The following is a 285335-nucleotide window of genomic DNA, read 5'->3' on the forward strand; positions in this document are numbered from 1 at the left end:
TCCATCCACAACATCCTAAAATCCCAAAACCTAAATTTCTCACCTAAGTGATACACCTACACTACTCTCTACAATCTATTTCACACTTTTGTGGATTCTAGTCTATCTTGAAGTCTAGGAAACTTTCTCCATGAATGAGGGTCAAAGTCAATGCTCCCCTGGGGGTCAGGACACCCCAGAGCAGACAGAGAAATATTCCCGGTGCCCTGGGCTTCCACAGTTGCAAAATCTGGAGCGAGGGATCCAGGGACCAGCCAGTGCCTAGCTCTGCTTCCTTTTAGGACAGGCATGGCCAGCTTCTCTACATGGAACCCCATGTGCTGTAGGTGGTCCCCAGGCATTTAACTGGTCATGTTCCTGTCCTTGCACCTCTGCAGCCTCCATGCAGCGAGTGCAGTTGTTGAATTTGCTGCTCGCTGCTTGCACAGAGAGAGGAAGCAACTCTGCAAGGAGACAGAAAAGTGGCAGGCTGGAAATGTTTGTCTGGCTAATTCCCATCCCTTTCTTCCTAGGATTCCTAACCTGGAGCCAGCTCAGAAGATGGGGCAGGTGATTGTGGAAAGCAGAGTCCAGGAGTGGAAGGATCTTGGTGAATCATTAGAGTAGAGGGAGAAAGGCCAGGGACCCAAGAAGGAGGTGCTCTGGAGACCACCACCCGAGGGACAGCATTTGTGGAAGGTGGAGCATGTGGCAGGAGCTGGCAACATCGTGCCTTCTGCTGCTGATGGTCTCCCACCCTTCACCAGAGACCTCTGAAGCTCTTGCTTAGCTTTTAGTTAGCTAAGTTAATTAACTGTTTGTTAGATTGATAACTAGTTGATAATTGTCAATTAATTGTTAATAATTGTTAATAATTGTTAATAATTGTTAATCAATTGTTAATTGTCAGCTTGTCTTGCTTTGAAAGACAGGTGTCTTCGAGACCTCTCTAGAATGGAGAATGTGACCCCCTTCCCTCCAAATTATTACAACTTTGAAATTGAGGGGCTTTAAGATATGGGAAAAGGAGTAACAGTTCTTTGCCAGTATGTACAACAAGGCACCCAAACACCAACACCAGCAGCAACAGCAAACAGAACACGGTACCCAAGCACAGCCTTCCCTCAGCACAGCCTTCCCTCGGCTGCAGGCACTTGCCAACTTGGTGTCGTTCCTGTTATAGCCAGGCAGGGAAGAGAGGAAAAACATGAATAAAGTGATTGCTAGAGAAACTTTTAATTATTATTGAGGGCCCAGAAAGGGACACAGCACTCGAGGTGTGGCCTCACCAGTTCCCAGCACAGAAGGACAATCACTGCCCTTGTTGGGAAGGATCAAAGTTTGAGAAGAAAGTCTCACAGATATGTGTGCTTGGCAGAAAGATTTTTGAATGTAGAATCTGAAGAAAGAATAGAAATGAAAGCAAGTTTTGATATAGAATTTTGCAGTGTTTTGCAATTTCCTGTTTTAGACTTCCCAGTCCTTTCCCAGGTAGCAATACCTTCTCCCTTCCCCTCCCCTTGCCTCTTCCTAAGTGATATCCATCAAGCTTAATGTCCCAGCAAGGGTGTCGTGTGATTGGCAGAAGTTCAAAAGATGCTTCTCAGCCCTGGGGTCATTGGCCTGTCTGAGTGTCATTGTCCCCTGAGACTCGCCCCCTCCCACCTGTTTGGTAGCTCACCTATCCTCTCCCTTACCCCTCCCCCTGGGCTTAAAAGGACCTGGAGACCATGCAGCCGGGATTCTACTGTAGCTGTACCAAGATTCAGAGATCTGTGACCCTGGAATAAAGCTCTGGATTAAACCCTACGGTAGAATCCGTCTGCTTTTCTCTTCACCTAGCCTAAGGACTTTCACCAGAGGTAAACCTGAGCTCTTACTAGCCTGGACTTGTCCCAAGTGCCTAACTGCAACATCCAGCCAGCTAGAGGTATCCCTGTGGTGAAATACCGCAGCTGCTGCCTCTGGTCAAGCAGCAAGAGCCAGACGAGCCCAGGCACATTCCATCTGGTAATATTGGGATATTATTCCAATATTGCAATTTTAAGAATGACTGTGAAAAAAGGAGCTCCACCTCCAATCACCACCGTTTGTAGAGATAAAGGGTTTGGATCCAGCAGTCCTAATAATGGAGCCAGAGTGTGGGTCCGGAGGCCAAAAGGCCCTCCCGAGGCAGCTGAAGGAACAGCTCCTAGGAAAGACAACTCTGAGTCCTGAAACCTGGGCAGGAACAATGGGAATGTGTCCCTGCTGCCAAGTGTTCTGTGTGAGAACAAGTAGCTATAACAGGATATTGTTTTACACATCCTGCCAGACCAAATCTCCCTGTTTGCCCCAAGGCCCCCTTTGGAAAATGCTCTGATCCATGGGGCTCCATGTGAAGGCTGCTGTGGCACTGAGGGACTTGCACAGGAATTCCATCCAGGATCCTGGGTGCCCCTCAGGGACTGGGACCCAGCCCTCTTCCAGCCAGAGGGGAAAGGGCCCCCCAAGCCTTGTTAGGCACAGACAACATGGTAAAGCTGAACAGCAAAGGGCCTCGGGGCATTATTCTGGAATTAAAAAGGCACCAGCTCCATGGACAACAGAATTATTGTTCCTAACTCAAATAAGATTGAGAAAAAAAAATGAAGAACGGTGTCACTAAAGTGCTACTGATGTCTGTAAGTTGTACCTTGATGGTCAGCCAGAATCTTTGTGAGCCACAAACACCTCTAGTGTTTCACCAAGGGGTTAGTGATCAAAATGTAATGATTAGTTATGAAAATGTAAAGATGAGGGTAGCCAAAGTACTGCATGTCAGCAATTGCTGGGTGTGTTCTCAGCTGAAGTTGGGAGGAATGGGGTTCCCTTGGAGGGCCCACCCTGTGGGGTGGCCAGAACTCTGTCCATGGGCTCTGACTCGTCACTGTCAGTGAAGGGACAGTTAAAGAAAAACACAGGAATACAGTGATCAGTTGGACAGGATTCCCTAAGATTTCCCTTCAGGATAAACCCAACCCTGTTCTAGTTCTAGAGGCCAAAACGTGAGAGGATTTCTGTGCTTTCCCATCCCTGCCAGTGTCAGTAGAACTTGGGGTGCTGGAGCTGGTCGGTGTCAGTGTCACACCACTCTTGGCTGCAGGGCCACCATTTTGGGTCCCTCAGCAAGAATCACAAGGAAGAGTTGGGGCCCAGAAAACATTTTCCTCCCAGGGAGTGCCTTGGCTTTCAGCAAGCAAAAGATTCTGGTTCATCCTGTGCCCCATGTGTGCTGCCCATCCTGTGGAGTTTCTATGAATCAGCTGAATGGATTATTATCAGAAGCAGCAAATGATGCTGTTAAAATGTGCAATAGCACATCCTGTGAGCTCCAGCAAACACAAATGGGGACTCCACAGAACCACATGGCCTTGGATTATCTGCTTGCTGGCCAAGGAGGAGCCTGGGCTGTCATGGGACAGGAATGTTGCACTGCTCTCAGGGATGGGTTTGAAGGCCAATAGTCAGGAATCACCTTGACACAAAGAGCAGTAGAAGAGTGGCAGAAAGAAGAAAATTCTTCTTGGTGGGATTGGCTTCATGGCTGCCAAACTGAAAGCTGCTGTGAAATGCATTTGTGGCAGTGCCTGTCATCACTGCAGCGTGTGCACTTGGTGTGCACTCTAACATTCCATGTTAGAGTTGTTGTGACACTTTGTGCTGGGCAGTGGAGTATTGAGACTTGTCTGAAAAGAGACAGTCTCAAGAAAAGAGGCATTTGATAAATAACAGAATAACAGCAACTATTTAGGCATGTTTTAAAAGGAAGGTGAATAGCTCAGAGTAATGAAATTAACCAGCACTTAATTGAAGCACAAGAGGAGATGCCTTTATGCCTAATATGTAAATCTAAACTGTGTTATTGAAAGAATTGTTATGAAGGTTGTAGTTCATTGTACGTCTGAGGACCGATCAAAGTCCCAAGGCCTGAAGAGGCCCTGAGGCAAAGTTGCCTTCTAGATGAACCTTCCAACCAAATGTTATATTTGTATCCACTCCTTAAGGAAGCATTATTAACAACATGATCAGTGTATGTGTTCCTTGATAAAACATGGATTTATTTTTCTCTATTTAGAAACAGACCAGGCCCCATCTGGCTTTGTTTGGGGCTGAAGGATCAAAGTCACCTCCCTTGGTTCCTCCTTGAGCCCTGGCCAGGCTTTGGGAGAAAGCAATGAGGAGAATGAAACCAGATGTTCCCACACTGGCGGTGATTTCAGCTTGTTTGTTCAACAATGTAAAAGCTGTGTCCTCTCCCAGCGGGCTTGGAGCCTCCTTGCCTGCAAAGGTGGAGGCACCTGCAGGAATTTCCAGTGTCTGGGAGTGGCTCTGCAGTCCTTGGCTTCCCCAGCTGATGTGCGGATCTGGGTGATGGTAAAGCCTGAGGGGAACTGCTGATGGATCTTTAATCACTGCAGGCAATCTTTGGTAGTAATGACTGGATGGATTGCTGAGCTTCTTTTGTAATTCTTTGCTAATGATGATGTGCTTTGCTGAGCTTATCCTTTTGTGATTCTTTGCAGCTGTGCATGATATAAATGACACAATTCCTTAAGTTGGTGTCTGTGTCTTTGGTAGTGACCCTGCCCACTGGTGAAACAGGGCCCCCTCTTGTCTAAGTGTTACCTGGCAAGGCAAAATCCCTCCCTCCAAAATTCCCCCCTTCCTCCTTGTTCCCCCCTTCATACAGTGAGGATGATGTCCTATGGTCTGGGGTATCCCCGGGGTCAGTGGGGGTCACCTGTCCTGGCTGTGTCCCCTGCCAAGCTGCCCCGCAGCCCCAGCCCCTCCCCAGCATGGCTGGACGAGGGGCAGGACAGGCCTTGGCTCTGCTGCAGCTCAGCAAGAACAAAACCATCTCTGCGTGCTCAGCCCTGTGCTCAGCACCGGCCCAGCAGTGTCTCAGTGCCAGTGTCTGTGCCCTCAGTGCCTGCCAGGGGTTTCCATGGCAACTGCCAGCACAGGTGACCCAGGTGTCACCCCCAGTGCCGGTTGCCATGGAAACAGTGCCCAGCACTGCCCCTTTCTGTCTGGCTGACCTGGCCTTTGGCCCTGGCAGTGGCGGTGGCTGCTGGTTCCTGGTGCCTGCCCGGCCAGCGCGGCACAGGGCAGGTGGCCATGGCACGAGCCCCCAGCAAGGGATCCCCTCTGGCTCTGGGCACTGACACCAGCCCTGAGCAAGGGGCCCAGGGCAGGTTTCCATGGCCACCAACCACCACAACGGGTCCGGGCATTGGTTGCCATGGCACCAAACTAAGGAACGGGTCCCCGTGGCCGTTGCCATGGCACCTGGTGGCACCAAGGAGTGTCACTGTAATTGTACCTGGAACAGCCCCGGCACCGCTTTGTCCTGAGGGTTGCCACGGCAGCCGAGGACAACAACAGCTCTGAAGGCAAGTGGCCATGGAACCTGGCTGCAGAAATGGCTCCTTGGGCTGGTTTCCAAAGAAACCTGAACTGATGAAGGTTGCCATGGCTCCCAAACCCAGCAGTGGGGTCACTGCAGTGTCCATGGCAACAGTCCCTTGCAATGGCCCACTGCAGGTTGGGATGATGATCCACCCTCACAGCTGGCCCAAGGCAGATTTGGAGTGCTCTTGGTGGCACGTTGGGGAAACTCAGGAGTTTTAGATTGCTTCAAAAATAAAAGAAGGAAAATTCCTCTTTGGCTGTGTGCAGCCAGTTCTCCAAGCAAAGCAGGTCCCAGGTGAGTGAGGAGAGACACGATGGGCTTGGGGAATGTGGAGCAAGGTTGTCCACACTGGCTCAGACCTCAAGGCACAGCTACTCTGAGCAGGCCAGACCTCCTTAGGAGAGTCCCTGCATCACTATCAGTCACTGAATGCTGCAATCACCTCTGGTGTAATAAGAACAGCAATAAAAGACACCCATAAAATAGGAATCCATATTTCCTAGAAGCAATTTGAACTCTTTCTCTATAACTGTCAAAGAAAACCCTCCTAATGAACTGCACTAGAGCAGAGGGAAATCAAGGCAGAGCCGTGGTTTGTCAAGACTTGCTTGATCCTAATGAGCCTCACTGTGCACTTGGAGCTGAGCCCTGGAACCTCAGGGCCTGGGAGGACATTGCACAAACCTTTCCAGGAGTCAGAGGAAACACCCAAAGTGTCTCGAGGTATTAATGGGTCCCACTGAGGTCCCTCTCCAACACAGGCTCCTCATGGACTCCTTGGAGGAGAGAATTGGTGGCCAGGATGGCACAAAAACCTCTCAGACACTCAGTGTGGAAAGGAAAATCCTTAGAGTATCCTAAACCCCTTGAGTGTCTCAAAGCATTAATGAGCCTCAGGTGGGACTTGGGGTCATTTGGTCCCTCAGGAGCTGGGCTGGGGACTGGATTGGGGTTCCAGGGCAGGGCAGGGCTGGACCTGCCCCTTCCTCTCCCCCACACACAAAATGTTTCTAGCTAAGTCTCCTCCAGTCTCTCACAGTAAGGCAATGTTGCAGGGTAAATCCCAGTTCTGGCCATGGACATCTGGAGGAGAAGGACAGTTCTTTTCCATAGGAAGGAAAGCACAGACCCCAGTGTTTGGAAGGCAGGTGAGTGTCTCACTAGTCCAAGGCCAGCCAGACTTCTCAGCAAAGGAAGATTGTGTTCAGGAGCAGCTTTTGGATTTAGGAATTTCAGAGTTGAACCCAGTTTTGGCTATGGGCACCTGGAGAAGCAGGACAGTTCTTTCCCATATGAAGGAGAGCATGGAGCCTTCCCCAGTGTTTTGGGGACAGATGAGAGGTGACCCTTGTGAAACCAGTGCCAAACAGACTTTTCCTGGCAATATTCCTATGGGAATGATCCCTGGATATAAGGAAATTTGGAGGTGAAATCCCAATTCTGGTCATGGGTGCCTGGAGCAGAAGGACAGTTCTTTTCCATTAGGAATGAAAACACAGAGCCCCAGTGTTTCAGCAGCAGATGAGAAGAGACCCTCAACATGCCAGGGTCAGCTGGACCAGTCAGGCAGTCCATGGGAGGCAACACCAGCCAGACCTGTTCTGTGTTCCCTTGGTTTTATGGGGCTCCAGAGTGTCACAATGATGCCTTGGATCCACGGGGCCCCACAGTGTCATAAAGGTGACTTGATTCCATGGGTTCCAGCAGTGTCACAATGGCCCCTTGATTACAAGAAGACCTGCAGTGTCACACTGGCCCCTAGGTTTGATGGGGTCCCACAATGTCACAGTGGCCCCCAGGTGTCATAAGGCCCCTCAGTGTCACAAAGGTCCCAAGGATTCCATGAGGCCTTGCAGTGTCACAATGGTCTCCGTGGTTCCCCAGGCCCCACAATGTCACATGGCTCCTCTGTTCCATGAGCCCTGCAATGTCACAATGGACCTTTGAACCCTGGGGGTTTGCTGTGTCCCAATGGTCTCTTTTGGCTCCACAGTGTCACAATGGACCATTGATGACAGGAGGCCACTCTGTATCACCCTGGAGCTTTGGTTCCATGAAGGTCTGCAGTGTCACAATGAACACTTGGTTCTATGGGGTTCCACAGTGTCACCATTGCCCCTTAGTTCCATGCAGCCCTGCAGTGTCACAATGGTATCCTTTGGCTGCCCAGTGTCACAATGGACCACTGATGACAAGAGACCCTGCAATGTCACAATGGACCTTTGGTTCCATGCAGCCCTGCAGTGTCACAAAGGCCTCTTGGTTTCACCAGGTCCCACAATATCACAATGGTCCTCTTGGTTCTGTGGGGACCCCCAGGGTCACAATGGTCTCACTGGTCCCATGAGGCCTCACAGTGCCACAATGCTTTGCTTATCCCATGGGACCTCATTGTGTCACAATGGTCTCCATGATCCCATGAGTCCCCTGAGTGTCACAAAGGTCTCTGTGACTCCATGGTGCTCCTCAATGTCACAATCGCCCCTTGGTCCCATGACACCCCAAAGTGTCACAATGGTCTCCATGGTTCCATGAGGCCCCACGGTGTCACAATGGACCCTTGGTTAGATGAGGCCTCTCAGTTCCACAATGATCCCTACATTCCATGGAGTCACACAGGGTCAGTACAGTCCCCTTGGTTCCATGAGGCCCAGCAATGTCACAGTGCTCTCCATGATTCCATGGGGCCCCACAGTGTCACAAGGGTCCCTTGGTCTCACAGGGCCCCACAGTGTCACAAGGCTCCCTTGGTTCCATGGCCCTGCTCTGCTGCATTCCCCCCCTCCCCTTCTCAGGCCGCCCTGCCAGCTGAGAAATGCTCCTTGGGCCTCGGCCTTGGCCAACAGCCCCTGGGCTCAGCTCCTCTGCAGCTCATCACAAACACTGTCTGCTCCAGGCACTGCTGCTGCCCAAACAGCTCCTGGTTTCTTTAGGAGCAGCCCTGGGAGCTGTTTCTGTTCCCTCAGTGGCACACCATCCCTGTTCTCACACTGCCAAAGAAAGCTGCTGATGCCAAGTGTGGCCAGGATGAGCCATTGCTGTGACTGAAGCCCCTCTCGTGGGGCCCTGCAAACAGCGCTCCAAAAGGAGCCCTTGGAGCTCTCCTGGGCCAGCGACTCCCTCTGAGTGGGGCCTCTCCCAGCCGGGAACTCTCCCGTTTGCTGCACTTGGGGGATCCCCGAACAGTGATGGAGCCTGGGCCGATCCCTCCACTCCTCCAGGCTCAGCCCTTTGCCCACTGGGGGGATGCCAAAGCATCAGCAGGGAGCATTCCCTGCCCTCAGGGGAATTCCTCAGAGCTGCCTTGCACTGACTGTTTGTGTCAGTGTGCACACAGGAGTGCCTGTGCTCAGGGAAATGTGGCAGAAATGCTGCTCTCTGAGGGGTTTGAGTGCCTTGGATAGCTGAGTCAGGCCTCTAAGAAATGTTCAGTCATGAGCTATGAGCTGAGTTAAATGCTTCTGAGAGTTGTTCTTTTGCTAAGTTGCTATTTTTATATAAGTTATTAGGTAAGTTAAACACTACTACGTGTTATTCCTCTGTTAAATTGCAAAGTCATAGGTTACAAGTTATGTTAAACACTATTAGGTGCTGGTTTTGGCTAAATTGTGACATTTAAGGTATCAGTTAAGGTTAAGGTATAAGTTAAGTTTGAGGTCTGTTAAGCTTATATCTCTTTATTTCTTCTATTCTTGCCCTCACTGTCCTTGTGTCACACAGACACAGGGACAGTTCTCGGCTCATTTCTGTTTGATTGCCTGGATTTTGTTTGGTTTTGTTGTTCTTTTGTTTCCTTGCTGTGCCTGAAGTGTCCAGTCAGGAGCAGAGTGACTCTTGCCTAGGAACTTTGTGCTGCTGTCCCTTAATATTAAATCTGGTTTTGCTGATCCCTTGCCAGGGATATTTTCAGCGCTCTCAAGCCCTTGTTCGTAACAGGGTGAAGGAGCCCTGGCCCAGGCTCTGGCCCTGGGGGACATGGAGATGCTGCCGGGGGGTCCCTGTCCCCCTGTCCCACCCCCAGGGCCCCGGCCCCCCATCCCCGTGTCAGGCTCTGGGGTCGATCTCGTGGAACATCCTCGGGGGGAGGCTGCAGTGCCGGGGGCGGGGGGACCCAGGGGGACAGGGGACCCCGCTGTGCACGAGCAGGGTTGGACTGCTCTGGGGGGAACTGTGAGGGGGGACAGGGCAGAGTGACCTCCCCAGTCACTTCACACAGCCCCTGGGATGTCACACAGCCCATGTGATGTCACATGTCTGCTGTGATGTCACACAGCCCCTGGGATGTCACACTGCCCCTGGGATGTCACAGCCCACTCTGGGATGTCACACAGCACCCTTTTTATGTCACAGAGCCAACTATGGGATGTCACCCCAGAATGACATACAGCTGCTCTGTGATGTCACAGAAGACTCTGTGATATCACAAAGTCACCCTGTGATGTCACTGTTCTGTGATGTCACAGCCTGCTCTATGATGTTATACAGCCACCCACCGATGTCACAACCCACTCTCTAATTTCACTGGGCTGCCCTCTATGATGGCAGGATCTGCTCTCTGGCCTCACAATCTAGTCTGTTATGTCACAGCCAGCTCTGTGATGTCACAACCCCCTCACTGATGTCACAAACCCCTCTCTGTGATGTCATACTGCTACTCTGTAATGTCACAGCATCCGCTTTCACCTCACAGGCTGCTCTGTGATGCCATACAGCCATGCCATGATGTCACAGCCTTCTGTGTGAGATCACACAGCCTGCCATGAGGTCACAGCCTGCTCTGTAAAGGCACAGAATCTCCTCTGTGATGCTCTAGCTGCTCAGTGAAATCTCACAACTAACTCTGTGATGTCATAGATCAATATGTGACCTCACACAACCCACTCTGTGCTGGCACACAGCCCCTTGCTGACATCACAGCTGCTCTGTGCCTCTATGACACAGCCACAGAGGTGCTGCTGTGACACAGCCCCCTCTGGGATACCCAACAGCCCCTGCCAATGCTCAGGCCATGTGAGCTATGGTTCAATTCCACCTGTCCAATCTTTTACACATAAACCTTAAAGTAATTCTGGGGCTGGGATTGAAACCAACCACTCCCAGTCTCCTCTCTTAGAAGGAATTTCAGAAGTCTTGGGGCCCTGCAAGGGTTTGAGGATCCATGGTGGCTGTTGGATGTCATTTCTCCACCTCACGTCTCAGCAGGAATTTTTCCAATAAGGAAATAAAGCTTTTGCCTGAATCTCCCACTCTGCCCATGACAGGAACCCCCGGGAGTGTCTGGGACATCCTGGCTCTTTGGCAGTCTGCGGACTCCTGGGATGTCCCTGTGGAGCTCCTGTGAGTGCCTGTGACAGATTGGTGCCTTTGCAGCCCAAGGGTCCCAGGGATGTCACCATGGAATGGCTGTGACTGCCTCTGACCACAGGGCTCTTTACCATCCCCAGAAAGCACTGGGAGGTCTCCATGGAGGCCCTGTCTCTGCCTGTGACATTCCAGCTGTTGAACAGCCTGGAGACTCTTGGAAAGCCCCCATGGACCCTGTCAGAGGGCCTGTGAGAAATCTGATCCTTAGCAGGTAAACATCACCAGACCCTTGTTCCTATGGTCAGATTCCATGGCAACCATCACCAGTCCCCTGTTGCTATGCTCAGTCCCTCAGCAGCTCCATGGAGACCCCATGCTAGGGATGGCTGCTATGGACACCAGCTCAGGCCTGCAGACAGAGCCCGTTCCCATGGCAACTCTTCGCAGTCCATCCCCAGGCTCATGGGACTCCAGAACCACAGAACTGGCTGAGCTGGGAGGGACCCATCAAAATCCTCCAGTCCAACTGCTGGCCCTGCACAGGACACCCCAACAATGCCAGCCTGGGCCTGGCAGCGCTGTCCAAACGCTGCTGGAGCTCAGAGAGCCCTGGAGCTGGGACCCTTCCCTGGGGACGCTGGGCTGGGCCCCAGCAGTCTCTGGGGAAAAACCTTTTCCTGAGATCCAACCTAAGCCTGCCCCAAGTCAGCTGCAGCCGTTCCCTCCACTCCTGTCCCTGGGCACCAGAGTGAAGAGGTTCCCACAGCCCCAGCCAGGGACCCGCTCCCAAGGCTGTTGCCATGGCCGCCAGGGCTGGGACCAGCTGGGATGCTTGGTTTCCATGGGCCGGGGTTCAGGAATGGGATTCCCCAATTTCCTGCTCATGCTAAAACCGCAATGCCCTCACTGACCTCCCACCTCCCATGGAAAGCACAAAAGACAAAGGTCCTGGGCTGGGATAAGAACAATTTACTGGGAACAGAAATGAAATAAGCAACAAACAGGAACAGAAACAAAATTGAAAAGAGAAGTGTAAGTAAAACTATTTACAGGGAAAACTACAACATCAACAACTGTCTCTTTCTGGCACGCATTTCCCCTGCCTGGAAAGGACACCCTTCTCCTTGGGGAGAGAGAGAGAGTCCATTTCCTGTCCCTTGCAATGACCTCAGGTGGGAGTGAATGTAATGTCATGGCCATGGCCAGACCTTCATGTTCTTCAGTCCCATATCATGTCATTGGCAGGGGAACAAAAGGGACAGGTGTGTTCCCAGAATGGATAACAGGCCACATGAATCATCAGAGCTCTTCCCAACGTGGGACCTGCAATGGGGGATGAAGCTGGAGCAGGGCACGAAGCTCTTCCTGCAGTTGGGGCAGTGGCAGGGTTTCCCTTTCTTGTGTCTCTGTCGGTGTCTGCTCAAGGGAGAGCTCCTGGTGAAGCACTTCCCACACTGGGGACACTTCTAGGGCCTCTCCCCAGTGTGGACGTGCCGGTGGGTGTTGAGGTGGGAGTTTTGCTTGAAGCCCTTCCCGCACTCAGGGCAGCGGAAGGGCCTCTCATCCGTGTGAATCCGCTCATGCAGGCGGAGACTGGAGCTGGTCTGAAACCTCTTCTGACACTGGGTGCACTCATAGGGCCTCTCCCCAGTGTGGATGTGCTGGTGGGTGACAAGGTGGGAGTTGAGCTTAAAGGCCTTCCCGCAGTCGAGGCAGCGGAAGGGCTTCTCATCTGTGTGAATCCGCTTATGAAGAAGGAGATTGGAGCTGCTCTGAAACCTCTTCTGGCACTCAGGACACTCGTAGGGCCTCTCCCCAGTGTGGATGCGTTGGTGCCTGACGAGGTGGGAGCTGCAGCTGAAGCCCTTCCCACACTCCCCACACTCGTAGGCCCATTCCCCAGTGTGGATCATCTGGTGCTGGATCAGGGTGCTGCTCTGCCTGAAGCTCTTCCCACACTCCAAACACCTGTAGGGCTTTTCTTCCACGAGGTTCTTCTGTTGGGATTTGTCCTCCCTGGTCTCCATCCTTAGCTCCTTGTCTAGGGGAGGAAGGACCAGGAGACGATGGGATTTGCCTCTGTGCCAGAGGGAAGGGAAGGAGATCCCCCCAGTGCATCCCCGGCAGGATGGTGTTGGGCAGCAGTGTTGTCCTGCAGCCAGAGGCTGTGCTGGGCTGGGAGATGGAGCAGGAGAGAGGGGGAAAGGGGCACTGACTTCCTCCTCACCTGCCTGGCTGTCCTGGGGCATCTTCGTCTTCCTCGCAGCCTCCCCCTCCATCACGTCAAGGTTAGGGAATGGTAAATCCTGGTTTGAGGACAAAATACAATGGATGAGCACATTAAGTTAGGGGGTTCCTCCTGCCCAAGTCCATCTTTAGTGTTGTGGCACATCCACAACGAGCCTCTGTGAACAACCTGCACTCCCAGAGCCCAGAGCACGTTTGCTTAACCTACTGATGGACAAGGCCAGAGACGGATCTTTGTGCAGAGCTCCAAACTCAGTTGACTGCAATGTATACAGTACAGGGACAGAGACACAATGGGGCTGAGGACACAGGGTTTCATACAGGGGAAAGGGGCAGATCTAAGGGTTAAGGGCCAATGGGAACTGAGCACAAGTGGTGCAGAGGAGGGGCAGCCAACTGGGAAACCAATGAGGCAACAGGGGTGGATCATTGCAGTAAACCAGGACCAATAGGGGGCAAGAGAGGGGAGAACATTCTAGGGGGAGTACATATAAGGAAAAAACAGCAGTTGAACTGGGTGATACCAATGAAGCCTGCTGCATTAACATGAGCCTGGAAATGCTGATGGCTGAGACCAATATACTCAGAGTGTCCCGGGACAAAAAGCTGCTCCGGCTGAGCCCCTTGGAACCCCCACCTGCGGCCCGTCCCGGGCACACCGATCCCGGCAGCTGCCCCGCTCTCGCAGCTGCGGCTCTGGAGCAGGGAGGCTCTGCGGGACCCCCGGGCTGGGCCCCCTCCCAGCCCGTGCCCGCCCCGCACCTTCAGCCCGGCCTCTCTCGCTGCTCCCAGCTCCTGCATGTTATGAACAAAAAGAGGCATATCCATTTTTTTAGATTGCAGAGTTTACAACTGAGGCCAATGACTGCCAAGTGGGAGTCCTAACTATTCATGGTTTATAATTTCATGTTGTGATGTTCTGTTAACAGTATACTCTTGGCTGCCTGTTCTCAGTGGCTGCTGGGCTGCCCGGGAGTGGAAGGGCCCGACCCCCACCTTCGGCATGGTCCCGCCCGGGCCGGGGATGAGGCGGAAGTGGTGGAGCAGCCCCTCCCCAGCGCGGGTCCCGGCGGGGCCGGGGCGGCCCCCGCGGGTGGTGTCCACGCAGGGCACGGGACCCAACTGAGCCGGGGAGGGGGTACCCCGGGGGTAGCACGGGGGGACAGAGACCAGCCCTGAGCCCCCTTTCCTGCAGGGACAGCTGCTGGGCGTAGCCCGCTGTTTCCCGAGTAATGGCACCCCGATCGATTGGTATGCTAATATGGGTTGTTAACACTGTATTGTATCAGTATCACCCTGCCTGGGACAAATAAACAACTGTTTCTCTGTGGGACGAGAGGGCAATATCAAGAGATATGTAAATGAATCCTAGACCCAAGGTGCAACGGGGCGAAAACCCTCAAACTCATCTAATAAAACCCCAAAAGCAACGAGCCAACTCAAAATTAGGAGATTAGAGTGGGGTCTAGATGTCAAGAACAGAGTTCAGAGCCTGCAGGGATGCCAGAAGCCTTGGTCGCCCCTCACCATAGCTGTAGAAGACAACAGCATGAGTGAGGACCCATGGACTGGTGGACAGAAAGATGTGGGTATCCCTTAGTACTCTTGTGAGGACAGGACCCCCAGCTCTGTCCCTTAGAGGGCAAAGCTGGTGCACTTTCCTCCTCCTCTGAGTCACTCTCGGAGCAGCGACAGGGGAACTGCGGCCCTGCCGTGTGCCCCCATCCTGAGCTGATCACTTTTAATAAAGGCATCAAAAGGAGAAAGATCTCCTGCCCATTTATTTCACTGCACAGGCCCCGCTCTCTATTCCTGGGCTCCCTGGGGTCTCCTCTGGGGCTCCTAGAACAACCGGCAACGGAAAACAATCAATTTTGGTGCTCCCTGGCAAGGCCACAAGTGAAACTTTGTTCCTTTTGCCTGGCTGCAAACGCCCCAGGGCATGTTCTGCACACAGTCCCGGCCCCAGCACCTGCTGAAGGCGCTCCCTGCAAATGTCCCGCTGCCAGGGCCCTGTCCTTGCTGTCACCTGCTGGGGCTGGCCATGGACAGAGCTCCTGGACTTGCATTTCCAGCTGCTGTGCAGCCAAAGCTGAGGGATCTGCAGCTGCCTGAATGCAACAACTGGAACAGGAGCCTCTCTCCAGGGGGAAATGTCCCCCTGGTGTGCCAGCCTGAGGCAATACTGAGTATTCCTCAATTTTTTTGAACTTTTAAAACATTTACCTCAAATAGAAGAAGGAAGGCTCCAGAATAGACCCCAAGTATTAATAATAATAATAATAATAATAATAATAATAATTATTATTATTATTATTATTATTATTATTATTATTATTATTATTATTATTATTCTCTTTTTTTCTGTTTTTTTCAGTCTCCATACTTTCTCTCTACTATCCTTCATTTTCCTAGGAATTTCTCAGCACCCTCTGGCTCCTTTTTCTATCAAGCATGACTTTAGGGACTTTAAACAGCAGCATTTAAAGTCTCCCTGTCCTGGTGTTAACACGTGTTTTGGGTTTGGGTTTCCCAGGACATGCACTCCTGAAAATTACAAATTACTTTGTGCTCTTCCTGCTGTCTCCTGGAATGATTTCACCCCAGACATAGCTGGAACAGTTCATGTAAAAAATATTTATTATCCATTTACCACTGTCCCTCTGCTCTTGACACGATTCTTTCTTCATCCTTATGGACGGAGAAAATGTGCTCTCTCCAAGGGGATAGAAGGGAATAAAAACTCTGCTCTGGAACTCCATCCAGACTGTGCATATGAGGAGGAAAAAATACCTGAAATATGTTTTTTATCTGTCTAATCTTAGCCAGACCTGGTGTCTTCTCCCAACCAGTCCTTTCAGTCCATGAAGACATAACAGAGGAATATTGACCTCATTTTCTTTACTGTTGAATATGTTGGCATTTTTATTTAGCCTTACAAGATAAAAATTAATTACATTCTTCCTGTTGAGAAGCTGAGGTACTGGAGAAGACTGGGATTCATCTGCATAATTTGGGGTGTCTGTAATTTATACATCTTAATTTAATTATCATCAGTTAAAGACAGTCCAATCGATAAACTTAATAGAGTTTAGAGTGTGAATCACCTGACAAAGAGCATGTCTGGTGTAGGATGAAATAAATCACAGAATGGCTTGGGTTGGAAAAAAAACCTTCACGATCATCCAGTTCTCTACAGCCTGAGTGTGATTCAGCTGCCTTCGCACTGAATTTATTGAAACCTTAGTCAATTTATCTATGCATTTACATATTGCTGGTCAACAGGACAGGGAGCTAAGAGGAGCCCCATTCCCTCCTACAGCCCATTAGACACTTTGAGACACCTAAAATAGCTCCAGGAACCCAAGACCAGCCCAACATGGTGACTCCACACATGACTTCTGCAGCCAGGGTGGAGGGACCTGGGAGATCACCGAAATCATAGAATTACAGATTTGCAAAGGTTGGAAATGTGCTCTAAGTTCATCCAGTCCAACTGTCAAGACCATTAAACCCTGTCCTCAGCCACACCCCCTCTGAACACTTCCAGGCATGGTGACTCCACCACTTCTCTGGGAAGCCTGTTCCAATGCTTGACAACGTAAATTCAAATTCCCAAATTTTAGTGCCCAGAATAATTTTTCCAAGGTTAACCCGGGTGCCTAAAAATACTGAAATCACATCATCCAGCACTGGGGGTCGCGTGCTGTTCACTGTCCCCTGGGATAATTTATGGGGCTTTGGAAAGAGAGGAAAACAGCTGCAAAAGGAATTGTCCAGCCCTTGGTCACTCATTACAGTAATGGCTTGAGGAAGACCTTAAAAAGGAGAAAATGAGGCTCAGGGGAGACCTTATTGCTCTCTACAACCACTGAAAGGAGGCTGAGTGAGTGAGGGGTTGGTTTCTTCTCCCAGGAAAGAATAGCACAAGGGGAAAGGGCCTCAAGTTGTGACAGAGCAGATCCAGGTTGGATATTATGAAAAATTTCTTCACTGAAGGGATGGCTAAGCATTGGAATGGACTGCCCAGGGAAATGGTGGAGATATCATCCCTCTAGTGCTCAAAATGAGTAGGCATTACACTTGGTTTGGTGGATGTGGTGGTATTCAGTCAAAAATTGGACCTGATGATCTTGAAGGTCTTTTCCAGCCTGAAGGATTCCATGAAAGCAGAACTGCTCCAAAGCCTCCAGCTCCCTGGCAGGCTGTGGCTCTGTTGTGGCTGTCTGGGCTGTGAGCACAAGGCGTTGGATGTCTGTTTATTTGTATTATTTATTAAACAAATTATTTTTGTACCTAGCATCTGGAAACACGCCATATATAAAACACAGCAGAGTCTTAAAGTTTGCTGCTATTCACAGGCAAATGTCCCCTGGCCCTCCCTGCACTGCCACAACAAACCTCTGTAAATAACATCCCCAGCTTGCTGTCAGTGCCAAATGACATTGCAGAGCAAATCCAACCTCCTGCCATCTTCTGGAGGAGAACTGGCAGGAGTCACTGACACCAAAAATGCAGGTCTGCACCTCCAGGAGAAACTGCCTCATGAGGAGAGTGGAGCACAGGAAGAGCAGATCCTCTTATATTTGGGGGTTGCCACATGACCTCCAAAGACAATTCTATCTCCAGCTGTCTTCCATATGACTTTGAGCAAGGCTCCAAGAAGGAATTTTTTAGGTAGAGGCACTTCCCTAAGGAACTAAAATTGGTCGTGACATGCAGCACAAGATATAAATCTACACACTGGGTCAGGCTGGGTTCCAGGTTCAGCCTAAAGTCCAGAATCTTCCGCTCTTCACCAGCATTGAACACGTGATTAGGGAGAGATGCCTCTGCTTGAATTAATGTGCCAAGGCGATCATCTACCAAAGTCAACAACAGGGATTTTATTTAACAATAAATGCGGGATAAAGAATTTGAAACAGATCGGAAGCAGGAGAGAGAAGGAAAGAAGGGTAAAAGTGAGGGTGAGTGGATTGGGGAACAGATCAAACAGTGGACAGTCCAGGACTCTTGTCTCCAGCAGTGTCCCATTGGTGCCTCCTCACCCTGTGCTTCTCTGCACTGGGGTCCCGGTGGTTCTTGTGGAGGTGAGGACCCCAGGCCATCCATCCAGGGTTTACACCTTTCTCCACTCTATTTTAAGGGCAGCAAGGGAGGTACTTTCCTAGTTGCCCTGTGAAAGGAGAATGGGTTTGCCTTCATTTACCTGCAATGCTGAGGCCCAAGGAGCATTTCTCAACTCACAAAGCCCCCTCCCTGAGGGCAGGGTGGGGATGCACCCCCACAATGCAGCCCGGGCCTAAAGTCAGCTTCTGTGGAGGGCACAAGGCAGCGCTGTCATCCTTCCTCAGCTGTCCCTCCCTCACCAGGCTGCCTTGCTGTTTGCTTGGGGCTGAGGGGCTGGGGCCGGCAGCAGGACCTACCTTTGGCAAGAGGTTGCCTTGGCCACCCCCCACCCATCCATCAGTGTGTGCCCAGGGTTGGTCTGTCCCTGCTGCCGTTAGCTCTGGGACCGGCTGCTGCCCCTGGGAGCTGGGCGTCCTCAGGGTGAGCCGGCGTCTTTGGGCATGGTCCTGGTGCTGGCCCTGGGCTCACTCCTCTGGCTGCCCCTGAGGCAGCTGAAGGAGAAAAGGCAGCGCAGAGCCTGCAGGGCCGTCTTGGCCATGGAGCGCCATGGCCGTGGGGCCGGGGGCTGCGGGACAGCTGCGCTGCCAGCGGGGCAGGCAGGAACGCTGCGGGCCAGGGGCTGGGCAGGCACCGGGCAAGCTCCTGCCGGCGGCTCATGCCCGCAGGGCTTTTCCTGGGGAGGGGCAGCCTGGGCACGGCCAGCCTCCATGCCTGCTTCTTCGGCCTCATCCGCAGGGTCAGCAGGCAAGGCACAACCCACAGACACATCTGGGTCTTTGAGCAAAGCTTGAGAGGCTCGCTGTGCCCCTGGTCACTGAGGTCACTGTCTGGAGGAGTAGGCGCTGGCTCTAACTCTTTATCTCGCCGCGGGAGTGACAATGGGCTTTCCACCTCTCTGTCCCTCTCTCCTGACACTTCTTCTTGCTCCACCTTCTCCAGGAGCTTGTTCTGCAGAGTTTCCAGGCACAGTGAGTCCTCAGAGTTGGAACCCAAGTCTGCCAACAGCTCAGGAGACACAAGCTCTGAGCAGTTTTGTGTCTCTGCTGTGGCCTCTTCGGTCACACAGCAAGAGCTGAGTGGCACCAGAGGGACTGCAGCTGGTTCCAGGGGGGCATTTGATGGATCCCTGAGGATGCAGCTGGACATCATGGGGCTTTCTTCATTGCTCATGGAGGAGAATATGTCTCCAAAGAGCTCTGCATACATCTTCTCTTCCTCCAGCTTCTCCAGCTCTTCTCTCCTTTTGCTCATAAGTTGTAGGAAATAATCAGGCCCCATGCACAGCTGCTTGTGAAGTGCAGCATGCTTGGCTGGATGACTGTCAGAACTCAGGACATCCCTTTGGGAGTCTGGAGTTTCCGGGACCCCGGCCAGGGGTTTCAGAGACCCTGGCACACAGCCCAGAACACCAGTGAGTGCAGTTATGAACCGTGGAGCAAATGGCCAGCTTTACATGAAGATCTAAAAGCCACAGTAATTTAAATAGTGTAATAATAAATTATCACAGGGTGCAAATGTAGGTTTTGGGATTTTTAGTATAAAGGGTTATGGGGACAAGATGGAGGGACTTGAGTGTGTCTAGCCTTTCTTCTTCTTCTTCTCTACCTCCATCTTCAGGGGTGATGCTGGCACTTTTAGATTGGTTTAGAGTAGAAGCTCACAGTCTAACATACGTTATAGGTCTTGGAAAATAATTGTAAACATGGTATACATAGTTTTTATTATATAAAAATAACACCACCCTGGGGGCAGGCAGAGTGCCTGGGACTGTCTTGCTGAGCAGACCTCAGCAGGACAGGAGAAAAAAAATTTATAGATAAGATTTAATAAACAACTCCAAGACTGAAAACTGAAAAGCTTTGACTCATCCTTTGAATGCGCGGGCTGAAACAGAGACTTTAAAAACATCTCGGGTCGCAAAGCTCGGCGATCATCTGAGAATCTGATGTCCATAAAAACCTCCAAAAATCAGGAGTAATCAAAAAAAGGCACCAGGAGTTTCCCATTTCCAGTCTCCTTCCCCTGGGTTCTGGTGCTCCCCCGTCTCAGGGCTGCTAGGGATCCCATGGGTCCTGGGGATCCCCCCTCTCCAGGGTCCTCCTTAGGGATTCTGGGGGGTTTCGGGGTCCCAAGGTCCCCCTCTCCAGCCTCCCCCCAATCCAGCCACTTGGGGCTCCCCCTTTTTCCCACTGCCCTGTCCTGGTTTAGGGCAAATTTGGGAAAAAAAACCCAGAGGGTTTTCCTCAGGAAAGTAAATTCAAGTAGCCCCTCCCCCAACCGGATCGGGAAAAGATTTCCTTGGAGAAAAGTGGAAAAAGCCTGTTTATTTAACAGGCAAAGCATTCACCAGCACAGCAAATTAACAATATTAAACAATAAAACCTCCTGCTGCTCCGAAAGAGGTGACACACTCAGAAAGTCACTCCGTGGGCTCACTCAGTCTCTTACCAGTCTCTTATCAGTCCCTCTGGAACTGGCAATGCCTTGGCCCAAGCCCGGCCTGGTGGGCCACAGGTGTGAGCTGCCAGTGGTGTTCTGGGTGTTCAATCCAGAGCAGGTTTCCACAGCTCCAAAGAAAAAGAAAAACCACAGTCCAAGGAACTTCTCTGCCTCAGCAAGCTAAAAACTAACTAAAAGCAAAGGAGAGCTTTGTTCTGCTGTCTGTCCACAGATAACACAGTCCAGGAGCCAGAATGTGGAGAAGTGAGTGCAGTTTCTGAAAACAAACCTCTGTTTCTTCCTCCTCCCCTTCACTCTCAGAACCAGCCTTAAAGGTGCAGAACTCATTTCTGGGCAGAACGGACCGATGGGGGTACGAGCATCATGAAATCACCTCAGGACACGCCCCTGTCAGGGTCAGGGGGTCCCGATCCCGCCTCATCTCCGGGCTGCCGGGGGTCCCCCAGCTCCAGTATCGCCCCTTCCCCTCACAGCCCCGGCTCTCACGGGGATCCCCAAAACCAATGACCCGGCCCGTCGGTACCGGGCCATCCCCACGTGGACACCCCGGGACCCTCCCCAGGGGAGATCGTGGCTCCTCTCCCCCCGAAAAAGCTCCTCTTAGGGAGCCCGGAGATATCCGGGGCTCGAGTTCGGGATATGCCGGCTCCGAACACTCCCCAAAAAAATCCTCCCGGAGACCCTCGCTGGAGTCGGGGCGAGCTCGGCCTCCGCCCTCACCTGAGGCTCGGGGCTGGGGGCGATGCTCCCGGGGCAGGGGGTGCTGCAGACTCAGCGTGCGGCGGTGCGAGCGGCGGGATTCTCTCGCTCCTACTCCTCCTCCTCTCCTTCCTCTTCCTCCCGCCAGTGCAGGAAATCCTGCCAGTGGAGGAAATCCTCCACTCCCAGCCCGGACCCCCCTTTCCCACCCCTCTGCCCCACGGCCGCCGCAGCACCGGCTGCTGGCTGGGGGGAGCCCCCGATCGGCCCCAGGGGTGGGCAGGGGACTCGGGGAACCCCCCAGGTGCGGATCCGTCCCCCCGGCCCGAGCCCCAAATTTCGCTCCGGGGGCCGCTTGGCTCCGCGGGTCCGCCTGGCAACCGGTGAGTCATCGTCGAGAAAAGCTCTGGTTGGCTGGAAATTGTTTAGTGCGTTCGCTGATTGGCTGGAATTGCGAAAGCAGCTGTGCCCTGCGAGTGTCCCTGGGTGCTGCGGCGTCCCGGCCGGAGCTTTTTCCTCTTTCTTTCTCTCCCTCTGAGACCTTTTTCCTATTTCTTTCTCTCTCTGAGACCTCTTCCCGATTTCCTTCTCTGCCTTTCCTCTCCCCATTTCTTGTTCAATTCAATGCAAGTTCGAGCAGATCCGCAGGTTGCATTCCCACGCTCTCATTTGCACCTTCACCGGGGCAGAGGCGTCTCTCCCTCGTGAGATCGTAACCCACGGTCAGAGTCCCTTCCCACCGCGATTGTTCCGGGATTCTGTCGGGGTCTCCCTTCCCTTTTCTCCCTCCCTCTGCTTCCAGCTGGGAATGTGCTAGAAAATGTCCAGCAAAGCCACCTTTGCTGTGTGCTCTGGGAGCCCACAGAGCTGCTGGAGCTTGTCCCCTGGCCCTGCACAGCTCCTTGGGAGGCACGGCAGGAGCAGCACTCTTGGAGCCTCAGGAATGCCCCTCTGGGATCCATGGCACACACTCCCAGTGGCTGGAATTCAGTTCCCAGCCAGGAAAAGATGTTCCTGCCCTCAAAGGCAAAGCTCTCAAGAAAGAGCCAAAAGCCATGTGGAGCAAGATCTTACAGTGACATTTCACTGCCAGCCTTCATAACTTCACCCATGCTTGCTGTAGCTCCTGGACTGGGAAATAAATCAGGGCAGGGTCTTTGGTGGGAGCTACCCTTGGTCAAGGGAGGCACTAAGAGAGAAACAGAGCAGGCAGAGAAAGGCGGGAGAGAAATGAGGAAACAAACACAATCAGCTGAGAAGGTGGCACTTTCAAAAAAGAACTGGAACTGACTGAAAATGAATGGGACAGAAAGACAGAATTTTGTAACTTTATTTCCTATCAAAACACAATTTCCTCCCTTTCTCACAAACCTCCTCCCATTCAGCAGGGCTGTCAGAAAGTTTTTCGTTCAGAGTGGATGTTCCAGGCTGCAGCCACAAGGAAACAGGGAATGGGGATTTTCCTGCTCCTGGGGAGTTCGACATCCTCAGCTGAGGAGAGGAGAGGCACCGGAAGAAAAGGGCAGCTGGGCTTCATCCTTCCACAGGAAAGAGGGGGAGGGAAATCTCTCATCCTGTCTGCAGCTGCTCCCACAGGGATGTGAGGGCTGATCCCAGAGCCCCAAGGGTCACAGTCAGGGCTGCCCTCAGGGAATGCTCGCCTGGTTTTGAAGGGCAGGGTGGGAGCACCTGGATCTTGGAGCACCCAGCTGCACCCCCATGTTTGGAGGTGCCTGAGGAGGGCACGGATGGTGCCAGGGACATCCTGCAGTGACATCCCCCCTGTCCTGCTCTGTGTGACCCTGATCTTGGTCTCAATCTCACTCCACATTTACACAGTTCTGTATTTAATCCCATCCCAGTGGTAGACTTGTCTAGGTCCAGACCCTAATCCCAGCCTGAGCCCTTAAGCCAATCCCATGTCTAGCCATAACCCCAATACCAGCTCTAATCCAAATCTCAGCCCCAACTCCTATCTCAGCCCCACTTCCAGCCCCTTCCAAAATCCTCAGCCCCAAACCAAATCCCAGGTTCAGCCCTTCTGAGGCTTTGGGGGTGTCTGTGTCCCTCTGACCCTGATGATGTTTGGGCAGGGTCACACCAAGGCTGAGAGGGACAGAGACCCCCCCTGGCCTCCCCAGGTGTGAGAAGGTTGGAGAGCCCCCCCAGCCCCGAGCAGCCTCAGTGGGGAGATGGACACAGAGCCCCTGGTCCCCAGCCCTGCACAGGCATTCCCTGAGGCCAGAGGGATGGAGACCCCCTGAGCATCCCCCAGGGTGAGGGGACAGAGACCCCTCAAGCATCCCCCAGGGCGAGGGGACAGAGACTGCCCTGAGCACCCCTGGGACAGGGGTGAGAGGGAGGGAGACCCCCAGGCATTCCCTGGGTGAGAACGATGGAGACCCCTTGGGGAATGTCCTGGGATGACAGGGACAGGGACAACCCCCTCCAGCCCCTCCCAAGCATCCCGCAGGGCGAGAGGAACAGGGACCCCTCGAGCAACCCCTGGGCACCAGACCAAGTAAAGTGTTTTCTTGTCTGAAATCAAACTTAACCCTACATAAAATGCCTTGAATTTCTTCTTCCCACAAGTCACTTGAGATGGAAAAGCAAAAAAATCCCAAACTTTATTAAACTGACAATACAAGCAATTTTGTGGCAATTCCAAGTTCAATTGGTTCCTGCACAGCTCCAGCTCAGCTGCTGGCACATTCTGATAAATGTGGAAATATGGCCCAATTCAGATTATAAAAAGGAAGGGAAAGCTCTGTGTAGCTGTCACAAATGTGACAGGGACAAAGAGAAAAATGATTCTCACATATTGCAAAGCCCCCAAGCCTGTGAAAGAGAAAAGGGGGGGAGGACAAGGGAGTGACAGGGACAGAGACCTCCCCTGGGGCAGGGCAAGTGTGACATTTTCTGCTGTGTGTGTGTCCTTCCCAGGGTGGGGGTTTTACACCTAAACCAGTCTGGGTAAGGGGGGTGGTGTTCACCCCCCTGAGCAGGGGTTACCCCACTGTGTCAGGTTGCAATGTAAGATGTAACCAAAAGCATGTTTTCAATCACCATCTTCATAAACTGTTATAAACAGTTGGGGCAATGTTCTTTAACTCTTCCATAACTCACCCCTGATAATGCCCTCCAGGGGCTATCTTCTGTGAATGCGCCATTGAGTGTCACTGCAGGGCTGATAAAATTACATCTTCCCATTGTGGGATGGCCTGCCCAAGGGGAGGAACAAAGCATTCCTACCTGGATATAATCTGAGGCTTGTAACACCAGGAGCACCTTTCCTCCTGGATTCCCAGAGGACAAGAGCTCCATAACCACCACTGGACCTTCAGAGGAAGACCAGACTCTTCTACAGGATCACTGCTTCGACAGAATCACCTTCATCACTCCAACAGCACTGCGGCCACCATTTCATGGGACTGCTACCACCACCCTGACCAACAGGGTGTCAGGTTATATCTTGACTCTGTCAGTTTAAGGCAGTATTTCTGTATCATGGCCTTCATCTTAATTTTCTTATTAAATTATAATACTGGCTTAGACTCTTCACCAGGTTTGCCTTCAATTCAGTACAGAACTCAATGTGTTCATCCCTTGTTTTCCTCCCATAGCAGGATATCCCATTCCCAAACCTTTGCAAATGGAGGAGGAGGCTGCGAGGAAGACAAAGATGTCCCAGGACCCCCAGGCAGGTGAGGAGGAAGTCAGTGCCCCTTTCCCCCTCTCTTCTGCTCCATCACCCAGCACAGCCCTCTCTGCAGGACAACCCTGCGGCCAACGCCATCCTGCTGGGGATGCACTGGGGGGATCTCCTTCCCCTTCCCTCTGGCACAGAGGCAAATCCCATCCTCTCCATGTCCTTCCTCCCCTAGACAAGGATAGCTGAGTATGGAGACCAGAGAGGACAAATTCCCATGGCAGACCCTCATGGAAGAGGCCATTTTGAGCAGCTCCACGGCACAGGAACCCAGTAGGGCAGAAAAGCCTTGGAGATCCCGCAGGAGGAGGGGCTGCAAAACCAGGTCAGGGTGCTCTGAGGAGGAAAGACCCACCCTGAGCCAGGGAGCTGGGCAGAGCTTCAGCCAGAGCTCAGAGCTGGTGGCCAATGGGCAGCTTCATGATGGAGAGAAGCCCTACAAGTGTTTGGTGTGTGGGAAAAGCTTCAGGCACAGCAGCACCCTGATCCACCACCAGATGATCCACACTGGGGAATGGCCTATGAGTGTGGGAAGAGCTTCAGCTGCAGCTCCCACCTCATCATCCACCAAAGCATCCACACTGGGGAGAGGCCCTGCGAGTGTCCTGAATGCCAGAAAAGGTTTCAGAGCAGCTCCAAACCCCTCAAGCACCAGCGGATTCACACAGATGAGAGGCCTTTCTGCTGCCCTGACTGCAGGATTGGCTTCAAGCAGAAATCCCACCTCGTCACCCACCAGCGTATCCACACTGAGGAGAGGCCCTACTAGTGTGGGAATGTGGGATGAGCTTCAGCCAGAGCTCCAACCTGATCTGCCACAAGAGGACCCACAGCAGGGAACAGCTCTGTGAGTGTGGGGAATGTGGGAAGAGCTTCAGGCAGAAGTCCCACTTGATCTGCCATCAGAGGATCCCCACTGGGGAAAGGCCATACAAGTGTGGGGAGTGTGGGATGACTTTCTGTTGTAGATCCCAACTGATCATCCACCGAATGATCCACACTGGGGAGAGACCCTACAAATGCCCAGAGTGCCACAAGAGGTTTTAGACCAGCTCTAATCTCCTCAAGCACCAGCGGATTCACATGGATGAGAGGCCCTTCTGCTGCCCTGACTGCGGGATGGGCTTTAAGCAGAAATCCCACCTTGTCAGGCACCAGCGCATCCACACTGGGGAGAGGCCCTATGAGTGTCCCCAGTGTGGGAAGAGCTTCACCCGGAGTTCTCACTTGACCAGACACCGGATACACCGGTAAGGGAAGCCCAGCAAATGCCCCAACTGCTGGAAAAGCTTCATGCAATGCTCCAACTTCATCCCACATGGGAGGATCCACATTGGGCAGAGCCGTGGTGACCCACATTCTCTGTGATCTGTGCTGGGAGGACACCTGGCTGGTTATCCTTTTGGTTTGGCCACAACTTCCTCTTGATTTGTCTTTATCGCTTAAAACCACCTGAAATAGGACTAAAAAGAAAGAAATTGATCAAAGATGTCTAAAGTTCCATCAGTTAACACTTACTTAAGAAGGAATTTAAGGTTTTGGGACATATTCTAGAAGATTTGTGGGTTCTTGGGAGATTGCATGTAGTGTTCTCCATATCTTTGCACTCCAAAAGTAAAGATTGATCTCTCACCTCGAAATTTTATTCAATACCACTGAAAACAAGTCAATCCTACCCTCATGGGGCTCAATCCCACCTCAAATTCACTGGTTCCCACCTCAAAAAACTCAGTCCCATGCCAAAATTACTCAATTCCACAGCCTCCAGCGTGAGATGGGGTTGGATGGAGACTGGGAGAAGTGGAATCAAAATCTGAGGCTGTGGGATCAGGATTGTGTGGGGCTGGGTGTGTGGGATATATTCTGACAGTAAATAAAACTTTCAGAACTATTGATTTCGGTCCCATTCATTTTCAGTCACTTCCAGTTTGTTCTTCAAAGTGCCACCTTCTCAGCTGATTGTGTTTGTTTCCTCATTTCTCTCCTGCCTTTCTCTGCCTGCTCTGTTTCTCTCTCAGTGCCTCCCTTGACCAAGGGTAGCTCCCACCAAAGACCCTGCCCTGATTTAATTCCCAGTCCAGGAGCTACAGCAAGCATGGGTGAAGTTATGAAGGCTGGCAGTGAAATGTCACTGTAAGATCTTGCTCCACGTGGCTTTTGGCTCTTTCTTGAGAGCTTTGCCTTTGAGGGCAGGAACATCTTTTCCTGGCTGGGAACTGGAATTCCAGCCCCTTGGAGTGTGTGCCATGGATCCCAGAGGGGCATTCCTGAGGCTCCAAGAGTGCTGCTCCTGCCGTGCCTCCCAAGGAGCTGTGCAGGGCCAGGGGACAAAGTCTAGCAGCTCTGTTGCTTCTGCAGTGCCACAAGGGCCCCTGGTTCCATGAGTTTCCCTACTGCCAACAGCGGTTCCTTCGTTCCCATGATGCCCTGCTGTGTCACCATGGATATTTGGTGCCATCAAGTTCTTCAGTGTCACAATGGCCTCCCTCGCTCCATGAGCTTCCACAGTGTCACAATGGACTCCTTGGATGGGCAGTGTCACCATGGACCATTGGCTCCATGCAGCCCCGCTGGGTCACCATGCACTCCTTGGTTCCATGAAATTCTGGGGGTGTCTCCATGGTCTCCTTGGATCCGCAGTGTCACAATGGACCACCGGATCCACGTGGTCCTGCTGTGTCACCATGGCCCCTTGGTTCCATGGGATCCTAATGTCACAATTGACTCCTTGCTTCCACATCACCCCCTCAGTGCCATAATGGCCCCTTCGTTCCATGAGAAACATGGAAACTTGTAGAAACTTTGAGCAAATCCTGCTAACACACCTGGGAACATCTGTTTGCATTCAAGAGTGGTTAAAGGTGAGGATGGCACCAGCAGCTTCCATCTGCAACAGAGATCCAGGGAAAAGACAGGGTCAGAGAACTCAGCTGCAAGACTCAGAGAATTCTGCTTCCAGAGATCATTTCTGCTCATACTGGCCCTTGTAGAAAGGTGACACCATTCCAGGCAGCCTGGATGGAGCAGGTGGTTCCTGAGTGGGGTTTGTTGTTCAGGAAAGCTGTTCAGGCTTTTCCATTCTTTCCTTCCCAACAGGAAAACTTCTGGGCCTGTGTGCAGGCAGATCCCTGAAGAGAGCAGGTGGGACATGGTGCAATGGGCTGGGAGATGGAGCTGCAGAGCTCAGGGGACAAGGTTCTGCTGCAGGGCACAGGGATGTCAGTGCCAGGTGGGCCATGTCAGACATGGTGAGGCTGGGGGTGAGGAGCATCTTGTCCAAACAGGGTCAGCCCTCAAGGGGCTCATTCTTCTCTGTGTCCAGACCTCCTAAGGAGGCATTCAGCATCAGGATCACCTGGGGAACACTTCTAATAGCTCTTCTCTGAACTGGAAAATAAAAAAATACTCACTGGATTTAAGAAAAAAAGTCATGAGGTACACTTTGAAATCTTCATCCTGAAAGGAAGTCCAAACTTACTCCAATCAACCCCACAAGTCCTGGAAACTTGAATACCACTGAAAGAAGAGGAAGAGCCCCCAAGGGCTTTCAGTATTTTTATGATCCCCATGGTGGATCTGGGACTGAGTCCAGGACCCACAGGCACTGAGAGAAGGCTGGAGAAGCTGCTCAAGGAATCAGAAGCAAAACTCCAAGTCCCTTGGAGCATCACTGGGCCCCACTGAGGGCAGGGAGGGCCAAAGGCTCCCCAGGGGCTGCTGAGAGCAGATCCTTGAGGCCAGGATTGCAGGGAGCCCAAGGCTCTGAGCAGGGAACTGCAATGCTGAGCAAGGCCTGGGCTGGGTGGGGGAGGCAGAAAGGCCAAGCTCTGAGCCCAGCCTGGGACAGCAGGGCCTGTCCCTCATGGGTGGCTCGGGGCTGTTTGTGGGGCAGTGGGATGTGAGGGGCAGCAAGGACAAATGCCATAAACCGGTGTGACACTGCAGATCCTCATGGAACCAAGGGGCCAGTGTGACACTGTGGGAAGTTGTGGGACCAAGGGGATCGTTGGGGCACTGTTGGGGCCATGGAACCAAGGGGCCAGTGTGACACTGCAAGGCTTCATGGAAACAAGAGGCCATTGTGAGCCTGCAGGGCTGCAACACCCCAGAACACTGAAATGCTGGGGGTAACAAAAGGCTCCTTTCCTTGAGTTTGGTGCACAGGAGAAACACGAACCAGATATTCTCAACATGGACAGATGCAAAGAATATTCCTGGTAGGAAGGGACCCAAAAGGATAATCAAGTCTGGCCCTTAAGTGAATGGCCCACACAGGATTGAACCCACAACCTCTGTGATACCAGCACCATGCAATCACCTACTGAGCTAGGAGGTCAAAATGACACAAAATTTTTCTGGCAAAACATAGACAATCAAGGAACTCTGGCAATGGGGTTTAATGCAACATCCACTTCAAAATAAAACTCGCATTATAGAATTAACTTCATTAAATTAGTCTACCTAACCAAAGAACTTTCAACCCTTAAGATGTGAAGTTACCCAAAAATGTTCCAGGTAAGTAGGATTTGAAGGAAAGAAATAGAGAACAACAGAAAGACAGAAGATCTATAGAAAGACACATAGGTACCACCTGCCCAGGTTCCACCATCACCCACAGAGGAACCCAGGAGAAGACAAGACCCAGACCTAGGCTGGCCTCGTGCTCGGGCTTTTAACCCCCTGGGCCTTCATGGGCCCACCCCTGGGGTGGGACTGCCAGTTGCTTGCCCAATCAGAGCCAGGGCTGCTAGTGTGTGATTGATTGACAGTTTGACCAATCAGATCTGGATTAACACCACACCTGCAGTGTGATTGACACCTCTGCCAGGCCAGGGCTGGGGGCGGGGCTCTGTCCCTCCACAAGCCAAGGCCTGACCCAGCCCTGGCCCCACACGGGCATTCAGAGCATCCCAAGGGACATCAATCTCATCCAGCCTCTGACAGCGACCATGGTGACACTACGGAACCTCATGGAGCCATGGGTCAGTTGTGACAATGCAGGTCCAAGGACACCATGGTGACACTACAGAACCTCATGGAACCAAGGGGCCATGGTGACACTGTGGTGCCTCATGGAATCAAGGAGACCATTGTGAAACTCGGGGGCCACAAGGAACCAGGGGTCCATGGTGACCTTGTGCAGCCCAGAGTGTCACGGAGGAGCCACTGTGACACAGCGAGTGCGCATGGAGCCGAGGGGCCGTGGTGACATATCAGGGCTTTGTAGAACCATGAAGCCATTGTGACATTGCAAGGCCTCAGGGAACCATGGGGCCATTGTGACACTACAGAAGCAAGGGGAGCAGTGTGACACTCCACGGCCTCATGGAACCAAGGAGACCATTGTGACACTGTGGGGTCCCATGAAACCAAGGGAACATGGAACAGGTCTGGCTGGCTGGGCCTCCTGGGGACACCTGACAGGTCCAGCTGACCTTGGCCTGTTGAGGGCTGCTTCTCATCTGCCCCTGAAGCACTGGGGTTCTGGGCTTTCCTTCCTATGGTGAGAACTGTCTTTCTCCTCCAGGGTCCCATGGACAAAATCAGGATTCCTCCTCCAAATTTCCTTATATGCAAAGATTGTTCCCAGATGAAATCAGCCAGGAGAGACAGATATGGTTGCCTTGGCCACCCAGGGCCCACCTCTCATCTGCCTTTGAAACACTGGGATCATGTGCTTTTCTTTCTTATGGGGGAAAAACCATCCATCTTGACCAGGCACCCATGGCCAAAGTTGGGCATCTACCTCCAGAATTCCCTGTATCCAAAGATAGCTACCAGACAAAAGCTGCCAGGACTGACAAGTCTGGCTGGCCTTGGCTTCCTGAGGGCTGGTACTCATCTTCCTCTGAAACACTGGGGCTCTGTGCTTTCCTTCCTCATGAAAGAACTCTTCTTCCTGTCCAGGCACCCATGGCCAAAACTGAGATTCCACCTCCAAAATGCCCTCTGTCCAAGGATAGCCCCTAGATGAAAGGTGCCAGGAGAGAGAGGTCTGTCTGGCTTGGCCTGAGGGTGGCCACCTCTCATCTTATTCCAGAAGTCTTCATGCTTTTCTTTTCTGTAGGAAAAAAAAAAATCAATCTTGACCAGGTGCCCATGGCCAAAACTGGGATTCCAACTCCAAAGCTCTGTACATCTAAGGATTGATCCCAAGTGAAAGCTGCCACAAAAGACAGGCCTGGCTGCCCTTAGCCTCTTGGGGGCTGCCTGTCACCTGCTTTCCAAACACTGGGGCTCTCGGATTTCCTTCCAAAGGAAAAGAAATGTCCTTCTTCTCAAGGTGTCCAGGGTCAAAGTGGAGATTCCTCCACTGAAATTCCCTATATCCAGGGATTCCTCCATGAAAAAAGCTACCAGGACAAACAAGTCCGGCTGGCTTGGCCACCCAGGAGCCACTCTCGTTTTCTCCCTTTTAAATACTTGAGCTCTTTGCTTTCCTTCCTACGGAAAAGAACCATCCTTCTCCTCTGGGTGTCCATGTCTGATACTGAGATTCCACCTCTAAAATTCTGTACATCCAAGGGCTGCTCCCAGGCAAAATCTGCCAGTACCGTCAAGTCTGGTCGGCCTTGGCCTCTGGTAACTGCCCCTGCAACACTGGGGCTCTGTCGCCTTAGCACGAATTCTAGGGTTGTTATAGCACAAGGGATTTTACATCTCCTGGGCCTCATACATCCTTGAAGTTCTTTGCAATGCAGCTCCTAAATGCACTGCCTGTCCCTGGTCCTTTCAGCAGTTATCTGACTCCTCATCTTCACAGCCAACATATCCATCTCTCTTCTCAGCACAGCCAACAAACACCATCTTTCCTCAGAGCTAGCCAGCAAACTGCAGCTCTTTCCTCAGAGCTAGCCAGCAAACTGCAGCTCTCTCCTCACAGCTAGCCAACCTGCTCTTTTGTAGCACTTGCTCTTATTGGATACAGGTATGGCTTGTTAAGAGCTGGGCCTGTTTCTAATCTTTACTAATTGGTTCTGCAGCAACTCCTCAGCTGTGAGATTACCTGCTGCACTATTTTCTTGCATTCCGTCTCCCCACAGGGCTCGGTTCTTTCCTTCCCATGGAGATCACAGGGACACTGTGAGGACCTAGTGGAACCAAGGGGATCATTGTGGCACCACTGGAGCCCATGGAACCAAGGGGCCATGGTGACACAGCAGGACCTTATGGAATCCAGAGACCATTATGGCTCTGTGGGGCCTGATGGAACCATGGAGACCATTGTGACCCTTCAGGGCCTCCTGTCACCAAGGGGACATTATAGCACCTCAGGGCCTCATGGAAGAATGGGACCATTGTGACATAGTGGGGCCCCATGGAACCAAGGGAATATGGAACAGATCTGGCTGGCTTGGCCTCCCAGGGGCCACCTGACAGGTCTGGCTGATGTTGGGATGTCAAGGGCTGCCTCTCATCAGCTCCTGGAGCCCTGAGGCTCTGTGCTTTGCTTGCTATGAAAAAGAACCATCTGTCTTTTCAGATGCTCATTGACAAAACTAGTATTCTCCCTTAAAAAAATTTCTTCTATGCAAAGGGATCTCTCAGAACAAAACCTTCCAGCTCTGATTGGCCTTGGTTTCTGGCAGCCACCTCTCAACTGTCGCTGAAACAGTGGGGCTCTGTTCCTTCATTCCTATAGAAAAGAACCAGCCGTCTTGTCCAGGGATCATGGCCAAAATTAGAACTTGGCCTCCCAAATTCTGTGTATCCAAGAATTGCTCCCAAACAAAAGTCACCAGGACAGACAGGTCAGGCTGGCCCTGTCCTCTGGGGATTTTCTTAGACTATAAGCTGAATGTTTTCATTTGAAAACATCTTGGAGAGGGCCCAGAGATCTCCCAAGGACGGGTTTGTAGGCCTTGGGCATATGACCACTGCATATGGACAAAGGAGCTGTGTGCTCTGTGCTTTTGTGCTGGTTTTGCATCATGGAATAGGTGTCCTAAGAGAAGCTGCTAGCAGTTTCCTCCGTGTCTGACAAAAAACAATCAGTAATTAGCTTTGAGAATTGACAATCTGTTAAATCACTAAGGAAACTGTACACGCCTCTGTGATGACACATGTTAAAGAGGAGAAAGCCGGGGAGGGTCTCTATCCCTTCTGGCTGGCAAAGAGGTAACAAGGCTGACCCGGCCCCCGTCTCAGCCAGGGGGGGCTGGGTGGCTCCTGCCATGGGGCCGGGCCCCTTCCCAAGGACCCCGCCAGGCCCCATCGGCTGCCGGGCAGGGCAGGGGAGGCTGCAGGGCCGAGGCCGGGCCGGGCCATGGCTGCAGTTGCCAACACCTGGGCACTCCTGAGCCCTGCCCCGCTGCCAACCCGGGCCAAGCCAGGATCTGCTGGGCCCCAGGAGCAGCCCCGGGCTGGGCCGTCTCGGCCAAGATTCTGCCACTGTTGGGTTTCGCCCCAACCCACGGGCAGGGGGAGGAGAAGCCATTGGTCCCAGCTATACTGCTGCTGCGTTCTGGCCTGGCTGCTGAGATCCTGGCCCTCCCCCCAGCGCGGCCCATCCTGACACAGCCCCAGCGCAGCCACTGCAGAAACCTCCATCGTAAAACAGCTCCAGCCACAAGGACGGAGCCCAGCCAGGATCACGGAACCATCTGCAGACCTCAGGTGAGATATGAAGTCTTTCAGTGCTACCATCCTCCCTCAAGTGAGAGAAAAGGACAAAGTGCAGGCACATAGAGGAGCAACATGAAGACACCAAGGACAGTGTAGAGGAAGTTGAGTCCCAGATAAGAGGGATGAGATGTCTTATCTTGGGGTTGAAATCCTCTTGTAAAGCTATGGAGAAGGATGGAATTCATACATCAGACTCTCTTTTTCCCCATAACACATTGAAAAATATGGGGAGACGGCTTGTTCAGTAAAGGCTTCCATGCTAAAGGAAGCAAATGTTGAAGTAGCTGTGATCCCATGAGAAGTTTGAATAGAGAAAAAGAGCAGAGTGATGAGACCCTGTCCCCTCAGGGAGAGAAGAAAAAGATCTCTCTTCCTAGAGATGAAGATGATTTCAGAAATAGATGAAGAAAACATTTGCTCTTAAACAGCTCATCTTCAAAGTAATACCCCATAAGATGAAATGGCCCATTAACACAGCTGTGGGAAAAGCTGTGAAAAAATGGGGACTTCATTATTGCAGATTGTCAGGGTGGCTGATATTTGTGGAAATTCAGAGCCATGAGAGAACTGTTTACTTCTGGAGAAGTCTCCATAGCATGAAAGAGAGACTTCTCTCACTAAGTGAACTGAAGAAAGACTATTCTAGAGGTGCTAAACTGACTGAAAATTTTAGGTTTTGTCTCTTTACATTGCCAGTAAGAAAGAAAAGGTTGTAGGGAGAGGACAAGTGGTCTGAAAGTTTTGTTCTGATTCTTACTACACTTAATATTTATTACTATTAATGAACTTTTCTTTATACCCTTTTATAGTTTTGAGCCTTCTTTGCCTTTCTCCTGATCCTGGCTTACAGCAGGAAATGAGTAAGTATATTCTAGTGAGTGCACTGGTAATTAGCCAACACTGAACCCACCACAATAATTGATGCATTGGCCAAGAAACCTCAAATTGGTGAAACAAAACCTAAACTACAGAAAACAAAACTACAGAAACATTTCTGATGAACTGCACTAGAACAGGGAAAAATCAAGGCAGAGCCATGCCTCAAGCCATTAGGACTTGCTTGATCCTAATGAGGCCTGTGGTGCATTTGGAGCTGAGCCCTTGATCCTCAGGGCCTGAGAGGAGATTGCACAAACCTTTCCAAAAGTCAAAGTCAGAACAAACACCCAAAGTGTCTCAAAGAATGAGTGGGTTACACTGAGGTCCATACCCAGAACAGGCTCCTCATGGACTCTTTGGAGGGGAGAATTAGAGGCCAGGATCTCTAAAAAACCTCTCAGAAGCCTCAGTGAAGAAAGGAAATTCCAAAGTACCTTAAAAACCTTGACTATCTCAAAGTATTAATGAGCCCCACTGAGTGTCAGTACAAAGCTCTCAAGGGACTTGTTAAGGCAGATAATTGGGCCCATGATGGCACAAACCTCTCCCATAGTCTGTGTAAAAAGGGAAACACCAAGTACCTTAAAAGAACTGAAGTACCTTGAAGCATTAATGAGCCCCACTGAGTGTTGTTACTGACAAAGCCTCTCCAGGGACTAATTACAGCATGATTGCACAAACCTCTCAGAGACTCCAAGGCAAAAGCCAAACCTAAAGTCCTTTGAAAAACCTGCACAGATGCTCCTGGCAAGGGCAGCGCTGCACAGAGACAGCTCTGGCCAGGAGCAGCTCCTGTGCACAGCTCAGCAGGGCTGGGGCACTGCCTGCAGCCACCCCGGGCACAACACAGAGGCACAGAGGCACAGAGGGGTTAAACTCAGCCTGGGCTGGGAGCACAGAGCAGAGCTCACTCAGGGCTCACTAGAGCAGAAATCATCCCACGTTTGAAGCAGTCATTCCCTGACTGTGGGGAGAGAAGCTGCAGTTCCTGCAGGGATCTCCTGGAGCTGGCACATCCCACAGCCTCGAGGACCTTTCCAGGGCAGGGCTGTGGCCCTAGGGCAGGGCTGGCTTTCCCTGCTGCCCCAGCCGAAGTACAGCCCAAGGCAGCTCCTGTTGCCAGGCTCTGCTGCAGGGCTGAGCAGCCGGGGCTGCAGCCAGGGGTGCCCAGGGCTGTCCTGCAGAGCAGGGTCCTGCAGCCCAGGGCGCTGTGCTGGGGCAGGGACTCTGCTGCCTGCCAGGGACAGCTCTCAGCCGGCCAAGGCAGCTGCTCCCAGCGCTGGGGAGAAGGTGTGGGGGGAAGGAGCCACCCTGAGCAGGGCAGGTGCTACTGCTCAGAGGGGCTGGGTGGGGCAGGGCTGCTCCCAGCTCCACACCAGCCTGGGCACAGCTCCAGAGGACGCTTCCCAAAGAAGGTAAGCCTGGGATTGCTGGAAAGATCATGAGCTTTCCTCAGTGTTTTCAATTTCCTACTTGGAGAAGAATGGGAGAGTTGGAGTGATGACAAAAAGATTTTTACATTTATACATTTTCCATATATTCATAGCACTGTAAATTACTATTATATAGTGATAAAACTATAATCCTTATTTAAATCTATTAAATTCCTTATTAAATCCATTAAACTACTATTATATACTTATAAAGCTTTAATCCCTAATTAAGTATAGTATGTTTCCTTACCATTCTCTTAGATTTTTGAAGAATTACCTGACTGTCTAAATATATTCCTGAAATACTGTAAAGTCTTATTCTCTTATATAGACCTGAAATACTATATAGTCTTATAGGAAGAGGACCTATAGGAACTTTTTTTTTTTTCCTGGAATGTGAGCAGTCATTACATAACATGAAGGCAAAGAAGCCCTTGGACTTACTGCAATGGGTTAACCCAGGGGTGTGTAACTGGGGCAACTGAATCTCCTCTTGGATGTTCCTGTTAAATACCCTAATAATTCAACCTTAATAAATTGTTGAAATCAGGCCCTGGGTGTGCCCCCATCCCTACTGGGACACCTGGAAGCTTCCAATAAATATCTGGGTTTTACTCTTCTAGAGACTGTTGAAAGGGTGTTTTGTCCTTTGGATTACAGACAACAGGGGGATGAGAGAAGCAGAACAGGAATTGTAATCCCAGAATCACAGGACATTCTGAGTTGAAAGGGACACATAGGATCATCAAAGGAATGTTTGAACATTTACAGAAACTCCAGAACTGTAACTTTGGGTAGTCAGTCTCTCTGAGGGCCTCCCAAAGGGCCCTCAGCCACTCCTCAGCCCTGGACAGCAGCAGCAGCATCACCTTTGCAGGGCCCAGCAGGGCTGCCCTTGCCCACCTGCACATAGAGCCTGCCCCAGCCAGGGCCCTGCAGGTTTCTGTAGGGCTGGGGACAGGGCTCACAGGGTGGGATGGGCTCTGTGAGTGCTGGCAGAGACAAGGCTCCTCTCAGGAGGGAATGTCCAGGACCAGGGAGATGCTCAGGGAAGGAGAGGGGGCTGAAGAGAGCAGTGCTGGGGGCAGGAGGGCACTGTTGGTGTGTGGGAGGTGTTGGGCTCAGCTGGGCATGGGAACACTGTCCTGAGTGCCCGGCTGTCTCTGCCCTGCCCTCTCAGGCACAGCACCACAACATCTTCTCTTGTTTCTGCACTGCCCTGATATTGTCACTGTTATCTGGTGCTCTCAGGGAGGCTCTGGCATTTGCAGCAGCTGAGTCAAGCACTGCCCTTGGCATTCCTGCCAGGCAGGGCTGTCCATGGGAATGGGGTGTCCAAGCTTCCCTAGTACCTGTGGGGCTGTGGGCAAAGCAGTCCATGGGAAAGGGGGAATGAGCTGAGCCCCCTCCCTGAGATCCCATCATGGGCACAGCCAGGGATCTCCTTGCTGCTCCCTTCCAAGCTCTGAGCTGCCTTCCTGGGTGCAAATCTGTGCCTGGATCTCTTGGAGTTCCAGCCTTTTGGAGTATCCCAGGGTGACTCGGGAGTGTGATTGTGCTCTGATTGCAGCCAAAGGTGCAGAGCCAAGGCAGCTGGGAACAAGCCCATGCAGCCCCTCACCTTCCATCACCTACAGGGAATCCTTTGCCTCTCCCATTTCTCAGTGGCAAACTCTGAGTGCAGCAGGAATGCTGGGGATTTCTGACCTCAGAAAGCCAGGAATGATGTGTGGGTAGGAAAACAATCCTTAAATCAAATCCTGCCATCTATTTTGTTTAGAACTGGGAGTGCAGATGCTATCAAGCCTGTTTGCAGTAGGAGTGATTCCCTGACAAATCCTGAATATCCAGCCTTGTCCCTCTGTCCCATGGCCACAAACCCAGGGCAGTGGGGCAGGGATGGCTCCTCGTGAGCCACCACACACAGGCCTGGCTGCTCCAGGCACACTCAGCCAGCAAAACTGGAGCTCAGGCAGGGACCTGGGTGAAGGTTTTCCCAGAGCAGGAACAAGGGTGGGTGAGACCCAGCAGGACAGTCTGCAAGGAATGGCCCAGGTTTGGTTCATAGCAGCCTCCCCTGACTTGTCACTGTCCTTTCTCCATGTACAGGTCCCCATGGCCAGCCACAGCCAATGTCCAACAGCAGCTCCATCAGCCACTTCCTCCTGCTGGCATTGGCAGAAACGCGGCAGCTGCAGCTCCTGCACTTCTGCCTCTTGCTGGGCATCTCCCTGGCTGCTCTCCTGGGCAACGGCCTCATCATCAGCGCCATAGCCTGCAGCCACCACCTGCACACCCCCATGTTTTTCTTCCTGCTCAACCTGGCCCTCACTGACCTGGGCTCCATCTGCACCACTGTCCCCAAAGCCATGCACAATTTCCTCTGGGACACCAGGAACATCTCCTATGCAGGATGTGCTGCGCAGGTGTTTCTGCTCATCTTCTTCCTTGGATCAGAACTTGCCGTCCTGACCACAATGTGCTAGGACCGCTATGTGTCCATCTGCAAACCCCTGCACTACGGGACCCTCCTGGGCAGCAGAGCTTGTGCCCACATGGCAGCAGCTGCCTGGGCCAGTGCCCTTCTCAATGCTCTGCTGCTCACAGCCAATACATTTTCCCTGCCCTTCTGCCTGGGCAATGCCCTTGGACAGTTCTTCTGTGATGTACCCCCAATCCTCAAACTCTCCTGCTCACACTCCAACCTCAGGGAACAGGCTCTTCTTGCTATTAGTACCTGTTTCACACTTGGCTGTTTTGTGTTCATTATTTTCTCCTATGTGCAGATCTTCAGGGCTGTGCTGAGGATCCCCTCAGAGCAGGGACGGCACAAAGCCTTTTCCACCTGCCTCCCTCACCTGGCCGTGGTCTCTCTATTCATCAGCACTGCAGTGTTTGCCTTCCTGAAGCCCCCCTCCATGTCCTCCCCATCCCTGGATCTGGCCCTATCAGTTCTGTACTCGGTGGTGCCTCCAGCCCTGAACCCCCTCATCTACAGCCTGAGGAACCAGGAGCTCAAGGCTGCAGTGTGGAGACTGATGACTGGATGGCTTCAGGAACATTAAACTGTTGGCCAATTTCTGCAAATCACTTGTAATAAAAGTCATCTTTGATACTTATGGTTGGTTTGCTAGTGGGGTCTTTTTTCCTTGTTTTAGTTTTCTCATATTGTCCACAAAGAAATGTCATTGTTTGTGCCATTTCTCATTTTGTTTCTCTCCACCTTCCCTGTGGCCACAGACTGTGTCAATGAGGGACAGTGCTTTCTGTGGCTTTAAAGGAACTAAAGGATCTCCCAGCAAATACTTCTGCGGAGATGCCCTTTTGTTGCCTTCTCTGGAGCTGCAGCAGCAATGTCTGTGTGCAGAGCTGGGGACAGATCAGCACTGGCACAGCAGCTGTGCCCAGGAGCAGCAGCACTTGGTGTTGCCAGTACTGCTCCCATGGCCCTGCCCTGCTGCCCTGGTGGCCCTGGTGTTGCTGTAGGGCCTGAGTGCTCTCGGAGGTGGGCACAGTCCTGGGGTGGCAGTGCCGGGGCTGCAAGAGGGACAGCCCATGGGCACTGCTGGGGCAGCGCTGATGCCTCAGGCCAGGCCCTGGGGGCACCAGGTTCCTTTCCCAGGCTCTCTCAAGAAAACACCCAGGCCAATGCTCAGCACAGAGAACCCCCCTGAGCAGCCCCAGGCTGTCCATGGGCAGGCTGTGGGCAAACAGCATGGCTGGTGCTCTGCAAGGGCCCTGGGGGAGACGGGAAGGAGCAGCAGAGCAGGGGCTGATCCATCCCCAGTGTGCTGGACAGCCCAGGGCAGCGTCTCAGAGCATCCTCATGGAGCTGCCAACAACATCCCCCCTCTGCAGCCCTGGCCTCTCCCCCAGCTCACACAGGTGCCCCATCCTTGCAGGCACAGACACGGCAGCACTGGCTCAGGAGCCCCTGTTTGCATTGCACAGAGCAGGCCGGAGCACCCCCATGCTGTTGCTGTGGGGACATGAACCTGAGGGAGCACAAATGCCATCAGCCCCTGGGGCCAGGAAGGGCTGGGGGAAACACCAGGGAAATCACTCAGCTTTGGCCTGGCCTCTGCAGTCAGCCAGAAAGTTTGTTCCCATCAGCTGGGAGTTTCCTGTCCCACTGCAGACACTGTTGCTCAGAGCCAGAGCTGCCTGGCAGCCACCCGCAAACTGCCCTGAGCATTTCCTTTGCTTCACCTTTATTTTCTTTCTTCTTCCTTGGTTCAGATTTCTTCCTTTTGCCCACCCCTGTTCCCTCCCCTGCAAACAGCCCATCCCTGTTTGCCCTTTCCTCTCTGGCCCCACTCCCCATTGCAGTTCCTGACTTGGCACCATGGGAACGTCCCTTGGGCAGCAGGATCATCCTACAAGTGCTGCAGGAACTGTCTGCAGGCTCCTGCAGTGCCTCACGCTGCTCCCTTGCCACAGGCACCACAGGCCAGGGGGGCACCTCTGGGCTGCTGTGTCTAGCTGTGGTGCTCCCTGTTCTGGGCAATGATGATGAGCTGCAGAGACTGTGCAGGACTGACAGGATGGGCTTTGGGGCTGGCAGGAGAAGCTGAGGGACCTGGGCTGCTGGAGCTTCTGAAGAGGAGGCCCAGGGCTCATTCTGCAACTGCTGCAAGGGTGCTTTCAGAGAATCTCAGAATCAGCAAGGTTGGAACAGGCAATGGAGATCACCAAGTCCACCTGTCTGACACCACCCTGTCTCCCTCTGAGCCTCCTCTTGTCCAGGATAAACAACCCCAGCTCCCTCACCCACTCCTCACAGGACTTGTGTTCCAGACCCCTCACCAGCCTTCTTGCCCTTCGCTGGACACGCTCCAGCCCCTCCATGTCCTTCCTAAATTGGGGGCCTCAGAACTGGACACAGCACTTGAGGTGCTTCCCAACCAGTGCTGAGCACAGGGGAAGAATCACTGCCCTGGTCCTGCCGGCCAGACCATTCCTGATCCATGGGAATCCAAGGGGCTGGATGAGGGAAAAGGTGGGGAGGGCGTGATGACAAAATGTTACTGATTGTCAGCCATGAAGGGTCCTGATCTTCACATCTGTTCAGTCTGCATAAGAAGGTGCTGGGGGTCAATATCAATAGGTCATGGCTGATACCAATCTATAAATAGGAATAGAAAACAGGAAAAAACAGTTACCTTCGCATTGTTTCCAATAAAATATCTTCACTTTTAATTTACTTCTGAAGTTTGCCTAATTAACCACAGAAGAATTGAAAATTTAAATTATTCCCAGGGGCTTTTCTTGTTCAGGTGTTTTGAAAAAATGTTTTGTGCTTTTCTAACTGAATTCCTGAACTGAAGAGCTCAAGAAAGAAAAGGCATCTGTAGGATTAAAATTCATCAGCAGCCTCCAAGTAGCTGAGGATCCATCCCCATCAGAGCAGCAATGAACAGAAATGGGCACAGCTCTGTGGCTGCCCCAGCTTTGGGATGGGCCCTGCGCCTGGAGCAGGAGCAGCACTGGAGGGCCCCAAGGCCGGGGCTCTTGTGCTTCCCTGGGCAGATGGGATGGCAGCAGGGGCTGCAGAGCTCTCAGCACCTCAGCCAGAGGGGAGCAGGGCAGCCAGGCAGCCTCCTTGTGCCTTGGCCAAGGACCTCCTCCCATGGTGGGGCTGAGTCCTGTGGCAGCTGCAGTTGTTGCTGTGCCTTGCCAGGGGCTGAGGCCATGGGGCCAGTGCCCAGAGCAGCCTGGCCTGAGCAGAGCTGTGGGGCCAGAGCTGGCTGGGCTGGGTTGGCCAGAGGCCCTTGGTGCTTCCCAGAGCTCAGGGCAGCTGGGAGAGCTTGCAGGGAGCTGGGTTGGGCTCAGAGAGCATGGTGGGCCCTGTTCCAGACTGGAGCAGAGCAGATGTTGATGGGACAGGAGCCCTTTGGGGCTGTCAGGGACCTGCAACTTGCAAGGTGCTCTGCTCTCCCTCAGGTGCTCACAGAGAGATCCAATCCCAGCTGGACACCTCAGGGCACAAGTGGCACTGCCTGTTCATGGGCACACAACTGATGTCTGCCTGGAAAGGGGCACAGGTTTCAATACTGTTCCTTTCATAATACCCAAGCAAATATTTTTTACCTGGGTCACTTGAGTACTTTTGAGAGATAGAAAAGTTTTCCCACCAGGAACAGGAATTTCCTGGATATACTGGAATCTACTGCTGATGGATAGAGAAAAAATACTGATCTTTCCCTCTCCCTTTGCCACCAACAGTCAGTCTATTATTTCATGACATCTTCCTTCTTGTGTTTTCAGCTCTTTTATTTCAATGGCCATGTCTAAGGACGTCTCTTCATTTAGAGCAGCTGGATCTTTGTCCTTCCCTTTGCTCCCAGACTTCCTCCTGCAGCTGTTCTCTGGTCCTTCCAATTTGTCCCCCTTGACTGGATTCATGCTTTGAGCTTCAGGGAGTTCTGCCCAATCTGACAGAAGTTTAAATACCTCCTTAGACAGCATCTTAGTTGTAGTTTTATCTTTTACAAAACCCGTTCTTATGTCTTTGTCGAAAATCCTTCGTGTATGGCAATCCCTTGTAGGTGGTGGATATGTCAGATGTTGCTGGGATGTCAGAAGGAGCTGAGGGAAGGGTTTTGATGTTTATTAAATTTTATCATCTTCACATTTTTTTATGTGTGCCATGAAGAGAAACCTTTCTGTGCCTCTGAGTCTCACCAGTTCCTGGTTCCAAAAACACAAACCTGATGAGTTGTGGTTCCCACTCCAGTGGCTGCCCTTGGACCTCCCTCCATAGCCAGAGCAGAGCTCCCTTGTCCCAGAAAGTCTCTGGCAAAGGAGGGATGAAGGAAACAGGACAGAATGTGGGGATCAGGTTCAAGGCAGAGCCAGGGAGAAGAATGACTTTTGCGTTTGATGGAGCTGTGCCTTCTCTTGGCTCTGTTGGCTGACAATAAATGAACATCCCTCTGTGTCTCAGGCAGCTCCTTCTGCAGGGAAAGCAGGTGGGAGTTGGAGCCAAGGAGCTGAAACCTGCAGGTGCAGCCTGGGCTGGAGGCAGCTCAGATTTGCACAAGGCTGCTCTGAGTGCCAGGGCTTGGATGGGGGATATTTTGGGGAGGGGGTAGGGACAGAGTCTGACTGATTGTCAGCCATGAAGAGTCTTGATTTTCATCTCTCTTCCAATTGCATGAGGAGGTACTTGGATTCAGTGTCAACTGGAGATTGCACATTTCCATGTATTAACAGGAAAAACAAACCTCAACAGGACCTAAGAAATTTTTTCTCATTGTCTTTTAAGTGTAATATATTGAGTTTGAATGCACTTCTGAAATCTGTTGAATTAACTACATAGTTTTTTGAAACTTCAATCAAATTAATCCCAGAGGCTTGGTTTATTAAGATGTTCTGAATGTTAATGAGCCCTGGGGCACTGAATTCTTGCACTGAAGAGCTGAAGGCTGAACAAGCCTCTGGAGCAGTGAAATTCAGCAGCAGCCTCCAAGTTGTTGAGGATGTCAGCAGCCCCCACTGAGGCCATCCCTGCCCAGAGCCTGTGGGGGAATGGGCAGACAAGGAGAGCATCCCTGGGGCTGGGGCAGCACAACTCAGAGGCACCAGCGGCTCCAGCTGGGAAATGGAGTGTGGAATGTGGCTGGGGAAGCTCTGCCTGGGCTGTGCCAAGCAGGACGGAAAAACCCTGACTCCCATCCCCCAAAAACAACCCTCTCAAGGAGACATTTAAAAAGAATTACAATTGTTTGTGTACTCTTAGTTGGATGTACTAGAGAAATACTGACAAGAGATTCTCAGGAGCTCAAAACAACCAAACGGCCTTTACTAGCAACTTGAGAAAACTAGAGGAACTTGGCAAAAGGTTTAATACAATATCCAATCAACAGGAAACACCTCTCAAAACATTAACTTGGCCAATTCAACTTCACAAACTTTTAGCCTTTTCACTTTTAAGTTAACCAAAATTTGCATTAGGAGGATATCAGACGATGCAGAAAGAGAGAAAGAAAAAAATAAAAAAAAAAGCACATACAGCTACCACCTCCTGAATTTTAGAGATGTTCAGATGGAAATTCAAAGAGGAGGTAGGGTTAAGATGTGTGTTTGCCTCATGGTAGGCATTAAATACCCCTTGGTCTTCCTGGGCCCTTCCCCCAGGTGGGACTTGGGCTCATTTGGTCCCTCAGGAGCTGGGCTGGGGGCTCCAGAGGTGGCTGTGGAGCATTGCCTGTGCTGTGCCAGGGACTGGCAGGCACTGCTGGGCTGGGATAGAGGCTCTGGGGGGATTGAGGTTCCAGGGCACGGCAGTGCTGGGGTTCCTGGGTAGGGCAAGGCTGGACCTGCCCCTTCCTCCCCCACACATGAAATGTTTAGAGCCAACAATCTCCTCCAGTCTGTCACTACAGGCAATGCTGGAGGTGAAATTCCAATTTTGGCCATGGGCACCTGGACAAGAAGAAGAATTCTTTCCCATAGAAAGGAAAGCATGGAGCCTTCCCCAGTGTTTTGGGGATGGATGAGACCTTACCTGCTTGAAACCATTGCCAGCCAGACTTGTCCCGGCAATTTTCCTATGGGAACAATCCCTGGATATAAGGGAATTTGGAGATGAAATCCCAATTCTGGACATGGGTGCCTGGAGCAGAAGGACAGTTCTTTTCCATAGGAAGGAAAGCACAGAGCCCCAGTGTTCCAGCAGCAGCTGAGAAGAGACCCTCAACATGCCAAGGTTAGCTGGACCAGTCAAGCAGTCCATGGGACCCAAACCAGCCAGACCTGTTCTGTGTTCCCTTGGTTTTATGGGGCCCCATATTTTCACAATGATCCCTTGATTCCATGGGGCCTCTCAGTGTCACAATGGTCCCAAGGATTCCATGAGGCCTTGCAGTGTCACAATGGTCTCCATGGTTCCACAGGCCCCACAATGCTATGTGATGCCTCTATACCATGAGCCCTGCAATGTCACAATGGACCTTTGGACCCTGGGGATTTGCTGTGTCACAATGGTCTCCTTTAGCTCCACAGTGTCACAATGAACCATTGATGACAGGACGCCACTCTGTGTCACCCTGCAGCTTTGGTTCCATGCAGCCCTGCAGTGTCACAATGGTCTTTATTGGTTGCCCAATGTCACAATGGAGCCTTGATGACATGAGGCCCTGCAATGTCACAATGGACCTTTGGTTCCATGCAGCCCTGCAGTGTCACAAAGGCCTCTTGGTTTCCCAAGGCCCCAAAATATCACAGTGGTCCTCTTGGTTCTGTGGGGACCCCCAGGGTCACAATGGTCTCACTGGTTCCATGAGGCCTCACAGTGTCACAATGCTTTGCTTATTCTATGGGGCCTCATTGTGTCACAATGGTCTCCATAATCCCATGAGTCCCCTCTGTATCATAATGGCCCCTTGGTCCCAGAGGCTTTGAAGTGTCCTTATGGTGTCTCCATGGTTCCCTGAGGCTTTGCCCCGCCTTTGGCTCCATGGGGTCTCACAGTGTCACAACAGCCCCTTGTTTCCATTATATCTAACAGTGTCACAATGGTCTCCATGGTTCCGTGAGGCCCCTCAGAGTCACAATGGACCCTTGGTTAGATGGGGCCTCTCAGTGTCACAATGATCCCTACATTCCATGGAGTCACACAGCATAAGTACAGTTCCCTTGGTTCCATGAGGCCCAGCAATGTCACAGTGCTCTCCATGATTCCATGAGGCCCCACAGTGTCACAAGGGTCCCTTGGTCTCACAGGGCCCCACAGTGTCACAATGGTCCCTTGGTTCCATGGCCCTGTGCTGCTGCATTCCCCCCTCCCCTTCTCAGGCCGCCCTGCCAGCTGAGAAATGCTCCTTGGACCTCAGCCTTGGCCAACAGCCCCTGGGCTCAGCTCCTCTGAAGCTCATCACAAACACTGTCTGCTCCAGGCACTGCTGCTGCCCAAACAGCTCCTGGCTCCTTTAGGAGCAGCCCTGGGAGCTGTTTCTGTTCCCTCCGTGGCACAACATCCCTGTTCTCACACTGCCAAAGAAAGCTGCTGATGCCAAGTGTGGCCAGGATGAGCCATTGCTGGGACTGAAGCCCCTCTTGTGGGGCCCTGCAAACAGCGCTCCAAAAGGAGCCCTTGGAGCTCTCCTGGGCCAGCGACTCCCTCTGAGTGGGGCCTCTCCCAGCCGGGAACTCTCCCGTTTGCTGCACTCGGGGATCCCAAACAACGACAGAGCCTGGGCCGATCCCCCCACTCCTCCAGGCTCAGCCCTTCACCTGCTGGGGAGATGCCAAAGCATCAGCAGGGAGCATTCCCTGCCCTCAGGGGAATTTCTCCCAGGTGCCTTGCGCTGACTCTTGGTGTCTGTGTGCACACAGGAGTGCCTGTGGTGGGGAAATGTGGCAGAAATGCTGCTCTCTGAGGGTTTGAGAGACTTGGATAGCTGAGCCAGTCAGGCCTGTAGGTAAGGTTAAATCACAAGGTCTAAGTGAAGTTAAATGCTGTTAAGAGCTGTTCTTTTGCTAAGCTGTTATGTTTAATATAAATATAAGCTGAGGAAAATATTTTAAAGTGTTATTCCTCTGTGTCATGGTTTGAATTTGGCGCAATGCTAGTGCTTTTATGAAAATACTTCTTTCTTGATGTTTGCTGTGAGATGTGATCAGAAATAGAGCAAAGCAGGCTCTAGCTTAGGAATAAAAAAGGGAAAACTTTATTAACCTACAGCACTACATAAAGAGAAACACGCACAATTTGGAATGAAAACTTTACATGTCTCGTTCCTCCTCCTCCTACCAGATTTCTTATACATCTACTTTTCAAATCATCAACTCTCAATCTGTCACCACCCTTTAGATAATCAATTCTCAAATCATCAAGGAGAAAGGAGTCTCTCTTGCACTGTGGGCTTCCCCTGGAAACACAGTTGAAACTTCTTGTGTTTCCATGTCACATGTGGCGGTGCTCGGAGCTCATCTGCTAGCATGACTTCTTCTTTCTATTCCATTTCTTATTTCTATTTCTTATTCTTATTCTTATTCTTATACTATTTCTTATTCTTATTCTTATTCTTATTTCTATTTCTTTCTACACTTTTTTGGCAGGGCAGCCGGCACTTTCTCACCGCACCCCCTCCTTCTCCTTCTCGCGGAGCCGTGCTATCAACTCTCAAAGTAGCACAAGCACAGACACCAGCTCACTCTCTCTCTCTCTCTCCCTCCGAAGGAAAGGGGGAGGAGGAGGCTGCCGATAGCTCTCAAAGTTCTTCCACTCTTCTATCTGTCAGAGCCTTCTCCTCCCTTCTCTGTCCAAGCCCCCCGGCCTACTTCACTCAAGCCTCGTAGCTTCCCCTCCCTGGCCCATCTCAGAGCCGAGCAAGAAAAGTCTGAGCTCTTTCATGGACCAGAAGTAAATAGGTTTCCCCTGAGAGTTCTCAGCTTTTAACCTCCTGTGTTCTAAAAGCATATCCATATCTTCAATATCCACACCAAGTGCCAATATTCAAATCTGAGCACCTATTAGTTTGACCACAGCATCTCAAAAAAACCCTACTTCCTCTCAAACTAAAACACTCTGTTAAATTGCAAAGTCCTAGGTTATAAGTTATTTAAGTGCTGTTCTTCTGCTAAATTGTGAAGTTAAAGGTATCAGTTAAGGTTAAGGTATAAGTTAAGTCCTCTTATGTTTGAGCACTGTTAAGGCTGTATTCCTTTTATACTTGCTCTCACTGTCCTTGTGTCACACACACCCACAGGGACAGTTCTCGGCTCATTTCTGGTTTGATTGCCTGGATTCTGTTTGGTTTTGTTGTTCCTTTGTTTCCCTGGTGTGCCTTAAATGTCCAGTCAGGAGCAGAGTGACTCTTGCCAAGTAACTTTGTGCTGCTGTCCCTTAATATTAAATCTGGTTTTTGCTGATCCCTTGCCAGGGATTTTTTCAGTGCTCTCAAGCCCTCGTTCGTGATAGGGTGAAGGAGCCCTGGCCCAGGCTCTGGCCCTGGGGGACACGGGGATGCTGCCAGGGGGTCCCTGTCCCCCTGTCCCACCCCCAGGGCCCCAACCCCCCATCCCTGTGTCAGGCTCTGGGGTCGATCTCGTGGAGCATCCTCTGGGGGAGGCTGCGGCACCGGGGACAGGGGGACCCGGGGGGACAGGGGACCCTGCTGTCCATGAGCAGGGTTGGACTGCTCTGGGGGAACTGTGAGGGGGGACAGGGCAGAGTGACCTCCCCAGTGACCTCACACAGCCCCTGTGATGTCACAAAGCTCCCTGTGATGTCACAGCCCACTCAGGGATGTCACACAGCACCCTTCTGATGTCATGGAGCCAACTCTGGGATGTCACCCTGGAACGTCATGCAGCTGCACTGTGATGTCACAGAAGACTCTGTGATGTCAGAAAGTCAACATGTGATGTCACAGTCTGTTCCATGATGTCACAGCCTGCTCTATGATGTTACACAGCCACCCAGTCATGTCACAACCCACTCTCTGATGTCACAGAGCCACCCTCTGTGATGGCAGGATCTGTTCTCTGGCCTCACACCCTACTCTGTGATTTCCCAGAGAGCTCTGTAATGTCACAACCCCCTCAGTGATCTCACAAAACCCTCTCTGTGATGTCATACTGCCACTCTGTAATGTCACAGCACACACTTTCACCTCACAGCCTGCTCTATGATGACACACAGCCATGCCATGATGTCACAGCCTGCTCTGTGATGTCACAGAATCTCTTCTGTGATGCTGTAGCTGCTCACTTACATCTCAAAACAAACTCTGGGATATCATAGCCCAACCTGTGACCTCACACAACCCACTCTGTGCTGTCACACAGCCCCTTGCTGACATCACAGCTGCTCTGTGCCTCTCTGACACAGCCACAGAGGTGCTGCTGTGACACACCCCCCTCAGGGACCTCCCACAGCCCCTGCCAGTGCTCAGCCCCTGTGAGCTAAGGTTCAATTCCACCTGTCCAATCTTTTATACATAAACCTTTGAGAAATTCTGGGGCTGGGATTGAAAGCAGTCACTCCCAGGCTCCTCTCTTAGAAGGAATTTTAGAAGTCTTGGGGCTCTGCAGTGATTTGAGCATCCATGGTGGCTGTTGGATGTCATTTCTCCACCTCATGTCTCAGCAGGAGTTTCTCCAATAAAGAAATAAAGCTTTTGAATCTCCCACTCTGCCCATTACAGGAACCGCTGTGAGTGTCTGGGACATCCCAGCTTTTGGCAGCCTGTGGACTCCTGGAATGTCACCGTGGAGCCCCCGTGAGTGCCTGTGACAGATCAGTGCCTTTGCAGCCTAAAGTCCCCTGGGATGTCACCATGGAATGGCTGTGACGGCCTCTGACCACAGGGCTCTTTACCATCCCCAGAAAGCCCTGGGAGGTCTCCATGGAGCTTCTGTCTCTGCCTGTGACATTCCAGCTCTTGAACAGCTTGGAGACTCTTGGAAAGTTCCCAGGGAACCCCTCTGAGGGCCTGTGACAAATCTGATCCTTAGTGGACACCATCCCAAGCCCCCTGTTGCCATGCTCAGTCCTTTGGCAGCTCCATGGAGACCCCATGCCAGGGGTGGTTGTGATGGACACCAGCTCAGGCCTGCAGCCAGGGGCCATTGCCATGGCAACCATTTGAAGTTCCATCCCCAGGCTCATGGGATCCCAGAACCACAGAATTGACTGAGCTGGGAGGGACCCATCAGGATCCTCGAGTCCAACTCCTGGCCCTGCACAGGACACCCCAACAATGCCAGCCTGGGCCTGGCAGCGCTGTCCAAACACTGCTGGAGCTCAGAGAGCCCTGGAGCTGGGACCCTTCCCTGGGGAGCCTGGGCAGGGCCCCAGCAGCCTCTGGGGAAAATCCTTTTCCTGACATCCAACCTAAGCCTGCCCCAACTCAGCTGCAGCCCTTCCCTCCACTCCTGTCCCTGGGCACCAGAGTGAAGAGGTTCCCACAGCCCCAGCCAGGGACCCGCTCCCAAGGCTGTTGCCATGGCCACCAGGGCTGGGACCAGCTGGGATGCTTGGTTTCCACAGGCCGGGGTTCAGTAATGGGATTCCCCAATTTCCTGCTCCCTCTAAAATTGCACTGCCCCTGCTGCCCTCCCACCTCCCATGGAAAGCACAAAAGGCAAAGATCCTGGGCTGGGCTAAGAACAATTTATTTGGAACAGAAAGGAAATAAGCAACAAACAGAAGCAGAAACAATATTGAAAACAGGAGTGTAAATAAAACTATTTACATGGAAAACTACAACATCACTGTGACTGGCTCTTCCTGGCCACGCATTTCCCCTGCCTGGAAAGGACACCCTTCTCCTCAAGGAGAGAGAGAGTCCCTTTTCTGTCCCTGGCAATGACACGAGGTGGGAGTGAATGTAATGTCACGGCCATGGCCAGACCCTCATATTTTTCAATCCCACACCATGTCATTGGCAGGGGCAGGAAAAGGCACAGGTGTGTTCCAAGCATGGATATCAGGCAACATGGATCATCAGGGCTCTTCCTAACGTGGGACCTCCAATGGGGGATGAAGCTGGAGCAGGGCACGAAGCTCTTCCTGCAGTTGGGGCAGAGGCAGGGTTTCCCTTACCGGTGCCTCTGTTGGTGTCTGCTCAAGTGAGAGCTCGTGGTGAAGCTCTTCCCACACTGGGGACACTCGTAGGGCCGCTCCCCAGTGTGGATGCGCCGGTGGATGACGAGGTGGGAGTTGCGTTTGAAGCCCTTCCCACACTCAGGGCAGCAAAAGGGCCTCTCCTCTGTGTGAATCCGCTCATGCAGGAGGAGATTGGATCTGCTCTGAAACCTCTTCTGCAACTCGGGACACTCATAGGGCCTCTCCCCAGTGTGGATGCGTTTGTGCTTGATGAGATCTGAGCTGCACCTGAAGCCCTTCCCACACTCCCCAGACTTATAGGCCCATTCCCCAGTCTGGATCATCCGGTGGCTGATCAGGTCAGAGCTCTGCCTGAAGCTCTTCCCACACTCCAAACACTTGTAGGGCTTTTCTTCCATGAAGTTCTTCTGTGGGGATTTGTCCTCCCTGGTCTCCATCCTCTGCTCTTTCCCTGGGGGAGGAAGGACAAGGAGAGGATAGGATTTGCCTCCATGACTGAGGAAAGGGGAAGGAGATCCCCCCAGTGCATCCCTGGCAGGATGGCGTTGGCAGCAGGGCTGTCCTGCAGCTGGGGGCCGTGCTGGTCTGGGAGATGGAGCAGGAGAGAGGGGGAAAGGGGCAGTGACTTCTTCCTCACCTCCCTGGGTGTCCTGGGGCATTGTGTCAGTTTGAAAAGACAGGCATCTGCTAAGGAAGGTAGGAGCCTCCCTTGAAATTGAAAATGTTAACCGTCTCCCTTGGAATTATAATTTTCAAATAAAGGGGCTGTCAAGCAAAAGCTATGGGAATAGGAATCATGGTTCTTTAGTAGGAAAATTAAAAATACAAATGCAGTAATACTAAAAACCTACTTACAGAGTCAGAATACAACCTGACACGCTGTGGCTCAGGGTGTTGGTAGCACTCCCATTAAATGGTGGCTGCCGTCCTCCTGCAGTGACAGATGTGGATTTGTCAGAGTGGTGATCCTCTAGAAGGGTGGAGTTTTCCTCTAAAAGTCCAGTGGTGGTGTCAATGGGCCTGGTCTTCCTCTGGGATCCAGTGGAGCTGAAAGCTGCTTTTCTGGGAATCCTGTGGGAAAAGACTGACTCTGCTGTTCACATTCTCAGCTTATATCCAGGTAGGAATGCTTGGCTCCTCCCTCTGGGTGGAGCACCTCACAATGGGATGATGGAATTTTTATCAGTCCTGCAGTGACACTCAATGGCCCATTCACAGATGATATCTCCCCAGAGGGAGGATTCACTGTGGAAGAGATAAAGTAAACTGCTCAATTAACACATGATAACTGCCCCACTTTTAACAGATGGTGATTGAATACACACCCAGCGAAGCCTGAGACACTGTTCCAGCCTTGGAATGCAGGATTTGGTACCAGGACTTGTTAGGGAATACAATCCTGACTGAAGGCAGAGATAGAATCTCCGGAGCATGCAGCCAGAAATGGAGAGCTGTGTAATAATAATTTCAACATCTTCTCTTTTGGAATTATTTTCTAATGATTTCTTGCTTTGCCTAATACTTTTGTAATTTTTTGCAAATTTGCATTATCTAAATTACACTGTTCCTTAAGTTGGTGTCTGTGTCTTTGGTGCTGACCCTGCCCATTGGCGAAACAGAGCCCCCTCCTGCCTAAGTGTTACCTGGGAAGACAAAACCCCTCACTCCAAATGTCCTCCTTCCTCTTTGTTCCCCCACATTATACACTGATCATGATGTCCTATGATCTGGGTTATCCCTGCGGTCAGTTGGGGTCACCTGTCCTGGCTGTGTCCCCTCACAACCTCCCCCACAGCCCCAGCCCCTCCCCAGAGTGGCTGGACAAGGGGCAGGACAGGCCTTGGCTCAGTGCGAGCTCAGCAAGAACAAAACCATCTCTGCGTACTCAGCCCTGTGCTCAGCACCGGCCCCCGCATTTCCTCCACTCCCAGCCCGGACCCCCCTTTCCCACCCCTCTGCCCCACGGCCGCCGCAGCACCGGCTGCTGGCTGGGGGGAGCCCCCGATCGGCCCCAGGGGTGGGCAGGGGGATTGGGGACCCCCCCGGTGCGGATCCGTCCCCCTGGCCCGAGCCCCAAATTCCGCTCTGGGGCCGCTGGGCTCCGCGGGTCCGCCTGGCAATCGGTGAGTCATCGGCAAGAAAAGCTCTGGTTGGCTGGGAATTGTTCAGTGCGTTCGCTGATTGGCTGGAATTGTGAAAAGAGCGGTCCCCTTCGGGTGAGCCTGGGTGCTGCGGAGTCCAGGCCGGAGCTTTTCCTCTTTCTTTCTCTTCCTCTGAGACCTTTTTCCTATTTCTTTCTCTCCCTATGAGAGCACTTTCCTATTTCTTTCTCCCCTCCCCCAAGACCTCTTCCCTATTTTTTCTCTCCCTTTCTCCTTCCCATTTCTTTTTCAGTTCAATCCAAGTTCGAGCAGATCCGTAGGTTGCGTTCCCAGGGTCTCATTTGCACCTTCACTGAGGCAGAGGCGTCTCTCCCTTGTGAGATCATAACCCATGGGCAGGGTCCCTCCCCACCCCAATCGTTCTAGGATTCTGTCAGGGACTCCCTTCCATTTCCTCCCTCCCTCTGGTTCCAGCCGGAAATGTGCTGTAAAATGCCCAGCAAAGCCACATTTGCTGTGAGCTCTGGGAGCCCCCAGAGCTACTGGAGCTTGTCCCCTGGCCCTGCACAGCTCCTTGGGAGGCATGGCAGGAGCAGCACCCTGGGAGACATGGCACACACTCCCAGGGGCCAGAATTCCAGTTCCCAGCCAGGAAAAGAGGTTCCTGCCCTTGAAGGCAAAGCTCTCAAGAAAGACCCAAAAGCCAAGTGGAGCAAGATCTTACAGTGACATTTCACTGACAGCCTTCATAACTTCACCCATTGTTGTTGTAGCTCCTAGACTGGGAATCAGATCAGGGCAGGGTCATTGTTGGGAGCTGCCCTGGGTCAGGAGAGACCCTGAAAGAGAAACAGAGCAGGCAGAGAAATGCAGGAGAGAAAGGAGGACACAAACACAATCAGCTGAGAAGGTGGCACTCTGAAAACAGAACTAGAACTGACTGAAAATGAATGGAACAGAAAGAAATAATTTTGGAACTTTATTTCCCATCAAAACACAATTTCCTCCCTTTCTCACAAAACTCCTCCCAGTGTCATTCAGCAGGGCTGTCAGAAAGTTTTTTGTTCTGAGTGGATGTTCCAGGCTGCAGCCAGAAGCAAAGAGGGAATGGGGATTTTCTTGCTCCTGGAGAGTTCGACATCCTCAGCTGAGGAGAGGAGAAGGCACCAGTAGAAAAGGGCACCTGGGCTTCATCCTTCCAGAGGAATGAGGGAGGGGGAATCTCTCATCCTCTCTGCAGCTGCTCCCACAGGGATGTGAGGGCTGATCCCAGAGCCCCAAGGGTCACAGTCAGGGCTGCCCTCAGGGAATGCTCAACTGGTATTGAGGGGCAGGGTGGGAGCACCTGGATCTTGGAGCACCCAGCTGCCCCCCATGTTTGGAGGTACCTGAGGAGGGCAGGGATGATTCCAGGGACATCCTGCAGTGACATCCCCTCTGTCGTGCTCTGGGTGAGCTCAGTCCTAAACCTTACCCTGATCCTGGTCTCAATCTCCCTCCATGTTTAGACACACTCATAGTTCTGTATTTAATCCTATCCCAGTGCCAGATTTGTCTAGCTCCAGACCCAATCCCAACCCCAGCCCTAAAGACTTAACCCCAATCCCAGCTCAAATTCAAATCTCAGCCCCAACTCCAACCCCAGCCGCAATTCCAGCCCCTTCCTAGATCCTCAGCCCCAAACCAAATCCCAGGTTCAGCCCTTCTGGCGGTTTGGGGGTGTCTCTGTCCCTCTGCCCCCGATGATGTTTGGGTGGGGTCACACCAGGGCTGAGAGGGACAGAGACCCCCCCAGCCTCCCCAGGTGTGAGAAGGTCGGAGAGCCCCCCCAGCCCCGAGCACCCTCAGTGGTGAGAGGGACACAGAGCCCCTGGTGCCCAGCCCTGCACAGGCATTCCCTGAGGCCAGAGAGATGGAGACCCCCCGAGCATCCCCCAGGGTGAGGGGACAGAGACCCCCGAGCATCCCCTGGGCTGAGAGGGACAGAGATTACCCTGAGCACCCCTGGGACAGGGGTGAGAGGGAAAGAGACCCCCCCAGGCATTCCCTTTGGTGATAACAATGGAGAACCCCTGGGGACTGGCCTGGAGTGAGAGGGGCAGGGACACACGCTGGGAAATGGCCTGCAGTGACAGGGAAACCCCCTCCAAGCCCCTCCCAGGCATTCACCAGGGCATGATGCACAGACACCCCTCCAGCATCCCCTGGGCACTGAACAAAATAAACTTGGCAGAAATCACACTTAACCCTACATAAAATACTTTGATGAATATTTGATTTTCCTACAAGTCATATGTGATGAAGATGCAAACAAATCCCAAATATGAATAAACTAACAATAGAAGGACTTCTGTGGCAATTCCAAGTTCAGTTGGTTCTTGCACAGCTCCAGCTCAGCTGCTGGAGGGTTCCAATAAAAGAAAACTGGAAATTTGTTCCAATACAGATTATCAAAAGGGGAAGCTCTGTGTAGCTGTCACAAAGGTGTCAGGGACAAAGAGAATAATTATTCTCACATTTAGCAAAGCCCTCAAGCCTGTGAATTTGGGACTCATTTAGCTACTTGAATTTAGCTACTTGAGCTGGGCTTCTTATGGGACTTTTAGCAGCCTTGTGTTTCTCACCTTGGGCTGAATGAACCTTGTCAGTCTTGCTGCTAACATTTGCTCCCTTACCTTCAGTGACTATAACAAATGTTTTAAGGAAGGACAACAAAATATTTTCTTTACACTGGCCACCCACAACAGTCATTTTCCTCATCAGTTCTTCCATAAGTTTCTCAGAGGAAGTTGTGTCCAAGTTTCCAAGTGTTCCTCCAAAAAGAACCACAAGCTCCTCAGAGGAGGGAACCATGCTGTTGTCCAAGGCACTTGGGGTCAGAGAACAGTCCCTAAACTCACTGTGCCAAAATAATGTTGCGATCTGGTTAAGAAAATTGCTAGAGAGACGTCTGCCCAAATTAAGGTATTAATGAGACCAAATCCAATGTGGATTTTATTGAACAGTAAATCTGAAGTAGAGAGAGAGATGGAAAGAAAAAGAAAAGAAAAGAGGGGAGAGCACGGCAGTGAAAGGGACAGAGACCTCCCCTGGGGCAGGGCAAGTGTGACATTGTCCCCTGTGTGTGTGGCCTTGCCAGGGTGGGGGTTTTACGCCTGAGCCAGTCTGGGTAAGGGGGGTGCTGTTCACCCCCCTGAGCAGGGATTACCCCACTGTTTCAGGTTACAGTTTAAGATGTAACCAAAAGCATGTTTTCAATCACCATCTTCATAAACTGTTATAAACAGGTGGGGCAGTGTTCTTTATCTCTTCCATGACTCAGCCCTGATAACGCCCTCCAGGGGCTATCTTCTGTGAATGGGCCATTGAGTGTCACTGCAGGACTGATAAAATCATCCCATTGTGGGATGCTCCACCCAGGGGGAGGATCCAGGCATTCCTACCTGGATATACACCAGGAGTACCTTGCCTACTGGATTCCCAGAGGACAAGAGTTCCATAACCAACACTGGACCTTCAGAGGAAGACCAGACCCTTCTACAGGATCACTGCTTTGACAGAATCACGTTCATCACTCTAACAGGACTGCAGCCACCATTTCATGGGACTGCTACCACCACCCTGACCAACAGGGTGTCAGGTTATATCCTGACTGTCAGTTTAAGGCAGCGTTTCTGTATCATTGGCTTGATCTTAATTTTTCTATTGAATTGTAATTCTGGATAAGACTCTCCCCCAGATTTCCTTCAAAAGAGTACAAAAATCAATGTGCACATCCCTAGTTTTCCTCCCAAAGGATATTTTGGGATATCCCATTCCTAAAACTTGGCTGGATGGAGGGAGAGACTGTGAGGAATAGGAAGTTCTCCCAGGACACCCGGGCAGGTGAGGAGGAAGTCAGTGCCCCTTTCCCCCTCCCTCCTGCTCCATCTCCCAGCCCAGCACAGCCCCCAGCTGCAGGACAACACCGTCCTGCCGGGAATGCACTGGGGGGATCTCTTTCCCTTTCCCCTCTGGCACGGAGGCAAATCCCATCCTCTTTTTCCTTCCTTCCCTAGACAAGGAGAAGCTGAGGATGGAGACCAGAGAGGAAAAATCCCCAAGACAGAACCTCGTTGAAGAGCACGTTTTGAGCAGCTTCATGGTGCAGGAATCCAACATGGAGGAAATGCTACAGAGATCCCCCATGAGGAGGGGCTGCAAACCCAGCCCAGGGTGCTCTGAGGAGGAAAGACCCACCCTGTGCCAGGAAGGTGGACAGAGCTTCAGCCAGAGCTCAGAGCTGATGGTCCATGAGCAGCTTCATGATGGGGAAAAGCCCTACAAGTGCTTGGAGTGTGGGAAGAGCGTCAGGCAGAGCTCCGACCTCATCCAGGACCAAATGATCCACACTGGGGAATGGCCCTATGAGTGTGGAGAGTGTGGGAAGGGCTTCATCTACAGATCCACCCGTGTGACCCACTCACGCATCCACACTGCGGAGAGGCCCTATGAGTGTCCTGAGTGTCAGAAGAGGTTTAAGACCAGCCCTACTCTCGCCAAGCACCAGTGCATTCACACAGAGGAGAGGCCCTTCTGCTGCTCCAACTGTGGGAAGGGCTTCAAGCGCAACTCCCACCTCGTCATCCACCAGGTCATCCACACTGGAGAGCGCCCCTACGAGTGACCCACATGTGGGAAGAGGTTTCAGACCAGCTCAAATCTCCGTCTGCATGAGCGGATTCACACTGAGGAGAGGCCCTTCTGCTGCCCTGAGTGTGGGAAGGGATTCAAGAACAACTTCACCCTCATCAGGCACCGGCGCATCCACACTGGGGAGAGGCCCTACGAGTTCCCCACATGTGGGAAGAGCTTCACCCAGAGCTCTGACTTGACCAAACACCAATGGAGGCACCGGTAAGGGAATCCCTGCCAATTCCCCAACTGCAGGAGAGCTTCATGCCCAGCTCCAGCTTCATCCCCTCTTGGAGGGCCCATACTGGGAAGAGCCCTGGTGATCCATTTTCCCTGTGATCCGTGCTGGGAAGACACCTGTCTGTTTTCTTGCTCCTGCCAATGACATGATATGGGTTTGAAGAACATGAGGGTCTGACCCTGGCCATGTCATTACATTCACTCCCACCTCAGAACATTGCCAGGGACAGGAAAGGGACTCTCTCTCCCCGAGGAGAAGGGTGTCCTTTCCAGGGGGAAATACATTGCTGGGAAGAGCCAGGGAGTTGTGTTGTAGTTTTGCCTGTAAATAGTTTTTCTTATCCTTTCTGTTATCAATATTGTTTCTGTTCTGGTTTGTTGCTTTTTTCATTGCTGTTCGCGGTAAATTGTTCTTATCCCAGCCCAGGATCTTTGCCTTTTGTGCTTTCCATGGGAGGCGGGAGGGCAGCGAGGGCATTGCGGTTTTAGCGGGAGCAGGAAATTGGGGAATCCCATTCCTGAACCCTGGCTCGTGGAAACCGAGTATCCCAGCTGGTCCCAGACCTGGTGGCCGTGGCAACAGCCTTGGGAGCGGGTCCCTGGCTGGGGCTGTGGGAATCTCTTCACTCTGGAGCCCAGGGACAGGACTGGAGGGAAGGGCTGCAGCTGAGTTGGGGCAGGCTTAGGTTGGATGTCAGGAAAAGGATTTTCCCGAGAGGCTGCTGGGGCCCTGCCCAGGCTCCCCAGGGAAGGGTCCCAGCTCCAGGGCTCTCTGAGCTCCAGCAGCATTTGGACAGTGCTGCCAGGCCCAGGCTGGGATTGTTGGGGTGTCCTGTTGTTCTCGTTCAGGGCAAATTTGGGAGAGAACCCCCAAAGCAGCTCCTCTAGGAAAGCAGATTCAACTGACCCCTTCCCCCAACTGGTTAGGGAGAAAATACCTCCTTGGAGAAAATTCGAAAGAACCTATTTATTAAACAATAAAACCTAAACAATATTAAACAATAAAACCTTTTGCTGCTCCAAAAGAGATTACAAACTCAGAAAGTCCCCTCCCCAGGTTGCAGCTTGGCTCATTCTCTTATCAACCCCTCCAGTGCTGGAAATGCCACAGCCCAGGCCCGGCCAGGTGGGCCACAGGTGCGAGCTGCTGCTGGTCTTCTGGGTGTTCAGTCCAGAGCAGGTTTAAACAGGTCCAAAGAAAAGGGAAAAAAATCCACAGTCCAGGGAACTTCTTGGCCTCAGTGAGCTAAAACTAAAACAAAGGAGAGCTCTGTCCCGCTGTCCATCCATCCACAGACAACACAGTCCTGGAGCAGGAATGTGGAGGAGGGAGTGCAGTGTCTGAAAAGAAACTGTGCGCTTCTTCTCTCCCCCCTTCACTTTCTGGAATAAGTCTTAAAGGTGCAAAATTTATTATTTAGCATAAACAGAACAGACGATTGGGGATAAAAGCATCATGCAGTCAACCCAGGACATTCCACCCCTTATCCCCATATTATCAGCTTACTACTAAAATGAATATATATTCTAACTCTACAAACACATACTTTACACATCTAATATAAAGCTATACACAGACAATGGTAGTAACATTCAGCAAACAGTGATATTTACACATAGTTCTCACCCAACAATCAGATCTCCCTGAGGTACACATTGTGTTCTTCCATCTCTTTGCATTATCCACCATGTGCAACCTGGTCCTGAGATAAAACAACCCCACGAATGGGTATGTCTGTACTTGAGGCAGAATTGATCCACACGGTCTTCCCTAACAAACCTCTGACATGTACCACTGGGACTTTATCTCCATCTGTTATATTCAGGGACTCAGACTGGGCAGGACGTGCTCAGGTGGTGGAACCTTGTGTGTTAACTAACCAGGTGGCCTTTGCTAAATGCTGCTCCCAATTTCTGAAGATCCCCCACCAGAGGCTTTCAACTGGGTTTTTAGTCGTCCATTGTACCTCTCTAGTTTTCCTGCAGCTGGTGCATGGTAGGGGATATGGTACACCCACTCCATGCCATGTTTCCTAGCCCAGGTGTTGATAAGGCTGTTTCTGAAATGAGTCCCATTGATGTACTCAATCCTCTCAGGGGTACCATGCTTCCAAAGGACCTGCTTTTCAAGACCCAGGATGGTGTTATGGGCAGTAGCATGAGACACAGAGTAGGTTTCCAACCATCCCATGGTGGCTTCTACCATTGTGAGCACATGGTGCTTCCCTTGGCATGTCTGGGTCAGTGGGATGGAGTCAATCTGCCAGGCCTCCCCATACTTGTACTTGGATCACCTCCCACCATACCACAGGGGCTTCACTCACTTGGCCTGCTTGATGGTAGCAACGTCTCACAGTCATGGATAACTTGAGAAATACTGTCCATGGTTAGATCCACCCCTTGGTCTTGTACCCACTTGTAGGTGGCATCCCTACCCTGATGGCCTGAGCCTCCATGGGCCCATCAAGCTAGGAATAACTCTCCCTTAAGTTCCCAAACTAGATCTATCCTGGACACCCTTATCTCTGCAGCCTGATCTACCTGCTCATTGTTTTGGTGCTCCTCATTAGCTCTACTCTTGGGGACATGGCATCTACATGGCAGACTTTCACTGGTAGCCTCCCTACCCTGGTAGAACTTTTCAGCAGCCCAAATTGGTTTTCCCCTACGCTGCCAGTTAGCCTCTTTCCACCTCCCTAGCCAACCCCACAGAGCGCTGGCTACCATCCATAAATCAGTGTAGAGGTAGAGCTTTGGCCACTTCTCCCTTTCTGCAATGTCCAGGGCCAGTTGAACAGCTTTGAGCTCTGCAATTTGGCTTGATCCACCTTCTCCTTCAGTGGCCTCTGCGACCTGTCGTGTGGGGCTCCATACGGCTGCTTTCCACTTCTGGTTCATCCCTACGATGCAACAGGAATCATCAGTGAAAAGAATGTAAGGTGTTTTCTCTGGGGACAGTTGGTTATATAGAGGAGCTTCTTCAGCTTGTGTCACTGGTTCTTGTTCTTCATCTGTGACACCAAAATTTTCATCTTTGGGCCAATTTGAATTTACCTCCAAAATCCCAGGGCAATTCAGTTTACCTATACGGGTGTGCTGTGTGATAAGAGCAATCCACTTGCTCCATATAGCACTGGTGGCATGGTGGGTGGAGGGAACCTTTCCTTTGAACATCCACCCCATCACCGGTAATCAGGGTGCCAGGAGGAGTTGTGCTTCTGTACCAATCATCTCTGAGGCGGCCTGGAGTCCTTCATAGGTGGCCAAGATTTCTTTCTCTGTTGGGGTGTAGTTGGCTTCAGAGCCTCTGTAGCTTTGACTCCAAAATCCTAGTGGTCGACCCCAAGTCTCCCGAAATACCTTCTGCCAAAGGCTCCAGGACAAGCCATGGTTCCTGGCTGCAGAGTAGAGCATGTTCCTCCCCTCTGGTCCTGTCCTGACTGGGCTAAGGACTACTGCATGAGCAATCTCCTGCTTGATCTGGGCAAAGGCTTGCTGCTTCTCAGGGTCCCAGTGGAACTCACTCTTCTCGTGGGTGACCAGGTAAAGAGGGCTCATGATCTGACAGTACTCAGGAAGGTGCATTCTCCAAAAAACTATGGCACCTAGGAAAGCTGGTGGTTTTCTTCTTGCTGGTTGGTGCAGACATCGCGGTGATCTTGTTGATGACCTCAGTGGGAATCTGATGCTGTCTGTTTTGCTACTTGACTCTCAGGAGCTGGATCTCTCGGGCAGGTCACTTGACTTCGTTCTTCTTGATGGCACAACCGGCTTCTAGCAGAATCTGGATGATCTCCTTTCTTTTTTCAAATACTTCTATTGCTGTGTTCTTTCACGCAATGATGTCATCAATGTACTGCAGGTGTTCTGGGGCCTCACCCTTTTCCAGAGCACTCTGGATCAGTTCATGGCAGATGGTGGGGCTGTGCTTCCACTCCTGGGGCAGTCGGTTATACCTGTATTGCACACCCCTCTAGGTGAAAGCAAACTGAGGCCTGCATTCTGCTGCCAGAGGAATGGAGAAAAACTCGTTAGCAATGTCAACAGTGCTGTACCACTTCGCTGCCTTGGACTCCAGCTTGTACTGGAGTTCCAGCATGTCTGGCACAGCAGCGCTCAGCGGTGGAGTCACTTCATTCAAGCCACAACAGTCCACAGTCAATCTCCATTCTCTGTCAGACTTGCACACAGGCCAGATGGGACTGTTGAAGGGTGAGTGGGTTTTGCTGACCACCCCTTGGCTCTCAAGTTCATGGATCATTTTGTGGATGGGGATCACGGCATCTCGATTCATCCGATACTACCGGCAGTGCACTGTCGAGGTGGCAATTGGCACCCGTTGCTCTTCCACCTTCAGGAGTTCTACTGCAGATGGGTTTTCTGACAGTCCAGGCAAAGTGTTCAACTTCTTAATGTTTTCTGCCTCCATAGCAGCTATGCCAAAAGCCCATCTGAGTCCCTTTGGGTCTTTGTAGTAGCTTTTCTGGAGGAAGTCTATGCCCAGAACACACGGGGCCTCTGGGCCACTCACAATAGGATGTTTCTGCCACTCTTTCCCAGTCAGGCTCACCTCAGCTTCCAACAGGGTCAGTTGCTGTGATCCCTCCGTCACCCCAGCAATGGAAACAGGTTCTACCCCCACATGTCCCAATGGTATCAGAGTACACTGTGCACCAGTATCAACTAGGGCATTGTATTTTTGCAGTTCTGATGTTCCAGGCCATCGGATCCACACTTTCCAGAAGATCCAGTTTTCCTGTGTCTTTCCCTGGCAAGAGGCAGGGCCCCTCTAACCCTGGTTATTATTTCTTTCCTAGGCATACATGGAAAAAGTACTTGTGAGGGGATGTGACAGATCATACTCAGCAGCTCAGTCATGGGAGGATGAGGCTACCTTCACTTTACTGGAGTTCCTATGGTTATTGTTTCCCTCCTTGAGTTGACCCACCCGTGCTGCCAGGACAGAAGTGGGTTTCCCATCCCACCTTCCCGTGTCTTCCCCATGGTCATGCAGAAGGAACCATAGGTCAGCCCGTAGGGTGTACCCTCTCTCTCTAGCTGGGGAATGTTGGGCTCTGACTTTGGGACCTGTGACTCGCACTGGTGCAATGTGAGAACTGTTCCTCCGCACCCCCTCCCTTATCTCCGCTCTGAGTTCTAGGACCACGGCACAGACATGAGCCTGCATGGGGCCATTGATCATACTTTCATAATTTCTAAGCTTGTTTGCGACAGAACCCATTGTCTCTCGGTTGGTATTGGCATTAATCGTTGCAATGAAGGTGGTGTATTGAGATGGCCCTAGATTTGCCAGACTCCACAACATTTACACTGTGCACCTGACCTTCAATACTGCCACTTCTCTCGGCTTTTGGATCCCTTCCTCCCCCCTCAGAGGATCTTCCAGCGCATTTTATGGTGCTGCATTCTCTCCCTGTGGACAAACCTCTCTCTGGCACTCATTAAAAGCCGCTCCCAGAGGGAAAGGGACCCTGGCTCCCTTACAAGAATCTGATTCATACCTGAGTCCTGGGTCAAAGGTCCCAAATCCCTTGCCTCATCACCATCCAGCTGCACGCCTGTACCCATAAGGTCCCAGACCCAAAGTAGCCAGATTGTACAAGCCTCACGTCCCTGTCGTACAATGACTTTGTGCAGATTACGGAGACTTTGGTACATCGAGGACTCAGTGATGATCTCAACTGTTGTCTCTCCTGTGGGTTGTGAGAGCCCTCCTTTCTTATCCTCATCTGGGTGCTCTGGCTGCATCTTAGATCTCCTTGTTTCCACCGGGGCAACTGCTGCTGGCTGTGATTGCCTTTGCAGTTCAGCTGGAACCTGGACGGTTGTAACATTTGTGGCTTCCAATGCTGCATCATCAGACTCTCCCTCTTTGAGGCAGGGGGAGGGTTTGTCACCAGCTCTGGAAATGTACTCCTTCAGCATCTGGCCCATCTCTTTCACTAGAACCCCCACCCAACCTGGCTGGTTCATTTCTGGGATGGGCTGTGGGGCAGGGTCAGGCTCTGGGGCAGCACCATCCCTTGTCTCTGGGGTAGGTGTCAGCATGGTTATTCAGGTTAATCTTCCCTCATCTCTGAAGGCTAAATGTAACAGGCCTATCAGAAACCCCAACCACCATATGGTATCATTAGCATTTAGAGTGGATGTGAACCCTCTGAAAACTGGTGGGGCAGACCCAAAGAGCTGCGTGAAGGGCTGGGAGAAAATTTTTCCCCAGTGTCATTTCCTCACAGTAAGTACCATTATTAAAGTAACCCCAAAAACATACACTCAGTGTCTGATAGCTCTGAATCCACCTGCCTGCCTTGCAGAGGAAGTTAAAAATCCATTATTTCCTCACCTTATTAAGCCATAAAGCAAACTGGATAATAGCCACAGCAGCCTTAGTTATGGTTAGCCTGTGTTCCCAGGGATGGCCAGGCTGCTCCTGATGGGGCAGAAGGAAGAGCTCCAGGCCCTCTGTGAGGGTGAGTGAGGGCAGCGGGCTGTCAGCGGGGGCTGGCCAGGTGAGCTGCAATGCCTGGGCAGGGAGCTGCAATCCCTGCCCTGGCTGCAGTGGGCTTTGCTCCTTGTGTGTATGAGGGGTGGCGTGGGCAGAGCACACAGAGATTTCAGGGATGTGGGCAGGGGGATTCATGGCCAGCACTTTGCAGCTGATCCCCTTGGCCTCTCCTCTCTCATGGTCATGGCAAGAGCTGGGTGGGTTGGCTGTGGCAGAAGGGTCTCCTTGGATTCCTGAACATCCAGGTTCTGACTGTGGCTCTATTCCTCTCTCTTTCAGCCCTTCAAGGCCCGAGTGAAGACAACAGCCCCTCCTGCATAAGCATGTTTGTTCAGGTGATTTTCAAGGGAAGAGCTGCAGAACTACTTTCATCTTCTGGCTCAGAAGAACCAGTGTCTCTTTAAGACCTCCAGATCCCTTGCAAGGTGAGACCACCTGGAGACCAGAGGAGACCAGCTGGAGCTCCAGGCACAGCTGATGATTGGCACAGCTGAGCCTGTGGGAAGCTCCCATAGCTCCTGCCTTCTCCCTCCCTGTTGATAGCTCCCTCTCTCCAGCCCTCAGAACCTGCCCATCCCCTTTCTTCCCTCCCAGCTCATCCCTTTGCTTTGCCTTCCATTAATAAACAGTTTGGCTTCTTTGCTTTACCTGCATCTCTGTGGAGCTGGAGTGCTGCAAATCCGAAGCCCTGGGACACACAGGCCCCTCCTGCCATTCTCTTCCACACTGTGTTTTGTGCACAGAGGAACGAGGGCAGATCAGGATGGAAAGGTCCCTGTGCTGAAGGTCCAGTTCCACAACACTGTGGAGTTACAGATCTTGCTGAGCACCCTGGAGCCCCTGGACTTTGGAAGAGCAAACCTGAGGATGCTCTGAACCCAGCTGTGAGGGATTCCATGGCAAGCATCCACAGAGGACAAAGGAGCTTGGAAGGCTGGAAGGTTTCAAGAACAGCTTCCAGAAAGCACAGCAGTGCTGCATCCCTGCACAGGATCAGGAAGAGGGCAGAACCAGAGACCATCTTGGCTTAACAGAGAGCTTTGGGTGTGCCTAAGGGCAAATGAAGAAGCAGCACGGTGCTGGAGACTCGGAGGCACGACCATGCCAGTGCCCAGAGCACGGTAAGGCAGTGCTGGGATCCTGGGTGTGGTTCTGGTCCCCACAACCAAGGAATGGCAGCCCCAGGCTCAGACCCAGTCAGAAAGCCAACCAAGTGAGACCAGAGGGAGGGCACCCTTCCAGTTTCTCTTGGGCATGACCGCAAAACAGCCCCTTCTGCTCCTCCTCTGCCTGTGTTTGGGGTTTGCTGGTGGCAGAGCCAGCCAGGTTGTGCTCTGCATTCCAAAGCCTGTTAGGAGCGGGCATGAAAAGCACTGTGTGCACAGCCAAGAGTCCTGGAAGGTGCTGGCATGAGCGTCCTGCAGGAACAGGGCTCTGGGCTCTGGCTGGGAACAGCCTGGTTTTGCTGCTGTGACCGCAGGCAGGAGTTGAGGCAGGTGAAGAGGCAGCGAGCAGCTTGTATTTGTAGAGGGCCTGGGGCTGCACCTCTGAACCTCCACCTGGAAACACACTTGGGGGAATACGAGCTAGAGCTGGAGTGCCTGTCCTGAAAGGACCTGAAGTCATTCAGCCTTGCCAGCTTTTCTTAAGAGTGTATTGGTGTTCCCCAGGAAAGCTACACATTTGGGGAAATGCCTTTGGAGGAAAGCGGCTTGCTTCTCAAGGAAAGTGCTTCCCAGGGAGCTCCCAGTGAGGTGGGGTGATCCAGGAGCCATAGGCCTGGCAGCCTGAGCTTGGCACCAAGGAAGGCCTTGGAGCAGATCCTCCTGAGTGCCATCCCACGGCATGTGCAGGGAACCAGGGGGTGTGCTGGAGGGTGGGAAAGCTCTGCGGAGGGACAGGGAGAGCTGGTTGTCCTGGTGGGGTGTTGAGGGCTTCTTTGGGGCTGTTTGGGGAGGTTGGTGTTGGTGGGGTGTCAGGGAAGGAGTTGTCTGCAAGGTGAGAGGTCTAGGCTGGAATTTGAGTCGGTCTGAAGGCAGCATCTGTGGTTTGGCACAGCTTTGGTTAGGAAGGGCAGAAAGAGTATCTGTGATTTTCCCTGGTTATGGTCCTGATTCTCCTGCAGGGAACAAGAGGGGAGAGCTGTACTTTACTGGCCATTTAGATATCTGTACCAGGGGAAGGATTAGCTCTTTTGCCATCTACTCATTTGTTTGCACTACTTTTGTAACACTGAGTGGACTTTAATTTCTTGAGAGCTTTTATTCTTTAAGAGAATTAGGATACTATCATCCCTTCATAGAAAACCATTTGCAAACGAAAGAATGGCCCTTTTTTATCTCTGTGCAGTGTTATGTTAAGTGACTCTCAGTGGATGATAAAGCAAATGAATTGCTGCTTTGAGACAGGAAGCAAAACTCCAATTCTTCACCTTCTCAGGCCATCCCAATGAAGTTGGGAAGTTTGCAACTTTTTGGAACTACTTGAGTTGAGCAATGGGAAGTAAAGCTTTCCTGAAGTAAGGATTCTTAAATGCCAGATTCTTCTGTGCCTTTGCCACTAAGGTGTTTTTGTGCTGAAGGAAATGAATTCATTGAGAAAATAATTTCGGCTTGGAGTGAGAGCTTCTGACAGATACCAAGTGTTGCCAGCAGTTGCTCCAGGTGCTCCTGCCAACAGCCCCTGCAGGAAGGAGCAATGCACGAGGGGTTTGACTCCCTCTGGCACAGAAGCCCCCCGGGGGCACAGGTCTCTGAGGCAGGATATGAGCACCAGCGCTGCCTGGGCTGGGGGGTGGCAGGTCTGCTTGGGCGGGGACTCTGCCACTGCTGCTGATGTCAGTGCTCCCCGAGCGCCAGGGGTCAGAGCAGCATTCATGCCCGGACCCACATGTTCCCTGTCCATGTCACACCTGTGGGTTTAGGATGGCCACCAGCCAGGATGTTTCCCAAGGAGGCTGAGCCAGCTTCTGTGGAAAGCCCAATGCCCTTCCCAGTGGAGCCCTGGGGGCTCTTTCTGCTGCCCTGAGCCCACAGAGCAGGGCAGTGTTTGCTGATGGTTTGAGCCCTTCCTAAAGAATCTGTCGGGGTGTCTTGGACACTTGGGGTGAGAGATCCCTTCCACCCTGGGCAACACTGGGTGGGCTGGGGGTGGCCCCAGGACAGGGGGCAGTGTGTGCAGGGGTCCTTTGTGACATGGTGCAGTACGGTCACTGTGGCATAGAACGGGTGTCCAAGGGCCCTTTGTGACACGTGGTGACATAGGAGCTGGCAGGGACAAGTGCATGCCACAGTGCTCGGAGCACACGACAGGACAAGACAGGACAGAGCGGTGCTGTGAGGAGCCCCCGCACAGCGTGCTCGTTCATCTCCCATCCGGAGCTTTTCTGAAGCGTTGTTCCTGCAGCTGAGCTCAAGGACAGACCACAGGATTTGCTGACCTGTGGTCTTCCTGAGGCTTCGCTTCTGCAGGGACCCTTGAGGCCAGACCCAATCCTTGACAGGATTGTCCTGTCACATCTGTCCTTGTGGCAGGTGCCAATTGAGACCGATTGCAGGACTTGGTGACTTGGAGCTTTTCCAAGGCATCTCTCCTGCAAATACCAACAAATCCAGTCAGAGACATGGAGCAGAGACCCCCGAGAGAGCCCAAGCTGGCCTGGGTGGAGGAGGAGGAGGAAGAGAGCCCTGGAGCTGCCCCAGCACAGGAGACTGAAGAGGTGGTGCCGTTCCAGCCACCGCAGGAGGGTGAGTGGCAGAGCTGACCCGCAGGACTGGTACCTGCAGCCAGCTTGACCCCATGCCATGCCATGCCATGCCATGCCATGCCATGCCATGCCATGCCATGCCATGCCATGCCATGCCATGCCATGCCATGCCATGCCATGCCATGCCATGTATTCCCTGGGGACATGCCCATGGACAGGATGGAAGAGGGGCTGGGCACACACCCCGCAGTGGCCATGCTCCATCCCCCTGGGGCATCCTGGGGCTCTTCCTGCATGGGGAGCGCAGGGCTGGGCTCTGTTCTCCGGCCTCTCCCGCAGCCCCTCAGCTCTGGCTGTGCTCTCTCTTTCCAGACGCAGCTGTGGAGCGCACACAAGAGCAGGAATCCAGCCGTGGCCGCTTCCGCAGCACAGCGCAGGTACCTGCAGCCACCCCCAGCTGGGCTGGGCCTGCTGGCCCTGCTCAGCTGAGCACCGTGTGTGCAGCAGTCCATGCAACATCCCTGGCTTCTTGCCCCTCTCCTACAGTTCATCTGCAAATTCATGAAGAAAATTCAGGAGGAAGTGACCATCACCATGGGCACTGGGCGCAGACCATACTCGCCCATCTTCCAAACCGAGACCAGTGCTGCCCTCCTGTGTATGCTTGTAGAGGAAGATTTTTACTATCCAGACCAAGTAAGCAGCCTGTGGCCCGGGTTTGATTCTCCCAGGAATTGCTTGACCTCTCAAGCCACGTATGCTGGTTGCTGTGAGCCTTTGAGGCCACATGGCACTGCGGTGGGAAGGGAAGCACTTCTCTGGGGAAGCTGGGATCATTGCTCCCTCTGGCAGCTTTCCAAGTCCCCCTGTGCCTTCTCCAGGTGCCTGCCATGGTCAGGTACATCCACCAGTGGCTCATGGCAAACGAGGATGACGAGCACAGGCTGGATGAGCCCCTGCTGCATCTCACAGAGGCACAGCCAGATGACGTAGTCGTGGCGCTCCTGCGTGTGGCCCCGTCCTGTGACAGGTGTGGGGCCCACCTGCCCAGAGGGCTCAGGGCTCCCCAGCCTATCACCCTGTACAACCTGTCCCAGCTGTCTGACCAACAGAGAGTTCCAGGGCCCTCTGGCTGCTGCCTTTGCCAGCCCTGGCATGTCAGCTCCTGAGCCTGCTGCCATGCTCCCTCCCTGCCCCTCAGGGCTCTGTCCCACCGGGCTGCGCTGCCTGGGTGCTGCTGCCAAGAGGCAGTGGGCAGAGGCAGAACTGGCAGCCAGCTCAGCTCCCCCTGGTGCTGCGTCTGAGACTCCCTGAGACAGAGCTCTAACTCCGCAGAGCTGCCACAGTGATGTGGAAGACCATCATGGGCTCAGCCAGGACTGCGGAGCTGGCACAGCTGACACTCCTGGATGTGCTGGGGAGCTGGCCAGAGCACAGCACATGCACCTCCGATGGGGACAAAACGGGTGTCTTTGCCATGGCTGTGAGTTTCTTCAACTGGCCTTTGCTGGCCCCAAAAACACCTCCCCAGCACCTCTCCATCCTCCTTCTACCACTGCATCTCCCTGCCTCAGGCGCTGGACAGAAACCTGGCCAAGGGGCAGCTTCAGGCCTGCCAGGCCCCGTGCTCCCCCTGTGTCTCACCGGGCCGCTCCCTGCCACGCTCGGGCCCTGCCACAGGGACGCCTCGGCACTGAGCGCTGTCTCGTGGGGCTTTGTCCTTTACAGGCAACAGTGGTGATGTGGAAGATCCTCCAGGTGCCTTGCCTCCCACGTATACTGAAGGTGTATTTCCACCGCCTATTTGTTCATTTGCTCTTCCAAGTGTTCTTCAGCACTCTGGATATGCCAGAGGAGGTTGACACCTTCTGGAAGGAATGCCAGGAAGAGCACGGCCTTGCCACCAGCCCCAACAGGTGCTCCATCCTGTGTCCCTGCGATGTGGCCTGGCAAGGAGCCAGTGCTGCCAGAGTGACCTGGGCTTTACTCTGCACACAGGTTTGCAGTGCAGACCCTGAAGTCCCTGCTCTGCCTTCTGCGCTGCGAGCATGTGGTGGTGGCAATGGAACGCAGGCGTGGCTGGGACATGCTGCTCTCTGTTGACACCCACCACTTTGCCATGGCTCTGCTGGCAAGGTGAGACCCCCTTCACCCTGCTGCCTCTGACATTTGTGCTCTGTGCCCAGGTGCCCCACACAATCCCTGTGGTCATGGGCCAGAGGGCCTTGTCACTTAGGGACAGCCAAGCACACTGGGAAAGGCTGGGAGAGGAGGGTGCTTATGAGCAACCAACTCCCACATGGCCCAGGTCCCCTTGCCTAGAAGGCTGGTGGGGGGAAGATGAGAACTGTGTGAGTCACTCCTGGGAGAGGTTTGCCCACTGGCTCAGGCTCTTGTTTCTTTTTTCCTCTTGTCAGAGAAATTTGCCATTCATCTATACACTTTTGTTCTCCCGTTGCATTCTACCTACTAAGCCTGCTTGGCGAAGAGATGCCATACTGGGATTTCCCTGCCCTGGCATTCCTTGTGGAGGTGAGCCTGAAGGCCAGCGCTGCCTCGCTGAGCTGCCTCCCAGCTCTCTGCCCTCTTGTAGCCACAGCTGCCAGACGGTGCCCGCGCCCTGTGCCGCTGACTGGGCCCAGACCTGTGTGGTTCCAGGCTCCTGCCGGACAGGTCCCCTGTCACTGTCCTGTGCCTTTCAGGTGCTCGAGTGCCTGGACTTGAGGCAATGTAGTGACAGTGTCCTGGAGGTCATGTCACAGAACCTGCAGAGCGAGCACAGGGCCAGGCGTTACTTGGCACTCAGAGGCCTCGTAGTGCTGGGCAAGAATCCCTTGATGGTGAGAAGGGGGCAGCGGCTGAAGCCGTGCAGGCAGTGTGGGGCTGGGCAACGAAGTCACTTGGCCTTGCCTGGGCTTCGGGCGCTGGGGCAGCTGCTCCCAGCTCTCCTGCCTCCCATTTCAGCTTCCCAAGTGGTTTGGGACAGGCCTTTGGCCTCTGGGCCCTGCGGCAGCAGGGCGGTGTTTCACAAACTTGTGTTCCACACAGGCTGAAAAAATGTGGAGCCTGACTGAAAGTCTTGTTAAGCTCCTGGAGGAAAATGATAGGGATATGGTCAGGATGACCATTCTTCTACTCAGATATTTGGTCCTGGATAGCGGAGCCCCGATACCCACCCCCATCGCCCTGCAGCTGGCTGAGGCGCTCCTGCCACTCTTTGACTGCGTAAGGCTCTGTGCCCACACCCACGGCCACTGGGTTCTGCCCAGGCACTTGGTGCCCTGTGGAGATGCAGGCCTGTGCCCTGGGGGCCTGAAGCAGCTGATGCTGAGGTGTTTTGCCCTTCCTTTCATGCAGGATGATAGCCAGGTGCAGCTGAGCTCCATGTGTGTCTTTCAAGAGATGCTGGACTTACTAACACAAGAGGGAAGAAAGGCCCTGAAGTCCCATGTGCGCCTGAGCCTGCTCCCACTCTACTTCCACTGTTATGATGAGAATCAGATTGTTGCTGAGGTCAGGACTTGCAGCCGGCTGCTGTTCCCTGGAAGGGGGCTGGGCTGCCTCCTGCCCTGGCACCTTGTGGGCTGCAGCCTCCTCCAGGCTGTGGCACAGGGTTGCTCCTGTGCCCTGGCCTGTGGGGCCATCTGTGCGTCTCTGCTGCTCTCCAGGCATCCCGGGTAATGTTGCATTCTTCAGCCATATTCCTCAAAAGGAGGAATCTCGAACACCTGCAACAGGTGGATGAAACATGGAGGTTCGGTGAGAGCCTGGTAAGGAGTGCCAAGAATCCCCAGCCTCAGCCTGGAGAAGGCCCCCGAGGGCAGTGCTCAGCGTGCAGGGCTGGCAGCTGTGCCCCTGCCCGCTGCTGCACCCAGAGGACGCTCGGGCTCTTCTCCAGCCTCCCGTGGGCCCGAGCCGGGTGCCCATGGAACCCCGGCCATGCGGGGCTGCGGGGCGGCAACGCGGCTCCCCGGGCAGCAGCCGGCCCTCTGCCCCCTCCCCTCAGGAGCCCGGCGCCAGCGGCTGCTGGCCGCGCCTCAGGGCTGTGCGGGCAGGGGAGGCCGGGGCTGGGCTCAGGCAGCGCCCGGCCGAGAGGGCTGAGCCCGCGCCGACCCTTCCTTCCCTCCCGCCACTCTCTCCAGCTGGCAGAGGACAGGAGCAGAGTGGCCGAGCACCTGTGCCGGGTCCTGCGCTACCTGCAGAGCCCACAGGAGCCCCTGCGAGAGGCGGCCATCAGGTTCATGGGTGAGCCCCGCGCTCCCTCCCCGGCGCGCCACAGCTCGGCCGCAGCCCCGCCTGCTGGGGCACCTCCCTGGCCCGGCGCCGTGGAGCCCCGCCCGGCCTCGGCTCCGCTGCCGCCCTCTGGCAGCCGTGCCCTGGGCCGGCAGCGTGCGGCAAGGGCCGGGCTGAGCCCTGCCGGGCCAGCAGGGCCTGTGGCCACAGCGCCGGCAGTGCCGCTGGCAGGGAGCTGTGCCGCTGGGGCCGTGACAGGCTCTGTGTTCACAGGGATGGCCGGGCGGCACCTGAGGGGGCAGCAGCAAGAGCTCCTGATGATCTGCAGTGGTGAGTGAGGGCAACGGGCTGACAGCAGGGGCTGGCGGGGGGAGCTGCAAGCTGCCCCGGCTGCAGAGGCCTCTGCTCCTGTGGGCAGAGCACACTGAGATTTCAGGACCACATGGGGGATTCATGGCCAGCACCTTCGGGCTGATCCCCGTGGTCCCTGCTCCCTCCTGGCCATGGCAAGAGCCGGCTGGGCTGGCCCTTGCAAGGGGCTCTCCTCGGCTCCCTGCAGATTCAGCATCTGACCTTGGCTCTGTTCCTCTCTCTTGCAGCCCTGCAACGCCTGACTGAGGACACAAGCAGTGCCGTGTCAGAGCTGGCACTGGAAACACTGCGTGTCCTCCGAGCAACAGCGAGTGGGCGATATTCCATCTTCCAGAGGCTGCAAGATCAGCTGCGCAGGGCATGGATGACTCGGCCTCGGCCTCGTCTGTCGCGGCTAAGCTGGCTGCGCTGCTGGAGCTCTGTAGAGAGCTGATCAGGAGGCTCTCTTCACTGGGGCAACCTTAGCCAGTGGGGATTTTCTTTTTATTTATGATTTTTCTTTTCTTCTATTGCATTTTTTATCTTATGTAAATATAGAATGTGTTATAATATACAGACTCTCAGGAGCTTTTCTTTGCTGCCAAGGGTCTGTAGGGCCTAGGGGAGGAGGGGGGAAAGGGTGCTTGTACTTAGCCTCCTGTCCAGGTGTGCAGTGCCACAGGGAAAATGGCCAGAAGCCCCTTGGCCTTTGGTGGCTCCACTGAAGCCTTTGTGCTGCCCACAGAGCGGCTGGGCAGGGGCCGGAGCTGCGGGGATCCCTGCCAGAGTGGTGCCTGGAGATGGCCACAAGCCCCGTGCCAGGCACGAAGCGCCATCCGTGTCCTCCTGCTCCTGTGCTGCTGGCTGCGTTGCTGAGGGCTCCGAGGTGCCTCTGGATGGGGCTGCTCCAGAGCTGCTGCGGGGCTGCGGCGCTGCTGCCAGGAAGCTTGACCAAGGTGGGGGGCTGCCGCCTTGATCCTGACAGCCAGCTGCTCTTGCACTTTCTCAGGGGATGGTTGGAGGGACCCCCTGGAATCAGGTGTGGAACCCTGGTTCCCAGCCTTTCAGGGCTGTGAGGCCAGGAGTTGTTGGGCTGGGCATGTGCCCTCCCTGTACTGGAAACTGGAGCCTCCAGCCCCTCAGCCTTAGGCATGGAGCTCCACTGCCTGCTTGCTGAGTCTTGTTCCTGTTGCCATGGTGGAGGCTGAGCTCTGTGGCTTTAGGCAGCATTGAGCCAGAAGAGCAGCAGCTTTGAGCCCGGGGGGTGGGGCACAGAAAGGCCCTCTGGACAAAGGGCATTCCTGGCACTCCCAGGGCAGGGACACATGAGAGTGTGGCGGGCACCTTCAGGGTGCCATGCTGGCTTTGCACTGGGCCACCTCCCTGTGTGTGCAGGGCTGGCTCTTTGCTTTGCTGTCCTTTGCCTTTTGCCATCGTGCTCCTTTGGCTGCCTGCAGAGAGGGGCAGCCCTACAAGGAGGGTGAAATGCCCTGTCTCCAACATCTCAAGGGGGAAATGAAGCTCTCCCGGCCCTCAGCCCACGCTGTAAGCAGAGCAGAGCCTTTTCCCCAGCTCTCATGGCTTTCTGCCTGCTGCTGGCCCCTGGCCACCATGACCCACTGCACTCACTCTGAGTCACCTACAGGATGGCTGGTGCCTCTTGATTTGCTGACAGGACGTGAGGGTCACTGAGGGAAAGGTGGATGTCCCAATGCTGAGGGCACACGTGGGTCACTGAGCAGACTTGAGGCTTCCCCAGCAGGTTGCAGGTGCCTTATGTGTCACTGAAGGGAAGGCAGATGCCCCGTCTGTGGCTGAGGTGTCATGATGGTCTCTGAATGGCATGCAGATGCCCTGCATGCCACTGAGGGCACGTGAGGGTCCCTGAGGGGAGGCGGGTGTCTGTCTGTCCCTCAAGGTACATTGGTGTCACAGAGGGAACGTGAGCGTCACTTGAGGGGGACACGGGCACGCCGCGTGTCGCTGAGAGCACATGCCGCTGGCTGAAGGGACGCCAGGGCCGCTGAGGGGCCGTGGGCTCGCCCTGAGGGACACGGCAGGGCCGGGCCGGGCCCGCTGCGCCGCCGCCGCCCGCTCCCCGCCGCAGGGAGCGTTTCCCGCCCAGCGCGGGCGGCCCCGCCCCGCCGGTCCCCTCAGCCGCGGGCGGGAACTCCGACCCGCTGTGGCCGCCCCTCGGGGCCGGGCGCCGGGCGGCCTTCCAGAAGCCGTGGGGAAGCTGCTCTGGGGCTGCCCTGCGCTCATACACACCCAGGAAGATGGGGCAGTGTCGGCTCAGGAGCAGGGAGTGTTTCACTTTGCGAGGGGTAAAGCTGCAGTAGCTTAGAGCGAGAGAACTTCATAGCACAGGAAGGCTGGAATTACCTGGCGTCACCTGTAGGGCACAGAATGAACATTTGGGCTTTAAAGTGCGGGTAATCACTGGACTGTGGGAATAATGAAATCGGGAGTGATCTGTCGAGTACATGCAGTGGATATTTGCGCAGGAAGATTTGAGGTGAACTCTAGGGGAAAAAATTACTTTTGAGGAAAAATCTGTGTCATTTCTAGAGGGCACGTCGAGATAATTTTGTGACAAAACCTGAGGTAAATGTTAGGGCAAAGAAAGAACATTTGGGGGGTAAGATCTCAGGTTCTCTGCCTTCCCACTACCTCATCCCATGCCCCAGCAGGGGAGCTTTGCCCTCCCTGTCCCCAGCCAGCCCAGCCTGGGCACCTCAGGGCTGCCCCCACCCTCCTGCTGAGGCCCGGCCTCGAGGGCTTCTGCCGCAGGCCTGGGAGACGCTCTGGGGAAGCGCCCGAGCAGCCGGGTGCCAGGGACAAGGCAGCTGCCTGGGGGCTGCTTGTGGCCTCTGGCACCCAATTGCTCAGGGCTTCCCACTGCCCCGGCTCCTCAGGGGCCTCCTAATGATCTGCCAATTGACAGAGGCAATTTAAAGGACACACCACTGGAAATGATGTTACTATTTCACTATGAATATTAAGGAACCACAGTATACAATGATACATTCAAAAAAATGGGCGTGTGCTTTTAGTGAGAAGCAAAATCAAACAAGGCGGTGCATCTAAATCAGTACTGTAAGAGAGAAAGGAGAGCGATTTAGAAAGATGCATCACCAATTGCCTAAACTGTTTCTCATCTTGCAGATGCGCAGTTGCTGAGGAGCCCTATTTTACACTGGGGACCTGGAAAACCATTCCCAACAATTGGGAAAATCCTAGATGGTCCATTCACTCATAGATGAGGTCTCCAAATTTGCCCTGAAAGCGGGTCCAGCTTTTATAGGCCAAAAAGAGAAAGTCCGAGTGACTCGATGGTATTTTTAGCCCAGAAAGCCCTGCAGCTGGTGGCACACTTCACACTCAGCAGGGACACAGCTAAGCCAAAGCCCAGACCTCTGCTGGGAGGCTTTCTCCTCAAATACTCTTCAAACAAACCTCTCTTCAAGTCACTTGGGAAAGTTTCTTAAAATGATACATTTCTGGTACATAACTGTGTACCGCCACTGGGCCTCTTCTAGCCGGATAGCGAGATGGGTCCAGGGTTCCTTCAAGCGAGCAGTCTTGGGCCGGGCAGCTCAGCCTTCAGCAGGCCGAGTGTCCAAACCCAAAATGCCCTATAGCCTGACACCTTACTGAGCTCAGTGATTATCAGCTCTTAGTGATTTTCAGCTCTTTTATAATTTCAGCTCTTTGCTCACTAAGATGCTGGCCTCAGTGGCTTCCACAAAGCAGACGGAGAGAGAGGAGAAGGCAGCCTCAGAGATTCCACGATGGTTTATTTGCAGGGATTTGCGAAGGGTTCCGATGGGCAGCTCTTCTGCCAGGAATATGCAAGGATGGCTACTTATATAGGGTTAGGGGGGATTGAAAACAATTGTAAGGGTTAGGGAAAACTAGCCTATAGGGTCATGGAGAGATAAGCTAGGCCAGAGGGCCTAAGTGAAGACTCCAGGCTTAGCTATTCTGACTCAGCAATTGCTTATCTCTAGGCTTACATTCTCCACGGGGCCCTAGCCATCTCAGTGTCTGCTACACATAACTACACAGGGCTATGTGAAAGATTGTAAAGCAGCTGCTTTGGAGTCAAATTACCGTGTCATCTGTTTGTAGCTAAATCACACTTCAGGGGATTTGAAGGAGTTTGGAACAAGCTCAAGAGCGGACCTCTGAGTTTTTTAGATGATGCCATTTCTTTTCCTTATCTTCTGCATAGACAGGAAGGGTGAGTTTGGCTCACATCTCCACTGCATGGCTCACAAGGCCACCAAGACTTCTAGTTACAAGAGCTTTTAAGACACTGCCAAGAGGGATATCTGTGTTTTGGACCCAATCCTTCAATATTTCGTCTTATGGACTCATGCTACAGTGTAAGCTTCCTTAGCCAACCATGTTATGACACACAAACCTACGGCACTGCATCCTAAACTTCTTGTTTGCCATTGTAACTACTTTTATTTTTTCTAGATCTTGAACTCCACAACTCAAAACTTTCCTCCACTTCGACTTTCCTCCACGTGTCTCTGCTATAAACTGTAAATCCACATTCTCGCTTCTAGCACCTAAGTTTGGAAGCCCTTTCCAAAGTCTCAGATCAAATCCTGTGTTTAATTCTAAGCTTTGCTGGCAAGACCAAAGGTCTGAGAATTCCCTGCATTTCGGTTTCCAACAACACCGATGCTGTTAGTTCCAGAGTGCCCAGGATCTGCCTTGCAAGTCAACTCTGGCAGGAACAAGGTGGCTGCCAGGGGGGCTGCTTATGGCCTCTGACACCCAATTGCTCAGGGCTTCCCAGTGCCCCAGCCCCTCAGGGTCTCCCCCAGCCCGGCCAAGCTGCCCAGCAGCAGTGCCACAGCCCCACAGCAGCTCTGGAGCAGCCCCATCCAGAGGCACCTCAGGGCCCTCAGCAAGGCAGGCAGCAGCTCACGGGCAGGAGGACATGGATGGCGCTTCCTGCCTGGCACGGGGCTTGTGGCCATCTCCAGCACCACTCTGGCAGGGATGCCCGCAGCTCCAGCCCCTGCCCAGCTGCTCTGTCGCAGCACAAAGGCTTCAGCGGAACCACCAAAGGCCAAGGGGCTTCTGGCCATTTCCCCTGTGGCACTGAATGCCTGGACAGCTGGCTGAGCACAAGCACCCTTTTCCCCCTCCTCCCCTATGCCCTGCAGACCCTGGGAAGCAAAAGAAAGATCCTGGGAGTCTGTGTATCATAACAGTCTATATTTACATCGTAAAGGAAAAAAAAATAGAAAAGAGCATTCTTAAAGAAAAAGAAAATGCCTCCTGACTCACGAGGCCCCAGGAAAAAGAGCCTCTGGGATCAGCTCTGCATAGAGCTCTGACAGGGCAGGCAGCTGAGCCATGACAGCCGAGGCCGTGTCTTCCATGCCCTGCACAGGTGGTTTCGGAGCCGCTGGAACATGGAGATGGGAGCTGGCTCTGCTGACTTGAGGACGCACAGTGTCTGAATTGCCAGGCTTCCGACAGCAAGGCTGACGTCATTCGTTTTTTCTTCGAGGGCTGCAAGAGAGCGCCACGGTCAGATCCCAGATCTTCCAGGAGAGCCCCCAGCCAAGGCCATCCCAGCCGGCTCTTGCCATGGCCCGGAGGGAGCAGGGACCCAGGGGATCAGCCTGAAGCTGCTGGCCACGAATGGCAAATGTGGATCTGATATCTCAGTGTGCTCTGCCCACGGGAGCAGAGCCCTCCGCAGCCGGGGCAGGGCTCGCAGCTTTCCCCTACCAGCCCCCGCTGTCAGCCCGCTGCCCTCACTCACCACTGCAGATCATCAGGAGCTCTTGCTGCTGCCCCCTCAAGCTCTGCCCGGCCATCCCTGTGAACACAGAGCCTGTCACGGCCCCAGCGGCACAGCTCCCTGCCAGCGGCGCTGCCGGCGCTGTGGCCACAGGCCCTGCTGGCCCGGCAGGGCTCAGCCCGGCCCTTGCCGCACGCTGCCGGCCCAGGGCACGGCTGCCAGAGGGCGGCAGCAGCACTGAGGCCGGGCGGGGCTCCACGGCGCCGGGTCCGGCCCGGGTGGCGCTGCCGGGGCAGCAGGCGGAGCTGGGGCCGAGCCGCGGCGGGCCAGGGAGGGACTGCGGGCTCGTGGCTCACCCATGAACCGGACGGCTGCTTCTCGCAGGGGCTCCTGTGGGCCCTGCAGGTAGCGCAGGACCCGGCGCAGGTGCTCGGCCGCTCTGCTCCTGTCCTCTGCCAGCTGGAGAGAGCAGCGGGAGGGAAAGAAGGGTCGGCGCGGGCTCAGCCCCTCGACTGGGCGCTGCCTCCGCCCAGTGGCGGGGGTCAGCACAGAGCAGGGTGTCCCAGCAACGCTTGCGTTCCATTGACACCACCACATCCTTGTGCTGCTTTCGACAGCAGAGCAGGGACTTCAGGGTCTGCACTGCAAACTTGTGTGCAGAGAAAAGCCCAGGTCACACTGGCAGCACTGGCTCCTTCGCAGGCCACGTGGCAGGGACAAGAGGACTGGGATGGAGCACCTGTTGGGGCTGGTGGCAAGGCCATGCTCTTCCTGGCATTCTTTCCAGAAGGTGTTGACCTTCTTTGGCATCTCTTCTGTGATGAAGAACACTTGGAAGAGCAGATGTACAAATAGGTGGGGGAAATACGCCTTCACCGCACGTGGGACACGGGGCTCCTGCAGGATCTTCCACATCACCACGGTTGCCTGCAAAGGACAAAGCCCCCCCGAGACAGCGCTCAGTGCTGAGGTGTCCATGTGGCAGGGCCCGAGCGTGGCAGGGAGAGGCCCAGAGAGACCGTGCAGGGGGAGCACGGAGCCTGGTGGGCCTGAAGCTGCCCCTTGGCCAGGTTTGTGTCCAGCGCCTGAGGAAGGGAGTTGCAGTGGGGGAAGGAGGATGGAGAGGTGCTGGAGAGGCGGCCTTGGGGCCAGCAAAAGCCAGTTGCAGAAACTCACAGCCAGGACAAAGACAGGCGTTTTGTCCCCAGCAGAGGTGCACATGGTGCGCTCTGGCCAGCTCCCCAGCACATCCAGGAGGATCAGCAGCGCTGGATCCACAGTCCTGAGCGAGCACATGATGGTCTTCCACATGGCTGTGGCAGCTCTGTGGGGTTAGAGCTCTGTCTCAGGGTGGGTCTCTGCACCATGGCCTGGGCATCCATAGGGGCCCGGGCTGACCACTGGCTCTGCCTCTGCCCACTGGCAGCACCCAGGCAGCCCAGCCCTGTGGGGACAGAGCCCTGAGGGGCAGCGAGGGAGCATGGCAGAAGGCTCGGGGGCTGACATGCCAGGGCTGGGAAAGGCAGCAGCCAGAGGGCCCTGGAACTCTCTGTTGGTCAGACACCTGGCACTGGCTGTACTGGGTGATGGGCTGGGGAGCCCTGAGCCCTGTGGGCAGGTGGGCCCCATACCTGTCACAGGACGGGGCCACACGCAGGAGCGTCACAACCGTGTCATCCGGGTGTTCTCTGGTGACGTTCAGCAGGGTCTTGTCCAGCCTGTGCTCGGCAGAACCATTGGCCGTGAGCCATCGGTGAATGTAGCTCACCACGGCGGGCACCTGGAGAAGGCGCGGCGAGACTCAGAAAGCTGCCAGAGGGAGCCATGTCCCCAGCGTCTGCAGAGAAGTGCTTCCCAGTGCACTGCCTTGGCCTCAAAGGCTCCCAGGGACCAGCAGGCATGGCTTGGGAAGCCATGTGACTCACGGGGGAATTGAAGCCAGGAGCAAATCCAGCAGGGTGGCACTGGTCTCATGTCCGAGGAGCTCCGAGTGAGCTCTGAGCCCAGTGCCCGTGGTGCTGGTCTTTCCCTGCCGGATGCGCGGGATGAAGCTGATAACAAACTGTAGGAGAAGGGCAAGAAGCCGGGGATGTTGCATGGACTGCTCCACACACGGTGCTCGGCTGAGCAGGGACAGCAGGCCCAGCCCAGCTGGGGGTGGCTGCAGGTACCTGCGCTGTTCTGCGGAAGCAGCCACGGCTGGATTCCTGCTCTTGCGTGCGCTCCACGGCTGCGTCTGGCAAAGAGAGAGCACAGCCAGAGCTGAGGGGCTGCAGGAGAGGCTGGAGAACACAGGCCAGCCCTGCGCTGCCCAGGCAGGGAGAGCCCCAGGATGCCCCAGGGGGATGGAGCATGGCCACTGCGGGGTGTCTGCCCAGCCCCTCTTCCGTCCTGTCCGTGGGCATGTCCCCAGGGGATGGCATGGCATGGGATGGGGCCAAATTGGCTGCAGGCCCCAACCCTGCAGCCCAGCTCTGCCACTCACCCTCCTGTGGTGGATGGAATGGCACCACCTCTTCTGTCTCCTGTGCTGGGGCAGCTCCAAGGCCTTCTTCCTCCTCCTCCTCCTCCACCCAGGCCAGCTTGGGCACTCTCGGGGGTCTTCGCTCCATGTCCATGACTGGAGTTACTTGCAGGAGAGATGCCTTGGAAAAGCTCCAAGGCACCAAGTCCCACGCTCTGCCGATGAGGGCAGCTGCAGAATAGAAGCCTCGGCAGGCCACGGGTCAGCAATTCCTGTGCTCCGGACTCAAGCTCAGCCGCAGGAACGAGGCCGCGGAAAAGCTCCGGCTCAGACGGGAACGAGTGCGCTGTGCGGGGGCTCCTCACGGCACCGCTCTGTCCCGTCCTGCGCCGTTGGGTGTTCCAAGCACCCGGGCAAGCTTCTATTCCCCACGTGTCACAAAGGGCCCTTGGACACCGGCTTACGTTGCATGCCACAGTGACCGTGCTGCAGCGTGCCACCCAGGCCCCTTGCACACGCTGCCTTCTGTCCTGGGGCCGCCCCCAGCCCACCCAAAGTAGCCCAGGTTGGAGGGAATCCCTGGCCTCGGGGGTCTAAGACAGCCCGACAGGCTCTTTAGGAAGGGCTCAGACCATCAGCAAACGCTGCCCTCCTCTGTGGGCTCAGTCCTATTCCCATATGTTTCCCTGAGAGCATTTCAATGTCTAAATGATAATCATTTGAAGGGAGGGGATTTACATTTTCCATTTCAGAGAAGGCTTCTGCCTTCCTTAGCAGACACCCAGCTTTTCAAAGCAAGACAATTGTTTCTCATCTTGCAGATGCGCAGCTGCTGGGGAGCCCCGTTTTTACATCAAGGACCTGGAGAACCATCCTCAGCAATTGGGAAAATCCTAGATGGTCCATCCACCCATAGGTGAGGTCTCCAAATTTGCCCCAAAAGTGGGTCCAGCTTTTATAGGCCAAAAAGAGCAAGTCCAATTGACTTGGTGATATTTTTAGCCCAGAGACCCCTGCTGCTGATGGCACATTTCACAATCAGCAGGGACACAGCTAGGCCAAAGTCCAGACCTCTGCTGGGAGGCTTTCTCCTCCAATACCCTTCAAACAAACCTCCATTCAAGTCAGTTGGGAAAGTTTCTTAAAATGATACATTTCTGGTACATAACTACACAGGGTTATGTGAAAGATTCTAAAGCAGCTGCTTTGGAGTCAAAGAGCCAGCATTACGAGTCCTTGTCATCTGTTTGTAGCTAAATCACACTTCAGGGGATTTGAAGGAGTTTGGAACGAGCTAGAGAGCAGACCACTGAGTTTTTTAGATGATGCCATTTCTTTTCCTTATCTTCTACACAGACAGGAAGGGTGAGTTTGGCTCCCATTTCCACCACATGGCTCACAAGGCCGCCAAGACTTGTAGTTACAAGAGTTTTTAAGGATTTCTTGGCCAATAAGACACTGCCAATAAGGATGTCTATGTTTTGGACCCAATCCTTCAAGATTTTGTCTTATTGGACTCATGCTACCATGTAAGCTTCCTTAGCCAACCATATTATGGCACACAAACCTACGGCACTGCATCCTAGGCTTCTTGTTTACCATTGTAACTACTTTAATTTCTTCTAGATCTTGAACTCTACAACTCTAAACTTTCCTCCACTTCAGCTTTCCTCCACGTTTCTCTGCTATGAACTATAAATCCACATTCTCGCTTCTAGCATTTAAGTTTGGAAGCCCTTTCCGAGGTCTCAGATCGAATCCTGTGTTTAATTCTAAGCTTTGCTGGCAAGACCAAAGGTCTGAGAATTCCCTGCCTTTCGGTTTCCAACAACACTGATGCTGTTAGTTCCAGAGTGCCCAGGATCTGCCTTGCAAGTCAACTCTGGCAGGAACAAGGTGGCAGCTGCCAGGGGGCTGCTTATGGCCTCTGACAGCCAATTGCTCAGGGCTTCCCAGTGCCCCAGCCCCTCGGGGTCTCCCCCAGCCCGGCCAAGCTGCCCGGCAGCAGCGCCGCAGCCCCACAGCAGCTCCGGAGCAGCCCCAGCCAGAGGCACCTCGGAGCCCTCAGCAAGGCAGCCAGCAGCACAGGAGCAGGAGGACACGGATGGCGCTTCCTGCCTGGCACGGGCCTTTGTGGCCATCTCCAGCCACCGCTCTGGCAGGGATGCCCGCAGCTCCGGCCCCTGCCCAGCTGCTCTGTGGGCAGCACAAAGGCTTCAGTGGAGCCACCAAAGGCCAAAGGGCTTCTGGCCGTTTTGCCTGCGGCACTGCACACCTGGGCAACCGGCTGAGCACAAGCACCCTTTTCCCCTTCCTCCCTGTCACGAACCGTCCTTATTGACGGATTTCGTGATGATTTGTTTCCAAAGGATTTCTCAGTACAAAATACCAACACGTCAAAGGGATTTGCAGTAACAATCAAAAGAGTGTACTTTATTGAATGATTACAGCAAAATGCATGTGAGGGAAAAGAGGGAAAGCGGGGAAATCATATGGAAAAGTAGGGGGGTAAAGAGAAAAGAGGAGGCTATAGCTAGTGCCCGTGGAAGCGAAGGGGTCCTTCGGAGTCCAGCCGAAGTTTCATCAGTCGAGGAGTCGTTCCAAGCGCGGGGAAGATCTTTGAATTGGACTAGCTAACCTGGGGGTTTTTATCCTATGGAGAATTGTGAAAGAGGGGGGGGAAATAATGCAATAGTTTCAAATCAGCTGTGGGCAGAAGCCATTGTCTTCTTGGTCCAATAGTCCCAATAATCACTACCAACAAGCAAACATCACAGTCTGTACCCGCAAGCAAACATTACAGTCTGTTCTGTTCCCCCCGCCAGTTCCCCCCAAGTTTCAGTCTCAATCCTTGGGAAGAAAAGGAGTTTTCTGTATGTGAGGGTTTCATGTCTCAGTCCTTGGAGAAGAGGCTTCTCCCATCTCAGTCAGTCACAGTGGTTGCAGAACAGATGAAGGGTCTTCTGTGGGGACCACCTAAAGGTTATTCCAGAAAAGAGTCCATCCAAGCTAAGAGGTAGGGAAATTCCAAGGCTTGTTGTTGCAAAACAGGTCAAGGTGCTCCTTTGCACAATTACTTGGCAGGCTGGGAGTTACGTCTCGGCCTTGTAAGCTTGGCAGACTTTCGTCAAACCCAGATATCAAACAGGATCTTTCAGTGATCTCAGTTTCTGTCCTTTTTCATGATGAAAATCATGAGACAAATGAGAGAAATTTCAGACAGACTATCACAGCAGCCCAGCTGTGGGGCCCTTCACGGGGGGAAAGCTCATCCACAGCAGAGGGGGTGATGTGCCCCATCAAAGGGCCCCTCAAAGGGGTCCCCAGACCCTGCACCAGAGCACTGCAGCGTGACACCACAGACCCTCAGTGCAGCAAGGGACAGCGTCCCACTGCCCTCCTGCAAGGGAGGCACCTGGGCATTCCCACCTGCCCAAAGCGTGCATTAATCCAGGGAATGCCACACTGCTCAGGAGGGGTGGCAGTGGCTGTGGGACCCTCACCACCACGGCGACCAGATGGAGGAGAGCAGCGAGACAAGGCTGGGGCCCTGGGATGGGTGATCATGCTGTCACACATAAGCCCTGTCACTGCCTCCCTGTCCCCCCACCGCCCACCCACACTTCTTTCTCCTCCTTTCTTTTTATTTCTCTTTGCCTCTTTTAGTATTCAATAAAATACACCAATTTAGCACAAATCCCAAAACAGCCATTGCAAGTGACAAATGGCATTTCTTGCAGATTGCCACAGCCGCACTGCTGATCCACAAATACACGAGAATCAATTTCAGCTGAAAAATGTCATTTATTACTGATTGCTACACCTGCACTGACAAAATGAAACTATACAGATCTCAATTTGGGTACAAACAGGAATTTAATAGATTATTACAACCAGTCTGTGTAAAAATATACAAATACTAACTTCAGTTAATAAAACTGAATTTATTTCCAACCTCTACAACAACTCACTATACACAAAAATCAATTAGGCGATTAACAGTAGTTATTACATATAACTACAAACGTATATACAGGAATACAGTCTAGACAGAAATACAAAAATACGCATTCCCTGTCTCAATAGCCCTGAACCAAGAAGTCATAGAATTATACATAGAAGGGTTAGAATGATACAACTACACCACCCTATATGGGATGAAATCTAAATAAATACTAATATATACACAAATATATAGAAATATATCTATAAAAATATACTGATATAAATATAGATTGAATATTACATATTATATACAATGTATATATAAAACGATGGATAACACAAACCTATCTAGAAACACAAAAATATCACTGTGCCAAGCTAATTATCCATGAAAATACATCAATACAAATATACAGCTACACATATGCATACATATAAAAATATCAAACCAGACATATATACCTATGCAAGCCTCAATATAACTATTTAAAGACCCACATGCCTAAAACTGCATCAACAGAAATAAATAGCAACACAACCGCCCACATAGGAAACACAAAACGCAGATATAACAACATCCATGTATACTTAGATATATATACATATACACACACACATATATGTAACTACAAACATATATGTATGTATACTCATACATATATACAGAGTATAAATCCCTAAACAACATACATACAGAAATATTCCTACGCAAATAGCAACCCACATGGATACATATCCAAATGATAATCCCTCTCTATGTGCAATTCTAGACATGTCTACACAGAGCTCCAACAGAGGGATCCCAGCTGCCCCATCTCCAAAGTCTCTCCCTCGGTCTCCTCCTCCCGTGCAGAGCAGCTCTCCTGGACAGGGACAGCAGATGGGACACCTGGCAAGCAAAGGGAACACTGAGTGAGTATGGGGACGCTTCCCTTGGCAGCAGCTGCACTTCCATCAGGGAAGAGGAAATCTCAGAGCCTCCCCAGGAGGGTCAGAAAGAAAAAGCAGCCGAGCGGGCCAGGCTGTGGTGAGCGCAGCCGCGGCGGGACCGTCCCGCAGCCCCGGCAGCCTGGCACAGCCGGCACAGCTCCCGGCCCTGCCGGCACGGCTGCCTTGCCCAAGGACAGCCCCTGTGCCGGCCGGGGCAGCTGCACTGAGCAGCCCCAGCACGGGCAGGGCCCGCTCCTGCCCCGCCGGGCAGTGCCCACGGCCACAGCCCACGCCGCCCCCAGCCCCACCCTGCCTGCCCGGGCCTGGGGCCTCACCCGGGCTCTCTCCAGGCTGGCAGCAGCAGGTCCCCGCTCACTGCTCTTGCTGCTGGCCTTCAGCTTCTCCCTGCTGCCTCCCATCAGTCTCCAGCTGTCCTCAGGGTCTTCCTTGAAGCTGTGGCCAAATTGGAGGCTCTGGAATTGGTTCCAAGGCCTGGCAGAGCTGCAGTCCCGGAGCCCTCTGTGCTCCCTGCTGCCCCTCTCCATCCCCTCAGCCCCACCATGCTCTTGCTGAACCCCCAGCCCCCTTCAGTTTCTTCAGCCCCTTGCAGTCCTCTCACCCCCCTCAGTCCCTTCTGAGCCATCCTGTCCCCCGAGACCCGCCAGCCCCTCAGCCTGTGCCACTTCCCTTTCACCTCAGTGCCACCATGGCCCTCGGCTGCCCCACAGCACTCAGCCCCAGCAGCAGCTCAGGGTGCCCATCCCTTCAGCGCCACCGCCCCCTCAGCCCCCTCAGCCCCCTCTGTCTCACCGTCCTCCAGCAGCTCCTCAGGGCACAGTGCCTGAGGCCAGCGGCAGCTCCCAGCGCTCCAGGGACAGCCGGGGCTGCAAGTGCTGCTCCGCCCGGCCCGGCCGCCAGCTCGGAGCCAGCACAGGGAGAGGGGACACAGGGGGCACAGGGGGAAAAGCAAGAGGTGAGAAAGGCAGCCGAGGAGGGAAAAAGGCAACAATGCAGCCTAGGCCTACACAGCTCAATCTCTGCATCTAAACTTCCACATACCCCTAATGAAATAACCATGCCATTTCTAGATCGATATCTAAGCATGTAAATGTAGACATCTAAATGTAGGCATGTAAATGTAGACTGTTATGAGTAAAAAAGAGTATCTTTTTTTAAAAGTTTCAGAGTTGAAGTTAAGCTGGGAGCTGATCCCTGGCTGAGAGAGTTCTTTTGTTAACTGCATGTTGTAATCACTTGTTAAGAGTCGCTGTTAACCTTCTATTGTGGAGAATTGTCCTTTTCAGTACCGCCCTTGCCTGCTGCCAGGATGATGACAACCCCCCAGGACGGTGGGAAGGGAGGGCAACATCAGGAGACATGTAAATTAATCCCAGACCCAGGGTGCAACGGGGTGAAAACCCCCAAACTCATCTAATAAACCCCCCAAAGCAATGAGGCAAATCAAAATTAAGAGATTAGAGTGGGGTCTAGATGTCAAGAACATAGTTCCGAGCCTGCAGAGACGTTGGAAGCCTCGGTCGCCCCTCACCCTATCTATAGAAGACAACAGCACGAGTGAGGACCCCTATCTCATGAGGACGGGACTCTCAGCTCTGCCCCCTAGGCGACAAAGCTGCTGCACTCTCCTCCTCCTCTGAGTCACCCCTGGGAGCAGCGACGGCAGAACCACGGACCTGTTGAGTGCCCCCATCTTGAGCTGATCACTTTTAATAAAGGCATCAAAAGGAGAAAGATCTCCTGCCCATTTGTTTCAGCTGGGGACTCGTCCGGGATAGCCATGCCAACAGAGGACACCAGGAATCGGGACGGCCGCCCACCCTAGGACCTCCGGGACAGCTGGCTATCGGGACCAGAGGAGATCGGCTCAGGATGCAGAGGAGTGCTGGATTGGTGAGAAATATCCGGCAGTGGGAGTGGGGTGAGCGAGTGGAGTGTGAATGAGACGAGGGCTGGCAGCTCAGACTCTTGAAGCGAGTGGAACCTCCTAGTACCGCGTTTTCGGACTCCCGCGAGGGATCCGGCCGGGACCGGAGGGAAGTGCATGGAATGGGAGTGAGTGAGTCACCTCCTAGGGGGATAGAGGGGCCACCCACCTCCAGGCGTGCGGAGGAAATTCTGAGTGTGAGTGGCACGCATCCTAGAAATCCTGACAAGGCGAGTCAGGCCAATCGTAAGGCTCGATAAGGGATTCGAGCAGTGTCACAAGCCCTGCAGGCACATCAAGTCCTGACAAAGGTAGTCTGGCGCAGATTCCAGCTAAGGGGACCGGGATTTGTTTAAGTCCTGATGGATTAGAGACATCAGGCAGTTGTTTTTCCTGACGGAGGAGGTCAGGCATGAACAAGGGGTTTCGTGGTTTAAAATCCTGATAGATGTAAGACCTGACCTGGAAGGTTAGGAGGTCAAGAGATCAGGCAGTTGTTTTAGGGTAAAGTCCTGAGCTTCAGGCAAATCTAGTTTGGTGGAGAAAGCTCCTCAAGGTTTTTTCAAGATTATCTGTCAGTGGAGGTAAAGATTTTTTTCTGTTGAGACTAAAAAAATGGGATGTTGTAATAGTAAGAAGACCGGCCAAAGATTAAGGAATATACCTCCCCATAGTCCCTTAGGAGAACTGTTAGAGAAATGGGATTCTATGGAGGCCACAGAGGGATTAGATAGGGTTAAAATGATCCATTACTATATAGAAGTCTAGCCAGAGTTAGAGTGCAAGGAGGATGGTCTTGGTGTGGGACGAGGAACAAGTGGATGTGTCAACAGCTGAGCCACTATCTGACAGCTCGGGAGGATAGCGGTCCCGAGCAATTATCATATGCAGCTTGCTGGCTGAAGAGTGCCATAGGAGATGAAAGTGTGCGAATTTGCAAGGTGCAGAGGAAGAAAGAGGGGAATGAAGGAGTGGAGGCTGGAATTAGTAAGAGATGGGATCCCCTGGGTTATCTGCCTCCGAGTGCCCCTCCATCTTATAATCCTCTTCCCCGAGACTCTCAAATGGAAAGTCTGGTCTTTCCCCCAGCTGCCACCACCTCAAATCCCTTCTCCTACCACATTGGCTTCTTCTGTGGTAGACCTGGTATCTCCACTGGTAACCACTCCCTTACCATCCTCTTTGGCTCCTCCAGTTGCTTCTGCACCGTCACAAGTGTTTTCTCCCCCTGCTATCTTCTCCACCCCTTCTCTACCCCCACTTAACATGCATGCAGGTTCTTCTCCCCCTCCTGTTGCTGTCCCTTTACCTCCTCCTAGTTGGGACACAAATAGCTCCTTGCCTGGTAAACTGTTATCACCAGATACATCTCCAAACCTAGAGAAAGTTAAGGGTAATGCTAACATCTCTCAGATTAGTAGTTTGCCTGAAGATGGGCCATGCTGCGGTATGCGATCCAAGACCTCCAAGGCAGAGAGACTTTTTCCTCTCAGGGAAGTTCCTATGGGAGGAGTGGTGGGAGGTGTTGGCTTTGTGAACGCTCCTCTAACTGCTTCTGAGGTGAGAGGATTCAAGAAGGAGTTAGGGAATTTAGTTGAGGACCCAGTGGGCATTGCCAACCAAGTGGATCAATTTTTAGGTCCAAATATCTACACTTGGGGGGAAACAAACTCCGTTCTGAATATATATTATTTTCCCCAGACGAGGTCCGGATGATTAGGGCAGCTGGCATAAGAATTTGGGAGAAGGATAACCATCCGGGACCCCAAGTGCCATCGGGGAACAAAAATTGCCACTAACAGATCCCAAATGGAACCCTAATCAGGAGGAAGGGAGGAAGGCCATGATGGAATACAGGTCTTTGATAACTCGGGGAATCAAAGAACCAGTTCCCAAGGGAATTAATATAATTAATATATTATTAATATAATAATTAATAAGGGGCCGTGAGCCCCTTGCTCTCAGCTGGAGAAGGACAAGAAATGGCTCGGTGACATTCAGCTGCAGAGCAACACTGGCTGCAGCTGATGCTGACACACACACACACACACCTGCTCGGGCACCCAGGAACAGAGCAGACGTACTCAGCTGCATCAGGCACCACTCCCCTCTCCCCTCTGCCTGCAGGGCTGTGCTGCTGTCAGAATGTTCAGCCCCGGATTCCACAGCGGAGGGACGTTTATCGTCCTCTTCCCAAGCAGAGGGAGGTTCTCCATCCTCTTTTTAAAATTCTGCAGCTTCTCCATCCTCTTCCCAAAATTCTGCAGCTTCTCCATCATCCTCCCAAGACAGGGGATGTTCGCTGTCTACTTCCCATGCTGGGAGATGTTCATCCTCCTCTTCCCAAGACATAGGATGTCCTCCATCCTCATCCCACATTGGGAGATCTCCATCATCCTCATCCCATGCCTTGGAAGCTTGACCATCCTCATCCCACTCCAGGGGACATCCACCGTCCTCGTCCCACGCCGGGAGATGTCTGCTGTTCTTGTCCCACCCCGCGGGAGCCTCGCTGGTGCATTCCCACACTGCGGGATGTTCGCCCTCGTCCCCCAGAACAGCAGGAAGCTCTCTGCTCTCTTCCTCCTCTTTGGCCTCCTCCTTGGAAGCAGAGGGAGCCACAGGAGGTGCTGGTGCTGCTTTGGTGCCCTGTGGACAGACGGCAGCGTGAGGGACAGGAAGTTCTATCTCAGTTATTACCTTATTTATCCTCAGCTGCACATCCAGCTGCACTAAGCAGAAATTGGGTTTGGAGCTCTTCCAACTAACAATGGGCTAAAGTCGACATTGCCACTTATTGTTTTGAATTTGATATTCCACCATGGCTAAAGCCAGCAAGCAATCCTCTGCCTGCAAAAGCAGACCTGCAGCTCTTCAAAAGCTCTTCAGCAGAAAAGGAGAAAACTGACAGGGATCCCTTTGCTGCTGCTGCTGCTGCTGCTGCAAAGACACTGACAGGAACGTTCCTTCAGCCTCCCAGGCTGGCACCCAGCTGCCACATGACGAGCACACAACTTGCTGCACAATTCCAAACACCAAAGGTTCCTTTCCCACTCACCGAAGGACGAGCTGCTCGGGATCCACACAAGAAGTGCCCTGAAATGGGAGAGGGGACATGAACCAGATGCTGTTAGAAAAAAAACTGCCAGAGGTGGGAAATGCCACGGAGCAAGGCAACCCCAAGAGAGCATTTTGCATTCACAGCATCCCTCCAGGAGCCACAGTCCCTTCCCACAGCAAGCAAGAGAACAGCACAAAATACTGGGCTGGCTCAGTTCTTGGCTGGAGCAGCAAACGGAGGGAATTCCAGGCTCTGCTGGCACAGACTCCCTGCCTGAGGGAACAGAACCCCCCAGGGCTCATTGCAAATGCTGTGCACGCCCCGCTTGCTGCAGACACCCCCTTTTTCAGCTGCAGCTGCTGGCAGGAGCTCTCCCAAAGCAATGCTGTCTTCATGGTGATTTGGTTCCAAAGTCAGCTCAGCGCCAGAGGAAGAACAGCCAGCCCAAAGCCACAGATGCTGCACCGAGGGAAAGCCTCGACTTACGTGCCAAGTGGGTTAAAAAATACCCCAAATAAGCCACAGAGTACAGAGTTCAAACTGCAGCAACCACGTGCTGGATCATTTTGGCTGTGCTGCACACGTCTGCTGCCCTGCAAGCACAGGAGGACACCTGTCAGGGCTGGGCTGGCTGCTGAGAATGCCTCGGGCAGGAAGATCCTCCAGCAATGAGCCCAGAGCCATCTGGACACTGAGGCCTCCGTGTCCCACAGCAATGGGAACAGGACAGGGATGTGGCACTGTTCCTGTGACAGCACAGCAGCAGCTCACACAGAAACCGCCTGCAAGGTTCTCCTGTGTCACCAAGGAGCACAAAGAACCCTCCCAGGGCACCGCCTATTGCCCAAAGGGTGCAAGAGGAACTCGGAAAATGCAGCACACAAGGACACCCCATAGCCCAGCCTGAACACTGAGGAGGAACAAGGACGGGACCAAGGCAAAGGAAACATGACCTTTAGTCACTGATACTTCTGACTAAAAGCAGCAAGCCTTGTTCCATCGGGGATCTTTGTTCTAGTTCTAAAAACAAGCAAAGTTCTCCAGTCTAAATACACAGAAGGCAGGAACTGGGGAGGAGGTGGGGTTAGGAAGGAGGAGGAGGAGGGAGAGAGGAAAAGGAGGAGCAGAAGAGGAGGAACCGGAGGTTCCAGTGTCCCCTGTGGCCGCAGCCACGGGACCATCGCCCCCACCTCATCCTGCAGGTGAGCGGGGAGGGGGAGCTTGTCCCAAATCTATTGGGGGGTCCCTGAGAGGGTTTTTTATTGGGGTGTGTTTGGAGCTTGCAGATTGTGGAATTGACCCCAGATATCATCTGGCATCCCTGGGAGGTTTTTTTTCTCTGTGTGTGTAGGTTTGGATTTTGCAGGAGCCCAAAGCTGAGCCCCTTGGGGGGATCCTTGGGGGTCCACGTGGCCTTTGCCCAGAATGGGCAGGGGGAGGACATTGGTGCTGGGGATCCCCGGGAGAGCAGAGGAGGGGAACCCCTGGGACCCCCAGAGTGGGGAGAGCAGAGAGGGGTGATCCCAGAGCTGGGGGACCCCCGGCTGGCTGGAGAGGGGGGGAGCCTGGAGAGGGGGGACCCCTGGGATCCCAAAGTAGAGCATCAGGGGAGAAGGGACCCCATTGTGAGAGTCTGTCTGAAATATCCTTCAACTGGCTCACAAGTGTCATAGAGAGACCACTGAAGATCCCCCTGTCCACAGACCTCTGTCTTCGTAAGCCGGGAGAGCTTGGTGACCCAAGAGCATTGCTAAGCTACTCCACAGGTGTGTTTATCTTTTCTGCATGCTGCTCTGCACTTCAGGATGGGAAGAAAAAAAAGGACATTCTGACCTTTTTGCAGCAATAGCTCTGAGATTTTTCCTCCCCCAATTCTTGGCCTGGCTGGACTTTTCCTGAGTTTTAGGAGTGGTCCCTCGAAGAAGACCCCTCTTGTCTGTTTGCACCCACCATGACAGACAAACTGAGATGTAGCAAACCACCTCACCAGAGAAAAGCCAAGGCATGAAATCCCCATGTGAAAAGGCCCCTCCCACACTTTCCAGGGACTGGGACTGAAGCCCCCAGCCCGGGGGAGGTGCACAGGGGGAGGCGAGCTGACCACAGCAAGATGGATGTTGCAGGTGCGAGCACCCAACGACGAAAACAATGGCTCTCGCCCATTGAGATATGGACTGTGCACACCCTTCTTCCAAATACAATAGATTCAGTTTCAAAATCATTCCCTTCCCCCATCGAAAAAGTGTATAATTGGAATCCAGATAAACTGCATCTCTGAGATCTCCCTGGACGTGAACTGGTGAACCTCATCGGCCGGACACCGAAGGACTCTGCCGTTCCACGTTATGTAGCTTTATACCCTTTTCTTCTTCCTCCCTCTTTTCCTTGTCTTTCCCTTTCCCCCCAATTCTTCCCCAGCGCATTTCTACTGTGGTTATTTCAATAAAAGTGCATTTGTATTGATTATCACTGCAAACCCCCTTGTACCGTGTCGGTTCTTTTTGCACTCTGAGATCACAAACCATCACCAAACTTGTTTGTAAGGACGGATCGTGACACCCATGGACCCCCAAAAGCCCCTGGATCATCCCTAAGCAGGACGACAGAGAAAGGGGAACCCCTGCAGCCATTGGACCCCCATCAACCCCAGGAAAGGAAAACTCTGGAACCCCAAAAGCTGTGAGATCAGCAACAGGGAACTCTGGGGGGAGTTTTTTTGGGCTGAATCTTGATATTGTGGAGATTTTCATGGACACAAGACTCCTGCTGACTTCTAGAGATGGAATTGGGCAGGAGGAGCCTCTACTCCAAGGCCCTCCCATCTTGGTTTCCCCCAAACCAGGATCTGTCATTTTCAAGCTGTGGCCAGATGAAGAGGAGGAAAAGCCCCAGAGATCCATCATGAGGAGGGGCTGCAAACCCAGCCCTGGGAGCTGCACGGAGGAAAGAGCCCCCCTGAGCCAGGAAGGTGGCCGGAGATCCAGCCAGAGCTCAGAGCTGGTGGAGAAGCCTCATGGCAGGGAGAAGGCACGCAAGTGCTTGGAGTGTGGGAAGGGTTTCAGCTACAGCTGCACCCTGATGGAACACCAGAACATCCACCCTGGGGAGAGGCCCTGTGAGTGTGGGGAGTGTGGGAAGAGCTTCAGTGGGACCTCCGACTTCGCTAAGCACCACAAGATCTACACTGGGGATTGGCCCTAGGAGTGCTTGGAATGTCAGAAGAGCTTCAGGTGAAATTCAGGGTTTGTCACTCACCAGCACTTCCACACCAGGGAGAGGCCTGCGAGTGTCCTGAGTGTGGGAAGAGCTTCGTGCGCTGCTCCAGCTCCATCCCCCATGGGAGGATCGGTGCTGGATGATCCCCAGTGACCCCCGTTGGGCAGAGCCCTGGTGCCCCCTGATCCGGGTGATCCCTGTGGGTGGGGGGAAGGTGTTGGAGAGATTTCTTTGCCCTCTCCTTGTGCTGCTGTGATTTAGTTGGTAATAAATTCCCTCCGTGTGCCCAGGCCGGGTCTGTTGTGCCCGTGCCGGATTTGCTGAGGGATCTCTCCCGGCCCTTGTCCCCACGGAGGAACCCTCGGTTCCATTTTCTGTCCCCGTGCGGCTGCGGGGGGCAGGGACAGAGCGGCTCTGGGGGTGCCTGGCATCGGGCCAGCGTCGCCGCTCGGCACGGGCAGCGCTGAGATCCCGCGCACCTGGGCACGCATTTCTGGGCTCCCCTGAGCTCCCACCTGCCCAGCGCCCCAAGGCTCCCCCTGCCTGGAAAAGCCGCACCCGGGGCTGCAGCGTCCCGGGAAGCCCTCAGCCAATCCAAACAGAGCCGGAACGCGCTGCAGCCAATGAGAGCGCGGGGCGTTGATGAGTCATCAGTTGCCGGGCAGAGCCCGTGAGCTCGGGTCCCCAGCAGTGCCGCAGCCAATGAGAGCGCGCGGCGCTGCCGAGCCCGCGCTGCTCCGGACTGGTGCTCCCAGCGCAGCGCGGCTGCTCCGGGGCTGCGGCCCCTGCCCGGCGCTGGCCGTGGGGCGAGGGGCGGCAGCTGGGGCCGGACTGGCGGCACTGGTGCTGCTGGGAGCCCCCCCGGCTGCGGGCGCGGAGCTCTCGGGGGAGCGGGGCGGCGGGAGGCGGTGGGACATGGAGGGAGAAGGGGCAAAAGGGGGCGGTGGGAGCCCGGAATGGAGGGGGAGGAGGAGGGACCTACCCAAAGGAAGAGCAGGAGGGGCTGAGGATTGAGGGGAGGTGAGGGAGGGGTGGGGAATTGGGGAAAGGGAAGGGTTAGACCCCCAAGGTAAATGTAAGGGGGAGCTGTTGATGGAGGGGATTGTGGGAAAACGTTGTGGAAATGCAGCAAATAAAGGGAATGGGACCCCAAAAGTGATTTGGTGAGTAACAGGAGGTGGGAGGGGAGAGAATATGGATGAGGATATTGGGGAAGGGTGGGAAAGAGGAAATGGAAGCGCGGGCCGCAGGTTCCCGTGGCGGCCCTGGGGCACAGGGGGTGCAGAGTGGGGATCCGGGGTGGCCCCTGGAGCTCTCGGCGTGCTGGGAGCGTGTCCCTGACCTGCAGATTCAGGGGTGTTCCAGTGGATTGCAAAGGCTGAGTGTTACTTCATTAACGGCACCGAGAGGGTGAAGTACGTGGAGAGGCACAGCTACAGCCGGGAGCAGCTCCTGCACTTCCACTGCGACGTGGGGCACTTCGCGGGGTTCACCGCATTTGGGGAGGAGGTGGGCGGGTACTGGAACAGCCTCCCAGATTTCATGCGGCTAAAAAGGACCGCGGTGCACTGGTACTGCCGGGACCACTACGAGGTGGCCGCCGTGTTCCTGACGGAGCGCCGAGGTGAGCGCGGGGCAGAGCGTGTCCCCTCGGGCCCTGCCCTGGCAGTGACCCTGGAGCCCTCAAAACCTCCCTGGGAATCGCCCCAGAGCCCTCAGCACTCCTTGTGCCCATCCTCAGCACCTCCGTTCCCTCCGGGTCGAGCCCAGTGACCCCAGTCTCTCCCACTCCATTCCCAGTCCATCCCAGTCTCTCCCCCTCCATTCCCAGTCCACCTCAGTCTCTCCCACTCCATTCCCAGTCCATCCCAGTCTCTCCCACACCATTCCCAGTCCATCCCAGTCTCTCCCAGTGACTCCCGGCGTGTCCATCTCAGCCTGGCGTGCTGTTGACGCCCTTCAGCCAATCAGAGCGCGTCTCTCTAATGACTCATCAGTTGCTAGGCTTACCCACAGTGCCGAGTGCCCCGCGCTGGACTCGGCCTCCCAGTGCCGCGCACGTCATTTCCAGTTCCTCCCACTGCCGCCCCAGTCCCTTCCACTGCTCCTCAGCCTATTCCCAGTCTGTTCCCAGTTCACTGTAGGACCTCCACGCTCTCTCTCAGTGCCCCCCCCTACCCTCCCATCTCTCCCAATCGATCCCAGTCCAATACCAGTCTCTCCCAGGCAATTCCCAGTCGATTTCCAGTCCCTTCTACTCCATTCCCAGTCTCTCTCAAGGCCATTCTACTCCTCCCCTCTCTCTCCCAGTTTCCCCCAGCTGATGCCAGTGTGTCCCCGCTCTCTCCCAGTTCCCCCCAGCATGTCCATCTCACTGGTGTCCTTGAGCTCCCAGCCTGGCCCACTTCCTGCTCTGCTCCGTGATGGATTTCTACCCTGCCCACATCCAGCTGAGGTGGTTCCAGGGCCAGAAGGAGCTCTCAGACCACAGTGGCCACCGATGTGGCCCTTAAGGGGGACTGGACCCACCAGCTCCTGGTGCTGCTGGAAACCCCCCCCAGTGCGGGGGTCACCTACACCTGCCAGGTGGAGCACGTCAGCCCTGAGCACCCCCTGAGCCAGCACTGGGGTACAGGGGAGCACTGGGATGTGCTGGGAGCCACTGGGAGGGAGTTTGAGAGAGCCTTGTTTCAACTGGGAGAAGGGCTAGTCGGTCTGGAAGGGCCCGGAAGGGGTTTGGATGATGTTGTGGAGGGTGGGATGGGGTTCGAGAGGTCCTGGTGGGGACTGGGAGGGAGTTTGGGGTGCTGGGTATAACTGGGAGGGATTTGAGTGGGCCTGGAGGGGCTGGAAGGAGATTGGGAATGGCAGGGGTTTGGTTGAGGTTGGTTGTGCTGGGAAGAGACTGGGAGAAGTCTTGGTGAGTCCTGGTGGGGCTGGGAGGGAACTGGGAGAGGGTTTGGGGATCTTAGGGTGGTGGGGAGCAACTGGAAGGGGGTTCTGGGATCCTCTGAGAGGGATGGGAGAGGCTTTGGTGGGTCCTGGGGAGGCTGGGAAGGAACTGGGGAGAGGTTTCAGGGGGTCCTGGGTGGGCTGGGAGTGACTGGGAGGGTGCTTGGAGGGGTTTGGGGTGCCTGTAAGAGGTTTTGGGGGTCCTGACCCCTGCAGACCCTCCAGAGATGCCGCCGGATGCTGCCCACAGCAAGATGCTGACGGGAATCGGGGGCTCCGTGTTGGGCTTCGTCATCCTGGTGCTGGGGCTCGGCTTCTACCTGTGCAAGAAGGTGAGGGGGGGTTCTGAGGGCCATGTCCCCCCTCCCCCAGGCATGTGTGCTCCCCCTGGGGCCCCCCAGCCCGGTGTCACCCCCTTTTCTCTGCCCTCAGAGCTCCTGAGCCGCCGGCGGCTGCAGCCCCTCCCCATGGCCTCGGGCCCGGCCAGGAACCCCCCGCTCCATCCCCTGCTGATTTTGGGGGTTTGTGTGTCCCCCCAGCCCCACTGGCACTCACAAGAGAACTTGCTAACACTTTATATGAAGTTCTGTACTAGCACAGTACAGAGTATGAAAAATATGAAAGCTAAAACGTAAGGCATCATTCTTATGGTCTTGATCACCACATGGCCATGGTTGCATTGTGGTCATGGCTTGGTCACAATCATCTCATGCTCATGGCCATCTCATGGTCATGGTCCTGTCATGGTCACATTCATGGTCATCTGACTGTAATGGTCATCTTATGATCATGGCTGTGTCATGGTCACGGTCATCTCAGGGCCATCTCAGGGCTATGGTCATTTCCTGATGACCATCATCCTGAGTTATCTCACTGGAATGGTCAGCTCACAGTCCCCTCATGATAATGATCACACATGGCCATGGTGTGTTGTGATCATCTCATGGTCATCTCTTGGTCACAATCATCACATGCTCATGGTCATCTCTTTGTAATGCTCATCCCATGGTCCTGCGTGTGTCATGGTCACGGTCATTGCACGGTCACGGTCATTTTATGATCATCTCACGTTCAACTCATTTGCCACAATCTTACCATGGTCATCTCTTGGCTATGGCTGTGTCATGGTTGTGGTAATCTCATGGTCACAGTCATCTCATGGCCATCACATGCTCATGGTCATTTCCTGCCAGTCATCATCTCATCCTCTCATTTATCTCATTGTTGTGTGTCGCTATAGAGCCCGACACGGTGCAAGCACCAGGACTCCATCAGAAGGCTGTATGGGCTCATTTATTAAAGCAACATGTTGCCTTTATAGTTTTACAGGATATTTACATTTCCTTAACAAACACATACACTGCCCATTGGTCATGAAAAAGAAACAAAACCCTCAAAAGGTGAAAAGGAGACACACCACTCTGTGAGCCAACCAAAGTCCATTATCTTTTTACTTTCTCTCTTTCTTCATGCTGTCATGGTGATAGCTTTGGTACCTTCCTAAAGGGAGATAAGAGGTTTTGCTTATCTTCAGGAAGTAACCTTATCTTTTCTTATCTTCCAAAGTAACCGCCCTGTCCACCCCCCTGTCCACCATGGGGCAGGCCCAGACCCTGCTCATCTCCAGCCTCCCCCACCCCTCCAGGCTTCCAGGATCCCTCAGCTCCGGGATTGGCCCTTGCTGCTCTCCCCACTCCAATGCCAATCAGAGCACCAACACCAATGTCCCCCCCAACTGGTACCACCTCCCCAGTTGGTACAGACAGTTTGCCACAGGAACCCTCCACAATTCTCCAAAGGGTCTGTGTCTCACCTTTGGAGCCCTGCAAGATCCAAACATCCCCTCCCCCTGCAAAAAAAACCCTCCCAGAGATCCCCTGAAGGATTTGGGGAGAGCTCCCCCTCCCCACTCACCTGTGAGATCTGGGGGGGGGTCGATGCTGCCAGGGCCAGGGGAGCTGCGGACTCAGCGGGGTGGGCAGGAAAACCGTGTGGTTCTGCTGGGGCTCCTCCTCTTCCTCCTCCTGTTCTTCCTCTTCCTTTTCCCATCTTCCACCTCCACTCTCCCTCCTCCTCCTATTGTTCCTCCTCCCTGCCCACCCCAGATCCTCCTTTCACACCCACCTCTCTCCCACAGCTGCAGCGTTTGGGTGGAGGGAACCAGGGAACCTCCCATGAGGCTCCCCCCAGGGATGGGCAGGGGGCTTGGGGACCCACCCAGAGCGGATCCATTCGCCCCCAGAACCCCAGGGAATCATGCCAGGGATCAACTGGGGGGGACACAAAGGGATCCCTACGGAACCACCCTTTTTCAATCCTATCCCCACCTTTCCCTCCCCTCACCCATCATTCCCCCAACCCAAGGACCCCTCCCAACTCCATTTGGGGATCCCATCCCTCTCCTGCTCTGAATCCTCTTTTCCCCTGCACTCCCACTCCTTTCCCATCCTGCCTTCAGCTCCACCTCTCATCCCTGTGTTTGGTTTTGGGGGATCCACATCCCTCCTGCTCAGTCTGGGGGGTCACATCCCCCTTTCCCTCAATTCATGCAGCTAGTGGCAGCTTTTTCCTGGGAGCAATCCCTGAGTTTTGGGACTTTTGGGGTGTAGTTTAAGAGTGTGACAGCTCTCTCTGGCTCTGCCCTCCCTGTTGTGGCCTCTCAGCTGCCCCTGACACCCTGGGGGTGCTGGGATTTCCCTCCTGGGGACAAGGACGTTCATCCCTTTCCAGGAGCCCAGTGTCTGGCTGGGGCTCCAGGTCAGGGGGTCCTTGAGCAGCTGCCCCAGAACCTCCCCCAGGGTCTCCCAGCGCAGCCGCAGCCGCTCGGCCTGGGGTCCCCAAAGGCCTCAGCAAGCCCCAAGTGCCTCCCAGGAACCCTCAATGCCCTCAAACCCAGCATCCCCCACATCTTCCCCCCACGATATTGGCCATGGCCACGTCCCCACTTGTCACTGCCCATGTCCCACCATGTCCTCACCCATGGCTGTCTCCCCACCATGTTTCCATCCCTGTCATTGTCCCACACATCTCCATCCATGCCTGTGTCCCCCATGTCCCCATCCCTGTTCATATCCATGTGTCCCCTTGTCAGCCTCCATGTGTCCTACCATGACCACAGCCATGTCTTAGTTCAATGTCTATTTTTAACTCAATATTGGATGTTTTAAAGGGATAAAGAGAAATGAAAACAAAGTCAAGGCCAAAAGAAAAGGATTCCCTTGTCCCTACCACCTGAAAATCCACTGCTTAGGTAGAAGGGAAAAACCATTTTTGGTGGAGTTTCTATCCCACTGTGTCCAAAATCTTGGTCTTTTCCCCAGCTTTTCACCATTTGGCTGTGGAAGACACCCTTGGGCAATAGGAAATCAAAATCATGGAATCCCTGAAGTTGGAAAAGAACTTGTCTTGGTTCAGGGCAAATTTGGGAGAGAACCTCCAAAGGGGTTCCTCTGGAAAGCAGATTCAATCAGCCCTTCCCCCAGTTGGTTCAGGAAAAAAAAAAAAACCTCCTTAGAGAAAAATGGAAAAAATTTTTATTACACAATAAAACCTAATCAATATTAAACTATAGAACCTCTTGCTGCTCTAAAACAGAGACAAACTCACAAAGTCCCTCCGTGGGCTGTAGCTCAGCTCACTCAGTCTCTTATCAGTCCCTCCGGCGCTGGAAATGCCGCGGCCCAGGCCCGGCCCAGTGGGCCACAGGTGTGAGCTGCCGGTGCTCTGCTGGTGCTCAGGCCAGAGCAGGTTCAAACAGGTCCAAAGAAAAGGGGAAAAACCACAGCCCAGGGAACTTCTTTGCCTCAGCTAGCTAAAACTAACTAAAAGAAAAGGAGAGCTCTGTCCCGCTGTCTGTCCATCCGCAGACAACACAGTGCAGGAGCAGGAATGTGGAGGAGTGAGTGCAGTGTCTGAAAACAAACTGTGCACTGCTTCTCTCCCCCCTTCACTCTCAGGACAAGTCTTGAAGGTGCAAACCTTATTATTCAGGACGAACAGAACAGACTGGGGATACAAGCATCATACAGTGAACCCAGAATATACCTCCAAGATGCTCCAGTGCTCCTTGATGCCACCAGAAGATAGGATTGAATGCAAAAGATTTTATGGGGTTGAAAGTTGACAAATCTGCTCTCCCCAAGGAATTCCCACTGTTGGTCTGCGTCCCCAATGGATGTTCCTGCTGCTGGGTTTATCTAGCTGCCCACAGGGAACCAGGAAGATGTGGAGCCTCCAAGCCAGGTGTCTTCCCAGCACAGATCACCAGGACCACGGATCACCAGGGCTCTGCCCAACGGGGTCACTGGGGATCATCCAATGTGGATCCTCTCATGGGGGATGGAGCTGGAGCAGCGCACGAAGCTCTTCCAGCACTCAGGGCACTCACAGGGCTTCCCTTAGTGGTGCCTCCGTTGGTGTCGAGTCAAGTGAGAGCTCCTGGAGAAGCTCTTCCCACACTTCCCACACTCGTAGGGCCTCTCCCCGGTGTGGATGCGCCGGTGGGTGGTGAGGGTGGAGTTTTGCTTGAAGCCTTTCCCGCAGTCGGGGCAGCGGAAGGGCCTCTCCTCTGTGTGAATCCGCTCATGTACAAGGAGAGTGGAGCTCCTTGGAAACCTCTTCCCACACTCAGGACACTCGTAGGGCCTCTCCCCGGTGTGGATGCGCTGGTGTATTCTCAGGCCCAAGAGCCACCCAAAGCTCTTCCCACATTCCAAGCAGGTGTGGGGCCGTTCCCCTGTGTGGATCACCTGGTGCTGAATCAGGGATGATCTTTCTATGAAGCTCTTCCCACATTCCCCACACTTGTAGGGCTTTTCCCCAGTGTGGATCCTCTCATGCATCCTCAGGCCAGAGCTATGGCTGAAGCACTTCCCACACTCCCCACACTCATAGGGCTTTTCCCCAGTGTGGATCCTCTGGTGTTGCATCAGGCTCTCCTTCTGCCTGAAGCTCTTCCCACACTCCTCACACTCATAGGGCTGTTCCCCAGTGTGGATCACCTGGTGCCGGATAAGTTCTGACCTCCAACTAAAACCCTTCCCACACTCCAAGCACTTGAGTGGCTTCTCCCTGCCATGAGGCTTCTCCACCAGCTCTGAGCTCCGGCTGGATCTCCAAACACCTTCCTGGCTCAGGGGGTCTCTTTCCTCCTCACAGCTCCCTGGGCTGGGTTTGTAGCCCCTCCTTGTGCGGGATCTCCAGGGCTTTTCCTCTTCCTCCATCCAGACACAACCTAGAAATGAAAAATCCTGGTTTGAGGTAAAAAAACAGGATGAGAATGCCTTGAGCTGGGAGTTTCTCCATGCCCAAGTTGATCTCATTAAGTCACTGGATATCTTGTGTCTCTAAGAACCTCCAAAACACAAAAATTCAGCACAAAAATCCTCAAAAAATCAAAACACAGATCAAAAACTTCCCAAACACCAAGATTCAGCAAAAACCCCTTCCAAAATATAAAGATTCAGAACCCACAAAAAACCATAGCACAAAAATTAGCCCAAGAAAGCTCAGAAACACCAAGAATCACCCCTGTGAAAATCATGGATCCCCCTCCTTGGTCACCTGCCCCATGTGGTGAGGGGGACACGCTCCTGGGGCTGGGGGGAAGGCTGCAGATACAGGGAGGGGTGGAATCTTGTGGTTCTCCCTGTTTCTGCTCCTCCTTCTCCTCCTGTATCACTACTCTTCCTCAAACTCCTCTTCCTCCTGCTATTCCTCCTTCTCCTGCACAATCCCACCTTCTCCTCCCACGTCCAGTGTTTGATCCTTTTGTCCTACAACCCTGCTTCTCCTTCCCCTCTCCTCCTGCCCCCAGGCCCAGCACCCACTGCCGGCTCCCTCTTCCCCCCAACCCACAGCATCCCACCGCAGGGGCAGGGATGGAGCTGGGCCAGGTCGGGCTGGGGCAGCGCTGGGCTCTTGGCCGCTTCCGCCCGCACTCGGTCCCCACTGCAGCCGCTCCCGCCAGCACAGAGCGGGGGGGCCCGGCCTTGGCGCTGCCCCACTCCCACCTCCCCAAATTCCCCTCGCGGGGGGCGCTGGGGCCAAACGGGGAGCGCAGGTGGGGAACGCTGCGAGCTGCGGGTCTGCCTGGCAACTGGTGAGTCATCATCAGTGCGTGCTCTGATTGGCTGAGCACTGCCTGAGGGCTGGGGCTGCAGCAAGGGGGGACACCCTGCTCCAGGGGGGGATGACCCCCAAACGGGGGACCCCATGAAAGGAAAGAGAAGGAAAGTGTCTTTACAAAGAGATGCTGTGAATCCGCTCAGAGATAGGGCCAGGGAATTGTACATAAGGAAGTGACAGGAGAAGCCATCAGTTTCAGAAAATGTTATTAGTTGATGCTGCTCATCATTATTAGTTGTTAATAATTGATGCTGTTATTATTTGATGCTGCTGTTATTAGACTTCTGCTCAGCCAAGATCCTGCTAAAATCATGAACTTCGAGAAGAACAACAGACTAACCAGAGACATGGATATTGTTTGCTAAACAAAAATGGGGAGCATATTAGGAGGGGCGTATGTATTAGGTGGATTGGGATGTCTGTACTTCTCAAGTACTTGAGCCAATGTGTAAAGGCCAGATATTCAATTATCTCCCTTGGAACTGATCATGGGAATTCCTTACCCTGGTAATTCTCCACCTAGTGCAGGCTGGAGATAAGGGATGCACATTTAAAGCAGCAGGCTGTGGCCAGAATCCTGTCTCCTGTGAAATCTCTCCCACAGGAAGCTGGGCTGGCACTGACCCTGCCTTGGCACTTTGCTGTTCCCAACACCCACCCAGGACATCGGCTCCTGCCTAAGGAGTGCAAAGCAGCCCCACTGGTGACCAAGTGGCCCATGCCAAGTGTCCCTGAGGCCACAAACAGCCGCCAGCACAGCTCAACACGGGGGGACCCCTCAGCCTCGGCTCAAGGGCTCCGAAGCCCCGGAGATTTGCACTCCCCGCCGGCAGCAGCAGGAGGGGAGGCCGCCACTCAGCTGCCCTGAAGGCAACGCAGCAGCAGCCAGGGCTCCACAGCGGGCCAAGCCCCTGCGCCTGCCCACACATCCTCTGCTCAAATCCTCTGCCTGGCCACCCTCCCCGGCATCTCCAGCCCCTGGGGCCAAGCCTTGCTGCCACTGCTGCAGCTTCAGCGCTTTCTGGGCCTGCCCTGCCACAGCTGCTGGGGAACACAAGGGCACAATTCCACTCTGGGGCTCAGTTACACTCACACACTGGGCTGCCTGCGACTGCATGGCTGCAAAATTCACCATCTAATATTCTTTTAAATTGCATTTCTCTACTCATTTTTTTCCCCCCAAATCTCTTCCAGAACTTCCAAAATCCTCCGTTTCTCACCCCAAATCCCTCCCAGAACCCCCCAAATCCTCCTTTTCTTTCCCCAAATCTCTTCCAGAACCCCCAAAATCCTCCTTTTCTTTCCCCAAATCTCTTCCAGAACCCCCAAAATCCTCCTTTTCTCACCCCAAAATCTCTTCCAGAACCCCCAAAATCCTCCTTTTCTTCCCAGAAATACCTCCCAGAACCCCAAAATCCTCCTTTTCTGACCCCAAATCAGAGTCCTGAGCTTCCAAAGTTTATGGATGGCAAAAATTACCAAGGGATGGAGATGGAGAAACCCAGAAGGGGTGGAAAAATTGAGAGGAAAAGCCAAATTTTGGAGGAGGAAACATGTGGGGAGAAAAAGGCAGGAGGGGAGAAAATGGTGGGAAAGGTGAGGGGGAAAGGGTGGGAAAAATGAGAGGAAAAGGGTGGAAAACACGAGGGGAAAATGGGAAATGTGAGGGGAAATTACAGGAAAAGGGAGAGGGAAAAATGGTGGGAAATGTGAGGGGAGAAAAGTGGAAAATGTGAGGGGAAAAATGAGAAATGTGAGGGAAAAAAGGGTGGGAAAAGAGGAAATATGGTGGGAAATGTGATGGGAGAAAAGGGTGGGAAAGGTGAGGGTAAAAAAGGGTGAAAAATGTGAGATAAAAATGGGAAATATGAGGGGAAAAAAGGGTGGAAAAAGAGGAGAAAATGGTGGGAAATGTGACAGGAGGAAAAGGCAGGAAACATGAGGGAAAAAAGGCAGAAAATCTGAGGTAAAAAATGAGAAATGTGAAGGAAAAAGGGTGGAAAAAGAGGAAAATGGTGGGAAATGTGAGGGGAGAAAAGGGCAGAAAATGTGAGGCAAAAAATGAAAAAATGTGAGGGAAAAAAGGGTGGGAAAAGAGAAAAACTGTGGGAAACGAGGGGAGGAAAAGGCAGGAAATATGAGGAGAAGAAAGACAGAAAATGTGAGATAAAAAAGAGATATGTGAGGGGGAAAAGGGTGGGAAAAGAGGGAAAAATGTTGGGAAATGTGAGGGGAGGAAAAGGCAAGAAACATGAGTAGAAAAAAGGCAGAAAATGTGAGGTGAAAAATGGGAAATGTGATGGGAAAATGGTGGGAAAAGTGAGAAGGAAAAATGTAGGGAAATGTGAGGGGAGAAAAGGCAGAAAACGTGAGGGTAAAAATGAAAAATGTGAGGGGAAAAAGGGTGGGAAAAGAGGAGAAAAAGGCGGGAAACGGCGCCCGGCGCGGGTCCTCCCAGCCGGTAGGGGGCGCTACCCGTCGTGCCCCGCGCGGAGGGAGCGGAGGAGCCGCGGTAAAATGGCGGCGGGGCCCGGGCCGGGGTCGGGGGAGGTTTTGAGGGGTCCCGAGGGGGTCCGGAATGAGGAGGAGGGTGGTGAGGGGGAGTTGGGGGTGGGGAGAAGGGAGAAGAAGGGGTCGGGGGTGATTTGGGGGGGATGCGGGGGGCGGGAGGGGGCGGGGGGTGAGAGGGGAGGGGGCGTGAGGGGAGGAGGGAGCTGAGGGGGTTTGGGGAGGGCTGAGGGGATTTGGGGTGCGGGGAGGGGATTTGGGGGGAGATAAGGAGGATTTGGGGTTCATAGAGGGGATTTGGGGCGCGGGGAGGGGATTTGGGGGTTCATGGAGGGGATTTGGGGTGCGGGGAGAGATTTGGGGGAAGGAAAGGAAGATTTGGTGTTCATGGAGGGGATTTGTGGTGCGGGGAAGGGATTTGGGGTCAGAAAAGGAGGATTTGGGGGTTCTGGAAGGGATTTGGGGTTTTGGGAGAGATTTCGGGTGAGAAAAGGAGGATTTGGGGTTCATGGAGAGATTTTGGGTGAGAAAAGGAGGATTTGGGGTGTGGGGAGGGGATTTGGGTGAGAAAAGGAGGATTTTGGTCCAGGGAAAGGGTTTGGGCTAAAAAAAGGCACATTTGGGATCTGGAGATGAGGTTTGGGGGAGGAACAGAGGGATTTTGGGGTCAGAAGAGGAGATTTGGGATGAGGGGAGGAATTTGGGGTGGAAAAGGAGGATTTGGGGTGGGGATTGGATCATTTGGGGAGGGATTTTGAGGGAAAAGTTAAAGATTGAGGAGAAAAAAAGATTTTTTTATTTCACAAGGAGGGGATTTGGGGGCGGGAAATGAGGATTTTGGGGAGAAATTGAGGATTTTTGGGGCAAAATTTGGGGATTTTTGGCATAAAAAATGAGGATTTTGGGGAGCAATTGAGGATTTTGGGAAGAAATTGAAGATTTTGGGGGGGGTTTGAAGATTTTGGGGAGAAATTGAGGATTTTGAGGTGGGAATTGAGGATTTTGGGAAAAAATTGAGGATTTTGAGGTGGGAATTAAAGATTTTGGGGTGGGAATTGAGGATTTTGGGGAGAAATTGAGGATTTTTGGGGCAAAAACTGAGAATTTTGGGGAGAAATTGAGGATTTCAGGCAAAAACAGAATTTTGGGGAGAAATTGAGGATTTTGGGGTGGGATTTGAGTATTTTGGGGAGAAATTGAGGATTTTGGGGCAAAAATTGAAGATTTTGTGGTAGAAAATGAGGATTTTGTATTGGGAATTGAAGATTTTAGGGTAGAAACGGGAACTGAGGTGGGATTTGGGATCTTTACTCTGGGAGTTTAGTACAGGGAGAAGAATTTTGGGGTGGGAATTGAGGATTTTGGGGGAGAAATTGAGGATTTTGGGGTGGGAATTAAAGATTTTGGGGAGAAATTGAGGATTTTTGTGGCAAAAATGGAAGATTTGGGGGAGAAATTGAGGGTTTTGAGGTGGGAATTGAGGATTTTGGGGCAGGAATTGAAGATTTTGGGGACAAATTGAGGATTATGGGGAGAAATGGAGGATTTTTGGGGCAAAACCAGAATTTTGGGGAGAAATTGAGGATTTTGGGGTGGGATTTGAGTATTTTGGGGAGAAATTGAGGATTTTGTGGTGGAAATTGAAGATTTTGGGGTAGAAACGGGGTCTGAGGTGGGAATTGAGATCTTTACCCTGGGAGTTCAGCACAGGCAGAAGAATTTGGAACCAAAAATCGCCAATTTGAGACCAAAAAATGCCATTTTAGGGTGTGAAAAAGGGCGAAAGGAATGAATTTGGACAGAGGGAGAGAATTGGGGTGCGACCCCCAAATTTGGGGAGCCCCCAACCCCCCTTTTCCCCCCCAGCAGGGCATGGCCGTCCCATGGAGGAGGAGGAGAAGCCCCCCCGGGGGGGGGAGGGGCCAGCGGGGCTGGGCGAGGATGGGGGGGGGCCCGGGGGAGCCCCCCCAGAACCTGAGGGGTCCCTGAGAGCCAGCCAGGGGTTACTGGTGAGACTGGGAGGGGACTGGGAGGGGACTGGGAGGGACTGGGAGGGACTGGGAGGGGAGGTTGGGGGGGCTGGGACCCCCCTGAGGGGGTTTTGGGGGAGCTTGGGGGGGCTGGGAGTGCCCTGACAGGGTTTTGGGGGAGCTGGGACCCCTCTGAGGGGGTTTTGGGGGGCTTTGGGGGTGTTTGGGGTATTTTTGGGGTGGTTTGGGGGGGCTGGGACCACCCTGTGGGGGTGTTTGGGGTGGTTTTGGGGTATTTTTGGGGTGTTTTTGGGGTTATTTTGGGGTGGTTTGGGCTGGTTTTGGGGGTATTTTGGGGGTGTTTTTGGGGTGTTTTTGGGGGTGTTTTTGGGGTGGTTTTAGGGTGTTTTTGGGGTGGTTTTAGGATGTTTTGGGGGTATTTTTGGGGTATTTTTGTGGTGTTTGGGGTGTTTTTGGGGTATTTTGGGGTGTATTTGGGGTGTTTTGGGGGTATTTTTAGGGTGGTTTGGGGGTCTATTTGGAGTATTTTTAGGGTGTTTTGGGGGTGTTTTTGGGGTGTTTGGGGGGGTTTTAGGGAGTTTTTGGGGTGGTTTTGGGGTGTTTGGGGTATTTTTGGGGTGTTTTTGGGCTGTTTTGGGCTGGTTTTGGTGTTTTTGGGGTATTTTGGGGTTCTGGAGCCCCCGGTGGATGTTGGTTCCCCTCCCCCACAGAAGGCCCAGCAGCGCCTGCTCAGCGGCCCCCTCAGCTGGGGACAAGGTGAGGGGGCGGGGCCAGCAGGGGGAGGGGCAATGTCACCTGGGGGGTCCCAATGTCACCTGGGGGGTCCCTGTGTCACCTGGGGGGTCCCCTGTGTGACCTGGGGGGTCCCCAGTGTCACCTGAGGGGGTCCCCTGTGTGACCTGGGGGGTCCCCAGTGTCACCTGAGGGGTCTCAGTGTCACTTGGGAGGGTCCTGGTGTCACCTGGGCAGGTCCCCAATGTCACCTGGGGTGTCCCCACTGTCACCTGGGGTGTCCCCTGTGTCACCTGGGGTGTCCCCTGCATCCCCTGGGTGTCCCCAATGTCACCTGGGGTGTCCCCTGTGTCACCTGGGGTGTCCCCTGCATCCCCTGGGTGTCTCCGATGTTACCTGGGGTGTCCCCAATGTCCCCTGTGTCACTTGGGGGTGTCCCCTGTGTCACCTGGCTGTGTCCCCAATATCACCTGGGGTGTCCCCACTGTCCCCAATGTCACCTGGGTGTCCCCTGTGTCACCTGGGGGTGTCCCCAGTGTCACTTGGGGTGTCCCCACTGTCCCCTGGGGTGTCCCCAATGTCACTTGGGAGGGTCCTGGTGTCCCCTGGGGTGTCCCCACTGTCCCCTGGGTGTCCCCCCTGTGTCTCAGGTGTCCCCTGTGTGTCCCCAGACCCCCCCCACAAGCCCCCCCTGGCAGCGCTGGTGTTGGGGACCCCGGCCCGAGGGCGGCCCGGTGAGTGACCAGTTCAAACCAGTTCAAACCAGTTCACACCAGTTCAAACCAGTTCACACCAGTTCAAACCAATTCAAACCAGTTCACACCAGTTCAAACCAGTTCACACCAGTTCAAACCAATTCAAACCAGTTCACACCAGTTCACACCAGTTCAAACCAGTTCACACCAGTTCCCTTCCCAGTTGCTCCCAGCTCCTCCCAGTCCCTCCCAGTCCATCCCAGTCCATCCCAGTTCAGCCCAGTTTAGCCCAGTCCAGCCCAGTTCCCCTTCCCAGTCCCTCCCAGTCTCTCCCAGTTAACTCCCAGTCCATCCCAGTCCCTCCCAGTGTACCCCAGTTCATTTCCCAGTCCCCCCCAGTACCCCCCAGTCCCTCCCAGTCCCTCCCAGTATATCCCATTCCCCCCAGTCCCTCCCAGTTCCCTCCCAGTCCCTCCCAGTTCCCTCCCAGTCCCTCCCAGTCCCATCCCAGTCCATCCCAGTATATCCCAGTTCACTCTCAGTCACCCCCAGTCCCCTCCCAGTCACTCCCAGTCCATCCCAGTCCCTCCCAGTCCCCCCCAGTCTCTCCCAGTCTTCCCCAGTCCCTCCCAGTTCATCTCCCAGTTCCCTCCCAGTCCATCCCAGTCCCTCCCAATCCAATCCCAGTCCATCCCAGTTCACTCCCATTCCCTCCCAGTCTGTTCCAGTCCCATCCCAGTCCAGTTCATTCAGTTCCAGTCCCTCCCAGTTCATTTCCCAGTCCCCCCCAGTCCTCTCCCAGTCCCATCCCAATCACTCAGAGTCACTCCCAGTTCACTCCCAGTCCCTCCCAGTCCATCCCAATCCCTTCCAGTCCCTCCCAGTTTATTCCAGTCCCCCTCAATCCCCTCCCAGTCCCTCCCAGTCCCCTCCCAATCCCTCCCAGTTGATCCCAGTTAATTTCCCAGTCCCTCACAGTTCCTCCCAGTCTTCCCCAGTCCCTCCCAGTCCCTCCCAGTATATCCCAGTCCCTCCCAGTCCCCCCCAATCCCTCCCAATCCCCTCCCAGTTCCTCCCAGTCTCCCAGTTCCCTTCCAGTTCATCCAGTTAATTTCCCAGTCCCCCCCCAGTTCCCCCCAGTTTATCCCAGTCCCTCTCAATCCCCTCCCAGTCCCCTCCCAGTCCCCTCCCAGTCCCCTCCCAGTATATCCCAGTTCACTCTGTCACACCCAGTCCCCTCCCAGTCCCTCCCAGTTTATCCCAGTCCCTCCCAGTCCCTCCCAGTATATCCTAGTTTATCCCAGTCCGTGCTGACCCCCCAGGTTTCCCCCCAGGTTTGGGAGCCCGCGGGGGGCCCAGGGGGGGTCCTGGAGCAGCTGCAGCTCAGCAGGTCAGGGGGGACCCCAAAATGGGGAAGGGACCCCAAACATGGGGGGACCCCGAAAATGGGGAGGGGACCCCAAAATGGGGGGAGGGGGATCCCAAAAATGGGGAGGGGGTCCCAAAAATGGGGGGGAGGGGGACCCCAAAAAGGGGGGGATCCAAAATATGGGGGAGAACCAAAAATGGGGGGGAGGGGGACCCCAAAAATGGGATGGGGGTCCCCAAAAATGAGGGGGAGGGGGACCCCAAAAATGGGAGGAGAGATAAAAAATGGGGGGAAGGGACACCCCAAAAATGGGGAGGAGCCTAAAAATGGGGGGGAGACTCCAAAAATGGGGGAGATCCAAAAATGGGGGGATCCATTTTTGAGGTTCCTGGGTCCCTTTTTGGGGGTTCAGGGCCCCGTTTTTGGGGTTTGGGGGGGTTTGGGGTCCCTTTTTGGGGTTCAGGGGGATCTTGGGGGTCCCTTTTAGGGGTTCAGGGGGGGTTGACGGGGGGTTCTGGGGTCCCTTTTTGGGGTTCAGGGCTCCATTTTTGGGGTACAGGGGGGGTTCTGGGGTCCCTTTTTGGGGTTCAGGGCTCCATTTTTGGGGTACAGGGGGGGTTCTGGGGTCCCTTTTTGGGGTTCAGGGGGGGTTCAGGGGGGGTTCAGGGCTCTGTTTTTGGGGTCCCCCACCGTGCCCTGTCCCCGCAGCAGGGAGGGCTCCCTGTGTGCGGTTGAGGGGAGGTTCAGGGCTCCCTTTTTGGGGTTCAAGGGGGGTTCTGGGGTCCGTTTTTGGGGTTCAGGGCTCCATTTTGGGGGTTCAGGGGGGGTTCAGGGGGGTTCAGGGCTCCGTTTTTGGGGTCCCCCACCGTGCCCTGTCCCCACAGCAGGGAGGGCTCCCTTTGTGCGGTTCGGGACTCCATTTTTGGGGTTCAGGGGGATCTTGGGGGTCCCTTTTTGGGGTTCAGGGCTCCCTTTGTGGGGTTTAGGGGGGGTTCAGGGGGGTTCAGGGCTCCCTTTGTGGGGTTGAGGGGGGGTTCTGGGGTCCCTTTTTGGGGTTCAGGGGGGTTCAGGGCTCCGTTTTTGGGGTCCCCCACTGTCCCCTGTCCCCGCAGCGGGGAGGGCTCCCTTTGTGGGGTTCAGGGCTTTAACATAATTGCTTCCACATTCTTTCAACAATGGTAAACTTTATTAATAGGTAGAGCAACCCATATGGTGCAGTCATTATGAATTCTGCAGCCAATTTAAGGAAGCTCTTTATTTAACTTTCTAAGGTAATATCTATCTATCTAAAGGTAGATAAGGTAATATCTAAGGTAATATCTATCTAAGGTAATACTTATCTAATACATATAATAGCTAATAATAATAATATTTATTTAATATATAATAATAATGATAATGTTTATTTAATATATTAATAGTATATATTGTATATTCCTAATGTATGTATTTTCATAAAATACCTAATCTATAATAATTATTTCTATATGTTCCTAATATCTATATGTTAGTAACATATATATAATCTATCTTGTTTACTTCTATAACGTGTATCTATAAAGTAACTAATTTGATATAATTATAGGGGGTTCAGAGCGGTCTGTGGCTTGGCTTGGATTCAGCCACACCGACTCCTCCCCGAGGATTTCAGACAGCCAGGTCTGGCCACTGAGGATCCTTCTCTGTGGCCTGCAATATTTCAGATATTTCAGCTATTTCAGAACATTTCAGGTTCTGTGCCAGAAGCAGAAGCCCAAAAGACCTGGCCAGGTCCCTCTCTGCTCAGCGGCAGCAGCGCCACAGAGTGCGCAGGGAGAATCCTGACTCTCGCTTCTTTTTCAGAGAGCTCAGGATCAGGCCGGTCTGCGCTGCCAGGGAACGGATGTTAGGATCCTCCTCTCGTGTTGTCATTGTGTCAAGGTCTACAACAAAAATGGAGCCCGGATCAGACCCTGTGTGCATATTCAGAGACCCCTCGGATCCCCCCACCAAGGCTCCCCACTCACCAGAGAGGAGAGCAGACATGGTCTCCTCGTTCTGCTCCGTCAGGCGCCGTGCAGCCAGCCCTGGGCACAGAGCTCCATCAGCCCCTGCTCCCCCAGCAGCATGGCCGCCCTGCCCTCCCCCTCCAGCATCCACCAGGCAAGGTGGCCCCCAAAGCCACCTTGGAGGTGGCATGGAGGGCACAGGGAGGCCGAGACCCTGCCCAAGAAGGAACTTTGGGGAGTGGGACTCACCAAGGAATCTGAGGGCCGCCTCTCTCAGCGGGGCCTGAGGGCTCATCAGGTAGGGCTGGCTGTCCAGCACGAACTATTGGGCCTTGCTGCTGTCCTTGGCCAGCTGCAGAGAGCACAAAAGGTGAGGGCATTTCTCAGAGCAGCCCCGTGGCTCAGAGCCCTCCCTCATCCCAGGGCCGTGGAGGGGACATGGACGTGGACATGGACATGGACATGGAGGAGGCTCCTGTTGTTGAGCCAGGGCCAAGGGTGCAGCTCCAGGCTTTGGGCCCAGCTGCAGAGCTCACAAGCCCTCACATCCCAGCTTGGGGGGGCTCCATCCTCACCAAGCACTCGCCCACTTTCCATATCTGGTTTTTCTGCACCAGCTTCTTGAGCTCTTTCCACTTGAGGAGCTCTGCTACAGCCACGACGGCTTCCTTGGAGGCCTGGGGGGACAGAAGCTGCGAGGTGGCACCATGGAAGGAGCCCAGGCCACAATGGCCGGGAGCCCTGAGGGGTGTCAGCCATTTCTCTCAGGGTCAGTGCTCAGCCATCAGTACCTTGGCCACACTGGGGGCCTCATCACTCATGTGAAGAGCCAGCTGCACCAGGACCTTCCATGAGTTGCTCTTCATGGCCTCCTTGTCCCTCCATATTGTTTTAGCCAGCAGCTCTCTGAAGAGGGAGATGGAGCGCTCCCGCACACACTCTTCCTTCTGGTTAGGAAGGAGGAAAGGTGAGATTGGCACACAGCAGCTCCCTGCCTGAGGCCAGGAGGGGCTGAGCTGAGGTTTCCCGTCCTTTTCTCCCCTTAAATTTCCTTCCTTTCTCACTCCGTCATGTTTCCTGCCCTTTTCTCCCCTCATGTTCCTCACTATTTTCTCCCCTCACACTTCCCGCCCTTTTCCCACATTTCCATTTTCCCCTTACCTTTCCCTTCCTACTCTCCCCTCACATTTCAGGCCATTTTTTCCCCTCACATTTCCCAACCTTTTCCCCCTCACCTTTCCCTCCTTTTTCTGCCCTCACATTTCTCTCCCTTTTTCTGCCCTCACACTTCCTGCCCTTTCCCCACATTTCTATTTTCCCCTCACGTTTTCCTCCCTTTTCTCCCCTCACGTTTCCCACCCTTTTCTCCCCTCATGTTCCCCAGCATTTTATTTTCTCCCCTCTCCTTTCCTGCCCTTTTCCCACATTTCTCTTTTCTCCTTACCTTTCCCGCCCTTTTCTCCCCCTCACATTTCAGGCCATTTTCCCCCCTCACATTTCCCAACCTTTTCCCCCTCACCTTTCCCTCCCTTTTCTCCCCTCATGTTCCCCACCATTTTCTCCCCTCACACTTCCCGCCCTTTCCCCACATTTCCATTTCCCCCTCACCTTTCCCTCCCTTCTCTCCCCTCCCATTCCAGGCCATTTCCCCCCTCACACTTCCCCCCCTTTCTCCCCTCACCTTCCCCACCATTTTCAGACCACACTCCACACTCCAGACTCCCAGCCCGGCGCAGGCCGAACCCCAGCTGGGCTCGCAAGGCCCAGAACCACCCCAGGAGAGCCCAGGGCAGCGGGGCCTCCCACCTCAGCCTCCCACATCATCCTCACCACATCAAAGAGGCACCAGATCTTCTGCGCCGCCTTCAGAGCCATGCTGCTGGCCTCTTTCTTCTGCAGGTGCCCCAGAACGTTGTGGAAGGTGTCCAGGGCCATCACTGAAATATCCCAGGAAGGATGCCCCAGGAATTTCAGCATCTCGGGCAGGAGGGCCTTCATGTTTTTGGCCTGTGTACAGGACAGTTTCCATTCAGTGGGAATTCCTGGGGCTGCACAGCTCCCAAAACAGCCACCAGGCCACACATCATGGCAGGCAGGGCGTTCAGAGCAGCCACCCCAGCACCTGAATCTCCCAGCCCAACCAAGCCACCATCTTTTCTCTGAGACCTCAGAGGCCCAAGGTGCCACATTCTGCCCCCTGCTCACCGTGTCGGCGCTCTCCGACAGCGTCTCCAGAGCCCTGAGCACCAGAGGGACCATTTCCATCTTTGGAGATGCCCGAAGGCTCAAGTTCTTGTAGAGTGGCCATATTTTATTCTCCAGCACGTCACCGTAGGCCAGCATCTAGGAAAAAAATCATCAGAGAAGCTGGCACGGCTCCCCTGAGGCACCAAGGACACGACGTGGGCCTTTTCCCTGCGGACTCACAGCCAAGAAATTCAGGCACGACTTCTGCTGCCCGGTCAGGATGTTGTCTTGCCAGCTCTGGAGTTGCTCTTGCAGCTCCTTCAGGACCTTCTCCAGAGTCTGGCGCACGGAGAACATGGCCTTCCACGGACCGGCTTTGTCGCTGCGAGGCGGAGAGCGCTGTCAGCATGGCCGCCTCGGCTACCCGGGCCACGCTACCCCGGAGGTGGGCATGGCTGACAGGGTGTGGGAGCAGAGAGCTGCCCCTGGGCTGGGAAGCGTGGTGGGATGGAGGCCCAGCTCCTCTTGGGGTTCCTTGGCAGCCACAGAGTCTCCCCACATGGAACAATTCTCCAGGTGGTCATGGCCAGTACCTGAAATTTGGAGTGGCCTCCAGAGCTGTGGTGATGACGCTGGCGGGCCACTTGTTGGCCATCAGGACGAGGAGGGAGTGAAGGCTGTCAGCGATGGCCGTGTTTTCCTCGTTCCAGTAGCGAAAGATGTGTCTCACCACCCGTGGCACCTGCAGGGAACAGGGGTCAGGGTTGGTGCTGCCATTTTGCTGCGTCTGGGGCTGCCCTGCCCATCCCTCTGTGGGGATTTTAAATAATGCACTTAACCCATCTCAAAACACTGCCAAAAAAGGGGAGTTCACATAAATCACCACACCAGGCACAGATGACCAAAAAGGGAGGTGTTAATTCCAGATCTGAGCAGAGGTTTGGAATCAGCAGCCTGGACAAAATGCCAGGCAAAAAAAAGCACAAACAGCAAGAGCAGGGTGAGGCAAGATGGGGCTGAGCTGCCTCAAGGTGGCTTCAGGAGCCTCAACACGCTTTGGAGGGAGGGAAGGAGAAACCTGACAGGGCTCGAGGCAATCCCACCACTTACATCCGTCAGCCACATCTCAGGGGATTTCATGGCCTCCTGCAGAAACTCCATTTGAGCGTGCTTGTTCGGGAGATTGGAGCGTCCCAGGATCTCGATGGCCTCCAGGACGACTTCAGTCCTCTCTGCAGGCCCGAGGTATCCCCCAAAGGCCTGTGGGGCAGGGAGGAAGGGAATAAAATCCAGTGCCAGGCAGTGCCTTTTTCACCCCCTTCATGTTTCCCTCCCTTTTTTCCTCCCCACATTTCCCCCATTTTTCTCCCTTCATTTTTCCCACCCTTTTTTCTCCTCACGTTTCCCACCATTTTCTCTCCTCACCTTTTCCCCACTTTTCTCCCCTCACGTTTCCCGCCCTTTTCCCTCTCACCTTTCCTGCCCTTTCTCCCCTCACATTTCCCACCGTTTTCCCCCTCACATTTCCCACCATTTTTCCCCCTCACATTTCCCACCCTTTTCCCCCTCACTTTCTCCTCTCACATTTCCCACCCTTTTCCCCCTCACATTTCCCACCATTTTTCCCCCCCACTTTTCTCCCCTCACATTTCCTTTCCTTCCCTCACATTTCCCACCATTTTCCCCGTCACATTTCCTTTCCTTTCCTTTTCCCCCTCACATATCCCCCATTTGCTCCCCTCACATTTCCCCCACTTTGCTCCCCTCACATTTCCCACCCTTTTCCCCCCTCCCCGCCTCCACACCTGAACTTTCCAGGCGCTGGGCGCGTTCACCCAGGAGATGATCCGAGATTCCCAGTTTTCTGGGGGCTGGACACCACTCTCTGTCATGTCACCTAAAAAAGAGGTGACAGTGGGGACACGGTGGCACCCACACCAAGGACAAGGGGACATCACAAGGCCGAGGAAGACAAGGTGGGGAACGCAGCCCAGCGCAGCTCCTCTTACATTTCTGCGCAGACAGGAACGTCATGAGGCAGCAGAGAATTTCCACCACCACGGAGATGCTTTCTGCTGGCTTGAACAATTTGAAAAACAGATGGCCCAGCAGCTTCCCCAGGACTGGCATCTCAATCAGCTCTCTGGGATCATCATCCTCATCTTCATCATCATCCTGGGGGAGGAGAAGAAGGGTTGAGGGGAGGTCTGAAGGCACTTTGGGGGTTGTGGCTGTACCTGGGCACAGGCATGGCCTGGTTTGGAGGGTGGCTGGTCCTTACCTGCCGGGTGACAGTGTCAGCCAGGAGACGGCTCAGCAGCCGAATCCTGCCCATGGCCCTCTCCTGCACTTGTGCCATGTCACAGACCAGGTAGTCCAGCAGAACCTGGCGACAGAGAAGCTGCAGGTGAGGCCCCACGAGCTGACACCCACCTCAGCAGCAACAACATGGCTCCCTCTTCTCCTGAGAAACACCTGCACCGTCCCTTCCAGGCTTCCTAAAGCCTGCAGGGAGGGTCCTCCTCTGGCAGGAGGCAGGACAAGACCAAATACCACCCTGAGCTCAGAGTGAGGAACACCTGGACGTGCTCCTCACTCCTTCCACCCTCCCACTCTGCCCAGTCCAGACCTCCAACATGTCCTGCAGCATCTCGTAGCGTTTGGGTTCGGGAGTGTTGAGCACCATCACCTCCAGCATGGTGTCCATGGAGTTCAGAGCCTGTGAGGATGACAGAGAGCAGGGGCTGTGATCCTTCTGTCCCTCCCCACCCTCAGGACACCGATCTGAACTCGCAGTGTGAGGGGAGGGACGCAGGAACAGAGCTGCCAGCAGCGCTGGAGCCCAGCAAGGAATGAAGGAAGGAGGGTTCCAAAGTGAAGCTGAGGCTGGAAGCAGGAGCAGCCCAGAAGGACTGGAGGCTCCTGCAGCTCTCATCTCTTACCCGAGTGCAGAGGGATGCTTCCCGCCTTTGCATTTCCCAGCGTGGACGGAGGAAAAAGACGCTGCTGAAGCAGAGCCTCACAATGTTTCGGGTCTCCAGCTCTGTCCCGATGTTGCTGTTGAGAGAGAGGGGCCCAGTTGGATGCTGCTGCTGGGTGGGTGCAGCACTTCCAGGAGGGATGGGGAAGGTGGGCACAGAGCCCTGGGCAGGGTCTGCAGCCCCTCGGGCCGGTACCTCAGTCCGGAGAAGGCGAGCATGGCGTGCCGCCGCAGCCGGTTGTGAATCTCATCCCTGGGTTCCAAATCCAGCACCATCTGCAGGGCACAGCTGGGTTGGGACCTGGCAGCTGCCAGCCCCAACTGCCACCAGAGCCACGGCCTGGCATCCCAGGAAAACGGGGATCCCTGTCCCCATCACCTGGATGGTCTCCACCAGCTTGTATCGGCTGCAGAAATCAGCCAGCTCCTCGACGAAGTGATGGAGCCAGGCCTCCCTGCACAGGATGGTGATGGTGTGGAGGAATTCCTCCTTCTGCTCTTCTTCTTGGAACTGTGGGGGGACACAGCGACAACGGGGACAGCGTGAGATGAGGTCACCCAGCACCCTCCACCGGCCACAACTGCCATCCAACATGGCTACCTCGTCGGGGCTGCTGGCGAAGGCCTGGATGAAGTCCAGGGAGACACGTGCGTCATCAGGTACCCAGCTGGCATCTATGAAAGAAGGAAAGAAGGGAAAGTTTCAGGGAGAGAGGAATCAGCAGGATCTGCCTCCCCTTTGTCACTAGGCCCCAACCCCCTTCCCAATCCCTCAAGGGCCCCTCACTCACTGGGCTCCAGCGGTTCCACCAAGGTCACCTCGCCGGGCTCCACGATGGGTTCGCCCTTCTCAGGAGATCCCTCCTCCTTCCAGGCCACCTTGGGCAGCGTTGGAGATGTTGGAGTTGCCTTCTCCATTCCTGAGAAGAAAGGATGGCAGTAGGGAAATGGCTGCAGGCAGTCAGGTGAAAACCCGATGGCTTCGAGGCCAGACGTGAGCTGCGCTCGCAGGTTTGGCGCCAGCCGCGCTCTCCGCGTCCTCTCTCGTCGCTGTCCTGACGGACACTGAGGGTTCGGGGGCTGCTGCGGTGCCAACAGGGCTCGGTGACAACGGAACTGTCACCGTGGAGCCCGTTGTGACACCCCAACATTCCACACTGAACATTCCACGGGTGGATCCCTTCCCCTCCCCCTGCTAAACGGACTCCAAACGTCTCCAATCCCACCTCAGTCGTTGCTTTGATCCACAAAATCTTCAATTTCGCCCCAAAGTCTTCAATTTTCACCATCAAATCCCCTCCATGTGAAATAAATTTTGTTTCCTCAAAATACTGCCTCAAAATCCCACCACAAATTATACAATCACCACCCCAAATCCTGCACTCATTCTAAATCTCCTTTTCTGACCCCAAAATCCCTCTGTTCCTCCTCCCAAACTCGTCTCCAGATCCCAAATGTGCCTTTTTTTAGCCCAAACCCTTTCTGTGGACCTGAATCCTCAGTTTCTCACCCAAATCCCCTCCACACACCTCAAATCCTCTTTTTCTTCCCCTAAATCCCTCCCAGAACCCCCAAAATCCTCCTTTTCTTACCCCAAATCTCTTCCCCATACCCCCAAAATCCTCCTTTTCTGACCCTAATCCCTTCCAGAACCCCCAAATTCCTCCTTTTCTTCCCCCAAATCCCTCTCAGAACCCCCAAAATCCTCCTTTTCTTCCAAAAATCCCTTCCAGAACCCCCAAAATCCTCCTTTCCTCACCCCAAATCTCTTCCAGAACCCCCCAAATCCTCCTTTTTTTACTCCAAATCCCTTCCAGAGCCCCCAAAATTCTCCTTTTCTCACCCAAAATCTTTTCCAGAACCCCCAAAATCCTCCTTTTCTGACCCCAAATCTCTTCCAGAGCCCCCAAAATTCTCCTTTTCTCACCCCAAACCTCTTCCAGAACCCCCAAAATCCTCCTTTTCTGACCCCAAATCTCTTCTAGAACCCCCAAAATCCTCCTTTTATCACCCCAAATCTCTTCCAGAACCCTCCAAAATCCCTCCCAGAACCCCCCAAATCCTCCTTTTCTGATTCCAAATCCCATCCAGAACCCCCAAAATCCTCCTTTTCTTCCCCAAAATCTCTTCCAGAACCTCCCAAATCCTCCTTTTCTGACCCCAAATCTCTTCCAGAACCCCCAAATTTCACCCAGAACCCCCCAAATCCTCCTTTTCTTCCCCAAAATCTCTTCCAGCACCCCCAAAACCTCCTTTTCTCACCCCAAATCTCTTCCAGAACCCCCAGATCCCTCTCAGAACACGCAAAATCCTCCTTTTATTCCCCCAAATTCCTCCCAGATTCCCCAAAGTCCTCATTTTTTACCCCAAATCCCTCCCAGAACCCCCAAATCCTCCTTTTCTCACCCCAAATTTCTTCCAGGACCCCCCAAATTCTCCTTCTCTGACCCCAGATCTCTCCCAGAACCCCAAAATCCTCAGTTTCTGACCCCAAATCTCTTCCAGAACACCCCAAATCCTCCTTTTCTCACCCCAAGTCCCCTCCGTGGATTTTTGGGGATTTTGTGGTTCCTGGGGTGGTTTGGGGTGGATTTTGGGGGATTTTGGGGTAAATTTTGGGGGATTTTTGAGATTTTGGGATTCCTGGGATGGTTTTGGGGTGGATTTTTAGGTATTTTGGGCTGGATTTTTGTGTGTTTTGGGGTGCAGAGGATTTTGGGGCGCCCCTGACCCCCCGTTTGTGCCCCTCCCCCCCCGCAGTCCCTGGGCTATTTCGGGGATGCCAAGCACCGAAACCCCAAATTTGGGGGTACCTGGGATGGTTTTGGGGTGGATTTTTGGGATTTTGGGGTTCCTGGGATTGTTTTGGGGTGGATTTTTGAGATTTGGGGGTTCCTGGGATGGATTTGGGGTGGATTTTTGGGATTTGGGGGTTCCTGGGATGGATTTGGGGTGGATTTTTGGGGATTTTGGGGTTCCTGGGGTGGTTTTGGGGTGGATTTTTGGGTATTTTGGGGTAAATTTTTGGGGATTTTTGGGGATTTTGGGATTCCTGGGATGGATTTGAGGTGGATTTTGGGGATTTTGGGGTGTGCAGGATTTTGGGGTGCCCCTGACCCCCCGTTTGTGCCCCTCCCCCGCAGTCCCTGGGCTATTTCGGGGACCCCAAGCACCAAAACCCCAAATTTGGGGTTCCTGGGATGGATTTGGGGTCGGTTTTTGGGAATTTTGGGGTTCCTTGGATGGATTTGGGGTGGATTTTGGGGTAAATTTTTTGGGATTTTTGTGTAATTTGGTGTTCCTGGGATGGTTTTGGGGTGGATTTTTTGGTATTTTGGGTAATTTTGGGGGGATTTTTTTATTTTTGTGTATTTTGTGGTGCGGATGATTTTGGGGTGCCCCTGACCCCCCGTTTGTGCCCCTCCCCCACAGTCCCTGGGCTGTTTCAGGGATGCCAAGCACCGAAACCCCAAATTTGGGGGTTCCTGGGATGGATTTGGGGTGGATTTTTGGGAATTTTGGGGCTCCTGAGGTGGTTTTGGGGTGGATTTTGGGGGGATTTTGGGGTTCCTGGGATGGATTTGGGGTGGGTTTTTGAGATTTTGGGGTTCCTGAGGTGGTTTTGGGGTGGATTTTGGGTATTTTGGGGTAATTTTTGGGGTGGATTTTGGGTGTTCCTGGGATGGTTTTGGGGTGGATTTTTGGGGGTTTTGGGGTAAATTGTGGGGGATTTTGGGGGATTTTGGGGATTTTGGGGTTCCTTGGATGGATTTGGGTTGGATTTTGGGGTAAATTTTTGGGGATTTTTATGTAATTTGGGATTCCTGGGGTGGTTTTGGGGTGTATTTTTGGGGATTTTGAGGTAATTTTGGGGGGATTTTTTTATTTTTGTGTATTTTGTGGTGCGGATGATTTTGGGGTGCCCCTGACCCCCCGTTTGTGCCCCTCCCCCCCCGCAGTACCTGGGCTATTTCGGGGATGCCAAGCACCAAAACCCCAAATTTGGGGGTACCTGGGACGGTTTTGGGGTGGATTTTTGGGTATTTTGGGGTAAATTTTGGGGATTTTGGGTGTTTTGGGGTGTGCAGGATTTTGGGATGCCCCTGACCCCCCGTCTGTGCCCCTCCCCCCCCGCAGTCCCTGGGCTATTTTGGGGATGCCAAGCACAGGTACCGGCGGCTCCACGTCAAATTCCTGGAGAACGTCAACAAGAAGGAGCACCTGAGGGTGTGCTCCAGGAAACCCTGGCACACCTGGGCACACCTGGGCACACCTGGGCGCATACACACCTGGGGGCACGTGAGGGTGTGCTCCAGGAAACCCTGGCACCGCCCCCTTGCCCTCAGGTGGGCACACCTGGCACACCTGGGTACACCTGGGACACCTGGGGACACCTGGGGACACCTGGGGATATACCTGGGCACACCTGGCACACCTGGGGACACCAGGGCACACCTGGGGATACCTGGTGATACACCTGGGCACACCTGTGGGCACCTGGGCACACCTGGGGACACCTGGGCACACCTGGGGGCACGTGAGGGTGTGCTCGAGGAAACCCTGGCACCGCCCCCTCGCCCTCAGGTGGGCACACCTGGGCACACCTGGGGACACCTGGATACACCTGGGTACACCTGGGGGCACGTGAGGGTGTGCTCCAGAAAACCCTGTCACCGCCCCCTCGCCCTCAGGTGGGCACACCTGGCACACCTGCGTACACCTTGCACACCTGGGGACACACCTGGGCACACCTGGCACACCTGGCACACCTGGGGATACACCTGGAACACCTGGGCACACCTGGGGATACCTGGGCACACCTGGGCACACACCTGGGGATACACCTGGGGCACACCTGGGCACACACACACCTGGGGGCACGTGAGGGTGTGCTCCAGGAAACCCTGGCACCGCCCCCTCGCCCTCAGGTGGGCACACCTGGGGATGCACACCTGGGAACACCTGGCACACCTGGGGGCACGTGAGGGTGTGCTCCAGGAAACCCTGGCACCGCCCCCTCGCCCTCAGGTGGGCACACCTGGCACACCTGGGGACACCTGGGGACACCTGGCACACCTGGGGACACCTGGGCACACCTGGGCACACCTGGGGATACACCCGGGTACACCTGGGTACACCTGGGCACATGCACACCTGGGCACACACACACCTGGCACACCTGGGCACACCTGGGGGCACGTGAGGGTGTGCTCCAGGAAACCCTGGCACCGCCCCCTCGCCCTCAGGTGGGCACACCTGGCACACCTGGGGCACACCTGGGCACACTTGGGCACACCTGGGGACATACCTGGGGGCACACCTGGGCACACCTGTGGGCACCTGGGCACACCTGGAAGCATCTGGGCACAGCTGGGGACACCTGGGCATACCTGGCACACCTGGGCACACCTGGGGATACACCTGGGCACACCTGGGCACACCTGGGGATACACCTGGACACACACCTGGGTACACCTGTGGGCACACCTGGGGGCACACCTGGAATCATCTGGGCGCACCTGGGCACACCTGACCACACCCCCCTCTAACCCCCCCTCCCCCCTTTCCCACCCCCCTCCCCCACAGGAGACAGAACCACCCCAAACCCAGCGCCCCCAAACCCCCTCCCCCCCCCCAAGCCCGACCCCCCCGAGAAACCCCAAAAAAACGAGAAACCCCAAAAAGCCGAGAAACCCCAAAAACTGGAGAAACCCCAAAAATCCGAGAAACCCCAAAAAGCCGAGAAACCCCAAAAAGCCGAGAACCCCCCCGGAGCGAGCCCGCCCCTCCCCCCCCGGGCCCCCCCCGGCCCCCCCAAGGTGGAGGCCGAGCCCTCCCCCAAAAATAGGAAAAAATGGCGGAAGGAGACGGCGTCGGAGTCGAGCCCGGACCCCCAGAGCGAGGGGGGTGAGACGGGGAGGGGGGACCCCCCAATTTGGGGAGGGGGACACGGGATTTGGGGAGGGGACCCCCAATTTGGGGAGGGGGGGATGGGGAGGCGGGGGGACACCCCAATTTGGGGAGGGGGACACGGGGATGGGGAGGGGGGAGACGGGATTTGGAGGGGGGACCCCCAATTTGGAGAGGGGGACATGGGGATGGTGGGTGGGGGGACACTTGATTTGGGGAGGGGGGCGGGGGGACCACGGGATTTTGGGAGGGGACCCCCAATTTGGGGAGGGGGACACGGGGATAGGGGGCGGGGGGAGACGGGATTTGGAGGGGGGACCCCCAATTTGGGGAGGGGGACACGGGGATGGGGGGCGGAGGGACCACGGGATTTGGGGGGGACACGGGATTTGGGGGGGGGGAATGTGGGATTTGGGGAGGGGGACCCCCAATTTAGGGAGGGGGACACGGGGATGGGAAAGGAACCCCGGGATTTGGGGGGAAAATGCGGGATTTGGGGAGGGGACCCCCAATTTGGGGAGGGAGGCACGGGGATAGGGGGCAGGGGTACCACGGGATTTGGGGGGAAATGTGGGATTTGGGGAGGGGACCCCCAATTTGGTAAGGGGGACACGGGGATGGGGGCGGGGGGACACTGGATTTTGGGAGGGGACCCCCAATTTGGGGAGGGGGACATGGGGATGGGGAGGGGGGAAGCACGGGATTTGGGGGTGGGACCCCAATTTGGGGAGGGGGGGATGGGGAGGAAGGGACACAGGATTTGGGGGGAAAATGCGGGATTTGGGGAGGGAATATGGGATTTGGGGAGGGGACCCCCAATTTGGGGAGGGGGACATGGGGATGGGGGGAACCCCGGGATTTGGGGGGAAATGCGGGATTTGGGGAGGGGGATACAGGGATGGGGGCGGGGGGACACGGGATTTTGGGGGAAAATGCGGGATTTGGGGGGGGACCCCCAATTTGGGGAGGGGGACATGGGGATGGGGGCCGGGGGGACACGGGATTTGGGGAGGGGGACACGGGGAGGGGGGTGGGGGGACACGGGATTTTGGGGGGACACGGGATTTGGGGAGGAATATGGGATTTGGAGGGGGGACCCCGGGTTTGGGGAGGGGGACCCCGGGTTTGGGGAGGGGGACCCCGGGTTTGGGGGGGAACCCGAATTTTGGGGGGGGTACCCGGATTTGGGGAAGGAACCTGAATTTGGGGAGGGGGGGGACCCAGACTTGGGGGGGGACCTGGATTTGGGGAGGGGGACACAGGTCTGGGTGGGAGGGAGGGGGGAACCCAGGATTTGGGGGGCCCCTGCTTCTTTAGAATGGGGGTGTGTCTCCAAATTGTGGGCGGGGTTTTTGAGGGGTGGGCGTGTCCCGGCGCCCCTCCCCTTAAAGGGCCCCTGCTCCTTTAGAACAGGGGTGTGTCTCCAAATTGTGGGTGGAGTTTCCCTTTTCGGGGGGGTGGCCGTGTCCCTATGCCCCTCCCCTTAAAGGGCCAGCGCTCCTTTAGAACAGGGGTGTGTCTTCAACTTGTGGGTGGGGCTTTTCCCCCTTTTCACTGGTGGGTGTGTCCCTGTGCCCCTCCCCTTAAAGAGCCAACGCTCCTTTAGAACAGGGCTGTGTCTCCAAATTGTGGGCAGGGTTTTTGAGGGGTGGGTGTGTCCCTGTGCCCCTCCCCTTAAAGGGCCAGCGCTCCTTTATAACAGGGGTGTGTCTCCAACTTGTGGGTGGGGCTTTTCCCCCTTTATTGGAGGTGGGCGTGTCCTTTTGCCCCTCCCTATAAAGGGCCAGATCACCTTCAGAACAGGGATGTGTCTCCAAATTGTGGGCGGGGTTTTTGAGGGGTGGGCGTGTCCCGCTGCCCCTCCCTTTAAAGGGGCAGTGCTCCTTTAGAACAGGGTTGTGTCTCCACCTTGTGGGCGGGGTTTTCCCCCTTTTTGAAGGGTGGGTGTGTCCCAGCACCCCTCCCCTTAAAGGGCCAGCGCTCCTTTAGAACAGGGGTGTGTCTCCAACTTGTGGGTGGGGCTTTTCCCCCTTTTTTGGAGGTGGGCGTGTCCCGGTGCCCCTCCCCTAAAAGGGCCAGCGAACCTTTAGAACAGGGGTGTGTCTCCAACTTGTGGGCGGGGCTTTTGAGGGGTGGGTGCGTCCCTGTGCCCCTCCCCTTAAAGGGCCAGTGCTCCTTTATAACAGGGATGTGTCTCCAACTTCTGGGCAGGGTTTCCCCTTTTCGAGGGGTGGGCGTGTCCCTCTGCCCCTCCCCTTAAAGGGCCAGCGCTCCTTTAGAATGGGGCTGTGTCTCCAAACTGTGGGCAGGGTTTTTGAGGGGTGGGCGTGTCCCGGTGCCCCTCCCCTTAAAGGGCCAGCGCTCCTTTAGAACAGGGCTGTGTCTCCGAATTGTGGGCAAGGTTTTTGAGGGGTGGGCATGTCCCTCTGCCCCTCCCTTTAAAGGGGCCATGTCGCACAGAGCGGGCCCCGCCCGGGCGGGTGCTGAACACGCAGGCCATGAAGGAAATGTACCGCAGCTACGTGGAGATGCTGCTCAGCACCGCCCTGGACCCCGACATGATCCAGGCCCTGGAGGACACCAACGGTGAGCCCCGCCCCTCCCCCCCCCAGGGACCCCCCCCCCAAAGCTGCCCCAGCCCCCTCTGACCCCCCCGTGCCCCCCCAGATGAGCTGTACCTGCCCCCCATGCGGAAGATCGACGGGATCCTCAACGAGCACAAGAAGAAGGTGCTGAAGAGGGTGACGCTGAACCCCAGCCTGCAGGTGAGGGGTCTGGGGAGGCCTGGGGGGGATGTGTGGGGTTTGGGGGGGATTTGGGGGGATTTGTGGGGTTTGGGGGGGATGTCTGGGGTTTGGGGGGGGATTGGGGGGGCTGAGGGGGATTTGTGGGGTTTGAGGGGGATTTGTGGGGTTTGGGGGGGATTTGTGGGGCTGGGGGGGCCCTGGCAGGGGATGTCTGGAGTTTGGGGGGGCTGGGAGGGCACCTGTGGGGTTTGGGGGGGGGATTTGTGGGGCTGGGGGGGCTGGGAGGGCACCTGTGGGGTTTGGGGGAGGCCCTGGCAGGGATCTGTGGTGATCTCTGGGCTCACCTGTGCTCCCCCGTGGTGACCCTGTGCTCCCCTGTACTCACCTGTGCTCACCTGTGCTCCCCTGTGGTGTCACTGAGCTCACCTGTGCTCACCTGTGGTGACCCTGTGGTGTCCCTGTGCTCCCCTGTACTCTCCTGTGCTCACCTGTGCTCTCCTGACCTCCCCTGTGCTCCTCTGCGCTCCCCTGTGTTCCCCTGTGCTCACCTGTGCTCCCCTGTGGTGTCACTGAGCTCACCTGTGCTCACCTGTGGTGACCTTGTGGTGTCCCTGTGCTCTCCTGTGCTCACCTGTGCTCTCCTGACCTCCCCTGTGCTCCTCTGCGCTCCCCTGTGCCCCCCTGTGCCCCCCTGCGCTCACCTGCGCTCACCTGTGCTGTCCCTGTGCTCTCCTGTGCTTCCCTGTGCTGTCCCTGTACTCACCTATGCTCACCTGTGGTGACCCCTATTGTTACCTGTGCTCACCTGTGCTCACCTGTGTTCACCTGTGCCCCCCTGTGCTCCCTTGTGCTCACCTGTGCTGTCCCTACGCTCACCTCCACTCACCTGTGCTCACCTGTGCCCCCCTGTGCTCACCTGCGCTCACCTGTGGTGACCCCTATGGTTACCTGTGCCCCCCTGTGCTCACCTGTGCTCACCTGCGCTCACCTCTGCCCCCCTGTGGTGACCATGTGCTCTCCTGTGCTCACCTGTGGTGACCTCTGCGCTCACCTGTGCCCCCCTGTGCTCCCCGCGCTCACCTGCGCTCCCCTGTGGTGACCATATGGTATCACTGTGCTCACCTGCACTCACCCTTTGGCCACACTAACCCTCTGCAGCTCCCAGCTGTGCAAAGAGTGGCTGGGAAGCTGATTGACAACAACTGAACCAGAGCCCAGGTGTGCCCAGGTGGGCAAGAAGGCCAATAGCACCGGGCCTGTATCAGCAATAGTGTAGCCATCAGGACCGGGGCACCAAGAGCCTGAATGAGGGATGCAGGACTCCAGGCAGCTCTTCAAAATGCACTTTATTGAATCCAAGATGTTACAGCAGTCCAGGGTCATGGGCGAAAGAGCCTGTGCCTACAGCTGCCAGCTCCAGCTGCAGGCAGGCTTGGAGACCCTTGAATTTTGGTTACAATGCATTATATACTTTACTTTGCTGAGCATCTCTATACAGAAGAACCAATCTGTACCTTAACTTTTACCTATAGCCTATCATAACTACTAAAATTCTCATATTCATGTTACTATTCTCTGATCACAAAAGTTAGGATGTTAAAGTTTAAGCTAGAAGTTTTTCAGGTTTCTTGCAGTGGAAAATTCTGAGACCTTTCTTCTACTTGTATCATCTGCTGACTTGTTTGCTTGTGCTATCTTAATACAGAAGAACAAATATACTCCTTAACTTTTACCTATAGCCTATCATAACTACTATAATTCAGTCCTGCAGCAGGATGAGCCTAGGCTGGCCATGCCAGGATTATCCTCAGCGAGTGTGCAGCTGCAAACACAGCCAGGCAAGGGGGAGGCTGAGGGCAGTTGGGCACATCCCCTCATGTGCTGAGAGGCAGCTTCAGAGGTCTGATGGTCTCTGTGCTCTTACACCATCTGTAATCTGATATGCAGAGCCTGGGGCCTGGGGAAATGACTTCTGTTTCCCATGGAAAATGGGCATTTCAAAGCACATCTAATGTGATCTCTGTGGGGTGTACCAAGCTACTCTGAGCACGGGGCTTGCAGTAAGCTCCCTGTGCAGGAAGAGCTGCAAGCACACTCTGTGCACCAGGCCCTCATTTCCAGATAGCCCTGACAGGCCTCCCGGGCTGACAACTGCCAATCTCACCTCCTCTTGGGGTGTAAATCGGATTTGTAAATTCTGGCACCGTCCTGGATTAAGGGTTCCTTGGCAGGGTGTCACTTCAAAGGGACAGGGCTCATCCTCCAGCGCCTGCTGCTTCTGACGTACATTTTTGTTCTGGGCACAGAAAGCAATTGTGTGATGTCTCCTCGTGCTCTGAGACACTGACACAGTGCTGAGAGCATCCACAGACAAACCAAGTGTGGCTCCCTTAGCCTAGAGCTGGAGGGAAAACCTCACCCAGGGCAGGCAGATAGGCAGCTACTGTCCTCAGTGGAGGAGCAATGGGTGAAGGTGGCAGACAAGCAAAGCATCTGCTAATGCAACAGGTCCAGGCAAACCAGCCTTGATCTAGAGCCTCAGAAGCTTCCTCAAACACACTGTAGAACCAAGTGCTCAGGCAGCCACAGGAGCAGAAAGGGCAAGAGTCACAAAGAAATCCCAACCCAGAAGTTACGTGTCCAATGTCCCCTGTGCTTTACCTTCTGAACAGGCTTGCTGGCAGCAATGAACCATTTGCAGGGCACTTGGAACCAGTTGTAGAGCTGGATGGTCTCAACCTGGCACTGCCCAACGAGGATGTCACAGAAATGCAGTCTGTTCTTGGAGAGGTCGAGCGACACTTCCAACACGGTGGCGCGGAGGCAGATGTGACACGTGGGGCCTTTTGTCACCTGGAGAGGGACAGAGAATTCAGTGGAGGGTGCAGGTGACATCTGCTGCTGTGCCCAGCCTGCTGCCTGCCCCAAGAGCTGTGGTACCTCTATGGGCAGCAGCACATCCACGTCACCCTGTGAATGGTGAGCGCTTTCAAAGCGCACGACAAACGCCACGCTCTGGCTGGGGAGCAGGCTCTTCGTCCTTTAACCACAGCCTGCCTACAGGTCCAAGTGGACAGCCCCCAATAAAGTGGCTATTTCTTCATTCACTGCTGTAAAAACTCAGCTCAAGCCCATGAAACCCATGGCCTGACCACCTGGCAAAGAGTTTGGGAAGTCAGGAGGAGTACAGCTCCTAGCTTTCATCAGCTACTAATGGTACCTGAAAATAAATTTATTTAAAATGGACACTGGCCACAGCTCCTCTGCCATGAAAAGCCAGTACAGCTGAGTCCACTGCTCTCAGTGGAACTGCCTAGCCTGGTGTACAGCCTGAGCCTGAAATTGCTTTGGGGCCTAAGAATATGATTTGCCTGCACAGGAAATCTTCATTGTTCTGCAGCCAGATGAGATCTGTTCTGCAGAGCATCTTCCTGAATTAAAGCCTCCCATGCTTGTGCTGCATCAGGATGGTGCAAAGGGACCCACCAAGTTACCTGAATAAGCCCTGCCGCCCCACCAGGGTTCAAGCCATCTGATTTTGGGAGTTAGAGAGTTTGCTGACACGTGCAGTTCCCTTCTCCTTTTGTTTAGTGTGCTTGGCTAGTTGGAACCAAGACATCAGCTGGGAATTGTCTCTTCCAGAGCTAGGCAGCAGGCACAGAATTTAGGCTGTCTGCAAGGACTTGAGGGCTTGCACTGGGTCCCCCAGCTCTAGGGACAGAACCCCACACCTGTGGGGAGCTGAGCAGGCCAAAGCTCAGCGTGGGGCTGGGGAAGGCAGGACACTGCACTGCTGACATGCAGTGTGTCACAGCCACCAGGACCACAGCCTTTCTGGAGTCCAGGCCATTCCCAGCTCTGCAGAGCCAAGGAGCTCTCAGGAGAAGGGGACATGGCTGGGTGATCCCACGGGGCACCTGGAGATGGGGATGGGGTCTCTACTCACTTGACAAGGCTCTGGCACAGGTGCTTGTCAGGGAACCTGCCCTTCTGGGGATGGGATGTGAGCTCTTTCTGCAGCTCCAGAGCAGCCTTCTCTATCAGTATCTGTCGGAGAAGGGAGACGCAGACACCAGGTGGTCATCAGCAAGTCTCGTTTATTAGCAGTTACCTTCTTGGTTAAATACAGTGGCTAATCAGCTCATACATATTGCAAAATTATAGCTCATCATTGGTTAACTAATTATCTACGTCACTATAGTGCACAGCTGTGACTTCTGCATTTTTGTGGTTAGTAACTGGCCTTCAGTCCTTTACTTGCATCCTGTTTACTACTTTTTTGCAGACCCTCTTTAGCTTCAAGGGCACCCTGCCCTTGAAGCTGCCTTTGTCCTAGATCTCTCTTAACTTTATCAAGCTAGTCTGGCTATGGCCTTTCTCTTCAAGCCAGTTCTGTATCAGCCTCTCTACAAGTATCCTCACCATGTTTATCTGCCGCTGAGTGTTTGGCTGAGGAAAGGCAAGACAGTGGCTGGTTAGCAAAGGTCCTTCCCAAGGCCCAGCTTGCACCTGAGCAAGGATCCCAGCCTGCTCTTGTGGGGAGGGGCTGGGGGGTCCTCCTGTCTGGCTGCTCAGTGTCTGTGACACCTCCTGCTCTCTTAGCCAGGACCTCATCTCCAGAGAAGTAACTCCAGCATCTTTGCCTTCCCAGATACTGGTAGCAAAGCTGCTCTGGCCAGGCAGACAGACAAGCCAGGAACCTTCCAGAGCTCCAGATACTTGCCTGCCCCCAGCCAGTACCAAGGCAGCTTGGACAAAACCTGTCTTGAAAGGGAACCAGGACCAGGCCTCTTGGAGATGAGCAGCACCAGCACAGCCCCAGAGCACAATCAGGCAGGTGCTGTCAAGGTCTGTAAATCTGGCAGGGTTTGGGTTGGGACCAACAAACTCCCCAGCAATGACCTGCATCTCCTTCAAAGCACCATCAACTCCATCCCTGGAGCGTGGCCTTCAGGATCTCTCCCTGGGGTAGCCAGGAAGCTGGTGCAGCCCCAGAGGAGACCATGACCAGAGTGGCAGCCCTAGGGGCAATGCTGAGGTGACACCAGCTTGTCAGTGGGCAGGGAGGTCCCAGGTGCCATCAGGGCACCAGGAAGCTGCTGTGGGCTGCAAGGGGCTCAGGTGACATGGAGAAGGTGGCATGTGCCAAATAGGGCTGCAGCTGTTCTTACTGAAATGCCAGAGACACTCAAGCAGGGCTGCAGGTCCTGAGTCTTCAGATTCCAAGTCTCCAAGGTCTCATTCCTTGGGCTCCGAGCCTTCTCCTGAACATCTTGTAGTTTATTCCACTGTTGCAGGTCTTTTACAGGCTGTTTCAGTGGCTTCTCATCTTTTTCATTTTTTGAAGGAAGAGAACATCCACAAAGAGAAATGTGATCAAAGTGCCAGTCCCATTTCAGCTGGGAAGTCCCCACCTCCCAACACTGGTTTCTTCCAGAAAGAATCCTTCAAGCCATCTATGGAAACTGGATGCTGCTGCTCCTCTCTGCATCCTCATGTCCACTCCCACCCATCTCCCCCCCAACACAGGAGCATCTCATCCCCTGCAATGTCACACAAATCCAACCCTGCCAGAAGCCCTGCCAGCCTCTCTTACAGCCTTGCCAAGCCTTTCAGTCAAGCCATCACCCTTCAGAACCCTGCCAGATGTGCTGGCAAGCTCTGCAGGGTGGTTCCTGGGACAAAGCCCACATGGGATCCTCTGCTCAAGACTCATGAAGCAACCAGAGGGCTTGACTTGCTCTGGGATTCCTGCAACTCCCAAGGCTTGGTGGAGGTGAGCATGAGCTGCCCCATGGGCATCTGGGAGGGAACAAAAGCAGAGGGGCCCTTGCTGGGGGCAGACAGGCAGTGCCCACCTTTGATGTTCCAGGGCAGGTTCATAGTGATCATGGGGCAGATGGCTTCTCCTTTCACACAGATATTTTCTGGTTCCAGGTCACCCACTTGAAGCTGGTAAACCCTGCTGAAAGCTCCTGGTAATGCTGGCAGGTAAGAGAATTTCAGCACTTGCTTCTGGCCAGGTGCAATGAAGCCCTGCAGGGACAGGAGAAGAGGCAGGGAATGCATCAGAGTGTTTGATGGGGATGGCTCAGGGGACAGACAGGCTGAGGAGACAGGTCTCATCTAGAAGAACCTATCAGAGCACATCACCTTTGTGATAAAGATATTACAGTGTTGACTTTCACAACTGCTAGAGTAAAGACTATGTGGTTTATAATGTTGACTTTTATAAAAGAAGTTTTGCTAAAGTTTAGAGTTCTTTTAATGTGAATGTTGTGTTCTGATACCAATGTTGGTGAAGAGTTGTTGTAATATTACCATTTAACCAGTATAGGAATGGCAACCTGTTGAATGTGTTGAAAAGTAACAAATGACCACCACTAGGACAACTGCACATGCCCCCAAAAAGATGGGACAGAGGAAAAACTATGTTAAAATGTTTGAATATGTATAACAATTTGTAAATATGTATTAGGCTGATACAATGCCCAGGGAATATAAAGGGTGTTGCTGTGTTGACTGGTGTGTGTCTCTGGCTGCAGCTAAGCACCCAGCACTGTTACTTCTGCTTTATTGACTTTGTCCCCTGTTGTCTCTTCTTAACGTTTCTTTAAATTTTAACTGAGGAGTGGCCTTCCCTTCTCACACCTTCTGCCTTCCTTGTGCCCAAAAGGTCGAGCCTCCAACCCCGGGGTGCAGTGTGCTCTCCCCAGGGCTCATAAGGCTGCAGCCCCAGCACAGCCCGATGTGAGCACAGCTCTGCTGCTCACGGGGTTTGCCCTCTGCCAGCAAGAGCCTGCCTCAACAAAAAACAGCTCTTCTGCTGCTGCTCTGGGAGGGCTGTCCCTGCTCTCAGCAGGGCCAGCAGCTCCTCTCATCCCCTGTAGGAGACAGGCATGAAGAAATGGGAAAGCCAGTCACTTCCTCTTCCCACTGCAAGGAGGGACAAAGGCAGGAGCGCTGCTTCGGCTCAAAGACATCCAGGCAGGACTGAGGCTCTTGGATAGTGGTGGGATGCTGCTAATACTTGCTGAGTTTGTGCCTTATTTTTGTCTGAGAAATCTATCAAAAAGAATTCTCCTCTGCTCCTCTTACAGCAGGACAGGACAGTGACCAACACCCTTGTGCCTCCCACCGGTGTCTGCCCTGTGACAGCAGAGCCACCCAGCAGCCAAGGCCATGGGGGGTCTGTCAGGAGAGCACTTGTTTGACCTCCTCTGCCCCCAGCAGAAATTGCTTACAGCCCTCTCTCATGGCTGGCTTTGGGTTTTTCCCTCTGATATTTTTCTCCCTTCCCCTTCCCCCCCACCTTTTTTCCCTTTAACACTCTCCTGGGTCACCTGACACAGGGCTGGGGTCATCACTTGTGCTACTTACAGTGGTGGGCTTGACCAGAAACACACCAGGCAGATGCTGGTCTGCAGGGCAAGGGTTTAGCACCCACTGGAATTCACTCCTGCCAGTGTTCTCCAGGCTGATCGTGCTGTCACCAACTTCATTAAACATCTGGAGAGAAGGCACGGGAGAGGCAACTTGCAGAGCCAGGCCTGCTGCTGGCCTTCCTCTATCCTGGGCTTGAAAGCAGACACATCGTGGGAGCAGGGACCAGGGACCAGGGAGGAGATAAGGGCACTTGGGAACCTGGGGAACCCCCAGGCACAGGGCACCTGCACAGCACCAGGGAGCTCTGGCAGCACACAGAGCTGTGGTAACAACCATGTGAAGGCCAGCAATAAATGAAGCAGGGCACACAGGCCCTCTGCACTCTGAGGGCTCACCAACAGCCAAGAGAAACAGAGACAGCACTGAGGCATTCCAGGAGAAAAGGCACCTCCATACAAGTATTGGCAAGCAACATGCATGCAACAAGGGACTCACACAGGGCAACACAGACAGGGCCAGCAGCTGGAAATATCTGTGGGCTTTCAATTGGAAAAGAGTCAAGTGGGGATTATTCTGGGACAGTCTCTCCAACTAGACTGGAAGCCCAACTCCTTCCCTTGTTGATTTGTGGATTAAGCAACAGCTTTAGACAAGAGCATCTCCTTGGAGATCAGGCTTTAGGCGTGGATCAGCAGAGGGATGTCTCAGAGACATGCCCCTCAGAGCACCCCACTCAGAGCACCTGCCTGGCCCAGGAGGCAGCGTCAGGTCCCCTGAAAAAGAGGCATTCCCAACATTTTTGGAGATGGCCATTTTAAACCAGCCAGATGTGTCCTGTCACTATAGTGCACGACACTGTCGCTGTTGAGGCGGTCACGACACAAAGCAGAGACCACAAGCAGTCTCAGTTGGCAACTCTTTATTTCTGAACATGGCTGATCTTTTATACACTGTCCAGTTGTTTATGGTTCTTCTACCTGTACTATTGGTCACAATACATCAACATGATTCTATTGGTATAACATAGGGTGACTTAACTAACTTTCTAAAAATACTTTGTCCAGCTGCAAAGGTGTTATCTTTCTTCAATTCCTCTCTTATCTCGGTCTCCTTGGTGACAGCCTTGGAGAGAGCTCCTTATCAGCCTTTTCTTGCTTCTTCTCGCTCCTTTAGCTGACAGGCCCGCTGTCAGCCCCTTCCCACAATTGCCCCTTTTTGTTTTTGAACTGTAGATACAGCTGTTATGGATTTTTGCAGGGCCCTTTGCAAAAATCCAAGCAGACAGGGGAAACACAAAACAACAATCATAACCATCCACAAAATTAACATTCCCTTTTCTTAATAGAATCATTCCTGTCCTTCATCCATCTATAAGTGGTTTTTTCAATTTCTTAACTACTTTATCCTTAAGAAAAATGGTACAAGATTGGAGATAACTGTGAGTCGGGTAGGGGATGCAAAAAGCTTAACACATAAACAGCTTTATCTAATCTCACTTGAGGTGACTCCTGTTGCATTCGCCCTTTTTGTATTTGAACCTGACATTTAAGAAGACCATGAGACCCTTTCAATGATTGCTTGGCCTGTGGGGACATGTGGAATGCCCGCTGAATGCTCAATGCCCCAAGCACGAAAGAAAACTTGCATTTTTTGCAAAGCATAAGCTGGACCATTATCCGTTTTTACGTGACACGGAACACCTAAGATAGAAAAGGCATGATAAAAATGACAAATAGCATCATGAGTTTTTTCTCCTGTGAATGCTGAAGAAAGCATTGCATGAAAAAAAGTGTCAACTGTGACATGAACATACTTAAAGCAACCAAATTCTGGCATTTTAGTAACATCAGTGTGCCATTCCTCAAAAGCAGAAAGACCCCTAGGGTTGGTATCATAATACTGAGTGACATGAGTCATGTGACAGTCAGGACAAGAAGAAAGAATTGATTTTGCTTCACCAGGAGACAAATTGCTGCTGTAAAGCTTGAGCACTCTGATGAAAAAATTGATGAGATAAAATTGCCTGCTGCAACACATTAGGTACAGTTTTGATTGCAGCAGCAGCTACTAGAGAATCTACATAGGCATTGCCTTCAACAAAAAATCCAGGTAATGATGTAAGGCTGCGAATGTGCATGATGAAGTAAAGACATTTTCGAGCACCCATAACTGTCCATAACTTCACTAACATGATAAACAATGGTTTCTCTTGAATTTTATTCAACACTGATTGATCTAGATGCTTAACTAAATTGGCAACATAAATGGAATAAGTAACTATATTTACAGAACCAAGAAATAAATTAAAAGACAAAAGAACAGCACAAAGTTCCACCAGTTGAGGAGATCCCTGCTGAATCATTGTCTCATATTCCCAGTGATCGTCCTTTTCCAAGCCACAGCTGCTTGCCTGGTTTTCCCGGATCCATCTGTAAAAACTGTTATATCTTCCACTGGAACAGGAGAACAAATTTGTTTCCCTTCAAAAGGAATCTCTTTGGCCAGTGGCTGGGACCCCGTATGGGTCCAGACCGAGGATGTTCTTAAGGGTGTAGTGTCAGTCCGCGGTCACCAGATGTCGCTGTCGAGGCGGTCACGGCACAAAGCAGAGCCCACAAGCAGTCTCAGATGGCAACTCTTTATTATTGAACACGGCTGACCTTTTAAACACTTTCCAATTATTTATGCTTCTTCTACCCTAACTATTGGCCACAAAAATCAACATAACACTGTTGGTGAAAAACTACAGTGACTTCAACTAACTTTCTAAAAATACTTTGTCTAGCTGCAAAGTTCTCTTATCTTTCTTCAATTCCTCACTTTTCTTGGTCTCCCTGGTTACAGTCTTGGAGAGAGCTCCTTATCAGCTGCTTCTTGCTTCTCAGCTTCTTCTCACTCCTTTAGCTACCAGGCCCGCTGTTAGCCCCTTCCACAAATTCCTTTCTCTTGGTGCCTAGTCTAGATGTCTCCAGCTTCACTTGGCATTATTTTTTCTTTCTCTGTCTGTTCTCTACCATGTCCAAAGGATCCACTATCTCTTAAACCATCCTTCAGTCCCTCCCAGAGCTTTCTTCTGCTGTCCCCAGTCTCTACCCCAGTTAGCACAGAGCTCCTGTGTCCCTGTATAGTGGTCATGTGCCTGAGGACAAGAGTGCCTGAAGAAGAGGGACAGCTCTTCCCTATAAGAATGAACCACAGAACCCCAGGGTTTGAAGGAATATGAGAAGCAGTCCACAGAGGCCAAGGCAAGCCAGACCTGTCTGTCCTTGCAGCTTTTGTCTGAAAGCAGCCCTTGGATATCAGGGGAGTTTTGGAGCTGGAATTCCAATTTCAGCTGTGGGCTCCGGGACTGGAATGACAGCTCTCCATAGGAAGGAAAGAGTGGAGTGCCAGTGTTTCAAAGGCAGATGAGAGCTGGCCCTCAGGAAGCCAAGGGAACCTAGACAGCCATGTCAGCTTTTGTGTGGGAGCTGCCCTTGGATATAAGGAATTTTGGAGGCAGAGTCTCAATTTTGGCCATGGATGCCTGGACTTGAAAGATGCTTGACCCCCCAAGAGGTCATGGCCAGACAGAGCTGTCTGTCCTGGCAGGTTGCACATGGGAATAATCCTTGGATATCATCAAATTGGAGGAGGAATCCCAATTTCAGCCATGAACCCCTGGAGGAAAAGGACAGTTCTTTCCCACAGGAAGGAATGCATGGAGCTCCAGGGTTTCAGGGGGGGATGAGAAGTGACCCTCAACATGCCAAGATCAGCTAGGCCAATCAGGCAGTCCTCAGGAGGCCCAGCCAGCCAGACTTGTTCCATGTTCTTGGATCCTTGGGACCCTGCAGCATCACAATTGCCCCTTGGTTCCATGAGGCCCTGTAGGATCACCACAGATCTTGGCTCCCATGAGGCCCAGTGATATAACAATGGTCTCCTTGGCTCTGCAGTGGCACAATGGCCCCTTGCTTCCATGAGGCCTCTCAGTGTCGAAATGCTTTCATTCATGCCACGGGACTGCGCAATGCCACAATGCCCCCTTGGTTCCATGAGGTCACAGAGTCTCAAAATGGCCCCTTGCTTCTATTGGGCTCCCCAGGATCACAGTGGCCCCTTGGTTCCACCAGGCCTGGATGTGTTACACTGGCCCCTTGCTTCCATGGGGACCCACAGTGTCACAATGGCTCCTTGCTCCCATGAGGCCCTGGGATGTCACAATGGTCTCATTGCACCCACGAGGCCCTGCAGTTCCACAATGGCCCTTGAAGTGTCACAATAGTCTCACTGGGTTTCCCCGCTGGTTCACAATGGCCTCCTTCGTTCCATGGTGTGGTGTAACAATGGTATCCTTGATTCCACTCTCAGAATGGCCCCGTGGTCTCATGGAGCCCCACAGCCACTTATAGAGCCCCACGGCCTCTTATGGAGCCCCACAGTGTCCCTGTGATCCCCTTGAGTCCATGAGGCCCTGCCATGCTACAAGGACCCCTTGGTTATACAAGGCCCTGCAGTGTCACAATGGCCCCTTGGTTCCAGTGGCTCCTGAAGTGTCCTCATGTTCTCCATGGTTCCATGAGGCCCCACAATGTCACAATGGACTTTTGGTTCCATGAGCTTTCCTACTGCCAGCAACAGTCTCCTTGGTTCCACAGGGTCCCAATGGACCCTTGGCTCCATGAGGTTCAGCAGTGTAACATGGATGCCTTGATTCCACGAGGTTGTGCAGTGTCACAATGATCTCCCTGGTTCAGCAGCCCTACTGTGGTGGCTGTGTAACAATGGACCTGTGGTACCATGAGGTTCCATAGTGTCACCATGGTCCCTTTGGTTCCACAAGGCCTTGCTGCGCCACAATGGCCCCTTAGTTCCATGAGGTTTTGTACTGTCAACAATGATCTCCTTGGTTCCGCAGTGTCACAATGGACCCTTGGTTCCATGACGTGCCTGGCCTCCCACAGCTCCTCACAGACCCTTATGGCCCCTCATGGTCCCTCACAGCCCTCATGGCTCCCTCACAGTTCCCCATGGCCCCTCATGGACCCCTCACAGCCTCCCACAGCTCATGGCCCCTGCAGTTTCCCAAGCCCCTCACAGCCCTGCACTGTGGATGCCATGGGTCAGAGAGAGAGAAACAGCAAGCGTTTCTCACAGCAGCTTGTGAGAATTTTTAGGGAGTTGGAAGGATGTGAGAATTTGTTAAATATAAACAATCTGCAGGTGGTCTTTTTCTACTTTGACTTTCTGTTCTTTTCAAGGATGGTGTATGAAGAAGGTGTTTCTGATAACGAGCCAATCAAATAGAATATATTGTATCACTTTATAAAAACCACGTGGTTCTCTTGAATGAAACCTTCTTTTACTCTTTCTACATTACTGCCTCCCGCCGGTTCCTGTGTCATTCTCGACGCAAGAGTGACACCTCACAGCCCTTCATGGCCCCTCACAGTGCCTCACAGCCCCTCAGAGCCCCTCAGGATCCTTCACAGCCTCTCAGAGCTCCCAACCACACACAGCCCCTCTCAGCCCCTCACAGCTCCTCCTTACAGCCCCTCACAGCTCCTCGCAGTTCCCCATGGCCCTCTCACAGCTCATGGCCCCTCATTGCCCCTCACAGTTCCCCAGGGACCCTCACAGCCCCTCTCTGCCCCTCACGGCCCCTCACAGCCCCAGGCACGGGGCTCCTCCCAAAGGACGAGGGGTCGAGCCCTGCTTATTCTCCTTTCATTTCAAACCCTTCCCAGCAAGGAGTAAAGAAAGGCTGAAATGGAGCCTTTCCCTGGTGTTTCCCTCGGTGTTAATTGCAGGCTGAAGCTCTGTGCTGGCGCTGGCCCAAGCGCCAAGGTCCCTGCAGCCGCCAGGCCTTTGCTGTCCCCCCCCGTGTCCGTTCCCTGTGCCCGAGTCCCGCCCGGCTCTGGCAGCAGCAGCAGCCGCAGCGCAGGGGGCGCCGGCCCGGCCCAGCCGGGGCTCCCGGCCAGGAGCAGCAGCAGCGCCGGCCCCTTGCCGCCTGCTCCTGCCTCGGCTCCCGAGGGCTTTTTCCAGCTGAATTCGGGACTGGAGCAACACACACCCACACACAGCCCTGACTCCTCAGGGCCCGCCTGTGCTGCCCTGAGCCAGCCCTCAGAGGAAGAAAGGATCGGGTTCCAGCGCTGCTTTCAGCACTCTTTGACTCACCCTGAGCTGACAGCAGGAGGCTGCTGCTGCCTTTGCCTTGGGAATTGGAGATCACGGCTTCTCTTGGCCCTCTTTTGCTTGCCACCTGAATTTGATCAGTACAACTGCACTTGCCTCTTTCAGTCACCACTACCCACTGTGCTTTTGTGATGGTGAACTCAGGGGTTTTGTCACAGGCATCATGATTAGAAGAGATTAAAATGCTCACAAGTCCTTGAGCACTAAGTCAAGGGGAATGAAAGGGTCACAGACCACATTTGCAGTACTCAAACACAGACCTACTGCTGGTGCTGCTGAAATAGAATCAATTTACAGAGACCATCACAGAGATTACCTTTGGAGTGGCAAATCAAATGAAAAAATCCACCAGGAGAAAGAAAAAAACAGAACTTGACTGGCTTCATTGCTTCCTCAGAGCAGCAGAAAATGGAGATGCCCAGAGGTATTTCCAGCTGCTGCTGATCCCAGCTGGAGCCCAGCCCTCTGCAGAGTCCAAGCGGGAACCTGAGCCCAGCCCAGGGAGCTCCCAGAGTGTCCTGGAGATTCTTTCTCTGCATTCAGTCAGGCTTGCATTTCCCCGCAAGTGCCCAACAAAACCTCCTGTTTTCTTGGGTTAGAAGGGGCACAATGAAAACCTCAGCAATGGCTCAACTCCCCAGCCCACGAGGAAAAGAAAGGACAAGTTGTCAAGTAATCCAAACATTTGTCTTGCTTTGCTGCAGAAGTCGTTCTGCACTCATGGGGTGGAAAGCCAAGAGAAGCTGCAGCTGCGGACACATCTTGTGACAGAAGCTGCAGCTCGTTCTCCAGGAAAGGTTCTTGAAAACGGCAGACAGGACTGTGGAGAAGATTCCTGGAAAAGTGAAACAGCTTTGCAGAAGTGAAAAGAAAATGGAAGGGAACAATCTGAGATGTATTCCTCTGTTTATTTCTACGCTCCCTTTTTCCATGTTGCACTGCTTCTCCATGCTATGAATTCCAAATGCATCTCACCTCTCAGATGGATGACATAGCGAGTTTTAGACACTGTAAAATACCATGAGCTACACACAGTTTGCCTCGCCCTGGTTTTGTTGGAAAGCAATGCCGGGGCCATAAGTGCAGTGCTTGGGTCAGGCAGGAATCCTGCAGGCAGGGAATGTGCCCCGCCAGTGTCTGAGCCTCAGCAGGGACAATGCACAGCAGCGAGCGAGGGATTTCTCTGCCCCTGTGCAGGAGTCAGGACTCTGGATCTGGGCTAAACACGGCCAAGTTCCCGTGTTTGGACAGACTCAGGGGCCGCCCGAAGGGCAGCGAATGGGAGAGTTCCTGGCTTGGAGAGGCCCCAGCAGAGGAGGGGATTTGTCCCTCCTCAAAGCCCTTTAAGGGTCTTCAGACCCCTTTGAAGTGGAGGTTTTCTCTTTTTAGGGTTTTTTAGGAGATCCCACCACTTCAAGAGTTTTTTCCTCCCCATTTTAGGGTGTTTGTGGAGCCGCAGCCACACAAGCCCCATTCAAGGGGGGATCATAATGGCTTTAAGTGACATTTCTATGGGGCTCCCCCACTCGAAGTCCTTCTAGGGGATGTTTTGCCTCCCAGGGTGAATTTTTGGGGTTCTCCCTAGCATTGCTGCTTTAAGGGCCCCCACTATGGTTGTGTCCCATCATATGTCCCCTTAAAAGGACAACACCACTCCCGTTGATTCCAACAGCGGAGCCCAGGGAGGGGTTGGAGATCCTTGGAAGACTGGGGGACGCAGGGGGGTTTGGGGGTCCCGGGAGAGTTTGGGGGTACCTGGGTGACGGCGAGGGGGCTCTGTGCTGGGTATAAACTGTTGTGAGGGGTTCCTGGGGTGGTTTTGTGTATACCGGGGATTTTGGGGGGTCATGGTGGCTTTTTGTGGGTTCCCAAGAGGGTTTTTAGGGGTCCCAAAGGGGGTGATTAGGCGATGCCAGGGGGAACCCAAGGCTGTTTTGGGGTACCTGCTGGTGACAGAGATGGGGATCCCATGCCATGTATGAACCTTCTCAGGGGGATCTGGAGGAGTGTTGGGACCTCCTGGGAGAATTTTGATGTCCTGGGAGAGTTTGGGGGGGCGCCTGTATGGGGTTTTGCATTTATGGGGAGCTTTTGGAGAGCCCAGGGATCATTTTGGGGTCCCAGGGAGGTTGGGCTGTTCCAGGGCGTTTGGGGTTCCCAAGTGGTTTTGGAGGTACCTTGGCGATGCCGGCGACAGAGCTGGGACCCCATGCCAGGTATGAACCCTCTCACTGAGCACGGGCAGTGTCAGTGTATTCAGGGGGATCCTGGGGGGCCCTGGGGTCACCCCAACCCACAGGGGACCCCAAATGCTAAGGGACCCCTGAACTCCCCTCAGCCCTGGATCTGCTGCAGGTGGGGGCGCACCAGCACTCAGCCCCCTCCCCCCACCATCACAGTGGGGCGGTGGAAGAAATCTGGGGAGGCACAGACAGGTCGGAAGGGACCCCCAAAGTCCTGGGAATGGGAGAACACAGGGGAAATCCCAGGAATCCACATGTGCGGCTTATGGGGGACCCAGGAGGAGTATGGGGGGCTGGGTGGCTTATGGGGGACCAGAGGAGTCTTGGGAAGGGAGAAGAAGAGGGTGACCCCCAAGATGGGTTGGGGGATTTATGAGTGTGAACGAGGCCAAACTTTCCCTGGAGAAAAAGGTTCTCATTTATTAAAATAGCTACATTAACAGAGTACTTAAGAAAAGCCCTAGTACCCACACAGCAAGCAAAAACCAGAAGAGTACACTATCCCTAAGCAGAGTGAGCTCTCCCAACACACCAAGTTATCAAAAAGAACCCTGACCTACCCAAACTCCCCCCATTTATAGCCCCCCTTCGAGTCCAGGATTGGTCCATTTTGGATCCCCATGGTGATTGGTCCATTTCCAGGCTTCCCATTGGGCTTTAAGGCCGTTCTTTCTGGACCAATTGTTTCCACAGGGCTTCAAATGATTGGTCAGATCTTCCATCCAATCCCCCTTCGACCTCGTCTCGCCTCACGGGACCGCCCTTCCACCAAACCCTGGACCCTTCTAGAACATTCTAAGAAGTCCACACTCTTAACATAATACAAATACTATTACATGCTTAATACGATATAATTGAACTATACCCTAATTTAACATAACTTAACTTTTACTTATAACAGGGGGAACCGGATTGGAGCTTCCAGACGCCGAATCCGATCAGGAGGACAACGCCGATGGCAGCGCTGACAGACACAGGGAGCACCAGGGGGAGATTCCCGCCTGATTCCGGCTTCGAGAAGCACGGCATGGTGAGGATGGGAGGGGAACAACCATCCCGCTGCTTCACATTCCCAAAGGGAGGAAGAGGGGTCCAGGGGGTCTCTGGGTGAAGGAGAAGGGGGCTCTGGGGGCTGGGAGAGGCAGGATGGCCGGAAAGGGGGCGCGAGGGTGGTTGGTGCCGGATAAGGGGGTGCAGGGTGGAACCCATGGCCAGAAATGGGGGTGCGGGGGGATGGCGGCGCCAAGGAATGGGGTTTCAGAGGCCCCTCTGTGCTTTGGAACGGGCGATCAAAGAGTCCCGGTGCCGGGGCTCCCTCTCAGCTCTCGCCGCCCCCGGGGCCCCAGAAGCGCCCCCAGCCCCAGCGCCGGAGCCATCGCGCTGCTCTGCTGCGGCCCCGCCCCCGGAGCCACCTCCGGCGCCTCCATTGGCGCCGCTCTTTGCTGCTCGCCAATGGCGGCCCGAGTGCCAGTGACGTCACCGGTCGCCGGGCTAAGGGAGGCCTGGGGGTGAGGTGCCTCGGGCTGGCCGGGAATGGGGTCTGGGGGTCCCCGGGCTCATGGAAACGGGGGATCCAGGGCCTGGGAGAGGAGGATACCCGGGAAAGGGGGTGCAGGGGGTGTCGGGGCGGGATAAGGGGGTGCAGGGGTTCCTGGAACTGGGGAAGGAAATGCAGAGGGTCCCAGTGCCCAGGAATGGGGATTCAAGGGTATCCCTGGGGGGCTCCCCAAAGCCCCTCCCAGGGGGGAGCAGAAGCTGGCTCAGGAGCTGTGGGCAGAGAAAAGGGGTGACCCCGGCTTGTGGGGGGACATGGGGGACTCACACACGCTCCCAAGGGGGGTCACGGCCTCCGGAGACCTCCATTCACCTTGTCCCGCAGGGGAGGCCGAGCCCCAGCCCAGGCAGACGAAGCCCCCGAGCCCCAGCAGCATCTTGGGGGGAGGGCGTCGGGGGCCGGGAGCGGTGGAATCCGGGAAAGGGCGGCGGCTGCCGGGTGCCGCGGTTGCCTGGTGACCGCGAAGGCGGCGGCAGCGTCTGTGACAGCGGCGCGGCCTCAGTTGCCTGAGAACGCGGTCCTGGCTGGTTGTGCACAGCCTGGGCTCGTGCAGGCGGCTTCACTGGGCGATTCGCCAAGTGAGTTGTTCGCGGAGCCTTAGTCTCCACAGAGAATTCCTACACGTGCAGAGCATTGGCCTCTGCAAAGATTTCATCAAGGTGCAGAGCATTGTTCTCTGCAGAAGGTTCCTGAATTTCCTTTGAAGGTAAAGATTGAGTAAAGTTGAACTTTTTGGTTTTGTCTCATCTGCACTCAGAGAGAATGCCAAAAGGATATGATAATGCCCATCTTCTGGTGCAGCAGTTTGTTGGCATGCCAGCTGAGTGGATGAACAATATTTGCTCTACTGATTGTGCTTTTTCTTGCACTGAGGAAATGCAACATTTTCTAAATGTGCTACTCTATAATTTTTCTTTTCCTATAGTGATTACTTAAACTGCTTAAAGGTGAATGACTTCTGTTCAAGTTTCAGTGGGTTGTTATCATCTGGTTATTACAATTATTAGAGAGAGGCCTGTGAATTGAGGTGCAAACGAGACCATATGCCAAAGTCAATAGTCTGGATTTTATGTCATTGTAAATGTGAGGAAGAGAGAGAAAGGACTAGAAAAAGAAGGGGAGAGAAGGGGATGGGGGATTGGGAAGAGGGGGGAGAAAGAGAGTGACAGAGACAGATTAAGTAGAAAATATCACCATTCCATGGATTCCACTGGCGTACCATAAAATCCTCTTCTGGTCTTTTCTGTGGTGAGGTCTTGCAAAAGGTAAGACTCTAATGGATTCATGCAGATTTGGGCAAGGTGGGACCTCCCAGGTACCTCCCTGTGGTGGGGCAAGTTGGACTCTGTCTATTGGTACTTTCAAATAATATAAAATCTTTAGCACCACTGTATCCTTTGAGTCTGCCATGAATTGGGTTGTGGTTTTTCAGATGTGGTGTGTTACTTTGCATGCCCTGCAGTCATGTGGCGCAAGGCGTCAGGAATGGGTCTGGGGGCACTGTGGAGGTCTTTGATGGGAGGTTTGTGTGCAAACCTGGCCTCAGCAGATGAGTCTGTGGCTATGACTTCCCCACCTTGAACCCAGACAGAACTGATTTTCAGGCCAGCTGCTGGGTTTGGCTTTGTTGTGGATAGGTTTTTCTCTTCAGCCTTGTTTACATCTCCCCAGACCTGAGACAACAGGACAATAGTGTCGCCTTTGTCTTGGTTCAGATTCCCTTAGGCAGCTTAACTCACAATCCCAAGTTCCAGTCAGGAGGCATTTTTAGGGCAGGGTGGGCTTTGGTGGTTGCAGCTTCTTTATACAGTTTTGTCACAATGGCAGAAAGTCCTTGATAACAATATTTAAGCCATTAGCTGTAACATTGCAGTCTCTCCCAAGTCCTGTGAGGAGCAGCTGAGAGAGCAGGGGTTCTTTAGCCTAAAGAAGAGGATGTCCACTCTAGCTATTTTTAAGTAATATTTCAGCTGCAGGTTGGTCTGTTCTAACTATTATTAATGTTCAGATTTTTAGTTCCAGGTTTCAGTATGATCCATCTTTGAAGTGCACGAGGTAGCCATATAGTTCAAATAAAGTGCAGCTAGAGGCTTAACAATCCTAGCTACTTACACCAAACAAGCACTTAGCTACTTTCAAACCATATCAAATTTTTAGCACCAGTATATCCCTTGAATCTGCCATGAAGTGGGTTGTGGATTTTCAGAGTTCCATTGTTGCTTCTTCCAGTTTTGTTGAGGCGTTGTCACTCATCTGGGAGATCCTCCCTTCAAAATGGCTTCTGCATTCCCAAAGAAGACCTCAACACCTCGTGTTTTGTCCAGGGAAAGACTGACATCTTTAACTGTAAGTACCCACTGGGCTGTGTTAAGGCTGCAAACTCCCCTGGTGTCCCTGCTCTCCCTGCCCCTGTTGTCCAGCAATGCTGTGAAGCTGCAGATCCTTTCCCCAGCTCTTTGTGCCGTGCTCCTGTTGGTGGGGGCTGTCCTGGTGCAGTAGGGATCACTGTGTGATGTTTCAGGGTGTTGTCTGGCTGTGCCACCGGAGCCAAGTGAAACCAATGTACAACTGAAGCCCTGGGCACGTGTTCTGGCCCTTTCCCTTTGCCACAGGAATTCCTTCTGTCAGGCTGGGCACTCACCTGTGCTGCTCTGACCAAGCTGCCCTTGGGCACCTGTGGGGGGAAGCTCAAACTCTGCCCAAAGCCTTGAGAGCCACAGCTAGTTCCAGCTGGAATAGCTTCCAAAGCAGCTGTTCTCTCTCAGCTCCTGTGTGGGCACAGATGCAGCCCTGCAGACAGTGTACAGCAGAGCAAGTTATCATCTGCAGCACGTCCAGAAGAAAATGTCTGAGCACCTTTATTTGCAGGATGGGGGAAATCTTCCTGTGCTGGGAATTCTCCCCTGATTTTGGCCATGTGTTGATGGTATTTATCCCAAAGGAGTTGCCTTCTCTTGAAAGCTCTGGATTGGTAGGAATGTTGAGGGCTGTACAGTTGTTCCCTGCTCACTGGAGTCAGGGCCACAAAGGTCCCTTGGTGTCTGGAGGTCACTTGACTGAAGATGCCCTACTGCAGAGGCTCTGTCAAGGAGATCCCTCTGTTTTCTTCTCTGGAGGGGTCTGTGAGCCCAGACAGAGAAAACAAGTGCTATTTAACAGAGAGAACTAAAACTTGGACACATTGCTGTACTCCTCACTCTTGGTACAACATTCCTTTCTTGTGTCTCTTGGACTCACCCATCAGTGATATCTCCTTGCTGTGAGTTTTGAGTGTTGTGCAGGGATGGAGTTAGGGGAGTTCTGAGAGCTCTTCCCCACTCTCTGAGAAGGTCACTGCCTCAATCTAATGAAACTAAAGAGGAAACAAATGCCCAAAGAGCAGAAACCCCCAAACATGTTGTATCAAATCATGGAGAAGGTAATGGGACAGAGGCATGTGGCTGGAGTATGTGTATTGCACTCAGTATTATTAATTTGCTGATGCTAAGTATTTCAGCAAGTAACTTGCAGGGCTTCCAGGACTGTCCTAGACTATGTGATCACAAATTATTCAGCAGTGCCACTTGTTCAAGAAAAGCCTTTCTGAACAAGCACAACTCTGAGGCTCTAGCTGGTTTATTTTTGCCTTTCAGCTGCTTCCCCCTAAGTTCCTGTGGGAGAAGTTTGTCAACATGAAGAAGAAGGCCAGCGCTGGGCGGAGTTTTCTGCCCAGAATTGGCCCATGTGTAGACCTGAGGGAGCCTAGTCCAAAGGTAGCCTTTTCCTGCTCTTTTCCTTTGTGTTTGATGTGAAGTTTGAAGAGGGTGTGTGCTTGTGACAGGCTTGCCTCCTGCAAAATACCTCAGTGTCCAGGTTCTGTTGGCATTGCAAGCTGCTGGTAGAGGTGGACTGGGAGTCCTGATCTGCACTAAGCCAACACAAATAACCTATACTGAAGCTGCCTAAGTGTAGCTGCCCTTGGTAAAACAATTTGAGGGGAGGCTGGGGACACAAAGGCACAAAAGTGCCATTTGCCATTCTCCTGCTCCTGAAGGAGCCACCTTTTGCTTTGGTGTGATCACCATCAAATGCTTGGGGTCACAGGATTCCCTCCAGAGTGGCCCCGTTGGCCTTTGAAGGCCAAGGACCTGCAGGAATTACTTCAGATTTAACAAAACTAATTGCCTTAATGCTTTGGTCTTGAACAATGTGTTGGACCCTGATGAGGTGTTAGATTTGGCAGGCTGCCAGATGTAGAGGGGACTGGCCCTGGGCAGAGGGGAAAGGATGGGCTTTATGTGGATCAGTGGCTACTTAGAGGTGTGTTTAAAGCTGCTTTTCTGGCAGGAATGGCTCAGTATAAAGCACAGTCCAAATGGGTAGGTGACCAAGGTGGGCTGTTGTTATGAATGAGGTCCCTATATGACTAATTTAATAACCTTAAAATTAGAATGTAGCAGCACTTTTAATTGAGCAGCAATTTTATATAAAAATACTGCAATCAAATATATTCAAGCAGATACAAAATAATTTGGTAGTGGTTTTGATGAAGCATAAGCAAAACCGATCGAGGTACAGGGGGGTTTTCTCATCCTGCCTCCCATACAAAAGAGAAAAGAATCCAAACACAACTTATACACTGCATGCTAATACATATTCATCAATAATTTTCTGTAAATCTCCTCCTATTTTCGATTCTTGAAATCTATGTCACTATACTGCACAGTGCATGCTCTGCTTGTTTCTAAGGGGTCTTTTGGTGGTCGCTTCCCAGGAAGGCCTCTCCTCCTCATCACTTGATGAGGAAAACAACCTTTGAACAACCCCACTGCACGTGCACTGCAAGTCTTGTGTTATAGAAGCCAGCATTATATTCCAAAAATAAGGCTTATTATTTCATAGATACCTGGAATCATCCCAATTTTGTCCATTTCAAGGCTGATTCTTTAATTATCCCTAGGCGTATTGCGTTTTGGGATGTTGCTTATCTCAAACTACATCCTGCATCCTGTTTTCTCATGAACATCTGAAAGCATCTCTTTTGTGACACTAATTACATACCCTTTTCCTCTATTACTTTTTAACAAATACTTTCTAAAATATCAATTTAGTTACAAATGTTAGCATGAATAACTTTCATTTATCACACCGCTGAGCAGGAAATTGGCAGTAAGAGACGTGTAACACACTGGTTAAGGATTGCCCTGGAGAGGGGCATTGGGAGCACCTCAGGGAAGGGCACAACTAAGGGGGAGTGTGCTGCAGGCGCTCCCTTCAGCAGACTGTGTCCACTGTGAAGTCCCACAGGAGACCTGCTTGTGTCTCTGGAGTGACAGCAGAGTGGCTGGAGAAGGCAGACGCAGCAGGGGAGAGTTTTCTCAAAGCAATGTCTCTGCTCCAGAAGCATTTGCTGTTGTTGTGTCATTCCAGACGTGCGTCTACAATGATATCAAAATTATAGCAATAATTACAAGATAGGAATAATTACAAGAAAGCACCCATTTAAATCCCATGGAAAAAGGAGATAGCAAGTCTACTTTTACCTAAGTTGCTGAGAAAATAGCTGAAGCTTTTCCTCATTCCGGATTCACCTCATTTGTCTTTTTCCTAACTTCTGTGTTACTTTATTTTTGCCTTTACCTCTGTTAGAAACACACTAACTTTTAAGTACAATTAAGGGGGACAAAATCATGGAAGCAAAAGGAAACTTTTGTAACGATTCAGCTGAGCCAGGTGTGTCTCCCTCCCCCTGAGATGAACAAACACACCCTCTGAGAAAATGGCAATCTTTTATCCCCTTTATACCCAGCCAGGGCTGTCCCTGTCCCCTTTGCCCTTGGATGGGTACTTGGGAACTTCCATTCTCTCAGATCGCCAGCTTTTCTGTCTCCTCCCCTCTCAACCTGCTTCCTTTTGGTCAGGTCTCCAACTCTGTCCCTCTCCCAGCTCACAGCAACACCCAACAAACCAACCTGAATAAATCCAAACAATCCAAACAACAAGACGCAGAACCAACAACTTTCATTTTTTAACTTAATAACCTTTTGGCTTCAGCAAAATATCACCTCATCTCTCACACCTCCTCTGGTACTCTTCTCTTCTTACTGATGCCTAAGTTCTAGATGAAAAAAGATATTTGCAGTTGTGTGGGCCTTGGTTTCCCTGTCTCAGAGTAAAGGACATCCCAAAATCTTTCCCATGGAGTTTGATGTACATTTGTGGGTGTTACTTACTGCATGAGTGCTCAGGCAGTGCCCCAGAGCTCTGTGACCACATGGGCACAGGGCTGTGCTTAAGGTAAGTGCTGCCTGGCATTCTGGAGAAGGAAACCCGGAGAAATACATGCCATAAGAGCAGCTTGGCTTGAGCCTTCTCTGTGTGGTCCAGCAGCTCTTGATCAGCTCAGAGCAGAAGTGGGTGAGCCACTGTTTGCCCAGTGTGGGCTGGGCCAGACATGCTCACCCAGAGCCTGTACTTCACTAAGGATCAGTGTAAGGGATCCTTCATGAACCTTCCTCCCAGCAGCTGAACCTCTCCCTGCTCTCTCTCACCTCTCCAGCTGCCACCAGAGCCCCCAAAGCAGAACTTGCTTCAGATTTCCCCACCAGAGTTGGTATTTCAGGACTTTGACGCTGATGGTGTCTCTGAAATGGCACTGTCTCTCACCAATGTGGACAAGGTAAGTGCTGGGATGTGGTTTCTCTGGGTCTGGATTGAAGGCACTTGAGATGGTAGTGCATGTTCAGACACAGGTGTTTATTAGTTCTTATCAGTGAAGCAGTCTCACAACCATGAGTTTGGCAGCTTTTCATTAGCAAGGTACAAAATGGCTGTCTCTTGTTACAAGGTCTTTTTAAGATTAAACTATCCAATAAAGAACTGACACCTAGATTATTTTCCCTTTTAACCCAATAAGTGATCCCAAAGAGCCTGCAATGCAGACTTTTCTGTCCAATTACAAAACATCACCCAAACCCATGAAGGAGAAGGAAGAAGCAGCATGAAGAGGAAACTCAGGACAACACCCTGGGCCCTCCATCTTGCTTCCATCCACGACATCCTAAAAATCCCAAAACCTAAATTTCTCACCTAAGTGATACACCTACACTACTCTCTATAATCTATTTCTCACTTTTGTGGATTCTAGTCTATCTTGAAGTCTAGGAAACTTTCTCCATGAGTGAGGGTCAAAGTCAGTGCTCCCCTGGGTGTGAGGACACCCCAGAGCAGACAGAGAAATATTCCTGGTGCCCTGGGTTTCCACTGAGCTTTAACTTTGCTGGAAGAGGAGAGAGGTGTAATTCCCAGAGTGTACAGCAAAGCAAGTTATCTGCTGCAGCACATCCAGAAGAAAATGTCTCAGCACCTTTGTTCTGCAGGATGGTGGAAATCTTCGTGTGCTGGGAATTCTCCCCTGATTCTGGCCATGCGTTGATGGTGTCTATCCCAAATGAGTTGCCTTCTCTTGAAAGCTCTGGATTGGTGGGAATGTTAAGGGCTGTACAGTTCTTGCCTGCCCTCGTGCTTTGCCATGAGTCTCTACTACATCCTGTGTCTCCTTGGTTAATCTTGGCTCCTCTGCCTCTCTCAGCCTGTTTGTCTCCCTTTGTGCAGCTCACAGTCAAAGCTCAGAGGCTGAGTCTTGTGCCCTTTATGCTGGAATCACTTTTCATTAATGGCATTGGCAGTGCAGGAGCTGTGTTCTGGAAGAGCCCTGCAATCAGATGGATGGAGCAGAAGCAGTGGGAGGCCTTTAGGTGCCACTTCAGGCTCCTGCTCAGCTTCATCCAGCTCTGCTCAGCTATTCCAAAAGCAACATGGTGCTCTGCTTTCCCTTTGGAGAACCACAGCACATCCAGAGCCATGTGCTCCTGGAGGTTTTCACCTTCACTTGAAGAAATTGTGACTGTTTTGCAGTTTCCCAAGAGAGTTGAGAGGGAGAAAGTGGAATAATGTCAGCAGTTGTGTTCCACTGTAAAGAGGAAAACAGAGACCATTGGAATTTCAGTCAGGGAGATGTTTTCTCAAGTGAGGCTTGTGCCAAGAGTGGGCTGGTGGGAAGAGAGAGGAGGGAGTCCAAATCATCTGGTTTAGACTTTTGGAGAGCATTTTGGTGCTTGGGGGTTGACATCTCTGTGCTAGAAAATGCATGTTTGCTGCGCCTGTGTATCCCAGAGGGCAGAACCTGGCCTGGTGGCTGCAGGCAGGAATGCCCAGCAGCCCAGTTTGCCTGCACAGGCAGCAAGAACCCCTGGAGAGCCAAGATTGGCTTTTGATACTGGAACCACAGTGTGAGTCAGTGCTGGTCATGTTTCTCCAGGCAGAAAATGCCTTTGAAGCCCATAGTGATAGGCACAGCCTGTCAGTGTTTCTGTCCCTTTTGGCAAGCTGATTGCTCTCATGCTTCTGTGATTCTTCCTTGCTGCTTTACTGCCCATTGAAATTTTATTTGCCATCTTCTTGTTTTAGGGGTTGTCTTGCTGTGTTCCTTCTTTTGCTTTTCAGGTTTGCTTTTATTCCCAGTAAGGCCACAGGGTTTGGTCTCTTCTCTTGCTGGTCTAACTGCCTGACTGTATCCCCAGAATTGCCCTACCCAAACCTGATCTGCTAGAAGGGAATTTCTTCCTTCCCCAGGACAATGCTGGGTTTTGCTTTCAGGTAGCACATTCCCGTTCTGGAGCACAACTGCATGGCTGTGTGCAGGCAGAAGGCAGCAGGTTTTCTGGCCTTGTTGAATATGCAGATGACTTGGTTCAGGTGCTCTGTCTCCATCCTGCTGATGCTGACCTGCTCAGCCCTTCCTTCCCACCAGGCACTGCCCTACTGGTCCTGGCCAAAATGCTGGAGCCAGACCGAAAGGATTTGAGTTCAGCCTTGTGAATGATGTGCCTGTACCTGCACAGCTGAAAGTGCTTTGGAAAAGCAGTCAGGGAGGGATGTCAGCAGGGCATGGACAGGTCTGCTCCCATCCTGTTTCCACAAGGGGCAAAATCATCATTTCATGTCTTTGCTGCAGATTCCTCAGGTGGTGAGGGTCTCCATGGAGAGCTCACCTTACTTCCAGCTCGTGTGCTCCAGCGATGCGTACCGTGTCGTGCTGCCGGGCGCGTCTGTCCATGTGTGCGTCTGCTTCACCCCCAGCGAGAACAAGGTGAGACTGGAGGAGCCAAAGCACAGAATGATCTCCACAGCCACTCTTTTCCCTGCACTCTGGGTTCCATGATTTGAGCTTGGCTCCAGTCCATGGGCAGGCAGCCTGCAACCAGTCACATCTTGGCATGTGCTGTCAGGCACTGCAGGCAGGCCTGACGGGCTCTGCTTCCCCTCCCTGCACATTCCTGAGCATTCCCAAGGGAAGATGCACAGGGAAGAGTGAAAAAGTTCAGAGGGCTGTTGATAGATCTTTGGCCATGTCTAGGTAGAGTGGAAGGGATTAAATTATTGTGGAAAGTACTAGAAGAACAAAGAGGTCAGAGAGCTTTCCCCCTTCCAGACTGGCAACAGGTTCCCTGCTCCCTGGGCTGGAGCAAAGATGGTGCTTTTTCAGCCCCTCTGTTCTCCAGCCTTGCAGCTGTGCTGTCCCAGAGCACAAGTGACCATGGTACAGCTGCAGGGCCAGGGCAGAGGATGTGCTGTGCCCGTGAGCCTGGCCTGGCACAAGCACACTGGGCTCTGGAGCCCTTGGTCAGCAGGAGGTTGCTGAGCTGCAGGGGACTGGGACACCTGCCTGAAGGAGCTCGTGTAGGGCAGGTACAAGCTGCAGGCAGAGCTGTGAGCCCAGAGGCCATGGCAGTGACAGTGCTGTGGCTCTGTCTTCACGCCTGTCACTGCGTTTGCTCTGTCAGCTGGCACCCATTCCGTGCCAAAGGTGCTTTTGTGGGGAGGTTTGAACACCTGTGCTGAGGCCCTGGCAAGTCTGATCTCAGTGCTGGGTTCTGGAGGCTTGTTCATACAGAAGGCTTTAGGACATGGCATGGAAGGGAGGAAGCGTTGCAGGGAAAGAAAGAGAGGCTCTTTCCAACAGCATCCTGCTGCCTCTTAGCACTATTCTCCTGACTTGGTTGGAGAGGCAAAGTTAGAGGGGAGTTCTGAACTAACTGATGTTTCTGCACCAGGCCAGAGGTACAGGAACTCTTTGGGTGAAGCTGTTTTCTCATCATCTTTTGCTGCTTAGAGTCAGTTGAACACTTTGTCCTATTTTCAAACAGTGGGAATATAGAAAGCTAAGGAGAAATGTCCTGTGTTCCCTAGCTCCATGTTCCTTAGAAGGGACTTAGGAATGATTTAACATCATTAAATTTAGAGTAAAAACTGTGGTGGCCTAGGGCAGATCTCTGGATGACCCAATTGACAAAGGAGTTTAATGCCCCTGAGACAGGTTTTGCAAAGTGCACCGGTGCCTTTAAAATGGGACATATTAGTAGAACTTAGTGTTCATTTAAGGGTGGAATAGGTAAATTGATGCCCTTGAAGGGTTCAAGGAAATGGTTTTTCTTCTGCCATGGGGATGGCACTGAATGTCCTGTGCTGAGCCAGTTTCTTTTCTTGCAGGATTATTCCCACGAGCTCATCTGTGTCACTGAAAAGGAAAGGATAGTTGTGCCAATTCGAGCCATTTGTACCCGAGCTGTCCTGGACTTGCCTGAGCAGCTGGACTTCTCCAAGTGTCCGGTCAAGTACAGGACCCAGAAGACTCTGCTGGTCCGCAGTGTCGGTAACCGGGCAGCTCATTACAAGCTGAGCACTAAGGGGTGAGGATCTGTCCTTGTGCAAAACACCTTTGGTGATAACAGGGCTGGGAAAGAGCAACAAAAGGAACCAGAGCAGCCTGGCTGGAAGTGAGCAGGATGGAGGGCATCTGCTCTCGCTTTTGGTGTTCTGAGCAGGATGCAGCCTTTGAGCTTTCTCTGGCCCAGCTTTCCTGGAGGCTGCTGGAACATGTTGGTAGCTGGCATGCACCCTCCTGAGCACAAGCAGCTTCTGAAATGCTTCCTCAGCACTGTCAGCCAAATAGGGCCATTCTCTGGGAGGCCACAGGCACGTAGCTTTCCAGTGGTGCTCTCATGAGATGCCCAACATGAGCTGTGCTGCAGGCAGCCGGTGCAGTTCCTGTTACTTAAAGCTGATCTGATTTCCCTTGTCAGCTGAGGGCATCAGTCACCTCTTGTGTTCCATGATGAACCTTTGAAAGCCAGTTTAAAATTTCAAACAGATGATTTAAATCTCTGATTAAGGGTATGCTCCCTTTCATTGAGATTTCTTTTTAAATACTCTGAAGTCCCTATTTTTCAGCCAACTCCTCTAATGCCTCTCAATATACCACATGCCCGTATGTACTTGCACAGGTGTGTAGGAAATATGAGACTTTTAGTGAATATGTACAAAGCAATTGGGCTGATTTAGGAGATAAATTATAGAATAACTTTTCCAGAGGGGACGTCTGGAAATCATCTGAGCAAACACACTGCTCATAGCAAGAGCAGTGTCTGGGGATTGCAAGGTGCCATTGGGAGATCTGGACCTGCCTTTAGATGCCATACAAGGAAACAAACATACTAATGGACCTAGTTAAAAACCACATAAACATTGCTGGCCCAAGGCTTCTCCATCAGCCAGCAGTGATGTTCCCACCAGCGGTAATGGGAACAGGTCAGGCCCATCATTGCAGCAATAGGTCCTTAATGAGCTGAACCCAAAGCAAGTTCATCAGCTGTCACTGCTGACATGAACAAATTTCAGCTTGCCAGATGTTCTCCTTATTTTTGTGTGTGATGGTTGATCAGCAAAGTCCCCAGAAGACACTTTTAAGTGACAGATTAACCAGCAGCAAAGCACCAAGGCCAGGAACTTTTGTTTTCTCAGTGGGGCTGTAGAAGAGCACAAAGCCCAGCAGCTGCTGGGCAGAAGCACATTTCACCTGAGCTGTCCCTGAGCATCAAAGCACGGAGTCTTGTGTTTGTCAGGCAAGAGCTGTTCACCTGGTGACCAATCCTAACTGCTCCTGTTAAAGCCAAAGGGCACCAACACGTTTGTGTAAGCATTCCCAACACATTGCAGAGACTTTGTCTGGTGTTCCAAGCAAACAGTTACCAGCCTGGATGACAACCCAGAGTGCCAGACTGCATTGCTGGTAAACCCACAGCAACCTCCTGTTCTGCTTCCTTGATGTGCTCCTGCTCATGGTGTTTCATTTAGCTGGGATTGGATCCTCCAGATTGTAAATGGCATCCTCCTTTTGGGTTTCCATGTCACTGTATTGCTCTGATCTGCATTTGCACTCTTTCAGAGTTTTGATTGCTCCTTTTCTTAGGGCAGCTTTCATTGAAATGCTGATAAAATATGCCCTTTTTAGGCTGAAGCAGGTTGTTTTCAAGGTAAAGTAAACCAAAGAACCCCACTGCAAATTCAACAGTAATTGTTCTTTGGTCTTCAAGGAAAAATTCCTTCTCCCTCTCTGATTCCTGGTCTATAATCTCACAGGACAGGTAGTACCCTAATATTTGCATTTCTTGAGATGAGTTTTATAAGCAGCAGGAAAAGAGAAATTCCTGAGGCACTCAGTGTCAAGTTGTGCATGCAGATAGCTCTGAACCCTCTCTGTGCTTTTCATAAACCATTCTCTGATGGGATTGCTGGCAGTGGAAGCCTTGAGCCTCATTGCAGAGGGCTGGATGCACAGTATGGGGGAGCTGAGGACATTTTATCCTGCAGCACCTTGTGAGGGCTGGATCTCCTCAGGAGTGGGTCAGGCTGTTTCTGCCCCTGCCCTGTCTTCTGCTGACTGTGGTTGGTTTGCTCCCTGCTTGCTCAAGTGTGAAAAATGCCCATCACTTGTGTTAAAATTTTAAAGTTTAACAGTAATAAGATAGTTATAAATAATAAAAATGAGAGCAATAAGAATTTGGACAATCAGAGCTAGGACAATAAAGGGACAATAAAAAAGCAAAGAATTTTGGACATTCTGGTTTTCTGCTCTGCCACGTTTTGCTAACAAAGGATTAATCCTTAAAAGCAATGGCCTGTTGTCATATAGGATGCAAACATTCCGTTCAAACTAGGGCTTTTTCTGTTTATGGTCAACTTCCCCCCCCCAATCTTGTAAATCAGTCATCTCAGTCCCCATGAAGTCTGGTTCTTCCCGATAAGGAGGCAGTCATTCTTCTCTTGGGATTTTGGGTGTCTTGTTGCTGCCATCTCTGTGTGAATAATTTCTTGATTATCTTATCCATCTCTTGAGCTAGTTAGAAAAAGTATCTTACATCACACAGTTTCTATTTTAATACTATGTTCTAGCCTAAAACTCCATTTAAGACACTACTTAAAATGGATGAACACAGTACTACAAAATAACTTCCCAACATAACACATATAGTATTCATTTTAATATTTGCTGAGAGCCAATCATATAATATGCATTTTTCACACCAAGTGAGCTGAGGTGAGCTGCAGTGCAGAAGGAATCTCATCCCCAAGTGTCCCCCCCAAGCCCTGATCCCTCTCTTTGTGTTGCAGTCCTTTCTCCGTGATGCCAGCCAAAGGAATTCTGGACGCTGGTGACACCATGCAGGTGACAGTGGGATTTCGCCCACTGACCACCGGTGACCATTGCGGGTCCCTGGCAGTGTGCTGCACCACAGGTGAGTGCTGGGCCCTGCACGGGGCACAGGACATTTCTCCACCATCACTCCCTATTATCTCATCCCCCTCCATTCCCTCCAGAGGTACCTCCCCTGTTCCAGTTTTAGCCCAAAGACAACTGAGAACTCCTTGGTGTTTAGGGTGTTGATAAAGTGGATCCCCTCTAACAGGGCTAAGAGTTTTGGACCCCTGTTTTGCTGGGAGTTGCTGAGTGGAGGAAGGAGGAACCCTGATTCTCCCCTACTGTGTGGCTACACCTGGGTGAAGTTTAATTTCATTGCTGGGCAGTGCTGTATGTGAGGTGTGAGGTTTCCATCAGACTCTCTCCAATGCAATGGATTTCTTGCATACCTCTGTCCCGTTTGCTGCTTCTCCAGTGGCTTGTCACAGACCCTTTTTCTATGTTGCCCTCTGCACATATATTTAGCTTCTGTCTAATAATGTGCTCAGGCCCTGGAGTTCCTTTTTGGTGACAAATGAAGACAAATTTTTCCTCGTCCCCCTTTCCCAGGCAGTTCATGCTGCTGCAAACCTCTGACATCCATTGCCCATTTGATTTCTAGACTGAGGAATCCCATTCAGCCTTCATATAGAAGCTGCTCTGTGTTAATCTTTCCTTAAACTTATGAATCTTTCCTTTGTCCCTTTTTTATTTCATTTGAAATGCTGCAGCTTGGTTTTTGAGATCAGAACAATATAAAATATTTCTAGACTGATGTGGCTGTGGGTTTGGACAGGGAAATGATGATGATGATTTTCATGGTGTTCATTATGTAGTGGTTTGTCAAATTGCAGAGCCAGGCTGGTTGTGTTTCCTCGCCTGTGTCCCCGCCTGCTGTGGGCTGTCACTTGTTCCTCTGGGCCTCCTTTTTCTGCCCACATGCCCCCAGGCATATTTGCTGGTCAGCAGGAAGGGATCCAAGGGATCAGGAGAGACGGGAGTCTCGTGGGATGAGCCAGGACTGAGCAGGGCTCCTCAGTGTGACCTGAAGGACTTGGATGCAGAAATCCCAGTGATCTGAGTGGGTCACTGGAGCACATCTGACAAATCTCACTGTGCATACTGTCACCTTGGGGCCAAATCTCTACAAACACACTCAGAAATAAGGTGCTGCATCCAGCTGGTGGCCAGTCAGCAGTGGTGTCCCTCAGGGGTCTGTGCTGGAGCCAGTTCTATTCCATATTTTTCTTGATGGCGTGGATGAGGGAACTGAGCCTTTCATTAGTAAATTTGCAGATGACACTAAGCTGGGAGCGTGTGTTGATCTGCTGGAAGGTAGGATGGCTCTGCAGACAGACCTAGAAGGGTTGGAGGGATGGGCAGAGTCTAAGAAGATGAAGTTTAGTAAGTCCAAGTGCCCAGTCCTGCATTTTGGCCACAATAACCCCGTGCAGTGTTACAGGCTGGGGACAGAGTGGCTGGACAGTGCCAAGGCAGAAAGGGACCTTGGGGTGCTGGTCGACAGCAGGCTGGACATGATCCAGCAGTGGGCCTGGATGGCCAAGAAGGCCAATGACTCCTGGCCTGGATCAGGAATGGTGAGGCCAGCAGGAGCAGGGAGGTCATTCTCCCCCTGTACTCGGCACTGGCGAGGCCAGACCCTGAGTGCTGTGTCCCATTCTGGCCCCTCAGTTTAGGAAAGACATTGAGACGCTGGAGCACGTCCAGAGGAGGGCAACGAGGCTGGTGAGGGGCTGGGAACACAAACCCTGTGAGGAATGGCTGAGGGAGCTGGGGTTGGTTAGCCTGGAGCAAAGGAGACTCAGGGGTGACCTTATCACTCTCTGCAACTTCCTGAAGGGTGGTTGTAGTCAGGTGGGGTTGGTCTCTTTCTGCAGGCAGCAACTGGCAGAACGAGAGGTCACCGTCTCCAGGTGTGTCAAGGGAAATATAAGTTGGATATTAGGAAAAAGTTTTTCATGGAAAGAGTGATAAAGTACTGGAATGGTCTACCCGGGGAGGTGGTGGAGTCACCATCTCTGGGTGTGTTTAAAAAAAGACAGGATGTGGCACTTGGTGCCAGGGTTTAGTTGAAGTGTCAGGGAACAGGATGGACTCAATAAGCTTGAAAGGTCAACCTTGTGATTCTGTGTGATTCTGTTGAAGGAGGTGCCCTGGACACTCTCCCGCTGTGCACACAGAGCTCTCAGGATGTGATAAATGTGCTGATACACAGAACTGCTCATTCAGCTAAAAGCTGTGACACTTCCTTCTGTGACCTGTGGTTTGCTCTGTTTCTTGTTTCCAGGTGAACAAAATATCCTCACAAACCTCCGAGGAGAAGCTGTAGATGTCAATGCTGGGTTGAGCACAAGTTGCGTAGACTTTGAGAAGACTTTCATCACCATGTCAAGCCGCAAAACAGTGTTCATTGAAAACAGAAGCAACATCACAGCCCACTTCCAGTGGAAGGCTTTTCCTACACAGGAAGGAGAGATTGAAGAGAAGAGGAGGTGGGTTTGAAAGATGCATTTCAGTGAGATACATGGCCCGAGACTAAAACTGACGTGTGACCTCAAGGGGTGTTGGTGCTTCTGAATGGTTTAGACCAAGTAAACCATGCCTGGCACTAGGGTGTGTGTCCCTGGGCTTCAGGAGCTCAGCACTCAGCATTCCAGTTCCCTTTATACTCCAACCAAAGGATGACATTTTGGGAAGGAAAGGTTGGTTGCAATGACTGGATTTCCTCAAGTTCTAATTGGGCTTTTGCCTCTCTAATCTTCTTGCTACATGACCTGGCAACATCCTTAAACCCTCTTTCCATAGGTGATACACCCTCTTTTTTTCCCTTGGTTCCTTCAAAAGCTCCTTGCCCTTCCAGGCTGGTTGTCTTCCCCATCAGCTTGTCTTTCCACACACAGGGCCAGTCTGTTCCTGTGCCTTCCAGACTTCTTTCTTGAAGTATGTCCATCCTTCCTGGACTCCTTTGTTTTTAAGGGCTGTTTCCCAGGGTACTCGCCAAATCAGTCTCTTGAACAGGCCAAATCTGCCCTCCAGAAGTCCACAGTGGAAGTTTTGTTGATGCCCCTCCTTGTTTCACCAAATATTGAGAACACTATTATTTCACAGTCACAGTACCCCAGACAGTGGTGAACAGATGAAGTTCATTAAGTCATTAGGGAATTTGCTGATGATATCCAGTACCTGGAGCCCAGGGAGGCAACAGACTGCCTGTGGAATGGATCCAGTTGGCACCCAGGGCTCTCAGTTCCCCTTAGAAGGGAGTCAGCTACTACCACTTACCCTTCTTTTCTCCTCAATACTTGAGGCTGTAAGCTGTCTGACAGACCAAGTGCAACTGGGAGACTCTCCAGACAGAATTTTTTCTTTGGTGTCATCTGCCTGACCCTCTGGAGACAGGGCCTCATATCTGTTGTGTCAGGGCACCTGGGCAGGTGATGGGGGTCAGGATGGAATTTTATTCCCTCCCCAGCAGAGACCCATTTCCATTCCCCACTGTCTCCTCGGTCTCCTCCTTCTGCCTGATCCCAAGGAGGGCAGGGCTCCTCTGGCTCCTGCTGAGCTTCTCTCAGGATTGGACGGATGTAACTCTTCCAGTTTATTTCTGTTTCACTCTCCCTGATGCTCCTCAGCCTTTCCACTTCTTCCTTAAGCTCTGCCACTGGACAGAGCAGACCATGCAGCTGCTCACACCACACGCAGGTGTCTTTTGCACTGTCCTCTGATATTAGCACCAGGCTCAGACCCTCCCTGCAGCCAGGGGCCTGGACAGCTGCGTCCTTCCTGGGGGTTCTCTTTGAGTTAGTACATTCCTGCTGGCAGCAGCAGCAGCAATGGCTTTTCATCATTTGTAAACCATAGCTGGGAACCAAAAAAAAAAGGAGAAGGAAGAAAGAAAGAAAGAAAACAAAAAAGGCAAGCACCTCACAACCAGCAAAAAGACACAGCCCACTACACATGGATGATTGGTGCTTTCTTTTCACCCTGCTTGTGCCAACTACCACGCAAAACCTGAAAAAACGCTGGGCCAAAACTGCTGGGCCAAAACTGCCATGGCAAGCCCCTGTTTGCTGCAGGCCAGGTCACTTGCACACCCCAGAGCCATTTTAAATTGCCTGCAAAGCACCAGGAGATCGACCCTTGCCCACCTGAATGGCTGGCGAGAGGGTCCTTTAGTGCTCTGGGCTTCTTGGTTTTCCACTGTTCTCAATCTCCTTACCCAGTGTCTGACTTCCATACAAGCTCTGTGTGTTAAAAGAAAATCCTACGACCTTCTCTAGCTACTTGCCCAGGCTGTTTATTTCCATTCTTTCCCACTTTCCTGCCTCAGCCTGAACCCCTGGTGATCCACTTTCCCCTCAGAAGCAACTAGGTGTCCCCAAAGTAAACTTCAACCTGGTTTTGGTTTTGTGGTTTTTTTCCCAATTACATCTGTTTTCATGCTAGTTTGTGTCCTAGACTGTCACCAGGGCATTTTGTTCTTCCTTATTTCCAGTCTTAGACATGGCTGTAGCTCCAAGGCCACTGTCCTGTTGTCAGAGCAGCTTTTGAGATCTCAGAGCAGAGAGGACTTTTTTATGAGAGGAGATAGTGCAGGATCCTTTCCCTCTCAGGACATTCTACTACCATGCACTGGGATGGGAGCCAAAAGGCTCTGGATCATGAAAAGGTCTCTGCAGGAGTTTGCTGTCTCCCTCCTTCACAACAAAGTCCCTTCCCCTCTCAGAGCCTCCGTTTTCATGCATATAAAACCTTGAATGTCACTCTGAAGGGGTGTGGTTCCTGAATTCATCAATTTCCTTTGGAAGTGCTCTGGAATGCTCTTGTGAAAGGCAGAGTAGGGAAGAGGGCAGGTCCAAAATGGAAGGAACAAAGAGTGATGCTTGTGAAAAATGCCAGTTACTTGTTCTAAATTTTTTTAAAAGTTTAATAGTAAAAAAATAGTAATAAAATAGTAATAAAAATAAGATTAATAAGAATTTGGAAAATCAGAGTTAGGACAATAAAGGACAATAAAAAAAGCAAAGAATTACAGACATCTGGGTGCTCTGCTCTGCCACAGAACACACTTTGCTAGCAAAGGATTAACTCTTAAAAGCAATAGCCTGTTGCATATTCATGTGTCTCATACATGATAAAAACATTCTTTTCAAAGAAAGGGTGTTTTCTGGTTACTGTCAACTTCTTCCTTTATCTTGTAAATCAATCATCTTGGTCCCTCAAAGTCTGGTTCTCCCCAGTACGGAGGCAATCATTCTTCTCTTGGATTTTTTTGGTGTCTTGTTGCTGTTATCTCTCCTTGAGCTAGTTAGAAAAAGCATCTTATATCACATAATTTCTTTAGCCTAAAACTATATTCACCACACGACTTAAAAAGATTAGTATAGCAGTACAAAAAAAGGATTACTACAACATAACTTTCCAACATAACGCATATAGTATTTATTTTAATATTTGCAAAGAGCCATATAATATGCATTTTTCACAGTGCTGGTAACACATAGCTGCAACCCAGCTTTGTCTCCCCTTCCCAGGGAAGTCCTGTTCCATGATCTTTATCTGCCTCCCCCAGCAGCTCAGTGGTAGGAAAAGCCACCTGAAGTGGCTGGTGGATTCTCCCGCAGTTTTGGCAGAGGCTGTGAGCCAGGAGGTTCTCTTGAGGGATGCTGGCTTTCGAAACCTCTCCTGAGCTTGCAGGTGTTGAGTAAAGCTACCTGCTGGGCCAGTGAACAACAAGTTATCCTCTGATCCATCTGGGACCCCCATGGCTTGGGGTCAGCCCTTGCTGGGGAGCTGCTTCTTGTGAGAAAATGCCACTCCCTTTTCACAGGTTTAGAAAGGTTTATTAAACCTTGTCAAAAACACAACAGGAGACTGAATAGAGAAAATGTTATGGCCCTGGGAGCAAAGGTTTTTCTTCACCATGTGCTCACCCACACAATGGAGGTTTGGCCTTTTAACCCTTTAGCCCCTCCCAAAATTCTGTCTATTGACTCCTACTTCACTGTCCAGTGGTGGAGTTTGCGTCCCCAAATCTTGATTAGAGGTCAGATGTCGCTGTAGTGACAAGCTGGTCCTCCCAAATATCCCAACCCTGGCTGTGCCTTGATAACAACTCAGGGGGTAAAAAAAAATTTTCTTAAGCTGTGGACATGATATTTGCCTGTTAATTGTGTGAGTCAATCATTGTGGCACTCACATTCTCTGAACAGAGAGACATAATTCTCTCTCTCAGGGTTTTTTTCTGGAGAAGCATTGAGAGAAGAAAGAGAAAACAATTCTTACCTCTGCTTGCTGCTGCTGCTCTTGTTTTTGCACATGTGGAATGTGTTAGGAAGATTGTTTACCTGAAGTGATTTGTCAGTTGGATTCTGCTGAGTATTTTTGGTTTCCTTGGCCAATTGGAAAAAGCTGTGTCCTAGCTGTCTGGAGACAGTCACAAGTTTTCTTTAGTATTCTTTGTAGTATAGTGTGTGTCTTTAATATGGTGTAGTATAATGTAATAGAATATAGTTTAATAGAGCAATTGTTCAGCATTCTGAATCAATAGAGTCAGGTGCCAGTCATTCCCTGCCTTGGAGCACCCTGCTTTTCGGTAAATCATCGCATTACTCATCTGTCCCACTGCTGCTGCTCCCCAGGTGCTTTGCTCTCCTGCACTCCCACTTCTCTCTGCAAATATGTGGCTTCTTCAACCATCTGCTGGCTTTGTCTCTCCTGTGGCTGCAGGCAGCGTCGATTCCTGGAGATGCAGAGAAAGCTGTGGCTGGAAGAATCAAGGGACGACAGAGAAATATGGAAGAAGGGCTGTAATGAGGCTGGCGCTGCCCTCCTGAGGCTCCCAGAGATGATAGCAAAGTTGCACCAAGACCCCATGCTGTTCTCTGATGATATTTTTTTCATTGAGCCAATGGTAAGTGATAACTGAGAACCCCATTTTCCTCCTCTTCTTCCTCCTCCTCCCCCTCTTCCTCCTCCCACCCACTCTAGCCCCGGATGCGGTCACTGGGCAGATCCTCAGCTGGCTCAATGTGCTGGGAGGGAGGACATCATTCTGGTGCACCTGCAGAGCTCACCTAAAAATGCCAAATGCTAAAAGCATTTCTGCTCTGGAGGCTCAAGGCAGGGCTGGGAGCCTTACAAAGCCAGGCTCTGCTGCCAGGGTTCGAGCTCAAGGGCTCTCCGTACGTGTCCTTTCAGTGTCCACGGGGAACAGTTATTGTAGGTAGGGGCTCCCCCAACATGTGGTGCATGGGCTTCAGCAGAGGCTGTTGGAGCACTGCCAGCTCACTGACCTGAAGCTTGCAATGGTTGGCTGGGAAAATGAGGCCAAATTCAGCCCAAGGTTAATCATAGAAATGCCAATCCCCTCCTGGAACCACACCTTGCACTATTTCTGAGTGTCCCTTCCAGTGTCCTCTGTGAGCCTGGACACAAGGGTGGAAGGTTTAAATGGGCCATTGGAGTTCTCCTGCACACAGGGACAGAGAACCTTTTCTTTTTCTGTTTGTGCAAGCAAACCACCACGTGCTCCCATCAACCAGAGCCCTGATTCTGAGTACTGGCATTGTGAGAGACGATGAATGCCTGGTGTCTGCACAGTGCAACATCCCTTCTCATCTTGGAGTAAACCCTAGAATAATGCCAACCTCTGCTTTCTTGCAAAACAGCTTAACTAATACTTGTATTTCAAGGAAGGGGGTCATGTTCTCTTCTTGTGAAGAGCCACCAGTGCACAGTGGCAGTTACATCCATCCCACTGTAGCTGACAGCAGCATGATGTGACCAAGAGCTTGTGTCAGAGCAGCAGGAATATTGTGGAGAGTGGGAGCTGATCAGCTGAGCACTGAGAGCCTTCCAGCGCTGTGTTGAGCTGGGTTTGGAGTATTTCCTTGGGCTCCTTGTGTTGTTCACTCATCACTGATGCTCTAAACAAAGACTTACAGGACTGTGGCTGAAAACAAGAGATGTGAAGTTTGAAGAGAAGTGTTTTGCTGTCTCTTTCATTTGTAGGAGGGAGAAATTGGGCCGAATTCTTTGGCTGAAATCAAGGTGACCTTCAAACCCCTGGAAACACTAGATTATCTAAGTGTGGCTTACTGCAGCATCTCAGGTACAGCTCCTTTGCCCTGCTTCTCTCAGCCTCAGTGAAGCCATGATGCAAGCCTGAGCCCCCTGGGCTCCCATGCAACTGCTGGGAAGAGTCCCTGGTCAGCAGGGCAGTGCTGGCACATCCCCCTGGCCCTGCAGCTTCCAGGGAGTCTCCAGTGCAAGGCCAGGGCTCAGAATGCTGTGTCTGGCTTACTGATCCCAGAACAAGCCAGACAGTGCAGGGAGAGGTTTTCATGCCATGGCTTTGCCAGCTTTTCCTCAAAGGCCAGAGAGCTACAGAGCAGAAGAGCTTTAGTGAGCAAGCACTAAGCCCCTCCAGGCCACTGGCCTCCAGGAGGGGTCTATTTGACATGGATTTGTCATCAGGCAGCAGGAGCTGAGTTGGAAATGGGCTCCCTGAGGCTGGATCACCTCCCACTGCCCAGACACCACCAGAGCAGAGGTGGCTGAGCCTCCCTGAGCCCGGGGTGTTGGTAGAAGGAGCACACTTGGCCAGCACCTGCTTCTGTCCCTGCATGGGAGTTGTCACCTTGCAGCTCTCAGTCTTTGGAAATACAAGACAATGCTGAGTGTCAGGAGTTGGGGACTTGGGCAACAAAGTCCTGTGCTGCTGGGCCAGGGAGTTTGGTAATTGCCAAACTCTTTATGAGCTTTGTGCCTTCACTGAATGGATTTCAAAGCTCCTCTAAGTGCATGGGAAGGAAACCCCAGAATCATAGTATGTTAAGGATGCAATGAACGTTAAAGGCCTCCGGGCATGGACACCTCTCGGGTAGCTCCGAGCCCCATCCAGCCTGGCTTTGAACACTTTCAGGTCTGGAACCTCCACAGCGCTCCTGGGGCACCTGCTCCAGTGTCTCACCAGCCTCACAGTAAAAAATTTCTTCCTAATATCTAACCTAAATTTCCTTTCTTTCAATTTATACCTGTTACTCCTTGGCCTGTCACTACAGGACAGCAGAGATGTTTTAAACTCAGCAGACTGGTGGCTGAAATTGGAAACCAGCCCAAGGAATGGGTTAGAAATTGCAAGTCAGCCTCAAGGCTGAGGGAAGAGAAGGGTCCATATCTTCTCCTGCAGCTGGTTGCATTTGGCTTTGAGTCAGGGACTAGCATTGAGGCAGCCTGGAAAATCCAGTGTAACAGAGGGAATGATTGTACTGAAATGGACGTCTCTCCCCAGGCTGTGAGAGCAGGCTGCCCCTGCGCCTCACAGGGGAAGGCCAAGGACCCTTGATTGAATTCAGCTCTGACAGAGTGAACCTTGGGAACATTTCTGTCAACACCCTGCACGTCTATGAGGTGAGCAGCAGGGCTTGGGATGGATCCTGATGGCTCCTGAGGCAGCAACAAGCCTGGTGGAGCTGTGGAATTCCTGCCAACCTGGGCAGTTGTGAGCAGGGAATGTTTGATGTACTGGTGAAATCTGGGGGGGTCAGAAAGGTGTGTCTGTTGTTCATGAAACCCCAGTCCCTGCTTTGGGGATCAGCTGGGAGGCTTCCTGCAAAACAACCCCTTGGCACATGAAACCAACACTGGGTCCAAAAGCTGCATGTTCAGAGGCTTTTGTGGCAGTGCCAGACACAAGGCACCTTGGACTGGGCTCTGCAGAAGCAGCTGGAACAAACTGGTGCATGTGAGCTTCAGTCCGCTGCAAACAGCTTCCAGTCAAGTGTCTCCTGCTTATTTGTGAAAGTGACAGGAAAGCCATCCAGCCTCCTGGCTCAGTGCTGGCCCTTGCAAAGGGCTTGGGAGTTCTCTCCCTTGCTGAGCAATCCCTCACAACACTTCAGCCTTGGTGCATCTCTGGCTCTAGAAAGAGAAAAGTGTTCCTGGGAATAAAGCAAAGGATTTTTCTACCTATTTGCCTCCCCCCCCCCCCCAATAATGTCAAGTTTGCAAAAAAAAAAAAAAAAAAAGAGCAGCTGAAAGAGGTAGAAAATGAGGCACTACATAATGCCAGACACTTCCAAAAGCTTGGCTGTGGAAGGGAAAGACATGCTGAGTTTTCCTACCAAAAGATGGTGCTGTCTATATGATTTGATGCTGATGCCTCATAATCAATGTATTGTTTTCATGGTATGGGAAAAATGGAATGAGTAGATGGTGCTGTTGGAGCTGTGCTAACTGGGGCAGCAGCAGCTCTAGGGGGATTCACTAGACAGCTGCAATCAGCCCACTGATTACAGCTGTGGGGCCAGGTCTGAATGAGCTTGATGATGCTGAGCAGAGGTGCACTGCTCTGTGTCCCTGGGGTAACCCCAGGGTTACGGACTCCAGTTCTGTGGAGTTACCACTGCTTTGCATGAAAAGCCAAAGGCAGAACCTGTCCTGTTGTATTTTTTGACTTTTATCATGCAAAGCATTGTCTGCCTTTTCTGGGTATTAATTGCATCATGAGACAATAACTCACAAGAAGGGAAGATTCCACATGTATTTCCATTTTGCTTTCTTGCTGCTGCAGGTGGAACTGATTAACCTAGGAGCTATTGATGCTCCCTTCACCTATATCCCTTCAACTGCAAACGTGGGCTTCCGCTTCAAGTTTGCACCTGAGCAGGGCATCATTGCAGCAGGTGGGAGCCAGATTATTGAGATCTCCTTCAGTGCCACCGTAGTGGGGAGGTTTGAGGAAGAATTCCAGTTCAGTGTGCCTGGATCTCCTATGTCTGCAATCCTGACTATCGGGTAAGGATCCTGGGAGCTTGGTGGGCACATGTGTGGCTGTCATTGGGACATCCGCCACCTACGTCATTTTGGGGTTGAGCAGAGAAAAGAGGTGTTTCCTGAGGTCTTCATCTCTGCTTTGATCCTGGCATTGCCTCAGTGTGAGGATGCCTGCTGCCCTGTGTGGTACCTGGGAGCTGGAATGACTCTTCCCTGCAGGGATCTTCCACTGCCTTGGACCATGGCAGACAGTGGGATGGATCAGCTTTGGGCAGCAGCTGCTCTGGAATGTCCCAGCTGACCAAGGTGCAAGGCCCCCAGGGCTTTGGAGATGGGCCAGCCTGGGTGATTCTGCAGCAGCAGCAGTGTTTGTAAAATCTTCTGTGAATAATCCATGCCAGATGGGCAGCAGCAGCCTCAGCTCACCTCTCACAGCCCTGCTGTGGGGGACAAGCTGTGCTCCCAACTGCTTTGCACAGAGGTCTCTGGTGCCTCCTTGGCACAGCCAGCAAAGGGCTGATGTGGGAGTCAGGGAATTGTGCAGCAGGAAGTGTCCCAAGGACTTGGGTGTCATCCCATGGGCTGGAGCCATGGCAAGAGATAATCCTGGCCCAGCCAAGGGGAGAAGGGCTGATCATAGGGGAGGCAGAGCTCAGACCTCAGGACCACAGCAGCATTGGGCTTGGCCCTGCTAGCCTGAGCCATGTGCTGGCAGGATAATGTAGTGCCAGCAGGAGAGCTGATGTTGGCTGCTCTGGAGCTTTGGAGCTGGGCTGCTGCTGTTGGGAGGAACTGGGTCAAGGCAGTAAAGAAATGAAAGCAAACTGCAGTCAATTATACCAATGAGATAAGGGAGATGGATTTAAAAAAGCAAGAAAATTATTACTGAGCAAGAGAAAAGTGGTGAGTAGGTCTGCCCATAGTAGAAAAACAAGTATGCTGACTTTGTTTTTGGAGGAAAAGTGCTTCTTTTTTACTTTGGAAATCAAGAGGGAACCTTTTGCCATCAAATAATCAATCCTCCTCTGTCCCTCCCCCAAACTGCTCATGGGATGTTTCTGCATAAGCAGCTTTCTCCTTGAGCAAGGGCAGGTGTCTCTTGTTAAGATGTGCAGAGCAGAGCCAGTGGCAGTCCTGTCAATACAACAGAAGGCCCAGTTCACTGGTCCTTGATTTTTAACCAAAGGGCAGAGTGGGCATTGCTTGGCATCAACCATGAAATCAACTCGTGAGTGTTGTGCAGCTTCAAGTGCTGATTTCAGTGGATGTTGGTGACTTTTGGAGCCTGAGTTGGAGCACAGGTGAAGTGGTGTGGTAGATTCAGGATGCCCATGTTTGGTTGTTGAAGCTATTGCTCTTGGCTGTGCCAGCTGGTGCACTAGTGACAAGCTGGTCCTTTCCTCTAGGTTTCATGTGTCCCCTGGGTAGATCTGTTGCAGCTCTTTTCAGAGGATGTTTGGGGCTCCCCTGGCTTTATGTCTCAAAACTCTGTCTGTAATGATTGTGTGGGTCAAAGTCTCCTGAGAAAGCTCCTCCATGGGAACAGCAATTACAGCAGGAAGGAGCAAAGCAGGAAAGGCTGGTTACAGAAGTTCCTGGGGACACCTTTATGTCCATCACATTACAGATGGGGAAACTGAGGCACAGAGCCTCAGTGGGTTTTTGTTCAGAGTCCTTCATGGGACCACCAGCGTTTCAGGAGCTTTTCCTGCCTGCCCTGTGCCCAAAGCCCATCAGTGCTGTTGGCTGCTGGCCACTTGGCTTTAGCTGCCTCCTGTGCCCACAGGCACTGTGCTGAGCACATGGTGGTGTGTTGATTTGAAACCCACGGTGCCCTGACATCAGGTTGACACCCCCGAGCCAGGACAGCTTTTCTTTAATTCCCTTTAACCAAACCATTTCCTCCTCTGTCCTCGCCATGCAGGGGCTGTGTCACCGGACCGAGTTCATACTTTGAAGTCAATGAGCTCGACTTTGGGGACGTCTCCCCTGGTAAGTGTTCCCTGGGCTGGGACACAGCGTGGGGGATCTGTGCCTTCCAAAATGGAGCACTTGAACAAAAAAGCATCCATCAGTCATGGTCTGCCACAGCAGCCTCTTCAGGGGGTGAACTCCAGAGCTGCTTGGTGCCTCAGGTAGCACTTTTGCCATTGTGAGATCAAATAGAACCAAGGAATAGAAATTATCTGGTGTCCCTGTCCTGGTTGAAAAGACAGATGTCTTCCAAGGAAGGCAGGAATCTTCCTGGAATGGAAAGATGACCCCCTTCCCTCCAAATTATAATACCTTTGAAATTGCAGGGCTTCCAGGCAAAACTATGGGAAAAGGAATATCTTCTTTACTAGAATATATCAGCAGAAACAACAACAGGACAACGGAAGTTTCCAACCCGCCAAGTGCTGTTTTTCCCCTTTGGTGTAGTTATGATCACAGGCAGGAGGAGCTGTGGGCTCTGGCAGGGCAGTGATCCCCTCCCAGCCAGCACCAACAGGGAAGGCAGGAAGGAAGGGAGGAAGGAAGGCAAGAAGGAAGGAAGGAAGGTTGGATCCCAGCACTGAGCTGCAGCCATGGCAGTCCCAGGCCAAGCACACAACCTCCTGCAGCAGCACCGGCTGCCCTTCGATCCCCGGGCGGGGGGAAGGAAGGGAAGCTCTGCTCCCTGCCAAGCCTTGTGAAGTCATGTCTGACTTGACAACTGCTCACGGCATCACACCTCAACTCCCAAAAACCCCGAATGGAAAAGCCCAGCTCCAGGGCCAACCCCCCACCAAAACCCCTATCCCCCTTCCCAGACCAAGGGGAAAATTCATTATGAAGCCTAAACCCATAACAATGAAGTTAATGAACTTTTAAAGAAAACGACTTGCCTTGTCTGAGCTGCTTCTTCCCCACCCTGTATCAGCACTGAGGCACTTGTTAAATTGCCTTTTGAATAAATGAAACAAGAAAGGCAGCATGGATATGAACTCATGTTGAATCACCATTTGTGTATCCCAAAAAACGGTGGGAGTGTTGGCAGACTTAGCAGAGAATTCTACAGCTTGAATTTTCCGAGTAAATGCTTGGTCTGGGTGCACACTCATCACGGAGAGAGAACTGGTGCTGGTTTGGGGTAGGTGAGGGAGCTCCTCCCCGTCAGAGAGAGAGAAGCTTGCAGTGTTCAGCAGGGCTAGGATTGGGCATTTTCAAGGCTGCAGTCTGGAATCAGTGTTACAGGGAATTCAGTGACGATTAATTCCTCATGCAGCTGCTCAGAAGGAAGGAAGCTCTTTATTATCTGAGCTGTAGTTCAGATAATAAAGAGCTAAACTCCAATCCCACTTTCATCCTGCCAGGATATTCACACCAGGAGTCATGCCATAGTTGGTAGCTAAATGGACATTTGTGTCCTTTTCCTAGGCTCTACCTACACCAAGACCTCTTGCCTCACTGACACCTCCCCAGTGTCCTGTGCCAGCCTTTGGGGAGAAGCCCAGTCCCCAAATCTCCAAATCCAGCCCAGCACCCTGGAGTTTGGCTGCCTGGTGGGTGGCACTAAAGAAGAAGTGCGTTCTCTGGAGGTGACCAACTGCAGCTTACTTCCTGTCCAGTACCACCGGTCAGTCTGTTCCAACAGCCAGGGGAACAGGTTGAGGTACGTGCACCTTTGCCCTCTGCTCAAAGCTCTTCTTCCTGGTGCCCTGTTTGTACTTGGCAAAGAACAAAGCTGTTTGCCTGGGATCTGACAAATAACACTGAGCAGCTGTGCTCAGGCTGGATGCTCAGGGAATAGGTTTTCCACCAGTTTGGTGCTGCACAGCCCCCATAGTGGTTTCCCCTGGGAAGGAAAGCTGGGGTGAAAGCTGCTTTCTCAGACCTCTGTGGCCTGAGGCAATGTCCACCTTGATGAAGGGCTCCTAGTCCCAGCTCCCACAGTGCTGCTGGAGGCCCTTTTGGCCCCTCTGCTTTGGGATGGGTCCTCTCTGCAGGAGCTGCTCTCTGCTCCTTGCTTTCCTCCCTGGCATTGTGCTGGAGCATGTCCAGAAAGTCCCAACACCAGAGGAAGAGCTACCTAGTGCCTGGGCTGATGCTGAGCATCCTGTTCCCTTCCCTTTCCTTCTTTTCTGAGATAAGTCCTTTAGTGCCAGGACAATTTCTTTCCCAGGGGTCAGCTTTCAGTGGACCCCTTGGATTCTTCACTTCCTTTTTTGGTGACACTTGTTACTCTTTTTGACTTTTGCCCTGCAACATGTCCCTTATGGGTTCTGTACTGCTTGACAGCAGGACTTGTTCATCATCTCCTGTCCCTGCCTCCCAGAGGGTTTCTACTTTAGAGTGAAAAATGGCATTGTCTGGGCACCATGTTCCTGGGAAGTTGCCTCAAACCATTCATTAAAACTAAAGAGAGTGGAATAGATGATTTGGGATCTCTTGGGGGTTATGATGAAATTGCCCATCATCCAGAAATGAAACCCAGCCTTAGGTCACAAGCTACAAAGCTAAAGACAGTGATTCTTTGGGGAGCAGGTCATTGCAGGCCCTGAACGCTTGTCTGGGAATGGAGCATCTGGGTCATGTTTGACTGTGGGGAGCACTTGCAGCTCAGCAGGATGACAACCAGGCACGGCTCAACTGTGTCCCTCACATGGCATTACCCTGAGCACCTGCTTCAATTGAAAGTGGGGAATGTGACCTGAGCCACCTGGGAGTGTTGGAAAATGTCAGCCAACTCCCCAAGAGTGTCAGGGGAACATTGCTGATAAATCCCTGGTGAAGCTGCAGAGTTTCTGGTGTTGGGCACTGGGGAGGCTGTGCTGGCTGGGCACTGGCTGGGTCTGCCCCTTGGTGCCTCAAATCTCCCCGTTTTGCTTGCCTTCTGTGTCTTTCCCTCTCCCACTGTGCTTTTTGCATCCCCACAAGGTGTTCATGCCTGTCCTCTGCAGTTGCTCAGTGCAAGCATTTGCAGCTGCCTGCACTGCTACCTCATTGTCATCCCTGGGCTGCCTTTAGAATAGACCTGCTCCAGGTCTGTTCCAGACCTGATCCAGCCCTTCCCTGGATTGAGAAGGGCTGGATCAAATAATTTCTCAGTTCAATGCACCAGCACCCACTCAGGGGCTGCATCCTGACCAGGAGTTGCTCATGCAGGTGTCCCTCTCTCCCACTGCAGGTCCCTCTTCACAGTTCTGTTATTTTCCAGATGTGAGCCTTACCCATCTAAATTCCAACCCCAACCACCAAAGGAGAAGAGACCCTGTTTGGATTCTCTGGCATCTCCAAGGAGACGCTTTCGGATTAGAAATGTGGGGGATCCAGCCAGAGCCCTGAAAGAATCGTGGGATTTTGCCCAACCTTCAGGAGCGGAGGTAGATTTTCTTGTCCACCTACTGCTTGTGTTGCCTCCCCAGCCTGCCACCACCAAGTCCTGCTCATGCTGACTTCCCTTTTTGCTGCCCTGCTGTCCTGTTCCCTGACAGTGGGCTGGGCAGCAGGGCCCATGGCTGGCTGTGGGCTGGAGGTTGGGAGGGAGAAATAGGAGGGTTTTCTTTGGAGAAGACTGCTCAGATCCTACAGACATGTGTTGAGCAAGGGATTTTTTGCCTTGTTTCCTTCCCCATGTAAGATGAGGCTTTTATCTGCATCATCATGGTAAGACCTCCAGCTTCCTTCCCAGAGCAAGCTGGGATGAGTCCTGATCTTCCCAAGGCAGCCAGACTAGCTGTTTGCAGGTCTCTGCTTTCACCCAAGGGCTGGTATTGCACTGGTGGCCCTGAAGCTGTCTTACAAAATGAGACTTTGCAAAGTGGCTGTCTCTTCCTCCTAGCACAGAAAATCTCGCTAGATATCCTTTTCTGTAGCTTAGGGTGTTATTCTAGACACGTGTTAATACACAGACCGTTATTCTGTTTGTCTTTACTAACTCTCTACTTCTTCTATAATTTTTCTGCTGGCAAATCTTATGGCTACTGCTTAGCTCTAATCACAGTTCTGCTGTCTCTGAGGCATGCCTTTTGCAGCTTTCCCAAAATGCTCTGATTTTAAGGATTCCCACAAAAACCATCACAGGCCCCTTTACGTGCAAGCAAAGCCAAGCAGGAGATGGTGGTCAGGAGAGGCTCAGTGCTGCCATACCTTTGTGCTGAGAACAGCCATGGCTTTGCTTTCACTGCATGTCACCTGTCCTCATCTGCTCAACAATAAGTGTGCAGTCAAACCAAGACCTAAAGTCCAGAGTAAGCCCCTTAGCTTCAGTATCCTGGGCACCATGTTGGCCCTTTTCTCCTAAACTTCCAGACTTTGAAATGCTTTCTTGGGCCACCCAGGACAGCAGTCTGAGCATTGCAGGGTTACCTGGGGAAGAAAATGCTCCTCAGGAGAAAGTGGTACCAGGACTCCATCAGACAATATTACTGTACTATTTGCTTTATACTTAAAGGACTTTTTTAAATTCCGTCTTCTTGCTTTTCAGTTTCATGATGCACAACACAGGGGAGGTAGCCCTGAAATATTCCTGGGAGAAAGTTGAAGAGAGTGAACCAGTGAAGAAGCCATTCCCAACCACTCTGATGCGTAAGAGCATTTCACTTGGTAGCTGAGGGCCTGGGGAGAAGACTCTGCCACTTCACTACAAAACATTAATTGATTTTTCATCCTTGTCCACACATCCACTTTCATCAGCATCTTCCCAGCTGCAACTGGAGGGTTTTCTCCTTGTCCCCCTCTGCCTTTCAGCCCCTTCTGTTCTTGCCCTGCCACTTCTGCTGTGCAAAGGAGCTGAGCCAGGCTCTGGGGACAGCCACGTGCTGGGTCAGGACTGGGAAGAGGGACATCAGGTCATGTCTTTGAGAAGTCTGAGACTGGGAAAAACAGTGGTGTAACGAATGAGCTGCCCTGCAGCCACTGTCTGTGTGCAGTTCCCCGCTCCAGGGCAAATGCAAAGTCACTGTGTAAAACCAACTCTCCTGCTTTGGCACAGGAGTGTGTGCTGCAGGCAGAGACCCTGCTCCCAGACGCTCTATTTCCTGCTAGAATCAAGTACTTGGCCAGAGATGCTTCAAGCGCATCCCAGCTCTCTTCCACCAACCTGCAGCAGGAGGCAGAGCTGCTGGGGACACAGGATTTTGTCTTGAAAGGTGTCCTCTTCCTCCCTGCAAGTCGGTTCCTCTCCTACAATACCATGAAGAATCACAAAAAGCTGCTGTGTCTTTTCTGGTGGGAGCAGGACCATCCTGCTGAGACGGCTCCTAAAGTGCAGCAGCTGCCGTGGCCTGCCAAGCAGCAGCAGGATTCCAAGCAGGAAGAGGAGCAGGTTTCCAAGCAGGAGCAGCCTGAGCAGCAGGACTGCTCCAAGAAGCTGCAGTGCTCGAGACACAAGAACCTTGCTCCAAGGCGTGTCAGCTCCTCCCTGGAAGCCTTCCCAGATGTTATCCATGACCTGTTCTCCATCAACCCCTACCGTGGCACCATCGCTCCTGGCCAGAAGCAGACCTTTCACCTGCACTTCTCCCCAGAGCGCATGGGGAAGTTTAAGACCACCCTGCTGTGCAGGTGGGAAATGTCAACGTGTTTGCCAACTCATGCTTCTGATGGGTGTCACTGAATCACAGGGTGGGACAGGGTGGAAGGGAGCACAGTAGGTCATCTGGTCCCACCTCCCTGCTCAGGCGGGGTCATCCCAGAGCACATGGCACAGAGATGTGTCCAGAGGGCTCTGGAAAAATTTCAGTGGGAGACACTCCACACCCTCTCTGGGCAACTGGCACCTGCACAGGAAAGAAGTTCTTCCTCAGGTTCAGGTGGAATTCCCTGTTCAGGTTCTGCCCATTGCCTCTTGTGCTACTGCTGGGCATCACCAAGCACAGCCTGCTTCATCCCCTAATAGCCTCCCTTCAGTTCCTCTGACTGGGATGGGGAGGTGGGAGACAGGCAGCCCCAGAGAGGCAGCAGAAGCACCCACAGGAGCACAGAAAGATCATCATCTGGCCTTGGTAGGGAGGCACTGGCAAAAGACACTGCATGGAACAATAAGCTCCTCCTGGAGGGTTGCTGTTTGTTTCTCTGGATTGAAGGCACTTGAGATGGTAGTTCATGTTTGGATTCAGGTGTTTATTATTTCTTATCAGGAAAACATTCTCACAACCATGATTTCGGCAGCTTTTCATTAGCAAGGCACAAAATAGCTAACTGTCTCTTGTTACAAGGTCTTATACGATTAAACTATCCAATTAAAACTGACACCCCGATTATTTTCCCTTTTAACCCAGTAGCTGAACCCAAAGAGCCTGCAATGCAGACTTTTCTGTCCAATTACAAAACATCACCCAAACCCATGAAGAAGAAGGAAGAAGCAGCATGAAGAAGAAACTCAGAATGACACCCTGTGCCCTCCATCTTACTTCTATCCACAACATCCTAATATCCCAAAACCTAAATTTCTCACCTAAGTGATACACCTACACTACTCTCTACAATCTATTTCACACTTTTATGGATTCTAGTCTATCTTGAAGTCTAGGAAACTTTCTCCATGAATGAGGGTCAAAGTCAATGCTCCCCTGGGTGTGAGGACACCCCAGAGCAGACAGAGAAATATTCCCGGTGCCCTGGGCTTCCACAGTTGCAAAATCTGGAATGAGAGATCCAGGGACCAGTCCAGAGAAGGCCTGCTTCTCTACATGGAACCCCATGTGCTGTAGGTGGTCCCCAGGCATTTAACTGGTCATGTTCCTGTCCTTGCACTTCTGCAGCCTCCATGCAGCGAGTGCAGTTGTTGAATTTGCTGCTCGCTGCTTGCACAGAGAGAGGAAGCAACTCTGCAAGGAGACAGAAAAGTGGCAGGCTGGAAATGTTTGTCTGGCTAATTCCACTCCCTTTCTCCCTAGGATTCCTAACCTGGAGCCGGCTCAGAAGATGAGGCATGTGACTGTGCAAGGCAGAGTCCAGGAGTGGAAGGATCTTGGTGAACCATTAGAGTAGAGGGAGAAAGGCCAGGGATCCAAGAAGGAGGTGCTCTGGAGACCACCACCTGAGGGTCAGCATTTGTGGAAGGTGGAGCATGCGGCAGGAGCCGGCGACATCGCGCCTTCTGCTGCTGATGGTCTCCCACCCTTCACCAGAGACCTCTCAAGCTGTAGCTTACCTTTTAGTTAGCTAAGTTAATTAACTGTTTGTTAGATTGATAACTAGTTGATAGCTGTCAATTAATTGTTAATAAACAGTTGTTAATCAATTGTTAATTGTCAGCTTGTCTTGCTTTGAAAGACAGGTGTCTGCTGGACCTCTCTAGAATGGAAAATGTGACCCCCTTCCCTCCAAAATATTACAACTTTGAAATTAAGGGGCTTTAAGATATGGGAAAAGGAGTAACACTTCTTTACTGGTATGTACAACAAAGCAAATGAACAACAACACCGGCAGCAACAACAAACAGAACCAGGTACTCAAGCACAGCCTTCCCTCGGCTGCAGGCACTTTCCCTTTGGTGTCTTTCCTGTCATAGCCAGGTAGGGAAGGGAGGCAAATAACGAATAAAGTGATTGCTAGGGAAACTTTTTATTATTATTGAGGGCCTAGAAAGGGACACAGCACTCGAGGTGTGGCCTCATCAGTGCTCAGCACAGAAGGACAATCACTGCCCTCGTTGGGAGGGATGAAAGTTTGAGAAGAAAGTCTCACAGATATGTGTGTCTGGCAGAAATATTTTTGAATGTAGAATCTGAAGAAAGAATAGAAATGAAAGCAAGTTTTGATATAGAAGAAAAGAATTGCTGAGCCAGTGTTGCTGGATAGCTAAGAAGGCAAAAGCTATGTTAGTTAGAAGGGGGTTTTATGGTTTAGAGCAAAGGATAAACCCACCTCAAACAGAAGATATTTTTATCAAACAGAAAGGTACCCCTGCAAGCAAATACGCCAATGCTGCAAGTAGAAGAAGTCTCAGAATTTTCCACTGCAAGAAAACTGAAAAACACCTTCTAGCTTAAACTGTAACATAATAACTTTTAGTGACTGGACAATAGTAACATGAATATGGTAATTTTAGTAGTTATGATAGGCTATAGGTAAAAGTGCGGGATTAGATTGGTTCTTCTGTATAGAGATGCTCAGTAAAGAAAAGTATATAATGCATTCTAACCAAAATTCAAGGGTCTCCAAGCCCCCCTGCAGCTGGAGCTGGCAGCTGTAGGCACAGGCTCTGTCGCCCATGACCCTGGACTGCTGTAATATTTGGATTCAGTAAAGTGCATTTTGAAGAGCTGCCTGGAGTCCTGCATCCCTCATTCAGGCTCTTACTGCCCTGGTCCTGATGGCTACACTATTGCTGATACAGGCCCGGTGCTATTGGCCTTCTTGCCCACCTGGGCACACCTGGGCTCAGGTTCAGTTGTTGTCAATCAGCTTCCCAGCCACTCTTTGCACAGCTGGGAGCTGCAGAGGGTTACTGTGGCCAAAGTGTATGACATGCTTTTGGTCCTGTTTAACCTCATGTCAGTGGTCTCATCCCATGGATCCAGCTTGTCCAGGGCCCTCTGCAGCCCTCCTGTCCTCCAGCAGATCCGCCAAAAAATATTATTGCAAGCACTGATTGGCAAGGGATGGCATGTCCACCACCAGCAGTCCCAAATCTCAGGGGGTGGACGGGGAGAGGATTTTTTTTTCTAGCCAGGCTCCCAGCCAAGAGCAGCCAGAGCCGAGGTAGAAGAGAGATCTTGTGAGGCAGCCAGGAATTCAGGTCAAAGCTTCATTTTCTCCAGGGGAAAAAAAAATCCTTTAAACTGTAAGGGAAAGTCTTGTTCTAGCCCAAGCCTTGGCCAGAGAGTGTATGTGCCATGTCATCCAGGAATTGAAGTAAGGAATCCAGATATGCGATGGTATCTGAGAATCACACGTATGAAATCCTGGAGTGACTTGTTATCTAGGAATCACACGCTGGGAAGCCAGACACAGCCTGTTAGACAGTGATTGTATGTAAGGAATCCAGATGTGGCACATCAGATAGGGGCTGGAGTCAAGGAATCCAGAAGTGCTGGATTATCCCAGAGCAGCAGGGGGAGTGAGAAACAGGCAAACACACAGAGGCTGCACTTGCTTTGGGAGTGCTTGACCTCTGACCCAGCTTGGCATCATCCAAAGAAGGACATTGAGGTGCTGGAGCAAGTCCAGAGAAGAGAAAGGAAGTTGATTGAGGGTCTAGAGATTAAGTCTGATGAGAAATGGCTGCGAGAGCTAAGGGAGCGGGGGAGGGCTCAGTCTTGAGCAAAGAAGGCCCAGGGGAACGTTGTCCCTCTCTACAGCACCCTGACAGGAGGCTGCAGTAAGATGGGGATCGGGCTCCTCTCACAGACAACCAGCGACAGGACAAGAGGACACAGGCTTAAGCTGTGCCAGGGAGGTTAAGTTGGACATCAGGAGGAATTTCTTCACAGACAGAAATTGGAAGGCACTGCCCAGGTAGGTGGTGGAGCCACCATCTCTGAAGGTGTTCAAGGACCAGCTGGACGTGACACTCGGTGCTCTGGTCTGGTTGACAAGGTGGTGTTTGGGCCAAAGCTTGATGCAATGATCTCTGAGATCTCTTAGAACCAAATTGGTTCTGGGATTCTCTGAAATGAACACCTGATAAAACCAGGAAATCCTTTCAAGTTAAGTATGAGAAACAATAACATTTTGTAAAAGGATTTCACAGGAGCTCACATATTCCCCTGACCAATCTATATGATAGACATAAATCCCTAGAATTTTTAACTTTTCTCTGGTCTTTTTATCCACAAAGCACACAGTATTCTGTGAGGAGTGGCTGAAGGACCTGCAGCTGTTTGTCCTGGAAAAGAGAAGTTTCAGGAGAGACAGGGCTGTACCAGGGCACAGGTTGGACTTGATCATCTCCAAGGTCTTTTCCAGCCTTGCTGATTCTGTGATTCTCTGAAACCACCCTTGCAGCAGTTGCAGGATGAGCCCTGGGCCTCCTCTTCATAGGCTCCAGCAGCCCAGGTCCCTCAGATTCTCCTGCCAGGACCAAAGCCCATCCTGTCAGTCCTGCAGAGCCTCTGCAGCTCCTCCTCATTGCCCAGAACAGGGAGCCCCACAGCCAGACACAGCAGCCCAGATGTGCCCCCCTGGCCTGTGGTGCCTCTGGCAAGGGAGCAGCACCAGGCACTGCAGGAGCCTGCAGACAATTCCTGCAGATCTTGTAGGATGATCCTGCTCCCCAAGGGACATTCCCATGGTGCCAGCTCGGAACTGCAATGGGGAGTGGGGCCAGAGAGGAAAGGGAAAACAGGGATGGGCTGTTTGCAGGGGAGGGAACAGGGGTGGGCATTAGGAAGAAATTTGTAGCAGAAAAAATAAAGAAATCAAGGTGAAGCAAAGGAAATGCTCAGGGCAGCTTGGGGGTGGCTGCCAGGCAGCCCTGGTTCAGAGCAACAGCATCTGCAGTGGGACAGGAAAGTCCCAGCTCATGGGAACAAAATTTCTGGCTGATTGCAGAGGCCAGGACAAAGCTGAGTGGTTTCCCTGCTGTCCCCCAGCCCTTCCTGGCCCAGGGGCTGATGGCATTTGTGCTCCCTCAGGTTTGTGTCCCAACACCAACAGCATGGGGGTGTTCCAGCCTGCTCTGTGCAATGCAAATTGGGGCTCCTGAGCCAGTGCTGCCGTGTCTGTGCCTGCAAGGATGGGGCACCTGTGTGAGCTGGGGGAGAGGCCAGGGCTGCAGAGCGGGGATGTTGTTGGTAGCTCCATGAGGACGCTCAGGGACGCTGCCCTGGGCTGTCCAGCGCAGTGGGGATGGATCAGCCCCTGCTCTGCTGCTCCTTCCCTTCCCCTCCAGGGCCCTTGCAGAGCACCAGCCCTGCTGTTTGCCCCCACCCAGCCCATGGACAGCCTGGGGCTGCTCACAGGGCTTTTTCTCTGCTGAGCATTGTCCTGGCTGTGTTCTTGAGAGAGCCTGGGCAAGGAGCCTGGAGCCCCCAGGGCCTGGCCTGAGGTGTCAGCACTGCCCCAGCAGTGCCCATGGCCTGTCCCTGCTGCAGCCCCAGCAGTGCCACCCTCAGGACTGAGCCTGGCCCAGAGAGCACTCAGGCCCTACAGCAACAGAAGAGCCACCAGGGAAACCATGGGAACCTAGACAGCCATGGCAGCTTTTGTCTGGGAACAACCCTTGGATATAAGAAATTTTGGAGGCAGATTCTCAGTTTTGGCCATGGATGCCTGGCCTCGAATAATGTTTTTTCCATGGAAAGAAAAGCACAGCCCCTCAGTGTTTTGAAGGCAGATGAGAGATGACCCCCAAGAGGCGAAGGCCAGACAGAGCTGTCTGTCCTGGCAGGTTGCACATGGGAATAATCCTTGGATATCATCAAATTTGGAGGAGGAATCCCAGTTTCAGCCATGAACCCCTGGAAGAAAAGGAGAGTTCTTTCCCACAGGAAGGAATTCACGGAGCTCCAGGGTTTCAGGGGCTGATGAGAAGTGACTCTCAACATGCCATGGCCAGCTGGACCAGTCAGGCAGTCTCCAGGAGGCGCAGACACCCAGAGCTGTTCCATGTTCTTGCATCCTTGGGGCCCTATAGCATCACAATTGCCCCTTGCTCCCATGAGGCCCTGGGATGTCACAAGGGTCTCATTGCTTCCACAAGGCCCTGCTGTTCCACAATGGCCCTTGAAGTGTCACAATAGTCTCACTGGGTTTCCCTGCTGGTTCACAATGGCCTCCTTCGTACTGTAGCGTAACAATGGTATCCTTGATTCCACTCTCAGAATGGATCTGTGGTCTCATGGAGCCCCACAGCCCCTTATAGAGCCCCACGGCCTCTTATGGAGCCCCACAGCGTCACTGTGATCCCCTTGAGTCCATGAGGCCCTGCCATGATACAAGGACCCCTTGGTTATACAAGGCCCTGCAGTGTCACAATGGCCCCTTGGTTCCAGTGGGTCCTGAAGTGTCCTCATGTTCTCCATGGTTCCATGAGGCCCCACAATGTCACAATGGACTTTTGGTTCCATGAGCTTTCCTACTGCCAGCAACAGTCTCCTTGGTTCCACAGGGTCCCAATGGACCCTTTGCTCCATGAGGTTCAGCAGTGTAACATGGATGCCTTGATTCCATGAGGTTGTGCAGGGTCACAATGATCTCCCTGGTTCTGCAGCCCTACTGTGGTGGCTGTGTAACAATGGACCTCTGGTACCATGAGGTTCCATAGTGTCACCATGATCCCTTTGGCTCCACAAGGCCTTGCTGCGCCAAAATGGCCCCTTGGTTCCATGAGGTTCTGTACTGTCAACAATGATCTCCTTGGTTCTGCTGTGTCACAATGGACCCTTGGTTCCATGACGTGCCTGGCCTCCCACAGCCCCTCACAGACTCTTATGGCCCCTCATGACCCTCACAGCCCCTCAAAGCCTCTCACAGCTCATGGTCTCTCATTGCCCCTCACACTTCCCCAGGGACCCTCACAGCCCCTCTCTGCCCCTCACGGCCCCTCAGGACCGCAGGCACGGGGCTCCTCCCAAAGGACGAGGGGTCGAGCCCTGCTTATTCTCCTTCCATTTCAAACCCTTCCCAGCAACAAGTGCAGAAAGGCTGAAATGGAGCCTTTCCCCAGCGTTTCCCTCGGTGTTAATTGCAGGCTGAAGCTCTGTGCTGGCGCTGGGCCGAGCGCCAAGATCCCTGCAGCCGCCAGGCCTTTGCTGTCCCCCCGTGTCCGTTCCCTGTGCCCGAGTCCCGCCCGGCTCTGGCAGCAGCAGCAGCCGCAGCGCAGGGGGCGCCGGCCCGGCCCAGCCGGGGCTCCCGGCCAGGAGCAGCAGCAGCGCCGGCCCCTTGCCGCCTGCTCCTGCCTCGGCTCCCAAGGGCTTTTTCCAGCTGAATTAGGGACTGGAGCAACACACACCCACACAGAGCCCTGACTCCTCAGGGCCCGCCTGTGCTGTCGTGAGCCAGCCCTCAGAGGAAGAAAGGATCGGGTTCCAGCGCTGCTTTCAGCACTCTTTGACTCACCCTGAGCTGACAGCAGGAGGCTGCTGCTGCTTTTGCCTTGGAAATTGGAGATCATAGCTGCTCTTGGCCCTCTTCTGCCACCTGAATTCGGTCAGTACAACTGCACTTGCCTCTTTCAATTACTGCTACCCACTGTGCTTTTGTGATGGTGAACTCAGGGGTTTTTGTCAAAGGCATCATGATCAGTAGTGATTAAAATGCTCACCAGTCCTTGAGCACTAAGTCGAGGGGAATGAAAGTCTCACAGACCACTTTTGCAGCACTCAAACACAGACCTACTGCTCATGCTGTTGAAATAGAATCAACTTACAGGGGCCATCACAGAGATTGCCTCTGGAGTGGAAAATCAAATGAAAAAATCTACCAGGAGAAAGAAAAAGCAGAACTTGACTGGCTTCATTGCTTCCTCAGAGCAGCAGAAAATGGAGATGCCCAGAGGTATTTCCAGCTGCTGCTGATCCCACTTGGAGCCCAGCCACCTGCAGAGTCCAAGCGGGAACCTGAGCCCAGCCCAGGGAGCTCCCAGAGTGTCCTGGAGATTCTTTCTCTGCATTCAGTCAGGCTTGCATTCCCCAGCAAGTGCCCAACAAAACCTCCTGTTTTCTTGGGTTCCAACAGGCACGATGAAAACCTCAGCAATGGCACAACTCCCCAGCCCACGAGGAAAAGAAAGGACAAGTTGTCCAGTAATCCAAACATTTGTCTTGCTTTGCTTTGCAGAAGTCCTTCTGGACTCACGGTGTGGAAAGCCAAGAGAAGTTGCAGTTATGGGCACATCTTGCGACAGAAGCTCAGCTCACTCTCCAGGAAAGGTTCTTGAAAAGGGCAGACAGGACTGTGGAGAAGATTCCTGGAAAATTGAAACAGCTTTGCAGAAGTGAAATGAAAATGGAAAGGAAGAATCTGAAATGTATTCCTCTGTTTATTTTTATGGTCCCCTTTTCCATGTGTCACTGCTTCTCCATGCCATGAATTCCAAATGCATCTCACCTCTCAGATGGATGACTTAGCGAGTTTTAAACACTGTAAAATACCATGAGCTACACACAGTTTGCCTTGCCCTGATTTTGTTGGAAAGCAATGCCAGGGCCATAAGTGCAGTGCTTGGGTCAGGCACGAATCCTGCAGGCAGGGAATGTGCCCTGCCAGTGTCTGAGCCTCAGCAGGGACAATGCACAGCAGCGAGCGAGGGATTTCTCTGCCCCTGTGCAGGAGTCAGGACTCTGGATCTGGGCTAAACACGGCCAAGTTCCCGTGTTTGGACAGACTCAGGGGCCGCCCGAAGGGCAGCGAATGGGAGAGTTCCTGGCTTGGAGAGGCCCCAGCAGAGGAAGGGATCTTGTCCCTCCCCGAGGCCCTTTAAGGGTCTTAAGGCCCTTTGAAGTGGAGGTTTTTTCTTTTTAGGGTTTTAATGGGGGGGATCCCACCACTCCAAGGGTGCTTTTTCCTCCGCATTTTAGGGTGTTTGTGGGGTCGCAAGCCCCATTCAAGGGGGGATCAGGATGGCTTTAAGTGACATTTCTATGGGCCCCCCCCACTCCAAGCCCCTGTAGGGGATGTTTTGCCTCCCAGGGTGGATTTTTGGGGTTCTCCTACCAGCACCCTTTTAAGCGTACTCATTATGGTCGGGTCCCACTACAAGTCCCCTTAAAAGGGCAACACCACTCCCATTGATTCTGACAGCAGAGCCGGGGCAGGGCTGTCTGTGCAGGCCCAGAGGTGCCACGGGCTCTGCAGGAGCTGGCAGAGGCTGCCCAGCAGGGAGGCCATGGGGCACAGAGCCCCAGGGCTGCTGTGGGCACCACGGCACAGGGGCCCTTCCCAGCCGCAATGCTCCTGGCCTGGGCTGAGCCTGCACAGGGGCTGTGCCACCATGGCTGGGCCAGCACAGGGCCACAAAGGGGCCACGCAGCCGCTGCCGGGGCTGACAGCAAGGCCAGGCACAGACAGGGAATTGCTGAGCATGGCCTGCGCTGGGCAGGGCTGAGTGTGCCAAAGGCAGAGCTCAGCTGCCCTTGGGGGCTGCAGGAACTGTCAAGAGCACAAAGAGCCCCCATGGCTGTGCTGGAGACCAAGGATGCAGGTGGGAAATGCAGGGCTGCTGTGGAATGGGAGGGGATGGAATTCCAGCAGAGACATCAGCTTGCAAAGTGCTCTGCTCTCCCTCAGCTCCTCCCCAAGAGATGCCTGTTCCAGCTCAACACCTCAGGGTACTGGGGCCTTACAAGGAGAACTGCCTGTTCATGGGCACACAACTAATGACTGCCTGGAAAGGGGCACAGGTTTGAATACCTCTAGTTTCATCATCTCTAAGCAAATCTTTATTATGTGTGTCCCTTGAGTACTTTGAAGAAATATTTTCCCACCAGGAACAGCAGTGCAGTGTTGCGTTGGTTTGTTCTGTTCTCCCCTGTGTTTGTAATGGTTTGGCCTGGTTTCACTCTACCCTCCTCCAAGCTGTCTGTCACCCTCACTCCTCCCATTTTCCCATGGCAATCTCGTGTACCTTGTTTGTAGTCCCTCCCTGGTACCCTGTCCATCACTCGGCACTCCCTCCTTTCTTTCCAGAAACTTCTACCCAAAAGGTCGTGTGATTGGATCAGGGGCCAGGGCCCTCCCTTTAATGTATTCCCATTGGTTCATTCCCAATGTCAGTTGTCTGTATACCACTCCCCTCTGGACTCCTATTTGCCCAGAGGTGGACTCCTCTCCTGTCCCTTAAAAGCCACTGTATCTCTGTAATTGGAGGTCTTCCGCTTTGGGTTTTCTCTTTGGATCACAATAAACCTGACTTCGCCCTCAGCTGGAGTCCGCTCTCTTCTCTTCTGCTGTTCGTAGCCGCAGGCGTCGTCCGTCTGAAGGAGCCGTGCCTATTATAACATAGGGCGGTTTCCTTAGGCGCTGTCTGGGGTCGTGCCACTCCGGACAGTGCCCCCATACTGCAAGCAGTGCTGGTTGATTGCCAGGCGACAGAGAAGGACGATCCTTCTCCAGCCATTTACTCCAGCTTGCTGCTTCACAGCAGTTTCCTGGATCTACTGTTTTCTTCTACTGATGGCAGAAGAAGAAATACTGATAATCCCCTCTACCTTTGCTACCAACATTCAGTCTAATATTTCATTCCGTTCTTCCTTCAGGTATTTTGAGCTCTCCTGGTTTAATGGTCATGTCCAAGGACATCTCTTCATGTAGAGCAGCTGCATCTATGTCCTTCCTGTTGCTCTCAGATTTCCTCCTGCAGCAGTTGACTGGTCATCCCAACGCATCTCCCTTGAATTGCTTCATGCTTTGAGCTTTCAGAAGTTTAAATAACTCCTTACTCAGCATCTAAAAGGTCTATTTTTATCTTTTATATCACTTCTTCTTATGCCTTTGTCTAAAATCCTTCCTGTATGGCAATCCCACGTGGATGGTGGACATGCCAGATGCTTCTGGGATGTCAAAGGAGCTGAGGGAAAGGTCTGGATGTCTATTAAATTTTATCATATTCACATTTTTTTCTGTTGGCCAAGAAGAAAAACCTTTCTGTGCCTCTTAGTCTCAGCAGTTCCTCAAAGGACACAAACCTGAGGAGTTGTGGTTCCCACTCCAGTGGCTGTGCTTGGACCTCTCTCCATAGCCAGAGCAGAGCTCCCTTGTCCCAGAAAGTCCCTGGCAACAGAGTGATGAAGGAAACTGTCAAAGATTTTTTGCAGATAGAGGAGTTTTTGTAGGATAATGGCCGTATTCAGCTGATGCACAATCCAGCCTGCTTGGGATAATGGACAATGGACACGTTCACAAACAATAATGGACATATTCAGAAAATGGGGTCAGGATATCCCTGAAAAAGATGCAAGAAGAAGAGTCATCAGGACTCAGCAAGTTTGTCAGTGAGCTTGGGAAAGTAAGAAAAAAGACAGTTTATGGGTGGGACAGAAAACTACAGCCAGACGCATGAAAAATTAGATGATTCTATCAACATCCTATTTTAGACATGTTAACAGTTCAGTCTAATCTATCATGTATTAGCTAGAGATGCATGGACAGTAGAGAATTATTGTAAATATAATCTTTTTATGGATAATAAATTTGGCTTCACTGGATTGTATTGGTTATGGTGTGATGTCCCTGAACCTCCTCATCCCACAATTTTCCCCCCACAGGAAACAGGACAGGCTGTGGGGATCAGGGTCAGAGCAGAGCCAGGGAGAAGAATGACTTCTGCATTTGATGGAGCTGTGCCTTCCCTTGGCTTTGTTGGCTGACAATAAATGAACATCCCTCTGTGTCTCGGGCAGCTCCTTCTGCAGGGAAAGCAGGTGGGAGTTGGAGTCAAGGAGCTGAAAGCTGCAGGTGCAGCCTGGGCTGGAGGCAGCTCAGATTTGCACAAAGGCTGCTCTGAGTGCCAGGGCTTGCATGGGGGAAATGGTGGGCTGGGGGTAGGGACAGAGTCTGACTGATTGTCAGCCATGAAGGGTCTTGATTTTCATATCCATTCAAACGGCATGAGGAGGTACTTGGATTCAGTGTCAATTATGGATTGCACATATCCATGTATTAACAGGAAGAAAACCCTAAGCAGGGCCTTAAAATGTTTTCTCGCTGTCTTTTTAAATATGATCTAATCAGTTTTTATCCACTTCAAGCCTCTGGAGCAGTAAAATTCAGCAGCAGCCTCCAAGTTGCTGAGGATGTCAGCAGCCCCCACTGAGACCATCCCTGCCCAGAGCCCGTGGGGGAATGGGCAGACAAGGAGAGCGTCCCTGGGGCTGGGCAAGCAGCACTGAGAGGCACCAGCGGCTCCAGCTGGGAAATGGAGTGTGGAATGTGGCTGGGAAAGCCGTGCCGGGGCTGTGCCAAGCAGGACAGTCAAGCCCCAACTCCCATTCCCAACACAATTCACTCAACAAGACATTTTAAAGGAATGACAATTCTTTATGTCCTCTGAGTTGGATGTATGGGAGAAATAACAACAAGAGATTTTCAGGAGCTCAAACCAACCAAACAGCCTTTACTGGCAACTTTAGAAAATCAGAGAAAGTTTGGCAAATGGTTTAATATGACTGTCAATCAACAAAACACACTTCTCAAACATTAACAGGGCCCATCCAACTTCAGAAAATCTAAGCCCATTCAATGTTATGTCAATCAAAATTTTCAAGGAGACAGAAATAGAAGAAGAAAACACAGAAAGAGAGAAAGACAAATAAGATACAGAGAAGCACCCAGACCTGGAATCCAGTGTTGTTCAGGTGTAAATTCCAAGAGGAGGTAGGGTCAAGATTTGTGCTTGCCTTGTGGTCAGCCTTGTGGTCACCCTTGGACTTCCTGGGGCCTTCCCCTAGTTGGGACCTGGGGTCATTTGGTCACTCAGGAGCTGGGCTGGGGGCTCCAGAGGTGGGTGTGAGGCATTGCCTGGGGTGTGCCAGGGACTGGCAGACATTGCTGGGCTGGGCTGGGGCTCTGGGGAGATTGGGGTTCCAGGGCAGGGCAGTGCTGGGGTCACAGGACAGGGCAAGGCTGGACCTGCCCCTTCCTCCCCCACACATGAAATATTTTGAGCCAACATCTCCTCTAGGTTGTCGCAACAGGCAATGTTGGAGATGGAACTCAAATTTGGCCATGGGCACCTGGCCAAGGACAGTTCTTTTCCATAGGAAGGAAAGTGCGGAGCCCCAGTGTTTCAGCAGCAGATGACAAGAGACCCTCAACATGCCAAAGCCAGCTGAACCAGTCAGGTGGCCCACGGGAGGCCAAACCAGCCAGACCTGTTCTGTGTTCCCTTGGTTTTATGGGGCCCTGAGGTGTCACAAGGATTCCTTGCTTCCATGGGCTCCCACAGTGTCACAATGACCCCCAGGTTCCTTAAGATTATGCAGTGTCACAAAGGCCCCATCAATTCTGTGAGGCCTTGCAGTGTCACAATGGTCTCTGTGGTTCCACAGGCCCCACAATGTCATTTGACTCCTCTGTTCTGTGAGCCCTGCAATGTCACAATGGACCTTTGGACCATGGGGGTTTCAAGTGTCACAATGGTCTCCTTTGGACGGCCGGCCTCTCTGTGTCACCCTGGAGCTTTGGTTGCATGGAGCCCTGCAGTGTCACAGTGGTCGCCCTTGGTTTCTTAGTGTCACAATGGACCACTGATGACAGAAGGCCCTGCAATGTCACAATGGCCCCTTGGTTCCATGCAGCCCTGCAATGTCACAAAGGCCTCTTATTTTCATGGGATCCCACAGTGTCACAATGGTCTCCTTGGTTCCATGGTGCCGCACAGTGTCACAATGCTTTGCTTATTGCATGGGGCCTCGTAGTGTCACAATGGTCTCCATGATTCCATGAGTCCCCTCAGTGTCACAATGGCTCCCTGCTTCCATGAGGCTGTGAAGTGTCTAAATGCTCTTTCCCTGGTTCCAAGATTGCATGAGGCCTTGCAGTGTCACAATTGACCTTTAGTTCCATGGAGTCTCACAGTTTCACAAGGGCCCCTTGGTTCCATGACACCCCAAAGTGCCATAATGGTCTCCACAGTTCCATGAAGCCCCACAGTGTCACAACGGCCCCTTGGTTTGATGGGGCCTCTCAGTGTCACAGTGATCCCTACATTCCATGGAGTCACACAGTGTCAGTACAGTCCCCTTAGTTCCATGAGGCCCAGCAATGTCACAGTGCTCTCCATGACTCCATGGGGCCCCACAGTGTCACAATGGTCCTTTGATGTCACAAGCATCCACAATGTCACAAGGCTCCCTTGGTTCCATGGCCCTGTGCTGCTGCATTCCCCCCTCCCCTTCTCAGGCCGCCCTGCCAGCTGAGAAATGCTCCTTGGGCCTCAGCCTTGGCCAACAGCCCCTGGGCTCAGCTCCTCTGCAGCTCATCACAAACACTGTCTGCCCCAGGCACTGCTGCTGCCCAAACAGCTCCTTGTTTCTGTAGGAGCAGCCCTGGGAGCTGTTTCTCTTCCCTCCGTGGCACAACATCCCTGTTCTCACCCTGCCAAAGAAAGCTGCTGATGCCAAGTGTGGCCAGGATGAGCCATTGCTGTGACTGAAGCCCCTCTCGTGGGGCCCTGCAAACAGCGCTCCAAAAGGAGCCCTTGGAGCTCTCCTGGGCCAGCGACTCCCTCTGAGTGGGGCCTCTCCCAGCCGGGAACTCTCCCGTTTGCTGCACTCGGGGATCCCAAACAACGACAGAGCCTGGGCCGATCCCCCCACTCCTCCAGGCTCAGCCCTTCACCCGCTGGGGAGATGCCAAAGCATCAGCAGTGAGCATTCCCTGCCCTCAGGGGAATTCCTCACATGTGCCTTGCACTGAGTCTTGGTGTCTGTGCACACAGGAGTGCCTGTGCTGGGGAAATGTGGCAGAAATGCTGCTCTCTGAGGGGTTTGAGTGCCTTGGATAGCTGAGTCGGACAGGCCTGTAAGTAAGGGTGAGTCACAAGCTGTAAGCTAAGTTAAATGCTTCTAAGAGTTCTTTTGCTACCTTGTTACATTTAATATAATCTAAGTTGAATATTATTGTTATTCCACTTTTAAATCATTAAGTGATATGTTTTAAGTAAGGTTAAGTACTGTTAAGTGCTGTACATTTGCTAAATTCTGGAGTCTAAGTTATCAGTCAAATCCTGTTAAGTTTGAAATCAGTGTAGGTTTAGGGCCATATACCTTTCATCGTTGCCCTCACTGTCTTTTTAGAACACACACAGGTGCACAAACATAGATAGTTCTTGGATCAGTTTTGGTTTGATTGCCTGGATTTTGTTGGGTTTTGTTGTTGTTGGTGTCCTTGGTGTGCTTGAAGTGTCCAGTCAGGAGCTGAGTAGTTCTTGCAAAGGAACTCTGTGGTGGTGTCGCTTAATAATAATACATCTGGTTTTGGCTGTTTCCTTGCTGGGGATTTTTAAAGTGCTCTAAAGCCCTCATTTATAACAGGGTGAAGGAGCTCTGACCCAGGCTGTGGCCCTTTGGGACATGAGAACAGTGCCAGGGGTACCTGTCCCCCTGTCCCTCTCTGCAGCGCTGCCCTTGCCAGGAGCTGCCTCTGGGCCAGAAGCCCGGCCCAGCTCAGCTGCACAGACACAGCACTGTTTGCATCAGACTCACCACTCCCTCAGAGTGTGCTCAAACCCTCCTCAAAAACTCAAAATCAGATTCCAAGTCCAAACTTTCTTTTACTTTCCATGGGTGCCAGTGAGGGACACAACTCATATGAAATTGTCCCGGGTTGCAGGGAGGGCAGAACACTGGTGGCAGTGATGACAGGTGGGGACAAACAAGAGAAAGGTGTCTCTGATACTGACCAAACCTGCACCTCTGTCCTTGCAGGCTGTTGTCATCCCCCGGCTGCCCCACCTGGCTGGCCCCTTCCTTTGCTGACAGCTCTGCCTCCTGCCTGCCTCTGCCTGCCCACACAAAGCCTTGGACTGCTCCAGGCTCCTGCTGGGGGACGTGCTGCACCACAGCCCTGCCCTGGCAGGGAAATTTCTTTCTGTTGGTGCCCACTCTGGGCCTGCCCAGTTGCCCTTGGTGCCATGATTTCCTTCTCATGCTTCTATCCTCTAGGGAGAAAAGCCCCAGCCTCTCTGAAACCACCCTTCAGCCCCTCCCAGGCTACTCCTGTTCTGACCTCAATCTCCACACCACTGAGCCCAGAGCCTGCAGCCTCTACCTGCTGGTTATGTGATGAGGCCTCCAAACCCCATTTTGGGAGATGTTTGGGTCCTTTCCAAGGTGTGTGAAAATTGAAAAATAATGGTCAAAGGTATTTTCTTGTTAAAAGAAAAGTCACCATTTAAGGAGAAATACACCATTTAAGGAAATACTCCGTTTAAGGAATGGAGTCACCATTTGAGGAGGCGAAGGGGAGATGTGCACATCTTAAGGGTGATGATCATTGGTCTCCAATTTATTGATCAGGTTACATACTTTTATAATAGTGTTAATAAGCTCATATATATTCTGTAACCTAAGCATTCTATTCGTTAAGCTAAACATCAACTCTTCTTCATTTTTTCAGTCTTGCATTCCACTTTCCCACGTCTCTCTGACTCCTTGTTATCACATTTAGACATGTCCAAGGACACAGTAGTTTCGCAGGTGCAAGAACTCAGATCAGAAGGCTAAACACAGTACTTTTCCAGCTTCTAATAATTAGCATTCCCACAGGGGAGCTCACAAGGCTTCTGGCCAGAATGTCTGCTGAAGGCAGCCAGGCTGCTGCAGGGGCAGTGACCTCACAGCCATCACCATGGCAGCCCTGTTCCCTGGGCCTGGCTCTCCCCTTTCCTCTGCCCCTGCCTTGTCTCTGCTTGCATGAAGAGTTTTGTCATGAATATCTTGTCCCCAAGGAGCTGAGTCCAATGGCTTCCCAGTCAGGCTCCTGGAGCACAAGTGGCTTTTCAGAGCCCAGCCAGAAAGGAGCTCTGAGGCAGCAGCTCTGCAGTGGTGGCCACCAGACCGGGTTGCCAAGGGAGGCTTCTGGCCATGCCCTGCAAGCAGCTGCTGCTGCCAAGGTGCCTCTGGTGCCTCAGGCTCTCCTGGCACAGCTCCCAGCACGGCACTCTGCCCTTGTGCCCGAGGCCTTCCCTGTGCTGGGGCTGGCCTGGGGCTTTTCCTGCAGCAGGACCTGCCCTGCTCATCACACTGGAAAGGCAGTTCCTGCTGGAGCAAGAGGCTCTGCCTGCAATGGGCTCCAACAACTGCAGCAAGGCCCTGGTGACTTCAAAATTGCTTCCTAGAGAACAAGATTCTAATTGTTAGAGCTCCTATGCTGTGGAGGAAAGCACGCTGATCAAGATCTTTCTGTCTAATCATGCTCAGAATCAATCAGAGCTGTATTTCTAGAAATCTCTCTGGTATTCCATCATTAACCCTGTGGGACAAATTGCATTAAAGTTCAATTCTACCTGTCCAATCTATTGTACTTTGACAAAGTCAGGAGCTGGCATTGCATCCAGCTGCTCCCCGTCTCCTCTTTTAGAAGGAATTTCACAAGTCATGGGGTCCTGGAGGTTTTCTTGGGTTCTGTGGTGGCTGCTGGGTGTCATTTCTTCACCTCATGACACAGCAGGAGTGCCTCTACTAAAGAAACAAGCTTTTGCCTGAAGCTCCCACTCTGCCCATGACAGGAACCCCTGTGAGTGTCTGGGACATTTCGGCTCTTGAGCAGCCTGGGGACTCCTGGGATATCACCGTGGAGCCCTTGTGAGTGCCTGTGACAGATCGGTGCCTTTGCAGCCCATGGCCCCTGGGATGTCACCATGGAATAGCTGTGACTGCCTCTGACCATAGGGCTCTTTACCATCCCCAGAAAGCACTGGAAGGTTTCTATGGAGCCCCTGTTTCTGTGTGTGACATTCCAGCTCTTGAACAGCCTGGAGACTCTTGGAATGTCCCCATGGAACACCTCTGAGTGCCTGGGGCAATGCTGTTCCTTTGAAGGCAAACATTACCTGAAACCCATTACTATGGTCAGTTTCCATGGCAAACATCACCAGCCTCCCTGTTGCTATGGTGAATCCTTTGGCACCTCCATGGAGACCCCATGCCGGGGTGATTGCCATGGAACCAGCTCAGGCCTGGAGCCAGGGTCTCTTGCCATGGTAGCCATTGGTGGGCCCATCCCCAGGATCATGGCATCCCGGAATTGGCTGAGCTGGGACGGACCCATCAGGATCCTCGAGTCCAACTGCTGGCCCTGCACAGGACACCCCAACTATGCCAGCCTGGGCCTGGCAGCGCAGTCCAAACGCTGCTGGAGCTCAGACAGCCCTGGACCTGGGACCCTTCCCTGGCAGCCTGGGCAGTGTCTGAGCAGTCTCTGGGGAAAAACCTTTTCCTGAGATCCAACCTCAGCCTTCCCCGACTCAGCTGCAGCTGTTCCCTCCAGTCCTGTCCCTGGGCACCAGAGGGAAGAGGTTCCCATAACCCCCAGCCAGGGACTCACTCCCGAGTCTGTTGCCATGGCAACAGTGGATGGGACCAGCTGGGACCAGCTTGGTCACCATGGGCTGGGGTTTAGGAATGGGATTCCCCAATTTCCTGCTCACACTAAAACGCACTGCCGCTTGACTCCTGTGGAAAACAAAAAAGACAGAGATCCCATGCTGTGTAGCGGACACTGTGATGGCTAAGGCCCCGTGGAGGATGTAAGCCTAGAGATAAGGAAATGCTGCATCAGAATATCTAAGCCTGGACTCTTCACTTAGGTCCCCTGGCCTAGCTTATCTCTCTGTGACCCTATAGGCTTGTTTCCCTAACCCTTACAATTGGTCAGTTTTCAATCCCTCCTAACCCTATATAAGTAGCAACCCTGGCCCATTCTGGGTAGAAGAGCTGCCGTCGGAACCCTTCGTGAATTCTCTGCAAATAAACCATCGTGGAATCTCCGAGGCTGCCTTCTCCTCTCTCTCCATCTGCTTTGTGGAAGCCACTGTGGCCAGCATCTTAGTGAGCAAAGAGCTGAAATTATAAAAGAGCTGAAAATCACTAAGAGCTGATAATCACTGAGCTTGCTAAAGGTGTCAGGCTTAGGGCACTTAGGCCTCGGACACTCAGCCTGCGGAAAGCTGAGCTGCCTGGCCCGAGACTGCTCGCCTGAAGAACCCTGGTCCCGTCTCACTATCTGGCTAGAAGAGGCCCAGTGGTGATACACAAGGCTGCGATAAGAACAATTTACTGGGAACAGCAACCAGATAAGGAACAAACAGGAGCAGCAATAACATTGATTACAGAAGGGATAAGAAAAACTATTTGCAGGGAAAACTACAACACCAACAACTGTCTCTTCCCAGCCACATATTCCCTCCTGCCTGGTAAGGACAGCCTTCTCCTCAGGGGAAATAGAGAGAGAGTCCCTTTCCTGCTCTTGGCAATGACCTGAGGTGGAAGTGAATGTAATGACACGGCCATGGCCACACACTCATATTCTTGGACCTCCATCATGTCTTTGGCAATGGCAGGAAAAGGGACAGGTGTCTTCCCACCATTGATGACAGGGAACGTGGATCACCAGGGTTCTCCCCAATGTGGCTACTCCAGTGGGGGATGAAGCTAGAGCAGTGCAAGAAGCTTTTCCTGCAGTTGGGCATTTGCAGGGCTTCCCTTACCGGTGCCTCCACTGGTGTTCGGTCAGGGCAGAGCTCTGGGTGAAGCTCTTCCCACATTGGGGGCACTCGTAGGGCCTCTCCCCAGTGTGGATGCGCCAGTGGGTGACAACGGTGAAGTTTGCCCTAAAGCCCTTCCTGCAATCGGGGCAGCGGAAGGGCCTCTGCTCTGTGTGAATCCACTGGTACCTGAGGAGAGTGGAGGTGGTGTGAAACCTTTTCAGACACTCGGAACACTCACAGGGCCTCTCCCCAGTGTGGATGGGTTGGTGATGACGAGCTCAGAGCTGCACCTGAAGCCCTTTCCCACATTCACCACACCTGTAGGGTCATTCCCCAGTGTGGATCACCTGGTGGCGGATAAGGGTGCTGCTCTGCCTGAAGCTCTTCCCACACTCCAAGCACTTGTAGGGCTTCTCCCCATCCTCAAGGTGCTCATGCACCACCAGCTCAGAGACCCGGCTGAAGCTCTGTCCATCTTCCTGGCACAGGGTGGATCTTTCCTCCTCAGAGCACCCCGGGCTGGGTTTGGAGCCCATCCTCCTGCGAAACCTCTGCGACTTTTCCTTCCCCTTGCATTCCTGCACAGTAGAGCCACTCAGAACAATTTCTTTGGCGAGGTTCTGTTTTGGGGATTTGTCCTCCCTGGTCTCCATCCTCAGCTCCTTGTCTGGGGCAGGAAGGACAAGGAGAGGATGAGATTTGGTTCTGTGCCAGAGGGAAGGAGAAGGAGATCACCCGAGTGCATCCCCGGAAGGACGGCGTGGGCAGAGGAGATATTCTGCAGCTGGGGGCCATGCTGGGCTGGGAGATGGAGCAGGAGAGAGGAGGAAAGGGGCAGTGATTTCCTCCTCACCTGCCAGGGTGTTCTGGGGCATTTTCTCAGTTTTAAAAGATAGGTGTCTGCTAAGGAAGGCAAAAGCCTCCCTTGAAATGGAAGATGTAAACCTCCTCTCTCTCTGAATTATTATATTCTTGAAATTAAGGCTCTGTCAGTTAAGATATGGGAATAGGAGTAACAGTTGTTGACTACAAAAATTTTAAAAATACAAATGTCATTGTAGAAAAAAAACCCCACTCACCAAGTCAGAATATGACGTGACACCCTGTGGGTCAGGGTGCTGGTAGCAGTCCTATTAAATAGTGGCTGCAGAGCTCCTGCAGTGACAGATGTGGTTCTGTGAACAGCCAGGATCCTGTAGAAGAATGGAGTTTTCCTCTGAACATCCAGTGGTGGTGTTGTTGGGCCTGGTCTTCCTCTGGGAATCCAGTGGAACAGAAAAGCTGCTTCTCTGAGAATCCAGTGGGAAAAGGCTGCCTGTGGTGTCTGCAATGTCAGATTATATTCAGGTAGGCATGCTTGGCCCTTCCCCCTAGGCAAAACATCTCCCACTGGGATGATGTAATTTTATCAGTCAGGCAGTGACACTCAATGGCCCATTAAGAGCAGATTTTTTATAGAGGGTGGATTGGTTGTGAAAGAGATAAAGAAAACTGCCCAATTAACCGAAGATAACTGCCCCACTTCTAACAGGGGTCATTATCCCATAGGCTGTAAATGCAGGGAGTGCTCAACATCATGGTTCCTTCTCCTTTCCCTTATCCTCCTTTGTTCCTCCTCTTCCTCCTGCTCCTTATCTTCCCTCCCTCCCTCCCCACCCCCATCCTCCTTGCTAAGCCAACCTCCTTCTCTTCCTTCCCTCCCTTCTTGCTCTCCTTCTTCTTCCCTCCTCTTCTCTCCCTCCTCCTCCTTCCCCAGGAGCAGCGACACCCTCGGTGCCCCATTCCTGCAGCCCGCGGGAGGAGCGGGGATGGAGCCGGGACAGGTCGGGATGGGCAGCGTGGGTCTCTCAGCTGCTCCCACCTACTGGGGGTGGGGGAAACCCAGCCAGGGATAAAGAAGAGGAAAACTGGGAAAAGTGGGGACTGCAGATCCAAACTGGGGCTTGCTGCAGCCTGCGTCTGGAGACTTCCAGTTCTTGGGACTCCTCTCGGGAGATCCAGGAGGGGGGGAATGCAGAGAGGGCTACGTGATCCCAGGAGTGGCATCACTGGGAGGGACTGGGCCATACTGGGATCCTACTAGGATCATATGGGCAGTGACTGGGATTGCATTGGGTTTGTACTGACATCATACTGGGATCATACTGGGAGCAACTGGACCCATGCCAGGGGAGACTGTGATCACAATGAGGTGAATGGGATCATACCGGGATGATACTGGGAGTGAGAAGGAGCCTGCTGGGTGCAATTGAGACCCTGTTGGAGGCAAATGGGATACACTGTGAGCAAGTGGGATCATGCTCTGTGTGACCAGGAGCAGCTGTTAGCAACTGGGACTGTGCCAGGAGCAAGTGGGAGCAACTGGGAGTGATGCATGCTGGGGGTCATTGGAAAACTGGGCTTCTACTGGGATGAACTGGGATCATGCTGGGAATGACTGGGAATATGCTGGAAGGAGCTGGGATACACTGGGAAAGACTGGGAGAGACTGGAACAAAAGTCAGGGTGAAAGGAAGCAAGTGGAACCATGGGGGGCACAAGTGGTTCATACAAATTGTTCAGCAACTGGGACCACACTGGGGTCATCTCTGGATCATACTGGGAGTGTCTGAGAGTGACTGGGAACACACCATGCACATCATCCTTGGACTGGGGCTGACTGGCAGCAGCTGGAAGCACACTGGGAGCAAATGGAGTCATACTGGGACTGACTGGGTTGATCTAGCTGGAGGCAACTGGGACCATACTGGGAGTGATTGAAAGTAACTGGGATTAACCTGGGACCATACTGGGAGTGCTGGCATGTGACTAGGATCATACTAATACATAAAATGTCAATATTCAATGCAAATTTTATTTCTACATCTTTTATTTGAAAGAAGGCGAGCAAGCAGCACTGGGTGGCCGGGGAGTCACTGCTCCACTCATGGCACACACCACTTACAAATTCAGTAAAGTATATATACTGCTTGTAAGCCTATAATGTATTTTCCATAAATGCTTGGTTAGTACAAATTAGTAAATATCAATAAGCTGGAATCAGCAATTTCATAATCCTCCAAGGTGGTTCTTGTCTTCTCATGCTTCTTGTGCTCATATGGAGGGAGGCCTCTACACTGCTGTCTGCTACATGATTTTGTTAAGCTTTTTATTGTACATAAGCATTTGGTTGCATTGCAGTCCCCTTAGCTTTACAACAACTTCCTCTATTTTATTCTAAGCATCAGCCATCTTGCTACCTCATCTCTTTCCTTTTCCATACTTCCCCTATTTCAAAGATTTATTTGGCTACAGAAAGTTTCAAAACCCTTCTTTGTATCTATCCCTAGGAATGCCTCCATTTTTGACATGGCAGATACAATCATTGATGCTTCCATTGCTGATTGAATCACAAATCACAAAAACATTTTCCCCAATATTGCTCACCAAATTGATGATGTGGGGATCTACTTCCCTTTCCTGTAGGGCATGTAGAATGTGCTGCTGGCTCACGGTGTCAAAATCCTTGACAATGTTGACAAAAACAACACCCAGGAGTTTGTGTTCTCCTTTTGCTGACCAAATTATGGTTTGCAGGAGTTCCAGGTTTTCAGAGCATTCCAAGGCTCTTATAAAGCCTCTTTGCCTTGGGTTGAGGGGGCAAGCCTTGGTCAGTTTGGCTGTTAAAATCCTGGAGAACAAGTCTAAGCAAGATGGAATCGATCAGGATGGGTCTCCAGTTGTTAATGTCCTTTATGTGCTCTGGTTTGGTTGACATAGGAATCAAAACAGTCCTGCAACCCCTCACCATGTCTGGGATTTTTCCTGATGTTAACCAGAAGCTGAAGATCTCCGTGGTCCGGGAGTACTCTGGATCCATCTTCTTGATGTCTCTTAGAGTAATCCCGGACTGGGAGGTGAGTTTTTGCTGATCTCCTGCACATTTTTCTCAATTTCTTTTGCTGTAATTACATCTCTGAAAGCACTAATATCGGCTTTCCCATTAATTTGGAAGTTCCCAAGGCTATCAAATTTTCCAGGTGTTTCCCATCAGGCTTTAAAACTGAATAAATTTAGATGGGAGGGATTTCACAGGACAAACACTCTACGTCATCAAGGATAATTTTAGCAAGTTTTCCCCTATCTAGATGGAACAGGTCCTGCAAGCAAAGATAATGACCTTTCTTTTTTGCTTTTCTTTTCATCCACTTTTGACAAGGTCTTATTGATCCTTTTTCCAGGGTCCCTATTTTTCTCTGATCTCTGGTTGCTCTTCTTATCTGGCTGATTGATTCAAGGCATCAGAAGCATTCCTGTGCTGATTGAATGATTGCATCTCCTGGCCATCTGGGAAGTGCTTGAATGCCCAAGGGAAGGTGTTAATTGCTCCAGCTGATCGCCACTCACTGAGGGTTCTGAGATAATCGGCCTGCAGATGCCCCTCCCTCTGTCAGGTTTTGTTTCCCAGCTGTTTGTTATCCTTATCAGGGTGGTGATTCATCTTGGGATCTGTTTTCCTTCCAGCAGCTGGTCTCCCAGGCATCTGACTCCTCCCAAGATTTTTGTCCAGGTCCCTTCTCAGGCCCACAGCTGCTCTCCTGGTTTGATGAGTCATCCCAGGTTCCTTATCTGCATGCTCAGCTGGTTTCTTGGGCAGCAACTTCTTTTTGTCCCTGATTTTCATTGTTGTATGTAAGCTGTTTTCATTGTTGTATGTCTTCTGCATTGAGTTTATTATGTTTTTGTTCCCGGCAAACTGAGCCTCCAATGTTATCAGTAGTTTTTCCTCCTCTTTAGTCCAGCATTTTTTGTGGGCTCCTTAGTTGGAAGTCTCTTTTGGGTAGGAAACAGCAACCCTGATTTCTAACCAAGGAATGTGCCAATCTTTTGTGTTGTTCCAGACCAATTTTCATCTTGAAGTCCCTGCTGCATTCCTCACATATCCACTGCCTGGCTGGAGCCATTTCTGCTGTTCCCCTGCATTTAGGAAAGTGACAAACAATACCATGATAATTACTCTTCTCTTTTCCACATTGAGCACACCGAAAACAAACCTCTCCATTTCCCATGGGCTACCTTCAGATGTTCAGTCAAGCCCAACACACAGTTCACCCAGGTACCACAGCAAGGACAAGGTGGATTTTTTATCAGGAACCATCATGGTAAGGATGTCTTTGGGTGTCTGTTCCTCACAGTTCTCTGTCTGAGCTGGGGATGTTGCTGGCTTGGTGTTGCTCTCCAGCTCAGTAGACAAGGTTTCTGGTGTGCCCTCAGTCTCGTGCTCACCGTTGTCAAGCACAAACAGTTCACAGTTCCTTGGAAGGCAGATCTTCAATCCCGCTCTCAGCGATCGTGCAAGGTGCTCATACACCTCAGGCAGCCTGCTGAAACCCTCCCAGCTTGTGGAAACATGAACATATTCAAAGTTATTCATAAACAAGTCCGATCTGTAAAACTTGAGGTTCACCAGAGAAGCCAATCCATGTTCTGCCAAAATGGGGGGTTCAGAGGGTAAATTATTTGGCAGTAGGTGTACCTGTACTTCAACAACAGGTCACCACAGCAGGCTTTTAGAAAATAAAGACTCCAGGTTTACCTTGCAAAATTGAGACAAGGTGTCCAGTTTAAGACCCTGGGACACCAGGTCTATCTGGTCATGTTTAGAGGTTTGGTTCTAAAATGGTGCCCTATTTTATGGACCCGGATAGTAAATTTGTCACAATTTTAGGAGAGGTAGAATAAGAATGGTAGTGGACCCCCAGCCATGCACCGATCTTTTGTCAACTTTAAAACTTGTGGACCAGGTCTTGAGCAAAGAGCCATACAGCTCTTACTGTGAATTTGTTTCAGGAGGATGAAATTTCAAGAGGAGGACGTTGAACTGGCCATCCCCACTGCCTCTGTGATGGGGCAGAAATCGACTTGGTTACATTACACAAGGTATCCAGCAGGACCGCAAGGAGGTGTGATCTCTGCAGCAATTCCCAGTTTGTAACTATACTCTCAAAAACTGCCTTAGGACAGTCATAGTCGCTCCCGCCACTGGCCTGCACTTCATTGAATTTCTTCACTTTGACATTCAGAGCACTGAGCCGAAATCTCAGCGTGTCCACACCAGTCTCAGGCCTTTGTGATGTTTCGTTTTAATTAAACAGTCAGATTCCCCTGGTTTGCACCAGTTCTAAGCTGGCTGCTGGGCACTGACTGAGGTGAGGCACCGGCCCGGGGACGCCCCTGAGGAACCGCTCTCGCTCAAACCGCTCGGCCAACACCTTTTCACAGCATTTGACAGCAGGGCATGGTGCAACAGATACAGCTGGATGGTAGCTAGGTGTTCCACAGCAGCTGGGATTCTCACAGCAGGCAGGTATAGCTTGGCAACAGGCACGGGCAGCTCCACAGCAGCCAGGAATGCCTCTGCAGCCAGGTGCCCCCTTACAGTGGCAGGGCGCTCTCCTGCCGGGGCCGGGCACTGTCCCACCGTGGCTAGGCACAGCTGTAGGGGTGCTTTCAGTCACAGCAGAGCACAGAGAGGTTGTTCCCCTGCAGGCAGAGATGGCTATAGGGCTAGCAGCATGGCACAGAGGAGCTGGAATTACACAGGGGCTGGGCACCGCTTCTGAGATCTCAGCTGGTGTGGCAGGGCCTGGTGAAGGGGCAGCAAACCACGCTCCATGTCCAGGCACCGTCCTGCAGGAGCAAGGCATCTCACAGTGCTGGCGGCTGGGTGCCTTGCAGCGGCTGCTATAGCAAAGCGCCTCCCTGCTGCTACCAAGGGATGCTCCTGGGGTTCCGGCTGTGGGACCAGGAAACGGCAGAGTGGCAGAGTGCCTGTTCAATGTGGCTCTGCAGCATGACGTCTCTCCACCCTCTGGAGCAGCAGCAGTGCACTCTGTTGACAACCCGTGCTGGTCTTGGGCAGTTGTGGCAGTTTCTGCCAGCACAGCTGAACAAGGGGCAGCAGAGGGCACAGCAGCACAGCAGCCAGTCCTTTCAGGAGTCTTGGCAGCCATGGCAGGGCACGGAGGGGCTGCAGGGTGCTCATTTAACACAGCGAGGCTGCTGGGGGCACCTCCACCACTGACCCCGGGGACAGCACACTCAGCTGACAGCGCCCTCCCACCTGGGGCAGCGCATGGCCCCGGGTGACCAGGGGACATTCCACTGGGCAAACACCTCAACCGGGGGGAGCAGCACAGTCCTGGTGGGTGGCAGGGCAATCCCTGGGAAGGTCACTCTCACCTGGGGATGCTCCACGGCTCTGCCTGGTGGCCTCCTGGTGAGCTGTGCCTTCTGCGCTCATCCTCTTCTTTCGTTCACCCAGCATAGTGTCTGCTCTCCATGCTGCCTCCCCTGGTGCTCTGCTTTCACTACTAGCATTAGTGGAGAGCCAGGGAATGCCCCATCCTTGGAAACATTCCTGGTTGGATGGGCTCTGAACAACATGATGGAGTGAAAGATGCCTCTGCTCCCACCCCACAGGAGGCTCTGTAGTGTCAGCTCCTGGAGTGGTTGGTGTCTCTTGTAGGATGCAATTCCCCCAGAAAGCAGAGGGAACATAAAGCACCGCAGCTGGCAGGAACATCCTCCCATGAAGCTGGGAATATTCTGGATCAACAGGCTCAGGATGCCCAGATTTGCCTCCTTGTAGATGGACACAAGTGTCAGAAGAGACTGAGAACCAGGAGGCCCCACAGTGTCTCCGAGTCCCCTTGGTTCCCTGAGATCTCACAGTGTCCCAGGTGTTGGGAAGGATGAAAGTTTGACAAGAAAGTCTCACAGATATGTTTGCTTAGCGGAAAGATTTTTAAATGTTGTCTGATGAAGGAATAGAGCTGGAAGCAAGTTTTGATATAGAAGATATAGAAGAAAAGGATTCCTGAGCCAGTCTTACTGGATAACCAAGGAAGCAAAGGGTGTGTTAGTTAGGAGGGGGTTTTATGATTTAGAACAAAGGATAAACGCACCTAAAAGAAGATGATGTTTTTACCAAGCAAGAAGATAGCACGGCAAACAAGCCTGCTGATGTGACAAGAAGAAAAAAGGTCTCAGAATTTTCCACTGCAAGAAAAGTGTAGCTTAAACTGTAATGTACTAACTTTTAGTGATTGGAAAATAGTAACATGAATATGGTAATTATAGTAGTTTTAATAGGCTATAGATAATAGTTAAGGTATAGATTGGTTCTAGTGTATTAAGATGCTCATCAAAGAAAAGTATATAATGCAATGTAACCAAAACCAAAGGGCCTCCAGGCCTGCCTGCAACTGGAGCTGACAGCTGTAGGCACAGGCTCTGTTGCCCATGACCCTGGACTGCTGTAAGCTCCTGGATGGAATAAACTGCATTTTGGAGAGCTGCCTGGAGTCCTGCATTGCTCATTTTGGCTCTTACACCCAGTTCCCTTTGGTTCCATGAGGCCCCACAATGTCACAAGGATCCCTGGACACCACAAGGCCCTGAGGTATCCCAATGGATCCTTGTTTCCAACTGGCCTCACTGAGTCACAAGGGCCTCTGGATTCCATGAGACCCCACAGTGTCTCCGTGTCCCTTTGGTTCCACAAGCCACAGTGTCACAACGGCCCCATGAGCATCTTTAGGCACCAGAGTCTCACAGCATCCCCTCAGTTCCATGAACTCCACAGTGTCACAATGTCCCCTTAGTTCCATTTAGTCCTGTAGTGTCACAGGGATTCCTGGGAATCATGAGGCCCTGAGGTATCACAATGGATGGTTCCATGAAGCCCCAGAGTTTCACAGTCTCCTCTTGGTTCCATGGATTCTACAAGACCCTGGAGTGTCACAGGGCCCCTATAGTCCCATGAGTCTTCGCAGTGTCACAATGTCCCCAGGAGACACTGCAGTGTGACAATGTCCCCAGGAAGCACTGCAGTGTCACAGAGGAGCAGCCCTGGAGTGGGCACAGCACCAGGAGAGGTTTGGCAGTGTTCCCGTGTCTGAGACACAACAATGGTGGCAACACCAACATTCCCCTCTCTATGATATCACAGCAGTTCAAGACCAAGCATTCTCCTGTCTGTGACACCACAGCAGTGGCAGCCACAGAGTTCCCCACTCTGTGACACCACAGCTGTGGCAGTAGCATGTCCCCCTCTCTCTGACACCACAGCAGTGACAATTCCAACATTCCCTGTCGGGATAAAGGGAGACATCCACATCCGTATTGATAATTATTGGTCTCGCTTTATTGATCCAACTTACACATTCTTATAGTAGTGGTAATGAAGTTCATGCATATTCCCAAATCACCCTCATCATTGGTTACAAGCTACATGTTAACCCCTCCTTAGGTTGCTCATGCCTGTGGCATCTTCATTAAAAATAACACCTGTTTCTCACACTCTGCCGTTGCTTGTTATGATAAGCCTCAAGGACTCCATGTTTTCCCTACTGTGCTTCTCATCATTAAACCAAGGCCACAGTATTATTGTTTTTCTTGCAAGGGAAAAAGCGGAGAACTTGGTTCCCACAGCTGCTTCTTCACTGCTTAGCTAGGTGTATATGATCATGGCCTTTTTCTATAAGCCATGTCTGAACAAAATCCCCGACAGTGGGGCCTCATGGAACCATGGAGAACATGAGGACACTTCAGGACCCATTGGAACCAAGGGGCCATTGTGACACTGCAGGGCCTTGTATAACCAAGGGGTCCTTGTAGCATGGCAGGGCCTCATGGACTCAAGGGGATCACAGGGACACTGTGGGGCTCCATAAGGGGCTGTGGGGCTTCATAAGGGCCTGTGGGGCTCCATGAGACCACAGGCCATTCTGAGAGTGGAATCAAGGATACCATTGTTACACCACAGAACGAAGGAGGCCATTGTGAACCAGCAGGGAATCCCAGTGAGACTATTGTGACACTTCAAGGGCCATTGTGGAACTGCAGGGCCTCGTGGAAGCAATGAGACCCTTGTGACATCCCAGGGCCTCATGGGAGCAAGGGGCCATTGTGACACTGTGGGTCCCCATGGAAGCAAGGGGCCAGTGTAACACATCCAGGCCTGGTGGAACCAAGGGGCCACTGTGATCCTGCGGAGCCCAATAGAAGCAAGGGGCCATTTTGAGACTCGGTGACCTCATGGAACCAAGGGGCCATTGTGGCATTGCGCAGTCCCGTGGCAATAAGGAAACCATTTGGACGCTGCAAGGCCTCATGGAAGCAAGGGGCCATTGTGCCACTGCAGAGCCAAGGAGACCATTGTTATATCACTGGGCCTCATGGGAGCCAAGATCTGTGGTGATCCTACAGGGCCTCATGGAACCAAGGAGCAATTGTGATGCTGCAGGGTCCCAAGGTTACAAGAACATGGAACAGGTCAAGGTGGCTGGGCCTCCTGGAGACTGCCTGACTGGTCCAGCTGGCCATGGCATGTTGAGAGTCGCTTCTCATCAGCCCCTGAAGCCCTGGAGCTCTGTGCATTCCTTCCTGTGGGAAAGAACTGTTCTTTCTCCTCCAGGGGTTCATGGCTGAAATTGGGATTCCTCCTTCAAATTTGATGATATCCAAGGATAATTCCCATATGAAACCTGCCAGGACAGACAGCTCTGGCAGGCCATGACCTCTTGGGGGTCACCTCTCATTTGCCTTCAAAACACTGAGGGGCTGTGCTTTTCTTCCCATGGAAAAAAAACATCTTTCAAGTCCAGGCATCCAAAATTGAGAATCCACCTCCAAAATTCTTTATATCCAAGGGCAGCTCCCACACAAAAGCTGCCATGGCTTTCTAGGTTCCCTTGGCTTCCTGAGGGCCAGCTCTCATCTGCCTTTGAAACCCTGGGACTCCACTCTTTCCTTCCTATGGAGAGCTGTCATTCCGGTCCCGGAGCCCACAGCTGAAATTGGAATTCCAGCTCCAAAACTCCCCTGATATCCAAGGGCTGCTTTCAGACAAAAGCTGCAAGGACAGACAGGTCTGGCTTGCCTTGGCCTCTGGGGACTGCTTCTCATGTGCCTTCAAACCCTGGGGTTCTGTGGTTTCCTTCCTATAGGAAAGAACTGTCCCTCTTGTTCAGGCACTTTTGGCCTCAGGCACATGACCACTATAAAGGGACACAGGAGCTCTGTGCTCACTGGGGTGGAGACTGGGGACAGCAGAGGAGAGCCCTGGGAGGGACTGAAGGATGGTTTCAGAGATAGTGGATCCTTTTAACATGGTAGAGAACAGACAGAGAAAGAAAACATAATGCCAAGTGCAGCTGGAGACATCCAGACTAGGCACCAAGAGAAAGGAGTTTGTGGAAGGGGCTAACAGCGGGCCTGGTAGCTAAAGGAGCAAGAAGAAGCTGAGAAGCAAGAAGCAGCTGATAAGGAGCTCTCTCCGAGGCTGTAACCAGGGAGACCAAGAGAAGTGAGGAATTGAAGAAAGATAAGAGAACTTTGCAGCTGGACGAAGTATTTTTAGAAAGTTAGTTGAAGTTATGTTGATTTTTTGTGGCCAATAGTTAGGGTAGAAGAAGCATAAATAATTGGAAAGTGTTTAAAAGGTCAGCCATGTTCAATAATAAAGAGTTGCCATCTGAGACTGCTTGTGGGCTCTGCTTTGTGTCGTGACCGCCTCGACAGCGACATCTGGTGATCGCCGACTGACACTACACCCTTAAGAACATCCTCGGTCTGGACCCATACGGGGTCCCAGCCACTGGCCAAAGAGATTCCTTTTGAAGGGAAACAAATTTGTTCTCCTGTTCCAGTGGAAGATATAACAGTTTTTACAGATGGATCCGGGAAAACCAGGCAAGCAGCTGTGGCTTGGAAAAGGACGATCACTGGGAATATGAGACAATGATTCAGCAGGGATCTCCTCAACTGGTGGAACTTTGTGCTGTTCTTTTGTCTTTTACTTTATTTCCTGGTTCTGTAAATATAGTTACTTATTCCATTTATGTTGCCAATTTAGTTAAGCATCTAGATCAATCAGTGTTGTATAATATTCAAGAGAAACCATTGTTTATCATGTTAGTGAAGTTATGGATAGTTATGGGTGCTCGAAAACATCTTTACTTCATCATGCACATTCGCAGCCTTACATCATTACCTGGATTTTTTGTTGAAGGCAATGCCTATGTAGATTCTCTAGTAGCTGCTGCTGCAATCAAAACTGTACCTAATGTGTTGCAGCAGGCAATTTTACCTAACCTATTTTTTCATCAGAGTGCTCAAGCTTTACAGCAGCAATTTGTCTCCTGGTGAAGCAAAATCAATTCTTTCTTCTTGTCCTGACTGTCACATGACTCATGTCACTCAGTATTATGATACCAACCCTAGGGGTCTTTCTGCTTTTGAGGAATGGCACACTGATGTTACTAAAATGCCAGAATTTGGTTGCTTTAAGTATGTTCATGTCACAGTTGATACTTTTTCTCATGCAATGGTTTCTTCAGCATTCACAGGAGAAAAAACTCATGATGCTATTTGTCATTTTTATCATGCCTTTTCTATCTTAGGTGTTCCATGTCACGTAAAAATGGATAATGGTCCAGCTTATGCTTTGCAAAAAATGCAAGTTTTCTTTCGTGCTTGGGGCATTGAGCATTCAGCAGGCATTCCACATGTCCCCACAGGCCAAGCAATAATTGAAAGGGCTCATGGTCTTCTTAAATGTCGGGTTCAAAAACAAAAAGGGGGAATGCAACAGGAGTCACCTCAAGTGAGATTAGATAAAGCTGTTTATGTGTTAAACTTTTTGCGTCCCCTACCCGACTCACAGTTATCTCCAATCTTTTACCATTTTTCTTAAGGATAAAGTAGTTAAGAAATTGAAAAAACCACTTACAGATGGATGAAGGACAGGAATGATTCTATTAAGAAAAGGGAATGTTAATTTTGTGGATGGTTATGATTGTTGTTTTGTCTGCTTGGATTTTTGCAAAGGGCCCTGCAAAAATCCATAGCAGCTGTATCTACAGTTCAAAAACAAAAAGGGGGAATTGTGTGAGGGGCTGACAGCGGGCCTGTCAGCTAAAGGAGCGAGAAGAAGCAAGAAAAGGCTGATAAGGAGCTCTCTCCAAGGCTGTCACCAAGGAGACCGAGAGAGGAGAGGAATTGAAGAAAGATAACACCTTTGCAACTGGACAAAGTATTTTTAGAAAGTTAGTTAAGTCACCCTATGTTACACCAATAGAATCATGTTGATGTATTGTGACCAATAGTACAGGTAGAAGAACCATAAACAACTGGACAGTGTATAAAAGATCAGACATGTTCAGAAATAAAGAGTTGCCAACTGAGACTGCTTGTGGTCTCTGCTTTGTGTCGTGACCGCCTCGACAGCGACAGTGTCATGCTCTATAGTGACAGGACACATCTGGCATCCAAGCTGGTTTAAAATGGCCATCTCCAAAAATGTTGGGAATGCCTCTTTTTCAGGGGACCTGACGCTGCCTCCTGGGCCAGGCGGGTGCTCTGAGTGGGGTGCTCTGAGGGGCATGTCTCTGAGACATCCCTCTGCTGATCCACGCCTAAAGCCTGATCTCCAAGGAGATGCTCTTGTCTAAAGCTCTTGCTTAATCCACAAATCAACAAGGGAAGGAGTTGGGCTTCCAGTCTAGTTGGAGAGACTGTCCCAGAATAATCCCCACTTGACTCTTTTCCAGTTGAAAGCCCACAGATATTTCCAGCTGCTGGCCCTGTCTGTGTTGCCCTCTGTGAGTCCCTTGTTGCATGCATGTTGCTTGCCAATACTTGTATGCAGGTGCCTTTTCTCCTGGAATGCCTCAGTGCTGTCTCTGTTTCTCTTGGCTGTTGGTGACCCCTCAGAGTGCAGAGGGCCTGTGTGCCCTGCTTCATTTATTGCTGGCCTTCACATGGTTGTTACCACAGCTCTGTGTGCTGCCAGAGCTCCCTGGTGCTGTGCAGGTGCCCTGTGCCTGGGGGTTCCCCACGTTCCCAAGTGCCCCTGTCTCCTCCCTGGTCCCTTCTCCCTGCTCCCACGATGTGTCTGCTTTCAAGCCCAGGAGAGAGGAAGGAGATTGCCAGCAGCAGGCCTGGCTCTGTAACTTGCCCCCTGTGCCTTCTCTCCAGATGTTTAATGAAGTTGATCACAGCACAATCAGCCTGGAGAACACTGGCAGGAGTGAATTCCAGTGGGTGCTAAACCCTTGCCCTGCAGACCAGCATCTGCCTGGTGTGTTTCTGGTCAAGCCCACCACTGTAAGTAGCACAAGTGATGACCCCAGCCCTGTGTCAGGTGACCCAGGAGAGTGTTAAAGGGAAAAAAGGTGGGGGGGGGAAGGGGAAGGGAGAAAAAAGTCAGAGGGAAAAACCCAAAGCCAGCCATGAGAGAGAGAGGGCTGTAAGCAATTTCTGCTGGGGGCAGAGGAGGTCAAACAAGTGCTCTCCTCTCATGACCTTGGCTGGTGGGTGGCTCTGCTGTCACAGGGCAGACACCGGCGGGAGGCACAAGGGTGTTGGTCACTGTCCTGTCCTGCTGTAAGAGGAGCAGAGGAGAATTCTTTTTGATAGATTTCTCAGACAAAAATAAGGCACAAACTCAGCAAGTATTAGCAGCATGCCACCACTGTCCAAGCGCCTCAGTCCTGCCTGGATGTCTTTGAGCCGAAGCAGCGCTCCTGCCTTTGTCCCTCCTTGCAGTGGGAAGAGGAAGTGACTGGCTTTCCCATTTCTTCATGCCTGTCTCCTACAGGGGATGAGAGGAGCTGCTGGCCCTGCTGAGAGCAGGGACAGCCCTCCCACAGCAGCAACAGAAGAGCTGTTTTTTGCTGAGGCAGGCTCTTGCTGGCAGAGGGCAAACCCCGTGAGCAGCAGAGCTGTGCTCACATCGGGCTCTGCTGGGGCTGCAGCCTTATGAGCCCTGGGGAGGACACACTGCACCCCGGGGTTGGAGGCTCGACCTTTTGGGCACAAGGAAGGCAGAAGGTGTGAGAAGGAAAGGCCACTCCTCAGTTAAAATTTAAAGAAAATTTAAGAAGAGACAATAGGGGACAAAGTCAATAAAGCAGAAGTAATGCTGATGGGTGCTTAGCTGCAGCCAGAGGCACACACCAGTCCACACAGCAACACCCTTTATATACCCTGGGAACTGTATCAGCCTAATACATATTTACAAATTGTTATACATATTCAGACATTTTAACATAGTTCTTCCTCTGTCCCATCTTTTTGGAGCATGTGCAGTTGTCCTAGTGGTGGTCATTTGTTACTTTTCAACACATTCAACAGGTTTCCATTCCTTCACTGGTTAAATGGTAATATCACAACAACTCTTCACCAACATTGGTATCAGAACACAACATTCACATTAAAAGAACTCTAAACTTTAGCAAAACTTCTTTTATAGAAGTCCGCATTATAAACCACATAGTATTTACTCTAGGAGTTGTGAAAGTCCACACTGTAATATCTTTATCACGAAGGTGATGTGCTCTGATGGTTTCTTCTAGATGAGAACCTGTCTCCTCAGCCTGTCTGTCCCCTGAGCCATCCCCGTCAAACACTCTGATGCATTCCCTGCCTCTTCTCCTGTCCCTGCAGGGCTTCATTGCACCTGGCCAGAAGCAAGTGCTGAAATTCTCTTACCTGCCAGCATTACCAGGAGCTTTCAGCAGGATTTACCAGCTTCAAGTGGGTGACCTGGAACCAGAAAATACCTGTGTGAAAGGAGAAGCAATCTGCCCCATGATCACTATGAACCTGCCCTGGAACATCAAAGGTGGGCACTGCCTGTCTGCCCCCAGCAAGGGCCCCTCTGCTTTTGTTCCCTCCCAGATGCCCATGGGGCAGCTCATGCTCACCTCCACCAAGCCTTGGGGGTTGCAGGAATCCCAGAGCAAGTCAAGCCCTCTGGTTGCTTCATGAGTCTTGAGCAGAGGATCCCATGTGGGCTTTGTCCCAGGAACCACCCTGCAGAGCTTGCCAGCACATCCAGCAGGGTTCTGAAGGGTGATGGCTGGACTGAAAGGCTTGGCAAGGCTGTAAGAGAGGCTGGCAGGGCTACTGGCAGGGTTGGATTTGTGTGACATTGCAGGGGATGAGATGCTCCTGTGTTGGGGGGGAGATGGGTGGGAATGGACATGAGGATGCAGAGAGGAGCAGCAGCATCCAGTTTCCATAGATGGCTTGAGGGATTCTTTCTGGAAGAAACCAGTGTTGGGAGGTGGGGACTTCCCAGCTGAAATGGGACTGCACTTTGCTCACACTTCTCTTTGTGGATGTTCTCTTCCTTCAAAAAATGAAAAAGATGAGAAGCCACTGAAACAGCCTGTAAAAGACCTGCAACAGTGGAATAAATTACAAGATGTTCAGGAGAAGGCTCGGAGCCCAAGGAATGAGACCTTGGAGACTTGGAATGTGAAGACTCAGGACCTGCAGCCCTGCTTGAGTGTCTCTGGCATTTCAGTAAGAACAGCTGCAGCCCTATTTGGCACATGCCACCTTCTCCATGTCACCTGAGCCCCTTGCAGCCCACAGCAGCTTCCTGGTGCCCTGATGGCACCTGGGACCTCCCTGCCCACTGACAAGCTGGTGTCACCTCAGCATTGCCCCTAGGGCTGCCACTCTGGTCATGGTCTCCTCTGGGGCTGCACCAGCTTCCTGGCTACCCCAGGGAGAGATCCTGAAGGCCATGCTCCAGGGATGGAGTTGATGGTGCTTTGAAGGAGATGCAGGTCATTGCTGGGGAGTTTGTTGGTCCCAAGCCAAACCCTGCCAGATTTACAGACCTTGACAGCACCTGCCTGATTGTGCTGTGGGGCTGTGCTGGTGCTGCTCATCTCCAAGAGGCCTGGTCCTGGTTCCCTTTCAAGACAGGTTTTGTCCAAGCTGCCTTGGTACTGGCTGGGGGCAGGCAATTATCTGGAGCTCTGGAAAGTTCCTGGCTTGTCTGTCTGCCTGGCCAGAGCAGCTTTGCTACCAGTATCTGGGAAGGCAAAGATGCTGGAGTTACTTCTCTGGAGATGAGGTCCTGGCTAAGAGAGCAGGAGGTGTCACAGACACTGAGCAGCCAGACAGGAGGACCCCCCAGCCCCTCCCCACAAGAGCAGGCTGGGATCCTTTCTCAGGTGCAAGCTGGGCCTTGGGAAGGACCTTTGCTAACCAGCCACTGTCTTGCCTTTCCTCAGCCAAACACTCAGCGGCAGATAAACATGGTGAGGATACTGATAGAGAAGGCTGCTCTGGAGCTGCAGAAAGAGCTCACATCCCATCCCCTGACGTGCAGGTTCCCTGACAATCACCTGTGCCAGAGCCTTGTCAAGTGAGTAGAGACCCCATCCCCATCTCCAGGTGCCCCGTGGGATCACCCAGCCATTTCCTCTTCTCCTGAGAGCTCCTTGGCTCTGCAGAGCTGGGAATGGCCTGGACTCCAGAAAGGCTGTGGTCCTGGTGGCAGTGACACACTGCATGTCAGCAGTGCAGTGTCCTCCCTTCCCCAGACCCACGCTGAGCTTTGGCCTGCTCAGCTCCCCACAGGTGTGGGGTTCTGTCCCTAGAGCTGGGGGACCCAGTGCAGGCCTTCAAGCCCTTGCAGACAGCCTAAAATCTGTGCCTGCTGCCTAGCTCTGGAAGAGACAACTCCCAGCTGATGTCTTGGTTCCAACTAACCAAGCACACTAAACAAAAGGAGAAGGGAACTGCATGTGTCAGCAAACCCTCTAACACCCAAAATCAGAGGGGTTGAACCCTGGTGGGGTGGCAGGGCTTATTCAGGTAACTTGGTGGGTCCCTTTGCACCATCCTGATGCAGCACAAGCATAGGAGGCTTTAATTCAGGAAGAAGATGCTCTGCAGAACAGATCTCATGTGATCAGGCTGCAGAACAAGATTTCCTGTGCAGACAAATCATATTCTTAGGCCCCAAAGCAATTTCAGGCTCAGGCTGTACACCAGGCTAGGCAGTTCCACTGAGAGCAGTGGACTCAGCTGGACTCATGGCTTTTCATGGCAGAGGAGCTGTGGCCAGTGTCCATTTTAAATCATTTTATTTTCAGGTACCATTAGTAGCTGATGAAAGCTAGGAGCTGTACTCCTCCTGACTTCCTAAACTTTTTGCCAGGTGGTCAGGCCATGGGTTTCATGGGCTTGAGCTGAGTTTTTACAGCAGTGAATGAAGAAATAGCCACTTTATTTGGGGCTGTCCACTTGGACCTGTAGCCAGGCTGTGGTTAAAGGACTGCCCTTAATCCTCCTTGCAGAATTGAGCTGCCCGAGTACGTCCTGGACATGGGCACTGTCCTTAAGGGTTTCACTGAGAGCAGCACTCTGAAGATCACCAACCCTGGGAAGATGCCAGTGTTCTTCCAGGTCGATGTATCTGTCCTGCAGGACACAGGTAAGCAGTGCTGGAGAAGCTTCCTGTGGGCTTGGAGGAGGTGTCTCAGACAGATTAGCTTAAGCCACTGAACTTGGGGAGGTTTTTGAGTTTTTCTCCTCAGTGCCCCTGCTGGGAGGTTTAGAGGCAGAATTCTCCTGGCCAGCCATGCCCAGGGACCTCTCCTGGCCTGCCTGTGGCTGCCCTAACACTTCAGTGCAGGGGCAGATGGGCTCTTCACCCTGGTCACCTCTCAGCATCTTCTGCCCTTGGCTCCCACAAGCAGCAAGTTTCTTTGGGCACTCTGTGGGCTTCTTTTGCCAACCAGTGGGGTCTGCTGTGTTTTGAAAGTGCTTTGGAGTTCACACTGTCCCAGCACTTGTATTCAGCCTTTATTGAGGAAACAGCCTGTGAGATCCTCTGGTGGATCAAAAGAGGCTTCCAAAAGAGGCCTTGAGGCAAGGCTGCCCTTCCATCACACAGTGGCTCACTGTGTCTGAGGGTTGTTCAGGTGCACTCTGAAGTTTTTGTCCAGGTCACAGCACGGCGTGGGGCTTTTCCCAGACCCCTCAGCCAGGACACCTGTAAGGTCTTAACGTGCTTAGGACACATTTTGTGTTTCTCGTGTATCTCAGCTGCTTTGTGTTCATCTCTTCAAGGTTTCAGCGTGGACCTGGGCCTGACGAAGAGCCTGCTCCCCAGCCAGAGCGTGGCGTTTGTCGTGTGCTTTGAAAGCGCTCACCATTCACAGGGTGACGTGGATGTGCTGCTGCCCATAGAGGTAGCACAGCTCTTGGGGCAGGCAGCAGGCTGGGCACAGCAGCAGATGTCACCTGCACCCTCCACTGAATTCTCTGTCCCTCTCCAGGTGACAAAAGGCCCCACGTGTCACATCCGCCTCCGCGCCACTGTGTTGGAAGTGTCGCTCGACCTCTCCGAGAACAGACTGCATTTCTGTGACATCCTCGTTGGGCAGTGCCAGGTTGAGACCATCCAGCTCTACAACTGGTTCCAAGTGCCCTGCAAATGGTTCATTGCTGCCAGCAAGCCTGTTCAGAAGGTAAAGCACAGGGGACATTGGACACGTAACTTCTGGGTTGGGATTTCTTTGTGACTCTTGCCCTTTCTGCTCCTGTGGCTGCCTGAGCACGTGGTTCTACAGTGTGTTTGAGGAAGCTTCTGAGGGTCTAGATCAAGGCTGGTTTGCCTGGACCTGTTGCATTAGCAGATGCTTTGCTTGTCTGCCACCTTCACCCATTGCTCCTCCACTGAGGACAGTAGCTGCCTATCTGCCTGCCCTGGGTGAGATCTTCCCTCCAGCTCTAGGCTAAGGGAGCCACACTTGGTTTGTCTGTGGATGCTCTCAGCACTGTGTCAGTCTCAGAGCACGAGGAGACATCACACAATTGCTTTCTGTGCCCAGAACAAAAATGTACGTCAGAAGCAGCAGGCGCTGGAGGATGAGCCCTGTCCCTTTGAAGTGATACCCTGCCAAGGAACCCTTAATCCACGACGGTGCCAGAATTTACAAATCCGATTTACACCCCAGGAGGAGGTGAGATTGGCAGGTGTCAGCCCGGGAGGCCTGTCAGGGCTATCTGGAAATGAGGGCCTGGTGCACAGAGTGTGCCAGGAGCTCTGCCTGCACAGGGAGCTTACTGCAAGTGTACTCAGGGTGGCTTGGTTCACCCTACAGAGATCCCATTAGATGTGCTTTGAAATGTCCATTTTCCATGGGAAAAAGAAGTCATTTCCCCAGGCTCTGGGTATCAGATTACAGGTGATGAAAGAGCACAGCAAAGAGCACAGAGACCATCAGGGCTCTGAGGCTGCCTCTCTGCACATGGGGGGATGTGCCCAACTGCCCTCAGCCTCCCCCTTGCCTGGCTGTGTTTGCAGCTGCACACTCGGCTGAGGATAATCCTGGCATGGCCAGCCTAGGCTCATCCTGCTGCAGGACTGACAGACAAAACAGCCACCAGACACCTTCCTGAGCACGGCAGGACAGTCACCTGTAGTGGTGTGCTGCCAGCAGTCCCTGGGGCTCTGGCCTGCCTGCACATTCCCATGCAGCTGGGGATTCAACTTTTAAAGGATGGAGCATTCCCAAAAGTTGTTTGCCTGTGGCCTCTGGGTCTCGTAAACTGGCAGTGTGTCCCAGCATGGACACAAGTGCTTCTGTGCCCACACACAGTCCCAGGGATCTTTTAATTGCTGCAGAAATGTAACCATCTTGTGTCTGGCTTGGACCAGAGCCAAACACTAAGCAGGGAAGATGACCCTTATTTCTGGCCTGTGAGAGCTCATTTGCCTCTCTCCTGGAGCTGGCGTTTGCCTGATGTAGCAGTGCCAGGACTGTGTCTGAACACTGCAAGCCCAAGGGCCCTTCCCATGAGCATTGCACTCCTGCATGACTAGGTGAAAACGCCTGACAGTCCATTCTGCATCCATCTGACACCAAATACCCAGTTTCAGTGCACACCAGGATTCATGCCAGTTACTCAGACCCAGGAGACAGACACTGTAGTCCCTAGCATAAATGAATATTTGGTTTCTGTTCACCTTGGAGGCACTGATAACACCCTGACCTTGGGGCAAGCTTTCTATTTGGGGTCCTGTCACCTGGGACTTCATGGATGATTTTTCTGCACTTTTCTGTTTTCAGAGGTCTTACAAGAATGAGCTGAAGCTCAACATTTGTGGGAGCAGCAATTACTTAAAGCTGCACCTCTCAGGCCAAGGTCTAGAGCCACGGTTGGAGTTCAGCCCCCCAGCACTAAAGATGGGACAGGTGCTGGTGGACAGCAATGGGGTGGAGGCCACAGTGCTGGTGAAGAACCCATGCAACTTCCCCATTGAATTTCACTCCTTGGACTTTGTGGAGGAGGAGGAGAAGGTGAGAAGGCAGGTCTGGTCCCCATGGACACGCTGCCCAAGCTTCACAGCACTCCAGCATTGCCAGGCTTGTGCCAGGGAGATGGAAGGCAATCCCCAGGGCAAGGCCAGCTCTGCTGACATGCTGTGGGAAGATTTAAATGGTTTGTGTTGTTGGGAGGGAGGGAGAAGACAGAAATGGGGTTTGTTGAGTGTGTGGGATGAGAAAAGGAATCTTGCTATGGTTTCTCTTCCTTACACACACAAATCCTGTGGATGGCACTGGGGTCTGAGCACCAAGAGAGCTTTTGGATGCCTCCACGTGCCGTGGGTGGGACGCTGCCCCCACAGGTGCTGGAGGACTATGAAGCAGAGAAGAGGCATAAGACTCAACAGGCAAAGCTCAAGGCCAGGGCAGAGGCCCAGCCTTCAGCTGAAAAGAAAGGTCAGAAGCCTAAGGAGAAGGTGAAAAAAGCTAGACAAAAACATGGAGGCCAAAGGATCCTTCAGTGGTCTCAGCTGGAGACACAAAGCCAAGTTGCAGATGGGGCAGTCAGAGATGAGCATGTCGGGGTGCCATGCCTGGACATGCAGGTCACAGATTCAAAGGCCATGATCTGGGAGATCCTGAGGGATGGGAAACTGCCAGTGAAAGACCAGGTAAAACCCTGCAAGGCTCAGATCTTGAGCTTGCAATGGGACTAGATGGGGGCATGTGGGACAGGTTGGATGGAAAAGGATCCTTGTGGAGAGGTAGTAAAGATGTGATGGGGCCCCGTGTCTGCAGGTCTCCTTTCTGTCAGGGGTGGGAGAAAAGAGGCAGCTCTGCTGGAGACAGAGCAGTTCTGTAAGACAAGAGGGAAAAAAATCACTTAAACCCTCAACTTCCTTTGAAGAAAGGATTGTGAGTGAGCAGGGGTTGTCCTAGGCAAAGCAAACACCAATAAGGAAGACCAAGTCCATGGGCATGTGGACTTCTTTCTTTATTCTCTCTTCTGCTGGTGAACAACCCCCCATTTTGCTTTCCAGGATGTTGTCTCAGGGCTCAGCTCTCCCTCCCTTTTCTCTCTCCCCTTAGGCCAAGGCCCCAGATGGGAAGGGCAGTTCTGCCAAGGGCCAACCAAAGATGGGTAAAGCAGCCAGGAGAGACAGCTCTTCAACGGAGAACCAGGTCTCCATACAGAGAACAGAAAGTCCCCTGGATTCCTCCACAAAAAGAGCCAAAAGTATGCTGAAAAGTGCCTCAGTCCCCACAGAATTCCTCAGGTGAGCTGCACGGGAGGAGGTGATGCCTCTGCTTCTTGGTCCTCTTGCCAAACAAGGTCCATCATCCCCAGCTCCACAGTGACGCCGTGCCGGTGCCTCCATGGGATGGCGAGTGCACCCTCCTTGCTTCATTTGCTCCGTGTCTGAAGCCTCCTCTTTAACTGCCAGGCTGGAACAGTAACGGTGGATAGTGCCTGCCCAGGCTGAGGTGGAACTGAAGGTCCACTTCTCCACCAGAAAGCTGGGGAAGTTTGAGCAGACACTGAGGTTTGAGCTCGTGCAGACCAAGCGCCAGTACGAGCTGCCCTGCAGTGGCACCGGCCTGTTCCCCAGCATCTGCCAGAACCCTCGGTAAGGCTGGCCCTGGCAGCCCCCCACACCACAGCTGCCCCTGAACTCACAGCCAGGGCTGCCCCTCGGCACTTCTGGCCTGGGCAGATCGTGCTGCCTGAGATCACCCAGCATCTCTTCCTGGGCTGGAGCTGGGAAGGCAGATGGCAGCCACCAGGAAGGGTTTTGGCTTTCTGACCATATTTCCTACTTGAAACATCTCATAGCTCCTCCATCCCCCCTTTCCCTTCCCAGGGTGGTGTTTCCACAGTGGAGGAAAACCATGAAGGAAGATGAAGTAATCTTTAAGGAATATGTTGAGAGCACAAAGCAATTCCACTTTGGACCTCTGCTGTGTGGGAAATCAAGAGAGTGGTATGTGCTCCCTGTACTTGTACTTTTCTGGACACGCCTGGAGAGACTGGCTGTCCTGGTGGCACAATCCAGGACACTGTCCTGGGAGGCACATGAGGTGGAAGGGCATCAGGTGTGTGAACTTCAGCAGATAAGAGGCAAATGAGTCTTGCAGGAGCTGCTCTGCCTACCCAGTGGGTGCCTTGGTGGCCAGAGCCACGTGCTGCTGCCAGTCAAGAGGTGACTTGTGGGGCAACTTCTGTGTCCCTCCACATCTCAGCTTCACCCCTTAGGAAATGAACTCTCTGGTGGTTTTTGAAGTTCTGCAGGTAGCCTGATTGAGCAATTATTTTGTAAACTTTTCATTAATCTGTAATGATTAATGAGATTTTATGATTGACCTGCCACTGGGTGTTGCGGGTAACGTACAGCAGGAATTACATTTTCCTGTAATCCTGACAGGATCATTGCATCCTCACTGCTGGATCAAGTCTGCCTAAGCACTTTGTCATTGGAGCTATTGTGTATTTCTGCTTTTACTGTCACTTCTTTTTAATGCCATTTAACATTAAGTTCTTGTCTCCATGGGAGCTCTGGAGGGCAAGGGCTATTTTGACAACCCAAGTAAATGAAATCAAAATAGTTTAAAAACCAGACAGTCTTTAACCAGACTGACGGATGACCTGGGATTTCTGTTTGCCTCTTTAGCCCTTTCACTCCAAAGTCATTTCCACCCCTGAGAGAAGGGTCATTTGTTATCTTGTTTGTATTCCTCTTGGGAATTGATGCTTTATGTTTCTTTCTCAGACTTTGATCTAACCCATAGCAGTTGCATGACTTTTATGAAAGAAACGAGCTAAACTCCTTTTCCAAAAGCCTTTCTTCATACCCTGCAGGGAAGGCACCCCAAGAAAGAAGGGGAAAGAACCCATGTGCCTGGTGTACTGTTGTTTTTCTAGGCACCTTTGAATTTACATTGTATTAAAAACTCTCAAAGTGGCCTGAGCATCATCAGGCTTCTGGCCTGGAGGCACCAGGTCCAGGGGAAGGCATCAGAGTAAGGCAGGGATGAGCACACACCCATGCCCCTGGCCGGGATCCATTTCCCTCACTTGTTTGTTAGAGCAGGGTCTTGCAGCACCACTTCCTCGGGTGCACACGGTGCTCTCCTCGGTGTGTGGCAAAGGCAAGAGTCTGCTCTGCAGCCTTTTCCCCTTTTGTGGACAGGTACAAGGTCCAGAATTGTCCCGACAACTTGGAGAATCTAACCATCCTCACCAACTGCCCCGTGGACGTGGAGGTTCAGTTCTCCTTTGAGAATGCTGGGGAAGCAGAGAACTTCCTTCTGGACCCTCCCAGCATGACCCTGAAACCAAAGGAGAAGCAGGTGGGAGAAGGGCAGGTACAGCAGGCACCACAGAAGTGCCCAGGGGCTGCTCCTCCTGCTCACACACAGAGCTCTTTCTATTTCTTCCTGTGGGGCCGTGTCCAGGAGCTGACCATTTGGGCATACCCCACTTCCCCTGGCTTCCTGGAAGACAAACTCATCTGCAGCATTGCAAAGAACCCCGACCCAGTGGTCTTCAGCCTCTGCTGCCGTGGGGTGGACATGAAGCTGGAGGTCAGCCCCCTGGAGCTGTCTTTTGACAAACTGCTTCTGCACAGGTCAGTCATCCCACAAGCACTCCAAGACTTGTGACAAAAGGTTTGACTTCGGTGTTGTAAGGAGCTCCCGACGCTGGGAATAATGTGCTCTGATTTTATGATTTAGAAGGTTGAACAATTGTTCTATTAAAATTATATTACACTAATATGATATTAAAATTATAGGAAAGAGATATTATACTATATTAAAGAAAAACTTGTCACTGTCTTTAGATAGTTAGACACAGCTTTGAGTGATTGGTTAATCACTCAAAACCACTTTTACCTGTGTATAATAGCTAAATCACTTTTGGTAAACAATTTCTAGAACACACTTGACAGGTGTAAAACAACAGGAGTAGTGAATAGAGATAAGAATTGTTTTCTTCTCTGAGGTTCTCACTGCCTTCTCCAGGAAAAATCCTTGGGAACTTGTGCTTGCTGCTCTCGGTGAAGAGAGCTGTGGCCCCACTCTGGTTTCCAGGGCATGGGTGGAGCTGCTCCAAGTTGCATTCAGTGGCGAGGCTGGTGTGACCACCCAGCAGCTGATGCCAAGTGCCTTCCTGTCTCTGCAGGACTGACAGCAGGACCTTGGTCCTGAAAAACAACACCCTGCTGCCCATGGCCTGGCAGCTCCGTGGGCTGGATGATCTCTTTGAGGATGTCTCCTTATCACAAGACCATGGCATCATTGATCCCCACACAGAGATTGAAGTGACAGTGCATTTCCAGGCCAGGCAGACTGGCAGCATTGAGAAGACCCTCCGACTAGAGGTGAGAGGGGCTGTGTCCTGCCTAGCCAAGCAGGGCCCAGTGAGCACAGGGGCAAAGTCAGGAAGAGCTGCACCTGCCAGACACAAGGGTGCTGAGACCCCAACTTGTGCCTCTAGACAGCGTTTGCCAGAACGTGCAGTGCATCCACATCCCCCCAGACAAACAAACACTGCATCCTGAGCCTGTGCCCCAGCCTTGTCCCTGTGCGTGGCTGAAGGTTGTTGTTTGCTTGTACAGACTGCAGTGTGATGCCTACACTGGACTTTGTCTGAAGCTCTTGCATAGTGCAGCAAACTCTCCGCCTGGGATTTTGTCCCCCATGGTTTAGGGGCTGTATTTCAGAGAGGCTGCTAGGTGATTGGAGAGGGTTGTCCATGCCACCTGCTCTGAGACACCTCACACTTCCTGTGGTTGTTCTTACACCCCTGTGCCTCTCAAGGATGCTTTAGCAGCAGCATTCCCTGCTGTAGGAGTGCAGAGTTGGGCATATAGGGTTTCATTTTTTTACAGCAGCAGCATCCCACTGGGGCAGCCGATGAGATGAACAGGTTAGCAAAGCTTGGGAGTCCACCAGTGCTTGTGAAGCTGGGCAGGCCATAGGGGAAGCAGCCAGCAGAGACAAGGACTTACAGGCTGTCTACCAAAAGAATAATCTGAACAGTGTTTGTTTCTTGCTGCCTCAGGTTTCAGATACAGAAAACATCCTGGGGACTGTTCAGGCTGAAAACATCAAAATCTCTGCAGAGGTCTATGCTGTTTCTGTGAGCATCAATGTGCCTGAAGGTCAGTGGGTGCCTCCCAAACAAAGCAGTCCAGGTGTACTGCATTACCTTGGGATGGGTTGGGATGGGATGGATACATAAAGCACATAGCCTGCAAGCTACATGGAATAAAGCATTGTCAGGGCACTGACAGCCTTAAGTCTCTCCCCTTTGAGCTTTGAAGTGTGCAGCTTCATGTGCAGATTGGATCTGGGGGCTTTGAAAAAACAGTGATGTGAACAGGCAGTTGGCAACCCACACAGGCTCAGCACAGCATAGAAAGTAATTGCATTTGAGCTTGGAAGTGAGGAAATGGGAGCTGAGCTCCTTAGCTACAAAGGCTGCAGATATTTTGAGTAAGAAGAGAAAGGCTATCAATGCAGGGGGCACCAGCCAGGGAATAATGTGCTCTGACTCCATGATTTCAGAAGGCTGAACAATTGCTTTATTAAGCTATGTTATATTACACTAATACTATACTATACTAAAGAGATACTATACTAAAAAGATACTAAAGAAAAAACCATGACTATCTCCAGTCAGTCACAACACAGCTTTGACCTAATTGGTCAATCAATCCAAAGAACCATCAGCAGAGTCCAATTAACAAATCACTCTGAGTAAGCAATCTCCATAACCCATTCCACATGTGCCAAACAACAGGAGCAGCAAGTAGAGGTAAGAAGTGTTTTCCTTCTTTCTCTGAGCTTTCTCACTGCTTTCTTCAGGAGAGGCTGCAAAGGTAGAGCAAGGAAGAGGAAAATATCTGATCATGTGTGTCCTCCCTCTAGGCAGGCCTGGGCTGTCACCCACAGGACTTGGTGGCCTGTGGGCATGGCAGCCAGGCTTGCAGAGCAGTGTGTGTTGTGATTAGGGATGTGTCAGGGTGTTTCCCTGGAATTGTTGGGATGGAAAACTGCCTGAGGAACTCCCTCCAGAGGGAGGAAGGCTTGGAGCTAGGAAGCATTGAGCATGCAGGTGTCTGTGCATGTAAGGGGAGCAGGTGGAGCTCCCTGCATGCTGACATCCCTTGCTCTCCTCCTTAACAGCTGTCAGAGGAAATCACGTCGAGTTTGGGCACTGTCCTGTCGGGGAGCCCTGCTGGAGGGCCTTGACCATCACTAACCACGCGCAGACGAAGGTCATGCGCTTTGAGTGGGAGGCAGACGCCCCATTCCAGTTCTCCCCCAAGGTGAGCATGGACTGCCCTGCCTCTCCCCATTGCTCAAGGCCTGCCCTGGTGTGCCTGGGAGCTGGCAGGGAGTCCTCACATGCCACTGATAGTCCATTCCAGTGCCATGTAGGAGATGCAGCCCCTGGCTTGGCTGGGCCAGGGCTGCCAGCCTTGCACAAAGGCTTCATGTTATGGCAGGTGGCATCTTCTGTTCATGCTGTTCTCTATCAAACTTCATGTAAATCCACTCTGAGGTGCAGATTCCTGGCACAGCTGTTCATCACATCAGTCCCTTGTGCTGTCAGTCCTGCCCTTGGCAGTGCTCCCAGTTTTGTCTTGACTCCCTGATTCTCCCTAGGTGGGACACCTCCATCCTGGCTGTACCAAGGACATCACAGTGACCTTGAGGTCAGATGTCCCAGCCACCTTCAGAAGGCACCTTGTGAAATGTAAGGTGACCGGCTCACCTGTGCTCATCTGTGCTCCCCTGTGGTGACCATGTGGTATCACTGTGCTCCCCTGTGCTCACCTGCGCTCACCTGTGCTCACCTGTGGTGACCATGTGGTATCACTGTGCTCACCTGGCTCACCTGTGGTGACCATGTGGTATCACTGTGCTCACCTGGCTCACCTGTGCTGCAGCAGGCCCTGCACACCTTCCCACAGCTGCACGCCGAGCCCGGCGAGTCCCTGGTGCGCCTGTGCCCGGGCGGGGACCCCTACAACCGCAAAACGCTCAGCAAGGTCAAGAGGAGCGTGGGCAAGCCACAGGTACAGGGGGTGGGGGGTCTGGGGGGCACCAGGTGGGGTTTGGGGGGCACCAGGTGGGGTTTGGGGCAGTCACGGGTGGGGTTTGGGGGGTCCCAGGTGGGGTTTGGGGAGTCACAGGTGGGTGACAACCACAAAACGCTCAGCAAGGTCAAGAGGAGCGTGGGCAAGCCCCAGGTACGGGCCATGGGGGGCACCAGGTGGGGTTTGGGGGGTCCCAGGTGGGGTTTGGGGGAGTCACATGTGGGGTTTGGGGGAGTCACAGGTGGGGTTTGGGGGTCCCTGTGGGGTTCTTGAGGTCATAACAACCGCAAAACACTCAGCAAGGTCAAGAGGAGTGTGGGCAAGCCACAGGTACGGGGACTGGGGGTCTTGGGGGGCACCAGGTGGGGTTTGGGGGGTCCCAGGTGAGTCCCAGGTGGGGTTTGGGGGAGTCACATGTGGGGTTTGGGGGTCCCAGGTGGGGTTTGGGGGAGTCACAGGTGGGTGACAACCGCAAAACGCTCAGCAAGGTCAAGAGGAGCGTGGGCAAACTCCAGGTACGGGGCACGGGGGGCACCAGGTGGGGTTTGGGGGTCTTGAGGGGTCCCAGGTGGGATTTGGGGAAGTCACAGGTGAGTCCCAGGTGGGGTTTGGGGGTCGCAGGTGGGGTTTGGGGGAGTCACAGGTGGGTCAGAACCCAAAACGCTCAGCAAGGTCAAGAGGAGCGTGGGCAAGCCCCAGGTGTTGGGACTAGGGGGGTTTGGGGGGTCTCAGGTGGGCTTTGGGGATCCTGAGGGGTCACAGGTGGGGTTTGGGGGGTCCCAGGTGGGTCAGAACCCAAAACGCTCAGCAAGGTCAAGAGGAGCGCGAGGAAAGCCCAGGTACGAGGCATGAGGGTCACAGGTGGGGTTGGGGGGTCCCAGGTGGGGTCCCAGGTTGGGTTTGGGGGGTTACTGGTGGGTCCCAGGTGGGGTTTGGGGGGTCCCAGGTGGGTTTGGGGGTCTCCAGGTGTGTCTGGGGGTCCCCAGGTGGGTCTGGGGGTCCTGGGGGGTCCCCAGGTGGGTCTGGGGGGTCCCAGGTGGGTCTGGGGGTCTCGGGGGGGTCCCTGAGCGCAGGTGTCCCCGCAGGAGTTCAAGGTGGAGGTGGAGAAGTCGTTCCTGTACACGCTGTACCACTCCCTGCACCACTACAGGTACCACACCTTCCTGCGCTGCAAGGACAAGGTGAGGGCACCTGGGGACACACCTGGGACACACCCTGACACCTCCTGGGACACACCCTGTCACCTGGGCCACCCCTCTGTCCCCCTGCATCACCCCTGTGTCCCCCCATGTCCCCTGCACCTTCCTGCACTGCAAGGACGAGGTGAGGGCACCTGGGGACACCTGGGCCACACCCTGTCACCTGGGGCACCCCCTATCACCTGGGGCACCCCCTATCACCTGGGAAACACCCTGTCACCTCCTGGGACACTCCCTGACACCTGGGACACACCCTGTCACCTGACCCACCCTCTGTCACCTGGGCCACACCCTGTCACCTGACCCACCCTCTGTCACCTGGGCCACACCCTGTCACCTGGGCCACACCCTGTCACCTGACCCACCCTCTGTCACCTGGGACACACCCTCTGTCACCTGACCCACCCTCTGTCACCTGGGCACACCCTGTCACCTGACCCACCCTCTGTCACCTGGGACACACCCTCTGTCACCTGACCCACCCTCTGTCACCTGGGCACACCCTGTCACCTGAGCCACCCTCTGTCACCTGAGCCACCCTCTGTCACCTGAGCCACCCTCTGTCACCTGACCCACCCTCTGTCACCTGAGCCACACCCTGTCACCTGGAACACACCCTGTCACCTGACCCACCCTCTGTCACCTGGAACACACCCTGTCACCTGGGACAGCCCTCTGTCCCCACTGACCATTCCCCACCCCACTGACCATTCCCTGTCCCACTGACCATTCCCTGTCTCACTGACCATTCCCATCCCACTGACCATTCCCCACCCCAGTGACCATTCACCGTCCCGCTGACCATTCCCCACCCCGCTGACCATTCCCCATCCCACTGACCATTCCCCGTCCCACTGACCATTCCCCGTCCCACTGACAATTCCCTGTCCCACTGACCACTCCCCATCCCCGTGACTGCCCTGCTCACCATTCCCCGTGCCCCTGGAACCCTCGCTGACTATTCCCTGTCCCCCTGACCGTTCCCCACCCCGCTGACCACTCCCCGTCCCCCTGGCCACCCCACTGACCACTCGCCATCCCCCTGGCCGCCCCCTGGTCACTCCCCGTCCCCCTGGCCACCCCGCTGACCACTCCCCGTCCCTGTGGCCGCCCCGCTGACCACTCCCCGTCCCCCTGGCCGCCCCGCTGACCATTCCCCACTCCTCTGACCACTCCCCGTCCCCGTGTCCGCCCCGCTGACCCCTGCTGTCCCCCTGGCCGCCCCGCTGACCCCTGCTGTCCCCGCAGACGGCGGCCATCGAGGGCCGCGCCGAGGACCTGGGCCAGGAGGAGGTGGTGCAGCGCTGCATGCGCAACCAGCCCTGGCTCGAGCGCCTCTTCGACTCCTTCAGCGACCTCCTGGCCCAGGCCCGCGCCAAGTGCGCCTGACCCGGCCCCCCCGAGCGCGGGGGACCCCCCCCAAAACGGGGACACCCCGCCCCGAAAGGGGGTGACACCCCCGGCACGGCGGGGGGACACCCCCAGGACACGGACTGGACCTCCCGCCACGGGGACGGAGCTGCCGGGACGGGGACAACAATGTGGGGGTGACCCCCCCAGTGGGGCACCCTAAAATAGGGGGACACCTCCCCAAACATGGGGACCCTCCCTCAAACACGGGGATCCCCCCCAAAAAATGGGGTGACACCCCTGAAATGGTGAGGGGGACACGGACTGAACCTCCCGCCACAGGGACGGAGCTGCCGGGATGGGGATGCCAATGTGGGGGGAGGGGGACACCGGGACCCCCCCAGTGGGGCGCCCCAAAATACGGGGACCCCCCCCAAATACACGGACCACCCTAAAAATGGGGACCCCCCAAAAAACGGGGTGACACCCCCAGAATGGCGAGGGGGACACGGACTGAACCTCCCGCCATGGGCATGGGGACACCAATGTGGGGGAGACCCCCCCAGTGGGGCGCCCCAAAATAGGGGGACCCCCCCAGAATATGGGGACCCCCCCAGAAGATGGGGACCCCCCCCAAAGTTGGGTATCCCCCCCAAAAACGGGGTGACACCCCCGGAATGATGGCAGGGGGACAAGGACTCGATTTCTCACCATGGGGACACCAATGTGGGGGGGCGCGCCCCAAAATATGGGGGACCCCCCCCAAAAATTGGGACCATCCCAAAAGCCCCTCAGAATGATGGGGGGGGATGTTTTTGGGATAAGGATTTGGGACACACATGAGACACACTCCGCCCCGGGCACCCCAAAATATCAGGGGATCCCCAAAACTCGGGGGGATCCCCAAAAATGGGGGGGGGCACGCCCAAAGGAGGGGGAGTGGAACAGACCCCTTGCCCCCATGAAATAGGGGACTCCCCTGGGGGTGGGAGGGCACCCCAAAAATGGGGACACCCCAAAAACGGGGTCAGCTCTGGGGGAAACCTCCCCCTCCCCCACAATTTCCTGACAGGGTTGGGGACCCCCCCCAGGACACAGCGACCCCCCCCCCCCCCAAAATTGGGGGACACCTTCCCCCCACGAGCTGCACCCCAAAAATGGGGACCCACACACATTTGGGGATCCCCCCTCTTTGTGGACAGCCCCCCCCCCCATTTTTTTAGGGACCCCCCAAAATCCCCCCAGCAGGGTCCGTGTGTCCCCCTCCCCCTTTTCTCTGGGGTGGGGGGGCTCTGGCCGTTGGCAGAGGCACAGAGACCCCCCCCCCAAAAAAAGAGGGGTGTCCCCACACCCACCCAAAAAGGGGGTCCCCCAAAAAAGCGTCCCCCCCCGGCGGCCCCCCCCCCCCCCCCCCATTTATATATATGTATAAATGTCTATTAGCAGCCCCTTCTCTCTGCCCGGGGGGGCCCCCATTTTGGACAGGGTCCCAAATTTGTGTGGGGGGGGGGGTGCCCCAACATCGGTGTCCCTTTGGGGTCCCCCAAAATCCCAGGCAGCCAACAGGGTTTTTTTTGGGGAGGGGGGGGTCCCCCAAAATTTGCCCCCCCTCCCCCCCCAATTGGGACCACCCCTCACCCCCCTCGAGGGGAACCTGTACATAAATTTGGGAGGGGGGGGAGCCCGGGGGGGTGGGCCCTGCCAAGGGATGGTGAGGGGTCCCCAAAATCACCATCAGCCCCACCCCCCCCAAACCCCCCCACTGAGCTATTTATTGCCAAGTTGCCCCCCCTGGATGAATTTGGGCGGGTTAAAAAAGGGAGGAGAACCCCGCCCCCCCGGGATTTTGGGGGGTGCGGGGACCCCCCTTATCCACCCCCTCCCTCACCCCGGGATTTTTGGAGGGGGGTCTGTAAATAGTGTATATGGTCAAAGTCTCTATGTATCATATTGTATTTGCCCCCCCACCCCCCCCCGGGGGTCGCATTTGCCCCCCCCCCGGGGCAGTTCCCCCACCCCCCGGGGCATTTATACCCCCCCCTCCCCAAAATTTGCCTCCCCTGGGTGGGGTCGAATTTTCCCCCCCCCAGGTGTCCAACACACAACCCCTCCCCCACCAAGGGGGGGTTATTTGCTCCCCCCTCCCCCTCCCAATTTGGGTGGGGGGGCTTCTCTCCTTCCCCTCCCCCGCCCTCCCCATTTTTTTGTTCATTTCGGGTTTTTTTTAAATTATTATTATTATTATTATTATTATTATTATTATTATTATTATTATTATTATTATTATTATTATTATTATTATATATATTGGGGCCGCCCCCCCCCTTCCCCCACCTCGAGGGGTTTTTGGGTGGATGGGGGAGGGTTGAGGGGCCCCCCCCCGGTACCCCCCTCCCCCCATTTTCTATGGTGTATCGTGACAGGCGTGTCGTGGGTGTTGCCGAGACGTTTTTATCGTTCCCGAGGCTCCGCGAGTTTTTTTGGGGGGAAAAAGGGGAATTTGGGGGTGGGGGGTGGGATCGAGATTTGGGGGTGGGGTCACACAATTTGGGGGTGGTCAGATTTTGCAGATTTTGGGGAGTCACTCAGCTCTGGGGTCTCGATTTTGGGGTGGGACGTCAGATTTTAGGGTTCAAAATCTGGGGAGGTCATGAAAATAGAGTTCAGATTTGGGGGGGTTCTGTGAATTTGGGGGGGCTCAGCCTTTGGGGTGAATTTTTGGGGGGGTCACACAATTTTGGGGGGTGGTCAAATTTGGGGGAGTCACTCAGCTATGGGGGTCTCATTTTTGGGGTGGGGTGTCAGATTTTAGGGTTAATTTGGGGAGATCATGAGAATGGGGTTCAGATTTGGGGGGGTTGTGTGAGTTGGGGGGGCTCAGTCTTGGGGTTGAGTTTTTTGAGGTGATGTCACACAATTTGGGGGGCAATTTGGGGGAGTCTCATGATTTGGGGAGGGGGTCTGAGATCCCCAAAATACACACAAATCCACAGCGCCAAGCAGGACCCCCAAATTCCCACAGAATCCCACAAGGATTTGCTTTGACCACGGCAGCATTAAGGAAACGAACCCCAGGGCGCTTTTTCGATCATTTTCCTCATAATTTTCCCTTTTTTACTCATGTTTCCCACCCTTTTTCCCTGCAAGTTTCCCACCATTTTTCCTCTCACACTTCCCGCCCTTCTGTCCCTTCACATTTCCCATCATTTTTGGCCTCACGTTATCTCTGTTTTTTCTCTTTATCTTTTACACCTGTTTTTCCGCCTGTTTCCTGTCTTTTTCCCCTCACGTTTCCCCCATTTTCTTCCCCCATATTTTCCACCCTTTTTCCCTCATGTTTCCTACCCTTTTCCCCCTCACATTTCCCACCTTTTCTCCCCTGGTTTCATACCTTTTCATCCTGTCATTTCCCATCCTTTTCGCTCAAGTTTATTTTGTTTTTTGCCTTCCATGTCCCACCTTTCTTTCCCCTCACGTTTCCCGCCCTTTTCTCCCCTCACATTTCCCGCTCTTTTTCCCCTCATGGCTCCTTCCCTTTTCCCCCTCACATTTCCCACCATTTCTCCCCTTCTGTTTCCTACCTTTCCTTCTCATTTCCCATCCTTTTCACTCAAGTTTACTGTCTTTTTTGCCTTCCATTTCCCACTCTTTCCCCCCTCACATTTCCTTCCCTTTTCACCCCACAAGATCCCCACCATTTTGTCCCCTCAGGTGTTCCCCCCTTTTCTCCCCTCACATTTCCCACCATTTCTCCCCTGGTTTCATACCTTTTCTTCCTCTCATTTCCCGTCCTTTTCGCTCAAGTTTATTCTGTTTTTTGCCATCCATGTCCCACCTTTCTTTCCCCTCACGTTTCCCCCCCTTTTCTCCCCTCACGTTTCCCGCTCTTTTTCCCCTCACGTTTCCCACCCTTTTCTCCCCTCACATTTCCCGCTCTTTTTCTCCCCTGGTTTCATACCTTTCCTTCCTCTCATTTCCCATCCTTTTCGCTCAAGTTTATTCTCCTTTTTGCCATCCATGTCCCGCCTTTCTTTCCCCTCACGTTTCCCGCCCTTTTTCCCCTCATGGCTCCTTCCCCTTTCTCCCCTCACGTTTCCCACCATTTCTCCCCTTCTGTTTCCTACCTTTCCTTCCTCTCATTTCCCATCCTTTTCACTCAAGTTTACTGTCGTTTTTGCCTTCCATTTCCCACTCTTCCCCCCCTCACATTTCCTTCCCTTTTCACCCCACAAGATCCCCACCATTTTGTCCCCTCACGTTCCCCCCCTTTTCTCCCCTCACATTTCCCGCTCCTTTTCCCCTCACGGTTCCTTCCCCTTTCACCCCTCACATTTCCCACTATTTCTCTCCTTGTTTCATATCTTTTCTTCCTCTCATTTCCCGTCCTTTTCTCTCAATTTCATTGTCCTTTTTGCCATCCATGTCCCGCCTTTCTTTCCCCTCACGTTTCCCCCCCTTTTCTCCCCTCACATTTCCCGCTCTTTTTCTCCTCATGGCTCCTTCCCCTTTTTCCCCTCACATTTCCCACCATTTCTCCCCTTCTGTTTCATACCTTTTCTTCTTCTCATTTCTCATCCTATTCACTCAAGTTTATTGTCCTTTTTGCCTTCAAGTTGCTGCCTTTTCTCCCCTCACATTTCCCCCATTTTCTCCCCTCAGGTTTTCCCGCCCTTTTTCTCCCCTCACGTTCCCCGCCATTTTGTCCCCTCACATTTCCCACCCTTTTCCTCCTCACATTTCCCACCCACAATTCTCTCTTTCCCCCCACCAAGTTTCTCTGTGAGCTTTAACATAATTGCTTCCACATTCTTTCAACAATGGTAAACTTTATTAATAGGTAGAGCTACCCATATGCTACAGTCATTATCAATTCTGCAGCCAATTTAAGGAAGCTCTTTATTTAACTTTCTAAGGTAATATCTATCTAATGTAATATCTATCTAAGGTAATATCTATCTAATACATATAATAGCTATAAATAATATTTATTTAATATATAATAATAATATTTATTTAATATAATAATAGTCTATATTGTATATTCCTAATGTATGTATTTTCATAAAATACCTAATCTATAATAATTATTTCTATACATATTTTCATAAAATACCTAATCTATAATAATTATTTCTATATGTTCCTAAAATCTATATGTTAGTAACATATATATAATCTATCTATCTTGTTTACTTCTATAAAGTATATCTATAAAGTAACTAATTTGATATAATTATAGGGGGTTCAGAGCGGTCTGTGGCTTGGCTTGGATTCAGCCACACCGACTCCTCCCCGAGGATTTCAGACAGCCAGGTCTGGCCACTGAGGATCCTTCTCTGTGGCCTGCAATATTTCAGATATTTCAGATATTTCAGAACATTTCAGGTTCTGTGCCAGAAGCAGAACCCAAAAAGACCTGGCCAGGTCCCTCTCTGCTCAGCGGCAGCAGCGCCACAGAGTGCGCAGGGAGAATCCTGACTCTCGCTTCTTTTTCAGAGAGCTCAGGATCAGGCTGGTCTGCGCTGCCAGGGAACGGATGTTAGGATCCTCCTCTCGTGTTTCCATTGTGCCAAGGTCTACAACAAAAATGGAGCCCGGATCAGACCCTGTGTGCATATTCAGAGACCCCTCGGATCCCCCCACCAAGGCTCCCCACTCACCAGAGAGGAGAGCAGACATGGTCTCCTCGTTCTGCTCCGTCAGGCGCCGTGCAGCCAGCCCTGGGCACAGAGCTCCATCAGCCCCTGCTCCCCCAGCAGCATGGCCGCCCTGCCCTCCCCCTCCAGCATCCACCAGGCAAGGTGGCCCCCAAAGCCACCTTGGAGGTGGCATGGAGGGCACAGGGAGGCCGAGACCCTGCCCAAGAAGGAACTTTGGGGAGTGGGACTCACCAAGGAATCTGAGGGCCGCCTCTCTCAGCAGGGCCTGAGGGCTCATCAGGTAGGGCTGGCTGTCCAGCACGAACTGTTGGGCCTTGCTGCTGTCCTTGGCCAGCTGCAGAGAGCACAAAAGGTGAGGGCATTTCTCAGAGCAGCCCCATGGCTCAGAGCCCTCCCTCATCCCAGGGCCGTGGAGGGGACATGGACGTGGACATGGACATGGACGAGGCTCCTGTTGTTGAGCCAGGGCCAAGGGTGCAGCTCCAGGCTTTGGGCCCAGCTGCAGAGCTCACAAGCCCTCACATCCCAGCTTGGGGGGGGCTCCATCCTCACCAAGCACTACCAGAGGAGGTGTGAGAGATAAGGTGATATTTTGCTGAAGCCAAAAGGTTATTACGTTAAAAAATGAAAGTTGTTGGTTCTGCGTCTTGTTGTTTGGATTGTTTGGATTTATTCAGGTTGGTTTGTTGGGTGTTGCTGTGAGCTGGGAGAGGGACAGGGTTGGAGACCTGACCAAAAGGAAGCAGGTTGAGAGGGGAGGAGACAGAAAAGCTGGCAATCTGAGAGAATGGAAGTTCCCAAGTACCCATCCAAGGGCAAAGGGGACAGGGACAGCCCTGGCCGGGTATAAAGGGGATAGAAAGATTGCCATTTTCTCAGAGGGTATGTTTGCTCATCTCAGGGGGAGGGAGACACACCTGGCTCAGCTTAATCGTTACAAAAGTTTCCTTTTGCTTCCATGATTTTGTCCCCCTTAATTGTACTTAAAAGTTAGTGTGTTTCTAACAGAGGTAAAGGCAAAAATAAAGTAACACAGAAGTTAGGAAAAAGACAAATGAGGTGAATCCGGAATGAGGAAAAGATTCAGCTATTTTCTCAGCAACTTGGGTAAAAGTAGACTTGGTATCTCCTTTTTCCATGGGATTTAAATGGGTGCTTTCTTGTAATTATTGCTATCTTGTAATTATTGCTATATTATTGATATCATTCTAGACGCACGTCTGGAATGACACAACAACAGCAAATGCTTCTGGAGCAGAGACATTGCTTTGAGAAAACTCTCCCCTGCTGCGTCTGCCTTCTCCAGCCACTCTGCTGTCACTCCAGAGACACAAGCAGGTCTCCTGTGGGACTTCACAGTGGACACAGTCAGCTGAAGGGAGCGGCTGCAGCACACTCCCCCTTAGCTGAGCCCTTCCCTGAGGTGCTTCCAATGCCCCTCTCCAGGGCAATCCTTAACCAGTGTGTTACACGTCTCTTACTGCCACTTTCCTGCTCAGCAGTGTGATAAATAAATGTTATTCATGCTAACATTTGTAACTAAATTGATATTTTAGAAAGTATTTGTTAAAAAGTAATAGAGGAAAAGGGTATGTAATTAGTGTCACAAAAGAGATGCTTTCAGATGTTCACTAGAAAATAGGATGCAGGATGTAGTTTGAGATAAGTAACATCCCAAAACGCAATAGGCCTCGGGATAATTAAAGAATCAGCCTTGAAATGGACAAAATTGGGATGATTCCAGGTATCTATGAAATAATAAGCCTTATTTTTGGAATATAATGCTGGCTTCTATAACACAAGACTTGCAGTGCACGCGCAGCTTGTGGGGTTGTTCAAAGGTTGTTTTCCTCATCAAGTGATGAGGAGGAGAAGCCTTCGTGGGAAGTGACCACTAAAAGCCAAAAGACCCCTTAGAAACAAGCAGAGCATGCACTGTGCAGTATAGCGACATAGATTTCAAGAATCAAAAATAGGAGGAGATTTACAGAAAATTATTGATGAATATGTATTAGCATGCAGTGTATAAGTTGTGTTTGGATTCTTTTCTCTTTTGTATGGGAGGCAGGATGAGAAAACCCCCCTGTTCCTTGATCGGTTTTGCTTATGCTTCATCAAAACCACTACCAAGTTATTTTATATCTGCTTGATTATATTTGATTGCAGTATTTTTATATAAAATTGCTGCTCAATTAAAAGTGCTGCTACATTCTAATTTTAAGGTTATTAAATTAGTCATATAGGGACCTCATTCATAACAACAGCCCACCTTGGTCACCTACCCATTTGGACTGTGCTTTATACTGAGCCATTCCTGCCAGAAAAGCAGCTTTAAACACACCTCTAAGTAGCCACTGATCCACATAAAGCCCATCCTTTCCCCTCTGCCCAGGGCCAGTCCCCTCTACATCTGGCAGCCTGCAAAATCTATCACCTCATCAGGGTCCAACACATTGTTCAAGACCAAAGCATTAAGGCAATTAGTTTTGTTAAATCTGAAGTAATTCCTGCAGGTCCTTGGCTTTCAAAGGCCAACGGGGCCACTCTGGAGGGAATCCTGTGACCCCGAGCATTTGATGGTGACCACACCAAAGCAAGAGGTGGCTCCTTCAGGAGCAGGAGAATGGCAAATGGCAATTTTGTGCCTTTGTGTCCCCAGCCTCCCCACCATTGTTGTAGTAATGGCAGCTACACTTAGGCAGCTTCAGTAGGGGTTATTTGTGTTGGCTTAGTGCAGATCAGGACTCCCAGTCCACCTCTACCAGCAGCTTGCAATGACAACAGAACCTGGACACTGAGGTATCTTGCAGGAGGCAAGCCTGTCACAAGCACACACCCTCTTCAAACTTCACATCAAACACAAAGGAAAAGAGCAGGAAAAGGCTACCTTTGCACTAGGCTCCCTCAGGTCTACACATGGGCCAATTCTGGGCAGAAAACTCCGCCCAGCGCTGGCCTTCTTCTTCATGTTGAGAAACTTCTCCCACAGGAACTTAGGGGGAAGCAGCTGAAAGGCAAAAATAAACCAGCTAGAGCCTCAGAGTTGTGCTTGTTCAGAAAAGCCTTTCTTGAACAAGTGGCACTGCTGAACAGTTTGTGATCACATAGTCCAGGACAGACCTGGAAGCCCTGCAAGTTACTTGCTGAAATACTTAGCATCAGCAAATTAATAATACTGAGTGCAATACACATACTCCAGCCACATGGCTCTGTCCCATTAGCTTCTCCATGATTTGATACGACATGTTTGGGGGTTTCTGCTCTTTGGGCATTTGTTTCCTCTTTAGTTTCATTAGATTGATGCAGTGACCTTTTCAGAGAGTGGGGAAGAGCTCTCAGAACTCCCTGAACTCCATCCCTGCACAACACTCAAAACTCACAGCAAGGACATATCACTGATGGGTGAGTCCAAGAGATACAAGAAAGGAATGTTGTACCAAGAGTGAGGAGCACAGCAATGTGTCCAAATTTTAGTTCTCTCTGTTAAATAGCATTTGTTTTCTCTGTCTGGGCTCACAGACCCCTCCAGAGAAGAAAACAGAGGGATCTCCGTGACAGAAGATGCCTCAGCAGTGGGGCATCTTCAGTCAAGTGACCTCCAGACACCAAGGGACCTTTGTGGCCCTGACTCCAGTGAGCAGGGAAGAACTGTACAACCCTCAACATTCCTACCAATCCAGAGCTTTCAAGAGAAGGCAACTCCTTTGGGATAAATACCATCAACACATGGCCAAAATCAGGGGAGAATTCCCAGCACAGGAAGATTTCCACCATCCTGCAGAACAAAGGTACTGAGACATTTTCTTCTGGACGTGCTGCAGACGATAACTTGCTCTGCTGTACACTGTGTCTGCAGGGCTGCATCTGTGCCCACACAGGAGCTGAGAGAGAACAGCTGCTTTGGAAGCTCTTCCAGCTGGGACCAACTGTGGCTCTCAAGGCTTTGGGCAGAATTTGAGCTTTCCCACCCAGGTGCCCAACAGCAGCTTGGTCAGAGCAGCACAGGTGAGTGCCCAGCCTGACAGAAGGAATTCCTGTGGCAAAGGGAAAGAGCCAGAACACATGCCCAGGGCTTCAGCTGTACATTGGTTTCACTTGGCTCTGGTGGCACAGCCAGACAACACCCTGAAACATCACACAGTGATCCCTACTGCACCAGGACAGCCCCCACCAACAGGAGCACGGCACAAAGAGCTGGGGAGGGGGTCTGCAGCTTCACAGCGTTGCTGGACAACAGGGGCAGGGAGAGCAGGGACACCAGGGGAGTTTGCAGCCTTAACACAGCCCAGTGGGTACTTACAGTTAAAGATGTCAGTCTTTCCCTGGACAAAAGACGAGGTGTTGAGGTCTTCTTTGGGAATGCAGAAGCCATTTTGAAGGGAGGATCTCCCAGATGAGTGACAACGCCTCAACAAAACTGGAAGAAGCAACAATGGAACTCTGAAAATCCACAACCCAATTCATGGCAGATTCAAGGGATATACTGGTGCTAAAAATTTGATATGGTTTGAAAGTAGCTAAGTGCTTGTTTGGTGTAAGTAGCTAGGATTGTTAAGCCTCTAGCTGGACTTTATTTGAACTATATGGTTACCTCGTGCACTTCAAAGATGGATCATACTGAAACCTGGAGCTAAAAATCTGAACATTAATAATAGTTAGAACAGACCAACCTGCAGCTGAAATATTACTTAAAAATAGCTAGAGTGGACATCCTCTTCTTTAGGCTAAAGAACCCCTGCTCTCTCAGCTGCTCCTCACAGGACTTGGGAGAGACTGCAATGTCACAGCTAATGGCTTAAATATTGTTATCAAGGAATTTCTGCCATTGTGACAAAACTGTATAAAGAAGCTGCGACCACCAAAGCCCACCCTGCCCTAAAAATGCCTCCTGACTGGAACTTGGGACTGTGAGTTAAGCTGCCTAAGGGAACCTGAACCAAGACAAAGACAACATTATTGTCCTGTTGTCTCAGGTCTGGGGAGATGTGAACAAGGCTGAAGAGAAAAACCTATCCACAACAAAGCCAAACCCAGCAGCTGGCCTGAAAAACAGTTCTGGCTGGGTTCAAGGTGGGGAAGTCATAGCCACAGACTTATCTGCTAAGGCCAGGTTTGCACACAAACCTCTTATCAAAGACCTCCACAGTGCCTCCAGACCCATTCCTGAGGCCTTGCACCACATGACTGCAGGGCATGCAAAGTAACACAACAGATCTGAAAAACCACAACCCAGTTCATGGCAGACTCAAAGGATATAGTGGTGCTAAAGATTTTATATTATTTGAAAGTACCAATAGACAGTCCAACTTGCCGCACCCCAGGGAGGTACCTGGGAGGTCCCACCTTGCCCAAATCTGCATGAATCCATTAGAGTCTTACCTTTTGCAAGACCTCACCACAGAAAAGACCAGAAGAGGATTTTATGGTATACCAGTGGAATCCATAGAATGGTGATATTTTCTACTTAATCTGTCTCTGTCACTCTCTTTCTCCCCCCTCTTCCCAATCCCCCATCCCCTCCTCTCCCCTTCTTTTTCTAGTCCTTTCTCTCTCTTCCTCACATTTACTGTGACATAAAATCCAGACTATTGACTTTGGCATATGGTCTCATTTGCACCTCAATTCACAGGCCTCTCTCTAATAATTTTAATAACCAGATGATAACAAGCCACATAAACTTGAACAGAACTCATTCACCTTTAAGCAGTTTAAGTAATCACTATAGGAAAAGAAAAATTATACAGTAGCACATTTAGAAAATGTTGCATTTCCTCAGTGCAAGAAAAAGCACAATCAGTAGAGCATATATTGTTCATCCACTCAGCTGGCATGCCAACAAACTGCTGCACCAGAAGATGGGCATCATCATATCCTTTTGGCATTCTCTCTGAGTGCAGATGAGACAAAACCAAAAAGTTCAACTTTACTCAATCTTTACCTTTAAAGGAAATTCAGGAACCTTCTGCAGAGAACAATGCTCTGCACGTTGATGAAATCTTCGCAGAGACCAATGCTCTGCACGTGTAGGAATTCTCTGTGGAGACTAACGCTCCGCCAACAACTCACTTGGCGAATCGCCCAGTGAAGCCGCCTGCACGAGCCCAGGCTGCGCACAACCAGCCACGACCGCGTTCTCAGGCAACTGAGGCCGCGCCGCTGTCACAGACGCTGCCGCCGCCTTCGCCGTCACCAGGCAACCGCGGCATGCGGCAGCCGCCGCCCTTTCCCGGATTCCACCGCTCCTGGCCCCGGACGCCCCCACAAGATGCTGCCGGGGCTCGGGGGCTTCCTCTGCCTGGGCTGGGGCTCGGCCTCCCCTGCGGGACAAGGTGAGTGGGGGTCTCCGGAGGCCGTGTCCCCCTTGGGAGCGTGTGTGAGTCCCCCATGTCCCCCCCAAGCCGGGGTCACCCCTTTTCTCCGCCCAGAGCTCCTGAGCCAGCTCCTGCTCCCCCCCGGCAGGGGCTTTGGGGAGGCCCCCAGGGACACCCTTGAATCCCCATTCCTGGGCCCTGGGACCCTCTGCATCTCCTTCCCCAGTTCCAGGAACCCCTGCACCCCCTTATCCCGCCCCGACACCCCCTGCACCCCCTTTCCCGGGTATCCTCCTCTCCCAGCCCCTGGATCCCCCGTTTCCATGAGCCCAAGGACTCCCAGACCCCATTCCCGGCCAGCCCGAGGCACCTCACCCCCAGGCCTCCCTTAGCCCGGCCACCGGTGATGTCACTGGCACTCGGGCCGCCATTGGCGAGCAGCAAAGAGCGGCGCCAATGAAGGCGCCGGAGGCGACTCCGGGGGCGGGGCCGCAGCAGAGCAGCGCGATGGCTCCAGCGCTGGGGGCGCTTCTGGGGCCCCGGGGGCGGCAAGAGCTGAGAGGGAGCCCCGGCACCAGGCTCTTTGATCGCCTGTTCCGGAGCACCGAGGGGCCTCTGAAACCCCATGCCTTGGCGCCGCCATCCCCCCGCACCCCCATTTCTGGCCATGGGTTCCACCCTGCACCCCCTTATCCGGCACCAACAACCCCCGCGCCCCCTTCCCGGCCATCCTGCCTCTCCTAGCCCCCAGAGCCCCCTTCTCCTTCACCCAGAGACCACCTGGACCCCTATTCCTCCCTTTGGGAATGTGGAGCAGCGGGATGGGGGTTCCCCTCCCCTCCTCACCATGCCGTGCTTCCCAGAGCCGGAATCCGGCGGGAATCTCACCCTGGTGCTCCCTGTGTATGTCAGCGCTGCCATCCGCGATCAGATTCGGCATCTGGAAGCTCCAATCCGGTTCCCACTGTTATAAGTAAAAGTTAAGTTATGTTAAATTAGGGTATAGTTCAATTATATTGTATTAAGCATGTTATGGTATTTGTATTATGTTAAGAGTGTGGACTTCTTAGAACGTTCTAGAAGGGTCCAGGGTTTGGGGGAAGGGCAGTCCCGTGAGGCTAAACGAGGTCGAAGAGGGATTGGATGGAAGATCTGTCCAATCATTCGAAGCCCTGCAGAAATGATTGGTCCAGAAAGAATGGCCTTAAAGACCAATGGGAAGCCTGGAAATGGACCAATCACCATGGGGATCCAAAATGGACCAATCCTGGACTCGAAGGGGGGCTATAAATGGGGGTAGTTTGGGTGGGTCAGGGTTCTTTTTGATAACTTACTGTCTGGGGAGAGCTCAGTGCACTTAGGGATAGTGTACTGTTCTGGTTTTTGCTTGCTGTGTGGGTACTAGGGCTCTTCTTAAGTACTCTGTTCCTTGTAGCTATTTCAATAAATGAGAACCTTCTTTCTCCAGAGAAAGTTTGGCCTCGTTCACACTCATAAATCCCCCAACCCATCTGGGGGGTCACCCTGTTCTTCTCCCTTCCCAAGACTCCTCTGGTCCCCCGTAAGCCACCCAGCCCCCCAAACTCCTTCTGGGTCCCCCATAAGCACCACATGGGGATTCCTGGGATTTCCCCTGTGTTCTCCCATTTTCAGGACTTTGGGGGTCCCTTCCGACCTGTCTGTGCCTCCCCAGATTTCTTCCACCACCCCACTGTGATGGTGGGGGGAGGGGGCTGAGTGCTGGTGTGCCCCCACCTGCAGCAGATCCAGCGCTGAGGGGAGTTCAGGGGTCCCTTAGCATTTGGGGTCCCCTGTGGGTTGGGGTGACCCCCCGGGCCCCCCAGGATCCCCCTGAATACGCTGACACTGCCCGTGCTCAGTGAGAGGGTTCATACCTGGCATGGGGTCCCAGCTCGGTCGCCAGCATTGCCAAGGTACCTCCAAAACCACCTAGGAAGCCCAAACCCCCTGGAATAGCCCAACCTCCCCGGGATCCCAATCATCCCTGGGCTCTCCAAAAGCTCCCCATAAATGCAAAACCCCATACAGGCCCCCCCAAACACTCCCAGGACATCAAAATTCTCCCAGGATGTCCCAGCACTCCTCCAGATCCCCCTGAGAAGGTTCATACATGGCATGGGATCCCCATCTCTGTCACCAGCAGGTACCCCAAAACAGCCTTGGGTTCCCCCTGGCATCGCCTAATCGCCCCCTTTGGGACCCCTGGAAACCCTCTTGGGAGCCCACAAAAAACCACCATGACCCCCCAAAATCCCCGGTATACACAAAACCACCCCGGGAACCCCTCACAACAGTTTATACCCAGCACAGAGCCCCCCTTGCAGTCACCCAGGTACCCCAAAACTCTCCCAGGACCCCCAAACCCCTCTGGGTCCCCCAGTCTTCCAAGGATCTCCAACCCCTCCCCCAGGCTCCGCTGTTGGAATCAACGGGAGTGGTGTTGTCCTTTTAAGGGGACATATAATGGGACACGACCATAGTGGGGGCCCTTAAAGCAGCAATGGTAGAGAGAACCCCAAAAATTCACCCTGGGAGGCAAAACATCCCCTAGAAGGACTTCGAGTGGGGGGTGGCCCATAGAAATGTCACTTAAAGCCATCATGATCCCCCCTTGAAAGGGGCTTGAGTGGCTGCGGCTCCACAAACACCCTAAAATGGGGAGGAAAAAACTCTTGAAGTGGTGGGATCCCCTAAAAAAACCCTAAAAAGAGAAAACCTCCACTTCAAAGGGGTATGAAGACCCTTAAAGGGCCTCAAGGAGGGACAAATCCCCTGCTCTACTGGGGCTGTTCCAAGCCAGGAACTCTCCCATTCGCTGCCCTCGGGGCAGCCCCTGAGTCTGTCCAAACACGGGAACTTCGCCCTGTTGAGCCCAGATCCAGAGTCCTGACTCCTGCACAGGGGCAGAGAAATCCCTCGCTCGCTGCTGTGCATTGTCCCTGCTGAGGCTCAGACACTGGTGGGGCACATTCCCTGCCTGCAGGATTCGTGCCTGACCCAAGCACTGCACTTATGGCCCTGGCATTGCTTTCCAACAAAATCAGGGCAAGGCAAACTGTGTGTAGCTCATGGTATTTTGGAGTGTCTAAAACTCACTAAGTCATCCATCTGAGAGGTGAGATGCATTTGGAATTCATGGCATGGGGAAGCAGTGCAACATGGAAAAGGGGACCATAGAAATAAACAGAGGAATACATCTCAGATTGTTCCTTTCCATTTTCATTTCACTTCTGCAAAGCTGTTTCAATTTTCCAGGAATCTTCTCCACAGTCCTGTCTGCCCTTTTCAAGAACTTTTCCTGGAGAATGAGCTGCAGCCTCTGTCACAAGATGTGCCCCCAACTGCAGCTTCTCTTGGCTTTCCACACTGTGAGTGCAGCACGACTTCTGCAGCAAAGCAAGACAAATGTTTGGATTACTGGACAACTTATCCTTTCTTTTCCTCGTGGGCTGGGGAGTTGTTCCATTGCTGAGGTTTTCATTGTGCCTGTTGGAACCCAAGAAAACAGGAGGTTGTGTTGGGCACTTGCTGGGGAATGCACGCCTGAATGAATGCAGAGAAAGAATCTCCAGGACACTCTGGGAGCTCCCTGGGCTGGGCTCAGGTTCCCGCTTGGACTCTGCAGAGGGCTGGGCTCCAAGTGGGATCAGCAGCAGCTGGAAATACCTCTGGGCATCTCCATTTTCTGCTGCTCTGAGGAAGCAATGAAGCCAGTCAAGTTCTGTTCTTTCTTTCTCCTGGTGGATTTTTTCATTTGATTTGCCACTCCAGAGGCAATCTCTGTGATGGTCTCTGTAAATTGATTCTACTTCAACAGCATGAGCAGTAGGGCTGAGTTTGAGTGCTGTAAAAGTGGTCTGTGAGGCTTTCATTCCCTTTGACAGTGCTCAAGGACTTGTATTTTAATCTCTTCTAATCATGATGCCTGTGTCAAAACCCCTAAGTTCACCACCACAAAAGCACAGTGGGTAGCAGTGATTGAAAGAGGCAAGTGCAGTTGTACTGATCAAACTCAGGTGGCAAACAGAAGAAGGCCAAGAGCAGCCGTGATCTCCAATTCCCAAGGCAAAGGCAGCAGCAGCCTCCTGCTGTCAGCTCAGGGTGAGTCAAAGAGAGCTGAAAGCAGCGCTGGAACCCGATCCTTTCTTCCACTGAGGGCTGGCTCAGAGCAGCACAGGCGGGCCCTGAGGAGTCAGGGCTGTGTGTGGCTGCGTGTTGCTCCAGTCCCGAATTCAGCTGGAAAAAGCCCTCGGGAGCCGAGGCAGGAGCAGGCGGCAAGGGGCCGGCGCTGCTGCTGCTCCTGGCCGGGAGCCCCGGCTGGGCCGGGCCGGCGCCCCCTGCGCTGCGGCTGCTGCTGCTGCCAGAGCCGGGCAGGACTCGGGCACAGGGAACGGACACGGGGGGACAGCAAAGGCCTGGCGGCTGCAGGGATGGTGGCGCTCGGCCCAGCGCCAGCACAGAGCTTCAGCCCGCAATTAACACCGAGGGAAACGCAGGGTAAAGGCTCCATTTCAGTCTTTCTTTACTCGTGGCTGGGAAGGGATTGAAAGGAAAAAAAGCAGGGCCTGAGCCCTCGTCCTTTGGGAGGAGCCCCGTGGCTGGGGCTGTGAGGGGCAGTGAGGGGCAGAGAGGGGCTGTGAGGGGCCATGGGGAACTGTGAGGGGCTGTGAGGGGCTGTGAGCTGTGAGAGGCTGTGAGGGATCATGAGGGGCTGTGAGGGGCTGAGAGGGATTGTGAGGGGCCATGAAGGGCTGTGAGGTGTCACTCTTGTGCCGAGAATGACACAAAAACATGCAGGAGGCAGTATTGCTAAAAGAGTAAATGAAGGTTTTATTCAAGAGAACCGTGCAGATTTTACAGAGTGATACGATATATTCTATTTGATTGGCTTATTAACAAAAACACCCTGTTCATACACTGCCCTTGAGAAGAACAGAAAGACATAGTAGAAAAACACCACTGGGAAATTGTTTATACTTAACAAGTTCTCACATCCTTAAACCTCCCTAAAAATTCTCACAAGCTGCTGTGAGAAACGCTTGCTGTTTCTCTCCCTCTGTCCCATGGCATCCACAGTGAGGGGCTGTGAGGGGCTTGGGAAATTTGAGGGGCCATGAGTTATGAGGGGCTGTGAGGGGCCCTGAAGGGCCATAGGGAACTCTGAGGGAGCCATGAAGGGCTGTGAGTGGCCATGAGCTGTGAGGGGCTGTGAGTGGCCATGAGCTGTGAGGGGCTGTGAGGGACCATGATGGGCCATAAGGGTCTGTGAGGGGCTGTGAGAGGCCAGGTGCACGTCATGGAACCAAGGGTCCATTGTGACGCTGCGGAACCAAGGAGATCATTGTTGACAGTACAGAACCTCATGGAACCAAGGGGCCATTGTGGCACAGCAACGCCTTGTGGAACCAAATGGACCATGGTGACACTATGGAACCTCATGGTACCACAGGTCCATTGTTACACAGCCACCACAGTAGGGCTGCAGAACCAGGGAGATCATTGTGACACTGCACAACCTCATGGAATCAAGGCATCCATGTTACACTGCTGAACCTCATGGACCAAAGGGTCCATTGGGACCCTGTGGAACCAAGGAGACTGTTGTTGGCAGTAGGAAAGCGCATGGAACCAAAATTCAGTGTGACATTGTGGGGCCTCATGGAACCATGGAGAACATGAGGAGACTTCAGGACCCACTGGAACCAAGGGGCCATTGTGACACTGCAGGGCCTTGTATAACCAAGGGGTCCTTGTATCATGGCAGGGCCTCATGGACTCAAGGGGATCACAGGGACACTGTGGGGCTCCATAAGGGGCCCTAGGGCTCTATAAGGGGCTGTGGGGCTCCATGAGACCACAGGGCCATTCTGAGAGTGGAACCAAGGATACCATTGTTACACCACAGAACGAAGGAGGCCATTGTGAACCAGCGGGGAAACCCAGTGAGACTATTGTGACACTTCAAGGGCCATTGTGGAACTGCAGGGCCTCGTGGAAGCAATGAGACCCTTGTGACATCCCAGGACCTCATGGGAGCAAGGGGCCGTTGGGACACTGTGGGTCCCCATGGAAGCAAGGGGCCAATGTAACACATCCAGGCCTGGTGGATCCAAGGGGCCACTGTGATCCTGGGGAGCCCAATAGAAACAAGGGGCCATTTTGAGACTCTGTGACCTCATGGAACCAAGGGGCCATTGTGGCATTGCGCAGTCCCATGGCAAGAATGAAAGCATTTTGACACTGCAAGGCCTCATGGAAGCAAGGGGCCATTGTGCCACTGCAGAGCCAAGGAGACCATTGTTATATCACAGGGCCTCATGGGAGCCAAGATCTGTGGTGATCCTACAGGGCCTCATGTAACCAAAGGGCAATTGTGATGCTGCAGGGTCCCAAGGATGCAAGAACATGGAACAGCTCTGGGTGGCTGGGCCTCCTGGAGACTGCCTGAGTGGTCCAGCTGGCCATGGCATGTTGAGAGTCGCTTCTCATCAGCCCCTGAAGCCCTGGAGCTCCGTGAATTCCTTCCTGTGGGAAAGAACTGTTCTTTCTCCTCCAGGGGTTCATGGCTCACATTGCGATTCCTCCTCCAAATTTGATGATATCCAAGGATTATTCCCATGTGCGACCTGCCAGGACAGACAGCTCTGGCTGGCCTTGGCCTCTTGGGGCCACCTCTCATCTGCCTCCAAAACACTGAGGGGCTGTGCTTTTCTTCCCATGGAACAAAACATCTTTCAAGTCCAGGCATCCATGGCCAAAATTGAGAATCTGCCTCCAAAATTCCTTATATCCAATGGCAGCTCCCAGACAAAAGCTGCCATGGCTGTCTAGGTTCCCATGGTTTCCCTGGTGGCTCTGGTGTTGCTGTAGGGCCTGAGTGCTCTCTGGGCCAGGCTCAGTCCTGAGGGTGGCACTGCTGGGGCTGCAGCAGGGACAGGCCATGGGCACTGCTGGGGCAGTGCTGACACCTCAGGCCAGGGCCTGGGGGCTCCAGGCTCCTTGGCCAGGCTCTCTCAAGAACACAGCCAGGCCAATGCTCAGCAGAGAAAAAGCCCTGTGAGCAGCCCCAGGCCGGCCATGGGCAGGGTGGGGGCAAACAGCAGGGCTGGTGCTCTGCAAGGGCCCTGGAGGGGAAGGGAAGGAGCAGCAGAGCAGGAGCTGATCCATCCCCGCTGCGCTGGACACCCCAGGGCAGCGTCCCTGAGCGTCCTCATGGAGCTGCCAACAACATCCCCCCTCTGCAGCCCTGGCCTCTTCCCCAGCTCACACAGGTGCCCCATCCTTGCAGGCACAGACACGGCAGCACTGGCTCAGGAGCCCCAGTTTGCATAGCACAGAGCAGGCCGGAGCACCCCCATGCTGTTGCTGTGGGGACACAAACCTGAGGGAGCACAAATGCCATCAACCCCTGGGGCCAGGAAGGGCTGGGGGACAGCAGGGAAGCCACTCAGCTTTGTCCTGGCCTCTGCAGTCAGCCAGAAATTTTGTTCCCATGAGCTGGGACTTTCCTGTCCCACTGCAGATGCTGTTGCTCAGAGCCAGTGCTGCCTGGCAGCCACCCCCAAGCTGCCCTGAGCATTTCCTTTGCTTCACCTTGATTTCTTTATTCTTTCTGCTACAAATTTCTTCCTATTGCCCACCTCTGTTCCCTCCCCTGCAAACAGCCCATCCCTGTTTGCCCTTTCCTCTCTGGCCCCACTCCCCATTGCAGTTCCTGAGCTGGCACCATGGGAACATCCCCTGGGGAGCAGAATCATCCTACAAGTGCTGCAGGAATTGTCTGCAGGCTCCTGCAGTGCCTCGTGCTGCTCCCTTGCCAGAGGCATCCCAGGCCAGGGGGGCACATCTGGGCTGCTGTGTCTGGCTGTGGGGCTCCCTGTTCTGGGCAATGAGGAGGAGCTGCAGAGGCTCTGCAGGACTGACAGGATGAGATTTGGGCCTGGCAGGAGAAGCTGAGGGACCCGGGCTGCTGGAGCCTTTGAAGAGGAGGCCCAAGGCTCATCCTGCAACTGCCGCAAGGGTGGTTTCAGAGAATCACAGAATCAGCAAGGCTGGAAAAGTCCTTGGAGATGATCAAGTCCAACCTGTGCCCTGACACTGCCCTGTCTCTCCTGAAACTTCTCTTTTCCAGGATAAACAACTGCAGGTCCTTCAGCCACTCCTCACAGAATACTGTGTGCTTTGTGGATAAAAAGACCAGAGAACAGTTAACAATTCTAGGGATTTATGTCTATCATATAGATTGGTCAGGGGAATATGTGAGCTCCTGTGAAATCCTTTTACAAAATGTTATTGTTTCTCATACTTAACTTGAAAGGTTTTCCTGGTTTTATCAGCTATTCATTTCAGAGAATCCCAGAACCAATTTGGTTCTAAGAGATCTCTGAGATCATTGCATCAAGCTTTGGCCCAAACACCACCTTGTCAACCAGACCAGAGCACCGAGTGTCACGTCCAGCTGGTCCTTGAACACCTTCAGAGATGGTGGCTCCACCACCTCCCTGGGCAGTGCCTTCCAATTTCTGTCTGTGAAGAAATTCCTCCTGATGTCCAACTTAACCTCCCTGGCACAGCTTAAGCCTGTGTCCTCTTGTCCTGTCACTGGTTGTCTGTGAGGAGAGCCTGATCCCCATCTTACTGCAGCCTCCTGTCAGGGTGCTGTAGAGAGGGACAACGTTCCCCCAGGCCTCCTTTGCTCAAGACTGAGCCCTCCCCAGCTCCCTTAGCTCTCGCAGCCATTTCTCATCAGACTTAATCTCTAGACCCTCAATCAACTTCCTTTCTCTTCTCTGGACTTGCTCCAGCACCTCAGTGTCCTTCTTTGGATGATGCCAAGCTGGGTCAGAGGTCAAGCACTCCCAAAGCAAGTGCAGCCTCTGTGTGTTTGCCTGTTTCTCACTCCCCCTGCTGCTCTGGGATAATCCAGCACTTCTGGATTCCTTGCCTCCTGCCCTCATCTGATGTGCCACATCTGGATTCCTTGCATACAATCACTGTCCAGCAGGCTGTGTCTGGCTTCCCAGCGTGTGATTCCTAGATAACAAGTCCCTCCAGGATTTCATACGTGTGATTCTTGGATAACATCGCATATCTGGATTCCTTACTTCAATTCCTGGATGATATGGCACATACACTCTCTGGCCAAGGCTGGGGCTGGAACAAGACTTTCCCTTACAGTTTAAAGGAATTTTTTTTTTCTTCTGGAGAAAATGAAGCTTTGACCTGAATTCCTGGCTGCCTCACGAGATCTCTCTTCTACCTTGGCTCTGGCTGCTCTTGGCTGGGAGCCTGGCTAGAAAACAAAAATCCTCTCTCCCTCCACCCCCTGAGATTTGGGACTGCTGGTGGTGGACATGCCACCCCTTGCCAATCAGTGCTTGCAATAATATTTTTTGGTGGATCTGCTGGAGGACAGGAGGGCTGCAGAGGGCCCTGGACAGGCTGGATCCATGGGATGAGACCACTGGCATGAGGTTAAACAGGACCAAGAGCCAGGTCAGACACTTTGGCCACACTAACCCTCTGCAGCTCCCAGCTGTGCAAAGAGTGGCTGGAAAGCTGATTGACAACAACTGAACCTGAGCCCAGGTGTGCCCAGGTGGGCAAGAAGGCAAATAGCACTGGGCCTGTATCAGCAATAGTGTAGCCATCAGGACCAGGGCAGTAAGAGCCTGAATGAGGGATGCAGGACTCCAGGCAGCTCTTCAAAATGCACTTTACTGAATCCAAGATATTACAGCAGTCCAGGGTCATGGGCGACAGAGCCTGTGCCTACAGCTGCCAGCTCCAGCTGCAGGCAGGCTTGGAGACCCTTTAATTTTGGTTAGAATGCATTATATACTTTTCTTTGCTGAGCATCTCTATACAGAAGAACCAATCTGTACCTTAACTTTTACCTATAGCCTATCATAACTACTAAAATTACCATATTCATGTTACTATTGTCCAGTCACTAAAAGTTATTATGTTACAGTTTAAGCTAGAAGGTGTTTTTCAGTTTTCTTGCAGTGGAAAATTCTGAGACTTTCTTCTACTTGCAGCATTGGCGTGTTTGCTTGCAGGGGTACCTTTCTGTTTGATAAAAATGTCTTCTGTTTGAGGTGGGTTTATCCTTTGCTCTAAACCATAAAAACCCCTTCTAACTAACATAGCCTTTGCCTTCTTAGCTATCCAGCAACACTGGCTCAGCAATTCTTTTCTTCTATATCAAAACTTGCTTTCATTTCTATTCTTTCTTCAGATTCTACTATCAAAAATCTTTCTGCCAGACACACATATCTGTGAGACTTTCTTCTCAAACTTTCATCCCTCCCAACGAGGGCAGTGATTGTCCTTCTGTGCTGGGCACTGATGAGGCCACACCTCGAGTGCTGTGTCCCTTTCTGGGCCCTCAATAATAATTAAAGTTTCTCTAGCAATCACTTTATTCGTTATTTGCCTCCCTTCCCTACCTGGCTATGACAGGAAAGACACCAAAGGGAAAGTGCCTGCAGCCGAGGGAAGGCTGTGCTTGTGTATCTGGTTCTGTTTGTTGTTGCTGCTGGCGTTGTTGTTCGTTTGCTTTGTTGTACATACAAGTAAAGAAGTGTTACTCCTTTTCCCATATCTTAAAGCCCCTTAATTTCAAAGTTGTAATATTTTGGAGGGAAATGGGGTCACATTCTCCATTCTAGAGAGGTCCAGCAGACACCTGTCTTTCAAAGCAAGACAAGCTGACAATTAACAATTGATTAACAACTGTTTATTAACAATTAATTGACAGCTATCAACTAGTTATCAATCTAACAAACAGTTAATTAACTTAGCTAACTAAAAGGTAAGCTAGAGCTTGAAAAGTCTCTGGTGAAGGGTGGGAGACCATCAGCAGCAGAAGGCGCGATGTCGCCGGCTCCTGCCGCATGTTCCACCTTCCACAAACGCTGGCCCTCAGGTGGTAGTCTCCAGAGCACCTCCTTCTTGGGTCCCTGGCCTTTCTACCTCTACTCTAATGATTCACCAAGATCCTTCCACTCCTGGACTCTGCCTTCCACAATTACCTGCCCCATCTTCTGAGCTGGCTCCAAGTTAGGAATCCTAGGGAGAAAGGGACTGGAATTAGCCAGACAAACATTTCCAGCCTGCAACTTTTCTGTCTCCTTGCAGAGTTGCTTCCTCTCTCTGTGCAAGCAGCGAGCAGCAAATTCAACAACTGCACTCGCTGCATGGAGGCTGCAGAGGTGCAAGGGCAGGAACATGACCAGTTAAATGCCTGGGGACCAACTACAGCACATGGGGTTCCATGTAGTGAAGCAGGCCATGCCTGTCCCAAAAGGAAGCAGAGCTAGGCACTGGCTGGTCCCTGGATCTCTCGTTCCAGATTTTGCAACTGTGGAGGCCCAGGGCACCGGGAATATTTCTCTGTTTGCTCTGGGGTATCCTGACCCCCAGGGGAGCATTGACTTTGACTCTCATTCATGGAGAAAGTTTCCTAGACTTCAAGATAGACTAGAATCCACAAGAGTGTGAAATAGATTGTAGAGAGTAGTGTAGGTGTATCACTTAGGTGAGAAATTTAGGTTTGGGGATTTTAGGATGTTGTGGATGGAAGCAAGATGGAGGGCACAGGGTGTCATCCTGAGTTTCTTCTTCATGCTGCTTCTTCCTTCTTCTTCATGGGTTTGGGTGATGTTTTGTAATTGGACAGAAAAGTCTGCATTGCAGGCTCTTTGGGTTCAGTTACTGGGTTAAAAGGGAAAATAATCGGGGTGTCAGTTTTTAATTGAATAGTTTAATCTTATAAGACCTTGTAAAAAGAGACAGTTAGCTATTTTGTGCCTTGCTAATGAAAAGCTGCCGAAATCATGGTTGTGAGAATGTTTTCCTGAAAAGAAATAATAAACACCTGAATCCAAACATGAACTACCATCTCAAGTGCCTTCAATCCAGAGAAACAAACAGCAACCTTCCAGGAGGAGCTTATTGTTCCATGCAGTGTCTTTTCCCAGTGCCTCCCTACCAAGGCCAGATGATGATCTTTCTGTGCTCCTGTGGGTGCTTCTGCTGCCTCTCTGAGGCTGCCTGTCTCCCACCGCCCCATCCCAGTCAGAGGGACTGAAGGGAGGCTATTAGGGGATGAAGCAGGCTGTGCTTGGTGATGCCCAGCAGTAGCACAAGAGGCAATGGGCAGAACCTGAACAGGGAATTCCACCTGAACCTGAGGAAGAACTTCTTTACTGTGCAGGTGACCACTTGCCCAGAAAGGGTGTGGAGTGTCTCCCACTGAAATTTTTCCAGAGCCCTCTGGACACAACCCTGTGCCATGTGCTCTGGGATGACCCCGCCTGAGCAGGGAGGTGGGACCAGATGACCTACTGTGCTCCCTTCCACCCTGTCCTACCCTGTGATTCAGTGACACCCATCAGAAGCATGAGTTGGCAAACACGTCGACATTTCCCACCTGCACAGCAGGGTGGTCTTAAACTTCCCCATGCGCTTTGGGGAGAAGTGCAGGTGAAAGGTCTGCTTCTGGCCAGGAGCGATGGTGCCATGGTAGGGGTTGATAGAGAACAGATCATGGATATCATCTGGGAAGGCTTCCAGGGAGGAGCTGACATGCTTTGGAGCAAGGTTCTTTTGTCTCGAGCACTGCAGCTTCTTGGAGCAGTCCTGCTGCTCGGGCTGTTTGGGCTGCTCCTGCTACTCGAGCTGCTCCTGCTTGGAATCCTGCTGCTACTTGGCAGGCCACGGCAGCTGCTGCACTTTAGGAGCCGTCTCAGCAGGATGGTCCTGTTCCCACCAGAAAAGACACAGCAGCTTTTTGTGATTCTTCATGGTATTGTAGGAGAGGAACCGACTTGCAGGGAGGAAGAGGACACCTTTCAAAGACAAAATCCTGTGTCCCCAGCAGCTCTGCCTCCTGCTGCAGGTCGGTGGAAGAGAGCTGGGATGTGCTTGAAGCATCTCTGGCCAAGTACTTGATTCTAGTAGGAAATAGAGTGTCTGGGAGAAGGGTCTCTGCCTGCAGCACACACTCCTGTGCCAAAGCAGGAGAGTTGGTTTTAGACGGTGACTTTGCATTTGCCCTGGAGCGGGGAACTGCACACAGACAGTGGCTGCAGGGCAGCTCATTCGTTACACCACTCTTTTTCCCAGTCTCAGACTTCTCAAAGACATGACCTGATGTCCCTCTTCCCAGTCCTGACCCAGCACGTGGCTGTCCCCAGAGCCTGGCTCAGCTCCTTTGCACAGCAGAAGTGGCAGGGCAAGAACAGAAGGGGCTGAAAGGTAGAGGGGGACAAGGAGAAAACCCTCCAGTTGCAGGTAGGAAGATGCTGATGAAAGTGGATGTGTGGACAAGGATGAAAAATCAATTAATGTTTTGTAGTGAAGTGGCAGAGTCTTCTCCCCAGGCCCTCAGCTACCAAGTGAAATGCTCTTACGCATCAGAGTGGTTGGGAATGGCTTCTTCACTGGTTCACTCTCTTCAACTTTCTCCCAGGAATATTTCAGGGCTACCTTCCCTGTGTTGTGCATCATGAAACTGAAAAGCAAGAAGGAGGAATTAAAAAAAAGTCCTTTAAGTATAAAGCAAATAGTACAGTAATATTGTCTGATGGACTCCTGAGGAGCATTTTCTTCCCCAGGCAACCCTGCCATGCTCAGACTGCTGTCCTGGGTGGCCCAAGAAAGCATTTCAAAGTCTGGAAGTTTAGGAGAAAAGGGCCAACATGGTGCTCAGGACACTGAAGCTAAGGGGCTTACTCTGGACTTTAGGTCTTGGTTTGACTGCACACTTATTGTTGAGCAGATGAGGACAGGTGACATGCAGTGAAAGCAAAGCCATGGCTGTTCTCAGCACAAAGGTATGGCAGCACTGAGCCTCTCCTGACCACCATCTCCTGCTTGGCTTTGCTTGCACATAAAGGGGCCTGTGATGGTTTTTGTGGGAATCCTTAAAATCAGAGCATTTTGGGAAAGCTACAAAAGGCAAGCCTCAGAGACAGCAGAACTGGGATTAGAGCTAAGCAGTAGCCATAAGATTTGCCAGCAGAAAAATTATATAAGAAGTAGAGAGTTAGTAAAGACAAACAGAATAACGGTCTGTGTATTAACACGTGTCTAGAATAACACCCTAAGCTACAGAAAAGGATATCTAGCAGATTTTCTGTGCTAGGAGGAAGAGACAGCCACTTTGCAAAGTCTCATTTTGTAAGACAGCTTCAGGGCCACCAGTGCAATACCAGCCCTTGGGTGAAAGCAGAGACCTGCACACAGCTAGTCTGGCTGCCTTGGGAAGAGGGTACATGGAGATCAGGACTCATCCCAGCTGGCTCTGGGAAGGAAGCTGGAGGTCTTACCATGATGATGCAGCTAAAAGCCTCATCTTACATTGGGAAGGAAACAAGGCAAAAAATCCCTTGCTCAACACACGTCTGTCGGATCTGAGCAGTCTTCTCCAAGGAAAACTCTCCTATTTCTCCCTCCCAACCTCCAGCCCACAGCCAGTCATGGGCCCTGCTGCCCAGCCCACTGTCAGGGCACAAGACAGCAGGGCAGCAAAAAGGGAAGTCAGCATGAGCAGGACTCAGTGGTAGCAGGCTGGGGAGGCAACACAAGCAGTAGGTGGACAAGAAAATCTACCTCCGCTCCTGAAGGTTGGGCAAAATCCCACGATTCTTTCAGGGCTCTGGCTGGATCCACCACATTTCTAATCCGAAAGCGTCTCCTTGGAGATGACAGGGAATCCAAACAGGGTCTCTTCTCCTTTGGTGGTTGGGGTTGGAATTTAGATGGGTAAGGCTCACATCTGGAAAATAACAGAACTGTGAAGAGGGACCTGCAGTGGGAGGGAGGGACACCTGCATGAGCAACTCCTGGTCAGGATGCAGCCCCTGAATGGGTGCTGGTGCATTGAACTGAGAAATTATTTGATCCAACCCTTCTCAATCCAGGGAAGGGCTGGATCAAGTCTGGAACAGACCTGGAGCAGGTCTATTCTAAAGGCAGCCCAGGGATGACAATGAGGTAGCAGTGCAGGCAGCTGCAAATGCTTGCACTGAGCAACTGCAGAGGACAGGCATGAACACCTTGTGGGGATGCAAAAAGCACAGTGGGAGAGGGAAAGACACAGAAGGCAAGCAAAACGGGGAGATTTGAGGCACCAAGGGGCAGACCCAGCCAGTGCCCAGCCAGCACAGCCTCCCCAGTGCCCAACACCAGAAACTCTGCAGCTTCACCAGGGATTTATCAGCAATGTTCCCCTGACACTCTTGGGGGGTTGGCTGACATTTTCTAACACTCCCAGGTGACTCAGGTCATATTCCCCACTTTCAATTGAAGCAGGTGCTCAGGGTAATGCCATGTGAGGGACACAGTTGAGCCGTGCCTGCCTGTCATCCTGCTGAGCTGCAAGTGCTCCCCACAGTCAAACATGACCCGGATACTCCATTCCCAGACAAGCATTCAGGGCTTGCAATGACCTGCTCCCCAAAGAATCACTGTCTTTAGCTTTGTAGCTTGTGACCTAAGGCTGGGTTTCATTTCTGGATGATGGGCAATTTCATCATAACCCCCAAGAGGTCCCAAATCATCTATTCCACTCTCTTTAGTTTTAATGAATGGTTTGAGGCAACTTCCCAGGAACATGGTGCCCAGACAATGCCATTTTTCACTCTAAAGTAGAAACCCTCTGGGAGGCAGGGAGAGGAGATGATGAACAAGTCCTGCTGTCAAGCAGTAGAGAACCCATAAGGGACATGTTGCAGGGCAAAAGTCAAAAAGAGTAACAAGTATCACAAAAAAAGGAAGTGAAGAATCCAAGGGGTCCACTGAAAGCTGACCCTTGGGAAAGAAAATTGTCCTGGCACTAAAGGACTTATCTCAGAAAAGAAGGAAAGGGAAGGGAACAGGATGCTCAGCATCAGCCCAGGCACTAGGTAGCTCTTCCTCTGGTGTTGGGACTTTCTGGACATGCTCCAGCACAATGCCCGGGAGGAAAGCAAGGAGCAGAGAGCAGCTCCTGCAGAGAGGACCCATCCCAAAGCAGAGGGGCCAAAAGGGCCTCCAGCAGCACTGTGGGAGCTGGGACTAGGAGCCCTTCATCAAGGTGGACATTGCCTCAGGCCACAGAGGTCTGAGAAAGCAGCTTTCACCCCAGCTTTCCTTCCCAGGGGAAACCACTATAGGGGCTGTGCAGCACCAAACTGGTGGAAAACCTATTCCCTGAGCATCCAGCCTGAGCACAGCTGCTCAGTGTTATTTGTCAGATCCCAGGCAAACAGCTTTGTTCTTTGCCAAGTACAAACAGGGCACCAGGAAGAAGAGCTTTGAGCAGAGGGCAAAGGTGCACGTACCTCAACCTGTTCCCCTGGCTGTTGGAACAGATTGACCAGTGGTACCGGACAGGAAGTAAGCTGCTGTTGGTCATCTCCAGAGAACGCACTTCTTCTTTAGTGCCACCCACCAGGCAGCCAAACTCCAGGGTGCTGGGCTGGATTTGGAGATTTGGGGACTGGGCTTCTCCCCAAAGGCTGGCACGGGACACTGGGGAGGTGTCAGTGAGGCAAGAGGTCTTGGTGTAGGTAGAGCCTAGGAAAAGGACACAAATGTCCATTTAGCTACCAATTATGGCATGACTCCTGGTGTGAATATCCTGGCAGGATGAAAGTGGGATTGCAGTTTAGCTCTTTATTATCTGAACTACAGCACAGATAATAAAGAGCTTCCTTTCTTCTGAGCAGCTACATGAGGAATTAATCGTCACTGAATTCCCTGTAACACTGATTCCAGACTGCAGCCTTGAAAATGCCCAATCCTAGCCCTGCTGAACACTGCAAGCTTCTCTCTCTCTGACGGGGAGGAGCTCCCTCACCTACCCCAAACCAGCACCAGTTCTCTCTCCGTGATGAGTGTGCACCCAGACCAAGCATTTACTCGGAAAATTCAAGCTGTCGAATTCTCTAAGTCTGCCAACACTCCCACCGTTTTTCGGGACACACAAATGGTGATTCAACATGAGTTCATATCCATGCTGCCTTTCTTGTTTCATTTATTCAAAAGGCAATTTAACAAGTGCCTCAGTGCTGATACAGGGTGGGGAAGAAGCAGCTCAGACAAGGCAAGTCGTTTTCTTTAAAAGTTCATTAATTTCATTGTTATGAGTTGAGGCTTCATAATGAATTTTCCCCTTGGTCTGGGAAGGGGGATAGGGGTTTTGGGGGGGGGTTGGCCCTGGAGCTGGGCTTTTCCATTCGGGTTTTTGGGAGTTGAGGTGTGATGCCGTGGGCAGTTGTGAAGTCAGACATGACTTCACAAGGCTTGGTAGGGAGCAGAGCTTCCCTTCCTTCCCCCCGCCCAGGGATTGAAGGGCGGCCGGTGCTGCTGCAGGAGGTTGTGTGCTTGGCCTGGGACTGCCCTGGCTGCAGCTCAGCACTGGGATCCAACCTTCCTTCCTTCCTTCTTGCCTTCCTTCCTTCCTTCCTTCCTTCCTCCCTTCCTTCTGGCCTTCCTTTCTTCCCTCCTTCCTGCCTTCCCTGCTGGTGCTGGCTGGGAGGGGATCACTGCCCTGCCAGAGCCCACAGCTCCTCCGGCCTGTGATCATAACTACACCAAAGGGGAAAAACAGCACTTGGCGGGTTGGAAACTTCTGTTGTCCTGTAGTTGTTTGTACTGATATATTCTAGTAAAGAAGATATTCCTTTTCCCATAGTTTTGCCTGGAAGCCCTGCAATTTCAAAGGTATAATAATTTGGAGGGAAGGGGGTCATCTTTCCATTCCAGGAAGATTCCTGCCTTCCTTGGAAGACATCTGTCTTTTCAACCAGGACAGGGACACCAGATAATTTCTATTCCTTGGTTCTATTTGATCTCACAATGGCAAAGTGCTACCTGAGGCACCAAGCAGCTCTGGAGTTCACCCCCTGAAGAGGCTGCTGTGGCAGACCATGATTGATGGATGCTTTTTTGTTCAAGTGCTCCATTTTGGAAGGCACAGATCCCCCACGCTGTGTCCCAGCCCAGGGAACACTCACCAGGGGAGACGTCCCCAAAGTCGAGCTCATTGATGTCAAAGTATGAACTCGGTCCGATGACACAGCCCCTGCATGGCGAGGACAGAGGAGGAAATGGTTTGGTTAAAGGGAATTAAAGAAAAGCTGTCCTGGCTCAGGGCTGTCAACCTGGTGTCAGGGCACCGTGGGTTTCAAATCAACACACCACCATGTGCTCAGCACAGTGCCTGTGGGCACAGGAGGCAGCTAAAGCCAAGTGGCCAGCAGCCAACAGCACTGATGGGCTTTGGGCACAGGGCAGGCAGGAAAAGCTCCTGAGTTGCTGGTGGTCCCATGAAGGACTCTGAACAAACACCCACTGAGGCTCCGTGCCTCAGTTTCCCCATCTGTAATGCGATGGACATAAAGGTGTCCCCAGAAACTTCTGTAACCAGCCTTTCCTGCTTTGCTCCTTCCTGCTGTAATTGCTGTTCCCATGGAGGAGCTTTCTCAGGAGACTTTGACCCACACAATCATTACAGAGTTTTGAGACATAAAGCCAGGGGAGCCCCAAACATCCTCTGAAAAGAGCAGCAACAGTTCTACCCAGGGGACACATGAATCCTAGAGGAAAGGACCAGCTTGTCACCAGTGCACCAGCTGGCACAGCCAAGAGCAATAGCTTCAACAACCAAACATGGGCGTCCTGAATCTACCACACCACCTCACCTGTGCTCCAACTCAGGCTCCAAAAGTCACCAACGTCCACTGAAATCAGCACTTGAAGCTGCACAACACTCACGAGTTGATTTCATGGTTGATGCCAAGCAATGCCCACTCTGCCCTTTGGTTAAAAATCAAGGACCAGTGAACTGGGCCTTCTGTTGTATTGACAGGACTGCCACTGGCTCTGCTCTGCACATCTTAACAAGAGACACCTGCCCTTGCTCAAGGAGAAAGCTGCTTATGCAGAAACATCCCATGAGCAGTTTGGGGGAGGGACAGAGGAGGATCTATTATTTGATGGCAAAAGGTTCCCTCTTGATTTCCAAAGTAAAAAAGCAGCACTTTTCCTCCAAAAACAAAGCCAGCATACTTATTTCTCTACTATGGGCAGACCTGCTCACCACTTTTCTCTTGCTCAGTAATAATTTTCTTGCTTTTTTTAATCCATCTCCCTTATCTCATTGGTATAATTGACTGCAGTTTGCTTTCATTTCTTTACTGCCTTGACCCAGTTCCTCCCAACAGCAGCAGCCCAGCTCCAAAGCTCCAGAGCAGCCAACACCAGCTCTCCTGCTGACACTACATTATCCTGCCAGCACATGGCTCAGGCTAGCAGGGCCAAGCCCAATGCTGCTGTGCTCCTGAAGACTGAGCTCTGCCTCCCCTATGATCAGCCCTTCTCCCCTTGGCTGGGCCAGGATTATCTCTTGCCATGGCTCCAGCCCATGGGATGACACCCAAGTCCTTGGGACAGTTCCTGCTGCACAGTTCCCTGACTCCCACATCAGCCCTTTGCTGGCTGTGCCAAGGAGGCACCAGAGACCTCTGTGCACAGCAGTTGGGAGCACAGCTTGTCCCCCACAGCATGGCTGTGAGAGGTGAGCTGAGGCTGCTGCTGCCCATCTGGCATGGATTATTCACAGAAGATTTTACAAACACTGCTGCTGCTGCAGAATCACCCAGGCTGGCCCATCTCCAAAGCCCTGGGGGCCTTGCACCTTGGTCAGGTGGGACATTCCAGAGCAGCTGCTGCCCAAAACTGATCCATCCCACTGTCTGCCATGGTCCAAGGCAGTGGAAGATCCCTGCAGGGAAGAGTCATTCCAGCTCCCAGGTACCACACAGGGCAGCAGGCATCCTCACACTGAGGCAATGCCAGGATCAAAGCAGAGATGAAGACCTCAAGAAACACCTTATTTCTCTGCTCAACCCCAAAATGAGGTAGGTGGCAGATGTCCCAATGACAGCCACAGATGTGCCCACCAAGCTCCCAGGATCCTTACCCGATAGTCAGGATTGCAGACATAGGAGATCCAGGCACACTGAACTGGAATTCTTCCTCAAACCTCCCCACTACGGTGGCACTGAAGGAGATCTCAATAATCTGGCTCCCACCTGCTGCAATGATGCCCTGCTCAGGTGCAAACTTGAAGCAGAAGCCCACGTTTGCAGTTGAAGGGATATAGGTGAAGGGAGCATCAATAGCTCCTAGGTTAATCAGTTCCACCTGCAGCAGCAAGAAAGCAAAATGGAAATACATGTGGAATCTTCCCTTCTTGTGAGTTATTGTCTAATGATGCAATTAATACCCAGAAAAGGCAGACGATGCTTTGCATGATAAAAGTCAAAAAATGCAACAGGACAGGTTCTGCCTTTGGGTTTTCATGCAAAGCAGTGGTAACTCCACAGAAAACTGGAGTCCGTAACCCTGGGGTTACCCCAGGGACACAGAGCAGTGCACCTCTGCTCAGCATCATCAAGCTCATTCAGACCTGGCCCCACAGCTGCAATCAGTGGGCTGATTGCAGCTGTCTAGTGAATCCCCCTAGAGCTGCTGCTGCCCCAGTTAGCACAGCTCCAACAGCACCATCTACTCATTCCATTTTTCCATGAAAACAATACATTGATTATGATGCATCAGCATCAAAACATATAGACAGCACCATCTTTTGGTAGGAAAACTCAGCATGTCTTTTCCCTTCCACAGCCAAGCTTTTGGAAGTGTCTGGCATTATGTAGTGCCTCATTTTCTACCTCTTTCAGCTGCTCTTTTTTTTTTTTTTTTTTGATAACTTGACATTATTGGCGGGGTTGGCAGAGGCAAATAGGTAGAAAAATCCTTTGCTTTATTCCCAGGAACACTTTTCTCTTTCTAGAGCCAGAGATGCACCAAGGCTGAAGTGTTGTGAGGGATTGCTCAGCAAAGCAGAGAACTCCCAAGCCCTTTGCAAGGGCCAGCACTGAGCCAGGAGGCTGGATGGCTTTCCTGTCACTTTCACAAATAAGCAGGAGACACTTGACTGGAAGCTGTTTGCAGCGGACTGAAGCTCACATGCACCAGTTTGTTCCAGCTGCTTCTGCAGAGCCCAGTCCAAGGTGCCTTGTGTCTGGCACTGCCACAAAAGCCTCTGAACATGCAGCTTTTGGACCCAGTGCTGGTTTCATGTGCCAAGGGGTTGTTTTGCAGGAAGCCTCCCAGCTGATCCCCAAAGCAGGGACTGGGGTTTCATGAACAACAGACACACCTTTCTGACCCCCCCAGATTTCACCAGTACATCAAACATTCCCTGCTCACAACTGCCCAGGTTGGCAGGAATTCCACAGCTCCACCAGGCTTGCTGCTGCCTCAGGAGCCATCAGGATCCATCCCAAGCCCTGCTGCTCACCTCATAGACGTGCAGGGTGTTGATAGAAATGTTCCCAAGGTTCACTCTGTCAGAGCTGAATTCAATCAAGGGTCCTTGGCCTTCCCCTGTGAGGCGCAGGGGCAGCCTGCTCTCACAGCCTGGGGAGAGACGTCCATTTCAGTACAATCATTCCCTCTGTTACACTGGATTTTCCAGGCTGCCTCAATGCTAGTCCCTCACTCAAAGCTGGATGCAACCAGCTGCAGGAGAAGATATGGACCCTTCTCTTCCCTCAGCCTTGGGGCTGACTTGCAATTTCTAACCCATTCCTTGGGCTGGTTTCCAATTTCAGCCACCAGTCTGCTGAGTTTAAAACATCTCTGCTGTCCTGTAGTGACAGGCCAAGGAGTAACAGGTATAAATTGAAAGAAAGGAAATTTAGGTTAGATATTAGGAAGAAATTTTTTACTGGTGAGACACTGGAGCAGGTGCCCCAGGAGCGCTGTGGAGGTTCCAGACCTGAAAGTGTTCAAAGCCAGGCTGGATGGGGCTTGGAGCTACCTGATCTAGTGGGAGGTGTCCATGCCCAGAGGCCTTTAAGGTCCATTCCATCCTTTATATACTATGATTCTGGAGTTTCCTTCCCATGCACTTAGAGGAGCTTTGAAATCCATTCAGTGAAGGCACAAAGCTCATAAAGAGTTTGGCAATTACCAAACTCCCTGGCCCAGCAGCACAGGACTTTGTTGCCCAAGTCCCCGACTCCTGACACTCAGCATTGTCTTCTATTCCCAAAGACTGAGAGCTGCAAGGTGACAACTCCCACGCAGGGACAGAAGCAGGTGCTGGCCAAGGGTGCTCCTTCTACCAACACCCCGGGCTCAGGGGGGCTCAGCCACCTCTGCTCTGGTGGTGTCTGGGCAGTGGGAGGTGATCCAGCCTCAGGGAGCCCATTTCCAACTCAGCTCCTGCTGCCTGATGACAAATCCATGTCAAATAGACCCCTCCTGGAGGCCAGTGGCCTGGAGGGGCTTAGTGATTGCTCACTAAAGCTCTTCTGCTCTGTAGCTGTCTGGCCTTTGAGGAAAAGCTGGCAAAGCCATGGCAGGAAAACCTCTCCCTGCACTGTCTGGCTTGTTCTGGGATCAGTAAGCCAGACACAGCATTCTGAGCCCTGGCCTTGCACTGGAAGCTGCAGGGCCAGGGGGATGTGCCAGCACTGCCCTGCTGACCAGGGACTCTTCCCAGCAGTTCCATGGGAGCCCAGGGGGCTCAGGCTTGCACCATGGCTTCACTGAGGCTGAGAGAAGCAGGGCAAAGGAGCTGTACCTGAGATGCTGCAGTAAGCCACACTTAGATAATCTAGTGTTTCCAGGGGTTTGAAGGTCACCTTGATTTCAGCCAAAGAATTCGGCCCAATTTCTCCCTCCTACAACAGAAAGAGACAGCAAAACACTTCTCTTCAAACTTCACATCTCTTGTTTTCAGCCACAGTCCTGTAAGTCTTTCTTTAGAGCATCAGTGATGAGTGAACAACACAAGGAGCCCAAGGAAATACTCCAAACCCAGCTCAACACAGCACTGGAAGGCTCTCAGTGCTCAGCTGATCAGCTCCCACTCTCCACAATATTCCTGCTGCTCTGACACAAGCTCTTGGTCACATCATGCTGCTGTCTGCTACAGTGGGATGTAACTGCCACCATGCACTGGTGGCTCTTCCCAAGAAGAGAACATGACCCCCTTCCTTGAAATACAAGTATTAGTTAAGCTGTTTTGACAGAAAGCAGAGGTTGGCATTATTCTAGGGTTTACTCCAAGATGAGAAGGGATGTTGCACTATGCAGACACCAGGCATTCATCGTCTCTCACAATGCCAGTACTCAGAATCAGGGATCTGGTTGATGGGAGCATGTGGTGGTTTACTTGCACAAACAGAAAAGGAAAAGGTTCTCTGTCCCTGTGTGCAGGAGAACTCCAATGGCCCATTTAAACCTTCCACCCTTGTGTCCAGGCTCACAGAGGACACTGGAAGGGACACTCAGAAATAGTGCAAGGTGTGGTTCCAGGAGGGGATTGGCATTTCTATGATTAACCTTGGGCTGAATTTGGCCTCATTTTCCCAGCCAACCATTGCAAGCTTCAGGTCAGTGAGCTGGCAGTGCTCCAACAGCCTCTGCTGAAGCCCATGCACCACATGTCGGGGGAGCCCCTACCTACAATAACTGTTCCCCGTGGACACTGCAAGGACACGTACGGAGAGCCCTTGAGCTCGAGCCCTGGCAGCAGAACCTGGCTTTGTAAGGCTCCCAGCCCTGCCTTGAGCCTCCAGAGCAGAAATGCTTTTAGCATTTGGCATTTTTAGGTGAGCTCTGCAGGTGCACCAGAAAGTTGATGTCCTCCCTCCCAGCACATTGAGCCAGCTGAGGATCTGCCCAGTGACCGCATCCGGGGCTAGAGTGGGTGGGAGGAGGAAGAGGGGGAGGAGGAGGAAGAAGAGGAGGAAAATGGGGTTCTCAGTTATCACTTACCATTGGCTCAATGAAAAAAATATCATCAGAGAACAGCAGGGGGTCTTGGTGCAACTTTGCTATCATCTCTGGGAGCCTCAGGAGGGCAGCGCCAGCCTCATTACAGCCCTTCTTCCATATTTCTCTGTCGTCCCTTGATTCTTCCAGCCACAGCTTTCTCTGCATCTCCAGGAATCGACGCTGCCTGCAGCCACAGGAGAGACAAAGCCAGCAGATGGTTGAAGAAGCCACATATTTGCAGAGAGAAGTGTGAGTGCAGGAGAGCAAAGCACTTGGGGAGGAGCAGCAGTGGGACAGATGAGTAATGCGATGATTTACCGAAAAGCAGGGCACTCCAAGGCAGGGAATGACTGGCACCTGACTCCATTGATTCAGAATGCTGAACAATTGCTCTATTAAACTATATTCTATTACACTATACTACACCATATTAAAGACACACACTATACTACAAAGAATACTAAACAAAACTTGTGACTGTCTCCAGACAGCCAGGACACAGCTTTTTCCAATTGGCCAAGGAAACCAACAATACTCAGCAGAATCCAACTGACAAATCACTTCAGGTAAACAATCTTCCTAACACATTCCACATGTGCAAAAACAAGAGCAGCAGCAGCAAGCAGAGGTAAGAATTGTTTTCTCTTTCTTCTCTCAATGCTTCTCCAGAAAAAAACCCTGAGAGAGAGAATTATGTCTCTCTGTTCCGAGAATGTGAGTGCCACAATGATTGACTCACACAATTAACAGGCAAATATCATGTCTACAGGTTAAGAAAATTTTTTTTTACCCCCTGAGTTGTTATCAAGGCACAGCCAGGGTTGGGATATTTGGGAGGGCCAGCTTGTCACTACAGCGACATCTGACCTCCAATCAAGATTTGGGGACGCAAACTCCACCACTGGACAGTGAAGTAGGAGTCAATAGACAGAATTTTGGGAGGGGCTAAAGGGTTAAAAGGCCAAACCTCCATTGTGTGGGTGAGCACATGGTGAAGAAAAACCTTTGCTCCCAGAGCCATAACATTTTCTCTATTCAGTCTTCTCTTGTGTTTTTGACAAGGTTTAATAAACCTTTCTAAACCGATGAAAAGGGAGTGGCATTTTCTCACAAGCAGCAGCTCCCCAGCAAGGGCTGACCCCAAGCCATGGGGGTCCCAGATGGATCAGAGGATAACTTGTTGTTCACTGGCCCAGCAGATAGCTTTACTCCACACCTGCAAGCTCAGGAGAGGTTTCCAAAGCCAGCATCCCTCAAGAGAACCTCCTGGCTCAGAGCCTCTGCCAAAACTGCGGGAGAATCCACCAGCCACTTTAGGTGGCTTTTCCTACCACTGAGCTGCTGGGGGAGGCAGATAAAGATCATGGAACAGGACTTGCCTGGGAAAGGGAGACAAAGCTGGGTTGCAGCTATGTGTTACCAGCACTGTGAAAAATGCATATTATATGGCTCGTTGCAAATATTAAAATAAATACTATATGCGTTATGTTGGAAAGTTATGTTGTAGTAATCCTTTTTTTGTAGTGCTATACTAATCTTTTTAAGTAGTGTGGTGAATATAGTTTTAGGCTAAAGAAATTATGTGATATAAGATGCTTTTTCTAACTAGCTCAAGGAGAGATAACAGCAACAAGACAACAAAAAAAACCAAGAGAAGAATGATTGCCTCCTTACTGGGGAGAACCAGACTTTGAGGGACCAAGATGATTGATTTACAAGATAAAGGAAGAAGTTGACAATAACCAGAAAACACCCTTTCTTTGAAAAGAATGTTTTTATCATGTATGAGACACATGAATATGCAACAGGCTATTGCTTTTAGGAGTTAATCCTTTGCTAGCAAAGTGTGTTCTGTGGCAGAGCAGAGCACCCAGATGTCTGTAATTCTTTGCTTTTTTTATTGTCTTTTATTATCCTAACTCTGATTGTCCAAATTCTTATTGCTCTAATTTTTATTACTATTTTTATTACTATTTTTATTACTATTTTTTTACTATTAAACTTTAAAAAAAATTTGGAACAAGTAACTGGCATTTTTCACAAACATCACTCTTTGTTCCTTCCATTTTGGACCTCCCCTGTTCCCTACTCTGCCTTTCACAAGAGCATCCCAGAGCACTTCCAAAGGAAATTGATGAATTCAGGTACCACACCCCTTCAGAGTGACATTCAAAGTTTTATATGCATGAAAATGGAGGCTCTGAGAGGGGAAGGGACTTTGTTAGGCAGGAGGGAGACAGCAAACTCCTGGAGAGACCTTTTCATGATCCAGAGCCTTTTGGCTCCCATCCCAGTGCATGGTAGTAGAATGTCCTGAGAGGGAAAGGATCCTGCACTATCTCCTCTCATAAAAAGTCCTCTCTGCTCTGAGATCTCAAAAGCTGCTCTGACAACAGGACAGTGGCCTTGGAGCTACAGCCATGTCTAAGACTGGAAATAAGGAAGAACAAAATGCCCTGGTGACAGTCTAGGACACAAACTAGCATGAAAACAGATGTAATTGGAAAAAAAACCATAAAACCAAAACCAGGCTGAAGTTTACTTTGGGGACACCTAGCTGCTTCTGAGGGGAAAGTGGATCACCAGGGGTTCAGGCTGAGGCAGGAGAGTGAGAAAAAATGGAAATAAACAGCCTGGGGAAGTAGCTAGAGAAGGTCGTAGGATTTTCTTTTAACACAGAGCTTGTATGGAAGTCAGACACTGGGTAAGGAGATCGAGAACAGTGGAAAACCAAGAAGCCCAGGGCACTAAAGGACCCTCTCGCCAGCCATTCAGGTGGGCAAGGGTCGATCTCCTGGTGCTTTGCAGGCAATTTAAAATGGCTTTGGGGAGTGCAAGTGACCTGGCCTGCAGCAAACAGGGGCTTGTAACGGCAGTTTTGGCCCAGCACTTTTGGCCCAGTGTTTTTTCAGGTTTTGTGTGGTAGTTGGCACAAGCAGGCTGAGAAGAAAGCACCCACCCTCCTTGTGTTGTGGGTTGTGTCTTTTTGCTGGTTGTGAGGTACTTGCCTTTTTTTTTTCCTTTCTTTCTTCTTTCTGCTTTTTTTTGGTTCCCAGCTATGGTTTACAAATGATGAAAAGCCATTGCTGCTGCTGCTGCCTGCAGGAGTGTACTAACTCAAAGGGAACCCCCAGGAAGGACGCAGCTGTCCAGGCCCCTGGCTGCAGGGAGGGTCTGAGCCTGGTGCTAATATCAGAGGACAGTGCAAAAGACAGCTGCGTGTGGTGTGAGCAGCTGCATGGTCTGCTCTGTCCAGTGGCAGAGCTTAAGGAAGAAGTGGAAAGGCTGAGGAGCATCAGGGAGAGTGAAACAGAAATAAACTGGAAGAGTTACATCCGTCCAATCCTGAGAGAAGCTCAGCAGGAGCCAGAGGAGCCCTGCCCTCCTTGGGATCAGGCAGAAGGAGGAGACCGAGGAGACAGTGGGGAATGGAAATGGGTCTCTGCTGGGGAGGGAATAAAATTCCATCCTGACCCCCATCACCTACCCAGGTGCCCTGACACAACAGATATGAGGCCCAGGCTCCAGAGGGTCAGGCAGATGACACCAAAGAAAAAATTCTGTCTGGAGAGTCTCCCAGTTGCACTGGGTCTGTCAGACAGCTTACAGCCTCAAGTATTGAGGAGAAAAGAAGGGTAAGTGGTAGTAGCTGACTCCCTTCTAAGGGGAACTGAGAGCCCTGGGTGCCAACTGGATCCATTCCACAGGGCAGTCTGCTGCCTCCCTGGGCTCCAGGTACTGGATATCACCAGCAAATTCCCTAATGACTAAATGAACTTCATCTGTTCACCACTGTCTGGTGTACAGTGACTGTGAAATAATAGTGTTCTCAATATTTGGTGAAACGAGGAGGGGCATCAACAAAACTTCCACTCTGGACTTCTGGAGGGCAGGTCTGGCCTGTTCAAGAGACTGATTTGACGAGTACCCTGGGCAACAGCCCTTAAAAACAAAGGAGTCCAGGAAGGATGGACAGACTTCAAGAAAGAAGTCTGGAAGGCACAGGAACAGACTGGCCCTGTGTGTGGAAACACAAGCTGATGGGGAAGACAACCAGCCTGGATGGCCAAGGAGCTTTTGAAGGAACCAAGGGAAAAAAGAGGGTGTATCACCTATGGAAAGAGGGTTTAAGGATGTTGCCAGGTCATGTAGCAAGAAGATTAGAGAGGCAAAAGCCCAATTAGAACTTGAGGAAATCAAGTAATTACAACCAACCTTTCCTTCCCAAAATGCCATCCTTTGGCTGGAGTATAAAGGGAACTGGAATGCTGAGTGCTGAGCTCCTGAAGCCCAGGGACACACACCCTAGTGCCAGGCATGGTTTACTTGGTCTAAACCATTCAGAGGCACCAACACCCCTTGAGGCCACACCTCAGTTTTAGTTTTGGGCCATGTATCTCACTGAAAGGCATCTTTCAAACCCACCTCCACTTCTCTTCAATCTCTCCTTCCTCAGTAGGAAAAGCCTTCCACTGGAAGTGGGCTGTGATGTTGCTTCTGTTTTCAATGAACACTGTTTTGTGGCTTGACATGGAGAGGAAAGTCTTCTCAAACTCCACGCAACTTGTGCTCAACCCAGCATTGACATCTACAGCTTCTCCTCGGAGGTTTGTGAGGATATTTTGTTCACCTGGAACAAAGCCAAGGGGAGTCTTTGCTCAGCTCAGTTGTTGATGGAAGCACAAGAAACAGAGCAAACCACAGGTCACAGAAGGAAGTATCACAGCTTTTAGCTGAATGAGCAGTTCTGTGGATCAGCACATTTATCACATCCTGACAGCTCTGTGTGCACAGCGGGAGGGTGTCCAGGGCACCTCCTTCAACAGAATCACACAGAATCACAAGGTTGACCTTCAAGCTTATTGAGTCCAACCTGTTCCCTGACACTTCAACTAAACCCTGGCACCAAGTGCCACATCCTGTCTTTTTTTAAACACACCCAGAGATGGTGACTCCACCACCTCCCCGGGTAGACCATTCCAGTACTTTATCACTCTTTCCATGAAAAACTTTTTCCTAATATCCAACTTATATTTCCCTTGACACACCTGGAGACGGTGACCTCTCGTTCTGCCAGTTGCTGCCTGCAGAAAGAGACCAACCCACCTGACTACAACCACCCTTCAGGAAGTTGTAGAGAGTGATAAGGTCACCCCTGAGTCTCCTTTGCTCCAGGCTAACCAACCCCAGCTCCCTCAGCCATTCCTCACAGGGTTTGTGTTCCCAGTCCCTCACCAGCCTCCTTGCCCTCCTCTGGATGCGCTCCAGCGTCTCAATGTCTTTCCTAAACTGAGGGGCCAGAACGGGACACAGCACTCAGGGTTTGGCCTCGCCAGTGCCGAGTACAGGGGGAGAATGACCTCCCTGCTCCTGCTGGCCTCACCATTCCTGATCCAGGCTAGGAGTCTTTGGCCTTCTTGGCCACCCAGGCACACTGCTGGATCATGTCCAGCCTGCTGTCGACCAGCACCCCAAGGTCCCTTTCTGCCTTGGCACTGTCCAGCCACTCTGTCCCCAGCCTGTAACACTGCACGGGGTTATTTTGGCCAAAATGCAGGACTGGGCACTTGGACTTACTAAACTTCATCTTCTTAGACTCTGCCCATCCCTCCAACCCTTCTAGGTCTGTCTGCAGAGCCATCCTACCTTCCAGCAGATCAACACACGCTCCCAGCTTACTGTCATCTGCAAATTTACTAATGAAAGGCTCAGTTCCCTCATCCACGTCATCAAGAAAAATATGGAATAGAACTGGCTCTAGCACAGACCCCTGAGGGACACCACTGCTGACTGGCCACCAGCTGGATGCAGCACCTTATTTCTGAGTGCGTTTGTAGAGATTTGGCCCCAAGGTGACAGTATGCACAGTGAGATTTCTCAGATGTGCTCCAGTGACCCACTCAGATCACTGGGATTTCTGCATCCAAGTCCTTCAGCTTACACTGAGGAGCCCTGCTCAGTCCTGGCTCATCCCACGAGACTCCTGTCTCTCCTGATCCCTTGGATCCCTTCCTGCTGACCAGCAAACATGCCTGGGGGCATGTGAGCAGAAAAAGGAGGCCCAGAGGAACAAGTGACAGCCCACAGCAGGCGGGGACACAGGCAAGGAAACACAACCAGCCTGGCTCTGCAATTTGACAAACCACTACATAATGAACACCATGAAAATCATCATCATCATTTCCCTGTCCAAACCCACAGCCACATCAGTCTAGAAATATTTTATATTGTTCTGATCTCAAAAACCAAGCTGCAGCATTTCAAATGAAATAAAAAAGGGACAAAGGAAAGATTCATAAGTTTAAGGAAAGATTAACACAGAGCAGCTTCTATATGAAGGCTGAATGGGATTCCTCAGTCTAGAAATCAAATGGGCAATGGATGTCAGAGGTTTGCAGCAGCATGAACTGCCTGGGAAAGGGGGACGAGGAAAAATTTGTCTTCATTTGTCACCAAACAGGAACTCCAGGGCCTGAGCACGTTATTAGACAGAAGCTAAATATATGTGCAGAGGGCAACATAGAAAAAGGGTCTCTGACAAGCCACTGGAGAAGCAGCAAACGGGACAGAGGTGTGCAAGAAATCCATTGCATTGGAGAGAGTCTGATGGAAACCTCACACCTCACATACAGCACTGCCCAGCAATGAAATTAAACTTTACCCAGGCGTAGCCACGCAGTAGTGGAGAATCAGGGTTCCTCCTTCCTCCACTCAGCAACTCCCAGCAAAACAGGAGTCCAAAACTCTTAGCCCTGTTAGAGGGGATCCACTTTATCAACCCTCTAAACACCAAGGAGTTCTCAGTTGTCTTTGGGCTAAAGCTGGAACAGGGGAGGTACCTCTGGAGGGAATGGAGGGGGATGGGACAATAGGGAGTGATGGTGGAGAACTGTCCTGTGCCCCGTGCAGGGCCCAGCACTCACCTGTGGTGCAGCACACTGCCAGGGACCCGCAATGGTCACCGGTGGTCAGCGGGCGAAATCCCACTGTCACCTGCATGGTGTCACCAGCGTCCAGAATTCCTTTGGCCGGCATCACGGAGAAAGGACTGCAACACAAAGAGAGGGATCAGGGCTTGGGTGGACACTTGGGGATAAGATTCCTTCTGCACTGCAGCTCACCTCAGCTCACTTGGTGTGAAAAATGCATATTATATGATTGGCTCTCTGCAAATATTAAAATGAATACTATATGTGTTATGTTGGGAAGTTATTTTGTAGTACTGTGTTCATCCTTTTAAAGTAGTGTCTTAAATGGAGTTTTAGGCTAGAACATAGTATTAAAACAGAAACTGTGTGATGTAAGATACTTTTTCTAACTAGATCAAGAAATGGATAAGGTAATCAAGAAATTATTCACACAGAGATGGCAGCAACAACACACCCAAAATCCCAAGAGAAGAATGACTGCCTCCTTATCGGGAAGAGCCAGACTTCACGGGGACTGAGATGACTGATTTACAAGATTGGGGGGGGGAAGTTGACCATAAACAGAAAAAGCCCTAGTTTGAACGGAATGTTTGCATCCTATATGACAACAGGCCATTGCTTTTAAGGATTAATCCTTTGTTAGCAAAATGTGGCAGAGCAGAAAACCAGAATGCCCAAAATTCTTTGCTTTTTTATTGTCCCTTTATTTTCTTAGCTCTGATTGTCCAAATTCTTATTGCTCTCATTTTTATTATTTATAACTATCTTATTACTGTTAAACTTTAAAATTTTAACACAAGTGATGGGCATTTTTCACACTTGAGCAAGCAGGAGCAAACCAACCACAGTCAGCAGAAGACAGGGCAGGGGCAGAAACAGCCTGACCCACTCCTGAGGAGATCCAGCCCTCACAAGGTGCTGCAGGATAAAATGTCCTCAGCTCCCCCATACTGTGCATCCAGCCCTCTGCAATGAGGCTCAAGGCTTCCACTGCCAGCAATCCCATCAGAGAATGGTTTATGAAAAGCACAGAGAGGGTTCAGAGCTATCTGCATGCACAACTTGACACTGAGTGTCTCAGGAATTTCTCTTTTCCTGCTGCTTATAAAACTCATCTCAAGAAATGCAAATATTAGGGTACTACCTGTCCTGTGAGATTATAGACCAGGAATCAGACAGGGAGAAGGAACTTTTCCTTGAAGACCAAAGAATAATTACTGTTGAATTTGCAGTGGTGTTCTTTGGTTTACTTTACCTTGAAAACAACCTGCTTCAGCCTAAAAAGGGCATATTTTATCAGCATTTCAATGAAAGCTGCCCTAAGAAAAGGAGCAATCAAAACTCTGAAAGAGTGCAAATGCAGATCAGAGCAATACAGTGACATGGAAACCCAAAAGGAGGATGCCATTTACAATCTGGAGGATCCAATCCCAGCTAAATGAAACACCATGAGCAGGAGCACATCAAGGAAGCAGAACAGGAGGTTGCTGTGGGTTTACCAGCAATGCAGTCTGGCACTCTGGGTTGTCATCCAGGCTGGTAACTGTTTGCTTGGAACACCAGACAAACTCTGTGCAATGTGTTGGGAATGCTTACACAAACGTGTTGGTGCACTTTGGATTTAACAGGAGCAGTTAGGATTGGTCACCAGGTGAACAGCTCTTGCCTGACAAACACAAGACTCTGTGCTTTGATGCTCAGGGACAGCTCAGGTTGATACCGAAATAACAAGAAAAGAACTAATGTAGATATAGCAATAGCAGTAGTTATGCTAAGGCTTAAAAAGCAGCAGTTCACAAGCAGGCCCTGGGAAACAGGCCTGGGAATGTACTAAGAACCACAAACTAATAATTAAAGGATCTAGTAGAGCATGCAGAACACAGTGAAATAATAAATGATAAAGGTTAAAGTATAATCAATGATAAAGGGTCCTGGTGGTGGGAAGACAAGCAAGGGGGATTAAAGGGGGGTAACCTATAGTTTTGAGTAGACAAGCGTATAGAATTTATGACTTTTAGAAATAATATCTACAAGGTTTATGTAACTGCATTGTGTACGGTTTATGTAACTGCATTGTGTACTTCTGTATCTACACCACTTTGTAAAAGGATATAAAAACCTGACGAAAAAGGGGAACGGCGGGCTCTGACTTTGGGACGCTAGTCCTCAGAGACCCCAGGGCCCTCAATAAAGCACCGCACTAAACAACCTAGTTGTTTCGTGTCTCTCTGTCGGGCAACAGTTTTCTGGCGTCCGCGGCAGGACTCCGAGGGCTGCTGGGGCGGTTCGCGTCCTGATCCACTCCACGCCGGCACCGAGTGATTCTCGGGGAGTCATTGGTTCGTGCCCGACCCCGCGCCTGTCGGACAACTGCAGGAGGTAAGCCCGAAGGTGCTTTATTTTTTGGTATTGGTATTGGGTGCCTGCCCGTAAGACGAAGCATCGGCTCCGCTGGGTTGGGCTAAAGACGTCTTGGGTAAAGCCTAGGCGCCGGCTGTAAGACGCGGCGAAAGCTTCGCTGGTCTGGCACTTGTTCCCCCGCGGCGTCGGAGGGTGACAAGTCGGTTGGTTGGTTGGTCTATCCTTCTATCTGCATAGATTTTCTTTCTTTTCCTGTCTATTCTGTTTAGGAATGATGCCTTTGAAAACGTTTAAAACTCTAGCAAGTTCCGGGATAGAAATCCCGGACGATTCGCCTTTGGGCTGTTTATTACAACATTGGAATGCGGGGAATTTTGGTCAAGAACTAAGTAAAAGGAAATTGATTGATTTTTGTAATAATGTGTGGCCTTTATATGAACCTGATGGTATGCAATGGCCTAGAAATGGTACACTGAATCCTGACATTATTACACCTTTGATGCATTTCCTACAAAATAATGAAAAATGGGATGAAATACCGTATTTAGACCTCTTTTATTATTTGAAAGACAAACCAGAGTGGCAAAAGGAGTGCGGAATCATGGTTTTGAAAACATTAAAGTTGAATTGTGAAGGATGTAATGGATGGCAGAAAGAGAAGGAATGCTCGGTAAGGTTTTCGGAACCTGAGGAGGATGTTTCTTTGTTGGTAGCCCCTAGTGCCCCTCCGATGGAGGAACGTGACTTTGGAGAAAGTGTGCCAGAGGTAGAAAAGGAGGATCGGGAAGCAAAGGTAGAAACCGCAGATATACCACGAACCCCCCTTAGTGAAAGAACTCGGAGAGGGCGGTGGGAGGTAGAAAGAAAGAAAAAGGAAGGGGATGCTCATTTAATGGCCATTTTTTTGTTTTCTGGCCTTGATACTTATATTGAATGTTCAATTTGCTGTTCTGCAAGAGACTTTTTCAGAATGCGACATGAAATAGAGGTTCTGTGAATAATGGCTTATGGGGAGCACTGTTCTGTTACAGATTGATTAAGAGCACAGAGGTACCGCAAGAGATTGTTCGTACACTGAGCGTGTCTAGCCAAAAAGGCTAGAAGTTTTTTCTTGAAGTTTTGTTGTCATAGCAAATTGAACTGAAGACATGTTTACTCTTTTATGGGTCTTCATATCACATCTTTATCCAAACTACACCAGGCAATATTCTGAACTGTTAACTAAGTGTTTAAAAACAAGACATTTAATTGAATTATCCTTAGTGAGCAGGTTTTAAAGTTGTTTTGATGTAATTTTAACAGACTTTTGGCAAACACATATTTCTTAATATAGTAGATTTATTTAAAAAAAACCCAACTCTTTGAAAGGTCAGCCAATTGTCATGTGTCTTGCATCACAGTGCATTCTTGCCATAAATTGCTTGTAATGCTGAAGAGGGCTTTTTTTAAAATGTATGAATGAATGTCAGACCTCAGAGTTGAAAGATGCACGAACCTTTGTTTGCTCCCCAAATTAATTTGAATGTTAAACATGAAATCTAGCTGCTTATTCAATTTGTAGAACACAGTTTTCTTCACTTAGATTCTGATATTCGAAACTAGAAAAGATAAGTTTGTTTTCATGTATGTACTGTGTGTATGTACCATATAATACACACAGGTTGTCATTTAAGCGGCTGGAAATAATATGAGAGGAGGGAGCCGAGGACGTGGACTAAGAGGGGGAAAAGGGATAGCAAGGGGGGGGGAGGCCGATGGGTACGGGAGGACTTATGGGTCAATTGAATATGGGAAGGGGAAGAATGCAGCTAGGAATAGATCAATGTGCTCTATGTAAAAATAGAGAGCATTGGAAAAATGAGTGTCCTCTCAACCAAGGAATGGGTTTTGGGGGAGGAATTATAGCTAGTGGGGATGGAAATCAGGGGATGATGAATAATACAGGTGCTTTCCCGGGAAATCCACAAGGGGTTGCCCAAGCCTTTATGATGGGGAATTATCAAAATTCAAGCTGACTAGATGAGGACCTTAAAGTAGTAATGGAAGTAGATGGGGAACCGTTAGAATTTAGAGTAGATACGGGGGCATCATACTCAGCTGTTAACACTAAGCTAGGACCTTTGAGTGATTCCACTATCCAAGTAGTGGGGGTTACGGGACAAGTTGAGGAAAGAACGTTTTTGCGACCATTAGATATAAAATTTGGGGGGAAAGAATTTGACCATCAATTTTTATATATGCCAAATAGCCCAGAATCACTATTCGGGAGGGATCTATTGTCAATGTTAGAGGCAAAGATAATATTTGAAAAAGGTAGAGTAAGATTGGAATTTCCCGAGGAGAATATTGCTAAGTTGTTCGTAGTAAAAGAAGTTGAAGCAGCAGAAATACCACAAGAAATAGAGCAAGCTGTAGTACCATGGGTATGGGAAACGGGAGTACCTGGAAAATCAAAAGCGGCACAACCGGTTGTAATAGAACTAAAGGAAGGAGCCTCCCCAGTAAGGGTAAGACAATATCCTTTGAAATTGGAAGCACGAATAGGAATAGCACCCATGATTGAACAGTTTCTTAGCTTGGGAATTTTACAGGAATGTGAGTCAGAATTCAATACTCCGATATTCCCAGTCAGAAAGCCAAATGGTAAGTATAGATTAGTTCAAGATTTAAGAGCAATTAATAACATCACTAAAGATATACACCCAGTTGTAGCTAATCCGTATACATTGTTGACAGCTGTGTCGGAAAAGTTTAAGTGGTTCACAGTGATTGATTTGAAAGATGTATTTTTCTGTATCCCCTTGGCACTTGAAAGTAGGAGATACTTTGCCCAGACACGGGACGCAAGAAGCAGCTCACCTGGACGCGTCTAGGATTCAAAAACTCACCAACTATTTTTGGAAATCAATTGGCTCGAGAGTTAGAAGAATGGAAGACGACTCAGGTAAAAGAATCACCTTTCTTATTTGCTCTCCTACAATATGTTGATGACATCTTTATAGCTTCCACAGAAAAGGATGTTTGCCTCAGACTCACTATTGGATTACTTAATATGCTGGGACAAGCTGGATACCGAGTATCGAAAGAAAAAGCTCAGCTGGTAAGACCCCAGGTAATTTACCTAGGCTGCGAAATTTCACAAGGGGTGCGAAAGTTAGGAGTTAATCGAATACAAGCAATTTGCACCATACCCACACCACGAAATCCGCAAGAGTTAAGATCCTTTTTGGGCATGGTAGGGTGGTGCCGCTTGTGGATCCCGGAATTTGGACTAAAAGCAAAACCCCTGTATGAGGCAGCCAAAAGCCCTGTGTTTCAGTGGGGACAAACACAAGAAAAGGCATTCCAGAGTTTGAAACAAGCCTTAAAGGAAGCCCCAGCACTAGGATTGCCAGATCTTACAAAACCTTTTCAACTATACGTAAATGAGAGACAAAGACTGGCAATAGGGGTTCTCACCCAAAAACTGGGCTCATGGAAACGCCCGGTAGGGTACTTCTCAAAGCAGCTAGACACTGTAAGCGCCGGATGGCCTGGTTGTCTTAGAGCTGTGGCAGCAACAGTGCTCCTAATTCGGGAAGCCAGAAAATTGACTCTGGGAAAAAGGATGGAAGTATTTGTTCCCCACATGGTCATTGCAGTCTTGGAACAAAAAGGGGGGCATTGGCTCTCGTCAAGCCGCATGTTACAATACCAGGCACTTCTCCGAGAACAGGACGACATTGAATTAAAAACAACTAATCATCTTAATCCAGCAGAATTTCTTAGGAGCAGCAGCCAGGGAGAAGGAGGCGAATTGACGCACGATTGCGTGGAAACCATTGAACAGGTGTATGCCAGCCGGAAAGACCTGAAAAATGAGCCTTTGGAAAATCCGGAATGGGAACTGTTTACAGACGGATCCAGCTTTGTGGAAAACGGAACCAGGTATGCGGGATACGCAGTAGTGACTTTGACACAAATAATAGAAGCTCGAGCCTTAACCCCGGGAACTTCAGCCCAGAAGGCCGAGATACAAGCTCTGGTAAGAGCCTTAGAATTGAGCCAAGGGAAAAGAGTAAATATTTGGACTGATTCAAAATATGCCTTTGGAGTAATACATGTACATGGAGCTCTGTGGAAAGAAAGAGGACTGCTAAATTCTCAAGGATCAGAAATTAAGCACAAAGAACAAATATTAGCACTATTGGAAGCAGTGCATAAACCTCAGGCAGTAGCAGTGATGCATGTAAGAGGACATCAAAATGAAGAAGGAAAGGCGTTCCAAGGAAACCAGTTGGCTGACAGAGTTGCCAAACAGGTTGCTCGAGAGGTATGGACACAATTAGCTTTATTACCAGCGCGATTTAACCCTACCACTTCTTTTCTTGAGCAGAAACCATGGTATACACATGAAGATGAGAAACTTGCTCAATTTCTCCAGGCCCAGAAGAATGAAAAAGGATGGTATGTCACAGCTGTAGGTCAGGTTGTATTGCCAACAAAGGTAATGAAAACAGTTTTAGAAATCGAACATAACAAGTGCCATTGGGGGGCAGACGCATTAGTACAATTTTTAAAACATGAGGTGATTTCCAACCAGATGTTAACAATGGCAAAACGGATTAACGCCACGTGTCCAGTCTGTATTAAAAACAACCCAGTGACACGAAGGCAAATACAACTAGGAAAGTTACAAGTAGGGCCGCAACCAGGAGACTATTGGCAAATAGATTTCTCAGAGCTACCAAAAGCACAAGGGTACCGTTATTTACTGGTGTATGTGTGTACTTTTTCAGGGTGGCCGGAAGCTTTCCCATGCAGGACTAACCAGGCAAAGGAAGTAATTAAAACCTTACTACGAGAAATTATTCCTAGATTTGGGATCCCATTAGGAATGTCCTCAGATAGGGGACCTCACTTTGTAGCTGGAGTAGTCCAAGAGGTAGCCAGAGTATTAGGGATAGCTTGGGATCTCCATACGCCCTGGAGACCACAATCTAGCGGCCAGGTAGAGCGGATGAATCAGACATTAAAAGGGCAGATTAAGAAAATTTGTCAGGAAGCAAAGATACAGTGGCCTCAGGCACTACCTCTAGCCTTGCTAAGAATCAGGATTAAACCCAGAGAAAAGATAGGAGTAAGTCCATACGAAATTTTGTATGGCAAGCCATATCATGCTGCAACCTACAAAGGGGACCCTCACTTAGTAGGAGATCAAGTATTGCTGAGTTACATTTTGTCTCTAAATAAAGTTCTTACAGCGCTGCGAGGAACATTGCAGTGGAACCGGCCTCTGCCATTGGAAAATCCTGTCCATGACATCCAGCCAGGAGATCAAGTATATGTGAAGAACTGGAATACGGAACCCTTGAAAGAAGTATGGGGCGGTCCTCACCAGGTGATCATGACTACCTACACGGCAGTGAAAGTCCAAGGGATCGAAAATTGGATTCACTACACTCGAATCAAGAAGGTCCCATCAAGATGGGAAGTACAGCCTCTGTCAGCAACAAAAATGGTGTTCAGGGCAAGGCCTTAGCTCTTTTAACATTAGTCTGCATAATGCAGGTGGGAAAAGCGTTTGTTAAAATCATAGTTCCGGAGCCAGATGTAATAGTGCCGGAAGGTGCGGGAGTAAATCTAACCTGTCTGTTTTCTAACAACCAGAGAGCTGGATTAAAAGAAGTAAATGCAGCCTGGAGACAAATCACCACAGACGAAGTATTTACAGAAGGGATCGTGACACTTTGGGATATGGAACAGCAAAGAGGTAGCACCACATTGATGATATCTCATATGCAAGCTGATCAGGTAGGACAATTCTCATGTGTTGTGTGGATTAGAGAAAGCTTTGACTACGGAAAAATAAATGTAGATATTCTAAAAGAGAATAGAAGAGTACGACAGGTGACAGAAGTGGGAAAAACACAGCAAGAATTGGGGCAAGAAAACTTAATAGTGGGATTAATTAGAGATTTTGGGCAAGTACAAAATACTACGTCCATCACTGCATGTTTACCTTTACCTAAAGCGGCGGGAGATCCAATACCATGGGGCATCATTCCCGTTGGGGAAATGCCTCCAGTAACCATAAATGGGACAAAAAGATGTAATAAAGTGATGCAGAAACATACTAAGATGATAGAGGAAACCTATACAGTTCGAGGTCAATGGTCATCGCCGGGACGAAGGAGTGAATGCCTAAAATTACCAAATGCAGTTTATTCAAAAATTGAGGGGTTCAAGGATGTAGGATGGTGTTCTTATGACATAAGGAAAAAAAAAGACAAAAACCAGTCACTGAATATTCTTATGAGATAGTATGTCAAGAAGGAAGGGAAGAATGGGAACAGTGGAAAACAATTTGGGGTCCCAGCTTGTTAGAATCTTACAGCTACATAGGACCAGTACATTGGTGTATCGAATGGTCAGGCCAAAGGGAACAAGAACATTTAGGAATGTTAGAGACTGAAGTGGTAAGACGGGATCGAATGACCCCCACACCTAGCTGGAATTGTAGCAAAATCATCACATGTGATACCCCTGAATCCCAAATTGGTTTAGTGCCAGTCCGGATACTACTAAAATGGGGCTGTGAATGTCAAAGATATAATCATACAATAACAGGTGAAATAAAGGGGGCTTGGAAAGATTGCCAGGCGACTACCGTCAGGAGTCCAGGGCATTCAGTGTGGGTAATGGGGCACGGACAATGGACTACCCATATGCCCATTAATGGCCCAATCACACAGATTACGTTAGGGGTCCCTACGCTCTGCCCTTTCTGGAAACAATCTAAATTAACACAAAGAGAGATACAGTCACGAACAAAGAGAGAAACAAATGAGGTGGCAGAAGAACTAGGACTGGGAGATGAAGATGAATGGCATGAACCCTCATCAAGAGTTAAATTTGGATAGGTATTGGAATCCCTGTTTGCACAAATTTCTACATATAGAAACCGGGAGATGCTGTACAAATTATTGGGACAACTGAGAGGTTAGCTGCAGTTACAAAGAAAGGATTTAGGGACCTGAACTTACAGTTGCAGGCAACAACAAGAATGACAGTCCAAAATAGAATAGCATTAGATTGGCTCTTATTAAAAGAACACGGAGTCTGTGGATACCTCCAAGGAAAGGTTGATCATTGCTGTGTACATATCCCAAATGTCACAGAAGAAGTAGAAAAGGACATAAGTAAATTGGAACAAATTGAAACAAAAGTGCATGAAGTCCAGGAAGAAGCTGAACATAATTGGGTAGGAGCACTATTTAGCTCCCTAGGAATCCAGGTCTCTGGTTGGATATCGTCAATTGTACAATATGTAATAACGATTGTGTTGATTATTGTAGTCTGCATGATTATGTATAGATGTCTTTTAGGAATGATTGCCAGAGAAGGAACTCATACTCGACGTGTCATGAGAGCACTAACCCGGAAAGAAGTAATCCTACCAATTCAAAGAGAAGACCCACCATCCTACTTAGAAACCATTACTTGAAGAATTGAGCATCCTTGCAGAAAATCTGAAGAATGCTCAAAAGGGGGGAGTTGATACCGAAATAACAAGAAAAGAACTAATGTAGATATAGCAATAGCAGTAGTTATGCTAAGGCTTAAAAAGCAGCAGTTCACAAGCAGGCCCTGGGAAACAGGCCTGGGAATATACTAAGAACCACAAACTAATAATTAAAGGATCTAGTAGAGCATGCAGAACACAGTGAAATAATAAATCAATGATAAAGGGTCCTGGTGGTGGGAAGACAAGCAAGGGGGATTAAAGGGGGGTAACCTATAGTTTTGAGTAGACAAGCGTATAGAATTTATGACTTTTAGAAATAATATCTACAAGGTTTATGTAACTGCATTGTGTACGGTTTATGTAACTGCATTGTGTACTTCTGTAAAAGGATATAAAAACCTGACGAAAAAGGGGAACGGTGGGCTCTGACTTTGAGACGATAGTCCTCAGACCCCAGGGCCCTCAATAAAGCACCGCACTAAACAACCTAGTTGTTTCGTGTCTCTCTGTCGGGCAACACCCAGGGCTCTTGGCCTGGCCCTGCGTGTGCTGAGCTCACAGGGCTGGCCTCAGGTTCCCACTGAGCTCTCACTGTGCTCACCAGCAGTGCAAAATATCTCTGGGCATCTAGAGTGTTTCCCTCTCCTGGGAAGAAGCAATGAAGTGTGTCAAGAAGTTCTGTTTATTCTTTCTCCTGGTGAATTTTTTCATTTGATGTGCCATTCCAGAGGCAATTTCTGTGATGGTCTCTGAAAGTTGATTCTATTTCAACAGCACCAGCAGCAGGGCTGTGTTTGAGTGCTGCAAAAGTGGTCTGTGAGGCTTTCATTCCCCTTGATTTAGTGCTCAAGGACTTGTGAGCATTTCAATCTCTGCTAATCATGATGCCTGTGACAAAACCCCTGAATTCACCATCACAAAAGCACAGTGGGCAAGCAGTGATTGAAAGAGGCAAGTGCAGTTGTACTGATCAAATTCAGGTGGCAAGCAAAAGAGCGCGAAGAGAAGCCATGATCTCCAATTCCCAAGGCAAAAGTAGCAGCAGCCTCCTGCTGTCAGTTCAGGGTGAGTGCTGAAAAGAGCACTGGAACCCGATCCTTTCTTCCTCTGAGGGCTGGCTCAGGGCAGCACAGGCGGGCCCTGAGGAGTCAGGGCTGTGTGTGGGTGTGTGTTGCTCTACTCCAGAATTCAGCTGGAAAAAGCCCTCGGGAGCCGAGGCAGGAGCAGGCGGCAAGGGGCCGGCGCTGCTGCTGCTCCTGGCTGGGACCCCGGCTGGGCCGGGCCGGCGCCCCCTGCGCTGCGGCTGCTGCTGCTGCCAGAGCCGGGCGGGACTCGGGCACAGGGAACGGACACGGGGGGACAGCAAAGGCCTGGCGGCTGCAGGGATCTTGGCGCTCGGCCCAGCGCCAGCACAGAGCTTCAGCCGGATATTAACCCCGAGGGAAACGCTGGGGAAAGGCTCCATTTCAGCCTTTCTTTACTCGTTGCTGGGAAGAGACTGAAATTAAAAGACAACAAGCAGGGCCTGACCCGTCCTCCTTTGGGAGGAGCCTCGCACCTGTTGCTGTGAGGGGCTGTGAGGGGCCATGGGGAAGTGTGAGAGGCAATGAGAGGCTGTGAATGGTCTTTGAGGGTCCATGAGGGGCCATGAGCTTTGAGAGGCTTTGAGGGGCTGTGAGGGGCCATGGGCTGTGAGTGGATGTGAGGGGCAATGAGGAGCTCTGGGGGGCTGAGAGGGACTGTGAGAGGTTGTGAGGGGCCATCAAGGGCTGTGAGGTGTCACTCTTGCACTAAGCAGCACTCCTCACCAGAGCTTCTCACCTTTTCCAGGTTAAGTAAGGTGGCCCGTCCACCTGAAGGTCCAGATTGGAATTTAAAGCCCAAAAAATGGGCCTAAGATCCAGTATGAAGGATGAGCCTCTCGCACCCAAGACGGATTCCACTGTCCAGCCAAACCCGTTAAGGGAAGGGGCCATATTTGTTAATAAGCATGTATAATCATTCGGGCTTTGCTAGAAAATACGTGTACAATATGTACAGAGGGAAAAAGCACTTTTGATGCCAGGGCTCAAGCCGTTCTCTCTAGCCTCGTTTAAGAGAGACCGAGGGCCAAAAGCAACTCAGTGTTTTACCATACCATTTACCACGGGCCCCCATGGGGAAGCCTACATAGTCAGTGTCTTTTACATTGGTCATCTGTTGGATTTGTAAGTGTAAGCGTTGGTATTTTTTCACTTTTTCCAAGCTGGCCTCCCTCAATGAGGAGTCAGAATGCTCGTACCTCACTGTTACGTCAACCACAACCGCCTTAGACCCCTTTACAAAGATCATATCCAGTTTAAACAATTAATTCCCTTCATCTGTCAAGTGCGGCTCCTGAAAGACCGACCAATTCTCTACTTTAGCCTCACGGCTAAGAATTTCACAGACGATGTTATGTCTTTTGATCCTGGGGTCCTGTGTGATTGGACAGTTGCCGACAATGTGGGCTACTGGTTCGAACCTAGCTCCACAATGTCTACATGATCAAATGCTTTCATCCTGCCTACCCCTAGCCAGGAATTCTCTTATCGAGTAGACATTGGCTCTTAGTTGTAAGGCCGTTATAAGTTTTCGGTGAGGTATGCCTTTATACTGCCTTATCCAGGCATTACTGATGACATTATCCTCAAAATTCTCGATACCATGGCCCTGAGCAACCAGATGTACCCATCTCGCAAACTCCATTTTCCGCCAATTACAAGGTCTTGGATAGCGAATTTTGGGAGCGGGCGCCTCCATTCTAACTGGGCCTCACCTCCAACCCCTGGCATGGGTTCCCAAATTGACGGGATGGACTCTTGTCTCCCTCCTGCTATTAACCACAATCTCTCCAATACCCGGTCCAGCTGTTCCTCTCTCAGAAAACCCACAAGAGCCTCATCCAAAGACTGTGCCAATCTGTGGACTCTCTGCGCTTGTATGCTCAGAATAAGGGCCACCAACTTGATGACACCCAGACCACCAGCCTTAAAACTTGAATACAAGATCGCATCACACGTGCTCGGAGGGAAGTGAAGCCACTCCTTGACCACTTTCCGAATTAACAGGTCAAGGGATTTGGGAAGGCCCACACTGACCTCTGTATGGTCAGCCAGATATTTCAGTCTTGAGATGGCATAAGTCCTGAGTATATCGATCTTCTGAAGAGGCTTCAGGGGTGAACACCCAATCCGCTGGAGCCAGTCTGAAAGTTTCTCTGGTAGTCCAGAGTCTGCAAAGCCAGTCCAGGTGTCTACCCGTGTGCCAAGATATCTCTCTGAGCTCTCTGGGTCGATCATGTTAAGGGGGGACCCATTAATCATCCATGCGGGATAATCATTGATGGTATATGAGTCCCTAGTTGGCTTGATGTAAAAGCCACGACATTTTTCACCTTGAGTCCGGGGGCCAGTAATTTCACAGAAGGCCTCCAAAACTTTGATGTTGCAACACATACCGTCCCAGGAATCACTCAGCAGCACTAAATCATCCACAAACACCATGGCCGTTATTCTCAAACTACCGTGTTGGAACCCTTGACCCTCACTTTCGAGCTTGCATAGAAGGGGGTCCATCGCCAAATTGAACAGCGATGGGGACACAGGGTTGCCTTGTTTGACACCAGAGCGAATGTATATGGGATCTGTCTTTTCCTTTCCAATGGAAATGCACGTTTTGATATCCAGGTACATTTCCCTTACCAGTTGCAGCGTGTGTGAATCCACACCTCTCTGACTCAGACCCTCAAGTACATGCTGATGCCCACCGGTGTCAAAGGCCTTGGCAATATCCACAAACACCACCCCCAGATGTCGATGCTCCTGTTTAGCGTTCTTTACCACAAGTTGTAATAACTTGAGGTTCTCAGCCCACCCTGACATGCAAATAAAGCCCCATTCCTGGGGGTTAATGGGACATGCCCTGGTCAGCCTCACAACAGTGATCCTGGAGCAAGGCCTAATCACCACGGAACCAATAGTGACAGGCCTCCAGTTACTGATATCACCCAGTCTTTCCAGGTCAGAAGACTTGGATATCAAGACTGTCTGGCAGTCCCACAGTGCATCTGGGATAGTACTGGTAACGAGCCAGAGGTTGAAGATCTTGGTCAACTGGGACAATTAGGGTCTTTCTAATAAGATGACCCAACGTAATCCCATCTGGCCCAGGAGCGGAGGTTTTACACATCTCGCTCATGTTTTCATCTATCTCTTTTTTCCGTAATCAGGGTCCCAAATACGGTGTTATCAGCCTCCACATGTGGAGGGAAATTCACCAGGCCACCAAACTCAGCAGCTGTACCCCATTTTAATGTAAAGTGTGCATGGACAATACCAGATGGTATTTGGCACCGTGCTGTCCAGAATAATATGTGCAAGACACTTCCTATGCAACTCAACCCAGCATCTGAAATGGAAAAAATGTCCCTTTCTTAATTGCTGTCTTCTGCACCCAATTTGTTGGTGCTTTGGAAGCCCCCTGACCATGGGATGTCTGCATCTTCTGACCCCTGACAGTTTTCGCATTCTGGCCAGGCACATCCAGGATACCAAGGAACTCCTCAGAAACCTCATTCACCACTCATTGTAGATCTTTGCCATCAAGAACTTTCATGAAGGCTTCCCGATAGCTGGTGAATCTGCTACCGATAATCCCGCTTTAATAGCCTCACAGTACTGGAGCTTCAGTTGTCCCTCCTTTGGTGACTTAGCAGACCTGGAGTGATGTTTAGTCCCCATCTCACCCTCTGGTCCAACCTGATCTTTTGCAGAGGGACCTCTCCCCAGAAGGGGAAGCACTGATCTGCTTTGCCATTTTGGATGGAATATGCTCCGCAATAAGTTGGTTAATATTCTGACTACCAGCAAACTTCACCAATTGTACCAGGAGAGCCTCCTCCTCATCAGTCCATACCCTTTTGTGAGCCTCTGGGGCTGATGACTCTTTAGGATGGGAGGCAACAATCCGTTCCAGATTGCTCACAAGAGGATGCATTATCCTCTTGTGTTGGCCCAGGCCAATCTTAGTTGCAAAACCACGCTGGCATACCTCACAGACCCATTCACCAGTGGGAGCCACACACACCATCCCTTTGCAGCGTGGGATGTGAAAGGCAATACTGTGGTAATTGAGATTTTGTTTACCACATTTTGAGCACGTAAAGATAACCTCCCCTTGCCCGTGTGCCCTCTTTTAGGTGGTCAGTCAGCCCCAACATCCTAGTAAAGCGGTTTGCACAGCAAGGACAAGATGGCTTTGTGTCGCGGATGGACATGACAGATCTTCTGATCGTGGCACCATCACCACTGGACCTGGGAAGAGCCTCCGGTGTTTTTAGCCCTTCTGTCCCTGTGACTGGACACTCAGAATCATATTGAGCAAACCCCAATGGGGACATCTCATATGGCTCATGGAATTGCACCAAGCCCTCCTATACAATTCCCAGATGAATTCCACCATCCATTGTAATTGCAGAGCTAAAAAATTCCAAACATACCAGATTAAATCCCTCTTCCCTGGGAAAAGAGGGTATCGATGGAACCTCAGCATCTTTGACCCTTAGGTCTAATGGGTCAGTCTGGGTGGCAGTCGATATATATATCGCAAAGCCAATGACTGCACCATCACATCAATTCACAGTCAGATTCCCCTGGTCTGCACCAGTTCTAAGCCGGCTGCTAGGTAGCAGCCAAAGCAGGTCACTGGCCAGAGGAACGCTCCCCCTGGAGACCCTCCCCTGCACCAACCGCGCAGCTGACGCCGGCTGCGACCCATGCACATGTGCCAGCCGCCCACCGAAAGAGCTGCAAGGGGTCAATTCCCACACAAGGAGAGATGCAGGTGCTGGCCACAGGTGCTCATTCTACCAACACCCTGGGCTCAGTGGGGCTCAGCCACCTCTGCTCTGGTGGTGCCTGGGCAGTGGGAGGTGATCCAGCCTCAGGGAAAACACATTTCCAACTCAGCTCCTGCAGCCTGATGACAAATCCATGTCAAATGGACCCCTCCTGGAGGTCAGTGGCCTAGAGGGGCTTAGTGCTTGTTCACTAAAGCTCTTCTGCTCTGTAGCTCTTTGGCCTTTGAGGAAATGCTGGCAAGCCATGGCATGAAAACCTCTCCCTGCACTGTCTGGGTTGTTCTGGGATCAGTAAGCCAGACACAGGATTCTGAATCCTTGTCTTGCACAGGAGATTCCCTGGAAGCTTCAGGGCCAGGGGGGATGTGCCAGCATTGCCCTGCTGACCAGGGACTCTTCCCAGCAGTTGCATGGGAGCCCAGTGGGCTCAGGCTTGCACCAGCGGAGAGAAGCAGGGCAAAGGAGCTGTACCTGAGATGCTGCAGTAAGCCGCACTTTGATACTCCAGTGCTTCCAGGGGTTTGAACGTCACCTTGATTTCAGCCAAAGAATTTGGCCCAATTTCTCCCTCCTACAAATGAAAGAGACAGCAAAACACTTCTCTTCAAACTTCACATTTCTTGGTTTCAACAACAGTCCTGTAAGCCTTTATATTTAGAGCATCAGTGATGAGTGAGCAACACAAGGAGCCCAAGGAAATACTCCAAACCCAGCTCAACACACTGCGAGAAGCTCTCAATGCTCAACTGATCAGCTCCCACTCTCCACAATATTCCTGCTGCTCTGACACAAGCTCTTGGTCACATCATGCTGCTGTTGGCTACAGTGGGATGCAACTGCCACTGTGCACTGGTGGCTCTTCACAAGAAGAGAACATGATCCCCTTCCTTAGAAATAAAAAGATTCGTTTAACCTGTTTTGCAAGAAAGCAGAGGTTGGCATTATTCTAGAGTTTACTCCAAGATGAGAAGGGATGTTGCACTGTGCAGACACCAGGCATTCATCATCTCTCACAATGCCAGTACTCAGAATCAGGCTCTGGTTGATGGGAGCACGTGGTGGTTTGCTTGCACAAACAGAAAAGGAAAAGGTTTTCTGTCCCTGTGTGCAGGAGAACTCCAAAGGCCCATTTAACCCTTCCACCCTTGTGTCCAGGCTCACAGAGGACACTGGAAGGGACACTCAGCAATAGTTTAAGGCGTATTTACAGGAGGGGATTGGCATTTCTGTGATTAACCTTGGGCTGAATTTGGCCTCATTTTCCCAGCAAACCATTGCAAGATTCAGGTCAGAATGTGACCTGGCCGTGTTCCAGCACCTTCTGCTGAAGCCCATGCACCACGTGTCGGGGGAGCGCCTACCTACAATAACTGCTCCCTGTGGACACTGCAAGGACACGTACAGAGAGCCCTTGAGCTCAAGCCCTGGCA

At 51.9% G+C, this 285335-nt stretch overlaps 3 protein-coding genes and 1 long non-coding RNA gene across 4 annotated transcripts; 2 read left to right on the forward strand and 2 right to left on the reverse strand.

Annotated features, from left to right (window-relative positions):
• Window positions 1–38031: 38031 nt before the first annotated feature.
• LOC311165981 (olfactory receptor 14I1-like) lies at window positions 38032–38964 on the forward strand (the record flags this gene model as incomplete). The annotated part of the gene is made up of 2 exons (XM_084227476.1): window positions 38032–38325; window positions 38686–38964. The coding sequence occupies 2 exons, from the start codon at window positions 38032–38034 to the stop codon at window positions 38962–38964; spliced, it is 573 nt and encodes a 190-aa protein (XP_084083602.1).
• A 61863-nt stretch (window positions 38965–100827) lies between these two features.
• Window positions 100828–102392, reverse strand: LOC311165980 (uncharacterized protein). Its single transcript, XM_084227475.1, has one exon. The coding sequence runs from the start codon at window positions 101914–101916 to the stop codon at window positions 100993–100995; it is 924 nt and encodes a 307-aa protein (XP_084083601.1). The 5' UTR covers window positions 101917–102392; the 3' UTR covers window positions 100828–100992.
• Window positions 102393–118147: 15755 nt separating this feature from the next.
• Window positions 118148–225569, forward strand: LOC311165977 (proline-rich protein 12-like; the record flags this gene model as incomplete). The annotated part of the gene is made up of 9 exons (XM_084227473.1): window positions 118148–118165; window positions 121131–121211; window positions 121309–121428; window positions 122991–123078; window positions 125542–125667; window positions 125749–125846; window positions 222693–222821; window positions 223928–224023; window positions 225290–225569. 9 exons carry the CDS (start codon window positions 118148–118150, stop codon window positions 225428–225430), a joined length of 897 nt encoding a protein of 298 aa, XP_084083599.1. The 3' UTR covers window positions 225431–225569.
• On the reverse strand, window positions 127208–129907 carry LOC311165978. The gene is made up of 3 exons (XR_014616969.1): window positions 129775–129907; window positions 128490–128681; window positions 127208–128124 (listed from the first exon to the last, which is right to left on the reverse strand). It is a non-coding gene; the product is annotated as an uncharacterized lncRNA (long non-coding RNA).
• Window positions 225570–285335: the final 59766 nt, after the last annotated feature.

Source organism: Fringilla coelebs (genome assembly GCF_963513975.1).
Source record: "Fringilla coelebs genome assembly, contig: SCAFFOLD_48, whole genome shotgun sequence".
NCBI lineage: Eukaryota > Metazoa > Chordata > Aves > Passeriformes > Fringillidae > Fringilla > Fringilla coelebs.

What these genes read in the sequence shown, in the direction of transcription:
- LOC311165980 (XM_084227475.1), bottom strand. Translation starts at nt 101,916, where the DNA reads ATGAGATCAACTTGGGCATGGAGAAACTCCCAGCTCAAGGCATTCTCA.